We start from the raw sequence: 251773 nt of genomic DNA, 5'->3' as shown, positions 1-251773 counted from the left end.
GTTTCTTCAACGACGAAATACTAGAAACTTTCCAGGACCGATATCTAAGAAGTGGACTCCAATTATATGAGTAGTAGGCAGTCGTACATGAAATTCAGTAACGAACAATCTCCAATATCATCAGTATTTTCGCTACCTACTGTCAAACATACTAAAGTAGTCGCAGCTTCAGTAAAGGGAAATATAGCGAATTGATCAGTCGATCCTTTGTTACGCGTCGCCACTATGTTCAGCCAACTTGAGAACCATTCGCATAATAAGTTGGAAATACTCAATAATTCAATATTACAATGAAATGCAAAACCGCCAGTTCCTGCTTGACGCAGCTCCGCCTTCAAGAAGTATAAGGAGAGAGATCAGCACTATGATCCCTGAAATGTATACAGAGTTGTTAAGTTTTTGTTTCAATTCATACACAGAGAGCTCCGTTATCCCAACCAAATTTACTACTATTGCAAAAGAGAAACGCATACTTCTCAGAGAGACGCGCTTCATTTTGGCCCAAGTTTTATATTGTAACGGGTAAAACTCTTACTTGACTCAGACTTAGCTCCAACCTACTCGATGGAGCAAAATTCCGTCTTTCGTACTGGTGCTTGTGTAGGACATAGACAGTTTTTTTTTTCATGAAGAAAAATTTAACACGGTCCAGGTTATGAATCTCTTTTCCAGGACTAGTTTCTTGTATACAATTTTCTTACCTGACTAAAATTCGTACAGCTTTTAAATAAACTTTTTCGGTACTCATCACTGAAGATAATAAATAAAAATTTAAATTAAATGTATCTACTTAATTTTTCTTTAAATAAATTTTGAGTTCATATACTTTTCACTGGTTCATTACTCTTCGTAGTATGCTCACGCGTATTAACGACTGACTAGATTTAATACAATATTTTACGCCAAATTTTAAATGTTGTTTAAGCTGGAGACATTGGTGCTTTATCGGTAACCGTATCGGTAACCTTATAACAGCTGATCCGACCAACCTTATGAGAATCAATGCAATCGATTATTGGTGCCGCTAAGGTCGTAACCGTATCGTAGCCAACCAATTGGGTTTTGGTTTACCGTCGTAACGATAAACAGCTGATTACGTTAGGGATACGGATACAGCGATACGACATACGGCACCAATGACTCCGGCTTTAATCTAACGAAACGTACTTTATTGCTTCAAGCTCGCAAAAGCTTTCAACAAAAGCACAAAAAGCTTTAACTATCTCTACCAACAGCAGCTGTCTTTTGAACTTAGTTGGCAGATAATGTGTAATTAACATTAACATAACTTTAACGGTAAATGTGTTACAGTAGTGTAAAATTTATTGAGATCGCTAAAATATCAATACACGCATAATTTAAGTCGGGTATTAAGGCCAGAGTTGCAGTTTGGAGTATTTTACGAAGCAAAAAGTGAAATTTGTCTAGGAAGAATCTGGTATTAAACACAAAGGAGCATACGACTACCGACTAAGTTTAATGTAGGTTTAACTGGCCCATGGAGAGACTAATAGCACCTTTATGCCGGAACGAGTACTGTCGGACTCTCTTCATACTACTGCGTGTACTGTCGCATAGGTCCTCTTTAAAGCCCGATTAAACTAGTATGAGTCCGGGATGTTGTTGTTGTTGTAGCGATAAGGACCCCCCCCCCCCCCCCCGAAGGCCTTGGGGATAGTTATCGATGTTGATGGTCCTTTGCCGGATGCAGATCCGGTACGTTCCGGTAATAAGCACCATAAAGGTACTAGCCAGACCATCTCGGGAACGATTTGGAATGACCACATGAAACCTTCTTGGCCATACCGCCCTCCCATCCTCTAGATCCATCAGGAGTTCAGGGTCGCCAGATCCTCGGATGATAATGAAACAGGATTTGCCATGGGTAGGTAAGGGTGACAATTGGGTTGGAGAAGCTATATAATGCGCTGGCAACCCCTTGGCGACCACCGTGGTGTGATGGTAGCGTGCTCCGCCTACCACACCGTATGCCCTGGGTTAACACCCCGGGCCAAGGAAACTTCAAATTTTTAGAAATAAGGTTTTTCAATTAGAAGAAAATTTTTCTAAGCGGGGTCGCACCTCGGCAGTGTTTGGCAAGCGCTGCGGGTGTATTTCTGCTTTGAAAAGCTCTCTGTGAAAACTCATCTGCCTTGCAGATGCCGTTCGGAGTCGTTCGGCATAAAACATGTAGGTCCCGTCCGGCCAATTTGTAGGGAAAATCAAGAGGAGCACGACGCAAATTGGAAGAGAAGCTCGGCCTTAGATCTCTTCGGAGGTTATCGCGCCTTACATTTATTTTTTATTTAACCCCTTGAGAGGGTTGCGCTACACAACCCCTTTGAATCAATTTGGTATTTTAGTCGCTTCTTACGAAAGGTATTCCTACTGCGGGTATATTCCAAGCCCCCTAACCCGCTGGGGGAATGAGTCCGGGATAGTCCCTCTTTCAACCCGATTAAGCTAGGATAAGTCCGGGATATCCTCTTTATATGAGTTCAACTGGTATCTATTGCCTGAGCATGTTCGGGAGACTAATTGCTTGTACACTCTTAGTACTCTTCTTTGTTACTGCACGGACAATATCGGACCGCCGTGATGTGAAGGTAACATGCTCAGCTTATCACATCGAAGATCCTGGTTTTAAGTCCCGGACAAAGCAACATCAAATATTTAGAGAAAGTTTTTTCAATTTGAAAAAAAATTTTTCTAAGCGGGTTCGCCCTTCGACAGTGGTGCGGCAAGCATCCCGAGTATATCTACCGTGAAAACCTTTTCAGTGAACGCTCATCTGCTTTTGAATGCCGTTCGAAGTAGGCAGGAAGAATTTAGATCCAGTGTCGCCAATTCATAGGAATAATTAGAAAATAGCACGACGCAAATCGGAAGCGAAGCTCAGCTTTAATCTCCTCGGAGGCATATCGCGCCAAGTCTCAATTTATTTTTACTTTAATTTAATACATGGAGGTGTGAAACAAAATAACTGACCTTATGGCCATTTCATAAAAAGTAAGTTAGGATAGGTTAGGTGGTAGCTGCCCTGATAAGGATAGCTCACTTGGACAACACGAAGGTCCGTTGTGATTCCACATACACCAAAAATAACGGTGACTTAGATCTAGCTACTTAGAGAATCGTTGGGTAGCAACGATAAGCTCCGAATGATACCGATCTCAACTTTGGATATATCCTCGGGAGATCCAAGTGAGTCGCGACCGAAGTACTTTCGCCTAGTTCTGGCAAAAGTTGAACAATCAAGCATAAAGTGATTTGGTGATTCCATCTCATCATCCTCTATACAGCTGCAGCAGGATGGAGTTTCCAGTATATTGAGACGTACCGCATGGATACCCATGGGACAGTGCCCCGTCAAAACCCCAATGACCATTGGTAGGTGAGCCTTAGTGAACCCAATTATTTCAGCAGACCTCCTGCCATTCACTTTTGGCCAGAAAGATCTTGCTACCCTGCAAGACGTGGTATCCGCCCAACGTTTGCTGAGCTGATTCGAGGCCCAGCTATTGGGGAGCAATCCACAGGTGGCCAGCGGGATCCCGAAATCCCTACAGCCATCTTCATCCGGTTCAGTTGTATCGATGCGGGCTAAGAGATCCGCTTGACAGTTACCCGGGATATCACTATGGCTCGGGACCCAGATAACCTTAATTGTAAAATAATTCGATGCAATCGCAAGCGAGGTCAGGCACTCCCAGACCACCCTCGATCGCACTGTAGTTGAGCTCAAGGCCTTGATAGCCGCTTGGCTATCAGAGTAGATGTTAAATTGCCTAACCGTGGTAGCACTGGATAGCATTCCATCCACCGCATCCTTAATCGCAGCAATTTCCGCTTGGAATACACTGCAGTGATCAGCCAACTTAAACTTGCGGCTTAAATTTAGCTCTTGACAAAAGACCCCCTCCCCCCCAACCTTTCCATCCAGCTTTGACCCATCCGTGAACAAGTTAACCGGTCCCATGTCCCAGATAATTCCACTTCCCCAATCCTCTCTCTCTGGAATAACTGGGGTGAAGGTTGTATAGGGAGCAGTTATCGGCATACAGTAGTCCGTTCTGTCCGGGATGAAGTCGAAACTGGTAAGAAGGCTAGAGTGTCCGCTTTCAGAAAGTCTATATCCCATATCAAGAAGCCTGACCAACGACCTTGCCGCGGCCGCCTTTCCCGCAATATCTACTGGGTATATGTTCAGCATGACGTTCATGACGTAAGTAAGTTAATATTATGACAATTTTAGAAAAGCAGAATGGCCATAATGTCAATATCGGTTTTAACCTTGTCCATTTAAGGTGTTCATAAAGTCAATTGACGTTATGGCCGCTGACCTCAACGGTCATATATCTATATATCCTAATCTAAAGGTCGCAAATTAAAAAAAATTCAATTTTACTAATCCCAAGCGGAAGTGTATAGTACTGTTCGGCATAACGGGTGAAATATCAGTATAATGTTGTAATGATATTGAATATTTTGTATTAAGGTTAAATTTAAATAGAAAAATTAAAAATTAGAAAGTGGGCGTGGTTGTCAACAGATTTTCTTAATTTTCACTCTGTGTATATAGAGTACAAGGACAACGTCCCTGCCACTAAATTTTGGACGATATCCTCAACGGCTTCTAATTAATGGCTCACAGCACTTTTCAACTTCCTTCTTTCAAGGACGGCGATTTCCAACTTTTTTGAGGCTACGTGATCACTCTAGTATCTTTCAGGTAGAAGTAACAGCTATCGTGGTATGGAAATCGTTCTTTTTAGCGATAGCTTAGTCTCAAATCAAATCCCTTGGCTCTTACTCATTCAACTTTGAACTAACATTAAATTGTCGCAGATCTTTTCGAAGATAGTTCTGCAGAACCGTGAGCATCTTACAAAAGTTCAGGGATATTGAGGGACATTGAGAGAAAATATATTGCAGACGAACTTAATAGGCACGGCACGACAAAGCGGGCTCTTGCTGACAAAGAACGTCACATGCAAGCTGCGGGGTATCGATCATCTAAGCAAACTTGGCCCAAATGTGATCTTAAGAAATACCGTCACTTTTACACAACATGAAGGGATAACACTTTCACACTTGTAGGAGTACTTACTGGGAATTTCCTTATAGGTAGGCATGGAAAAATGCTAGGAGTGCCCTTTAGTCGATGTTGTAGGAGTAGTACAGTTATTGTAGTGATAGGGGCACTCCCAGAAAGTTTTGAGGAGTAGTATCGATGTTGATGATCCAGCCCGACCATCCCGGAAACGATTCAGTGTGACCAAATGAAACCGTCCAGGCCATCCCACCCTTCCACCCCCTATATCCATGAGGAATTTGGGGTCGCCAGAGCCTCGGCTGCTAAAGAAACAGTATTTGCTGACAATTAGGTTGGAGAAGCTATAAATTGCGTTGGCAACCCGTTGTAAGGGTTGCTCTACATAGCCCCTTGAATCAATTTGGTATTATGTTCGCCTCTTACAACAGAAATATCTGTCGCGGATAAATAAATAAATATAAATATAAATATAAATTGCTCTAAGCCCCCTGAGGCTGCGTTGGAGTATGTAAACAATCCCTGAAAAGAAACGGTATAGGGGGGAAGCATACATATAGATTGGGTACCATGACTTATGAGAATTGATGGGAATAGAAGGTTAGATGAACTAGCTCAAAAGGATGTATCCCTCTAAGCTTTTACCGTAGATGTCCCAATTAGATTGGGCGAGATTAAGATATGGCGACAGCCAAGATCATGTGCAGGTCTTACAACTTTAAACTAACAGGGGTTTGTTTTCATCAAAAAGAGGGGACTGTAGGCTCATGACAGGTATTCTAATAAGACACAGCCTGAATGCATCAAATTCTTTCAGTGACATGCCTTGCCACTTATAGCAGAAGCATGAAGTACAGTTTAGACGAAGAAACGATCGAGCTCGTTTTGCGCCCGTGCCCTGCGCTCGCCTGGCTAAGACTCTAAGCTATTAAAAGTGTTACAGCTGTCAGATCTAGAAGCAGCAAGCGCTATTGATCCTAGAAAGCTCCTAATATTTTTCAAGAAAGCAGTGTTATTTTATAACATATTTCTCGATTTTAGATATGGCATTTCAGATTGTCGTTAAACAAATTTCTTGTAATACTATAGACTCATTGGGTCTATGTCATGGGATCCGGCCAGTCCTACCTGACTTAACCTACATTATGCCAAAATTTCCGAACACCTTTTTTCCAATTTCTCACAAGGTCGCCGAAACTACTATAATATAAATCGTTATTTGTAGTTTTAATTAGTTATGAGCAGGGCTGTTGAAATTTTTTTATATTGAAGTGCAGATCACAATAACTAAGACTGGAAACTGTCGGTAAGGCAGTGCAAAATAAAAATTCAGAATTTTTGTGAGCATACTTTTCAACCTAAATTCAAACGTCAAATTTCAAAAGCAAAAATATTGATTTTTCAATATTGTATATGTAAAGGTCTACAAGTAGGATATGTAGCAGCACGCACATACACAGTCGCGCTCACCTGATAAAATGCTTGTTCTTGTTCGTTTTTTTTTTTTGTGGATGCTATTTGGCACTGTTGTACTTCTTAGGTCCCAAAAAGTGTAGTAGCTGCTAACGAAAACTGCGTAAAATTTTTATTGTAAAATTACAAAGAAATATCCTTATTTACTTTCAAACGAGCACTTAATTACATTTCTCTTTAAAATCCATATGTTTTGGACAAATTTAATTAACAAATTGTGATGCTTTATTACCGGGGACGATTGCTAAAACACGGCCAAAACCGTCCGGGGAGGTATTAATAGACGCGTTTTTGCCTCGCTTCCAATAATTCGAATACTTTTTCTCTTTGGACCATTGATGACAGGACAAAACGCGTCTTTTCATTTCTCTTTCCACATTTTTGGACTGATTATTGCAGTCGACCTCGGTTTCAAACTGTTTTTCGCTGAGAACTTTTGAACGGGTAGAAAAACTTAGCACCCGTGTTTTTATTCTTAATACTGGAATAATTACGCGTCCTCAGCTACCCTAATTAAAGACTTTTGTACAATTTTCTGTAGGATCCATATAGATGCACTAAATTTTTATACTAAACTCGTTCAAAAAAATTTACGATCACGGCAACCTATATCTGATATTCCGCTCCTTTTTTTGTTTCTCTGCGTCGCTTTCCACGACAGCAAGCCCGGTAATTTTGACACTTCGTTCAGTGTCAAACGCATGTTCCACGCAGGATCCACTGAGCTCCATGCTAGTTTGACACTGACCGAAGTGTCAAACTGCAGTGTGTTAGAAAGAGAAAGGAAGTGTTTCCTTCTCATACATATCATACTTGTAAACCCGTACTATGGTCCATTCAATTTAAGTAAATCATAGAACATAGAGCGATGGTCCCTGCTGCGATTAAAGTCCGATCGATTGTACGTGATGGTGAGCTCAAATTTATTCAAGCTGATGTTGGCGTCTCAAGAATTGGATCCTTCTCAAACATGGACCACAATCTGAACATGTTTGGCAACCAAGTGCACTAATTGGCCTAAAGAAGTTATTGGAGGCCCACCAACATCACAGTATTGAATTCGAGATTGTGGAAAAAGTCATTGTGCATGTGCTCCACTATGTTCGGAAATAAAGCCTTATAAAACGGAGCCACTGCATTTTCTTGTACTGCTATCTTGGGATAGGTACTTACCGCGGACCCTAATTGACCTCTGTTCTTTTTAAGTATGAAAAAGCGTTAAAATTACCAAATTTCCCGTATTATTATTATTATCTTAGCAGAAATAAACAAATCATCTTGCACAATTTTGACAGCTTTTTAAATTGTTGCAGTGCTGGAAAGTTCCAGTGGAATATTAGTTTAGGTACCTAAAATTTATGCGAACTCGCACCCAGCCTAAGTATACAAAATTATATGTATGTACACTGAAACTTTTTTAAATTAAAAATTAATTTTAAATGTTTAAAGAATTTTGATGGTCCCCTTAATGAATAAAATTGAAATAAAATTTTTTAGCAGTGCTACAATATTTTTGAAAAATTTTTTGTTGTCAATTTGTTAGTTTAAATTTGAATATCATACCGAAGTGCCTTGGCTTAATATGGAAGTGCTTTTTCTTTGCACTTTCATATGAAATTCAAGCACTTTCATATGAATTGAATTTATATGTGAGGGCATATGGGAGCGCTATGAATTTTTTTTATACTCAGCTGAGCAGAACTCACAGAGTATACTAATTTTATTCGCATAACGGTACCCCGTAATGGCATAAACTAACCGAGATCGATATAGACTTTTATATATCAAAGTGATCTGGGCGAAAAAAGAAATTCATTTAGCCATGTCCGCCCGTCCGTCCGTCTGTCCGTGAACACGATATCTTGAGTAAATTTTGAGGTGTCCTAATGAAATTTGGTATGTAAGTTCCGAATAAAGCAATGAAACTTGGTAGGTGGGTTGACCTTATGACGCAGAATTGAAAACTAGTAAAATTTGGGACAATGGGCGTGACACCGCCAACTTTTAAAAGAAGGTAATTTAAAAGTTTTGCAAGCTGCAATTTGGCAGTCGTTAAAGATATCATGATGAAATTTAGCAGGAACGTTACTGCTATTAGAATAAAAATTAGCAAATCGGATGTCGAATATCTTTTCAGTATATAAGTAAATTATGTCAACATTCAACTCCAGCAATGTTAAGGTGCAACAAAATACAAGAATAAAAGAACATTTCAAAATGGGCGTGGCTCCGCCACTTTTCATTTAATTTGTCTATAATACTTTTAATTCCATAAGTCGAACAAAAATTTATCACTCCCTGTGATATTTGGTAAGGGCATGGCTTCTATGACGATAACTCTTTTCTGTGAAAATGGGCGAAACTGGTTTGAAGCCAAGCCCAGTTTTTATACACAGTCGACTGTCTGTCCCCCCGATCGGCCGTTAACACAATAACTTGGGCAAAAATCGATATATCGTTACCAAACTTAGTTCACCTACTTATCTGAACTCACTTTATCTTGGTATTAAAAATGGACGAAATTCGACTATGACTACGCCCACTTTTTCTATATCGAAAATTTCAAAAAATTAAAAAATGCCATAATTCTATACCAAATGGATTGGTTTTTTACGCAAAATATAACTTTGGAAAAAACTTTGTAAAATGGGTGTGACACCTACCATATTAATTAGAAGAAAATGAAAAAGTTCTGCAAGGCGAAATCAAAAGCCCTTGGAATCATGGCAGGAATACTGTTTGTGATATTAAATATACATATAAACAAATTAGGAATGCCGGACAGATGATGTTCTGTGTCACCCTGGTCCACATTTTGGTCGATATCTCGAAAACGCCTTCACATATACAACTAATGGCCACTCCATTTTAAAACCCTCATTAATACCTTTAATTTGATACCCATGTCATACAAACACATTCCAGGGTTACCCTAGGTTCATTTTCCTACAAGGTGATTCTCCCTTATTTTGTCTCTAAAGCGCTCAGCTGAGTATGTAATGTTCGGTTACACCCGAACTTAGCCTTCCTTACTTGTTTTTATAAACAAAGTGTGTATTTGTATCTGTGCCAATTCTTCAGTGCAAAGCAAAAACAAAATTAATACAAGTATAAAGAGTTTGAGCAGCTCTGGTTATATGTAAAAAGCAAAAACCGTGGCACAAGTTAAATATTTCTTATAAACACTTCCAGCGTCGGTCCCAAACATAGATCGACGCACATTTACAGTACTGCTGCTGTTAAACTGCTAATAGTGTTGTCGACACTGTTAACAACAGCAAATTGCTAAAACGATTTGAATATGCCACTATCGTGTTAAAGAGCGCTGTTAATTTTATAGATTAGCTTGTCGTATAATATCAACATACAGTTGATAAAATTCAGTTAGATCGCTGCAGTGCGAAATGCAGTGAAGAACGGTGCAGCCATAAAACGCAAATAATAAATGAAAAATAAAAATTTTAATCAGATTAAAAATAAATTTTTTTAAACAAGCAAGCAAGTACAAACAAAATGTGCAAATAACAATTAATAAAATGCAATAATTTCTGCCTTTACGGCATACAAGTGTTTACGAAAAGAAAACGGTTAAGATTTTCATTGAAATTGAAACAAAAAAAAATTTGTTTCACAAAAAAAAAATTTATTTGAAAATCTCTCAAAATGAGCGGTGTCCTGCGTCGTGGTTCACTAAATTTCAATTGTAATTTAAATGATCAGCGCAATTCGCGCGGTAGCATCGAATCAAATTTATATGGCGGTTATCGTGATACCAAACCGCGTACGCCTGAAATTAGTGTAATCGCTTTGGATTTTCGTCGTTATTCGGATGATTTGAAAAAGGATCAAACACAACACAGTGTAGTTTTGAATGATTGCCTGCCCCCAGCTAACAAAGCGGTGCTAAGTGAAAATTGTGAAGATAGTGATGTGATTTCAACTTTTATTGGCCATATTGGCATATGGCAAACTGTTTGGACATTTTTGTTGACATTCTTTCAAATACCACCCACATTTCATATATTCGGTTTCACATTTCAGGTAAGTGCGGTCGCCACAATTGTTTGATGTGTTTTATGTTTGAAATTTCATACGCAGATCTTTCGTGTGCTCAGTTAAATCGTGACCTGTAAGAAAATCTATTTGCGAAGGTGTGATTGAATCAGTGTTCGAACGTTTGGTAGTAGATTTGCTACATTATAGTAGAATTTTTTAAGAAGCAAGAAGCGGTTATACTTTCAGCAAACACCGAAATAATACATCTCCAGCCTTCGAGAAATATATAATTTTCAAGTTGATATCCAACATCATTCTCAAATTATTCTCCAATCTTAGAAAATAAAAGAGTTCTCCAAGTTGGTACTACCAAAGCCAACAGCTCTTCATTGAGGATAAATAAACAAGTGGTCGATAGCAATATTTGAACACTATAAATTGAATAATTCTATGTATGTATGCTTTTCCTAAGTATCTGGAGCCAGGTTAACATGTTAAATGTAACACAAGAAGGCATCCTAGATAATAAGTGGGCGTAGAAACTCCATGTATAAGAGAGAACGAAGAAAGCCTGCAAGACAGCTTCAGGGCAGGCCATATAGGGCAGGCCATATAGCAATAGCAGTAGAGCGTCATCTAGAATAGGACGAAAGGACTATATTGTTACGAATGTTGGCAGCACTAAGGCGTACTGCCATCTCTAGGCCGATGCTAAGCAGTGACGTGAATTCACATCAATAATTCAATCATTATGTCTACACATACGCGTGCACGCGGCGGAGAAGCAACGCACAAGCACATGCAGATATCTTATATGAAATGCTCCTAAAGGTATGCAATTGTGATTGGGGAAGTGTCGCTCACACATACAAGCGCATGTGGTATGAGAGAAGCTATAAAAATTATACATCTGTAGTGTTGCTGAGAAATTTATAACTAGTAAGTTCTGGAATTAGAAAAGCTTAGAATATGCAACGAGAAGGTCGGACAGTATAAAAGGGCGAGAGCAGTGGAGGCGAGAGATCAATTTCATTTAAGCTATCAGTCAGTTTGGTTATTAAGCAAGCTAGTTGCAAAGTATAAGTGATATTGTGAAGTACTTTAATAAAGGCCATTTTCCATTATTCAATATTGGAGTTATTTATTCAACAGTTTAGTGATTCGAACTTAGCAGAAGGTTGCAAATAAGAGGATTTGCAGTAAATTCGTTACAATATAATTCCGTGCCTGAGCTTTGAAGTTTATCTTTGGTGCACAACGCAAAACGTATGTGGAAATGGTAGAAAATACTATACATATTGTAACGAATATTTGGCAAACTCCGCTTATTTGAAACCTTCTGCTAACGTTCGAATCGCTAAACTGTTGAATAAATCACTCCAATATTTAGTATTGCCAACTGGTCTTTATTTAGATTACTTTGGGAGTAGTACTTCACAATTATACTTCACCACTAATAGCGTGCATAAATCAAAACTGAATGGTTATTACTCAGTTTGCGCTGCTTTTATACTCTCTGTTGCCTCGTCCGCATATTTCTCCAAAGGTCTAGAGGGTTCCCCTTCTAGAACTCTTTTATCTCCTGCTTGGTAATTAGTTATATGCGTTTGTGTGTGTGAGTAAGAACTCGGCTGATGATTACATATGTATGTGTGAGATATCTCTTCACTTCGAGCTGCTGGATATGTACATATGTGCATGTACTTTTCATCGCCTTCAATGTATGTGTGAGAATGATGATTCTTGTGTTCATGTACACAAATGTAGCTTGCTTTAATGTTTTTGTTATTGTGCCTTTATTTACTAACAGCTTAGTGATGATAAAATTCGCCACAATATACTACACCTATGGGCAGTGGCGTAGCAAAGGGGGCGGCGGGGCGGTCCGCACCGGGTGTCCCCTTTTTTGGGGTGACACCCACCCGGTCTCACAATTTTAAGAACAATGTACAAACAAACATTTCTTTTTCTAGGATTCCCCCGCTAGCGCTAGCTTAGCTCTATATATAATTCGGCTATACCCACAAAATAGTCTGACGCTCATCATGCAAAATGCAACTGTTTGCCATGGGGGATTCCCCGTCCCATGCTCACGATCTTTCACGTCTCTGTTGCAAAATTTCTCATTTGTTTCGTGAAGTGTGTTGTGTTTGGTTGGCGTGAATTGTAAAACGCGAATTATTCTGTAGTGATAGATAATAAAAAGAAAAAAAATATATATATTTTAGAGACGTAAGTGCTGTTTTGTGAAAATTGAAAAGATTGATTGATTCAAATCGAATATTTTACAGGTAAGATAATTTTATAATTGAATTAATTTCCTAGTACTTCTATGGGTGAAACCTATAGGGTTATGCAAAAATGGCTAATGTCATATCAGTAATTTTTGAGTGAGTACGTATGGACTGGCAATATTAAGCAATTTACTAATCTTGTTATTCGAATAATTTTACTAACTAGTTTAATTAATTAATTTCTAGTTTTTTTTTAATAAACATTTTAGTAAATTCGCTTCATATTGCTTAACTAGTTTATGAGAAAATACTCTCACATTATAGACCATAACAACTGGCGTTTTGTTTTAGTGTAAGAAACAAACATCCAGTGAGAAATGCCCCGGGGAGTGCATACATCCAAAAGAAAAAGTGGATTTCAGCAAAGGAAAGCCAAACAGGCTAGATGGGATGTAACTCAGAATATGTCTGGATCGATTTTTAAGTATGATTGGAGATACCAAGGCTGCGAAGATACTTAAAAGCCGCTAATGTTACGGTTACTGAGATTTTACAGAATCTCTTCCTAATCTTATGATTGCTCTGAAATTGTTCGTGATGGTTTGCGTGTCCGTAGCTTCATGTGAGAGAAGTTGCAGTAAATTAAAATTAAAAAAAAAAAAAAACTATTTTCGGACAACAATAACCAAATCGCGGCTTAACAATATTGGTATATTGGCCACCGAACACGAGGCAATACAAAATATAAATTTCGATGAAGTAATTGCTGAGTTTGCAGCTGTCAAAGCTAGAAAGAAGACATTTTAATTGTATAACAAATCCTTTTCTGTCTTAGTTATTATTGTGTTTTGTTATTTCTGATCCATGACCTTTATCATATACAATTTATTGCTTTTTAATTTCGATCGGGTGACACCATCAACTTCCGCACCGGGTGCCACCCAAGGTAGCTACTCCACTGCCTATGGGTCAAAATTAACAGCAGCGGCCGGATCTGCTGTTTAGTGTGTCGATCCAGAAATAAGTAGCTCGTACAGGCTGCCAGATCACTACTCTGTCATACACGCGAAAATTGTAGCCTTGAAGAAAGCAGCAGAGGTTCTGGAGGAAGCGTGCTTAACCTGCCAATTAAAGCAATAATATCACATAGTACTTCATCAAGAAGTATCCTGAAATGTAAAGAAACCTTGTAGAGATTTTGGTCAGGCCGGACCATAGATATACTGAGGTCCCGGTCATAAAGAGATAGAAGCTAACGAAAAGGCCGATGACTTGGCAAAAATTGGTGCAGCACTCGCTGAATCAACGGTAGACGTTCCAATCCGTTAAGGAGAAAGGCGTGTAGAAATTCCTAAGATCATGTGCAAATCCAATGAGGTTAGACTCGCAAAGTTGCTCATATCTCTAAAGAGAGAAAACTTAAGACTTACGATGAGCAGAATAACTGGACACTGCTTTCTGGCTTATGTATGATTTTTATTGGCTGGCCAGTTCAACCTAATCTAACCTGTAAATGTTTTGTTTTATTTTCATGAAGAGGATCACATTGGAATACAAATTAAGAACTATATTTTTCTCAACTTTAGAAACAGCATTTTTGTGCCACATAAAAAAATCGCCCTTTGTTGAGAATGATGATTTTCAAGTTGTGCCACTGTTGAGAATTGAGATTTGAGAAGTATGCTAGTTCTCAACTTAGGTGCTACGGTGACTTAAACGTAAATGTTTACTGGGTTGAATCTTACATTTGAGTACATTTAGAAAATCACATTTGAGTACAAGTTAATAAATGTCTTTTTCTCCATATGAAAAAAAAATATATATTTTTGACTTATAAAAGTCCTCTTTTTGTTAAGACGATAGGATTCTCAAGTTGAGCCGGTGTTGAGAAGAAATGCATGATATTTGAGAAGCGTGCTGGTTATCAACTTGAGATATAATGTGACTCAAGTCCAAATATTTATTGCGATGTCTGAGCTTGTTAATCTAAGGAGATGGTCGTTGTTTTCGAAGAGAATAATCTTGAGTATTACCTATGTGAGATGCACCAGGGTCAAATTTGACTTTACGCTACACAACTTAAGTGACGTTTAGTTTCTCTGGTTAATTTATGTAACGTTTTTATGTGAAGCTAACAATATAGTGAAGTTGTCCCATTTTCCAAAGTAAGGTAACGGTTATATATTTCGCTTTGAGTATCCAATACTTGAACTCCTTTTCTCACTCGCTGATTCGATTCACACCTAGAAGACGATCGTATACTTGTTATTTATGAACGCCTTTGGAGAATCTAATCGAATGCGAATACGCCTTTTAAATTATACTCCTACTCTAGCTAAGCCACTGCCATGAGAAGTTACGTGGTATATTTGTAGATTTCGTGTGTATAGAGAAAATAATTTAAAAGCATAATACCCATCCCATAACCCAGCATATCCTGACCTAACGGAAAGAAAGTCGCATCGGTATAATTCGTTGATTACATAAGTATTTTATGTCGAGTCATTGAAAGGCAGGAATTTGCCGACCACCGAGATATGAAACTGCTGAGCTACAGAGGAGATGTGAGATAATATATTATTAATGGATTGGATTTTTGGAGCATTCCTAACGACTAGAATCTCTGATGATCCTAAACTAATCCAGTGTAAGCTATATGCAGCCTTCCTCAATGCTCAGAGAGATGCTGTTTCATTTTGGTGACTACTGTGCATCGTAACTCTTAAGGAAAGTTAGACTGAAAGCCTTTTGGGATCAAAATTCGTGGACCTCTAAAAATTACCCCTTTATAGGGACATGCTGAGATATCTTCTGTATTACCATTAATCAAATTAGATACGACTTTGGAAAGCTCTGGATATTTTGAGGTTTCCAACGCCATTATTTCAGTTCCATTATAATTTCATTCATTCCGGACTGAAAAGTGTAAGGCATTTTTTTTCTCGGACGTTGTGGCAGCGCACTCAAGTGGTCCGATGAAACCAGGCTAATCCTGTTAATTTTTTTTTTTAGTTAATACATACATTTTTTTTTTGTATTCTAATTCTTATTTATGTTTTATTTATAATTTATAATTTTTATTGTTACCAAGTCTTTGAGAGGCAGTGGCTTCTTAAGCGCCGAGATCTAAAACTGCTCAGCTACAGAGAAACTCATCAGCTGAGAAATATAGATTCAAAAATACAAAAGATCAATATAATTTTTTAATTATTTAGAGAAGATAGAACAGTTTTTTTTCATGGCAAAGAGCAAGTCCGAAACATCAATTATTCTCGAGTGAGGGTTATAATCTTCACAAAAACATAGAAAAGGTTCGTTTAGTTGGAAATTGCTTCTGCATTGTTTGAGAAATATTTGTTTATAATGCCTTGAAACACGGCATGAAACATTCAAGTTTACTTCGTTCAAATGAAATGGGCTTGAAATCGATCCATTTAATAGCTTAGCCATAAATAGTACACCTATCATTTCTCTACGACTTGCAAGAGTAGAAAGATTTATTAGTTTTAACCGATTAGTGTAAGGAAGAAGATTATACGAGGAGTCCCATTGAAGTTTTCTCAAGGCGAAAAGTAAAAACTATTCTTGAATTGGGTCCAGCCGGATTCTACATTATCGATCCATATTCTAATATCGGCCTCATCAATGATGTAAAAAGGGTTTTTGTAAAGTAAGGATTACTAAACTCTTTTGCCCATCTTTTCACAAATGCTAAAACTCCTCTCGCTTTATTAACTGTGGCATTAATATGAGGGTTGAAAATAAGTTTACAATTCACTGTAACTGCTAAGTCGACAAAAACATCAACGCTTTCTAGATTTTGGCCATAAATTGTATAAGAAGCTGGCTGTATGTTCCCATGTGAAAAACATATATGAGTTTACATTTTTCTATGTTGAGCGGTATAAAATTCGCATCACACCAAATAACTGAACAATTTAAAATCGACTGGAGTACAGAACGTTCTTCAGCCTACGCTTATGACTTAAAAAGTTTTACGTCGTTGGCATACATTAAAATTTTAGAATATTTTATAGTTGTGGAAGCATCGTTTATAAAGATCAAAAACAGAATAGGACCGAGATGGCTGCCCTGAGACACACCGGAGGGAACATCGATGACATTCGAACAAATGTTTTTAAAAATGACTCTTTGAGTTCTACCGCAATGATAGGAGGAGATCCAGCGAATTAAGCCAGGTTGAAAACCAAGCAATTCGAGTTTATAAATAAGTAATGAGTGGCGTACTTTGTCGAATGCTTTGCTGAAATCTGTGTATATAACGTCGGTATGAAGATTGTTTCTAAACCCATTAAAAACGTGAGTTGGAAATTGGTGGTGGTTGATTTGCCTCTTCAAAAGCCATGCTGAGAACTATCTGTCAATGCAGAAATCGAAAATTTAAGTTTATTAGTAACGATTGCTTCGAAAACCTCAGGGATAGCAGAGAGTTTTGCTATTCCACGATAGTTTTCAATAGACGACTTGCTTCCTTTTTTATGGAGTGGGATAAGGAAAGATTCCTTCAAAGCCGATGGGGAAATAGCATTTTTTAAAGAGAGGTTAAACAGATCAGTTAGGAGCTGGTAAATGTATTTCGCACATTTTTTAAGAAAACATGTTGGGATCAAATCGGGACCGTATTTGAAGAATTCTTTTAGGGTCTTTAGATGTAATAGAACATCTTCAGGCGACAACTGTGGAGCATATATTGAGTTACTAAAATGGAGCTCATATGGATAATTTGTAGGCGTTGAATCAACCACAGCAGAGTAAGTGTGAAAGAAATGAGCGAAGAAGTTTGCAATCTCTTGATTGTCGCTGGAAATGTTATTTCTAAACTTCATGCAGAGGGAAACCCGTTAGTTCTCCACCTACAATGTGTGGATACGGTTTCTTTACTTTTAAGAGTTCTTTCGAAACAAGCAACTGAGTTTTGTGTGCCCTATAACGTAATTTTCTCACGGCGATGCCTCTAATTCACCTGGGAAGCGGAGCTGCATCAAGCAGTCTGCTGATATTTCACGATTGGTGCAAGAAACTGCTTGTTTAGCATTTCATTTTCCTCTTTAATATTGTCAAGCTCGCTGTATAACTGTAGTTCATGCGTCATCATCCCTCGGCAATTCTGTGTGGCGAAGCGTGACGCAAGCTCGACAGCCAATTGCTGAAGATTTTGTTGCAGCAAAAAGGTGGTAGCACCGTAACACAGAGATTTGTGTCTCCGCTATTAAGCACAACTCGCTTTGTAGCGAGTTATTTAACCACTGCAGCGAATCTTCAATAATTGCCGCTAGAGGGGTCTAACTCTCCTTTGAGCGCTTAGCCTAGAGAATTAAAAACAAGCACAGGTACAAGTGAAGCTTATATTAGCGTGTAAAAGTGGCTCTGACGCCTGATTTTACACGATGAATCTGCACTTGGAGCAAGAAAGTGAACGAAAACTGAGACTGAAGATGGCACAAAAACAAACCAAAGGCAAGAAATTACGAAAAATCGTTCCAATAAATAATATTACATCGATTTATCTGTCATGGTTCCTCAAAGCAGCGTTCTAATGCCTGATTGATTTTCAAATATGGTGTGTGACTCCTCAAGGCCCACAGAAGGAGCACTGTCTTCGGTTATCACACTGAGATTGCGGCACTCGAGAGTAAATATTATGTGGTGGACGTGGTGATAAACAATGCTAGGGGGGTCTCGATTGTGTTTTACCTCTGTAGGGTTGTACACCGACTTTATGAAATAACTGATCCTGTCCATCAGCCACTAAATAAAGATAAAAAAGGCTGGGGTCTATTTACCGGACTACCCTGTTTGATATCAAGTAGTAGCCCATGCGGCTGTTGATCTAGCTTCGAGCTATATGGTTTCAGATTTCGGGCACTCCTGCATTATAACCAACATCGACTTCAGCCCAGCCGCGACAAAATATTTTAGGCAGCAAAAATAATGCAAGGATGGACTCAATTGTGGCAGTATACTCTTGATTGTATGGCCTAAAAATGCAAAATGGGACTCATGCTCGACTTTGCGCGAAAATTTGCAGTTCAGGCAGTTCAAGCGACATCGAAAAAATACACTGAAGATATCATAATGTCGAAACCACTTTGTTTAATAAGAATGAAAACGAAAAATGACACTGAAGAAAGCATGATACCGAAAACGGTTCGTCTCCAAACCGGCCAGTAAAAACAGCTCTTTTCAACACTTGTGCGGCTCGTTGGGATACCGCAGAAAACAAACTAAAGGTGACACAGGTCTCTCAAATCTTGCCCTTGCAAAAAGAGTGCTGGTGAGCTTTAATTGACCAGACGACTCCTCCCCATCAGCATGCATGCAACTAACGCAGCTGAAGTTCTTCAGAATACTCAGCAGCATTGCGGGGATTGCCATAGGGGTTCGGGGCGAACAGTATTCAGCGAAGTGCCACCTTAGGTGCCATTTTTCGAAGAAGAAAAAAACTACACTTGAACAAAAAAGGACTGCAAATACTTCCAAGAACTATCCCATTTAGGTTTGTGGCTCATTAAAAAAGTTTTACTGAAGTAATTTTTGTTTTGTTTTATGTTAAAATGTGTAAGAAACAAGGTTATGAATGAACGCTATTAATAAATGTGTAGTAACCACTAATTTATTGTTAAACGTCTGTATATATTTATGAATGCATACCAAGAAAAAATGATTTATTACTTTCCTAGCATTCTAGACACTAATAGGCTTAAAAACGTTTAATCCAAATTTTGAAAAAATATTGTTTACCAAAAATTAATAATGTTTACGTTTGGCTTAGAAAATGTGGTCATGACCCAGAGCAAGTCAAAGGTCAAACTTGCAGAAACTGTGATTTTAATCTTTTCATAGCAACAAATATATACAAACTTATGCATATACATATGTGAATGTACATGGCGCTTTCCACGCCAATTCGTCCTACTGACAGATTTTGTGGAAATTTGGACATCTTTGTACCTTTGTAAAAAGTTTTTTTTTGGTTATATTATTTTCACAAGATATAAATTTTTATAAACATATTTCAGGATTTTTGAAAATATTTATTTTTTTTAACTTGCTGAAAATTGCTCGAAATAGCTAACTATTTTTTTTATTTATCGTGTTTTGATAAAATTATTGGGATTTTTTGAAACTTTTTTTTTTGAAACTTTTTGAAAAATTGCTCAAGCCGGCCAATTTTTTTCTATTTATTTATTGTTTTTTGATAAATTTTTTTTAAATTAAATATTTGTTTTTTTATTTCGAAACTTGAAAAGTGTGAAAGCACCAAAATAAATATAAACAAGTAAGGAAGGTTAAGTTCGGGTGTAACCGAACATTACATACTCAGTTGAGAGCTATGGTGACAACATAAGGGAAAATAACCATGTAGGAAAACGAACCGATGGAAACCCTGGAATGTGTTTGTATGACATGTGTATCAAATGAAAGTCATTAAAGAGTATTTTATGAGGGAGTGGGCCATAGTTCTATAGGTGGACGCCATTTAGGGATATAGCCATAAAGGTGGATCAGGGTTGACTCTAGAATGCGTTTGTACGATATGGGCATCAAACGAATGGTGTTAATGAGTATTTTAAAAGGGAGTAATCCTTAGTTCCATAGGTGGACGCCGTTTCGAGATATCGCCACAAAAGTGGACCAGGGGTGACCCTAGAATTTGTTTGTACAATATGGGTATCAAAAGAAAGGGGTTAATGAGTATTTTAAAAGGGAGTAATCCTTAGTTCCATAGGTGGACGCCGTTTCGAGATACCGCCATAAAGGTGGACCAGGGGTGACTCTAGAATGTGTTTGTACGATATGGGTATCAAATTAAAGGTATTAATGAGAGTTTTAAAAGGGAGTAGTGGTAGTTGTATATGTGAAGGCGTTTTCCAAATATCGACCAAAGTGTGGACCAGGGTGACCCAGAACATCATCTGTTGGATACCGCAAATTTATTTATATATGTAATACCTGTCAAGATTTTAAGGGTTTTTATTTCGCACTGCAGAACTTTTTCATTTTGTTCTACTTAATATGGTAGGTGTCACAACCATTTTATAAAGTTTTTTCTAAAGTTATATTTCGCGTCAATAAACCAATCCAATTACCTCACCATGTTTCATCCCTTTTTCTTATTTGGTATAGAATTATGGCATTTTTTTTTCATTTTTCGTAATTTTTTCGCCCGTTTTCACAGAAAACAGTTAACATCATAAAATCTATTCCCCTACCAAATTTCAAAAGGATTGGTTAATTTTTGTTCGACTTATGGCGTTAAAAGTATCCTAGACAAATTAAATGAAAAAGGGCGGAGCCACGCCCATTTTGAAATTTTCTTTTACTTTTGTATTTTGTTGCACCATATCATTACTGGAGTTGAATGTTGACATAATTTACTTATATACTGTAAAGATATTAAATTTTTTGTAAAAATTTTACTTTAAAAAAATTTTTTTTTTAAAAGTGGGCGTGGTCCTTCTTCGATTTCGCTAATTTTTATTAGGCGTACATATAGTAATAGGGGTAACGTCCCTGCCAAATTTCATCATGATATCTTCAACGACTGACAAATTACAGCTTGCAAAATTTTAAATTACCTTCTTTTAAAAGTGGGCGGTGCCACCCCCTTTGTCCAAAATTTTACTAATTTTCTATTCTGCGTCATAAATTCAACTCATTTAGCAAGTTTTGTTGCTTTATCTGTATTTGGTAATGAATTATCGCACTTTTTCGGTTTTTCGAAATTTTCGATATCGAAAAAGTGGGCGTGGTTATAGTCTGATATCGTTCATTTTAAATAGCGATCTGAGATGAGTGCTCAGGAACTTACATACCAAATTTCACCAAGATACCTCAAAATTTACTCAAGTTATCGTGTTAACGGACGGACGGACGGACGGACGGACATGGCTCAATCAAATTTTTTTCGATCCTGATTATTTTGATATATGGAAGTCTATATCTATCTCGATTCCTTTATATATGTACAACCAACCGTTATCCAATCAAACTTAATAAACTCTGTGAGCTCTGCTCAACTGAGTATAAAAAATACAGGGATAGTATTTTCGTTCAAAAAATCCAGTACGAAATTTTTGAGTTTACTGTTTGCCTTCATCCCGTAAAAAAAAATATTTATTCAAAGAAAAAATTATCTTATTGACTGCAGCTTTTCCAGGTGTACCTCAGAAAACTTAAGTTGGACTTCAGGATACTAAGTTGTACTTCAGAAACCGTGAAATCAATCTCACAATAATCCATTGTACTTGAGAAAACATAATATGACTTCAGAATAGTCAATTTAATTTCAGAAATAGGAAGTTGTACTTCAGAAAACGTGATGTGACTTCAAAATAGTCAGTTGAATTTCAGAAACCGTAAATTGTACTTCAGAAAACGTAAAATGTGCTTTCAGAATGAACATAAGAAAAAGGTGATTAGCCGTTCATCGAACCGCATTTTTTGATTCTGAAGTACAGTAGAAGACTTTTTAGTTGTCACTGAAGTACAATTAACAGTCTTTGAAATACAATTTACATTTTCTGAAGTACAATTAACAGTCTTTGAAATACAATTAACATTTTCTGAAGTACAATTACCGGTTTTTGAAATACATTTTACGGTTTCTGAACTGAAACTGACTATTCTGAAATACATATCACTTTTTCTGAAATACACTACTCCGAAGTACATTTTACGACTTCTAAAGTACATTTAACTATTCTGAAGTCCAATTTACTATTTCTGAAGAACAAATGATTATTCTGACGTTTTACCGTTTCTTAACAACATTGAATGGTTTCTAAAGTACACTTGAAAAAGATGTAGAAAAATTCCAACAAAAAAAATAATAACCTATAGAATGTGTCCTTATACATATTTAAACCCTTAAATTTTTGAAAAAAACCATCAAATTAAAAAAATAAATTTAAAACACGTTCTCCCTTTTCAACAACCACATATCTCAGAACTGCATTGGACAACTCAGGTTGAAAACGGCCTAACTCAGAATTTATTTTTAATCGCAGAGTTGAATTAATGCTTTTATTTTGAGTAAGTGTTTATAAAAAAATTCTGTGCTTTAGAAAAAACTATAGAAAAAGTGTTTCGAAGCTATTTAATTTCAAAAATATGAAATAATTTAAAAAATTATAGATATAACTTTCTAATATGATCTTTTTACATTTTATACTCTCATACTTAAGCTCCTTTTCTCTGGCACTCGCTAATATTCTTCTTCTTGTAGCAATACAGACACTCCCCGAAGATTCTGGAGAGTGTTATCGATGCTGACGGTCCTTTGCCGGATATAGATCCGGTAAAGTGGGTCCAAAGTAGATCACAATTTTACATACAGCTCAAACTAATAAAAAGGTTTTAAAAGGGATTTGTTTGTACTATCTCCAAGTTAAACACAAATAGTTGAAATTGTGAAAGTACAAGGTTTCATACAAATTTAGCAAAACTAGCAAAAAATTTAAATTACCAGTTTCGATATACAGCCGCGAGCAGAAAAATATCAGTGCCAATTTTAATTCAAATTTCGTAAGATAAATCCTGTTTTTATTTTATACTAGCAGAGTGCCCGACGTTGTTCGGGATGCGTATTTATATTAAAGTGGCCCTTATTATTATTTTTTTTTTAATTTTATTTAGTGTATGTGTACGACAACCAATCGCACACCTACCAAAGCATCGCAGTACACACGAAAACTTTGCGCCACCTGTCAGCGAATAGATAAACCGAATTGCACCAAAAGGTTTGAGTCCCTGATTAACGCGTGTAAAAGGTTTAAAATCTTAGCTAACAGTATTTCATATTGTAGGTAAATTTAAAGATTTTGGAGCAAATACATTTTGACCGATAACTCAGTTATCTATTAATTTATCTAAATATCACAAAATTCAAATGAAACCTGTGATCTTCCTCTATTGTTTGATGCCCATATTGTACGCATATTTAGAGGTTTTAGGTAACCTCTTTTTAACCGATTATCGTAATATGGCAGCGTGAAATAATTTTTTTTTGGTACGCCACTGTATCTATTCATGAATTTGATTTTTAATTTATATGAAATTGAAAAAAAAACTTTGCAAAGGCGTTCTTTGATATTTGTTTGAAAGCTAAGTGCATTATTCTTCGTTTTTCAAAAAAAAAATCCTTAAAAGTAGCTTAATTATAGCTTAAACAACTATATCTTTTTTGTTATTCACGAGATTTTAATGAAATAAGCTCTAGATTCCCTTCTGGATTACAGGCTATCCATCTGTGAAAATAAAAATCCATTCGTTAGTTTCCGAGATTATCGATATTATACAGACAAACAGACAAACAGAAAAAAGTGGTGCCGATGGATTCTACGACATTCCAAACGTCAAGTACAATCATTTTCTTTTTTTTAAATCTTGGATGTACAGACACGATTTTCTAGAGATTTATTATAGTATAGATTTTTTAGGAGAAACCCCAATGAATTTTGTAACTGAAAGTTTCAGTCAAAAACTATTCAATATCAAAAATGTTTTCAAATAAAACGAAAGTTAGAAATTTTTATTTGGAGATCACTGAATTCTTTTGAGTCTAACAAATTACAAGTTATGGGTATCTCAAAAACAGCATTGATTTTTGACTTTTTTCCGTAGTGCGTGTGAATTTTTTCAAGGCTGGGTGCGAGTTGACCTAAATTTCTACTTAAATAAAGAAAACACCTAAATACAGCTAAATGCATGGTATAAAAAAGAAGGTAGTTCCACTAAAATTTTTTTACGTATTTGGGGATTTTTGAAGGTTCATAATGTTTGTTGGTTTGCTAGAACCGTTGCCATACCATTACTGTTTAAGGCGAAATTGTGGTTTTTTGTGATGGAAATTACCTTCAGTATGAAAACGCAATGTTCATCTGAGACAATAATTATATGCTTTTGCACGATTGATGTGCATAAATATCAATTGAGAATATAGTAAAACATGCAATTTTATTGAAAATAGTGGATAATGACTCATATCTTTATGGCAGCTTGACCCCTAGACCGAAAAAATACACAAAAAATCCTGTTGTTCTAGCATGGCCCTATTATCATGCCTCTGCAGTAGATATTTCTCAAGGCATGTTGAAGAAAAGTGTACCTCCAAAGTCTGGTAGGTGTTTAATTTGTTACGTTTGTGGAACGCTACATCCATGTCAATGCTAAAAGGGCACAAAATGTGTTCAGGCGGGGTTTGCCCCAAGATGACCCCTGGTACTACGGGCAAAACAACTCTCACAACTAGTGGCTTACCTGCAGAACTACTGGGCAAATGTTCTCCCTACAAAATGGGTTAACAATTTCCTCCTCAAACGCTACGCTTGAATTACACAATAAATAAAAAATGTTGACTTGTAGCCAATTTATCAACATTCATTTTCATAAAAATTTCATTCAAATATGCTAAACTCTTTAGAAATTGCGGTGTCGGCTTATAAGGACCTCCTTGAGCAATCAGTTGACAAATGTGTATGTTTTGTTAATATGTTCTGGGCAAACGTACGGACACATAAGAAGGCTATATTCCCTTGCTTTGTATACTTCAAACCATGTTTCTTCCACCATAACGATTTTCGGGAGCTTAAAAAACTTATTAAAAACTTTCTTTTCTAGGCTGCTATTTCGTATAAAAATATTTCCAACGCATGCAGCTCATTTTTTTCTTTTTTATTTAAAATAACTATGAAAGTAATTAAGTCGTATCCGTTATTATGAAACCCATTAAAATTAGAAAAATTCATAACATTTTTCAATCTGGGAGCTTGTTTTTTGTGAAATTGTCATTGTCCCCGCGAAAGTCAAGTGACTAACGTCACACTAAATGGAACTACCTCCCATTGTGGAAAAAACAAGTATGATATCTTATCCGGCAACCGCCTGACAGGATGTTCAATATGGTGGCGCATAGGGTCGGCTATGTGGTTTTCTTGCGGCGGCAATCCACTCGATTGAATAGTGTAGTGATGATATCAAACAATTTCGCATTGAAGCTGGTGGCATAAACATTGGATCCTCGATCTTCAAATGTGGTTTACAAGCTGCACATATTTTTAAGCGCCCTCTCTACGGCCCTTATACTAGCTATTGGGGCATACCCAATGTTGGTCTCATCATCGTGTTCAACTTGAGATGGTGACAAACATCTCTGCCCATGTACTTCACGATGTCCAGAAAAAAAGGGCCTATAAACTGTATCTACACGCTGCATTTTCTTGTACTGCTTTCTAGGGATGCTTTCCCTCCTTTGAACCCCTTTCCTGAGGAAGTGTGCATTTACGGGTATATTGCAAGTTTGAACTATAAACAATATTTAGTTGTCAAATTAACTCGCACAGTTTTGACAGCTTTTTGTCCAAATTGTAGCAGTGGTAGAAAGTTCCAGTGGAATATTAGTTTAGGTACCTAATATTTAGGTGAAGTAGCACCCACTAAGGAAATCTGAAACATTCTTCGAGAAGGAAATTGTTAAAAATCAATGCTGAGATATCTACAAATTGTAGTTTGCCGCACTAATATAGATTGTTCCACAAAACTGCATACTCAAAAAAATTCAGAGAACTCCAAAAAAAAAAGTTCGAAATTTTGGTAAAATTTTTTTGAATTTTTTCGAAAACGTTTTAAGACTGATTTGCAAAGTTTCAATTACAAAGTCCATAGACGTTTTTTCTTAATATATAGAAAATAAAAAAAGAACATAATAAATGAAATTTGCTTGAATTGCCACTGCTATTTTTCTGCTTGCTACTGGTTATTTTGCCAACCAACAACAGCAATTGCACATTCACTTTCGTATCTAGTTTTGCAAACAAACATTTCAAAGAAACGCGTATGCAATAAGTGCTCTTGATTTTACAGTTATAATTTCATTGTATTTAATTACCGCTTTTGCCACATTTGAGTAGGCAATAAATATTGAGTTGTGATTTTGCAATGACAACCAGCCGCACAAAACGTCACATTAGCTATCTAAGCAATCACAGCGCGTTTAAATCATTTTGTAATTGTAAATCGTTTAATGATAGACATAACGTCTGCAAAAATATATAATTAAAGTACAATTACAAAAATTTAAATTTTTTCAAGTTTTTGCTTTCATAATACTTATTTCACTGTAACTTGCGAGGCAGAATTTGTAATGTAAATTGTTCATATTAAGCGGTACCTGCCGTACTTAATTGAGAAATTAAGAAAATTTCCAGGCACGAAGTGTATACTTAGCTTAATCAGAGGTGTTGTGAGTAAATTTGTTCGGACATCATTTAAAAGCTTATGAAACGATTTAAAAGCCATTCTTAAGGTTTGTGGAAGCAATATTTTCTAAAAGTTTCATGCTACAAATAATTGTACTTACAAAGCAAATGCTATTGTTGTATTAGAATTCTATGAAGGCTGCATCAATACCTTGTAAAAATGTTTTAATGAAGTCAGCTTTATTATCGGTACAATAATAGTAAAATGATTGTGCGATATCGCTGCCAGCTGTGTGAATTGTGTGATTTACGTGCTATCATCTTTAATTTTTTTAAATGTTGACTTTAGTTGACATTTTTATATGATTACCTATTTACTTTCACAAGTGTTATCTTCGACGATTTTTGAAGTAATACTTCTTTAGGCGCGTTATGAAAAAATGTTGAGAGTGAAAATTTAAGATGTGACACAAAATTAACAGTTTTGCCACCGTGGTGTGATGGTAGCGTGCTCCGCCTACCACACCGTATGCCCTGGGTTCGCGCTCCGGACAAAGCAACATCAAAAATTTTAGAAATGATTTTTTCAAATTAGAAGAAAATTTGTCTAAGTGGGCTCGCCCCTCGGCAGTGTTTGGCAAGCGCTGCGGGTGTATTTCTGCCATGAAAAGCTCTCAGTAAAAACTCATCTGCCTTGCAGATGCCGTTCGGAGTCAGTATAAAAGATGTAGGTCCCGTCCGGCCAATTTGTAGGGAAAATCAAAAGGAGCACGACGAAAATTGGAAGAGAAGCTCGGCCTTAGATCTCTTCGGAGATTATCGCGCCTTACATTTATTTATTTTTTAATGCAAAATTAACAGGTTGAAGATGCAGTTCGTGCGATACAAGAAAACTTGGTTTCAGTGGCACATTCTCCATATCACACTATGCGTCACATATATAAATGTTGAATTAGATCGAATGGTGAAAAAAGCCAGCATTCGCTAGCGTTATTTAACTTTGGGAGTGTATGTATAGGTATATATGGATGTATGTATGTATTTCATATTAGATTGACTTACCGTGCAGTCAAAATGCTTTTTTGATTATTTTCGATTTTTTCTATTATTTTTTATTTTTTAATATTTTATTTTTATTTTTATTATTTATTTATTTTTTATTTTTTCAATAATCGAAATATCATGATTTTTTTTATTATTTTCTAATGGCAATCAAATTGAAATAATCATTGCCCATTAAAATAGGTATCTAATTAATTGTCTACTAAAGCTAATTCAAATTTAACAGATCTGATTAATACCCACATAAACACGGACTGAACCAGCCAAAAAGGATGGTGCTCGTGCAACAGACAACCAACGCGCACAACTTCAAGACATAGATGGTTCACCCCTTCACCCTTGCCTAAAAAGATGAACTGCAAATTATTTGTTTGTTCCGCAAGCAACGGTTCATTTTAGGAACGGAACCTCAAAACTTATTAGAATTGAAGAGAGGTGGTGTCCTATCCCCGATTCTGTTTAACTTACACATATCAAAGCTCCCTTCACAACCGGAATGAGCAACCAACATGGCAACAGGCTCTGGCCCCTCAATAGACGAATAAGTTGCCGAAATAAATAATCTACCCGGTCTTCCTTTTTTTCCTCTCACGCGATCCAACAAGCTGAATTGACACTTGAATGGAAATTTGTTGTCTTTGTTGACTATCCTTTGCCAGGTCTTTTGTTATATTATTGTAATTAATTATTTGCATGCAATTAAAAACTATTTTTGAATGATGGCAAAGAAGTATAACTTCTCACGCGCGTAATAAGTACATGCACCCATATTTTTTTTTTATAATTTCTTTCAATTAATTTTTTTTTCAGCTTTAATGAATCTTTGTTTGCACAATGTTGTAATCAAATCAGTTTCACTATGAGAATTTCAAGATTAAACTTCGAGGTTAAGCCAATCGCTTTACTCACACTAGGATTAGTACTGGTCTTCTATGCGTCTCCTGATTTTGTTCGCACATTATCGCGCAGCCCGGGCATTCGCATACCTGTCATCCATTTCCCCCAACATATGGAAAACATTAAAGCTTGGGACACCTCTAACTTAACTGGTTAAATGCAAATAAATAAACACTTGGCGTGTTTAACCTCCGAAGATATTAAGGCCGAGCTTCTTTCCAATTTTTGTCACACTCGTTTTTTAAATTTCCTACTAATTGGGAAGACGAGACCTATATGATCTTCGCTGGGAAGCTTTTCATTGCAGAAATACACTCGGAATGTTTGCCAAATCACTACCCATGGGCGATCCAGCTAGAAAAACTTGTTTTAAATTTTTGAAGTTGCTTTGACCGCGAATTGAACCCAGGATCTTCGGAGCACGCCACCACATCACGGCGGCTGGCGAAGGTAATCCCAATAAAAAAGAGAAAATTTTCGAGACCCCGTATAATTCCTTTTATATTTTGCTTCCTATTTTTAAACAGTTAATGTGCCCTGCAACAATAACAATAGTTCCACCGACTTTCGTGAAAGCCCCATTTGTAGGAAAATTAAAGGTTGTACATAATAAACGCGACCCTCAGAACTCCGACAAGACATAATACCGACAATTTTCAGTTATCTCGACACGACACAGGCTAACAGGTCAGACAGAACAGAATCCCAAGACAAAAGACAATCCCGGAAAAATGTTCTTTAATAATGGAACTGTTACCTAAGGTTGAGATTTGAGGCAATTTCCGAAATTATGATCCCGACATAGTATCAAGAAGATCCAAAAAAAAAAAACAATGCGAAATGATCTACCGATATTACTGTTGCCGGATTAATCCCGTAAATAATCTCGAGCGAGTCCCGAAATCATTTCATAATTAATCCCGTAGCGATCTGGAAACCGTTTTAAAATGATCCTGAACAAAATACCGAATTATGCTGACATGATATAGAAATGATCACGAACGATTATCCCAAAAAAATTATTCTGGAATAGGCCAAAACTAGTCCCGAGGTCATCAGTAAATAGACCCAGAATCATCCTTAAAACTTTCCAGAATCTTATCGACCTTCAGTAATTAGACCCAGAATCAACCCTAAAACTTTGCAGATTCTTAGCGACATAACCCTCAAATAACTAATAATAATTATCTGAAGTTCTTGCCGATATTATTATGAAAACTAACCGAAATCAACACGTAGTAGTTCCGAAATGAGCTCGAAAACAAAGTTGAAACAATACATATACTTTACTGAAATGATCCCAAAATCGTTCCGATATGACCCCAAAAACGATTTTGAAATGGTAAAAAAATTGATCTGGATGCAGTGTCGAAGGTGGAGGAGAAATTGGCCACTTTTTTGAAATCGTTTAGTTCTCAATCTATATGATATATAGACGTACCAAATATGGGTCTAAACCAAAGCACTTAGACTTGTACAAAACTGTTCCCTAAAAACTCAGAGGGCGGAGTGTGGCTTCATTTTTCTATCATTGCTTTATACTCACTTAATATTATTAGTCAAGCTAAATATAATTAGATCTTTGCAGACTGTTGGCTATCTATATTAGAGCTTGCAACTTCTTCGCGAATATAAACGAGAATTTCGAGACTCGAGAAATTGAGACCTTGGCTTATCGCGACATTCGAATTTCTAAAACTCGCTATGATTGAGACGTTCAGCACATTCAAACAAGGCACTATACTGACCGTATTATATGTTGAGCTTGCGATTTCTGCTGGAAACTTTCGCTTATATTTAAGAAGAAATCGTATGCTTTATATATTTTACGGCCGGTCCCGTGCACATCTTGCGCAACCAATATAAAGGTCTCTTATAAAATATCAACAGAAATCAGCTCTTCTATCAATTAATTAAAACTTTCATCTTGCGCTGTCCTCTGGCGTGTGGTAGCAACTGCCGATAATGCAGTGAAAATATTCACAATAGTGCCATAGTACAAATAGATTTCTTAGTTTGCTCACAATCGTTTATTTTTAACACATTATTTTAATAAAATATAGCTAAGCAAAAGCACTACCGCCAAAATTGTCCAAAGCTCGCTAATAGCCCGAATCTCCATCTTTACAACCAAAAATTTATTTATAGATTTGGTTTCCAAATAAGAGCGAAAAAGGGGCCCGTATATAAAAACAGCAATTAGAAATAATATATATGATGATGATGATGATACTGCCAATGTGCGAATGAATTGAATGTCGACAAGCTCACAGGCCTTACGAGTATTTCGAGATTCGAGAATCACGCGAAAGATTCGAAACTTGCAAACAATTTCTCCTCGAGCAAATTTGAGATATCACAAGCGCTAACTTATATGCTAAATTCCAACAAAATGCATTAACTAACTAGCAAATAGTTTTTAAAATGAGATATTAAGAGTTACTACCATTTCAAATTTCAGGTTAACCTAATGTATGAATTAATACAAATATAAATTACTTGTACAAAATTGTTTGACCTTCGAAGACGTCTGCTTGTTTATTCCTTTATGATTTCGCAGATAATTCATTAATCATTATTCATGAAAATGCCAACTTCTTGGTACCTAAATATAGTCTTAAAGTAGCTAATTATTTGCGCCATTGCATAACACAGTACATTTATATTTGGTTAAGTGTGCATTAATATCATTAAAAAAAATATTAATGATGCATGATCAATGAAATCAAAGAAACTGCCTGTCATCATCGGCCTCTTGCGTCAAATCGATAAAAAAAAATATTTGCACGCATGCAATTGTTCATAATAAAATACGTGCACCTTAGGGTGGTTACAAGGTATATGGTGAATTTTAATTTTTGTTCCATCTTTCGGGGCACCCTCCTAAAATATGCCAAGTTTCAGGCCAATCCGACAATGTTAACACTTGCCTCATTGAGGTCAAACCTAGGAAAAACAGCGATTTTTCAGAAAAAATTTTGGGTTTCATCAGTAAAAGCGAAGCCATTTATGCCAGGGACTTCACTCGTATATCATTCGATAGGTAATTTTATTTGTATTCATTTTGATCTTAATAATATTTTTATAAAACGGTTAATTTAGCAGTATTTGGCATTTATCCGATCATCTTAATCTTAATGCCACCACCCTGAGCTACAAAATAATTAGGTAGGTCCTAGGTACAAGTCATCACACTCCTCATCAATTTACGGCGTTGATCAGACAATTAAATAAAAGCGTTGGGCGCGTGAAGTTTCTAAAGTTGTGAGGCGTAGCATAACCTGATTAAGGTTCAGTTGGTCTTACTTATGACTATCAACAGCAATTTGACGCGTCCAACGCTTTTATTTAATTGTCTGATCAACGCCCTAGATTGATGAGGAGTGTGATGACTTGTACCTAGGACCTACCTAATTATTTTCTAGCTTTTAGTATGTACATATTATTATTACTTAATATAAGTATTGTTTTCAATAAAACCGTTTAACTTTACATTTTTTTTAATAATTTTATTTTACATGTATACACATCAATATTTATTTTTTTATTTATTTATTTATTAGTCTACAAATTTAACAATTAAATAAATAAAATAAATAAATGTAAGGCGCGATAACCTCCGAAGAGATCTAAGGCCGAGCTTCTCTTCCAATTTGCGTCGTGCTCCTCTTGATTTCCCCTACAAATTGGCCGGACGGGACCTACATGTTTTATGCCGACTCCGAACGGCATCTGCAAGGCAGATGACTTTTCACTGAGAGCTTTTCATGGCAGAAATACACCCGGAGCGCTTGCCAAACACTGCCGAGGGGCGACCCCGCTTAGACAAATTTTCTTCTAATTGAAAAACCTTATTTCTAAAATTTTGATGTTGCTTTGCCCGGGGTGCGCACCCAGGGCATACGGTGTGATAGGCGGAGCACGCTACCATCACACCACGGTAGCCGCCAACAATTTAACAATTAATCAGACTAAATATAGTTACGGATTACAGATAAATTACAGAAGCATACAAACTGAACAAAATTATATTATAAAATATGTATATATATTATTAAATCAGTTGTCGGGATGGACTGTAATGCCAAGCAACGGGGAATTTATTATTAGTGCTGTCGGAATGGACGTAAGTCTCTTAGCGCAAAAATGAGGAATTGCTTTTGGACCGACTCTAATTTGTTGCAGTGCGTTTGGTAACGAGGGTTCCAGATTATCGAAGCGTATTCTAATATTGGCCGCACCAAAGATATAAAGACAGTTTTAGTAATATATGGATCATCGAATTCATTAGACCATCGTTGACGAACGCCAAAGTCCTTTTGGCTATGTTCACGCAACCTTCTATTTGCAATTTAAAGTCAAGTTTAGGGTCCATCGTAACGCCAAGATCTACATGACTTGGTTAATTGTGTAATCATCAATCATATACTCGTAGGATTGCGGGTAAAAAAGCGCTTATCATCGATTATATAATGTTTAGGAAACCCATCTCGCGGAAATTATTGAAGACAAGCGGCAGAGCCACACACCTCTGATGGTCATAGTGTATAACCAACCTATAGCTGAATATGTTGCAATGAATGGTGGACACACACACTTTACGGTCATAGAAGTGGAGAATATTGTAGAGATAAAATGGAGAGACACAAATGAGTTGCCACTGAGTATAATGCATACTGAAATTTGGCAGTAGATAAAGTTACACACTTAGCAATCCAAATAAAGATTAAGTGCATATGTATATGGGGTATTCCATCCCATTTCGACCAATTTTGAAGCCGACCCCTTTAGAATTGGCTGAAAGTTTTTCTCCTTTTTCTAGCTTACGAAAGACGTTTTTCAGAAGTTTTTAAAATTTTTTCATCCAACTCAAAAAAAATTATGAATTTTTAAAAAAATACCGTTTTTGTTTTCAAAATGCTATAACTTTTTCAAAAATTGACCGTTTGGTAACTTTTTTTTTTAAATTTGTTTTTAAATGTACTTTTTGGAAAAAATTCAAAAAAATTTTTAAAGTTTTTTTTTTTTTGTAATTTTTCATTTTTTCGAGATTTTTTGAATTTCGGCCTTTTTTTTCTCATAAAAAACTTCAATCAATTCTGCAATCATCCCCACTAATCCCGGAGTGGGCCGAGAATTTTTTTTTTTTTTATTTAATTGAAAAAAAAACTTTAAAATTTTTTTTGTATTTTTTCCGAAAAGTACATTTAAAAACATATTTAAAAAAAAAATTATCCCAAACGGCCAATTTTTGAAAAAGTTATAGCATTTTGAAAAAACACCGTTTTCCAACTCAAAATAAGTTTTAAATAAAAAACACAGCTAATGATATGCAAATTAGTAAATACACATCCATAATTTGTCATAACATCACGTGATGACAAAATCGTTTCAAGCAAAAATAAATGACCGGTTAAAACAGCAATTTTAAACATTCAAATAGTCGTAAATTGCACCTCACTAAATTAATGTCTACTAACTTTTTTGTTAGTCTTTGCATGTTTGATTTATCTTTCTATACTTGAAATAAATGAGATATGCATGTTGGATCTACAACTTTATTTTGATGAGCGCTGAGCGTAATTTATAATGCAATTCACACTTCAGGAAACAAATTTACAAATAGCTGCTGATAAATCACTTAATTGGCGATCTAACAATGTCTGAAATGCGATTTCGATGCGCATTTGGTTTGATTAAAAAAAAAAAGTTACTCTTATTAGATTTGATTGTTCAAACTAGTGAAGTTTGCATGTACATTAGGGTGGTCCCTAGGAACTTAAATCGATTATCTTCAATCGTACCCTTTAAATGGTCACACCTTTGTCAAAGATTAAAAACAAATATTCCGTTCTCTACTGAAGACGGTTAAAGCGACTTTCAAAAGAACCTAGATCAGTTTTTGATATGAGGCGCTACAAAATTGAAACGCGCTATTCATACTTGATCAATCAGTTCGGTAATCGGTAGTTGGTAGATTCTTTTTTTTTTGTATTTTTTTTATGAGTTTTGTTTGGGAAATTTGGTGATAGGCAGTCATGTCAATGGAATTTACGTCGAAAGATAATAAGGTATGAATCAAAATCGTTTGAAATATTTCTTATCTGCTAATAAACTTAGACATATTTACTCTCTCTCTCTAATATGATCAAAATTACTTAAACAAAAATCACGTTCCTACAAAAAAAAAAAAATAGTTTGTGTGTTTGTTCGCTATGCACCAAGCATTCCAACGTGCGTTTAGCGAGATAACTCCACCACATCAATTGGTGAGAAGGCCATCATTCACTAGCATACCTACGTACATGTTTGTGTATGTAAGTAAGGATGAGTTTTTATTTTATTTCGATTTTATTACAACGACACCAGACTCCACTCAGCAGATTTTGTTAAAATTTTCAAGATAGCATAGACTCCAAGAAAGTGTTTAGATTTTACGGCAAGTGCACCAGCGATCAAATCTAAAAAAATATGTAATAATAGAACTGTATCCTATTGTGGATTCTTGTCAAGACAATAAAGTATTAAGATGTTATTCTTCCAGGTATTGTACACCATGTATCAATCTATGCCAAAGAAATCTAGTTTATAGAGTTTTTGGAAGCGGATTTCTAGAAATATAGATATAGAAAACGACAGAAGCAGAAAAGGAGGGACGGAGAAAAGGAGACACAGAGGAAGAGATGGAGTTAGACGAAGATAGAGTATGAGAAGGAGTGGGAGAGAGTAGCTGGTGGCGAGAGCTGAGCGGACGGAGAAAAAGGGAGAGAGAGGGAGACAGAGACACAGAGAGCACTTTAAACGTAGCTATAGAAACCAGGGAGGAGAAAAAAAAACGGAAAATAGTAAAAAGAAGAGAGAGAGAGAAATGAGAAGGGCGCGGGAGGAGCGAGCAAAAAAGATATAAGGATGAAGGTGAAAAAAGAAGTAAAGATCAAAACCTCCAAAATGTTAGGTTCGAAACGAGGAAGAGAGAGAAAAAGAAGGAAAGGAATAAAGAGGAACAGAAATAGAAATAAGGAGAGGAGAGAGGAGGGAGGGAGTGAAAAGAGGAGGAAAAAAGGGGAACGAGAAGAAATTGAGAAGAGGAATAAAAGATCAAAACCTACCAAAATGCTAGTTTCGAAAATTTGATCGAAACAGAGTTTAGAAAAAAGTACAAACTACTGAATAACGAACTAAAAATCCAGGCTTGAATCCGCTTAATAGTTTTTTTATGCAAAATTCATCATTGGTAATAGCTTAAACGAAGATATCACATATGTGAACTGGGTGTTAAGGTAATTTAAAATTTGACATGTGTCACGCAACTTAACTGTCTTAAAGGTTAGGTTAGGTTTAGTGGTCGCAGCTCAGTTTAAGTACAGCTCACTTGGACAGTACTTTGATCGCCTTATAAAACCACATTCTCTCACTAACTTCCAATTATTTAATGCAACGCTGCATGATTACGATACAACTACAGATTAGGTTTACATTTATCTTCGATATATCCTTCGGAGTGTCGAATACACCCCGACGAAGGTATTTACGGCTCATTCCCGCAAATGCTGGACTGCTGATCATAAAGTGGCTGACTGATTTTAACTCGCCGTCCTTCATACAGCTAACAAAGCTGGGAAGGTACCAGAGGCAGTGTTCTATTGACAAACCACGATCATGCATAAACGAACTTTTCGAAACTCTAATATTTGCGCCGATCGGTCGACAGTGTAACAGAAGTACCTCGAATCCTGACAAGAACTGATATTTGTCCAAGGTTTGCTTAGCCGACTCAAAGGTTACCTGCCCAGTAGCAGAAAGCAAGTGAGCAGCGAAATCTCGTTGCATTTACTGGCAGCCCCGTTCACTTGGCAAGTGGCCGCTCCGGTCATGAGATATGTCTTGGCTCGCGGCACCACGGTGATTGAGGTGTTAGTGCTTCGATAGCTGCCTAGCTATCTATTACGTTTACTGTTACAGTAACGTTTACAATCGAAGTAACATTAACAGTTACGGTTACTTTTACAGCAGTTACGGTTACGTTTATAATTACGGCTACGTTAACATTTATGGTTACGTTTACAGTTCCGATTCCAGATAACTTTAAACTAAACAAACTTAAAACAAGTTAGGAAGGCAAAGTTCGGGTGTAACCGAACATTTCATACTCAGCTGAGACCTTTGGAGACAAAATAAGGGAAAATCACCATGTAGGAAAATGAACCTAGGGTAACCCTGGAATGTGTTTGTATGCCATGGGTATCAAATGGAAGGTATTAAAGAGTATTTTAAAATGGAGTGGGCCATAGTTCTATAGGTGAACGCCTTTTCGAGATATCGCCATAAAGATGGACCAGGGGTGACTCTAGAATGTGTTTGTACGATGTGGGTATGAAATGACTGGTGTTAGTGAGTATTTTAAAAAGGAGTGGGCCTTAGTTCTATATTTATTTATTTATTTATTTACTCATCTTGAAATTGTTACATTTCTTACAGACTAATGACATATATAAAGACTTAACCACTAATTTAGTATTTGGTTAAGTAACAATTTAAAAGTATTTTCACAGTAGGAAAAGTCCAAAATTGACGAATTTGAGAGCAAGTGGACGCCTTTTCCAGATATCGCCATAAAGGTGGACCAGGGGTGACTCTAGAATGCGTTTTTACGATATACGTATCAAATGAAATGTGTAAAAAGGTAGAGGGCCTTAGTTCTATAGGTGGACGCCTTTTCGAGATAACGTCTTAAAGGTGGACCAGGGGTGACTCTATAATGTGTTTGTACGATATGGGTATCAAATTAAAGGTATGAATGAGGGTTTTAAAAGCGAGGGGCCGTTAGTTGTATATGTGAAGGCGTTTTCGAGATATCGACCAAAATGTGGACCAGGGTGACCCAGAACATCATCTGTCGGGTACCGCTAATTTATTTATATATGTCATACCACGAACAGTATTCCTGCCAAGATTCCAAGGCCTGTTGATTTCGCCCTACAGAACTTTTTCATTTTCTTCTACTCAATATGGTAATATGTCACACCCATTTTATAAAGTTTTTTCTAAAGTTATATTTTGCGTCAATAAACCAATCAAATTGCCATGTTTCATCCCTTTTTTCGTATTTGGTATAGAATTAATTTTTTTTGTAATTTTTCGTAATTTTCGATATCGAAAAAGTGGGCGTGGTTATTGTCGGATTTCGGCCATTTTTTATACCAAGATAAGGTGAGTTCAGATAAGTACGTGGACTAAGTTTAGTAAAGATATATCAGTTTTTGCTCAAGTTATCGTATTAACGGCCGAGCGGAAGGACAGACGGTGGACTGTGTATAAAAACTGGGCGTGGCTTCTACCGATTTCGCCCATTTTCACAGAATACAGTTGACGTCATAGAATCTACGCCCCTACCAAATTTCAGAAGGATTGGTGAATTTTTGTTCGACTTATGGCATTAAAAGTATTCTAGACAAACTAAATGAAAAAGGGCGGAGCCACGCCTATTTTGAAATTTTCTTTAATTTTTGTATTTTGTTGCACCATATCATTACTGGAGTTGAATGTTGACATAATTTACTTATATACAGTACATATATTAAATTTTTTGTTAAAATTTGACTTTTAAAAAATTTTTTTTAAAAAGTGGGCGTGTTCTTCTTCCGATTTTACTAATTTTTATTTAGCATATATATAGTAATAGTAGTAACCTGCCTGCCAAATTTCATCATGATATCTTCAACGATTGCCAAATTACAGCTTGCAAAACTTTTAAATTACCTTCTTTTAAAACTGGGCGGTGCCACGCCCATTGTCCAAAATTTTACTAATTTTCTATTCTGCGTCATAAGCTCAACCCACCTACCAAGTTTCATCACTTTATCCATCTTTGGCAATGAATTATCGCATTTTTTCGGTTTTTCGAAAATTTCGATATCGAAAAAGCGGGCGTGGTTATAGTCCGATATCGTTCATTTTAAATAGCGATCTGGGATGAGTGCCCAGGAACCTACATTCCAAATTTCATCAAGATACCTCAAAATTTACTCAAGTTATCGTGTTAACGGACAGACGGACGGACGGACGGACGGACGGACATGGCTCAATCAAATTTTTTTTCGATACCGATGATTTTGATATATGGAAGTCTATATCTATCTCGATTCCTTTATACCTGTGCAACCAACCGTTATCCAATCAAAGTTAATATACTCTGTGAGCTCTGCTCAACTGAGTATAAAAACAGGCAGTGTTGACCGTACTACCTTAACTATATTTCTAAATATATAGATTCTCAAAACATGTTTGAAACACACCGTACTGAAAGACAGAATATCTAAAAATTTAGCTCAAGAACGGTCTAATTGAAAAAACCAAGTTCCTAAACCAAATTCTTAGATCGGATGCTCTTTGCTCATATGCTTAGAAAAATATCGACGCCTGAGTGGAATACCACCCTATCTCATACATTTTTTTATTATATGCTCTAATAATAAATATCCAACTGCTAGTTTTAAGCAAATTTTAACATTGACCTTGCATAAGTTAAGTGCATTGTTATTAATTAATTTGTTCAATTTATTTGAATTCTATAATCTTTCACTTTATATACTTCTAATTTTATACAGCTTGGCTACACACCTTAGATTTATTGTTTAAAAAAAGCCTGCCCAACTACTTCTTCCAATTAGCCACTTAGACAAGTCATGAACTCACTTTGGAATGCTTTTGGGTACATATTTACATGCAATTGTTGCTTTTTTGCAATTTTCACATACTTAAACAAATTGCTTTTACTCGATTTGCTTGCCAATTATCGATCATTTTTGCATGCCAACTGTCAAATTGCACTTGTAAGAGAATGCCATAAAAGGATCATGCAACAAGATATGTACATTAGACTGGGTCGATTTATTAACCGATATCGCGCCATCGATTTCTCGATAGGATAGGCTCACGAAAAAAGTTCCACTGCGCATACCCAAAAAAATAATTTTCGAGCCTGCGAAAAAAATGGCGAAAGGGTCAATTTTTATTTTTGGACCAAAAAACACTCCCCGAAATCCAAAAAATATATATTTATATATTATATATTTATATATTATATATACATATATCTTTTTCAAAAAGGCTGTTATCGCTAACGTTTTTACAACAGTTTTTTGAAAAAAGAAAAATATTTTTTGGGTTTTGGGGAGTGTTTTGGTCGAAAAATTTACCCTTTCGGTTTTTTTTCGCAGGCTCAAAAATTATTTTTTTGGGTATGCGTAGTGGAACTTTTTTTCCTGAGCCCAAATCCTATCGAAAAATCGATGGCGCGATATCGGTTAACTTTCGTTCATACAAATCGACCCAGGTTAATGTACATATGGAAAATGAAGGAAAAGCAACAAGTTAATAAGATTCCGTGTAAGGATAGAACATCAGATTACCTCTCGCCTTAGGGTCCAAAATGGACTGCGATTTCAAAGCAGTGGTTTGTTCCGAGCTTTCCATCCATCTTCTAACTTGGATTATACTTTTAAATCTTAAATAGTAGGAATCAGTGAGCTGCAATTATTCATCTCTTAAGGTTATTAGTGGACTAACCACAAAATGAGTATTAGTGCGTGAACAAACAGAGAATATCAAGCACTTATATCCAGTAAAGGGCCCATTACTGATACTTAGCATAGACTTGACTTGACTTGGCGTAAACTTGGCAACTTAGCCACGATTATACTCCACTTAGCGCAAACGATCTGGCGTCGTAATCAGTTGTTTTCTAGCTTTCATTTTATTGTGATATATTTGCTACAAAGAGTTGTGGTTTTTAAATAAAGTTAATTTTGAGTAATACAATTAATTTGTGAGTGTAAAAATCAATAAATAAAATAAAAATAAATGTCAATTTGTATGACAAAATGTCAAAATGAAATGGAAACAAACAAATGGCATCTCAAAATGTAAACGTCACTTAGAACTTACATAGAAAATCAAAATTCAACAGACTTCTAAGTCAAGTTAAGTGTTGCTAAGTTTTGAGTAATTAGTAACATGCAATGTTCATTTAACAGAACTGTAAGTGACGGTTCTCAAGTCAAGTGAAGTCTATGCTAAGTATGAGTAATGGAACAAACATTGCATAATCGCTGAATTCTCTATAAATTTCTATTAATTTAAAGTTCCGTTAAGAAGATGCTACATGCCACAGCCATTTAGGAATCTATTTTCAGGAGGGTTGTGAGAAATTAGATAAACAAGTAAGGCTTGAGTCCGATTTTAAGGTCACTAATCACGGGCTATCGGTTACTGGTTACGAAGGACTAAAAAACTTTCACGGAGTCACTTTGTGGCTAGAAGAAGAAAAAAAATACCCCACATTTTAGTTCGTTGTTTTTGTTTTTGTAGAGATAAAGACACTCTCCGAAGGTTTTGGGGAGTATTATCGATATTGATGATCCTTTGCCGCAGGCAGATCCGGTACGTTCCGGTAACAAGCACCATAAGGGGACGAGTCCCGACCATCTCGTGAGCCTTCTAGGCTATACCGTCCTCACACCCCTAGATCCATGAGGAACTTGGGGTCTCCAGACCCTCGGTTGTTAAAGAAACTGGATTCACAGGGTTGGAGAATGTATAAGTACCGCTGGCAACCCTTTTAAAGGGTTGAGCTACACAGCCGTTTGAATTAATTTGATATTTTAGTCGCCTCTTACGCCAGCCATACCTGCGGCCAGATTATTCTAAGCCCCCTAACCCGCTGGAGGAAACTTTAGTCCTTCATTATTTTTAATTTGACTCCCATCCTCACAACCATTACCTTTATGTCTACCTCTAGATTAGATCACTTTCTTATGAGCCTGGCTATTTTCTATATACTCCCACATCCATTCCGACTCGAAATTCCACTTTTATTCTCACTCCCATTTGTTATGATTGATCAATCCGTTTCGTGTGTATGCCTACATAGATACCAACATACATATTGTTACGAATATTAGCAAAACTGAGGAGTGCTGCCATCTCCAGGCCGATGCTAAGCAGTGACGTGAATTCACATCAATAATTCAATCATTATGTATCTACATAAACGAATCAATAATTGCGTCTACACATATGTACACATTCCGACGAGCAACATTCACATAGCAGGCCGCGAGAGATGAGATGTCACACACCGATGAATTTACTTATACGCTTATGTGTGTGCGGGAGACTGTAAACTACAAACACATGCATATATCTTATCTGAGTTGTCACAAGAGAGAGCAATAATTTGTGCACGTAGTTGTGGCTGGCGATTTTGTAGGCGAAACAACTAGTAAGTTCTGGAAATCGAAGAGCCTAGAAGTATGCAGCGTAAACTATAAAAGCGGGACAAGCGAGTAAGAAGTAATTCAGTTTGATTTGAATTGTCAAGCAGTTACGAGTAAGACGATATCTAGCGAGCAATAGCACTATTATTTTGAAAGTCAGTTTCATTTAAGCTATCAGTTTGGTTATTAAGCTATTCGTTGCACAGTTTGAGTGTTATTGTGAAGTATTTTAATAAAGGCCATTTTTCCATTATTCAATATTGGAGTTATTTATTCAACAGTTTAGCGATACGATCCTAGCAAAAGGGCAAATAAGAGGATTTGCAAATAAATTCGTTACAATTGGTGTCAGAAGAGGAATTGTTGAATAAATTCCGGAGGACAACAAGGACATGGCAAAGTTCAGTGAATTGAAGATCCAGCAACTAAAGAAGGAGTTGGAGAGCCGTGGATTGAATACAAGCGGCGTTAAACTTAAACTTCAGGCACGGCTACGAGAAGCAATGGAAGCGGAAGGAATTGATGTGGAAGAGTATGACTTTCATCTTGATGGCGAGGAAGTAACAAAAATTGAAGAGAAAAACGAAACATCGCAGACAGTTACGAGCACAGATTTGAACATGATTTTGGCTGCAATATCTGCTCAAACATCGACAGTGGCTTCTCAACTGGAATCGCAAAAGACAGATATAACATCTCAATTGGCATCTCAGATGGAAGAACAGAAGACACGTATTGCAGAAATGTCGTCAGAAATAACATCGAAAATTGAAGCACAAGAAACGCGTATTTCACAAATTTCAGCACAGATATCATCTCACATCTCCACACAACTAGAAGAGCAGGAAGTCCGTATATCATCTAAACTGGAAGCGCATATGGAAGAAAAACTAACCCAGTTTCATGAAGGCTTCAGTGGTCGACAGGATAAAATCGAGGCCGAGGTGGATGCTTTGAGAGGACGTATCGAGCAGTTGCAACTAAATCGCCCAGCAGTTTCAACAAGTAATCCAAAGGTAAAGACACCATCCTTTGACGGTTCTGTTCCTTTTCAGGTCTTTAAGCTACAGTTTGAGAAGACCGCAGCAGTGAACCAATGGAATGCTGAAGATAAAGTTGCGGCTCTGTTCGTGGCACTGAAAGGGCCTGCCGCGGAAATCTTACAGACTATTCCAGAGTACGAACGGAACAGTTATGACGCATTGATGGCTGCTGTAGAACGGCGATACGGAAGCGAACACAGGAAACAGATATTTCAAATAGAATTGCAAAACCGCTACCAAAAAGCAAATGAGACATTGCAGGAGTTTGCTTCAGATATTGAAAGATTGGCTCATCTTGCAAATGCAGACGCACCCGTGGAATACACTGAAAGGGTAAAGATTCAGAGCTTTATAAATGGCATACGAGATGTGGAAACGAAGCGGGCTACATATGCGAATCCAAAACTAACATTTGCTGAAACGGTATCGCATGCTCTGATTCAGGAAACAGCGTCGCTTCTGTGTAAGCCAGTTTTCGAAGCACGCCGTGTGGAAGTAGAAAAGCCAGATTGGGTAGACACAATTTTGGAAGCACTGAAGGGATCTCAACAGAAGAATGCCGGAGTTATTAAATGTTTCAAGTGCGGCAACCCAGGTCACATTGCACGTCATTGCGATCTTGGTCCTAATAGTTCCAACAATGTGGGTGGCCGTAAACGCAAAGCTGGCGGAAATGAGCAAGAGCGTGTCAAATGTAAAGAACGGAAACTTGCCCCGGATGTTGAATGTCCTGTGATATCTGTGTCGCAGATTGGAAGGAAAGCAAGGAGTCTTACCATCAGAGGGAATGTGGATGGTAAAGAGCGTGTACTGACTGTAGATACGGGGGCATCTCATTCCTTGATTCGATCTGATTTGGTCTACAGGAGAGTAAAGTCATTACCTGGAGCAAGGTTGCGTACGGTAACAGGCGAGTATAACCAAGTTCAAGGCGAAGTGGTATTTGAGGTATTAATTGGAAAAGTCATGGTTCTACACAAATTCGTTGTGGCGGAGGTCGTTGATGAAGTCATATTGGGAGTGGACTTCTTGGTTGACCATGACGTCAGGATCGATATGCGGAGAAAAATTATGCGCTATAAGAACCAGGACATACCACTTAACTTTAGTTTGGAAAAAGGGTTCAGCAGTAATCGGGTACTGGTGGAAAAGACTCGACAAAGACCACGAAAGTCAAAGGCAAAGGTTGATAGATCGAATGGGCCAAATAAATTAAAATCAAAAGTACCTGCGAGAGAAACACTGGCATTGACAAAATCTAAAAGACGCAGGAAAACAAAGCAACGAATTTCCGAGAAAGAATGCTAGGGTAGTTTCAAGCCGGAGCGCACTACTGTTGTGAAATGCGGGAACGATACCGATTATGCAAAGCAAATCCGTCCAGCGCAAGCTCTACGAAGTGGTTCATTGACCAAACAACAGAGTGTGAAGGAACGGCCCAGGGTAACGAGCAGTAAGATGAAACACTGGCATGACAAGAACTTTAATTCGGAAGGTTTCTTGGCGGGAGATTTGGTACTGTTAAACAACCCTCACCGGCGGAAAGGTTTTCCAGCCAAATTACGGTGCAGTTGGGAAGGCCCGTACAAAGTTGTGAAGAAGATCAGTGATACCATCTACCGCATACAAACCACTGGGAAACCACGGATTAGAAGGGTGGTACATTCGGAGATGCTAGCGGCGTTTAGATTGGGAGATTTGTCTGATCGGGACGATCAGACTTAGGTGGAGGGCAGTGTTACGAATATTAGCAAAACTGAGGAGTGCTGCCATCTCCAGGCTGATGCTAAGCAGTGACGTGAATTCACATCAATAATTCAATCATTATGTATCTACATAAACGAATCAATAATTGCGTCTACACATATGTACACATTCCGACGAGCAACATTCACATAGCAGGCCGCGAGAGATGAGATGTCACACACCGATGAATTTACTTATACGCTTATGTGTGTGCGGGAGACTGTAAACTACAAACACATGCATATATCTTATCTGAGTTGTCACAAGAGAGAGCAATAATTTGTGCACGTAGTTGTGGCTGGCGATTTTGTAGGCGAAACAACTAGTAAGTTCTGGAAATCGAAGAGCCTAGAAGTATGCAGCGTAAACTATAAAAGCGGGACAAGCGAGTAAGAAGTAATTCAGTTTGATTTGAATTGTCAAGCAGTTACGAGTAAGACGATATCTAGCGAGCAATAGCACTATTATTTTGAAAGTCAGTTTCATTTAAGCTATCAGTTTGGTTATTAAGCTATTCGTTGCACAGTTTGAGTGTTATTGTGAAGTATTTTAATAAAGGCCATTTTTCCATTATTCAATATTGGAGTTATTTATTCAACAGTTTAGCGATACGATCCTAGCAAAAGGGCAAATAAGAGGATTTGCAAATAAATTCGTTACAATATTTTGAATTTTATGTTTTGAAGTATCATCGGTATCTGTTTATTACAAACCTGTAACAAATCGATAACACACCAATAAAAAATCGACAGCTTTTCGATAATAAATCGATACATTTTCTATAACTTTCCAGTAACAAGTAGGTCAGTTTTCCATAACAAATTAATATTTCCTCGATAACAAATCTTTAAATTTTCTTGTACAAACCGATTAAAAGTCGATAACAGAAAAATAATTCTCGATAGAAAATTGATATTTTTTCAATATAGATTGCTAAAAAATAGATAACTTTGAGATAACAAATCAATACCTTTTCTATAACTTTCCGCAACAAATGTATTAATTTTATGTAACAAATCGACAAAATTTCGATAACAAATCAATACTTTTTCGATAGCAAATCAATACTCTTCGGTAACATATCGATAAACTTTCTATGACTTTTCAAATACAAATCGATAATTTTTCGATAAAATATCGGTATTTTTCTACAAAAGATCGATATTTTTAAAAAATTAACTGCTTGAAAATCGATAATTTTGGGTTAACAAATCAATACCTTTCCTATAACTTTCCGTTAAGAAATTCTCTAGTTTTCTGTAATAAATCGATACGTTTTCGATAAAAAATCGATTAATTTTTTAAAGAAGCAAGAAATTTTTCACATCAAATCTGTAGTATTTCTATAACAAAGCAATACAAAATTGTTAACTTTTCTATTGTTTACTTTTCTATAAACAATAGACAAAATTTCGATAACAAATCGATACTTTTTGATAGCGAATCAATACTTTTTCGACATCAAATTGATAAAACGACGTTAAGATTTTGAAACCAAACCATAAATTTTTGATAACAAACCGATAACTCATTGATAAAAAACATTGATAACTACTCAATATCAAATCGATGAATTTAGGATAGCAAATCACAATTTTTTCGATAACAAACCATCGATAAAAATTGATAACTGTTCGATAACAAATCGATAAACTGTCTATAATTGTTCAAAAACTAATGGATACATTTTCTATTACAAATCGATAATTTTTAAAAAAATGTTGATAATTTTTCGATAATAAATTGCTTTACAATTGATACCTTTCCGATAACAAATCAATACTTTTTCTATAACTTTCCGTTAACAAATGGATTAATCTTCTGTGTCGATAACATACATATGTTTAGTGTTTCTATAAGGGAGGGAAAACAGTTATAAGTCAGGTTATGTGGTTGTACTTTTTCGATAACAAATTGATACTTTTTCGACGAAAGACGATCAAATTTGACAAAAACTATAAATTGTTGATAACAAACCAATAACTCATCGATAAAAAATTGTATAACTATTCAAATCGATGAATTTACGGTAACAAATCACTGTTTCGATAACCAACCGACATTTTTACGTAAAAAAATCAACAACTTTTCGATAACAAACCAAAAAAACATCAATAAAAACCGATAGTTTTTTGGTAATAAACCGATACTTTTTCATAACTTTTCGATAGCAAATCGATAAATTTTCGATAACAGATCGTTAAAAAGCGATAAAATTGGGATTTTCCTGAAGGATACTGAAGAATAACAATTAACACAGTTATATTATCAAACATCTTTTCAACTTTTTGCGTAATTCTCATGCAAAGCATTTGTAGTTGTAATTAATTTCTTTCGAAAAGTCAGTGTACAAGATCACAACAAATAATTTTAAATTAAAATAAAACATTTAAATTAACAATAATTCATCAACTTTATCTTAAGATACAATTACAAGTATTGCGTTTAACAAACAAACCCCAACCTTTTAACATAATAACATGTAATTTCATGTTTATTAAAAATCTACATACAAATCAATCCATTCTCTTCGGGTGTTAACTTTTAATTTGTTTGTCGCCACTTCAAGAATTTTATGTATTACAAATTACTATACAATTATGATGCAATTGTTATTAATTTTATGCACTTACAGAAGTTAAATATGCGGTTAATTATATTTGAATTGCTTGTACAGTTGTCGAACTACAATTATATTTAACGCCTCAAAGTATGTAATTAAATTGAGAGCAACAGCTGCGTTCAAATCTGCTCGGACAGCGGCAACAGATCTTTCTTTTGGTGCTTCTTAAAAATTATTCTGAAATATAGCCGAACAATTCCCATAATAATCTCGAAAAAGCCACGAAACAATACTGAAATGGTCCAAAATTATTACGAAAGCAATATAGAAGTGGCCCGGATTAATCCCGAAAACAATCCTGAGAAGATCCTGAGTTAGTGTAATCGTTTTTGGAATAATTCCGAAACGAAATTGCCCAAAAAATCTTGCCGAAAACAATTCAAACGTTTTTTGAAATTACCTGAAATGATTAAAAGTTTCGGAAACAATCCCGAAATAGTCTCTATTAAGAAGTGGAAACCCTAACATAAGACAAGTACGGAAGAGTATTTTAGAAGGGAGTGGGCCATAGTTCCATAGGTGGACGCCTTTTCGAGATATCGCCAAGGTGGAACAGGGGTGACTCCATAATGTGTTTATACGATATATATATCAAATTAAAGGTATTAATTTGATATATATATAATCCACTCCGTTGGAAGGACCAGATGGAAAACGATTTAAACTCCCTTGGTGTGACCAATTGGGGCCGGTTGGCGGAGCGAAGGAGCGACTGGCGCGCCTTGTTGGACGGCCATAACCGTTTAGACAGTTAAGCGCCAATTAGGTAAGTAAGTAATGAGGGTTTTAAAAGGGAGTGGTCCTTAGTTGTATATGTGAAGGCGTTTTCGAGATATCGACCAAAATGTGGACCAGGGTGACCCAGAACATCATTTCTGAGGTACTGCTAATTTATTTATATAGTATGTATTAGCAAGAACAGTATTCCTACGATTCTAAAGGTTTCTTGATTTCGCCCTGCAGAACTTTTTCATTTTTTTCTACTTAATATGGTAGGTGTCACACCCATTTTACAAAGTTGTTTCTAAAGTTATATTTTGAGTCAATAAACGAATCCAATTACCATGTTTCATCCCTTTTTTCGTATTTGTTATAGAATTATGGCATTTTGTTTTTTAAATTTTTCGAAATTTTCGATATCGAAAAAGTGGGCGTGGTTATAGTTGGATTTCGCCCATTTTTAACATCAGGATAAAGTGAGTTCAGATAAGTACGTGGACTAAGTTTAGTAAAGATATATCGATTTTTGCTCAAGTTATCGTGTTAGCGGCCAAGAGGAAGGACAGGTGGTCGACTGTGTATAAAAATTGGGCGTGGCTTCAACCGATTTCGACCATTATCACAGAAAACAGTTACCGACTTAGAAGCTATGCCCTTACCAAATTTCATAAGGATTGGTAAATTTTTATCCGACTTATGGCATTAAAAGTATTCTAGACAAATTAAATGAAAAAGGGCGGAGCCATGCCCATTTTGAAATTGTCTTTAATTTTTATATTTTATTGCACCATATCATTACTGGAGTTTAATGTTGACATAATTTACTTATATACTGTAAAGATATTAAATTTTTTGTTAAAATTTGACTTAAACAAATTTTTTTTTTTTTAAGTGGACGTGTTCGTCATCCGATTTTGCTAATTTTTATTTAGAACACATATAGTAGTGAGAGTAACGTTCCTGCCAAATTTCATCATGATATCTTCAAAGCCAAATTACAGCTAAAAACTTTTAAATTACCTTCTCTTAAAAGTAGGCGGTGCCACGCCCATTGCCCAAAGTTTTACTAATTTTCTATTTTGCGTCATAAGGTCAACCCACCTACCAAGTTTCATCGCTTTATCCGTCTTTGGTAATGAATTATCGCACTTTTTCGGTTTTTCGAAATTTTCAATATCAAAAAAGTGGACGTGGTTATAGTCCGATTTCGTGCATTTTAAATGGAGATCTGAGATGAGTGTACGCAAGTTATCGTGTTTACGGACGGACGAACTTGGCTAAATGAATTTCTTTTTTCGCCCAGATCAGTTTGATATATAGAAGTCTATATCTATCTCGATTAGCTTATGCCGTTAGGGATTACCGTTATGCGAACAAAATTATTATACTCTGTGGGCTCTGCTTAGCTGAGTATAAAAATGTTACGTATACGCATAGGTAGCCGTATTTTCATGTGGTACGGATATATCTGGGTGTAATTGGTAACTTACTTAAACGGCGCTCAACCGTTCAAACGATTATGGCCGTGCAACAAGGTGCGCCAGCCGCTTCTTCGTTAGGTTAACTGGCGCCAATTGATCACATCAAGGGAATTTAAATCGTTTTCCACCAAGCCTTTGAAGCGGAGTGGTGGCGGCCCCCTTCCACTGCTTCCATAGGCGGACTCCGTTAAAAAAAAAATTTAGTTCGCATAACTATGAATGTGCCTGCATATGACTCGTTCAGCTCATCATTAAATCTTCTTCGATACTCCCTATCGCCAGTGATACTCCCTATCGCGGGTGAAGAAAGCCTCAACGGCACTCTATGCATGTAAAAGAATGCTGGGGTTTACGTGGGGCTTATCGCCCTCTCTTTCTCATTGGGTTTTTACAGCGATTGTAAGCACTATTCTATACTATGGAGTGCTTGTTTGGCGGAAAGCCACACAAAAAACAACATACTTCAAAAAATTATAGGGGATATGCAGACTATCGACGCTTAGCATTACGGGAGCCCTGAAAACAACCCCGACGGCTGCATTGTATACCATTCTGCACATTCCACCTGTATACCTGGTAGCAAAGAACATAGCACTAACAACTGCAACCAGGCTCGGTGCAGCTTGAGCGCCGACCATATGGCCATAGTAGTATAGCGTCATCAATCACAAGACGAACAGACTACCTGATCCCCTATCTGCGCTTCGAGCGAGATCTTAAGGCCCCAATAGAGGTGGACGGTTGGCGCAAGGGTGCGCAGATGGCGGACGAGGCGATACATGTGTACACAGATGGTTTCAAAGTAGTGGAAGGAGTAGGGTCTGCCATATACTGCGCTGATCCGGGAATAAGTAGATCCTACAGGCTGTCGGATTACTGTAGCGTTTTCCGAGCGGAAATATTAGCCGTTACCAAAGCAGTAGAAACCCTGGAAGAGAATAGCTTAAGCTGCAATCGTGTTAACTTTTATATTGACAGTCAAGCAGCAATTAAGGTAATAATCTCGCATAGCACAGCATCTAAATGCATGTTAGAGTGTAAGCAGTCTCTGGAGAGAATCGGGACAGGGAGAAGCATACATCTATATTGGGTCCAGGGCATGTGGGAATAGATGGGTATGAAAAAGTGGATGAACTAGCTGAAAAGGGCGCATCCCTTGAAGCCTGCTCCGTAGACGTCCCAATTAGACTGGGCGAGATTAAGCGAAGGCAAGAGGTACACATGATCGACCAAGCGGGAAAGGCAAGGGTTCAAGCGCGGGCTGTAAAGTGTCGAAGATTATGTGTAGGTCATACAACCTTAGACTAACAAAGGTGCTTCTATCATTAAAAAGAGAGGACTGTAGACTCATGACGGGTATTCTGACTGGACACTGCCTTCTGGCATCACATGCCTTTAAATTAGGCTCGGTCAGTGATAGCAGACGTAGGAAGTGCGGGTTGGAGGAGGAAACGATCGAGCACGTTCTGTACTCGTGCCCTGCAATTGCCAGGCTAAAGCTCCAGCTGTTAGGAGTGATACAGCTGTCAGATCTAGAAGCAGCAAGTGGCTTAAGTCCTAGGAAGCTTCTAGTATTTGCACAGAGGACGGAGTTATTTTATAACATAGGTCCTGGTTTTTGATAGGGGTTTTCAGTTTGGTCGTTAAAACAAACTTCTGGTAAGACTACGGACTCAATCAGTCTATGTGAGGTACTCATGGACCGGCCAGTTCAACCTAACCTAACATCCCTATCGCCAACTCGTGGAGGTCGCTAAATCTTTCGACAGCTATTTCTCTCGAACACTCCCACCGCCGCCTTATCTGATGTTGTCGTGGTATATGCTTCTGGACCATACAGGAGGACGGGTACGAAAAGTGACTTGTAGAGCATGGTTTTCTTTAGCCGAAAGGAGTATTTATTGTTCAATGGCCAACGTAGTTAAAAGTAGCATTGATTGGCATTTGCTGGATTTCAGCGCCGATGTTGTTGTTTGTGGTCTCGCTGGCTCCCAAATAAACCCATCTTTTTTGCTTCTCTTTCAAGTTTGTGATAAGCAGACTACTGATAGCAATATCGTCAGCATAAGCAGACACGCTCTCATAGAATCTTGTTTCAGAGTGGGTAAATTGTGTAGCTAGTAAAATTTCACCTGAGTGAGGTGATGCTGTTGTTGTATAGCTTTTGCATGTAGTCATGGGTTCAATATTTCATAGAGATGGGTTCAATATTTCTTAGAGATGAATTTGAAATTATTTCGGCATGATTGACGAACTTTTTTTCCGATCAACTCGTGATCGTTTCGCTAATGGGTAGAGACCATTTTCGTTAGCATTTGTGAGTCAATTCAGAATTCCTTAAGGGATTTGTTCGCAGATACTTTTAAATCATTTCAATTGGTACTACGAGACAATATGTTTTCGATAACAACTATAACTCATTGATACAAAACAAACGATAGCTCATCGACGACACTGAGGAAGGAAAACAGTTTGTCTCCAAACCAAATTTTACAAAGGATGACAGAAAATCGGAAAATTAGAAAAACAAAATGAATTAGTTAAAAATCTTTAGAAATAAGCTTAAATATAATCTCAATCCAAACCTAAATTTTATCGAAAAGATCTAAAAATGGGCGGTATTTTATACAAACTAATCCCTAAATAACGCCGAAACCATCCTGAAATGGTGAAATTTTGCTGATAACAACAAGAAATAAGCCCGAAATAATCCGCAAGGAAACCAAAAATTATACCAAAGAAATCTCTAAAGGTCAGTAATTTATACAACGTATACGTGAAACCTTTCAGAAATATTCCAAACTTTCCCAATAATAGCCATAAAAGGCACTGATATAATTCCCACGCGCTTCGAGAGTAGTCACGAAATATTTCCGTAAAAATCCAGAAATAACAAAGAAATTAGGTTTAAATAACCGGATAGTTACCAATTGAAATAGTTCCAAGCGAGAGCACTGGTCAACGAAATATCTTTCCCTTCCAACCCGAAACTGCATTTATTTGCGTAACCGCTCCCCTAGCTAGCCCATGAACCGATATTGCCGAAGTGGTTTTGCCAAGTTTTCGTCTTCTCACATAACCTTCCATGTAAAAATTGCGATTAGTCTAGATAAAAATGGTACGATTTGCAAACAACTAAATTTCAAACTATCTAATCCCAACTGTACTCAAAAGGGACTAGATGGAATCAATTATGATCGCAGCAAACTCTCTTTAGTGATTCAACGCACGATTTTTTGTAGGGTTACTACAAAATGAAAATTCAGTGGTTGCTTCTTGAACTGCGTGTGAAGGAAACGCTTTGGCCATTCCCAAGTGAAAGGCGATCAGCAGCTTTACCCTTCTTAACACAGTGCTATCCTCCTGTAGATACATAAGTTTGTGTCTTTGCGGTGTTGTCGTTAAAATGTGTTTAGAACAAGTAATGGTGTCTAAGTTCGGGTATAGCCGCAAATTATATACTCAGCATGAGCTTCAATTGTACAGTTCATTTCAAGACCACGCCTGCTTTTATATAAAAAGGGTTTTAGGCTAGAATAATAAGCTATATCTTAGCGAAAAATTTTATTGTAATAATGATATTTTACTCACCAAGTTTTAGTGTAATGCTACGTTTCCACCAAACCCAAACTCCGTGTTTGCCAAATCTTTTATGTAAAATATCTATTGCCAGAAATGCAACTTTTGATTTTTGCTTTCGCATTATTGATACCGAAGTTAAAACGCGTTATTCGATAGCTTTCGCGATATTTTTAGACATGTTTTAGCAGTCTTACGAAACTGGCAAACACGGAGTTTGGGTTTGGTGGAAACGTAGTATAAGAGGAAATTGGGAAACATTTTTTGTTAAAATGGCGTTGCCATGTGTCATATAGAAAAGTAGATAAACTATTTATTCTAGTCTAAAACCCTTTTTTATATCAAAGTAGGCGTGGTCTTTAATCGATCCCATCTATTTTTACTTCCCTTATATTAGGCCCGTTGAACGTTTGTCAGCTTTTCATACAAATCATGCAATCGATTTTTAAGTAACTTCTCATTGAGCCACAAATGTGACACTTTACACATAGGTAAAAACATCGTGACAATGCAACAATACGGAAAAAATCCGTTAGGTGGCGCACGGATCAAAATAATTAGATAAGAATGTGAAATTTTCAAACCAGCTTTTAAATAACTTCTCGATGAGCTAGAGACTTGAAATTTCAAGCTTAATTCAGAGGTCGATGACAGCCGATGACACGATACAAAAAGATTTGCTAGGAGGCGCACGGGATGTGCTATTTAGAAAAATCGTACGAAACGGAGGGAATTTTGGGATCGATTTTTATGTAAGTTCTCATAGAGCTACAACTGTAAAACTTCACAGATAGGATAAGACGCCGAGAAAATTTAACAAAAGGAGAAAAAACCCATTAGGTGGCGCATGGATCGAAACATTTAGTTAAGAATTTGGAAATTTGGTGTTTTGAGATCGATTTTAAAGTAACTTTCATTGAGGTACAAACATGAAACCTCATAGACAAGTTAAGACACCGTGACAAAGGAACAAAAGGAGAAAAAATTCCGTTAGATGGCGCACGGATCGAAAAAATTAGAAAATAATTTGGAAATTAGAAACCGGGTTTTAAGTAATTTCTCGATGAGCTAGAGGCTAAAAATTTAGAGCTTAATTCAGACGTCGATGACAGCCGATGACACAATACAAAGAGTTACGCTTGGGGCGCTCGTACTGAGATATTTAGAAAAATCAAACGGAACGGAGAGAATTTTGGGATTGATTTTTATGTAAGTTCTCATTGAGCTACAACTTCACAAGTAGGTTAAGACACCGAGAAAATGTAAGAAAAGGAGAAAATAAAAATAAAATAAAAAATTTTTAAGCACTTCCTTTATATAAATGGACAAAAATCAGCCAAAAATATCTCCTTATATAAAGACATATTCTTGCTTAACTTTGATTTTTAAATTTTGACATAGAAATTGCAAAAATATTTATGCGAAGTAAAAATATAAAGGTGGAGTGCAATTGATTGACTAATAATATCTCCTTTCCTACCAACTTTCCAATCCAAGTAATGTGTGCTCCACTTTTATATTTTCACTTCTCATAAATATTTTTGCAATTTCTATGCCAAAATTTAATAATCAAAGTTTAGGAAGAATATGTGTTTATATAAGGAGATATTTTTCGCTGATTTTTGTCCATTTATACAAAGGAAGTGCTTAAAATTTTTATACTCAGCTGAGCAGAGCTCACAGAGTATATTAACTTTGTTCGCATAACGGTAATCCGTAACGGCATAAACTAATCGAGATAGATATAGACTTCTATATACCAAAATGATCTCGGCGAAAAAAGAAATTCATTTCGCCATGTCCGTCCGGCCGTCCGTCCGTCCGCCCGTCCGTAAACACGATAACTTGAGTAAATTTTGAGGTATCTTGATGAATGGTATGTAGGTTCCTGGGCATTCATCTCAGATCGCTATTTAAAATGAACGAAATCGGACCACAACCACGCCCATTTTTTCGATATCGAAAATTTCGAAAAACCAAAAAGTGTGATAATTCACACAAAAGACGGATAAAGCGATGAAAATTGGTAGGTGCGTTGAACTTATGACGCAAAATAGAAAATTAGTAAAATTTTGGACAATGGGCGTGGCACCGCACACTTTTGAAAGAAGGTAATTTAAAAGTTTTGCAAGCTGTAATTTGGCAATCGTTGAAGATTTCATGATGAAATTTGGCAGGCAGGTTACTACTTTACTATATGTGTGCTAAATAAAAATTAGCAAAATCGGATGGCGAACGCGCCCACTATAAAAAAAAAATTGTTTAAGTAAAATTTTAACAAAAAATTTAATATCTTTACAGTATATAAGTAAATTATGTCAACATTCAACTCAAGTAATGATATGGTGCAACAAAATACAAAAATAAAAGAAAATTTCAAAATGGGCGTGGCTCCGCCCTTTTTCATTTAATTCGTCTAGAATACTTTTAATGCCATAAGTCGAACAAAAATTTATTAATCCTTGTGAAATTTGGTAGGGGCATAGATTCTATGACGATAACTGTTATCTGGGCGAAATCGGTTGAAGCCACGCCCAGGTTTTATAAACAGTCGGCCGTCTGTCCTTCCGCTCGGCCGTCAACACGATAACTTGAGCAAAAATCGATATATCTTTACTAAACTTAGTTCACGTATTTATCTGAACTCTCTTTATCTTGGTATATAAAATTGCCGAAATCCCACCATGACCACGCCCACTTTTTCGATATCGAAAATTACGTAAAATGAAAAAAATGTCATAATTCTTTACCAAATACGAAAAAAGGGATGAAACGTGGTAATTGGATTGGTTAATTGACGCAAAATATAACTTTAGAAAAAAACTTTGTAAAATAGGTGTGACACCTACCATATTAAGTAGAAGAAAATGAAAAAGTTCTGCAGGGCGAAATCAAAAGCCCTTGGAATCTTGGCAGGAATACGGTTCGTCGTGTTACATATATAAATAAATTAGCGGTACCCGACAGATGATGTTCTGGGTCACCCTGGTCCACATTTTGGTCGATATCTCGAAAACGCCTCCACAAATACAACTACCACCACTCCCTTTTAAAACCCTCATTAATACCTTTAATTTGAGACACATATCGTACAAACACATTTTATCACAAGTGGGCGGTGCCACGCCCATTTTAAAATTTTTATCAAGAGTCCCAATATCAGTTCACACATCAAATTTCAACATTATGGGTGTATTATTTACTAAATATTCACGTTTTTGTGTTTTCCATAATGTTATATATATAAAAAGTGGGCGTAGTTATCATGCGATTTCAATACCAATCTATTCTTGGTCCAGATAAGCCCGTATACCGAATTTGGTGAAGACATCTAAAAATTTACTCAAGTTATCGTGTTAACGGACGGATAGAGGGACGGACGAACATTGCTTAATCAGATTTTTTTCGATACTGATGATTTTGATATACAGATTCCTTTATACTTGTACAACTAACCGTTATGTTATCAAAGTTAATATACTCTGTGTGCAAAGCATATTTTAGTATAAAAAATATTACCATAAAATTTTTTCAGTGTATAATCATGATCATTATTAAGCATAATACTTAGTCTAATCCTCAACTGACAAAAAAATCAGTGTATAATAGCGCGTAACTGAAAAAGCCGCAAGCCGTCTACAAGTCTATTAATGAAATCTCAATGCATAGAGAAAAAACTGGCTTAACTAATAAAATTGAATATCATTGTGGCGTTTTTTTGTGTATGGCTAAGTTAAATCTAAATAAAATATGCATAAAATAAAATACAACAATATCAACTCGACCAAATGCTGTGAGAACATAATTAAAAAAGAGATAATAAACAAACCAAAAAAAGAAAGAAGAATAATCAATGACAGGTTTACACTTTTGGTGTGGAAAATGTTACCAGGTGTTAAAGTTGTGAGAGAAATACTGGAATTTCCGGTGGATTGTGACAACATTCTAGTATAATAAGAAGAGTTCGCAGATTCCAGAGGAACTCGATCGTTTTTGGTTCTATTACAAATTGAATATAGAAATTGATAACAATATAATTGAGACCGATAGGAGGAACAAACAAACGCTGGAATCTTCTCAATAGCATAACTTAGGCTTTATAGCATATATTATTTTCTTTTCTTTTCTCTCAGATCTGTAGCTATCTTATTTATCGACGGATGAGTGAGGACAATGAGGACCTCACATAGACTGAATGAGTTCATAGTCTTACCCGAAGTTTAGTTAACGACCAAACTGAAAAATCCTATCAAAAACCAGGACGTATGTTATAAAATAACTCTGTCCTCTTAGAAAATACCAGAAGCTTTCTATGACCTATGCCACTTGTTGCTTCTAGATCTGACAGCTGTATCCCTCCTAATAGCTGGAGTGTTAGTCTGGCAAGCGCATGCTACAAGCACAAAACGTGCTCGATCGTTTTCTCCTCAAACACGCACTTCCTACAGCTGCTATCACTGACCAAGCCTTTTTTAAAGGCATGTGACGCTAGAAGGCGGTGCCCAGTTAGAATACACGTCATGAGTATACAGTCCTATGTTAAATGGCAGAGATTTTTCCAAATTTTTCTAATAAGTGACCGTTTTCTCCATATCTCCATATCTCCATATATTACAATTTAATTGAAGAATAGCAGCAATCGCACAATGAGCTCTATTTGACGTTTACGTTTTCACCGAGCAACAAACCCCAACAACAACAAAGGTGCGGCGGATGGCGGATATGCTTACTTCCGGTGCCCTCCCGTCGACCAAAGCTCTTGAAACCATACTATTTCTTCTTCTATTCACATTTATGGAAAATGTTCTGCTCAACGCAATCGAACCTTGGAGGGACTGTCGGCTTGGGCATGCTTAGGTCCTGAAGCAGGTACTCGATATATCCATAAAGTTAGACCACATAATACCGCCCCTTGCTGGGAGAACAAACTTTCGACGAAGATTTCAGAGCGGGCAGGAGAGGGCAAATTGCATGGAACCGGGAAGCCAAGAAATGTCCATCTTCTCGGACGGCTCTAAGCCGAACAACAGTGTCGGCAGTGGAATATTCTCAAAGAAGCTCCATATAAATAAGGGCCTACGCTTACCAGACCACTGCAGTGTTTTTCAAGCTGAGCTTACGAGTATAGGTATCTGGGAAGCTACTCTCTTTCTAATCAACCTGGCGGTGAATAGCTCTGTTTTAATTTTTTCTGATAGCCAAGCTACCTGCGATGTAGTGATACAGCGTCACTAGTAGCGCCAAAGTGCCGGGAAACTCTAAACAAGCTAGCTGATAAGTGCAACCTGAGCATAATAAGGATCCCAGGCCACAGTTATATCTCGAGAAACAGCGCTGCTGATGAGCTAACAAGGGAAGGCACCAGCTTGCAAACAATCAACTCTGCTGGCTGAGTTGATCCTCCTATGAATACTTACAAGCACTGACTGGTATCTCAATTCACGGAAGAAGCTAACGCAGTATGGGCCATGGAACCAACATGACGGGTGTCCAGGCAAATCTGACCAAAGCTGCTCTTTACCAACTTTTCGCCTCCATTTTTGAACAGGTCGTAGTCCATCACTATCCGGCACCTTGTTATTCTTTAGACGGACTATTGCCATTTCTACTTGGCATAGTCGGGAATGTATGTGTATTTCGTCATCAGATATTGGGGTGTCGATTTTGTCGTCTCCATAGCTGCTTATCAATGAGGAGAAGTCCTCGCTACACAACTGAAGCGCTCTCTGAACGTCGGAGTATGACCCAGGAGTATATGAAGATCATCGCACTCACGCCGTTCTGCTTTATGTTTCATTCTTTAGGCAGCGTCCTTTTTTAACAAAAGAGCGTGACATTTCCTATTGTAAATTGCTCTTAATGATCAGGTTGGAAAGCTGAGTAGAGTAATCATCAACAGTCTGTTTCGCAATAATCTTCTCGACGGCAAACTATCCTAGTGTAACGGCGTATCCTTTTCTTTAGTGCACAGATGAGTGCTTGTATGGTCTGTGACAATATTTGGCCCTCGTATAATTGGCACAATCAGTGTGGTTTTATACATGTCCTCACCCACGACGTGACGAAGACAACCAACCACAACCCGTATGGGGAAATTAAAGATAGGACTGAGGCTGAATTAGCCGACTGTAAGATCATAGACTCGATGGTGTCCGTCTTTACAAAGGCGCAAATTTATGTTATATTGAAAAGCCTCACCTTTTTGCAGAGCACAGCGATATCCTCGCTTACAGACAAGAACAATATTACTTGGCGGCGAAGTCTCTTTTCCAACACGTAACCAAGACCATGGCTCTGAATGCGGTAGACTTCACATGGCCCTATTTTCGTGTTGCTTTGCAGCATCCATCTTACTTCCTGAATGGCGGCGATGTTAGCCTATTTCATTAGAAAAATTTTATACGTGGCAGCTACGTAATTTAAATTTTAGTTTTCTCATAAAACAATCCACGAACATAACCCTAGCTTCACCCAAAAGAAGGAAATCTTTAAAATTAATATCATAATTAGTTAGCGCTTAATCGCCTACGCTATTTTGGGCATTGCGTAGCAATTCCCGCTGGGGTTCCAAGTGGAATCAAATCTGCCTCTTCCAACTAGAATGTGGTCTCTCCTTTCCTCTGCTTACAAATAGTTACGGGTGTCGTTAAAAATAATTTCCATTTCCGTAACATGACCTAGCCGTCCTTTAGCTTTTATTCGCTGCACTGTCTTCATATTTTCGTAAAGATAGTACGGCGCATCACTATTCTTCCCTCAATCCGCGCCCAGGTGCATAAATCTTCCGGAGAACTCTTCTCTTGAACACCAAAAGAAAAATCTCATATCATATCCAAACAATCCATCATTCCGCGCCATATATTAGGACAGATATGATGAGCGAACTGTAGAGCGTGATTTTTGTTCGTCGAGAGGTTATTTTACTTTACCAATTGCTTACTCAGTCCAAAGTAGCACTTTTTGGCAACTGTTATGCTCTGTTTGATTTCTAAGCTGACATTGTTTTTACTATAAATGCTGATTTCCACATAACTGAGGTGCTTCACAATCACAAATATATATCCATCAACAGTAACGTGGTTGTCAAAGCGTGAGTGTGCCGGCTTTTTCTTGAACGACAGCAAGCACTTCACCTTGTCCTCATTTATCTTTAGAATCGCGGCAACAATTACGGGATACTGGTCGATGAACCAGCACTTGGGCCAGAACAAGAGAATACTCTTTTAAAAATATGTAAGTGCAGGACTTTTGACAAATTTGACTAAAAAGTACGAGCCGGACCCGTGCGCATCTTGCGCAACTAATATAAAAGTCTCTTATCAAATATCAACAAAAATCAGCTGTTCTATCAATCAATTAAAACTTACAGCTTGCGCTGTCATCTAGCTATGATAGCAACTGCCACTAATGCAGTGCAAATATTCACAATAGTGCCATAGTACAAATAGATTTCTTAGTGTACTCACAATCGTTTATTTTTATAAGCTTTATTTACTTTCACTTGGCTGTTGTCTGTAATCAAATCTTGCAAGTTAAATTTGATACACTTGATTGAGCTGAAATTTTGCACATATGTATAACTCCGATGACAATGCAATATTACTTTGTGAGAATTCGATCAATTAATCGATAACAGAGTTATAGGTAAAAATTTGTATTCACAAGGGAATTAAAGCCTAAGTCCTCAAGAACGCAGGTAACTGCGCTTTGTTTGAGTATGCAACAAACGTAGAAGTTAGGCTGTTATCGCTAAATGTTGCAAACTTTTCTGCGAACTTGATTTTGTTTTACAGATTTTTGGCGATAGAACAGAGCAGAGATCTGCAATGAGTAGTTGTAAACTGAACGCGACATAGGCAAAGTCACAAGAAAACATGATTTTAAGTTAGTTAACACTCGAATAGAAGAACTTGACTGTTCAAAGATGACTTCGAAGAAAACTTGTAATATTGATGTATTAAACGAAATGAATAGGATGAGAAACGTTACAAATAACTAAGTAAATATTACATAACAATATTTTACCCTACTAAAAATTAAAAAAAAATGCATATTTAAATTAAGTTTAAGAAAAAAGCTTTTCTAAGAACAAGCTTCTTACTTGTTAATAAAATGAACTAAAAAGTAAAAAATAAAATTAAAGAAAACAAGTAAGGAAGGTTAAGTTCGGGTGTAACCGAACATTACATACTCAGTTGAGAGCTATGGTGACAACATAAGGGAAAATAACCATGTAGGAAAATGAACCGAGGGAAACCCTGGAATGTGTTTGTATGACATGTGTATCAAATGAAAGGCATTAAAGAGTATTTTATGAGGGAGTGGGCCATAGTTCTATAGGTGGACGCCATTTAGGGATATAGCCATAAAGGTGGATCAGGGTTGACTCTAGAATGCGTTTGTACGATATGGGTATCAAATGAAAGGTATTAATGAGTATTTTAAAAGGGCGTGGACCTAAGTTCTATAGATGGACGCCTTTTCGAGATATCGCCGTAAAGATGGACCAGGGGTGACTCTAGAATGCGTTTGTATGATATGGGTATCAAATGAAAGGTGTTAATGAGCATTTTAAAAGGGAGTAATCCTTAGTTCCATAGGTGGACGCCGTTTCGAGATATCGCCATAAAGGTGGACCAGGGGTGACCCTAGAATTTGTTTGCATAATATGGGCATCAAACGAAAGGTGTTAATGAGTATTTTAAAAGGGAGTGGGCCTTAGTTCTATAGATGGACGCCGTTTCGAGATATCGCCATAAAGGTGGGCCAGGGGTGACTCTAGAATTCGTTTGTGCAATATGGGTATCAAACGAAAGGAGTTAATGAGTATTTTAAGAGGGAGTGGGCCTTAGTTCTATAGGTGGACGCATTTTCGAGGTATCGCAATAAAGGTGGACCAGAGGTGACTCTAGACTTTGTTTGTACGATATGGGTATCAAATGAAAGGTGTTAATGAGTATTTTTAAAAGGGAGTGGGCCTTCGTTTTATAGGTGTTAAAGGTGGACCAGGGGTGACTTTAGAATTTGTTTGTATGATATGGGCATCAAATGAAAGGTGTTAATGATTATTTTAAAGGGGCGTGGGGCTTAGTTCTATAGGTGGACCCCTTTTCGAGATATCGCCATAAAGGTGGACCAGGGGTGACTTTAGAATTCGTTTGTGCAATATGGGTATCAAACGAAAGGAGTTAATGAGTATTTTAAGAGGGAGTGGACCTTAGTTTTATAGGTGGATGCTTTTTCGAGATATCGCCATAAAGATGGACCAGGTGTGACTCTAGAATGCGTTTGTACGATATGGGTATCAAATGAAAGGTGTTAATGAGTATTTTAAAAGGGAGTAATCCTTAGTTCCATAGGTGGACGCCGTTTCGAGATATCGCCATAAAGGTGGGCCAGGGGTGACTCTAGAATTCGTTTGTGCAATATGGGTATCAAACGAAAGGAGTTAATGAGTATTTTAAGAGGGAGTGGGCCTTTCTGGACCAGGGGTGACTCTAGATTTTGTTTGTACGATATGGGTATCAAATGAAAGGTGTTAATGAGTATTTTTAAAAGGGAGTGGGCCTTCGTTTTATAGGTGTTCGCCTTTTCGAAATATCGCCATAAAGGTGGACCAGGGGTGACTCTAGAATGAGTTTGTACGATATGGGTATCAAATTAAAGGTATTAATGAGAGTTTTAAAAGGGAGTGGTGGTAGTTGTATATGTGAAGGCGTTTTCCAGATATCGACCAAAGTGTGGACCAGGGTGACCCAGAACATCATCTGTTGGATACCGCTAATTTATTTATATATGTAATACCTGCCAAGATTTTAAGGGTTTTCATTACTGGAGTTGAATCTTGATATAATTTACTTATATACTGTAAAGATATTAAATTTTTTGTTAAAATTTTACTTTAAAAAATTTTTTTTTAAAGTGGGCGTGGTCCTTCTCCGATTTCGCTAATTTTTATTAGGCGTACATATAGTAATAAGAGTAACGTTCCTGCCAAATTCCATCATGATATCTTCAACGACTGCCAAATTACAGCTTGCAAAAGTTTTAAATTACCTTCTTTTAAAAGTGGGCGGTGCCACGCCCATTGTCCAAAATTTTACTAATTTTCTATTTTGCGTCATAAGTTCAACTCATCTACCAAGTTTCGTCGCTTTATCGGTCTTTTGTAATGAATTATCGCACTTTTTCGGTTTTTCGAAATTTTCGATATCGAAAAAGTGGGCGTGGTTATAGTCCGATATCGTTCATTTTAAATAGCGATCTGAGATGAGTGCTCAGGAACCTACATACCAAATTTCATCAAGATACCTCAAAATTTACTCAAGTTATCGTGTTAACGGACGGACATGGCTCAATCAAATTTTTTTTCGATCCTGATTATTTTGATATATGGAAGTCTATATCTATCTCGATTCCTTTATATATGTACAACCAACCATTATCCAATCAAACTTAATATACTCTGTGAGCTCTGCCCAACTGAGTATAAAAACACTTTTTTTTAAATAAGCTTTTATTATTGCTTAATAAAATTAACTAAAAAGTTAAAAGACTGTAAGGAAATATAACACTTTATAAGTTCATTGTAACCTTTAACGATAATTAGGTTTTTTCGTCTGTGACAAAAAAATTCCATATTGTACATAATTATATATTTTTAACATTAAAACTTTACACCTAAATTATTAAATCTTACAGTTTATATCACAGTTCTAATTGTTCTAATAAAAGCGTGTTACATTGTGATAACAAGAAAAGGAGGTCCTAAATGTTCTTAATTATACCATCAAAGTTCAAGTTTTGTAATGCAGTGACTTCCTTCTATGTGACATCTGGTAACACTTACCATTGCGAGTGTAAGCGATACGCGTGTTAGAGATAGTATGACTTTGTTGTGAACGGGGGTAGGTGAAGAGCAATATTCTGTTTATGATTTCATAGTTTTGTATTGGCATCGACCAGGTGTTGTCGTGTTGTTATTTGTAAGGCTGCATTATTGTTGTTGTTGTTGATATCTTTGCTATTATTCTCATTAATGCTGCACTTGTTAAGTTTTCAATGGTTTTTTGTTGTTGGTTCAATTAAAAAAAAAAATTCAATTGCTCTATGCTTAATTACAAACAAAAAGTGATTGTATGTTTATTTACTGCCTAATATTTACACTAAGTGCCTACTTACCTACCAACCTGCATACAAACGACGTAATTGAGTATTCACAACAAAGTTGAACTGCAACATTTCGCAATCGCCAGCGCAGCGTACAGTACGGTTTTCATCTCAAAGACGCGTTTGTTAACGGTTTGGACGGCATTTATAACCGCATTCCCCTGAATTGTAAATAATTAAAAATCCACTTCCACAAAAATCAAACAAAAATCACCAAATATGAAAACAAATAGTGACAATGGTGGTGGTGGTGGTGGTGATGATGATGAATGTGTTGCCTTCATTGGTGAATTGATTGTGACCAAAAATGGTGTGCATACGCCAATAGTAGCAAAAAAAGTTAAACAACAACAACGAAAAGTGGAAATCAAGCCTGCTGCGTTGTGCACCGATGGTGGCAGAGAAGACGTCTTTTCGGTGTGCTATGACGTCGTCGTTGATGATGATGAGGAAACACTGGAAAGGCGCCAATATGAAGTTTTGGCTAATCTATTAGGCGATAATGGACGTTGGCAAGCAATTTGGTGTTGTTTATTGTCCGCTTTTCAAGGCGCTTCCACTTTTCATATTTTTTGTTATGTTTTTCAAGTGAGTAAAGAATGTTGACTGTATTTTTGTTATAAAGCAGTTAATTAATGACGTCATTCTGGTTGAAGTTTTTGCGTTGAAGAGTGTTATATTTCTATAAGAAGCCCATTAAATATTGCTACACTGCTAAAAACTTGAGCCTTAATTTAAAATTGTTTCACACTACACATAGGAGCCTTTCAACTTGGCATATGCAATTTTGTAAAACGAGAAAGGAACAACTTTTCTTTACAACATTTGAAAAAAGCAATTTTTTTATCGCCCTATTGATAAAGGATTCAAGGTTCGGTTCGAGCTACCAAATAATTTTGCTGAGTTTTTATTTTTTATTTTATTTTGTTTAGTTACTGAGAGAGAGAAAAATGTATACAAAATTTCGCCAAATATTCACAAAAGCAAAAAAAAAAATTATAAAATTTTACAAAATTTAAAACAATTTCTGTAAAAAGAAAAAAAATGTTGCCAAATACTGCCATTTTACCATAAGTCGAAAATTTAAAAAAAAATTAAATTTTTAAAGGAAATGTCCTTCTGAGTAGCCTTTTAATAGCTCTAGAGTTTCTTGAGAGAGGGAAAAACGTTTGCAAAATTACGCGATATTGTCCAAATGCCCAAAAATTTAATTTGAACAAAAAAGTTTTAAAAAATGGTTCTGAGTAGTTGTTTAATAGTTAAAAAAAAACAAAGCTGAGAGATTTTAGTTTTTGCAAAGAACACAAAAAGTTCTTCATAATTACGCAAAACCATTTTTTCCTAAATTCAAAAAATTAAAAAAAAAATGTTAAGTCTGTTCCTGAAAAAGAGAAAAAAATTCGGATTATAAATAAATAAATTTAATAAATGTAATGCGCGATTACCTCCGAAGACATTTTTCAAATTTACGCCATGCTCCTTGAAAATATTTCCTACAAATTAGCGGAACGGGACCTACATGTTTAATATCGACTCCGAACGACATCTGCAAGGCAGATGAGTTTTCACTAAGAAGCTTTTCATGGCAGAAAAACAATCGGAGTGCTTGCCAAATCATTGACGAGGGGCGACCCGCTTTGAAAAACTTTATTATAATAAAAAAAAACTTGTTTCTTAAATTTTGATGTTGCTTTGCTTGGAACGTGAACCCAGGATCTTCGGCGTGGTAGGCGGAGCACGCTACCACCACACCACGGTCCCAGAAATAGTATAAAGCATTACCTCAAAAATATACGATCGAAAGTTAATTTGATTATCCTGGTTTAAATTCTTAGGAATAACAATTATTTGCAGATCCCGAAACAACATTATATTAATTGCAACAGAACAGACGAAAGATTTGCCTTTCCCAAAAACTATTTCGTTCGCAAAATAACAGTCTAAAAAACCTTGGCAAAAAATCACCCTAAACGATATCAGTGATAGTGAGAGAACATTTAGAAACAAGTATTAATCGCTATGAAAAACCGAATAAAATCCACAATAAATATATCTCGCTGGGAAAGCTTATTTTTGAGCTTGGAAATCGGTTGTTATCCTTGATAAACCGATTTAACTTTTTGGTTAACCTTCTTCTCTGCTTGCTGCTCATAATTGATGCCAATTGACGATAACGATGATTTACTTTTTATACTCCGCGTGCTTTGCACACAGAGTATAATAACTGTGATTGGATAACGGTTGGTTGTACAGGTATAAAGGAATCTAGATAGATATAGACTTCCATATATCAAAGCCATCAGTATCGAAAAAAAAATTTATTGAGCCATGTCCGTCCGTCCGTATGTCCGTTAACACGATAACTTAAGTAAATTTCATCTCAGATCGCTATTTAAAATGAACGATATCGGACTATAACCACTCTCACTTTTTCGATATCGAAAATTTCGAAAAACCGAAAAAGTGCATTAATTCATTACCAAAGACGGATAAAGCGATGAAACTTGGCAGGTGGGTTGACCTTATGACACAGAATAGAAAATTAGTAAAATTTTGGACAATGGGCTTCGCACCGCCCACTTTTACAAGAAGGTAATTTAAAAGTTTTGCAAGCTGTAATTTGGCAGTCGTTGAAGATATCATGATGAAATTTGGCAGGAACGTTACTCCTATTACTATATATGCGCCAACTAAAAATTAGCAAAATTGGATGCAGAACACGCCCACTTTTAAAAAAAATTTTTTTTTGAGTCAAATTTTAACGAAAAATTTTATATCTTTACAGTATATAAGTAAATTATATCAACATTCAACGCCAGTAATGATATGGTGCAACAAAATACAAAAATAAAAGAAAGTTTCAAAATGGGCGTGGCAACGCCCTTTTTCATTTACTTTGTCTAGAATACTTTTAATGCCATAAGTCGAACAAAAATTTACCAATGCTTGTGGTAAGGGCATAGCTTCTATGACGATAGCTGTTTTCTGTGAAAATGGGCGAAATCGGTTAAAGCCACGCCCAGTTGTTATACACAGTCAACCGTCTGTCCTTCCGCTCGCCCTTTAACACGATAACTTGAGTAAAAATCGATATATCTTTACTAAACTTAGCTCACGTACTTAGCTGAAATCACTTTATCTTGGTATACAAAATGGCCGAAATCCGACTATGACCACGCCCACTTTTTCGATATCGAAAATTACGATGCCATAATTCTATATAAAATATGAAAAAAGTGATGAAACATGGTAATTAAATTGGTTTATTTACGCAAACTATAACTTTAGAGAAAACTTTGTAAAATTATTATTAAGTAGTAGAGACCGAAAAGTTCTGCAGGGCGAAATCAAAAGCCCTTGGGATATAGGCAGGAATACTGTTCGTGGTATTACATATATAAATAAATTAGCGGTACCCGACAGATGATGTTCTGGGTCACCCTGGTCCACATTTTGGTCGATATCTTGTATCACATATACAACTAAGGGCCACTTCCTTTTAAGACCCTCATTAATACCTTTAATTTGATACCCATATCGTACAAACACATTATAGAGTCACCCACAGTCCACCTTTATGGCGATATTTCTAAAAGGCATATACCTGTAGAACTATGGCCCGCTCCCTTTGAAAATACTCTTTAATATGGCGTTCTATTCTAGATACCCATGTCACAAAAACACAGTCCAGGGTTACCTAGGTTCATTTTCCTACATGGTGATTTTCCCTTATTTTGTCTCTAAAGCTCTCAGCTGAGTATGTAATGTATGGTTACACCCGAACTTAGCCTTCCTTACTTCTTTTAACTACAAATATTGATGCATGTTCAAACATGTAAAACGAACACGGTTAATATTTTATGTCAGGACAACATAAATCGCAATACCAACAACAAAACTTTCGTTGAAATCATAAAATTTCAGATAATTTTTTTAACAAACTTCTTAATTGAATTACGCAGCTGCTCCAAATCAATTAGCGATAATTTCAATGAAATGATTAGAATGCAGTATTTATAATTAGAAAATTTTAAATTAAATTCTTGATATATTTCTAAATTAAAACAGTTCGCAATTGTAACAAGTAAAGGTGTCTAAGTTCGGGTGTAACCGAACATTATATACTCAGCGTGAGCTTCAATTGTACATTTCATTTCAGATAAATTACTTTTCTAAATAACACCTGGCAGCGCCCGTTTAAAAAAAATTTCTCCCCATTTCCTCTTACAATAAAACTTGATAAGTGAAATATCATTGATTCAAAACTATTTTTTGCAAAGTTATAGCTTATTATTGTAGTCTACGACCTTTTTAAGCTTGTTTTATATTTAAGTTGCCGTAGCCTTTAACCGATCTCGTCCATTTTTTCTAGAAATATTTCCTGCTATAGGGAAAATTTGTGTACCAAATTTTATTACGATCCGTTAATTTTTCTTCGAGTTTTTCCTTTTTAGTGTTATAAATCCACTAGGGAAATGAAATACCATTGATATAAAGTTCAACCTCTATAAAGGCAACCTCTCTGCCGAATTTTGTTACGATTGGTTTAACGATTTTTGATTTATGATTAATAATATTTGTAAAATTGATTTTATCACAAATTTTTTTTTTAATTTTTATCAAGTCGCAATATCATTCCACACGTCAAATTTCAACATTCTAGGTGTATTATTTACTAAATAATCAGGTTTTTTGTGTTTTCCAAAATGTTATATATATAAAAAGTGGGCGTGGTTATCATCCGATTTCGCTCATTTTCAATACCAATCTATTCTGAGTCCAGATAAGCCCGTGTACCAAATTTGGTGAAGATATCTCAATATTTACTCAAGTTATCGTGTTAAGGTACAGACGGACGGACGGACATGGCTCAATCAAATTTTTTTTCGATACTGATGATTTTGATATATGGAAGTCTATATCTATCTTCATTCCTTTATACCTGTACAACCAACTGTTACCCAATCAAAGTATTATACTCTGTGTGCAAAGCACTCTGAGTATAAAAATGTGTTGCCTTTTTTGTATTCAATTTAGCATTACAAATTTCCGGTATTTTTTGCCGATCTTTAAAATTAGTAACGGATGTGGGCATTTTTTTGACAAACGCATAATCGAAAAGCTTAATAATACAAATGATATACTCAATGAAAGTTCAAATATTTAGCCCTAAAAATATTTATTTAGGAATCTAACTCAATTAGAGTGACGCTTGTATGGGAACACATGAGTTTCCACGTCTCCAAACGAATACGCAAACAAGTCGACAAAATCTTGATGAAATTGTTGTTGTTTTTTACTTCATTAAAGTGTTGCAGCTATAGCAATAAGTTTTATATTTTGTTGTTGCTCTTTTTTGTTTTTGTTTAATGAACTGCACACCTCGTTGAACAAAACAAAAAGCGTTTATGCATAGACGTATATATTACACTTAAGAGGTTGTTCGTATGTACATATGTAGTAACTTTGAACTGACGTTAAGTAATTTGTTTAAGCTCGTTTTAGAGTTGTTGTTATAATTCTGCTGTCAACAGGTTAATAACCGCATGCACAAAGCTTTTGTGTCATTTCATGTATCATAGTAAACGTCAAAGCAAAAAATATATATCTCAACTTATAATTTTTAAATTCAACTTGTCATCATTTTGTCATATATTTTTGCACTTTTATATCTAGGTTAGGTTAGGTTGCACTGGCCGGTCCATGAGGATCTCACATAGACTGAATAAGTCCGCAGTGTTACCAGAAGTTTGTTTTAACGACCAAACTGAAAAACCCTTTCAAAAACCAGGACCTATGTTATAAAATAACTCCGTCCTCTTGGTAAATACCAGAAGCTTCCTAGGATTTAAGCCACTTGCTGATTCTATATCTGACAGCTGTATCACTCCTAATAGCTAGAGTCTTAGCCTGGCAAGCGCAGGGCAAGATCACAGAACGTGCTCGATCGTTTCCACCTCCAGCCCGCACTTCCTACATCTGCTATCACTGGCCAAGCCTAATTTAAAGGCATGTGACGCCAGAAGGCAGTGTCCAGTCAGAATACCCGTCATGAGTCTACAGTCTTCTCTTTTTAAGATAGAAGCAACTTTTTTGGTCTAAGGTTGTAAGACCTACACATAATCTTCGAAACTTTACAGCTCCGCGCTTGACCCCAAGCCTTTCCTGGTTGGTCAATCATATGCACCTCTCGCCTTCGCTTAATTTCGCCCAATCTAATTGGGACATCTACGGAGCAAGCTTCAAGGGATGCGCCCTTTTTAGCTAGTTCGTCCGCTTTTTCATTTCCATCTATTCCCATATGCCCTGGGACCCAATATAGATGTATGCTTCTCCCTGTCCCGATTCTCTCCAGAGACTGCTTACACTCTAACACGCATTTATATGCTGTGCTATGCGAGATTATTGCCGTAATTGCTGCTTGACTGTCAATATACAAGTTAACACGGTTGCAGCTTAAGCTATTTTCTTCCAGGGTTTCTACTGCTTTGGTTACGGCTACTATTTCCGCTTGGAAAACGCTACAGTAATCCGGCAGCCTGTAGGATCTGTTTATTTCCGGATCAGCACAGTATACCGCAGACCCCACTCCTTCCACTACCTTGGAACCATCTGTGTACACATGTATCGCCTCGTCCGCCATTTGAGCACCCTTGCGCCAACCATCCACCTCTATTGTGGCCTTAAGATCGCCCTCGAAGCTCAGATAGTGAATCAGGTAGTCTGTTCGTCTTGTGATTGACGACGCTATACTACTATGGCCGTATGGTCGGCGCTCAAGCTGCCCCGAGGCACCGAGCCTGGTTGCAGTTGTTAACGCTATATTCTTTGCTAGCAGGTCTACAGGTAGAATGTGCAGAATGGCATACAGTGCAGCCGTCGGGGTTGTTTTCAGGGCTCCCATAATGCTAAGCATCGATAGGCTGCATACCCCCTCTAATTTCTTGAGGTATGTTTTTTTTTTGTATGGCTTTCCACCAAACGAGAACTTCATAGTATAGGATAGTGCTTATAATCGGTGTAAAACCCCAATGAAAAAGAGAGCGCGATAAGCCCCACGTACACCTCAGCATTCTTTTACATGCATAAAGTGCCGTTGAAGCCTTCTTCACCCTCTCTTCCACGTTGAGCTTCCATGACAGCTTATTCTCTAGGATAATTCCTAGATATTTGTGCAAGGTTTCTCCTGTAGGGAGCCCTGATCCAATTTGGGACCTTGTACCTCTTTGTAAACAAGACCATATCCGTCTTATCCGCGTTGACTTTCAACCCGACATTTGATGCCCATGTACGAATATCCCGAAGCGCCCGATCCATCAAAGAGCTAATCGTTTGAAGGCTCTTTCCACTTATGACAATTGCAACGTAATCCGCGTAAGCCGTAAGTTTTACGGGTCTCTCATCAAATCGCCTGAGCAGTTGGTTGATGACCAGCGTCCACAGCAGAGGTGATAGCACCCCTCCCTGCGGCGTTCCTCTGTCCACTGGTTTCGTGGCCTCGTACAACCCCCATTGCGATGTAATCTTCCTGCAATTTAACATGCAGCCGATCCATCTGGTTAAGGCTGGATGTACTTTAATGTAATTAAGACCATCCATAATCACCCATTTAGAGACATTATAGAAAGCCCCGGCAATGTCGTTTATATCTAACAAGCATTTGATTATAATACAAAAAAAAACTGCAAATCATTTTCAAAAAATCAACAAATTGTACAATATGTTCTCTATGCTACTACGGGAGCAAGCTTATAAGTTTTTGCACAATAATGTGAACAGCGATCTACCGAGATTTTCGAAAAACGCTACAAACTTACCCTCTTTTTGATAACGCCTTGAATGACATAAGGTCAACGGGTAAAAACTCAATTGACGTTATGACCCCTTTCTTCAAGTGGCCACAACATCAATTTTCTTTATGTGCTTTCTCGGCCGCCTTTTAGTTCCAAGTTTTCAGTAGCTTTCATTTAAATAAATTATTTTAGTTTTAAAGAAATTCCAGGAAAATTTTTTACTAAAATGGGTTCGGAATATAGGTAGAAAAGAAGCATCTCGGGCGAAAATTTAGCAATAAGAATCATGAAATTTTGTATTCCAACTTTTCTCCAAACTTTGCCTTGCAAAACTATTTCTTATCTCAGAGAGAACCTCAAATCTTTTTTAGACCAAATTGATCCTGAAATGATCCCGTAGCTGTTTTGGGATGGTTTCAAGTTCGTCTTGAAATGGTCCTGAATTGGTACCGAAATAATACCTAAAATAATCGAGAAATAATCCTGAAATTGTACCGATAAAGTCTTGAAATGATTCTGAAGTTATCCTGCAATGGTGCCAAAACAGTTTCGAATTAATTATCCAAAAGTGGTCTAGAAATGATGCCTAAAATAGTACCGAAGTGATCTTGACATTTTTCCAAATTGGTCGCGAAATAGTCTCGAAATCATTGTTAAGTGATCCTGTCTCGAATTAGCATCGAAATAGTCTCGAAAAGATTTTGAAGTGATGCTGTAAATGTCCCGTTATGGTTTCGAAATAGTCTTAAAATAATCGTAAGTTCCTCCCGAAGTGATACCTAAAATAATCGGGAAGCGAGCCGGAAATATTTCCGAATTGGTTCCGATATAATCTCGAACTGATTCGGAAGTCATCCCGAAATGCTCACGAAACGGTGCCGAAGTCCTAAAATGGTCCAAGAATATACGTTACATTTCCATTCTTTAAAAACTGTATAGAGGTCCGTCCGTACTTTACGCAAGCACAAAGGTCTCACTCACTTCCATCTTAGTTGATATGCAGGCGCATTCCGCCTGGTATGTTCTTGTACAATAATGTGACTACCGATCCACTCATACTTTTAGAAAAGCTTTTGGAAAATACCGGCACTAGGACGCCAAGTATCTCTTAAATCTTCTTTCATTAGCGAAGTGATCGCCTTAGTAGAAGGTGTAGCGTACCTCATTTATATATTCAAAGTATAGTCAGGGCGAATTTTTAATATTTTGCCATTATGTAGAGATATCTACGTAAGTGCCCGCAGAGTCAGATAGATGTCGGCCTATGTTGATGTTTTTGTTCTAACGACACTTCTAAACACTTCCCGAAGTTTTTGGAGTCCACTCGGGTAGGAGAGGTTCAGAATTAGCTTTGGGAGGCTGTGAAACTATAAAGCTTTGTAATACGCTTAACTACCACTTGAATTCCGATGCCGACCTATCTATGTGATCATTTAGGGATCCAGGTCGTAAATTTATGTCCAGTTGCTAGGATCGCATTGTTTCTTCTCCAACCTATAAGGCTTTAGAATTTGCGCTTTTCTATGCACTGAAATCATAATTAAATCTCTATCGTGGTTTTCTTAAAGGAGCTTTTTGCCCGATATATAGAAGACAATATATATTGACCGCAAAGCTCTTTTTAGAAGAAAGCCCTAGATATTATACACTGCCCCAAAATAAACCACAATTAAGTATCTTTCTTCGACGAAAAGGTATATTGGTATGGTTCCCGTATCAAGCATGCAGATTTTACCGAGATTGATCAGTTCGCAGCGTTCCTCTTGGAGGAGACGATGACTGCTCAGTACTATCATTGTTCGAATGCAGCATTTACGAAAAGACGATGGAGTCTTAAGGAGAAAGAAGACTTTTTCCTCTTTAGAATGAGAACTAGCCTTTTTACAGAGGAGTGATCATGGAAGGCTTAAAGTCAGTGTAACTTTCAAGCTGCACTAAAACGCGTATCGTGTAGCACCCCCGAGTATTCCGTCAGGAGTTGCGTTGAGCAGTAGGCTCCTTCCTCTCTTGGGATCACTTTGCAGTCAGTTGATTAACTAGGGCTGCTGTTGTCGTTGTAGCGATAAGGACACTCCGAGAACGTTTTGGGGAGTGTTGTCGATGTTGATGGTCCTTTGGCGGATGTAGTCTGGTAGATTCCGGTAGCAAGCACCATGAAGGTTTAAGCCCGACCATTTCGGAACGTATTTAATGTAACCATATCTTGAACTTGGGGTCGCCAGAGCCTCGCTGGCTGAAGAAACAGGATTCGCCACTGGTAGGTGAGGTTGACAACTAGGTTGAAGGGTTTGCTCTACACAAACACTTGAATCAGCGGATATATTCAAATCCCCCCTACCCCCTAGGGCTAAATCCCTTATACGCATACACTCACCATTGCTAACTGTACTCATGTGTTGACTGGTAATGGACAAGGAACTTCTTTTAAAATTGCGTTTTGATTTGTTTTAAATTATCCGTTCAGTATATATCATTATATAATATATATACTTACTGGTGTGGCTCCGCCTCCCACACCGAAAGTCCAGGGTTAAACTCCCGGGTAAAATAACAACAAGAATTTAGAGACAAGTTTGGTGGTGGGATCAGCAACTTCTTGTATTGGAGAAATTAAATTAGATTTAATTTGTTTTTTGTATTTTGTGTTTTTATTTTTGTTGATTGCTTTCTTTTTAATTTTATTTATTTTTTTTTTATTGAATATACATATGTGCTGTTTCTCTTATTAACATTTGTCTTTTTTTTGTATTTTGGTTTTTTTTTATAGTTTTTAATATTTTTTTTTTTCTTTTTACATTTTTTATGGATTGAATATATGGGTGTATAGTTTTGTTTGGTTTTCTCCAAAACTTTCTCTTTTCATGTCCTTAGCTGAGCCGGTGATAGAGGCCTAGTTTCCAATCCGAGCTTCTTTCTTTGCTTCTGCTGCGATTGAAACGGCCGTGTTACAATCCGCGTCTTCGATGTCTTTACATTTTAGCATTTGCAGTCTTCTTAGCCACTTCATTAGGTATGCGATGACATCACCTGCGTCTGTACATTCTTCGTTACTTTCGAGCATCTGGCCAATGAATGTCTCGTGAGTGTAATCTTTATGCAGTCTCTATCTATAGCTTCGGGATCTAAACTAGCCTTGTTGCTATCCATATGGCGTTACAAGTTCTGGCGTCAGTTTTTGTAATAATCTTTATTTGTGATATTTTCTATCATGACCGGTGGCTTTACTTAGCTTAATTTAATGCAAATACTTCAGCTTCAGCTTTTCTTCGTTGAATGGATTAATTTTTGGGTCTTCTCGTATAACACGTTCATCCTCTTTGAATGTTTTGATAATAAACAGTCCGTCTGTCTGTTTGGAAGCAAACTATTCCCTAAACTACCACTATAGCACATAATATATACCACATATCGGTGTATGCATATGAAACCGGTATTGGCATCTAGTGGTCAATAGGCACAATTGTAGGAACAGTCAAAACTTACCATTGGCGCTAGTTGGCGTCTTATGATCTGTCAACAATATCCAATATCAAACATTTAAAATTTCATACAACATCGTGTTTTTTCGCTCTTGAAAATGTCGAAATACGTCCCTTCAAACAACGATTTGCGGGGAGCATTAATTTTCTGCTTCCATTTGGGTAAATCGGCGATAGAATCTCATCCAATGCTTGTCGAAGCTTACGGAGAGCACGCTCTTGGTCGTACGCAGTATAATGAGTGGTTCAACAAGTTTAAAAGTGGTAATTTTGATGAGAGAAACGCTGACCGCGGCAAACCACCGAAATTGTTCGAGAACGTTGAATTGCATGCTTTGCTGGATGAAGACGATAGTCAGACGCAAAAACAACTCGCAAAACAACTAAATGTGTCCCAGACAACCATTTCCAGAGGTTTGAAATCCTTGGAAAAGATCATGAAAACCGGAAGATGGGTGCCACATGAGCTGAACGACTGACAGCAAGAAAACCGGAAAACAATATGTGAAATGCTGCTCGCCAGACAAAAAATAAAGTCGTTTTTGCATCGGATCTTTACTGGCGATGAAAATTGGATTTATTTCGTGAATCCCATACGCAAGAGATCGTATGTGGACCCTGGCCAACCAGCACAATCGTCCCCAAGACCAAATCGCTTCGGAGAAAAGACAATGCTCTGTGTTTTCTGGGATCAGCGTGGTGTAATCTGATATGAGCTTCTAAAACCACGCGAAACTGTTAATGGTCAACGCTACCAGCAACAATTGCCCAATTTGAACAGTACTCTGCAACAAAAGCGTCCAAAATATGAAATTAGGCATGACAAAGTGAATTTTCTCGATGATAATGCACCATCACGCCGAACAAAACAGACTCAGAAATTGGTTTAGTCATACAGCTGTCAACCGCTACCCCACCCCGCTTATTCCATCGGACTTTCACTTATTTGCATCGATGGAGCACGCACTTAGCGAACAGCGCTTCACTTCTTACAAAATGTTGGAAAATGGCTCGATGATTGCTTTGCTTCAAAAAACGAAGACTTTTTTCGGCGAGGTATCCATAAATTGCCTGAGAGGTGGTCAAAATATGTAGCTCGCGAGGGCTCTTACTTTGAATAAAATATTCGTTACCATTCTCTTGCAATAAATGTGTTTTTTTGAATACAAAATACCGGTTTCATATGCATACACCTGATACAACCAATTTTCCAGATAAGAGGTTCATAATCGCCAATCACTTGGTTCTTTCAATAAGCTTTTCTTGCTTTTATAACTTATCCTTCATCACAATGCTGTTCAATTCACTTCTTGGTAAAGCAGTTACAAAGTTAGATATTTCCAATTTACTTCTGAAAAATTTACAAAAGGGATAATCCATCCGGTAAAGATGGGTTTGATGGTGAATGAGGACAAAACGATGTACCTGCTGTCATCGAGCAAAGAGTCAGCGCATATGCGCCTTGGCAACCACGCTACTGTTGGCAGCCATAATTTCGAAATAGTAAAAGACTTCGTTTATTTGGGAACCAGCATCAACACTAGCAACAACATCAGCACTGAAATCCAGCGAAGAATCAATCTTGCCAATAAATGCTAATTTGGACTAGGTAGGCAATTAAAAAGTAAAGTCCCCTCTCGGCGAACGAAAATCATACTCTACAAGTCACTTATCGTACCCATCCTGCTATATGGGTCAGAAGCATGTACCATGACAACAGCAGATGAAGCGGCTTTGGGAGTGTTGGAGAGAAAAGTTCTTCGAAAGATTTATGGACCTCTACGCGTTGGCGATGGCGAGTACCGAAGAAGATTTAATGATGAGCTGTACGAGCTATACGCAGACATCAACATAGTCCAGCGAATTATAACGCAGCGGCTGCGCTGGCTAGGCCATGTTATGCGAATTAAAGATGATGCTCCAGCCAAGAAAGTGTTTCTATCGGAACCCGCCTATGGAAGCAGAGGTAGAGGGCGGCCCCCACTCCGTTGGAAGGACCAGGTGGAAAACGATTTAAACTCCCTTGGTGTGACCAATTGGCGCCGGTTGGCGGAGCGAAGGAGCGACTGGCGCGCCTTGTTGGACGGCCATAACTGTTTAGACGGTTAAGCGCCAATTAAGTAAGTAAGTAAGTATAATCCATCACACAAAAACAGCTATCCAAAAGTGAACGACCTAATAATAAATAATAACAAAACGAAAGAACTTTACTACTATCCGTCATTGAACTGGTTGAGACCAAGTGGGCAAAGTAATGTACTAGCAGACAATTGCCATCACCAATGACATAACCGTACAAATGCAAACAGTTGAAAGCATTGATATTGGCCTAGAACTAGTACTATCACGAAATGGTCTAACCTAGGTTATGCCACTTTTTCTGCAGCTTAAGTAAACATCTTACATGAAGCGCTTATCAATCACCCCCTGTAATATGGAAAATCAAGAAGATTACACTCATATTTTATATTACATTCATAAAAATGATGTTTTCGGTTTTTTGGGATTTTTTCGGAAGCATTTTCAAGTTCAAGTGAGTGTTAATTACGTTTAGTCATGGCAACAACCTCAATTGAAAGTGAATTACTTAGTAATCTTTCATTAACGAGTAAAAGTTGTTTGGCGCAATAGAGTTGTATGTATATACATACATACATACATAAGTTTTGTATGTGGGTTTAAAAAAGCGGCCAAGCACTTACATGCATACGTAAATATGCCGAATGGTCATGGGCGCAAAGCCTTTAATTACCACATAAATTTTATATTTTTGCTTTATTACGCTAACACCGCTATTGCATTAGTAAGCTTATCTTTTATTTGTATTTGGCTTTGATCTAGTATTTCGTTACTTCCCGTCATTTGGAGCATGCAAACATATTTACATTTGTACATATTTATATGGATTTGCGTGTTTCTTTTGTTGGATATGCAATATTTAAATATATACATACATACTAAAGTGGTTTTAAAAAATCGATTCCGGATTTTTTTTTTTTTTGATAGATATTAAGATTTCAGCACAATTGGAAGATGTTAACCCGTGTCACTGGGGTCTCAAATTTTTGAAAATCTCGATTTTTTGGCAGTTTGGCGACTTCGGCGACCCATATCTTTGGAACGGCTAAAGCTATTTGCTCGTGTCATACATAAAATTAAAGGCGATACTGTTAGTGCACTGAGCACTTTTCATTTTTAAACGGTTTTATTTAGCTTGACTCTATGTAGCGATGTAGCGAACAGAATTTTGTAATAGAAATTTAAGTAACTTCCCGATTAGCTACAAGCTTGAAACTTGGAATATAGTTCAGAACGCGAGGACAATGCAATAATAAGAAAAAAAACTCCGATAGGTGGGGCAATGATCAAAATATTTCCAAAAATCCGATTTGGCTAATATTTGGAACAAATATTACATACAGTCCGGTAGAAGTGACATCAAAATACTTTGGAGTTCGAGGAGGGACACACATACGTGGCAACAAATCGAGTAAGGTCTTTGGAAGGATTATGTATTGAGGACTTAAGACTGTAACAAATTTTCAGGAAAGAGTCCTTGTAATAATGAGTCACTAAATGAATTAAATAAAATGAGAAATAATAAGCAATTAAATAAAGACTAAAAACTTAAAAATAAAATAATTTAAAAACAAGTAGGAAGGCTAAGTTCGGGTGTAACCGAACATTACATACTCAGTTGAGAGCTTTGGAAACAAAATAAGGAAAAATCACCATGTATGAAAATAAACCTAGGATAACCCTGGAATGTGTTTTTATGACATGGGTACCAAATAGAAGGTAATAAAGAGTATTTTAAAAGGGAGTGGCCCTCAGTTGTATATGTGAAGGCGTTTTCGAAATATCGACCAAAATGTGGACCAGGGTGACCCAGAACATCATCTTTATTTTGTACAGGTAATACCACGAACAGTATTCCTGCCAAGATTCCAAGGGCTTTTGATTTCGCCCTGCAGAACTTTTTAATTTTCTTCTACTTAATATGGTAGGTGTCACACCCATTTTACAAAGTTTTTTCTAAAGTTATATTTTGCGTCAAAAAACCAATCCAATCACCATGTTTCATCCCTTTTTTCGTATTTGTTATAGAATTATGGCATTTTTCCATTTTTCGAAATTTTCGATATCGAAAAAGTGGACGTGGTCATAGTCGAATTTCGCCCATTTTTAATACCAAAATAAGGTGAGTTCAGATAAGTACGTGAACTAATTTTAGTAAAGATATACCGATTTTTGGTCAATTTATCGTATTATGGGGCGAACGGAAGGACAGGCGGTTGACTGCGTATAAAATCTGGTCCTGGCTTCAACCGATTTCGCTCACTTTTACAGAAAACAGTTATCGTCATAGAATCTATGCCCCTACCAAATTTCACAAGGGTTGGTAAATTTTTTTTTTGACTTATGGCATTAAAAGTATTCTAGACAAATTAAATGAAAAAGGGCGGAGCCACGCCCTTTTGAAATCTTATTTTACTTTTGTATTTTGTTGCACCATATCATTATGGAGGCCGCATAGCGGTAATCCGTAACGGCATAAACTAATCGAGATAGATATAGACTTCTATATATCTAATGATCTGGCGAAAAAAGAAACTCATATAGCCATGTCCGTCCGTCCGTCCATCCGTCTGTCCGTAAACATTATAACTTGAGTAAATTTTGAGGTATCTCAATGAAATTTGGTATGTAAATTCCTGGGTACTCATCTCAGATCGCTATTTGAAATGAACGAAATCGGACTATAGTCACGCCCACTTTTTCGATACCGAAAAACCGAAAAAGTGCGATAATTCATTGCCAAGGGTTGACCTTATGACGCAGAATAGAAAATTAGTAAAATTTTGGACAATGGGTGTGGCACCGCCCAATTCTAAAAGGAGGTAATTTAAAAGTTTTGCAAGCTGTAATTTGGCAGTCGTTGAAGATATCATGATGAAATTTGGCAGGAACGTTACTCCTATTACTATATGTATGCTTAATTAAAATTAGCAACATCGTAGAACGCCCACTTTTAAAAAAAAAAAAAATTTTTAAGTCAAATTTTAACAAACAATTTAATATTTTTACAGTATATAAGTAAATTATGTCAACATTCAACTCCAGTAATGATATGATGCAACTAAATACAAAAATAAAAGAAAGTTGCAAAATGGGCGTGGCTCCGCCCTTTTTCATTTAATTCGTCTAGAATACTTTTAATGCCATAAGTCGAACAAAAATTTACCAATCCTTGTGAAATTTAGTAGGTGCATAGATTCTGTGACGTTAACTGTTTTCTGTTAAAATGGGCGAAACCGGTTGAAGCCACGCCTAGTATTTATACACAGTCTACCGTCTGTTCTTCCGCTCGGCCGTTAACACGATAACTTGAGCAAAAATGGATATATCTTTAATAAATTTAGTTCAGGTACTTATCTGAACTCACATTATCTTGGTATAAAAAATGGTCGAAATCCGACTATGACCACGCCCACTTTTTCGATATCGAAAATTGCAAAAAATGAAAAAAATGCCATAATTCTGTACCAAATATGAAAAAAGAGATGAAACATGGTAATTGGATTGGTTTATTGAGGCAAAATATAACTTTAGAAAAAAAACTTGGTAAAATGGGTGTGGCACCTACCATATTAAAAAGAAGAAAATGAAAAAGGCGAAAACAAAAGCCCTTGGGATCATGGCAGGAATACAGTTCGTGGTATTACATATATAAATAAATTAGCGATACCCGACAGATGATGTTCTGGGTCGCCCTGGTTCACATTTTGGTCGATATCTCGAAAACGCCTTCACATATACAACTAAGGGTCACTCCCTTTTAAAACCCTCATTAATACCTTTAATTTGAGACCCACATCGTACAAACACTTGCCAGGGTTACCCTAGGTTCACTTTCCTACATGGTGATTTTCCCTTATTTTGTCTCCAAAGCTCTCAGCTGAGTATGTAATGTTCGGTTACACCCGAACTTAGCCTTCCTTACTTGTTTTTTTTTTTTTAATTTCGTCAATTGAATTCTGCTTTTCTTTATCTAATAAATAAAATTCTTGTGTTAGAGGGTTAACTCCTCCGAAACGGCTGAACCGATTCTCCTGAAATTTTCTGAGCATATTGGGTAGGTGTGGGAATCGGCCAACGTCTACCTTTTTTTTCGCTACGTGCCTAGAGTCTTGAGATCAAAACGTGGACCCGGGTACCCCTAGAATGTGTGTGTATTATGGATATCAAATGAAAGCTGTTGCTGAGAGCTCTAAAGTTCATTGTGATATTCGATTTAGTCGCATCAACCTGGCAAAACTGATAAATATGTATGCGAAGCCGAAATAAAGAAAAGAATTAATAATACCCACATACCTATTTACATACGTCCTATTCGATTTGCCTGAAATTTCGTATATAATTTTGCCTATATTAGTATTTACGGTGCTTTTTTCCGGGAAGTATACCAGAGACGGACTGGGACTGGGATTAGGACTAGGACTAGGACTGGGACTGAGACTTAGGCTTGGAGTGGAACTGGGACTGAGACTCGGAATGAGACTTGAACAAAAGACAGACTGGCAATAAGAGATGAAAAAAAATGAGAAAAAATTGAAAGAAGAGAAAAGAGAGAAGGAGACTGAGAAAGAGATAGAATGAGACGAAGATGGATATAGATGAAGCGAAAAAGACGGAGGGAGGAGTGAATAAAAAGATTAGGAAGAAGTGTATAGGGGTAGGGCAGAGTTAGACGGAAAAACTTTTTTATGTATGCAGATAGACCAAATTTAGGGCAGAACAACGTCTACCGGGTCTGCTAGTTTTCAATAATTTAAGAAATAACTAACATGAAGATATTCAAAATTTCGAGTAAATTTTACGAAAATTGCGAAGATTTTATTTGTAGTTTCTTGAATTTTTTTGAGCATGCAATTTTAGTCTTACAAAGTACAAGTTAAAAGTCTCTCAGAATTCGCATTATTTTTTATACCTTTCATGAAAATGAAATGGTATATTAACTTTGACACGAATCTCAAAATTGTAAGTCTTTAAAGGAAAATAAATAGACCTACCATTAAGTACACTGAAATAATGAGGATGAAGAGCTGAGTTGATTTAGTCATGTCCGTCTGTCCGTTTGTCTGTTTGTATGCAAACTAGTCCCTCAATTTTTGAGATATCTTGATTGATAAAATTTGGTGCGTGGGTGTAATTAGGTGTCCGATTAGACATTTGCCGGAACCGTCCGGATCGGACCACTGTAGCATATATCCTTCATACAACCGATTTTTTAGAAAAAGAGGATTTTTGTCATATCTTCCTTAATTTATCAGATTGAAGCTTCAAACTTCACCATATACTTTGGTATATTGCATATATTGTTGTCTGAAAAAATTATAGAGATCGGTGGTATATATTATATACCCCATATATACTGTAATTTTTGCGATGAGGGAAAATATATACACCCATCGGGGGAAAAAATGTCAAAAATTAATAAGAATTTAAAGAGACCTTCAACTTTTACTTTAATGGACTAAAATTGTTTGGCTACAAAACTGCATACTTAAGCAAATTCGAAAAACTCTATATAAAAAGCTCGACTTCTTCTCGATTTTTCCAATATTTTCGAAAACGTTTTTGAGATTGGTTTTCATAGTTTCCAGTTCGAAAAACTCTCAAGGAAAAGTTCGAAATTTTCGAGTATTTTCGAAAACGTTTTTGACATTGATTTTCATAGTTGCAGTTTCAAATTTAATGGAAATCTTTTTTTTTTGTTAAGTTATCAAAAATAAAGGAGAGGAGAATTGAATCGACGAAACTTGATAAAAGAAATAATAATACTGGTATTTTCGTGCGCGCTACTGTATACCAAGTTGCATTTGAAGTACGTTTCAAATTACCTTTAAATAATATTTGCTTGCGGTATTTGCCTTGATGGAACAAATGTGGTTAAATGCAACAAAAACAACTTGGCCAAGCTTACCTTCATACCTGTGAGCACAATATATGACTTGTTTATACATATGTATGTATGTATGTACATTTACATTTAATTATGTATATTATTTTATATAGAAATATGTATGCCACATATAATAATGAATATATATAATAATACGAATTCATTACTTAATTAGGTATATTAGCGGTTATTCAATTATATATCTACTACCAACAATTGCGCCATAGGTCAGGTTCATCGAATCGTCAAAGATCACAGTTCTGCATAATACGCAACTCTAAAAAAACTAACGGCCGCCGTGGTGTGACGGTAGCGTACTCCGACATCCACACCGAAGATCCTAGGTTCACGCCCCGGGCAAAGCAACATAAAAATTTTACAAACAAGTTTTTTCAATTAGAAGAACAGCGGGGTCGCCCCTTGGCTGTGTTTGGCAAGCACTCCGAGCGTATTTCTGCCACGAAAAGCTTTCAGTGAAAATTCATCTGCCTTGCAGATGCCGTTCGGAGTCGGCATAAAACAAGTAGGTCCCGTCTCGCCAATTTGTAGGAAAAATGTAATAGGAGCACGACGTAAATTGGAAGAGAAGGTCGGCCTAAAATTCTTCAGAGCTTATCGCGCCTTACATTATTTTTTTATACAAACAAAACAGTGGTCTATTTGGGTTCCTAGACACGAAAAATTAATATGTACTGGCCAAAGTACATATTTTGAAATTCGGAAAAAAAGCCAAAATACCCGAGTATCTTTCTTTTAACATTTTTTTATCCTAAAAATTTTAAGAACAAATGCGCGTTCCCATATTGATTATATGCCCTTGAAGAGTGCATGTGTATGAAGTACAGGTTTTCGCTACCCAGGTAGGGCTGGCATGCATATCGCTACCAGACCGGAACACTTTGCTAAGTCTTAAGAAATTGTTGTCGATAAGTAGAGAGGAAGGATGTGGCCATCTGTAGAAATCCACGCAAGTGGAGAAAGCTTATGATCGTCTTTAACAGGGGAAAGGGCAATGAAATTAATTGATTTAACGTGAAAACCTGCCGTCGTCGGCCAAATCTTACGATAAAGAGACGTTTGATCAGCTCCCAAAAATCGCTTTTCTTGGTACCAATTGATGATGTGAGTGAACACCATCACCTTGATGGGTTTGGAAGCCTATCTAAAACCTTTTCCAATCTATGAGCCATGGCACCAGGTTGCGGTGCAACTCCCTAATCGAGTTAAATACATGTGGATATCAGCCGCGGCCACCACGATACTCTCGAGGGACCTATCTCAACTGGAGCAACAGTACACTTAGGCCCAAAAAGGTCCCATTGTAATACCACGTGGATCTCTACAATACTCAAACCAACAGGCTGATTCAGCAAATGTCAGGAATTTCTTAGGCTCCAACTTAGCCAGTTCACAAAGATCGTCAAAGAAGGGAAATTGCAAAGATTTCCTCCTCTTGCGCCAAAGCGCAGGACAATGGCAAAGAAAATGCTTGACTGTTTCTATCTCCTCTTCGTATTTGCAGATTCTGGGTGATAATGATTAGTTATAAAGAGCACCCAGCCGTTGTGCATGCTTCCCGATTGCTATGTGGCCGGTTGTAAGTCCAACCACCAGAGATATGTCCCCCTTCCAAGAAGAAGGAAACTTCTTGTACATCTCGCGTCCCATTCAGGCCACACGAGCGTAGTGTGGTAGCAGGATTCGAGATTGCTCCATCTCACACCCGATTCCCTAAGGAAGAAGTATTACTAAACTTAGAATATAATATAGAAATTTTCAGACACTTATGATAGCTGCACAGATAGATCATCATCAGTACGCTTTAAAGTGTTTGGTTAGACTTTTGTAGCCCAGGCTACTTTGGTTGAGTCTCCACCTATTTCGGACCAGTTGGAACCCCCCAAACACACTAAACACTTTTACCACCAGTTATCATCCTGTGTCTCTTCTGCCTAAACACAGCCGAGGCATACTCAACAACTCAATCGACCGGCTATCAATATCTTTAAATATAATACCCCAACTATTTAAGTCCCTTACATCCGAGTACCCCGGCCATTCACACAAAATATGCAACCAATCCTCATATAACACCCCCCACACACATCCCCCCGTTTCACCCTAGGCCCACTTATGCAAAAATGCATTAATATTCATTCAGCCGAACATGACTAGGTGCGAGTAGGAATATCCAGACTTAAATGCAAAAAGGATAGGGGAGCAGACTGATTTTCTGCGGACCTATTGAAATACGGCAGCGAGAAGTTGTAAAGTCTCATGCACATAGAGTGCCTAATCCAAAAAAGACGATGCTATAAACTGCAGCAACTATTGCAGAATCAGCAGTCTTAGAACCACATTTAAGGTTCTATCGAACAAGATTGAAGCCCATCATGGACAGACTGATTGAACTGTATGAGTACGGCTTCAGGCCTGGTAAGTCTACAATCAACCAGCTTTTCACTTTAGTAGGAGCTGATAAAAGGCGAGTTCAACTGCCTCCGTGTTATTGACTAACACCTATTAGGTTAGCAAAGAAGCGACTGGTTGCCATTTTGGGCGGGTAAACTCGCTTAAACGGTTAAGCGTCAATGATGTAAGTAACAAACAGGTGTTTACTATGGCGTCCTCTTCTCCTTGAAATAGAGCATGAAATGTCAATGTCAATTGTGGGAATTTATTTCACTTTTTTTGTTTTTGGTAAGTTATGCTAAAATTATCGCAAATACACATACATACATACATGTGTACAACCTACTCGAGCAGGTCACGTTCTTGCCATTTGTAACCAGATTTTATTTTATTTTTTTTTTTAAAAACGTAACTATTAATTTGTATTCATAAAACATTTCTTATGTTTTCCATGTTATTATTTACCATTCAATCTAATTGGAAATCTGTTTGTGTTCAAACTTCAAACAAATATCGTTAAATTGCAAAGCGTTTTGTTTGAATTGCAGCTTAAGCTTTGAATTTATTATAGCAAAAAATCTTCACTAATAACAAATCCGATTAAATTAGGTCACTTGAAGTTTGAACACAAGAATTCTTCTAATCTAGGTTGATTTATTTAAATGACAGAATAAGACCCGGTTTTCAGTAGTTGGTTAAGCTAAGCTTAAACTAAGTTTGCTTAAACTCTAGTCAAATTTAAACTCCAGTTAATGTACTGAGAAGTTTTTCAGTCACAGCTTAAGGCCGCCTTTGGGGTATGCTGTTTTGTGTGGCAACATTGGTTTTTTTTTATTGTCTAGATAATTTGTAGATACGGCAACAGCTGGATTTTGTTTACCCAACAAACATGGAAAAAAATTTCTCCAGCGAAATATATTTAGTTCCGGAGGTGATATCCAACATCATTATTTAATTATTCTTAAATCAGATACTTCTCGAGTAGATATCCAACTTTATTCTGCAATCACTATCCTACCTTTGAGAAATTTTGTAAAATGTAAAGTTCTCGAATTTCCAACATCGAAACCCTCCTTAAGGCGTCATTCTTAAATTATTTTCCGACCTTTGAGAGATTTTTAGAAATGTACAGTTCTCAAATGAATATTCAACACATTTCTCCAGTTGATATCCTACATTGGATATCGAGTTAAGGTGGAGTTGAAAATAAAATCTCCAAGGAGGTAACACCAAAACCAACAGCTGTTTATTGTCAGAAATAAACACCTGGTTGATAGCAATAATGAAGCGTAATAAATAAAAAATAAATTATATATATATTTTTTTTATTTTCGTGAAAATACTGTAGTATGGAATCTTACATCGAGTCCAGTTAGAGAACCACAAGTTGGGAATTAAATTTTTTCAAGTAATAGCATTTTTTGCTTTATAAAAAATGTCCTCTTTTTCTGAGTACGTTATGATTCTCGAGTTGAGCCACTGTTTCGAAACAATTCTTAAGATTTTAGAAGTATGCCTAGTTATCAACATGAGCTCTAATGGTACTCAAGCCCAAATGCTTGTTGGGTATATTCGACGCCATTTTGAACGAACACAAGTAACTGATAGGTTAACTAGAGTTTAACCATGTCAGATCGACCGCTTAAGCTCAGCTTAAACTTCAGTTAAAGTAGACTGAAAAACTGCAGAATATGTTTAAGCGTAGTTTAACTGACAAACTGAGTTGAACTGTATTGAAAAACCGGGCCTAGGATGAATGTTATAGTTTTTTTTACCCATATATGGAAGTGGATAGGTATGTGGCAAGAAGTTGGTGGATTATTTTTATACACAGCTGTACTTGTACACAGGGTATTATAACTTTAACTGGAAAACGGTTGCTTGTAAAAGTATAAAAGAATCGAGATAGATATAGACTTCAATATATCAAAATCATCAGTATCGAAAAAGATTTGATTAAGCCATGTCCGTCCGTCCGTCTGTTCGTCCGTTAACACGATAAATTGAGCAAATATTGAAATATCTTCACCAAATTCGGTTTACGGGCTTATCTGTACCCAGAACAGATTGGTATTAAAAATAAAATAATTTAAAAAAAAATTTTAAGTTAAACGGTTTTATTGAAAACAATACTTACATGAAGTAATAATAATACGAAAAGCTAGAAAATAATTAGGTAGGTCCTAGGTACTAGTCATCACACTCCTTATCAATCTATGGCGTTGATCAGACAATTAAATAAAAGCGTTGGGCGCGTGAAATTTCTAAAACTATTAGGCGTAGCATAACCTGATTAAGGTTCAGTTGGTTTTACTTATGACTATCAATAGAAATATGACGCGTCCAACGCTTTTATTTAATTGTCTGATCAACGCCATAGATTGATAAGGAGTGTGATGACTAGTACCTAGTAAATACATAATCCTTCCAAAGACTTTACTCGACTCTGCGCCACGTATGCTTGTCCCTCCTCTAACTCCAAAATATTTTGATGTCACTTCTACCGGACTGTATGCAATATTTGTTCCAAATATGAGCCAAATTGGGCATCATAGGTCGCTTTCTATTCATGTATGTATTATGTGTTCCAAATATGGACCAAATCAAATCGGACCACAAATACGATTTTTGTGAATATCTCGATCCTTGCGCCACCTAGCGACGGTTTGTTTCTGATTATTGCATTGTCATCGGGTTCTGAACTACATTCCAAGTTTCAAGCTTGTAGCTTATCGGGAAGTTACTTAAATTTTAATTACAAGATTCGTTCACAACGGCCGTGGAGGCAACCAACCTAAATAAAACCGTATAATTAGCGAAATCGAACGATAACCACGCCCATTTTTTCGATACCGAAAATTTAGAAAAAATGAGTTTATTCAAAGAGAATACCGCTAAGCTAATGAAATTTGGCAGGTGGTTTGGTTTTATGACGCAAAACATAAATTGCAAATGATTTTGGAATATGAGCGTGGCACCACCCACATTTAAAAGAAAATTTTGAAGTTTAACAAGCCGTAAATCAAAAGCCCTTAAAGATGTTACATTGAAATTTGGCAGAGACACTATTCTCGTCGAATTATATAGACTGAGGGAAGATAATCAAAATCGGTTAAAGACCAAGCCCTTAACATGGTTTGCTAAAACTCTACGGTATTTAAATACATTTGACTGATACGCTACCTCAGTTGGTGGTATGGTTGAACTAAGAACAAAACTTAAACAAATTTTACATTGTGATAGCAAGAAAAGGAGGTCCTAAAGTTTCTTAATTATACCATCAAAATTTAACACGCTTTTATTAGAACAATTAGGACTGTGATATAAACTGTAAGATTTAATAATTTAGGTGTAAAATTTCACTGTTGAAAATATATAATTATGTAAAATATGGAATTTTTTTGTCGCAGATGAAGAAGCATAATTATCGTTAAAGGTTACAATGAACTTATAAAGTGTTATATTTCTTTACAGTCAATTAATTTTTTACTTTTTAGTTGATTTAAATTTTAATTTTAATAATAAAAGCTTATTTTTAAAAAAGTTTTTTTCTTTAATTTTATTTTTAAATTTGCAATTATAGTAAGTTTATGAGCAGAGTTTTATAGATAATGATGGCTTAAGGTGAAAGGCAAATACCTTGACTGCAATAATTTTACTTATAAGTCACCAGAGATTGCATATAATTGTTATTGATCAAAATTTTAGGCAAAAAAATCAGACTGAAGTATTAAGGCCACCCAAATATCTTTTTGTTACTTTATTATAAAAATCGAAAGTAATGTAATGAATTTTAGGCAATTCTGATTATTTTTCACTTTCTGCCATCGTTCGAATCGCTGAAATGTCGAACAAATAACTCAAATATTCAGTAAAGCAATACGTCTTTTATTTAAGATTCTGCTGTAGTAGTAGTACTACACAATTACAATACTCGTGTGCTTTTATACTCTCGGTTAACTCGTTCGCCCATTTCTTCTAAGGTCTATACTTTTCATGAACGCCTTCTCGAATAGTTGCTTATTTATTTCTCATTTCTGTATCTGATATTCACGTTCGTCTTCTAGTTATATGCGTGCATATGTGTGTGTAATAAGCTCTTAGCTGCTGACTTCATGTATGTATGTGAAATATTCTCTTCGCTGTTAGCTTCGCTGTTTACATGTTTGCTTGCTTTACTGTTTTTGTATAGCATAGTGACTTATCGAAGTTGCTAATAGTCGCCACAATAATAACAATTTTTTGACACTTTTATTTCGCTCGAATGATAACAGTTATTTTCTAAGATTTTTATCTTGCTTTTAAAAAAAATTTTATTTTTTTAGCTGTTTATTTGTTTTGGAAAATTTGTTTAACTTATTATTTCGGTCAGAAAATTATTGGTATATTATTCTACGTTTTTCATTTCGCTCGAAAAATAATAGTTATTAAAAACTCAAGTCAAAAATTAGGCTTAAAAAGTGACCTTGCGGTGGGATCAAAGAAAGCTCAGACAGCGTACTTTATCTGCAAAGGACTCTCGGGAGGAGCTGTAGCCCATCACCGCATGTCATCCCTCGCATTTACAACACAGAAATTCGTACGTAACGTATGGGAATCTGATCTGGTGGAAGGCGCCAGACAAAAAAGAGCAATAAAAGTAGAGTTGGGGTGCAAAGGCTAGCATGCCTGGTTAAGTAAGGCGTAGTGAGCAGCGCACCTCAGAAAGGGTTAAACATAATTTTTCACTTGATGCCTCTACAAGTGTTCGTGCAGGGATTGGCCGCGAAAGGGTCTCATCGATTACGGGAATACGTGCTCGATACTTTATTAGATGACTTTACAAGGGGTCGATTAAACAGAATTACAACTAATCTAACGTCCGTCACTAACCATATCACGGTGGTTTTTGTTTTTAAAGTGAAAAACATAAGATATCCTGCAAGGGAGGAATGGGAGAAAAGCCTAGACAGGAGTAGTGGCATTATAATTTACACAGACGACTCGAAAATGGAAGACGGAATTGAATCTGCAGGTAAATCAATCGTACCGACTTCCTGATACAGCGACTTCCAGTCGTATGCCTATGCTATAGAGAGAGCGGCAAGACTGCGTCAGGATAGCACAATTCCAGACATCAATGTAATGATGATCTTTGTCGACAGCCAGGCGGCTTGAGGATATTGGAATCCAATGTGATAAAGACGCAAGTTGTGCGGAGGTGTGGATCCTCTCTGGCATTTATAAGACACCTTTGCTGTGTTCCAGGGCAAAGCGATATTGAAGAAAATGAATTTTCAAATGAGATGGCTAGAAAATGTTCCGAAATATATATATGTAAGTGAATTACAAAAAGAAAGTACTTTAGGCCGAGCTTCTCTTTCAATTTGTGTTATGCTTTTTTTTTAATTTTCCTTGGAAATTGGCGGAAGGGACCTACTTGTTTTATGCCAACTCCAAACGGCACCTGCAAAGCAGATGAATTTTCGCTGAAAAACTTTTCATGGCAGAAATACACTCGAAGTGTTTGCCAAATGACTTGAAAATAAAACTTAAAAGAAAATCGTAGAAAAACGACTTTCACCGTAAAATATTTAACTATTACAATCGTTATAATTCACACCCATATCCAGAAATCTTCATGTTTTCTATACCCACACTCATATCTGTAATTTTATTTAATTTCCTTAACCTCCCTCTTCTAGACTGCCGTCAAGGATTTTTGGTGCGCCCGCCCCGACAATGCACCCGACATGGATGTGTCGCTTTGGCGTAATTTAAGTCAACCAGTTGGCGCGTGCTCAATATTAAATCTTAATTACAGTCAATTACCTGATTTATTACCTCTGAATATCTTGGGATCATCTCAGCTCATACCATGCACCAAATTTGAGTTCTCCTCAGAAGAGATTGGTGCTCGCTCCATAGTTGAAGAATTTGATTTGGTTTGTAGTCGGAAAGAGTTGATTAGCGTAATGGAAATGAGCTTCTTAGCTGGTGCAGCATTGGGTAGTGTATCGAGTGGTTGGATATCCGATCGTTTTGGACGCAAGCATACACTGATGGCTTTTGTATTGGTGCAAATAGTTGCTGGTGAGTTGAGTCAATAATTATTTTGCGTATGATTTTAGGAATGAACCTTTGGTAAGGAATCGCAAGCATTTTCTACCTTCAAAGAGCTAAATGATAGTATATTATTAAGTTATAACATTTATGTTGTGTCCTGCTTTGTTATATAGTGCTCTACCTTGTTATATTATGGTCAAGCAATGTTATGTTACTTAATGTAATTTTACGCAATTTTATATTACGTTTAGCTACGCTTATTTATGTAATTTTACATTTATATTAAATTTTCCCAATGTTGTGCGTTGCAAAGCTTTGTTATGTTACGCTATTGTGTATATCATACTATGCCTGTATGTCAAGCAATGTTGTTATGCTATGCTAGACTGTGTTATGTTACATTGAGTGATGTTATTTTATAATGTTGTTATGTTATGTTATGTCATGGAATGTTATGTTATGGTATGGTATGTTATGTTATGTTATGTTGTGTTATTTTATGTTATGTTATGTTGTGTTATTTTATGTTATGTTATGTTATGTTATGTTATATCATAGTATGTTACGTTTTACTATGTTATGTTGCATAATACTATAAAGCATGGTTAGTTGGCGTGGGCAGACCACTCTGATTCCAAATAGCGAGCGTGTGGGTACGGTCCCACCTTATCCATTCCATAGAGTCCAGATACTTGAGAAGATCCTACGACCTAACATTCTTCAGCTCTGGTAGTCTCTTGGTAAACGAGTTTACAAGAAACTTGAGTCTACTTCACCAGTGCGCTACAGTACCACATAAGGTGCCATAGACTGTCTTTTATGTTCCAATCACATCCGAATCGAACCATAACCTTAATAGTGTAGGGAGCAATGAGTGCCGGGTCGCGTTGAGCATCGCAATCAATGTGAAAAGATTCCATCCATTCAGTCCCTGAGGTGCAGCAACTTACTTCTCTCATACAGCATCAATAGCTCAAATAGCTCAGCGGCCGGAGAGACTCCAAGGGTTTATATCAAATACTGTGGTGCTTTGTTGTACGTAATAAAGGCGTAATTTATAGTGAGCGGATTATGGCATGTACACAAGACTGGGTTGATTTATTAACCGATATCGCGCCATCGATTTTTCGACAGGATTTGGCCTCAGAAAAAAAAAGTTCCACTACGCATACCCAAAAAAAAATAATTTTCGAGCCTGCGAAATTTCATTTTTTTTTACTTTTTTCGACCTTTTAAGGTTTTTTTCATGACCTACTAAAAAAATTTTCATTTCATTGTAAAATTTTCATGTATACCCTGTCCGACCCAAAAAATATTATTATGATTTTTTTTTTTTTTTCAAAAAACTTATCGACAACGTTTTTAGCGGACATATTTGGGTCGGACAGGGTATACATATGAAAATTTTTTTAGTAGGTCACGAAAAAAACTTTAAAAATCAAAGTCGAAAAAAAGTAAAAAAAAAAATTAAATTTCGCAGGCTCGAAAATTATTTTTTTGGGTATGCGTAGTGGAACGTTTTTTTTTCCTGAGCCCAAATCCTATCGAAAAATCGATGGCGCGATATTGGTTAACTTTCGTCCGTACAAATCGATCCAGCCCAATGTACACTCTTTCATCTCCCGTAGGCACCTTGGTATGCCATCTCCTGGATAAATATATCGATGCAGCATGCCAATATAATTTATTTTGGATAACGGTACCAGTAACTTCTTTTGGTAGGGTAATCGTGAACGCAACCGTGATATTTATTGAAACATTGCTGGAACCGTAACCATAACATTAGCCATAACCGTAATTGAAACCATAACAATTACCCTAATCGTTATTTAACCCGAAGCCATGGCCGTATCCGTAGCCCTTACAGTACTATAATCTAGCCGTTGCCATTATCATTTACGTAGCATAACCATAATCAACTATTATCATAACCGTAACCGTAATTTTATCACTAGCCACACATTTTACCATGACCGTAACCATTACTGATATCATAATCGTTGTCATGGCCGTAGCAATAAATGTCCCTATGCCCGTAACCATAACCGTTCCCATGACTGTTAACATGACGTCATTTGTCTCTGCATCATCTTCGTTTCTTTCTTCTCCCTAATATTTCCAAATTAATAAAAGTTCTTATATTTTAATATTTTTATTGTTTTCAGGTACATTAGTGGCTTACTCCATTAATACGACCATGTTCATGTCGTTGCGTGTAATATCGGGCTTCGCTTCGATGACTGTTACCGTGGTTAGTTTTGTGCTTGTAGTGGAGCTTGTTTCTGGAAAATGGCGAACGATTACTGGTATCCTCAATATAGTGCCGATACCAATTTCTTACATCCTTATGGCCTGCATTGCATATTTTGTACGCGATTGGCGGAATTTACAATTGATTGTATCCCTGCCGTGGCTGAGCTTTTTGTTGATTTGGTAAGTTTAAAAAAATAATTAAAAGATTCAAAAAAAAAGCCCTGCTTATTCAGTTAACCCTAAGCTGAACTTTCGTATGGTAGACACACTTCCTCCTTTTCCTTTAGTGTTTTAAATGTTTTATCTGCTTGAACGACTTGAAATGTGTCTGTTAAGTATACTTAAATTTCATTAAGCTTTTCTTTTCTTTTATCTTTATGAAACGACCCTTTTCTTAGCTGTTCAATGATAACCAATTTATTGAAATTAAAAAAAAAAATCTATTTCATTTCACCTCAATCGAGGCCATCGAGTAACCATGTTTTGCTTTCTATTGATTCATTCAAATCCAACATTTTTGTGACATTTTCACTTTCATTTGATTTTATTATACCCAGCTGTAAATACAGGTATTATACAGGGTATTATAACTTTGGATAACGGTTGGTTGTACAGGTATAAAGGAATCGAGATAGATATAGACTTCCATATATCAAAATCATCAGTATCGAAAAAAAATTGATTGAGCCCTGTCCGTCCGTCGATTCGTCTGTCCTTCCGTCCGTTAACACGATAACTTGAGTAAATATTGAGATATCTTGACCAAATTTGGTACACGAGCTTATCTGGACCCAGAATAGATAGGTTGAATTTTGGAAAACATAAAAACCTGATTATTTAGTAAATAACACAGCTAGAATGTTGAAATTTGACGTGTGGACTGAATTTGAGCACATTTTTTAAAATGGGCGTGGCACCACCCACTTGTGATAAAATCATTTTACAAATATTATTAATCATAAATCAAAAATCGTTTAAACTATAACGTAAACCTATAACGAAATTCGGCAGAGAGGATGCCGTTGCTATAAGGAATGCTTTGAAGAAAAATTAACGAAATCGGTTAAGGATCAAGCCCACTCTTATATAAAAGATTTTTAAAAGGGTCATGGACGAATAACATAAGCTATATATTTGCAAAAAAGAGCTTTATATCAATGGTATGTCATTTCACAAGTGGATTTATAACAATAAATAGGACAAACTTCACATTTTAAAAAAATGGGCGTGGCACCGCTCCTTTTATGACTAAGCAATTTCAGAATAGAATCATATGTAAATGTATTATTGCGCAGCCTTGTAACACTATTAAGCACACAAAAGTGTACTGCTGGGTATGTAATGTTCGGTTTCACCCGAACTTAGACTTCCTTACTTGTTTTATTTGTTTTGTATTCCATTGGAAAGGTATTCTTTAAATGCTCTAACATGGATTACTGCAAAACCTACTTAGATGCAGGGACAGAAGATAAAATAATTTTTTTTTTTCGGAGTCGAAAAAGTCCGGGTCAAAAAATTGTCCTAAGTGAAAATGTTTGAGTTGTCAGGTATCCCTTTAGCAATATCATGTCGAATCATGCATCCTTTTTATTTTTCGAACTTTTTCATAAAAGTCCACATATAAAAGTAAAATCTATATTTTTATTTTTTGATTCCGATAGAACTAATTAAAGTCGGACTTTTCAAAAAATAAAAGTCCGGAAATAAAAGTTAAATCCGGACTTTTATTTTTTAATGCCAAAATAAAAGTCGGGTTTGATAACAAAAAAACGGCTTATCCAATTAAAAAAAAAATTATTTCGGATAAGCTGTTTCTTTGTTATCCAGCCGGACTTTTATTTTGGCCTTAAAAAATAAAAGTCCGGATTTAACTTTTATTTCCGGACTTTTTTTTTAAGTCTGAGTTTAACTAGTTCTATCGGACTCAGGTAATAAAAATGGGAAAATAATTTGTATCTTGATCCAAATATATTAATAAGTCCAAAATTAATAATTTTGCAAGGAATTATATAATAAAAGGAATAATAGTTTCCGTCCCTACTTAGAAGGCTAAACCGAAGCACATATGTTCATTAGGGTGTTTAATTTGCAGCAGAACTTTTACTCTCATCCAACACGAACATGAAACAGCAGTGGCAAATTTTAGCGCATTTCATCTTTCATTTTTTATTTTCGATAATTTAAGAAGAATACTGTCAAGGATTAATGCAAGCCGAATCTGTACAAGGTGATGGCCAAGCAAATTCAACCAATTCGCGGCTCAGAAGAATGTTAAATCAAAAAAAAAATTTGCATTGATTTCAATTAACTGACATATTGTTGTGCCAAAGCGTTGCATGGAAAATAATCAAGAAAAAGCTGTCAGCTGTACTTTTTCAGACTAAAATTGATTGGCAAATTTAAATAAAAGTTCGTAATTTTCATGCAGACTTCTTGAGTTTCCGAAATTTTTTGAAAATGTTTTTGTGATTGGTTTGAACAATTTTAGCCACATAATTCATGAAGCCACTTTTATTTTCGTCTTTACAGGCCATTATTTTCACAGCGAAATAAAAAACGCAAAAAATAACTGTTATCTTCCGAGCGAGATAAAATACTTAACAAATAATTCTGCTTTTCCTAGCAAAATATAAAACTAAAAAAATAACTATTACAGTGGGCTGGTGATAATATGAACACCCGAATAAAAGAACACCCTAAAATATTGACACTTTTTCGCTTCCACTGGTAACTCTAAAATATGAACTTTTGGCACAAACTCTAGTATATAAACGTCAAAAAATCTCTTGCTTTGGGCTTCGTATGATTGCTAAGGGCTTATTCGAGCCACTTGGAATCAAACGGGGTTTCAACAAAGTTTGCGAGAGACAAGATCTCCTTTTATTGCGCTTCCGTTATATAACCAGCTATATGAGCTTTACTCCTTTACCCTCGTTATGCTGCCACCATCAGATGTTACAATATACATAGATACAAGTCTCTAGGTATCATTCCGTTATCAGCCCAGGCAATATGTATATACAGATAGATAATAGAAAGTTCTTTACATCTTTGCATTTGTCTTGATAACTGATGCAAATTAGATGCATTTGAGCCAGCTTAAGGGATAGCCGCCAATGGGTGCGCGTGGCTTAATAAAGAAGAGGTCTCTTCAAAGTGGACAAAAGAACAAGCAAAACGAATTTAAAGAAAAAACAACGGAACTAATTTTTACCTAAATTCATTTATTTTTATTCAAAATCACAAAAACACTTCTTCGTAATCAATAAAACTGAACTTTTGCACATTTCGTGAATATGAACAATCTCGCAAAAATGAACATACCCCGTTTTGATTAGTTCATATTATCGCGAGCTCACTGTATTTTTGCAAGATAAACAAAGAAAAATAAGAAATTCAGAAAGTAGATATAATAAAAATAGTTTATCATAAACCTGTTACGATCCCTGATATTGAATAACAAAATTTCTTGAAAACTTTATAAATTTACAGTACACCCTAATGCACATACATGTAAAAGAAAAGTATATAACTCTCCCAGCCGCAATCACATCAAAGTAGTAAATTCATTTCAATTATTTTTTCCCTCACTACAATACCGTTACGTTGCATACGTGCTTCTATACATACATACAAGGCCCAATAGGATAACATACATACATACATGTATGTACATAAAAACTGTATTTGATATCCTGGTTGTTTTTGCTTATTCAAGTGTTGTTGTAATGATTCTTCTAAATCAACATTCCCAATAAAACTCACTGAGTATTGGTCTTTTATATGTGGCGACTATACTACAAGAATAGGAAGAAGATCTCCTTGCCCTTGTCTCTTTATCAACCAAGGCATTAAAAGACTACCAACCGGCTTCCGAATGAAAGCTGAGATTTGGGCAGCTTATTCTATTTGTTTCTGGTTTTTTATATATCGGAATAGAGACTGGATTTTATTTATTTATTTATTTTTTTTTCATAGATAGACGGAACTGTGTCGTATATTCTTTGCCATTTTGAGACTACTTCGGCACCGAAGTTTACTCGAAATTATGCCCAAACTCAAATAATCCGCAAGTGATTCTGAAGTTGTCGCAAACGATACCTAAAATCGGAAATGATCCTCAAGTTGTACCGATAAGGTTCCGATACAGTCTCGAAAAGATTCCGAAGTCATCCTGAAATATCCACGACACTGTGCAGAGGTAGTCCCATAATGGTCCACGATTATGTACAATGCAGTTCTATCCCTTTCAAAATTTTCTCGAAGTCCGTCAATGTTTTGCGCATAGACAAAAGTGGCACTTAACTCCATATTAGTTGATGTTTAAAAGAGGACTAACGATGCGACACCAGTTATCCGCGAAATATGAACGAAGTGATGAAGCAGTCGTTCACAGTGGCGCTAATAGATCGCTACAAACTCTATCAGCGGGCGGTCTGTGACAAAGCAGATGTACAACGAGCGGCTGCAGAAGGAAATGACTCAGCACGTTCTGTGGTAGTGTACAGCTATTACATGATAGTGCTATTTTATAATATAGATCTTGGTTGTGATGTGGTTCTTTTATTTATTTATTTTTTTTTTTTGGTCGTCAAGTAAACTTTCAAAACCTCGGGGAGTATTTTTATCGCTACAACAAGAACAAACAAACTTCTGGTAAAACCAAAAACACATTCAGTCTATGTTAGCTCCTTACAGACCGGCCAATTTAACTGAAGCTTAATAAGTTTATTCCGTTTTTCGGCCCCTCATTCTTTTCTTTAATGTATATACATAGTTTTCTAATTTCCCATTTTCTCCTTTCAACTGCAGGTACTGCATGCCAGAATCACCACGTTGGTTGCTTGCACAAGGACGGCTCAATGAACTTTACTCCTTAGTCGAGCGAGCTGCACGTCTCAATCATCGCATACTGCCACCAAATTATCGCAAAACATTAGAAGCTGCAGCACCGCCACCATTAAAGAGTAGAACAACACAAACAAATCATAGCAATGAGCAAACTATATTACAACAACAACAGCAGCAACAACAGCTACCCGCCTTTATGGTGTCCGCTGAACGAGCTACCAACAATTGCGGAGCAATTAATCCCGATGCTAACGAAGCTAATCCCACAACTCATGACAATCCATTGAGGGTTGTTTTTAATCGGTTTTATTGGCGTACAACTTGTTTAAATTTGATTGTTTGGTTGACATTGATTATCATTTATTATGGATTGACATTGCATTTGAGCAATTTGGGCGGCAATATTTACCTGAATAATGTAAGTAATACAAAGAAAGGGGGTGAAGGGTGTGATTTGGTTAGCTAGCAGGAAATTGCAATTGAGTTTCAGAAATTCTGTTTTGTCTGAATTCAGGCTGAAATTCAAATTCAATAAAAATTTAATTCAGAAATTAAAAATTCAAATTTTGAAAACAACAATTTAAATTCAGAAGTTAAAAATTCAAATTAAGAAAATTTCAAAGTCAGAAAATTTTTAATTTAATTCAAAAATTGCAATTAAAATTCAGAAATTAACATTTTAAATTCAGACAACTTAAAATATTACATTTAATATTCAGAATATTTAAATTCATGAAATAAAAATCAAATTCAGAAATTCACAATCTTAATTCAGAACATTGCAACTTAAGCTCAGAGTATTGAAATTGAAATTCAGAACGTTGCAATCCAAATTCAGAAAATTTTTGTATAAATTCAACAACACAATATTTAAATTTATAAACTTAAAATTCAAATAAAAGAATTTTAATTCAAATTCATAAAAGTGCAATTTAAATTTAGAACATTGTAGTTCGAATTCAGAAAATTAAAATTGGAATTCAGGGCATTGCAATTTTAATTCAGAAAATAAAAATCGAAAGGCAGAAGGATTTTATTTCGAATTCTAAAATTACAATTAAAATTCAGAAAATTAAAATTTAGTTCAGAAAACTCAAGAAATTACAGTTAAAATTCAGAATATGCAATTAAAATTCAGAACATAGCAGTTTGAAGTCAGAAAATAAATGCAAGATAAGAAAATTATACTTTGAATTCAGAAAACCGCATTAAGAATTCAGAACATTGCAATTCAAATTCAGAAACTCAGGAAATATCATTTAAGATTCAGAAAATTCCAATTCATGAATTCAGAACATCACAATTTGAATTCAGAAAACTTCAATTAGAACTCAGAACATTGCAATTTAAGTTCAGAAAATTGCATTTCAAAATCAAAAAAATAACCTTCCAAATTCAAAAGATTTAGAAAATTTTAAATCAAATTCAGAAAGTTAAAAATTGAATTCAGAAAATTTCAATTACAGTTGAGAAAAGCACGTTTCGAATTCAGAAAATTGCTACCTAAACTCGGAGTTACAGAGCTTTCATTTCAAATTCAGAAAACCTGAATTCAAAAATAAATCTACAGACTACAACTCAAATTCTAAAAATCGCAATTCGAATTCAGAAAACTCAAATCGGGAAATCACAACTAATGTACAGTAAATTACAACTCATGTTCTGAAATTTCCAATTAAAATTTAAAAAATTGTAGTTCAACTTCGAATGTTACTTTCGGGTTCAAAGCCGAAAAACCTCTATTCCTTCGGATCAACGTAGGACCTATCTTAATACGAGGTCAATATATTTGGTGGAAGCTAATGTGAATTCTATACATACATACGTATAATGTACTAAATCATTCCTCAAAAATATGCCACTTTTTTTAAATTTTAAACTCTTCCACATAGATCGTCGGCGGTGCACTTGAAGCACTTTCCGTTTTAATTAGCATTTTTGTTGTGCTAAAAGTTGGATTGCGGCGTAGTCTCATAGCTTATATGCTGGTGCCAGGTGTACTTTGTTTAGCCACTAATCTACTTTCAACAAGAGATGAAAATCAACTACCAGTTGTTACAATGGCTATTATTGGTGAGTATTGGCGCAAATCATAGATGGGCAGTTTTCATCAAAAAATAAAGTGAAAGTGAAGTTCGCATCCATTTCCTTTTTTAAAAGTGATTTGAATATAGCTCAAAACTGAAGATTGTAAAATGATTTGTGTTTATAATGGAACTTTTTTCCATCATTCTTGGTCAAATTTCTCTCGCTCTCGTTCGAAGAGTGACGCTGAAGATGACACAAGGTTGAACACAGTTTATCTCTCAGCAAAACTTTGAAAACCCTTTCAAATTTCTATTTATTTTTATGCTTCGAAAACGTACTTTATCATTCCATACACGACGATCATACTCTTAACGAGAGGAGCAAAATAGGTAGGACTACAAATACATATTGTAACGAATTTAGTGCAATTCCGTTTATTTGCAACCTTCTACTAACATTCGAATCACCAAACTGTTGAATAAATAACTCCACTATTCAATAATGAAATTAAAGTACTTCAGAATAACACTACTATTGCTCGCCAGATAGCGTCTTAAATCAAACTGATTGTCATGCCTCTACTGTTGCTGCCTTTTATATTGTCTGGTTTCCTCGTTGCATATTTCTAGGCTTCTCTATTTCCAGAACTTACTAGTTAGTTATCAGCTATAAAATTACTCAGCTGTAACTACAGATGCATAATTTTATAGCTTCTCTCAAACCCCATGCGCTTGTATGTGTGAGCGACACTTGCACAACCGTTGCATACTTTCGGGAGTATCTCAGATATATCCATGTGGTTGGGCGTTGCTTCTCCGCTGCGTGTATGTACATATGTGTTGCTTAGTGTTGCTAGTATTCGTCACAATATGTATGAAGGTAAGAAAATCGGTTGCATTTTGCTACTACCCCCAAAAATACTGGAAAACTTCTTCTCTCTTCTTAGAGGTACTAATGGGTAATAGTGCTTTACGAAACGAACAAACAAGCGAACAAGATAAGTTTTTGTTATCGTGAAGGCAATCTTTAGGCAGAATGGAAGCCCAACAAGTAGAAGTCACTGCATGATAGAACAATTTATTTTCAAACTCATATAATCTCAAACAAACTCATATAACATTCTTCTCACTTCCACAATTGCTATCGGGCAATGGAATCCCTCAGATAGGATGCAGTCTTGCGATCAATTCAATGGAAGGGGCAAGCGGGACTCAAACTTTTAAGAAACTTACCATTGAGCTACAAACTTGGAACTTCACTTATAATTCAGCGCACCGAGACAAAGTATCAAAAGGCGAAACAATTTTTGCGAGTTGGTGCGCGGGTTAAAATAAGTAGAAAATGTATAATTTGAAATTTTTCAATCAGTTTTTAAGTAACGTATTTCAGAGGCCAAATGAAGTAGAGTAAATAACACAAAAAGGGTTTTTAAGGGCGCACAAATGAAGATAATAAAAATTCTAAACAATTCCTTTACATAATGGAATTCCTTATAAAATGTGCCCTTGACCACAGATTTTGTAATTTTAACAGCAAAACAATTTACAAAGGGGGTTTTTAAGACTTGTTTCTTCTTTATATAAATTGTTTTTTTTTTTTTGAAATTTTTTTTTTTTTTGTTTTTTGAAAGTAGAAACTTGGGCTTAATACTTATAGAAAATAGTCTCAATGGTTGAAGAGCGAAACACAACCTGTTAATGGTATTAAAGGTGTTGAAAAGCGTAATTCAAAGCTTCCACAACCGTATTCTCAACATCAATTAGGGGTGGGGATGGGATGGCCTAGAAGGTTCAATGGGGTCATATTAAATCGTTCCTGTGATGGTTGAGCTAGTACCTTAATAAAGCTTCTTACCGGAACGTACTGAATCTATATTAGGCAAAGGACATCCATTAAACTTCTAAAAACTTGGGGGATACTGTTACAACAAGGAACAACAACACCTACTACTACTACAGCAACAGCAAAAACGTGTTCATATTTCGCTCCCACCCCCCTTATCACAGTTAACGTACCCTTCCCAAAATAAGTAAAAAAAGATAAAAATGCGATTTTGAAATGTCTACAGTATACGATGCATATTTTCTGATCAAATTTTCCCTTTTATTTGTCAATGTTTTTATATACAAAGAATAGTTATGACCAAAAAAAAATTCCACTAAAATACCTAATTCGGCAGTAATAATTTTAGTGCATCGCATTTTTTCATGCTTTTAAATCGATTATTTTTGAAACGGTGTAAAGTTCTATTCGAAAGTTTTCGATTAAATTTTTGACAGTAAAGGAAACTGCCCATCTATGACGGTAACAGCTGCTACAAAGATATGTAGTATGTGTGGCACCTATGCGTATACGTAATATGTATATGTTTTTAGCTCAGGTTCAGGCATAGCTACTACACTGATAAGAATATGTTTGTTAATCAGAATGAATAACGAAAAAACTCAACTAAAATTTCAGCGAAATGTATTATTGGCGCCAACAATGCGATCATACCGTCATATACGGCCATGCAATATCCGACAGTTGTGCGTAATTTTGGTGTTGGCTTGGGAAATTTGGCAGCAGGCATTGCACTCATTTTAGTACCCTACATGTGGCTATTGGTGAGTATCTGTGTAAAATTAATATCTTTAATTATACTCAGTTAAGCAGAGCTCACAGAGTATATTTACTTTGATTGGATAACGGTTGGTTGTACAGGTATAAAGGAATCGAGATAGATATAGACTTCCATATATCAAAATTTAAAAATTTATATTAAGTACACATTGTTAATTAATGCAATCATATTTTTAAGTTTTGAACTAGGCTCTTAGAGCCGTAATAAATAAATAAATATATAAAATCATCAGTATCGAAAAAAAATCTGATTGTGCCATGAGTAAATTTTGAGGTACCTTGATGAAATTTGGTATGTAGGTTCCTGGGCACTCATCTCAGATCGCTATTTAACGCCCACTTTTTCGATATCGAAAATTTCGAAAAACCGAAAAAGTGCGATAATTCATTACCAAAGACGGATAAAGCGATGAAACTTGGTAGGTGAGTTGAACTTATGACGCAGAATAGAAAATTAGTAAAATTTTGGACAATGGGCGTGGCACCGTCCACTTTTAAAAGAAGGTAATTTAAAAGTTTTGCAAGCTGTAATTTGGCAGTCGTTGAAGATATCATGATGAAATTTGGCAGGAACGTTACTCCTATTACTATATGTATGCTTAATTAAAATTAGCAACATCGTAGAACGCCCACTTTAAAAAAAAAAAAATTTTAAGTCAAATTTTAACAAAAAATTTAATATCTTTACAGCATATAAGTAAATTATGTCAACATTCAACTCCAGTAATGATATGGTGCAACAAAATACAAAAATAAAATAAAATTTCAAAATGGGCGTGGCTCCGCCCTTTTTCATTTAATTTCTCTAGAATACCTTTAATGCCATAAGTCGAACAAAAATTTACCAATCCTTGTGATATTTGGTAGGGACATAGATTCTATGACGATAACTGTTTTATGCGAAAATGGGCGAAATCCGTTGAAGCCACGCCCAGTTTTTATGTCCTTCCGCTTGGCCGTTAACACGATAACTTGAGCAAAAGTCGATATATCTTTACTAAACTAAGTTCACGTACTTATTTGAACTCACTTTGTATTGGTATAAAAAATGGCCGAAATCCGACTATGACCACGCCCACTTTTTCGGTATCGAAAATTACGAAAAATGAAAAAAATGCCATAACTCTATACCAAATACGAAAAAAGGAATGAAACATGGTAATTGGATTGGTTTATTGACGCAAAATATAACTTTGGAAAAAAGTTGGTAAAATGGGTGTGACACCTACCATATTAAGTAGAAGAAAATGAAAAAGTTCTGCAGAGCGAAATCAAAAGGCCTTGGAATCTTGGCAGGAATACTGTTGATGGTATGACATATATAAATAAATTAGCGGTACCCGACAGATGATGTTCCGGGTCACCCTGGTCCACATTTTAGTCGATATCTCGAAAACGCCTTCACATATACAACTAATGGCCCTCCCTTTTAAAACCCTCATTAATACCTTTAATTTGATACCCATATCGTACAAGCACATTCCAGGGTTACCCTAGGTTTACTTTCCTCCATGGTGATTTTCCCTTATTTTGTCTCCATATCACTCAGCTGAGTATGTAATGTTCGTTTACACCCGAACTTAACCTTCCTTACTTGTTTTCTAATTTCTTGTAAAAAAAATTTTTTTTTTGTATTATTATTTCTTTGTTTTTTTCTTTTTTTTTGTTTTTAATTTATATTTCTTATTTTTTATTAAAAATAAATTTTGTTTTTCTTTTCTCAGGAACATGTGGATCCGCTACTTCCAATGAGAATAATGGGCGTGAGTGGCATTATTGGTGCTATTTCATTATATCTAATGAAGGACATTGAACACTGAAGCAGCCGAACAGTGGTACGTTTGTAGCAAAACAAATACAAATTTTTGTAAAATAAAAAATTATTGCCAAACGTATTTCAAACTGTGATAATTAAACGTGAAAGCAGATCAAAAATTTTGTGTTTCGTATTTTATGTGCTTTTCGACGCTGCTCATTTCTGAAAATCATTTTGTGAAAAATTAACACCCAGCGAATATGACTCATGAATTTTACTCATTCATGAGAGTTGGATATGCAGTTTAAAATATTTTTTTAGTTCTAAGAATAAATAGTTTCATTGTAAATGTGTTGATTATATTAATTTGTATTTAAGTAGTTTAAGCGAAAATGATAAAATAAAAAAATTCAAAAATTATGTATATATGTATTTTGCATTTTTTTAACAACAAAGTAAATGTTAGTATGAATATCGATATATTTTTTCAATTTCACGTATTATTTAACGTTAAAAACTGCCTAAAGGCTTGGTTTCCGCGAAAGCGGTGCCGCTATATAGCGGTAGAGTATGTTGTCAAAAATATTGCAGTGTAAAAGTAATTATGTGGAAACTAAGAAGACGGTGAAGTTCACCGTAACGTAATATAGCGGCCGGGCATAAAATAACCCTGCCGTCATGACGGTAGAAACTCGTTCATCACCGTTTTTTTCCGCCGCTATTGTCAAAGCGGTGAATATTTTGTCAAATATTTCAAATTATTTATAAAATAAACAACATTTTTGAATTGAAATTTTTTTCTTGCGAGTTTATTAAAAGAAAAATTATAAAAAAACTAAAAAAAAACATGCAAAAATGTTAAATTAACTTTTGCAACTAGTCTGCCGCAACAGTTCGTAGTTTCCAACAAAGCGTTGCCGCTAGAAACGGTGAGTATACCGGCCGCTCTTTAGCGGTCGTAACATAGCGGTACCGCTTTTGGAGGAAACCAAACTTTAAGTCGTTGAAATATTTTTGTAAGAAAATTTCCAAATCTTCCCACTGTGCGAAAAAAAAATATATATATAACAAGTAAGGAAGGTTAAGTTCGGGTGTAACCGAACATTACATACTCAGTTGAGAGCTATGGTGACAACATAAGGGAAAATAACCATGTAGGAAAATGAACCGAGGGAAACCCTGGAATGTGTTTGTATGACATGTGTATCAAATGAAAGGCATTAAAGAGTATTTTATGAGGGAGTGGGCCATAGTTCTATAGGTGGACGCCATTTAGGGATATAGCCATAAAGGTAGATCAGGGTTGACTCTAGAATGCGTTTGTACGATATGGGTATAAAATGAAAGGTATTAATGAGTATTTTAAAATGGCGTGGACCTAAGTTCTATAGATGGACGCCTTTTCGAGATATCGCCGTAAAGATGGACCAGTGGTGACTCTAGAATGCGTTTGTACGATATGGGTATCAAATGAAAGGTGTTAATGAGCATTTTAAAAGGGAGTAATCCTTAGTTCCATAGGTGGACGCCGTTTCCAGATATCGCCATAAAGGTGGGCCAGGGGTGACCCTAGAATTCGTTTGTGAAAGATGGGTATCAAACGAAAGGAGTTAATGAGTATTTTAAGAGGGAGTGGGCCTTAGTTCTATAGGTGGACGCATTTTTGAGGTATCGCAATAAAGGTGGACCAGGGGTGACTCTAGACTTTGTTTGTACGATATGGGTATCAAATGAAAGGTGCTAATCATTATTTTAAAAGGGCGTGGGGCTTAGTTTTATAGGTGGACCCCTTTTCGAGATATCGCCATAAAGGTGGACCAGGGGTGACTCTAGAATTCGTTTGTGCAATATGGGTATCAAACGAAAGGAGTTAATGAGTATTTTAAGAGGGAGTGGGCCTTAGTTCTATAGGTGGACGCATTTTCGAGGTATCGCAATAAAGGTGGACCAGGGTTGACTCTAGACTTTGTTTGTACGATATGGGTATCAAATGAAAGGTGTTAATGAGTATTTTTAAAAGGGAGTGAGCCTTCGTTTTATAGGTGTTCGCCTTTTCGAGATATCGCCATAAAGGTGGGCCAGGGGTGACTTCAGAATTTGTTTGTACGATATGGGTATCAAATGAAAGGTGTTAATGATTATTTTAAAAGGGCGTGGGGCTTAGTTCCATAGGTGGACGCCGTTTCGAGATATCGCCATAAAGGTGGGCCAGGGGTGACTCTAGAATTCGCTTGTGCAATATGGGTATCAAACGAAAGGAGTTAATGAGTATTTTAAGAGGGATTGGGCCTTTCTGGACCAGGGGTGACTCTAGACTTTGTTTGTACGATATGGGTATCAAATGAAAGGTGTTAATGAGTATTTTTAAAATGGAGTGGGCCTTCGTTCTATAGATGTTGGCCTTTTCGAAATATCGCCATAAAGGTGGACCAGGGGTGACTCTAGAATGAGTTTGTACGATATGGGTATCAAATTAAAGGTATTAATGAGAGTTTTAAAATGGAGTGGTGGTAGTTGTATATGTGAAGGAGTTTTCCAGATATCGACCAAAATGTGGACCAGGGTGACCCAGAACATCATCTGTTGGATACCGCTAATTTATTTATATATGTAATACCTGCCAAGATTTTAAGGGTTTTTTATTTCGCCCTGCAGAACTTTTTCATTTTCTTCTACTTAATATGGTAGGTGTCACAACCATTTTATAAAGTTTTTTCTAAAGTTATATTTCGCGTCAATAAAACAATCCAATTACCTTACCGTATTTCATCCCTTTTTTCGTATTTGGTATAGAATTATGGCATTTTTTAATTTTTCGTAATTTTCGATATCGAAAAAGTGGGCGTGGTCATAGTCGGATTTCGTTCATTTTCAATACCAAGATAAAGTGAGTTCAGATAAGTACGTGAACTGAGTTTAGTAAAGATATATCGATTTTTGCTCAAGTTATCGTGTTAACGGCCATGCGGAAGGACAGACGGACGACTGTGTATAAAAACTGTGCGTGACATCAACCGATTTCGCCCATTTTCACACAAAAGAGCCACGCCCATTTTTAAATTTTCTTTTATTTTTGTATTTTGTTACACCATATCATTACTGGAGTTGAATCTTGACCTAATTTAGTTATATACTGTAAAGATATTAAATTTTTTGTTAAAATTTTACTTATAAAAAATTTTTTTTTTAAAGTGGGCGTGGTCCTTCTCCGATTTTGCTAATTTTTATTAAGCGTACATATAGTAATAAGAGTAACGTTCCTGCCAAATTTCATCATGATATCTTCAACGACTGCCAAATTACAGCTTGCAAAATTTTAAATTACCTTCTTTTAAAAGTGGGCGGTGCCACGCCCATTGTCCAAAATTTTACTAATTTTCTATTTTGCGTCATAAGTTTAACTCATCTACCAAGTTTCGTCGCTTTATCAGTCTTTTGTAATGAATTATCGCACTTTTTCGGTTTTTCGAAATTTTCGATATCGAAAAAGTGGGCGGGGTTATAGTCCGATATCGTTCATTTTAAATAGCGATCTGAGATGAGTGCTCAGGAACCTACATACCAAATTTCATCAAGATACCTCAAAATTTACTCAAGTTATCGTGTTAACGGACGGACGGACGGACGGACGGACGGACGGACGGACGGACATGGCTCAATCAAATTTTTTTTCGATCCTGATTATTTTGATATATGGAAGTCTATATCTATCTCGATTCCTTTATATATGTACAACCAACCGTTATCCAATCAAACTTAATATACTCTGTGAGCTCTGCTCAACTGAGTATACAAAGTAGCTGATAACATCTTTCAATAAAAGCATAAAAGCTTTAACGATCTCTGCCAATACAAAGCAGCTGTTATTTAAATTAACAGTGTATTACTTTTTAACAGAAGCACAAAGTAACGATAAATAATGTACAGTAATATTTCAAATATTGGGACTGCGGGAAATATGTACATTAGGCCGGGTCGATTTTTGAGGAGGCAAAAAAGTCGCCCATTGCTCTGTGAAAATCATATTCTAGGGATCAAAATAAGAAACTTTGCCGAAGGAACCATACCTCTAAAACGAATTCTGATGTCCCCCCTTTGGGGCAAATTTTGAAAAATCCCACTTTGAATTGCCTATGTTTTTTTCTTTATGGAGTTTATTTTTCTCTTTAGAAATTTATTTAGTCAGAACATATGTAAATAAAAAAATGAATTTAACTTAGTAATAGAAAAGAAATTAAAAAAAATTATTAGAAATTAGCGTTTTTACAACCCCCTTTTAAAACCAAGGCATCACTGTGATGCATTTGCATGTCGTAAACATAGTTGTGTGGGTTTCTTATTCAACCGTTTTAAAAAATGAAGGTATCACTGTAACACAATTGCAGATCGTAAAATTGCTTGTGTTGTTTTTTTTAAGCCACCACAAGACACAGCAGGTAGAATTGAAATTGCCCCTACCCAAAAGTTCGACCCAAAGCGGGGGACATCAGTATTCATTTTAGAGGTATGGTTCCTTCGACATCCCTAGAAAACGATTTTCGCAGAGCAATGAGCGATTTTTAAATCGACCCGCCCTAATGTACATTAGACTGTTTCGATTTATTAACCGATATCGCGCCATCGATTTTTCGACAGGATTTGGCCTCAGGAAAGAAACGTTCCACTACGCATACCCAAAAAAAAATTTCGAGCCTGCGAAATTTAATTTTTTTCGACTTTGATTTTTAAGGTTTTTTTCATGACGTACTAAAAAAATTTTCATGTATACTCTATCCGATCCAAAAAAATCCGCTAAAAACGTTGGCGATAAGAGTTTCTGAAAAGAAAAAATTTAGATTTTTTTAGTAGGTCATGAAAAAAACCTTAAAAATCAAAGTCGAAAAAAAGTCAAAAAAGTGGAATTTCGCAGGCTCGAAAATTATTTTTTTGTATATGCGTAGTGGAACTTTTTTTCCTGAGCCTAAATCATATCGAAGAATCGATGGCGCGATATCGCTTAACTTTCGTCAATACAAATCGACCCACCCTACTGTGAATACATATCTAACTTATGACAAAGAGGAAGCGAAGCGCCTTTACTGGCAGACAAAATCAGAGCCAGAAAGGCGTAAGTGCGAAGAGCTTGATCAGCTAGCCACTAAGAGTAACGACCTTGTGAACGATGTCCAGATAGTATTTAGATTAGCAGAGCGAATACTTCTCTACTCTTCTAAATGGAGACAGCGATATACCGCACAAGAATTAATATTCAAGAATCAATATAATACATTCACAGAAACGGTATCACATGCTCTGATTCAGGAAACAGCATCGCTTCTGTGTAAGCCAGCGTTCAAAGCACGCCGTGTGGAGGTAGAAAGGCCAGACTGGGTGAACACAATATTGGAGGCGCTGAAAGGCTCGCAAAAGCGGAGTGAAAGAGTTATCAAATGCTTCAAATGCGGGAAGCCCGGTCACATTGCACGTCATTGCGATCTTAATCCTAGTGGTTTCAGCAACATGGGTGGTCTTAATAGCAAAGCTGGAGAGGCTGAGCAAGAGCGAGTAAGATGTAGAGATCGAGATCTAGCTCCAGCTATTGAATGTCCTGTGATATCTGTGTCGCAAATTGGAAGGAAATCAAGCAGTCTTACCGTCAGAGGGAATGTGAATGGCAAAGAACGTGTACTGACTGTAGATACGGGCGCATCTCATTCCTTGATCCGATCTGATTTGGTCAACAGGAGAGAAAAGCCATTACCTGGAGCAAGGTTGCGTACGGTCACTGGCGAGTATAACCAAGTCCGGGGAGAAGTGATCTGTAAAGTCTTAATTGGGAAGTAAATGGTTCTACACAAATTCGCTGTGGCGGAGATTGCTGATGAAGTGATATTGGGAGTGGACTTCTTAGTTGACCATGACATCAGGATCGATATGTAGAGAAGGGTTTTGCGTTATAAGAACCAGGATGTACCACTCAACTTCAGTTTTGAGAAAGGGTTCAGCATTAAGCGAGTGCTGGTGGAGGTGATTGGACAAAGACCACCAAAGTCAAAGGCAGTAGATCGGGCAAAGGTTGATGGATCGAATGGGCCAAATAAAACGAAATCAAAGGTACCTGCGAGAGAAACACTGACATTGACAGAACCAAATGGACCCACAAAAACGAAGGAAAGAATTCCCCAGAAAGAATGCGAGGGTAGTTTCAAGCCAGGGCGCACTACTGTTGTGAAACGTGCGAACGATACTGATTATGCAAGCGCAAGCTCTACGAAGTAGTTCATTGGCCAAGCAACTGAGTGTGGGGGAACTAATGAGGATAATAGGTACTAGGACTACACAGGTACGACAAGAACAATAATTCGAAAGGTTTCCGGGAGGGAGATTTTGTACTGCTATACAACCCTCGCCGGCGGAAAGGTATTTCATTCAAATTTTGGTGCAGTTGGGAAGGCCCGTACAAAGTTGTGAAGAAGATCAGTGATACCATCTACCACATACAAACCATTGGGAAACCCCGAAATAGAAGGCTGGTTCATTTGGAGATGCTAACAGCGTTTAGATCAGGAAATTTCTCTGATCGGGAAGATCAGACTTAGGTGGAGGGCAGTGTGATGAATATTAGCAACACTAAGGCATTCTATAATCTCTAAGCCGATACTAAGCAGTCAGTTGTATCTACATAAACAAATCAATCATTATGTCTACACATGTGTACATACAAGAAGCGGAGAGATATGCACAAACACATGCATATATCTGAGATACTCACAAAAGTATGCAATCATCGGTGGAAGTATCACTCACATATACACGCGCATATGGCTATGCGAGAAGCTATAAACGTGCATCTGTAGTTTATAGCTGGTGAGTTTGTGGCTGATAAACAAGTAGTAAATTCTAGAAGAAGAAACGCCTAGAAGTATGCGAACGAGGAAACCGAAGAGTATAAAAGCAGCACAAGCTGAGGCATGGGCAATTCAGTTTGATTTAAGCACGCTATTGGTTGCGAAGTATAAGTGTTATCGTGAAGTACTTTAGTAAAGACCATTTTGCATTATTGAATATTGGAGTTATTTATTCAACAGTTTAGCGATACGAACGTTAGTAGAAGGATGAAAATGGCGCCCACACCATAACGCTGTCACCGCCATAGTGTTTTATTAACAAACGGACGTCATTGTTACACACAATAGTGGATGCGGTATTTCCATCCAGAGGAAATGCAAAAAGTTGCCTCGCACCCCCCAAAATGAGTTCAAAGGTTTATAAGGAATTATTGGACGATGCTCTAATTTGACTTTCAGATGAAAAAATGGATGAAGACAGCATTTCTCAACAGGATAACGCTGCCATTCATGTTTCTAAGGGGTTTTTGAAATGGCTTGCAGAAAACAACATTCCACTTATGAAGTGGACTGCATGCAGTCCCGATTCGAGGTCGGTAGAAGACCTTTGTAGAGCAAAATTTATGAACAAAAGGTTCAAGGACACCTCTACAGGACTCCATTAGGGTTGAAGTGGGATATTAAAGAAGCTTGGGAAGATTTAAGCAGTATGCTCCTGCAAAATTTAGTCAAATCGATACCCAATCGTATATATGAAGCCATTAATAAAAATGGTGGACCAATTAATTGGTAAAAATTTAATAAATGAATAAATATTTAAAAATAAAGTTGCTGCGTTTAAACGAATATGCGCCTGTTCGTAGTAGTATTTTGAATATGTGATGATAAGAGTACAACAACAACAACGAAAACAAATTTTTTGGCCCAGTCAAATTTCCGTTAGATTAACAAAGAATATTTGCTAGAATTTGTTGTTATGAATGCATAAGCAAAAGAAAGCCAAAATGGTGAAATTAAAATTAAGAGTGCGTTTAAGCGAATGTGTACCACTGTAATACTCACATTTTTATTATATAAAAATTCTACAAATGTTATTCTAATATTTTTCGTTTTATTGGTGTTTTAATTCAAGAAATTTTATAGTACTTAAATTATGAAATAATTGAAAGCAAAGCGGGCAGTATTCGGGTATGGTTAGTGCTCCAGTATAAGGAAATTGACGGGTATTTCACCATTCCCATGTACAGAATCAGACCAAGAAATATCTTCATCTCTGGAATGTTGGTCTCGACCCATTTTGGACCCAAGTGTTGGCATTCAAATTCGCCTGAATAACAATAAGCTCATAACGTGACATCAGGACGGACAAGGCGACAGCTGTTTCGATTATACCTTGTAAATCTCTTCAAAGCCTTTTCTCCCGGGAGTGGGAGTCGAACTCGCACTCCTACGATAGTTGAAATGGTTATAAACGCATTCAGCTACGTCATCCCTTAGTTATTGTAAAGTTTTTCCCAATTGCCTTCTTTTTTGCATATTTTAATCTTTTACACATTGCATGCTTCGTATGCAATTATGTGTTAAAGCTATGCTTGGTACGGCGGTTTTCAAAGAAACTTTGGTTTTGTTGCTGTTTTTGTTCTATTTATAGAACTACAACGAATTAACCAATTTTGTCTGTTTGTATGATTTTAATAATCGGGTATTGCCCATATTGCCTGATTTCGCCCTGCAGAACTTTTTCATTTTCTTCTACTCAATATGGTAAGTGTCACACCTATTTTACAAAGTTTTTTTCTAAAGTTATATTTTGCGTCAATAAACCAATCCAATTACCATGTTTCATCCCTTTTTTCATATTTGATATTGAATTATGGCATTTTTTTTCATTTTTCATAATTTTCGATATCGAAAAAGTGGGCGTGGTCATAGAATCTATGCGCCTAGCAAATTTCACAAGGATTGGTAAATTTTTGTTCGACTTATGGTATTAAAAGTATTCTAGACGAATTAAATAAAAAAGGGTGGACCACGCCCATTTTGAAATTTTCTTTTATTTTTGTATTTTGTTGCACCATATCATTACCAGAGTTGAATGTTGGCATAACTTACTTATATACTGTAAAGATATCAAATTTTTTGTTAAAATTTGATTTAAAAAACAATTTTTTTTAAAGTGGTGTTCGCCACCCGATTTTGCTAATTTTTATTTAGCATACAAATAGTAATAAGAGTGACGTTTCTGCCAAATTTCATCATGATATCTTCAACGAGTGCCAAATTACAGCTTGCAAAACCTTTAAATTACCTTATTTTAAAAGTGGGCGGTGCCACGCCCATTGTCCAGAATTTTAATAATTTTCTATTCTGCGTCATAAGGTCAACCCACCTACCATGTCTCATCGCTTTATCCGTCTTTGGTAATGAATTATCGCACTTTTTCTGTTTTTCGAAATTTTCGATATCGAAAAAGTGGGCGTGGTTGCAGTCCGATTTCGTTCATTTTAAATAACCACCTGAGATGAGTGCCCCGAAAGCCACATACCAAATTTCATCAAAATAAATAAATAAAAATAAATGTAAGGCGCGATAACCTCCGAAGAGATCTAAGGCCGAGCTTCTCTTCCAATTTGCGTCGTGCTCCTCTTGATTTTTCCCTACAAATTGGCCGGACGGGACCTACATGTTTTATGCCGACTCCGAACGGCATCTGCAAGGCAGATGAGTTTTCACTGAGAGCTTTTCATGGCAGAAATACAATCGGAGCGCTTGCCAGACACTGCCGAGGGGCGACCCCGCTTAGAAAAATTTTCTTCTAATTGAAAAATCTTATTTGTAAAATTTTGATGTTGCTTTGCCCAGGAGTTGAACCCAGGGCATACGGCGTGATAGGCGGAGCACGCTACCATCACACCACGGTGGCCGCCCACCGCCCTCAAAATTTACTCAAGTTATTGTGTTTACGGACGGACGGACATGACTAAATGAATTTCTTTTTTCGCCCAGATCATTTTGATATATAGAAGCCTATATCTATCTCGATTAGTTTATGCCGTTACGGATTGCCGTTATGCGAACAAAGTTAATATACTCTGTGAGCTCTGCTCAGCTGAGTATAAAAAGTGCAGAAATTGTAACGTATTTACGTCGAATGAATCGGTCATTAGAAGTTGTGGCATGAAGAAGAAAAACGACACAATAGAATCAAAGAAGACCTTTTCAAACAAAAAGTGGAAATAAAGATGCAGATACTAAAGGTGGATCCCAACTATAAACCAAATTCACTGTAACTTGCTTACCTGAAATTTATATCTCATTTATATATGATTATGCTGTGAAATTAACTGAATACAAATTAAGTATATTTAAGTAAAATATAAAAAAAAGTAAAATACTGCCAAATGCATTGAATGCAATTTATTTTAATGTACAAATATATAATTTATTTTAATGCACAAATATATATTTTTAAAAAGTAGAGAGTATATTGTCTCGAATTCGACTTTGCTATGGAAGTGTAATTTGGGTTATCGCTTTGTTCTTCTTCCCTCTCCTCGTGATGGCTTTAGACATAAAATTCATTTGCGTTAGAATCTTCCACATTGTAATTAATGCAAATATTGTGGAGTGCACAAGCAACGTTTATAATTTGGTGTGCTTTCTGTGGTGAGTAATGTAGTTCTCGAGCAACCAACAAACACCGGAAACGGTTCTTCAAAACTCCGATCGTTATATGCCAAAGCAAGCTGCCGGAGTAGAGATGAAGCGAAAACGTAAACGATCCTTGCGGAACGAATAAATAAATCTTTATAAAGTATTTTAGGCCAATGCAATGAAATTAGCATCCATGAAATTCAAAAAATGTCAACTATATTCGCGCAGGAATCCGCTTTAACAAAACTTGGTGGCCACGGTAGGAAATTGGCCAAAAGAACGACAAAAACACACTTACAATTATGAAATAACTTCAGTCAAAAACAAGTAAGGAAGGCTAAGTTCGAGTGTAACCGAACATTACATACTCAGTTGAGAGCTATGGAGACAAAATAAGGAAAATCACCATGTAGGAAAATGAACCTAGGGTAACCCTGGAATGTGGTTGTATGACATGGGTATCAAATGGAAGGTATTAAAGAGCATTTTAGAAGGGAGTGGGCCATAGTTGATGTTGAGATAGAAGCGTTGTAAGGTCTTATGCAACAGTTACAACTAAATCGCCCAGCAGTTTCAACTAGTAATGGTAAAAACACCATCCTTTGACGGTTCTGTTCCTTTCCAGGTCTTTAAGCTACAGTTTGAGAAGACCGCAGCAGTGAACCAATGGAATGCTGAAGATAAAGTGGCTGCTCTATTCGTAGCATTGAAGGGGCCAGCAGCCGAAATCCTACTAAGATTGATGGCCGCTGTCGAGAGACGTTATGGAAGCGAGCGTAGAAAACAGATATACCAAATTGAGTTGCAAAACCGTTACCAAAAAGCAAACGAGACGTTACAGGAGTTTGCTTCGGATGTTGAAAGATTGGCTCATCTTGCAAATGCGGACGCACCCGTGGAATACACAGAAAGGGTAAAGATTCAGAGCTTTATTAACGGCATACGGGACGTCGAAACGAAGCGAGCCACATACGCGAACCCAAAGTCAACATTTGCTGAAACGGTATCCCATGCACTGACACAGCAAACAGCGTCACTTTTGAGTAAGCCCGCATACAAAGCTCATCGCGTGGAAGTGGAAAGGCCCGATTGGGTAGACACAATTTTGAAGCACTGAAGGGATTACAACAAAATAATGCCGAAGTTATGAAGTGTTTCAAGTGCGGTAACCCAAGTCACATTGCACGTCGTTGCAGAACCGGTCATGGTAGTTCCAACTTGGCTGGTCGTAAACGCAAAGCTGGAGGAGATAAACAAGAGCGAGTCAAATGTAAAAATTGAGGACTTGCCCCAGCAATGGAATGTCGTGTGATACCTATCTCGCAAACTGGAAGGAAATCGAGCAGTCTTACCGTCAAAGGAAATGTGGATGGCAAGGAGCGTGTACTGACTGTAGATACGGGCGCATCTCATTCATTGATCCGATCTGATTTGGTCAACAGGAAAGTAAAGCCATTACCTAGAGCAAGATTGCGTACGATTACTGGCGAGTATAACCAAGTCCAGGGAGAAGTGGTATGTAAGGTCTTAATTTGGGAGGTCATGGTTCTACACAAATTCGTTGTGGCAGAAATCGTTGATGAAGTCATATTGGGAGTGGATTTCCTAGTTGACTATGACATCAGGATCGACATGCAGAAAAGGATTATGCATTATAAGAACCAGGATGTGCCAATTAACTTCAGTTTGGAAAAAGGTTTCAGTAGTAATCGAGTAATGGTGGAGAAGGCTCGACAAAGGCCACGAAAGTCAAAAGGAAAGGTTGATGGATTGAATGGGCCAAATAAAAAGAAATTAAAAGTACATGCGAGAAAAAGACCGGCATCGACAAACACTAATGGACGCACTAAAACGACTGAAAGAATTTTTCAGAAAGAATGCAAAGGTGGTTTCAAGCCAGCGCGCACTACTGTTGTGAAACATCAACACGATAATGATGATGCAAAGTCAATCTGTCAAGTGCAAGCTCTGCGAAGAAGTTCATTGGCTAAACAACAGAGTGCGAGGGAACGATCGAGAATAATGATTAGTAAGATGAAACGCAGGTACAACGAGAACAAAAATTCGGAAGGTTTCTTGGCGGGAGATTTGGTACTGTTATACAACCTTCACCGGCGGAAAGGTGTTCCAGCCAAATTTCGGTGCAGCTTGGAAGGCCCGTACAAAGTTGTGAAGAAGATCAGTGATACCATCTACCGCATACAAAACACTGGGAAAGCACGGATTAGAAGAGTGGTACATTTGGAGATGCTAGCGGCAGTTAGATCGGGATATTTGTCTGATCGGGACGATCAGATTTAGGTGGAGGGCAGTGTCACGGATATTAGCATCACTAAGCTATACCATCACTAAGGCGATGCTAAGGCCATGCCAAGCAGTATTTACGTCAATAATCAAATCATATATACACATATATAAGGCAGACGAAAGAGATGTCACACACAGCTGCATTTACTTATGCGCCTATGTGTACTCGAGAGACTGTAAACTACAAACATTCACATCAATAATTCAATCATTAGCCGTGTTTTTTAACACGCGCGTATACGTTTCGTTTGCGCGTGTTAAAAAACGCCTATCTTCGCTTAGATAATGCTTATGAGACCCATCTAGCGGCTGTGGTAAAACAACTAGCTACAGCAACAGGGTGTACCGAAAAGCGGAGACGCAACGCTCTGATGGCCATAGGGTATAACATATAGCTGAATCAGTTGCGATGAATTGTGGACACACATATAATACATAGAATTAGTGTACAGGGTGAAACAAAGACACATATTTCAGTTACATCTGAGTATAATGCGTATTGAAATTTAGTAGGACAAAATTTATGCGCAGCAATTTCAGAGGTGTATTTATAGTTTGTCTCTTAGCAGTCAATATAAAGTTTAAGCGTAAACGGATATACGCGTGTTAAAAAACACGGCTATTATGTATCTACATAAACGAATAAATAATTGCGTCTACTCATATGTACGTATACGAGCAGCGGAGCGGCAATGCACAAACACATGCATATATCTTATCTGAGTTGTCACAAGAGAGAGCAATGATTTGTGCACGTAGTTGCGGCTGGCGATTTTGTAGCCGAAACTAACTAGTAACTTCTGGAAATCGAAGAGCCTAGAAGTAGGCAGCGTAAACTATAAAAGCGGGGCAGGCGAGTAAGAAGTAATTCAGTTTGATTTGAGTTGTGAAGCAGTTACGACTAAGACGATATCTAGCGAGCAATAGCAGTATTATTTTGAATAGTAGAGTTTCATTTAAACTATCAGTTTGGTTATTAAGCTATTCGTTGCACAGTTTGAGTGCTATTGTGAAGTACTTCAATAAAGGCCATTTTTCCATTATTCAATATTGGAGTTATTTATTCAACAGTTTAGCGATACGAACCTAGCAAAAGGGCAAATAAGAAGATTTGCAGCAAATTCGTTACAATATTCTAGAGTCACCCCTGGTCCACCTTTATGGCGATTTCTCGAAAAGGCGTTTATCTATAGAACGAAAGCCCATTCCCTTTTAAAATACTCATTACCACCTTTCATTTGATACCCATATCGTACAAACATATTCTAGAGTCACCCCTGGCCCACCCTAACGGCGATATCTCGAAAAGGCGTCCACCTATAGACCTAATGCCCACTCCCTCTTAAAATGCTCAGTAATACCTTTCATTTGATACCCATATCGTACAAACAAATTCTAGAGTCAGCCCTGGTCCACCTTTATGGCGATATATCGAAACGGCGTCCACCTATGGAACTAAGGATCACTCCCTTTGAAAAAACTCATTAACACCTTTCATTTGATACCCATATCGTACAAACATATTCTAGAGTCATCCCTGGTCCACCTTTATGGCGATATCTCGAAAAGGCGTTCACCTATAGAACTAAAGCCCATTCCCTTTTAAAATATTCATTACCACCTTTCATTTGATACCCATATCGTACAAACACATTCTAGAGTCACCCCTGGCCCACCTTAATGGCGATATCTCGAAAAGGCGTCCACCTATGGAACTAAGGATCACTCCCTTTGAAAATACTCATTAACACCTTTCATTTGATACCCATATCGTACAAACATATTGTCACGGATATTAGCATCACTAAGCTATACCATCACTAAGGCGATGACTCTAGAAAGTTTGTACGACATGGGTATCAAACGAAAGGTGTTACTGAGCATTTTAAGAGGGAGTGGGCATTAGGTCTATAGGTGGACGCCTTTTCGAGATATCGCCATTAGGGTGGGCCAGGGGTTACTCTAGAATGTGTTTGTACGATATGGGTATCAAACGAAAGGTGTTACTGAGCTTTTTAAGAGGGAGTGGGCATTAGGTATATAGGTGGACGCCTTTACGAGATAGCGCCATTAGGGTGGGCCAGGGGTGACTCCAGAATGTGTTTGTACGATATGGGTATCAAATGAATGGTGGTAATGATTATTTTAAAAGGGAGTAATTCTTAGTTCTATAGGTGGACGCCTTTTCGAGATATCGCCATAAAGGTGGACCAAGGGTGACTCTAGAATGTTTGTACGATATGGATATCAAACGAAAGGTGTTACTGAGCATTTTAAGAGGGAGTGGGCATTAGGTTTATAGGTGGACGCCTTTTCGAGATATCGCCATTATGGTGGGCCAGGGGTGACTCTAGAATGTGTTTGTACGATATGGGTATCAAACGAAAGGTGTTACTGAGCATTTTAAGAAGGAGTGGGCATTAGGTCTATAGGTGGACGCCTTTTCGAGATATCGCCATTAGGGTGGGCCAGGGGTGACTCTAGAATGTGTTTGTACGATATGGGTATCAAATGAAAGGTGGTAATGAGTATTTTAAAAGGGAGTAATCCTTAGTTCTATAGGTGGACGCCTTTTCGAGATATCGCCATAAAGGTGGACCAAGGGTGACTCTAGAATGTTTGTACGATATGGGTATCAAACGAAAGGTGTTACTGAGCATTTTAAGAGGGAATGGGCATTAGGTCTATAGGTGGACGCCTTTTCGAGATATCGCCATTAGGGTGGGCCAGGGGTGACTTTAGAATGTGTTTGTAAGATATGGATATCAAACCAAAGGTATTAATGAAGGTTTTAAAATCGAGTGGCCCTTAGATGTATGTATATGTGAAGGCGTTTTCGCGATATCGACCAAAATGTGGACCAGGTGATCCAGAAAATCATCTGTCGGGTACTGCTAATTTATTTATATATGCAATACCACTAACAGTATTCCTGCCAATATTCCAAGGGCTGTTGCTTTCGCCTTGTAGAACTTTTTCATTTTCTTCTACTTAATATGGTAGGTGTCACACCCATTTTACAAAGTTTTTTCCAAAGTTATATTTTGCGTCAATAAACCAATCCAATTACCATGTTTCATCCCTTTTTTCGTATTTGGTATAGAATTATGGCATTTTTTTCATTTTTCGTAATTTTCGATATCGATAAAGTGGGCGTGGTTATGGTCGGATTTCGCCATTTTTTATACCAAGATAAAGTGAGTTCAGATAAGTACGTGAACTAAGTTTAGTAAAGATATATCGGTTTTTGCTCAAGTTATTGTGTTAACGGCCTAGCGGAAGGACAGACGGTGGACTGTGTATAAAAACTGGGCGTGGATTCCTCCGATTTCGCCCATTTTCACAGAAAACAGTTACCGTCATAGAATCTATGCCCCTACCAAATTTAAGAAGGATTGGTAAATTTTTGTTCGACTTATGGCATTAAAATTATGGTAGACAAACTAAATGAAAATGGGTGGAGCCACGCCCATTTTGCAATTTTCTTTTATTTTTGTATTTTGTTGCATCATATCATTACTGGAGTTGAATTTTGACTTAATTTACTTATGTACAGTAAAGATATTAAATTTTTTGTTAAAATTTGAATTTAAAAAAAAAAAATTTTTAAAAGTGGGCGTGTTTTTCATCCAATTTTGCTAATTTTTATTTAGCACATATATAGTAGTAGTAGTAACGTTCCTGCCAAATTTCATCATGATATCTTCAACGACTGCCAAATTACAGCTTGCAAAACTTTTAAATTACCTTCTTGTAAAAGTGGGCGGTGCCACGCCCATTGTCCAAAATCTTACTAATTTTCTATTCTGCGTTATAACGTCAATCCATGTACCAAGTTTCATCGCTTTTTCCGCCTTTGGCAATGAATTATCGCATTTTTTCGGTTTTTCGAAATTTTCGATATCGAAAAAGTGGGCGTGGTTATAGTCCGATATCGTTCATTTTAAATAGCGATCTGAGATGAGTGCCCAGGAACTTACATACACAATTTCATTAAGATACTTCAAATTTTACTCAAGTTATCGTGTTAACGGACGGACGGACGGACGGACATGGCTCAATCAAATTTTTTTTCGATACTGATGACTTTGATGTATGGAAGTCTATATCTATCTCGATTCCTTTATACCTGTACAACCAACCGTTATCCAATCAAAGTCAATATACTCTGTGAGCTCTGCTCAACTGAGTATAAAAAATATAACACTGCGGAAATATATTCTATTGCTTTTTTGTACAAAATGGCGTGAATAATAAAATATAAACGTTTTTACAAATTTTCTTAAATTTATTTTGTTCCAATATTCACACATTCCGTACGAACAGCTGGTTTCGAAAAATTATCATTGTGAATGAAACTAAGTGTGATATCTTCTGCATAGACGTCAAAATTCCAAAGTGGTTGGATCAACTGATTTGTAATCGACTATCGCTGTCTCATTCTGTATCTCTTTCTCTCACCCGCTGAAGATAGGCGGCCCTATGCGCCGCCATATTGAACACCCTGTCAAAACGCTAAAAAGTAGCATATTGAACATCCTGTCAGGCAGTTGACAAATATGATAGCACACTTAGTTTCATTCACAATGAAAATCATTTGCTCTTCTTCTTCTCGTTACAATTCCGTCGTAATGCAGAATACCCAACTTCGATTAAAGCGGAGCGTAGAACGGCAACGTAATCGAAATGCAGAATAGGGGTGAATACAAATTTTCTTTCGATTTTACATTCTTCTGCGCGGCGAATTGGGTTGAACTCGCTTTGCTGTCACCTGGTATAGATTCGCCTTGGTCATATTGCTAACTAATCGTGAGATTAATCAACTTTGTCTCTTCGCTAAGGCGAATTAATACCATAATATTTCTATAGCCCCGCATCACCGCCCGCGACCCTTTATGTTTTAAATCTGGTTATTGCTATTCTGACTTTGTTATAATCGGGTGGGGGACATCATCATCGATTGCCGAATCGGATTCACCATCCTTGTGCGGTACATCGCTGTCTCCAGTTAGGAGAGCAGAGAAGTATTCGCTGTGCTAATCTAAATACTATCTGGACATCGGTCACAAGTTCACCATTTTCGTTCCTACTCCTGTTTTCCCCGGACTTAAAACCTTCCGTCTGTCACCGAGCTTTTTGGTTAAATTTGCGGGCATTACTCCTAGTGGCTAGCTGATCAAGCTCTTCGCACTTAAGCCTTTCTGTCTCTGATTTTGTCTTCCAGAAAAGGCGTCTCGCTTCCCTTTTCAGCTGGCTTCTTGTTGCGCTCGCTTTTAACGTAGCCCTGTAGGCAGCGTCTTTTGGCTGCATTGTCATAATGATCCGAGTCGATGTTAAGTCCTCGGATTGTGCACACATTTAAAAAAATACTCCGTCTATCACAACGTGGTCGATTTCATTACGTGTATTTCTATCGGCAGCCAGCCACGTGGATAGATGTTTATGTTTATGCACGCCCCTCCTGCTGGATGTGACCATGTTTCGAGCACAAGCGAATTCGATCAGCCTTAGTCCATTCAGTTCAGGGTTGTCTTCTTATCCGAGGCTCCTTGGTTGTTTTCATGGTTGTTTTCAAGCCCAGATCACAATCTGCTCAGCGGTAATGAGAATTTTAATTGCACGATTATATAGCGAGCCGCTTAAATCAAAGTAGATCGTTTGCAGCCGCACCTTGTGGTAGACATACGCTGCCAATGAAAGTCCCTCAGCTGGCCCTTGTAACGAGTAAGTCACAATGGTTGGGGCAGGTTGTCGTTCCCAATAAACGGATGTTCAGTGGCTACCCAGAGGATACTTGGCCGCAAGTGACCGGAAGTAGTGATCTGCTTGAACCGCTTGCAAAGGACCCGCTCTGGCTATTTCCAGTTATATAGCGGGGAGATACTTACTCCACTTGCATGGACTTATACACACGGCTTTAACCTTAATATTTTTTATTTTCAGCTCTTCCTGGGGATGAAGTCAGCAATATTTTGCTTTTTATATAGAAAGACGCTACAAAGTGCGGTCTTCATACCAAAATTTTTTCTCTTCAAAAAATCAAATCGATCCCAGCTCTAAAGGTCTATTTTAATAAGTTAATCCGCGTTTTCAATATAATAGCATTATTAGTGCTGAAAATTTTGTACAAAGAGCTGAAATACCTAAAAAGGCCTGGTTAGTGAAATTTGGTTGGATGCTAGCTACTCCATGTTTCCATCGTCTTGTACATAGAAGTAGAAAGTTAGCGAAAGGGAGTATGGCACAACTCAAATATATAAAAATTCACAAACTTTGAACCACAAAGAGCCAAATTGAAGTCTTTTTTATTTTATACCTTAGAATATTTTTAATATGTTTATGTTTTTTATTTAACTCATCGAAAAAATAAAAATTAGGTATTTGTTAAAAAACTGGCATTTCTGGTGGGGCAGAAATCTATAAGTACTTGCAATATTTATTGAGCTGCAAAGCACGCGCAATACTTCTTACCAAAAAAAAAAAAAAACAGTTAGGTATTTCATTGTCTTGCATATTTTAGCACACTAAATAAATACAAATATCCGTCTAGACTAAGTTTTTTAATGCGATACGTCAACTTATTGTTTTTATACCTTTCATGGACATGAAATGGTACACTAATTTTGGTCCCGATGTTTGTAACGTTGAGAAATATAGAAGTTAGACTCATCATTAAGCATACCGAATTGATCAGGGCGACGAACTGAGTTGATATAGCCATGTCCGTCTGTCCGTCCGTCTGTCTGTTTGAACGCAAACTAGTGCCTCAAATTTTGAGATATCTCAATGAAATTTGGCACCAGGATGTATTTTTGTATTATATTAGACATTTGTCGGATCCGGTAGGATCGGACCACTATAACATATATCTCCCATACAACCGATCGTTCAGATAAGACGATTTTGGTCATACCTACCGCAATTTAGAAAGTATAAACGTGAAACTCGGTGATATATATTCTAATATATCATAGAAGATATCCTGAAAAAATCACTTTGATCGGAGCTACATATATATAGTAATATCCTATACAACCGATCGTTCAGATACAAAGATTTTTGGCCATTTCTCCCTTAATTTAGAAAGTATAAACGTGAAACTCGGTGATATATATTTTAATATATCATAGAAGATTTTTCGAAAAAATCACTTTGATCGGAGCTATATATTGTATATATCCCATACAACCGATCGTTCAGATAGAAAGATTTTTGGGCATTTCTCCCTTAGTTTCCAATATAAAAACGTGAAACTTGTTGATATATATTCTAATATATCATAGAAGACTTCCTGTAAAAACCATTTTGATCGGAGCTATATATAATATATATCCAATACAACCTATCGTTCAGATAAGGGGGTTTTTACTATTTTTGGCCTCACTTTCCGACTTAAAAACGTAGAACTTGGCAAGATATCTGGTAATATATCATAGAAAATATCCTGAATTAATTACTTGGATTGGAGCTAAATATAATATATATTCCATACAAACCGATCGTTCAGATAAGGGGTTTTGGCCATTTCTCCCTCACTTTAGAAGATAAAAAGTAAAACTTGGTGAGATATTTACTATAAGATCATAAAAGGCTTTTTGACAAAATCACTTCGTTCCGATTGTTCAGATATGGGCTTTTCTTCATTGCACCCTAACCTTGACAGCTAAAAGGTGAAACTTCGTGTGATATATGTATCATTGAAAATCATTTTACAAAATTATCAGGATCGGAGCTATTTAAGCGTTTAACAATAAACAATGTTGTCACAATAACTTCAGTTTGATAGCAGAACTCATATAATCCTATTTCTGCTCCGCTTGTTCAGCCCCATTCATGAAAGGTAGGAAATCTTCGGCACAGCCGAAAACAGTCCCGCCCTTACTTGTTTTTTTTTGAAATGCTTACACAATTTTAAAGAATTTGAACGAAATCGTTCCTATAAAAGGAATGCTCGGTTACTGGGCATTCACAGTTACTACTCGTGAGTTTGACTTACTTTGTCTTAAAAAAAAAAAATGAGAGCTATTAAAATTTGGATAGTCGCCCTTGTGGCTTTATTGTTGACGGTACGACAAGTCATAGCACATGAGTTTCCTGAAAATGGTGGTCCTCATCCTTCTCCACCTACACCCATTGTCTCCTTTGCTAAAGCTAATGATGCTGCTGGTATTCTAAGTGCAAAGGCAATTAACAGTCCCCCTACATACCCAGGTCATTCTCCTGGTGTGGGACATGGAGGATCAGGAGGTTTTTTTGATGAAAGTGATGATGCTGCTGGTATTCAAAGTGCGAATACAATAAACAGTCCCCCTACATACCCAGGTCATTCTCCTGGTGTGGGACATGGAGGATCAGGAGGTTTTTTTGTTGAAACTGATGATGCTGCTGGTATTCAAAGTGCGAATACAATAAACAGTCCCCCTACATACCCAGGTCATTCTCCTGGTGTGGGACATGGAGGATCAGGAGGTTTTTTTGATGAAACTGATGATGCTGCTGGTATTCAAAGTGCGAATACAATTAACAGTCCCCCTACAGACCCTGGTCATTCTCCTGGTGTGAGACATGGAGGATCAGGAGGTTTTTTTTGATGAAACTGATGATGCTGCTGGTATTCAAAGTGCGAATACAATTAACAGTCCCCCTACAGACCCAGGTCATTCTCCTGGTGTGGGACATGGAGGATCAGGAAGTTTTTTTGATGAAACTGATGATGCTGCTGGTATTCAAACTGCGAATACAATTAACAGTCCCCCTACATACCCAGGTCATTCTCCTGGTGTGGGACATGGAGGATCAGGAGGTTTGTTTGATGAAAGTCATGATGCTGCTCGTATTCAAAGTGCGAATACAATTAACAGTCCCCCTACATACCCAGGTCATTCTCCTGGTGTGGGACATGGAGGATCAGGAGGTTTGTTTGATGAAAGTCATGATGCTGCTCGTATTCAAAGTGCGAATACAATTAACAGTCCCCCTACAGACCCAGGTCATTCTCCTGGTGTGGGACATGGAGGATCAGGAGGTTTGTTTGATGAAACTGATGAAACTGATGATGCTGCTGGTATTCAAACTGCGAATACAATTAACAGTCCCCCTACACACCCAGGCCATTCTCCTGGTGTGGGACATGGAGGATCAGGTTTTTATGATGACGCTGCTGGTAAAAATGGTATTTATGCTCAAGGTAATGGAAATGATGCGCAACGTAGGAGGAATACACAAATTCGTAGACGTCAGCAGTTGCAAAGACGTCAACAACAACGGCGCCAAGCACATCAGAAGCCTCCGCAGCAGTTTTAGGTTTTAGAAAAGTACCTTTAGTATTATATTAGTAGTGATAATAAATTTGTAAATGCCAACAGGTTTTGGGGGACTTAATTCATTTTCTACTAAATATTTCGTGAATTGATAAAGTTATATTGGTTTGCTCATTCTTTCAGAATTTGTTTGAAGAATGCCGTACGTTAGATTTTTATTCAAAAATACACTATCTCAAAATTTGTTTCAAAAACTCCCTATATGAGCATAAGCTCAATGCATTTTGACATAAGATGGTGTTAATTAGCAGCCGGAATGAACTAACAAAAAAAAAATAAAACAAAATGGCTTATTTTCTTAGAACTTTAAATTCCGGCCTTGACTTTGACAGAAGAGTTAAGCTTTTGTGCGGTCCTGCTACACATGTACATGTACAACATACAAAGTATGTACTGTGCAAATAGAATAAAATATGCAAGAACGGCAATTGCGATAACGTTTACAACAACTAAGGCATGACGTGTCTGAATGGATTTGTAACACTTCAACCATCGTAGGAGTACGGGTTCAAATCACACTCCCGGGAGAAAAGGCTTTACAAGGTGTAATCGAAACAGCTGTCGCCTTGTCCGTCCTGATGTCACGCTGTTTAAAAATTTTCCCAAATTATTTAATAAATTATAAATTAAAAATTTCTTCAAATATATGTTTTCATACATTTAAAAAGCAATAAGGGCAACTCCCGCTTAATTCATCTTCTATTTTATTTTCGTGAAAATACTGTGAAATTGGAATATTACATTTGAGTTCAATTAGAGAACCACACTTTAGTACAAGTTGGAACTATCTAGTAGAAGTAGAAGTATTGCTAGTTGGGTATATTCCACGCCATTTCGAACGAACGCAAGTAACTGTGTAGATTAACTAGAATTTAACACTGCCCGGCCGGCCGCTTATGCTCTGCTTAAACTTCTAATAAAGTAGGCTGAAAAACTGCAGAATCAGTTTAAGCGTACTTTAACTGACAAACTGAGTTGAACTTGGACTGAAAAACCGGCCTTAAGATTGATTTCAACAAGCAGCCTTCATATACTGACGTCACATTTTTAAATAAAGAGACAGCAAAATCAATAAGCAGGCTGTATGTGATGACGTCACTTTAAATTTAATCTTATAAATGCGCCCCGTCACATTAACAGGTTTTCAAATGTTGTTGTTGTTGTGTTAAAGATAAAGACACTCCCCGAAGGTTTTGGTTTGTTGTCGTTGTTGATTGTCCTTTGCCGAATATGGAACCAGTTCCGGTAACAAAGCACCATCAAGATACTAGCCTGACCATCTCTGGAACGATTAATGTGACCACATTAAACCTTCTAGGTCATAACACCCCCTTGTACCATGAAGAACTTGGGGTCGCCAGAGCCTCGCCTGCTAATTATGTGTATGATACATTCATATTTGTAAAAGGATTCCCCTCGCTTGGGTGCGGTTGACAATTGGGTTGCGGAAGCTTTGAAGCTATATTGCGCTTGTCAACCCCATGTATCCCAAATTTTTATCAAATAGATGTGTTTAACGCAATCTTGTGCGTAACGAGTGGATTGCACGTATTTTAACGGAAAACGGCAGATCGAGTGACACTGGCACCATCTGACATGAAAAAGTAGCCAACTTCCAACTTTTGTTTCAATACGTAACGAAACCATACAAGGTGGCAGCACAGTGACATACCTACAAACGTAAATAAAAGTTCAATGTAATTTGTTTTTGTAAATCGATGGATGTCAAAACCGTACTGCGCCGGAAGTTGAAGTGTCAATTCATATTAAAAAGTACCAATCAGTTGAGTTCTGGCGGTCAGCTGTTACTGGTTCCGCCATGGTTTCAATCAAAGCATAAGAAGAAGAATTTGACATTTTCTTTTGCTAATGGGCCTTTCACAATTTGCAAGGGCATTATTTTTTCCAATTGTTGGTACTTTTCAAACTTTTTCACAGTTAAAAACTGGAATTTAACAAATGAATAGGGCACAAATTACACCAGCAAATATTTTTCTTTGAGTGAACGAAGCGTGTGTACGTACATAGTTGCTTTGTTGAAAGCATTGTGGATAAGACAAGTGTAGTATCTTTATAAATCCCCGACACATAAGCAGTTTTTCATATACATAGATGCGTTTTATTACTCAATCTTATGCATTATGAATAGATTGCACGTATTTTTATGGAGAACGGGAGATTGAGCGACACTCGCGCCATCTGATGGAAAAGTAGCCAACTCCCAAATTTTCTTGCAAGCAAATCAAAAGAAGAAGAATTTGCTTTGACTAAGGGTGTTGGCACACTTTGCAAGTGAAATTATTTTTCCCACTGGTTGGTAACTTTTCTAACATTTCTGCAATTAAAAACTGCAATATAACAATCGAATACGAGACAAAATATGTTGGCAAGTATTTTTGTTGTATAGGGATAATGTTTATAACAGAGGTTCGCGAAATTTTGTATATGAATGGGCAAGGCGAAATAAACTTCAATTGCCAAGTCTGAAGTGCCTTCATATTTACAAACGCAACATCTTGGTTGATTGTGGCGTTGTTATTGGAATGCATAAGCTTGTGTTAAGCGCATCTATATGAAAAATGTCATTGTGTCGCGGCCTTAAGACTGTACATTAGACTGGGTTGGTCCCCAATACAAAAAAAAAGTTGCTAATGTCCGCCCCTAAATTTAAAGATTATGTTGAGAGGGTTTCGGAAATTTTTTTTTTAATTTTTTTTGATCCTTCGAAATACAGCTGAAAAGGTTTTTTCGTTGTAACTTGGTTATTTGACGTCCGATTTTTAAAATTGATGTCAATATTTTGGTTTTGAGAAGCTTCACATTTCCGTTTAATGTCCTTTTAAGCTATGAAGTCGTTTTCACATGATTACGTCAGCTAACAAAGTTGTACCTCCCGTAATGTATCCTTTTGCCTTACCAAACGAAAGTACTTAAAAATTCAAGAAAATGTTGCTTTGAAACCATATTATTAAAATAATAAGCAAAGAAGTTATAGCACTTTTAATATGTATTGCAACTGTTATTTTACCTGATTCTTATTATACTTAGGCCTGAAACTCATGATATTTTTGGAGGAAAAATTGCAGGGTTTGCATTGAAAAGTTAATAAAGATATGCCAAGTAGCATGAATAGGGGAAGGCAAAGTAAATAAGTGAGTCAAACCTGTTGTTTCGTATTTATAATAATAACACTATGCGACAAAATCAACTTTTTTTCTGGGTATTGGACAAAACCCACTTTTTCGCAGAAACTGTATTCAGAAGTGAGAGTCTGACTTTTCACCTCGTATAACAGCTGTTATACTAAATTTCTCAAAAAAAGAATTCAGCCCTTCAAATGAGGGAAAAGAGCGGACCACGCCCACATTTTTACTTTTTCAATTTGCTGAACGCGTTAACAAAAAAATATAATAAAATATCGAAATTTCGAATTTGGAGGCTAAGTTCGAAAAACGGAAATAGTACTTTGTTTACTTAACCATCAATCTCGACTATACCGATAGCATTATTGGCCGCGTCATAATGAAATTTCTAATGTTCATGAGTTTTCATGTAAAAGCGAACATCGTCACAATCTCGCAAGATTTTTATATATATAATATAAAAAAACTTCAGTTGAAACAAATTTCGAATTGCACATTCACTGAAAAAAAAAATTTCGCCAAGCATTGTTATAAATATTCTCACTATATTTTTTTAAAATTATTATTGGCGTTTAATCTTAAAAATTAATAAACTATTTATGAGCTCGAGGCCTTATCAAAATAAAAACGCAGTATAAATATTCTATATTTGTATTTTTATTTTGTGTTCGATATTTCGACTTCAGTCTGAAGTCATCATCAGGACTGTGATACAAAACAAAACAAAAACAATAATTATAACATTTTCAAAAAATCTAGCATAAAACAAATACCACTTACACAATTGAGTATGTTACACAGACTAACCATATGTGCGAAAATGAAGAATGTTGTAGACAAATAATCATACAAAAATATAAACAATATTTTAAAGCACCGTAAATGTAAACAAAATTTTTGCAAAAACAAAAGTACACCGAGTGGCTAAAAATACGACATACAAGCATACATATATCATCTCATTTTCTTTTTGTTGTGGGAGAGATCTTCCTACCGTGCATTGTTGTTGCCTTAAAACTAAGTCCCGATACACATGTGCGCAGTGGTCAGTGGCCGCTTTAAAATTCATCCTAGTACTATTAGGGGTGTTCGCTATATGAAGCATTTCCAAAGTAAATCTTTTATTATAATTTCTCTCCTCATGTAAAATAGCTAGTCTGGATAATGCCCCGTATCTTTACAATGAGCTGAAAAGGCCGCCTTATTTTCTGAATAATTCTTTCTTAATTTAATATTATATCTGTGAGCGGAAATCCTTGTCTTGAGTTTTAATTTTGTTGTCCCCACATATACCTTGTCGCATACGTGGGACCCGTCACCATTACACGAGATCCTATAAACAACGTCATGCTTTGGTATTTTATCTTTTGTACTGCTGTAGACCTTTCTAAGAGTGTGATTATATGTTGATGCTATCTGGTATTTTTCCCGATTGTAAAAATTTGAGTATTTTTTCGGTTCGTTACGCCCGGGACATGTACTACTGATTTATATATTTTATCTCCCGAAGTTTGTCTAGTTTTATCATTGTTCAACCTGATCACGGAATTTCTGAATAATTTGTTAATTAACTTTATGGGAAATTCATTATTTCTCAGAGTTTCTTTGACAATGTCGATATTCTTCTTGTGAAAAATCTTGTCACTTATTGAGAGAACTCTTATGAAGTTACTCGCCGTATTTATAATAGTTCTATTTTCGTGTTTGAGTTAAAGTTGATGAGTCTCCCTGATGCGGTCGGCTTTTTATACCAGTCAATAAGTGGAAAAAGTGGATACTCTTTATTTTGGATTGGAAGAGCATACTTGGAGCCTAAAGATAAAAGCCTAATTATTGCTGACGGGGAGAATATTATACATACTTTAGAAGATAAGGATAAACAGGAAATAGGAAGAAGCTATTTTACAAATCTTATACACGATCATCTTAATAAGAATACCTTGTCAGCGCGAGATAAATTTATACAAAATACTCTACATTCCACAAGAAAGTTACTTAAAAGCAATAAAGATATTTTAATACTTATTTCCGATAAGGGTAATATAACAGTAGCCATGGATAAATCTGAATACCACAGAAAAATGCAAACAATAGTTAATAATATTTCAACCTATAGAGTTTCGAAGCGTGATCCTACTAGCAAACTACAAGAAAAGAATAACGAGTTAGTCCAAAAAATGTTCAATCTGAATATAATTGATTTAAGGGAAAAGAATCATTTGGTCTGCAAAAGTGCAAACCCGCCACGAATATACGGTTTGCCAAAAATCCATAAGGAAGGGGTGCCTCTCCGACCGATTTGCTCGTCCATGAACTCGCCGTCCTACAATTTATGCAAATATGTAGTAAACATACTTAAGAATATAACGAACTCCTCAAAGTACAACGTTAAAGACGCAATTGAGTTTAGAAACAAAATAAAAGATACATTTATTCATGATGACAAGATTTTAGTGTCATTTGATGTGGTTTCTTTATTTCCGAGTATTCCAGTGGAATTGGCCTTGGAGATAATTTTCTCTAAGTGGAATGATATAAAAGATCATACACGTATACCAAAGGAGCTATTTATAACAATTATCAAGTTTTGCATTAAAGAGAACCGTTACTGCAAATACAATGATAAAATATATGAACAGCGTTCAGGGATACCCATGGGATCGCCAGCATCACCTGTCATAGCGGATATAGTAATGGAGGAACTATTATCCAAATTCGTAATGGAATCCACCAACAAACCCCGCTACTTACTAAGTACCTGTTTGCGGTTGTTAAATCAGAGGATGTTGAAAATATGCTTAAGAATCTTAATAGCTACAACAAATTAATAAAATTCACAATAGAATTATAAAAGGATGGACAAATACCATTCTTGGATACCTTCGTTATAAGGAATAATAACAAGCTGCTTATTGACTGGTATAAAAAGCCCACCGCATCAGGGAGACTCATCAACTTTAACTCAAAACACGAAAATAGAACTATTATAAATACGGCGAGTAACTTCAAGATGAATGTCGACATTGTCAAAGAAACTCTGAGAAATAATAATAAAGTTAATCAACAAATTATTCAGAAATTCCGTGATCAGGTTGAACAATGATAAAACTAGACAAACCTCGGGAGATAAAATATATAAATCAGTAGTACATGTCCCGGGCGTAACGTACCGAATAAAATACTCAAATCTTTACAATCGGGAAAAAATACCAGATACCATCGACATATAATCACACTCTTAGAAATGTCTATAGCAGTAGAAAGGATAAAATACCAAAGCATGAGAAATCCGAAGTTGTTTATAGAATCCCGTGTAATGGTGACGGGTCCCACGTATGCGACAAGATATATGTGGGACAACAAAAAACTCAAGACAAGGATTTCCGCTCACAGATCTAATATTAAGTTAAGAAACAATTATTCAGAAAATAAGACGGCCTTGTCAGCCCATTGTAAAGATACGGGGCATTATCCAGACTTCGATAATGTAGCTATTTTAGATGAGGAGAGAAATTATAATAAAACATTTACTTTGGAAATGCTTCATATAGCGAACACCCCTAATAGTACTAGGATGAATTTTAAAGCGGACACTGACCACTGCGCACATTTGTATCGGGACTTAGTTTTAAGGCAACAACAATGCACGGTAAGAAGATCTCTCCCACAACAAAAAGAAAATGAGATGATATATGTATGCTTGTATGTCGTATTTTTAGCCACTCGGTGTACTTTTGTTTTTGCAAAAATTTTGTTTACATTTACGGTGCTTTAAAATATTGTTTATATTTTTGTATGATTATTTGTCTACAACATTCTTCATTTTCGCACATATGGTTAGTCTGTAATACTCAATTGTATAAGTGGTATTTGTTTTATGCTGGATTTTTTGAAAATGTTATAATTGTTTTTGTTTTGTTTTGTTTCACAGTCCTGATGATGACTTCAGACTGAAGTCGAAATATCGAATACAAAATAAAAATGCAAATATAGAATATTTATACTGTATTCTCACTATACAAGAATGCAGATTTTAGTTGTCAAAAATGTTATAAAATTACCGAGTGGGAAAAATAATAACACTTGCAAAGTCTGAAAGCACCCATAGCCAAAACAGATGTCGAATTCTTCTTCTTTTGCTTTACATAAATTTTGTATGTCAGATGGCGCTAATGTCGCTCTATCTGCCGTTCTCCATAAAAGTACGTGCAATTTACTCATCATGCATACGATTGCGTTGATCGCATCTTTATGAAAACGTTCATTGTGACGCGGCCATATTGCTCTCATGCTTACATAATTTTTTATTATAAAGAAACATCTTTAGATAAAGTTTTTATAAATTTGCACTATAACACTTTCAACAGCATTCAAACTTTTTATACTCAGTTGAGCAGAGCTCACAGAGTATATTAAGTTTGATTGGATAACGGTTGGTTGTACATATATAAAGGAATCGAGATAGATATAGACTTCCATATATCAAAATAATCAGGATCGAAAAAAAATTTGATTGAACCATGTCCGTCCGTCCGTCCGTCCGTCCGCCCGTTAACACGATAACTTGAGTAAATTTTGAGGTATCTTGATGAAATTTGGTACGTAGGTTTCTGAGCACTTATCGCAGATCGCTAATTAAAATGAACGATATCGGACTATAACCACGCCCACTTTTTCGATATCGAAAATTTCGAAAAACCGAAAAAGTGCGATAATTCATTACAAAAGACAGGTAAAGCGACGAAACTTGGTAGATGAGTTTAACCTATGCCGCAGAATAGAAAACTAGTAAAATTTTGGACAATGGGCGTGGCACCACCCACTTTTAAAAGAAGGTAATTTAAAATTTTTGCAAGCTGTAATTTGGCAGTCGTTGAAGATATCATGCTGAAATTTGGCACGAACATTACTCTTATTACTATATGTCCGCTTAATAAAAATTAGCAAAATCGGAAAACGACCACGCCCACTTTTTAAAAAAAAATTTTTTTTAATTCAAATTTTAAAAGAAAAGTTAATATCTTTACAATATATAGGTAAATTATGTCAACAGTCAACTCCAGTAATGATATGGTGCAACAAAATACAAAAATAAAAGCAAATTTCAAAATGGGCGTGGCTCCTCCGCCCTTTTTAATTTAATTTGTCTACGATACTTTTAACGCCATACAATTAACCAATCCTTTTAAAATTTGGTAGGGGCATAGATTTTATGACGTTAACTGTTTTCTGTGAAAATGGGCGAAATCGGTTGATGCCACGCCCAGTTTTTATACACAGTCGTCCGTCTGTCTTTCCGCATGGCCGTTAACACGATAACTTGAGCAAAATTCGACCTATCTTTAATGAACTTAGTTCACGTGCTTACTAGAACTCACTTTATCTTGGTATGAAAAATGAACGAAATCCAACTATGACCACGCCCACTTTTTCGATATCGAAAATTACGAAAAATGAAAAAAATGCCATAATTCTATACCAAATACGAAAAAAGGGATGAAACATGGTAAGGTAATTGGATTGTTTTATTGACGCGAAATATAACTTTAGAAAAAACTTTATAAAATGGTTGTGACACCTACCATATTAGGTAGAAGAAAATGAAAAAGTTCTGCAGGGCGAAATAAAAAACCCTTAAAATCTTGGCAGGTAATACATATATAAATAAATTAGCGGTATCCAACAGATGATGTTCTGGGTCACCCTGGTCCACATTTTGGTCGATATCTGGAAAACGCCTTCACATATACAACTACCACCACTCCCTTTTAAAACTCTCATTAATACCTTTAATTTGATACCCATATCGTACAAACTCATTCTAGAGTCACCCCTGGTCCACCTTTATGGCGATATCTCGAAAAGGCGTCCACCTATAGAACTAAGCCCCACGCCCTTTTAAAATACTCATTTGCACCTTTCATTTGATACCCATATTGTACAAACAAATTCTAGGGTCACCCCTGGTCCACCTTTATGGCGATATCTCGAAAATGCGACCACCTATACAACGACCACCACTCCATTTTAAACCCCTCATTAATACCTTTAATTTGATACCCATATCGTACAAACACATTCTAGAGTCACCCCTGGTCCACCTTTATGGCGATATTTCGAAACGGCGTCCACCTATAGAACTAAGGCCCACTCCCTTTTAAAATACTCATTAAAACCTTTCGTTTGATGCCCATATTGTACAAACAAATTCTAGGGTCACCCCTGGTCCACCTTTATGGCGATATCTCGAAAAGGCGACCACCTATACAACAACCACCACTCCCTTTTAAAACCCTCATTAATACCTTTAATTTGATACCCATATCGTACAAACGCATTCTAGAGTCAACCCTGATCCACCTTTATGGCTATATCCCTAAATGGCATCCATCTATAGAACTATGGCCCACTCCCTCATAAAATACTCTTTAATGCCTTTCATTTGATACACATGTCATACAAACACATTCCAGGGTTTCCCTCGGTTCATTTTCCTACATGGTTATTTTCCCTTATGTTGTCACCATAGCTCTCAACTGAGTATGTAATGTTCGGTTACACCCGAACTTAACCTTCCTTACTTGTTTATTTACACACAGTTATGTTATGCGCAGTTGATGCAAAACACCAGCCTACCAAAATTGGTCTGCATTGAAAAAGTTGCTTGCAATGCCATCAACGTGGATATTAGAAACAAGTAAAGGCCCCATTACTGATACTTAGCATAGACTTGACTTGGCTTGAGAACTGTCACCTACAGTTCTGTTAAATGAACATTGCATGTTACTGATTACTCAAAACTTAGCAACACTTAACTTGACTTAGAAGTCTGTTGAATTTTGATTTTCTATGTAAGTTCTATGTGACGTTTACATTTTGAGATGCCATCTGCTTGTTTCCATTTCATTTTGACATTTTGTCATACAAATTGACATTTATTGATTATGATGTCAGATTGTATGCGCTAAGTGGAGTATAATCAAGGCTAAGTTGCCAAGTTTACGCCAAGTCAAGTCAAGTCTATGCTAAGTATCAGTAATGGGGCCTTAAGGAAGACTAAGTTCGGGTGTAACCGAACATTATATACTCAGCTGAGAGCTTTGGAGACAAAACAAAGGAAAATCACCATGTAGGAAAATGAACCTGGGGTAACCCTGGAATGTGTTTGTATGACATGGGTATCAATTGGAAGGTATTAAAGAGTATTTTAGAAGGGAGTGGGCCATAGTTCTATAGGTTCAAGATATCGCCATAAAGGTGGACCAGGGGTGACTCTATAATGTGTTTCTACGATGTGGGTATCAAATGAAAGGTGTTAAGGAGTATTTTAAAAGGCAGTGGGCCTTAGTTCCATAGGTGGACGCCTTTTCGAAATATCGCCCTAAAGGTGGACCAGGGGTGACTCTATAATGTGTTTGTACTATATGGGTATCAAATTAGAGGTATTAATGAGGTTTTTAAAAAAAGAGTGGCCCTTAGTTGTATATGTAAAGGCGTTATCAAGATATCGACCAAAATGTGGAACAGGGTGACCCAGAACATCATCTGTCGGGTACCGCTAATTTATTTTTATATGTAATACCACGAACAGTATTCCTCCCAAGATTCCAAGGGCTTTTGATTTCGTCCTGCAGAACTTTTTCATTTACTGCTTCTTTATAATGTAGGTGGCACACCTATTTTACAAAGTTTTTTCCAAAGTTATATTTTGCGTCAAAAACCAATCCAATCACCATGTTTCATCCCTTTTTTCGTATTTGGTAAAGAATTATGGAACTTTTTTCATTTTTCGAAGTTTTCGATATCGAAAAAGTGGGTGTGGTCATAGTAGGATTTCGCCAATTTTTAATACCAAGATAAAGTGAGTTCCGATAAGTACGTGAACTAAGTTTAATAGAGATATATCGATTTTTGCTCAAGTTATCGTGTTAACGGCCAAGAGGAAGGACAGACGGTCGACTGTGTATAAAAACTGTGCGTGACTTCAACCGATTTCGCCCATTCTTACAGAAAACAGTTACCGGGATAGAAGCCCTTACCAAATTTCACAAGGATTGGTAAATTTTTGTTCGACTTATGGCATTAAAAGTATTCTGGACAAATTAAATGAAAAGTGGCGGAGGCACGCCCATTTTGAAAATTTCTTTTATTTTTGTATTTTGTTGCACCATATCATTACTGGAGTTGAATGTTGACATAATTTACTTATATACTGTAAGATACTGAATTTTTTGTTAAAATTTGACTTTAAAATTTTTTTTTAAGTGGGTGTGTTCGTTATCCGATTTTGATAATTTTTATTTAGCACGCATAGAGTAATAGAGGTAATGTTCCTGCCAAATTTCGTCATGATATCTTCAACGACTGCCAAATTACAGCTTGCAAAACTTTTAAATTACCTTCTTTTAAAAGTGGGCGGTGCCGCGCCCATTGTCCAAAATTTTACTAATTTTTTATTCTGCATCATAAGGTCAACCCACCTGCCAAGTTTCATCGCTTTATCCCGCTTTGGTAATGAATTATCGCACTTTTTCGGTTTTTCGAAATTTCCGATATCGAAAAAGTGGGCGTGGTTATAGTTCGATTTCGTTTGTTTTAAATAGAGATCTGAGATGAGTGCCCAGGAACTTACGTACCAAATTTCATTAAGATACCTCAAAATTTACTCAAGTTATCGTGTTTACGGGCGGACGGACGGACAGGGCTAAATGATTTTTTTTCCCTCCCCAGATTATTTTCATATATAGAAGTCTATATGTACCTATCTATCTCGATTAGTTCACGCTGTTATGGAGTACCGTTAAGCGAACAAAATTAATATACTCTGTGAGCTCTGCTCAGCTGAGTATAAAAAGTATAAATTTGAGTTGAAAAATGGTTTCAGTTGAGCTGAAAAAAGCTTCATTTGACTTAGGAAAGGTATAATCTAAGTTTCAAAGGTTTGTTTTCAGAAAGGTTTCAGTTCACCTATTTATCTTGATTTGATAAGGGTTTAATTTTACTTGAAAAAATTTTAAATTGACTTAAAAACGACTTTATTTGACGCGAAAAAGGTTTCAATAGGCTTGAAAAAGCTTTGACTTGACTTAAGAAAGGCTTGGAGAAGGTTTCCTTTACGTTGAAAACGGTTTTTTTGACTGCGAAAACGTTTTATTTGTTTTAACAAAAATTCCACTTTCTTCTAAAGGTTTTTTTTTTCAGGTGACTCAAAAACTAGTTATTTAATTTAGATTTTTAGATTTAGAAAAAGTTTAGTTTGTTTAAAAAAGGTTTCACTTGAATTTAAAAAGGTTTCATTCAACATGAAAAGAGTTTCATTTTACATGAAAACAGGGCCGGATTAACCCTCAACGGGGCCCTAGGCAACCATCAATTTGGGGTCCCTTTTTTCACGTCCGTTCCCTTCTTTTTTCGATTAAAAAATGCAAATTTATATTTTTCATAAAAATTTTATTGTCACAATGTAATACTATCAATAAAATTACTATCTAAATTTTAAACATGTCGTTTTCTACATTTGTTTTCGGCAAATTCATAAATTATATCATCAATATCGATTTTGTTCAATAAATCTGACTCAGTGCAAAGTATACCTAATATCTCGCGTCGCTCTTGTCGCGTTGTAGCTCTTTCGGCAGCTTTGATTCTTCTTAATTGCGAGAAGGATCGTTCGGCAGAACAATTTGTGATCATTAATGTTAAAAAATCCGAAGAGCTATTTCTTTGTTAGAAAATACATCGGCTAATTGATCTTCCATTAGAATCTTATACAAATGACTATGAGTTTTTTGAGCATCAGTGTATCTGGAATTCACGTAACTTTAGAATTGTTTCATTTCAATGAAAAATTCTTCCAAATCTCTAGAATGAAAACGAACTAAGTTATTTATAGCTTCGTGGAGGTCTCCATCACTTAGAGAAAAGTTGATGACAAATGCAAATCTCTCTGAAACTTTCATATACACTCTCGCACGTCGTTTGATTTCACTGTGAAGATTGTCGATTATTTCGAGGAAACCTTTTGTCCTAAAATCATCGAGAGGCGTCATCACTTTTAATTCCCTGCAGGTATTGCATGCTAGAGTCCCTACGCTGGTTGCTTACACATGGACGTCTCAATAAACTTTACGCGCTTATCGAGCGTTCGGCTCGTCTGAACGATAGTAAACTGCCACCAAATTATCAACAACAGTAAAACAACACAAACAAATGTTACAATGAACAACAACAACAGAGATCATCCGCTAATATAATGTCCGCTGAATGAGATAACAACAATTTTGACGCAATTAATCCGAGTGTTAACGAAGCCGATCCCACAGCTCATAACAATCCATTGAAGGTGGTTTTTAATCGCTTCTATTGGCGTACAACTTGTTTGAATATCATTGTTTGGCTGAATTTTATAATCATCTATATTGGTTTGGCATTACATTTTAATAGTTTAGGCGGTGATATATATTTGAACACGGTAAGTGGGTGTAAAATATACGGAGTAATTTATTTAAAGTACGCTCGGATTATTCAGCTGATGATTAATTTTTATTCGGTAAACATTTTTGAGTGTTACGTCAAGCCTTAAGAAGTTCGGTTAGACTAAACTGAGCCGGCTAGTGAGGACCTCGCATAGACTGAATGAGTTACCAGAATTTGTCCAGCACTAAACTGAAAACACCTATCAGAAACCAGGACGTAGGTTATAACATAATATCTTCCTCTTGGCATATACTAAAAGCTTTCTGCCACCCATGCTCTATCACTGAACTGTAGAATAAATAAACTCAAATGTTCAATATGAACTGTAGAATAAATAAACTCAAATGTTCAATATGCCAAATGCCTTTATTAATAGTACTACTATGGTAGTAGAACTTCACAAATTAATGTATGGCGTGTTAAAATCAAACTGAACTGAAACTTTCCCAAGCTGCGCTGCATATGTACATACTCTCAGTTGCCTCATTCGGATATTTCTCACAGGGTCTAGACTTTTCGCGAATCGCCTTCTCGATTAGCTGCTTATTTACTTCTCTCATATCTCTGCATTTCACATTTACTGTTGACTTCTATGAATATGTATGTGTGTACATGTGTGAGTAATGTCGTCTGCGCACTTTGTTGCTACAGTGTACATGTGTGTGTAGCTATATGTTGCCTCATCTGCTAACATTGATGTTGTGGTTGTGCAGCGTGATGTGACGGAATTTCTAATATTCGCCACAATATGATTATATTTTCTAAAGCAGTTTTAGCTCCTGGGGTATGTTTCTCGTTTCATCAAATTACGCAAAAGAGGACTTTAAAATTTTTGAGTTTTTCGCAGTTATGAAATATTTAACTCACTTAAACTATCTATCTCGTGCACACAGATCATTGCAGGCGCAGTCGAAGCACTTTCCGTTTGCTCTGGAGTTTTTGTGGTTTTGAAAGTTGGATTGCGCCGTAGTCTCATCGGTTATATGTTGGCTCCAGGCGTACTATGTTTAGGCACAAATGCGCTGCCAACAAGAGATGAAGATCAACTATGGCCATTGCTGGTAAGTATAAACTGCATCAAGCATTAAAAAAAGGAGCTTGCCGTGATTTGAAAAAAATTGTGAGTAACGAAAACGAATATCACAAATATTTTGGAAAAAGTACAAGAACGGACAAGGCGATAGCTGTTTCCAATATACCTTATATATCTCTTCGAAGCTCTTTCTTCCGAGAGGGGGATCGAACCTTCGCTACAACTATTCTCAAGTGCCTCCTTTGCATAGTTTCATTCTTTGAGCACTAAAACTTTTGTATTTTTGCTACACTTGTTGTTGGTAAGTTTATGTTATGAACTGGGTTTGCTTTGTTGCCCTTCCCGCTTAATAATAAACATAAACTTTCATTGGTTAATTGCATGTACTTCAATAAAAAGAACAAAAAACCAGTTCATAAACTGAACTTACCAACAACAAAGCGTAGCTTTGGCACAAGCACACATACAAAAGTTTGCACTGTCCAAGGAATAAAAGTATGCAAAGAAAGCAATTGGGAAAAGTTGCACAAGAACACAGGCATGGCTTTGGCTGAGTGTGTTTGTAGCAGTCCAACCATCACAGGAGTGCGGGTTCGAATACCATTCCCGAGAGGAAAAGCTTTGAAGATATAATCGAAACAACTGTCGCCTTGTCCGTCCTAATGTCGCGTTGTTCCAATTTTCCCTAAAATTTTTAATAAATTATAAATTGCTTTAAAAATGTTCTCGTACATTAGGCAATAGAGTACTTCCTGCTTAACAACAACAACGAAATTTATAGATTTTTTTCATTTAGTCCTGAAAAAAAAATGGTTTCACAACCAATAAGTTGTTTATTTCTCTTAAATGTATAGCGAAATGCATTCTTGGTGCGAACTTTGCAATCCTGCCATCATATAGCGCTATGCAATATCCGACAGTTGTGCCTAATTTTGGCGCTGACTTGGGTAATCTCGCAGAAGGGGTTGGTCTCATTTTGGTGCCCTACGTTTGAAGATTGGTCAGTTTAATAATGGAGCAACAAAACAGAGTAGTTCCACTTTGACGTACTTGACATAAACTGTGTTAGTTGTCTGAGATTGAATTTATCAAATGCAGAAAAAGCATTGCCACCTCAACAAAATTATGTCTTGGACATTTTTCATTTTTTATTAGGTATTTTTATTCCACTGTCTATACTAGAAGGATAAATATTTACAGAGCTTTTAAAATGTGTGCTGATCAAACGTAACTAAAATACCGCAAAAGAAATAGAATAAGAAATATATGTACCCTTCTTTCAGAAGAGTAGTGCTTACTAAACTCTGAATTCATTTCTGGGGAAACCACCCTTTAAACCACTTGTAAGTTTATCCAAAAACATTAATAGATGGAAAATCTTCCCTGTGGTTCTGTAGGTCTACCACTAGGCATGCGAATTCTCATACCCGTCATAGCAAAGGCAACCCCCCTTCCATACATATTATATGCCCTTTTCGCACTGTAATGTCGTTGGAGGTGACGTCCTGTCACACGTAGCATGCCAAAAGCCTGGAAAAACATCACAGCATTACCCTTACAACAAGGGCGTCCTGCCACATACTGCAGACTTTGGGGTATGTGGAAGATTCCTCATTGTAAACTAAATGCCTTGAGAAATATCCACCGTAGAGACTTGATAATGTGCATGGAAATAAGGCAATGAGATAGTGCTTGTCGAATTTGACATCTTTCACTGCTAGAATAACAGGGTTTGTGTATTATATGTATTGATAAATATAATACATTTTGCAGATACCTTTCCTTTAGATTATAGCCACCGAACACCGAACTATCCTCAATAGTAAAATAGCTCGGCGCCACTTTGTTGTGTTGGAGGTTAGTCTGAAAGACTCGCCGCAGCACTGATTTATTGTTTGCCCTATAGCCACGCCCTCCTGGCTCTGCCACTGCTCTAAACTTTGTTTACCTTAAAAATTATACCCCATATTCGTTTTCACTAGAACAAAAAACTTTAACACATTTTACTTTTATGTTGTCCAATCATTTGATCAAAATAGCTTTTAAAATTAGTTAATAAGCTCTTCAACGTTATCTTCACTAACAATTACAAGTACTTAACCAATATTGAGCGGTACTTTGTACTTGTACTTCCAATTTGTTTCCACTTCAAACTTTAATGTGCATGAAATTAGTATTGACTTCGTCCTATCGCCCAGGAGTCTCCTAAAGTAACGCCTCACTGAAGCAATAGAGGAAGGGAAATGACTGCCCCACCGACAGAATTGTTTCCAAAGAGGGCACACCACAATAGATGCCATAGCAGAAGTGATGGACTCAGTCATGCCACAGAGGAAGACCGATAATGTTGCTAATAATAAAAAGATAATGAAAGATAAAGATAATAGGCGGAGCAGCTCAAAGGTCAGCACAGCTTAAGCTTAACTAGGTCATGCGTAGTGTGGAAAGAAGGATGGCTGATCACGATCAGCAAAAACGGAAGCCGTCATCCTCACGATGAGGCCGATTCCCACTATTAGGAATTAGACGATTGGGGGCCAGCAAAGAAACACGAACCTCAACGAAGTATCTGGGGTGAGGCCAGACAGTAAACGGATCTTTCCGGAGCTCATTCGAGGAGCCTGCAAAAGGGCCACGTAAACTATAGCGAACCTGAATAGATTAATGGCAAACACAGCCATCCCAAGTCAGGCACAGGAACCATGCATCAGCCTTGCTTGCTATACTTTTATGCGGTGCTGATATTTGGGCGGATGAAATGAAACACAAGAAGCTCAGAAGCGCTCTCACATTGGTCCAACACAGAGAAATACTGCGAATTTATTTAGGTAAGCTCACGGTCTCGGCAGAAGTTGGATTTGTCGTTGCGTTAATCATACCGTTATATTTTCTTGTTAAAGAGACGAAAGCGGAAGAGAAGCGAGTTGTTGTTAAACAGGTGTGAGAATGGGGAAGTTTGAAAACCCTGTACTGCGGTAATGAAGATGATGTACGTCGCACCTTCTTCGAATCCTAAAACTTCGCACAACAACGAAGAGCGGTAGAAGAGGCACTTGGCCACCTTCCAAGGGCAGTGTAATCAATAGCATGTTTTTCCGAAAAGACAGCGGGGATACGGTCAGTAGATATGTGAGGCATATACTTCTCAGCAAACGAAAACATGTTTGCCTAGCCAATTATCGAAAGAGTAGCCATGGAGATAACGTAGCGCGCACCCGTAGCGGAAGTAATGATAAAGTATGTACCAAGTACGGGGAATTGCGAGTATTAGACTTTAGTGGGTAGCCCTTCAAATAATCCTACTCGCGGGAGATCTCGGTCAGTGTATTCAGCATTTCATCCTTCCACGAAACTACAAAAAAAAACTGAAAACAGAATTACAACACTTCTGACCCAAGGCTTCTTATCTGATCCTAGCGAAGCTAGGGCTAGCCGGTAACAGGGAAGGATCAGCCATCTCATCATTCTGACTGCAGGACTGTATCTAGATTAGATATCTACCTTGTTATATTTGTTACTGTAACCGCAGAGACACTTTTTGAAGGTACATATGTTGTTGATAAAGGCAGTCTTTTTCCGAATATGAGTCTCGTAAATTCCGTTACTTGTTTCGTCTTGTCCTAGCCCGACTATTGCGAGTACGACTTCTATAACGACACGAATTTTTGGGTTTTGTGGACTTGAGTCGCCTTTTACGATAAGCTGGCCTTAACGATGCTGTATGTTAACCACAAACACTTTTGGGTAATTAAAAATATTGGAATATTCATCTTTCTGTCGGAAAATCATCGGCAAAGTTAGCATGATTGACGATGATTGCAAGGCACTACTAGCCAGGCCACACTGGTCGGTCTTATATGGAGTTGGTGGCCAAAAATACTACCAGTAGAGATATCAACGTGAAACTTTTGTCACAGCTTTCCAAATATGTGAGAATTATTTTTGCATAAAATTGGTGCAGGTGATACCTTCATGCCTACCCACAACCACCCACTTTCACCGCATGCATACAAAAAACAAAGAATGAATTCGTTTGGTCTTTTTAAATTTAGGATTTAAAAATAGGGTTAAATAACGAAATTAAAGTTATTAAAAGATCTTGCATACATAACAAAAACAAAACAACAAACACACACAAAAGTTTACATTTGCATATCGTCGACTGGATAAAATAATGTCGTATGTTACATGTAAGCACATATAACATACGACAATAATTCACCAGGGTGATGCTATTAGAAAACTGTCGCAAACCATAGTCAGTGGCAGAAAGTGGCAGAAAGTGGGAGCTGATATTAACACTTTAGAATCTTAAAACTTTGGCTAATAATAAGATATAAGTCCCAATGTGAGGATCGGTGAGGAACCCAACTAAAACTTTAGCTAAATTTGAAATATTTGTGCAAATAAACACTAATAAAGGCACTGGTGAAATTTTAAATAAGAAAAAAACAAAACAAGCTAAAGACACAAACTTATTTCAAAATGAATTAAATACCTTTGACTTCAATATTCATTTTTACTTATTTCAATACAATTATGTATATGTTATGTATTTTTAAATATATTAAACTTGCACTTTATTTTTAACTTGCTCACACTGCAAAAACCAACTAATACCATAACCTCACTTTTGAAGCTATTCTTAAAGACTGCAGTTCGAATACAACAAAAACAAATATACTTTTTAAAAGGCTGTTCTAATAAGAGACTCTAACGACACATTTGATGACAAACCTTTCACTTTGATTTTTTTTATTTTTGGCCTATGGATCCGACCACTGTGCAGACTAGTAAACTTTCCGAAGTGGAACGCAATTTTTTGTGCAGACGAGAGAGAACTATGATCAACTGAAGGCAAATCTTACTGTGCGAAGCGAGAAAGCCCCTCTCCCTCCTCATTCCCTTATCTTAGCTCTTGAAATTCTTAGGTCATTATATTTTCAACAGTCCTTGATTGGTCTACAACTTTAAATTAAATCTGGCCATAATGACTATAATATGGCATGCCGTCTCTTCTTCCTTCTTCCCCACTTATTCTAGCTATGTCAATGAACTTGTCAAATTATTATCTTGCCAATGGTTTACGAAGAGCTTCAATGTTTAAATCAAATCTTGTCGTACAAAGCAGAAAGTCCCTTCTCCTCATTCCCCTGCCTTAACCAGTATTTTACTGTCATTGGTCCTTCAAAGTTTAAATTAAATCTGATGGCATCAAGAAGGTCAAAATCGACACTGTAAAACGGGTTACTTATATACATACATAGTACATGCAAATGATGTTAATCTGAAGGCATTAAAAATCGATAGAGTCTAACGATTTTTTATTTGGTAGCGATTTTATGCTTGTATGCTTATTATGGCTAGGCCGGATATAAGTTTAATTTTTCAATGCTAAGCTTTTAAGAAAGCTTACTTTATTTAACTATTATGATTTAAGTTTCGGTATAAATTTTCGAGCTATAAAAAAGCGCTTTACAACACCAATAACTATCCACATTAGACTGATTTTAAAAATAATCGTATATTTGTTCTCAACCTAGATTTTTGCTGGAGAACTTACTCTCCGAAAATACATGCTTTAAAATATTCAATAAGTACTTTTATGAAGACGGAGCTCCTTACTCTATCAAGCCGATTGCGCTGTCGTATGATACATAACCATACACACAAGGTGTAATCATACAGCGAACACACAAAAGAGGAAGATTACGGCTTTAATCTCTCTTCCTTTTTGCAAACAATTTTATGGCGCAGGCCTCAAAATACACTAACGCCACTGCACTATAAACACTCTACCAGGCGCTTTTAGGGCTCGCTTTCCGTGGGAAGATGACACAAACGAAAAGAAAACTTGCTATACCAATACCTAAAGTGCCAAACCAAGTCTTTTTTGTCATGATCAGTCCGCGAATACCACATCCTTTTATCGCGTAGGGAGGGAAGTTTTCTTCTTCTCCTTGTAGCAGTGCTTCTACCTATCCAATAGGTGGTGGTGGTGGCTCAACATTGCATTGAGAAGATGGTTGGTGCGATGTAGAGACAGATTACATTCTGAACTTGCATTGTGTATGTCGGGGTTGATTATGTATAAGTAAGAGTTTAACCTATTGCAGTATTCAGATCGAGGTTGTACCAGAGTAACGCGCGACACCCTCTAACATGTCTAACATTTCTGGCTTTCTCATCCCTAACAGTATCATCAACTTAACTTAATAAGCCTATGGAATACTCCATTGTTTATAACGAGGAGACCTGCATACTTCAGAGCTCGCCGGGTCCGAGGTTCTACCACCCGACCTGCACTCCTGCCATACTCGTATACTGGCTTCTTTGCTGCCATTTTTGAATTTTCAATGGATGGTTTCTTTTATTTCCCATAGTTTTACGCTCCTAGCCGAACTGTTCCTGTTCTCCCAACTGCGCTCAAGTACCATCCCTGCAGCGAATCGCATTAGTTCCGAACTAGCGTACAACTAGCTCATTTAAAGACTGTAATAGCGCTAATTCTGTCCCCCCGCTGCGCTTTCAACTGACAATTTTAGTATTGTGATGTCCAATGAATGAATATTGCCTGCCTTTGCAGACCTTTTGAATGCGTTCTTAACTGGTTCAGTTAAGGGTGGTTCTGAAATAGCCACTATCGTTGATTGATTAGTCTAAATACATAATGCTCAGACAACACTGTTAGTGGAAAAATTGCTGCCAACTGCCCCGCTCTTCATCCTATTAACACAAGTTCGGAGGTAAGCATTAACCTTGTAGTGCGAAACTGGTTTTTGCGTGACTGTCTTCCATTTACGTTTCAGAGATGTTTCGACCAAAATAAGGCAGGACTTCTAAGACATTGTGCTTTATACAGCACACTTTCTTCGCCAGATGCTGTTGCCTTGAACTTTGCTTGTCTTCAAGTATCGCATAGGGGTCCAAGTTAAGATTTCTCTATACTCAATAAGTTGGAATCTAATTTTTTATTGTGTAGGGGTAAACTTAATAATACGTTAGTTGGCGATATCACATATAAAGTTTGCTCACGATTGGAAACGGCTAAAGCGTATTGCACATGGATTCAAGCTCGGATTACCATCTAAAGACTCAAGATATTAATATAGGGCGACCAAAGCCTGAAGGTGTGAGACTGGAAAGAAATCGTTCTTTGATTTATAAGGACTAACCTAATGCACGTACATAAGTACGCCATACGTGCATTTTTTTTTTTTTTACTTTACTCATTTCCTTTTTATTTGGCAAAAAATTTCCATTTTGTCAAAAAAGAGACATAAAACAATACATTGAAATGGAAGAAACGCAGATGATGTTTCGAGATTCAATTGAATTTAGTTAACCAAAAAAGGTAAAAATTAAATAACATGTAGGTGTCGCGCATGCGTAAAATAAAACAGTTATTTATTACCAGGAAATCACTTTGGTGTAGTTAAGAGCCATGCGAACATTGGGGAACCGTACTGTAGAGTTTGTTCATCTTCGTCATATAACTAAATTTATATCTGTATATGTAAGGTTTTCCAGTCTCACCTCTTCAGACGTTTTACCTAGGGCAAGAAATTTTGGTTCCGGTTGATAGGATCGCGCAGTGCAGAATCGAAAAATGAAAATTGAATTTAATAATAAAAATAAATGTAAGGAGCGATAGCCTCCGAGATTCTCTTCCAATTTTGCATCGTGCGCCTTTTAATTTTTTCTAAAAATTTGCGGGATGGGACCTACATATTTTATGCCGACTCCGAACGGCATCTGCAACACAGATGAATTTTCACTGAGAAGCTTTTCATGGCAGAAATACATTCGGAATGCTTGCCAAATCACTGCCGGGGGGCGAACCCGCTTAGAAAAACTTTCTTCTGATTGTAAAACCTTGTTTCTAAAATTTTGATGTTGCTTTGCCCGGAAAGTGAACCCAGGATCTTCGGTGTGGTAGGCGGTGCACGCTACCACCACACGACGGCGCACAATGTATTACTTTCATGCTCTAGTAAATATTAATTAAAACAAGTAAGGAAGGTTAAGTTCGGGTGTACCCGAACATTACATACTCAGTTGAGAGCTATGGGGACAACATAAGGGAAAATAACCATGTAGGAAAATGAACCGAGGGATACCCTGGAATGTGTTTGTATCACATGTGTATCAAATGAAAGGCATTAAAGAGTATTTTATGAGCGAGTGGGCCATAGTTCTATAGGTGGACGCCATTTAGTGATATCGCCATAAAGGTGGATCAGGGTTGACTCTAGAATTTGTTTGTACGATATGGGTATCAAATGAAAGGTGTTAATGAGTATTTTAAAAGGGAGTAATCCTTAGTTCCATAGGTGGACGCCGTTTCGAGATATCTCCATAAAGGTGGACCAGGGGTGACCCTAGAATTTGTTTGTACAATATGGGTATCAAACGAAAGGTGTTAATGAGTATTTTAAAAGGGAGTGGGCCTTAGTTCTATAGGTTGACGCCGTCTCGAAATATCGCCATAAAGGTGGACCAGGGGTGACTCTAGAATGTGTTTGTACTATATGGGTATCAAATTTAAGGTACCAATGAGGGGTTTAAAAGTGAGTGGTGGTAGTTATATAGGTGGTCGCCTTTTCGAGATATCGCCATTAAGGTGGACCAGGGGTGACTCTAGAATACGTTTGTATAATATGGGTATCAAACGAAAGGTGTTAATGAGTATTTTAAAAGGGAGTGGGCATTAGTTCTATAGGTGGACGCCGTCTCGAAATATCGCCATAAAGGTGGACCAGGGGTGATTCTAGAATGTGTTTGTACTATATGGGTATCAAATTTAAGGTACTAATGAGGGGTTTAAAATTGAGTGGTGGTAGTTGTATAGGTGGTCGCCTTTTCGAGATATCGCCATTAAGGTGGACCAGGGGTGACTCTAGACTTTGGTTTTACGATATGGGTATCAAATGAAAAGTGTTAATGAGTATTTTAAAAGGGATTGGGCCTTAGTTCTATGAGTGGGTGCCTTTTAGGGATATCGCCATAAAGCTGGACCAGGGGTGACTCTAGAATGTGTTTGTACGATATTGGTATCAAATTAAAGGTATTAATGAGAGCTTAAAAAGGGAGTGGTGGTAGTTGTATATGTGAAGGCGTTTTCCAGATATCGACCAAAATGTGGACCAGGGTGACCCAGAACTGTTGGATACCGCTAATTTATTTATATATGTAATACCTGCCAAGATCTCATGGGTTCTTTATTTCGCCCTGAAGAACTTTTTCATTTTCTTCTACTTAATATGGTAGGTGTCACAACCATTTTACAAAGTTTTTTCTAAAGTTATATTTCGCGCCAATAAACCAATCCAATTACCATGTTTCATCCCTCTTTTCGTATTTGGTATAGAATTATGACATTTTTTTCATTTTTCGTAATTTTCGATATCGAAAAAGTGGCCGTGGTCATAGTCGGATTTCGTTCATTTTTATACCAAGATAAAGTGAGTTCAGATAAGTAGTGAACTAAGTTCAGTAAAGATATGTCGATTTTTGCTCAAGTTATCATGTTAACGGCCATTCGGAAGGACAGACGGACGACTGTGTATAAAAACTGGGCGTGGCTGCAACCGATTTCGACCATTTTCACAGAAAACAGTTAACGTCATAATATCTATGCCCCTACCAAATTTCAAAAGGATTGGTAAATTTTTGTTCGACTTATGGCATTAAAGGTATCCTAGACAAATTAAATGAAAAAGGGCGGAGCCACGCCCATTTTGAAATTTTCTTTTATTTTTGTATTTTGTTGCACCATATCATTACTGGAGTTGAATGTTGACATAATTTACTTATATACTGTAAAGATATTAAATTTTTTGTTAAAATTTTACTTAAAAAAATTTTTTTTTTAAGTGGGCGTGGTCCTTCTCCGATTTTGCTAATTTTTATTAAGCGTACATATAGTAATAGGAGTAACGTTCCTGCCAAAATTTCATCATGATATCTTCAACGACTGCCAAATTACAGCTTGCAAAAGTTTTAAATTACCTTCTTTTAAAAGTGGGCGGTGCCACGCCCATTGTCCAAAATTTTACTAGTTTTCTATTCTGTGTCATAAGGTCCATCTACCAAGTTTCATCGATTTAGCTTTCTTTGGTAATGAATTATTGCACTTTTTCGGTTTTTCGAAATTTTCGATATCGAAAAGGTGGGTGTGGTTATGGTCCGATTTCGTTCATTTTAAATAGCGATCTGAGATGAGTGCTCAGGAACCTACATACCAAATTTCATCAATTTACCTCAAAATTTACTCAAGTTATCGTGTTAACGGACGGACGGACGGACATGGCTCAATCAAATTTTTTTTCGATCCTGATTATTTTGATATATGGAAGTCTATATCTATCTCGATTCCTTTATACCTGTACAACCAACCGTTATCCAATCAAACTTAATATACTCTGTGAGCTCTGCTCAACTGAGTATAAAAATTATATCATTGAATTTCAAAAATTGTTTTGAATTTCTATTTAGAAATGCGTAATTAAGCGAAAAAATAAAAAACTAGGAAATTTGAACTAAGCTCAATCGACTAGCGGAGCTTCATTTGGAAGCATATCAATTGGGAAAAAGTTTTAACTCGACTTTCTGCCATTGAATGTAAAGGTTTAAATTGTTGGCCTGCTGTGAGTTATACTTCAATTGGTAAAATATAATATTGTGTTTATTTTCTGAGGTATGCTAATTTGAGTAAATATACATTTTTGTGATTTTAATTGAACCGGAATTAGTTTTTCATGTTATAGTGGGATAATGTTAAATTAAGTAAAATTTTTGAAATGTTTTGATTTCATAAGACCTCGTTATCCGCGTTTTTTCGATTTAATTATACCCAGTTGAGCAAAGCTCACAGAGTATATTAACTTTGATTGGATAACGGTTGGTAGTACAGGTATAAAGGAATCGAGATAGATATAGACTTTCATATATCAAAATCATCAGTATCGAAAAAAAATTCGATTGAGCCATGTCCGTCCGTCCGTCCGTCCGTCTGTCCGTTAACACGATAACTTGAGTAAATTTTGAGGTATCTTGATGAAATTTGGTATGTAGGTTCCTGGGCACTCATCTCAGATCGCTATTTAAAATTAACGATATCGGACAATAACCACGCCCACTTTTTGGATATCGAAAATTTCGAAAAATCGAAAAAGTGCGATAATTCATTACCAAATGTGGAAATTTTAAAAGAAAAGTTAATATCTTTACAGTATATAAGTAAATTATGTAAACATTCAACTCCAGTAATGATATGGTGCAACAAAATACAAAAATGAAAGAAAATTTCAAAATGGGCGTGGCTCCGCCCTTTTTCATTTAATTTGTCTAGGATACTTTTAATGCCATAATTCGAACAAAAATTTACCAATCCTTGTGAAATTTGGTAGAGGCTTAGATTCTAGGACGATAACTGTTCTCTGTGAAAAAGGGCGAAATCGGTTGAAGCCGCGCCCAGTTTTTATACACAGTCGACCGTCTGTCCTTCCGCTCGGCCTTTAACACGATAACTTGAGCAAAAATCGATATATCTTTATTAAACTCAGTTCACGTACTTATCTGAACTCACTTTGTATTGGTGTAAAAAATGGCCGAAATCCGACTATGACCACGCCCACTTTTTCGATATCGAAAATTACGAAAAATGAAAAAAATGCCATAATTATATACCAAATACGAAAAAAGGGATGAAACATGGTAATTGTATTGGTCTATTGATGCAAAATATAACTTTAGAAAAAAACTTTGTAAAATGGGTGTGACATCTGCCATATTAAGTAGAAGAAAATGAAAAAGTTTTGCAGGGCGAAATCAAAAGCACTTGGAATCTTGGAAGGAATACTGTTCGTGGTATTACATATGTATATAAATAAATTAGCGGTACCCGACAGATGATGTTCTGGATCACCCTGGTCCACATTTTGGTCGATATCTCGAAAACGCCTTCACATATACAACCAAGGGCCACTCCCTTTTAAAACCCTCATTAATACCTTTAATTTGATACCCATATCGTACAAACGCATTCTAGAGTCACCCCTGGTCCACCTTTATGGCGATATTTCGAAAAGGCGTCCACCTATAGAACTAAGACCCACGCCCTTTTAAAATACTAATTAACACCTTTCATTTGATACCCATATAGTACAAACAAATTCTAGAGTCACCCCTGGTCCACCTTTATGGCGATATTTCGAAAAGGCGTCCACCTATAGAACTAAGGCCCACGCCCTTTTAAAATACTAATTAACACCTTTCATTTGATACCCATATAGTACAAACAAATTCTAGAGTCACCCCTGGTACACGATTATGACGATATCTCGAAAAGGCGTCCACATATAGAACTAAGGCCCACTCCTTTTTAAAATACTCATCAACACCTTTCATTTGATACCCATGTTGTACAAACGCATTCTAGACTCACCCCTGGTCCGCTTTTATAACGATATTCCGAAAAGGCGTCCACCTATAGAACTAAGGCCCACGCCCTTTTAAAATACTCATTAACACCTTTCGTTTGATACCCATATTGTACAAACGCATTCGAGAGTCAACCCTGGTCCACTTTTATAACGATATTCCGAAAAGGCGTCCACCTATAGAACTAAGGCCCACTCCCTTTCAAAATACCCATTAACACCTTTCATTTGATACCCATATAGTACAAACAAATTCTAGAGTCACTCCTGGTCCATCTTTGTGGCGATATCTCGAAACGGCGTCCATCTATAGAACTTAGGCCCACTCCTTTTTAAAATACTCATTAACACCTTTCATTTGATACCCATATCGTACAAAAAAATTCTAGAGTCACCCCTGGCTCACCTTTACGGCGATATTTCGAAAAGGGGTCCACCTATAGAACTAAGGCCCACGCCCTTTTAAAATACTCATTAACACCTTTCATTTGATACCCATATAGTACAAACAAATTCTAGAGTCACCCCTGGTCCACGTTTATGGCGATATCTCGAAAAGGCGATCACATATAGAACTAAGGCCCACTCCTTTTTAAAATACTTATTCAACACCTTTCATTTGATACCCATATCGTACAAAAAATTCTAGAGTCACCCCTGGCCCACCTTTATGGCGATATTTAGAAAAGGCGTCCACCTATAGAACTAAGGCCCATGCCCTTTTAAAATATTCATTAACACCTTTCATTTGATACCCATATAGTACAAACAAATTCTAGAGTCACCCCTGGTCCACGTTTATGACGATATCTCGAAAAGGCGTCCACATATAGAACTAAGGTCCACTCCTTTTTAAAATACTCATTAACACCTTTCATTTGATACCCATATCGTACAAACAAATTCTAGAGTCACCCCTGGTCCACGTTTATGGCGATATCTCGAAAAGGCATCCACCTATAGAACTAAGGCCCACTCCCTTTTAAAATACTCATTAACACCTTTCATTTGATACCCATATAGTACAAACAAATTCTAGAGTCACCCCTGGTCCACGTTTATGGCGATATCTCGAAAAGGCGATCACATATAGAACTAAGGCCCACTCCTTTTTAAAATACTTATTCAACACCTTTCATTTGATACCCATATCGTACAAAAAATTCTAGAGTCACCCCTGGCCCACCTTTATGGCGATATTTAGAAAAGGCGTCCACCTATAGAACTAAGGCCCATGCCCTTTTAAAATATTCATTAACACCTTTCATTTGATACCCATATAGTACAAACAAATTCTAGAGTCACCCCTGGTCCACGTTTATGGCGATATCTCGAAGAGGCGTCCACATATAGAACTAAGGCCCACTCCCTTTTAAAATACGCATTAACACCTTTCATTTGATACCCATATCGTACAAACAAATTCTAGAGTCACCCCTGGTCCACGTTTATGGCGATATCTCGAAAAGGCATCCACCTATAGAACTAAGGCCCACTCCCTTGTAAAATACTCATTAACACCTTTCATTTGATACCCATATAGTACAAACAAATTCTAGAGTCACCCCTGGTCCACGTTTATGGCGATATCTCGAAAAGGCGTCCACCTATAGAACTAAGGCCCACGCCCTTTTAAAATACTCATTAGCACTTTTCATTTGATACCGATATCGTACAAACAAATTCTAGAGTCACCCCTGGTCCACGTTTATGGCGATATCTCGAAAAGGCATCCACCTATAGAACTAAGGCCCACTCCCTTGTAAAATACTCATTAACACCTTTCATTTGATACCCATATAGTACAAACAAATTCTAGAGTCACCCCTGGTCCACGTTTATGGCGATATCTCGAAAAGGCGTCCACCTATAGAACTAAGGCCCACGCCCTTTTAAAATACTCATTAGCACTTTTCATTTGATACCGATATCGTACAAACAAATTCTAGAGTCACCCCTGGTCCACGTTTATGGCGATATCTCGAAAAGGCATCCACCTATAGAACTAAGGCCCACTCCCTTTTAAAATACGCATTAACACCTTTCATTTGATACCCATATCGTACAAACAAATTCTAGAGTCACCCCTGGTCCACGTTTATGGCGATATCTCGAAAAGGCATCCACCTATAGAACTAAGGCCCACTCCCTTGTAAAATACTCATTAACACCTTTCATTTGATACCCATATAGTACAAACAAATTCTAGAGTCACCCCTGGTCCACGTTTATGGCGATATCTCGAAAAGGCGTACACCTATAGAACTAAGGCCCACTCCTTTTTAAAATACTCATTAACACCTTTCATTTGATACCGATATCGTACAAACAAATTCTAGAGTCACCCCTGGTCCACGTTTATGGCGATATCTCGAAAAGGCATCCACCTATAGAACTAAGGCCCACTCCCTTTTAAAATACGCATTAACACCTTTCATTTGATACCCATATCGTACAAACAAATTCTAGAGTCACCCCTGGTCCACGTTTATGGCGATATCTCGAAAAGGCATCCACCTATAGAACTAAGGCCCACTCCCTTGTAAAATACTCATTAACACCTTTCATTTGATACCCATATAGTACAAACAAATTCTAGAGTCACCCCTGGCCCACCTTTATGGCGATATTTCGAAAAGGCGTACACCTATAGAACTAAGGCCCACTCCTTTTTAAAATACTCATTAACACCTTTCATTTGATACCCCTATCGTACAAACAAATTCTAGAGTCACCCCTGGTCCACCTTTATGGCGATATTTCGAAAAGGCGTCCACCTATAGAACTAAGGCCCACGCCCTTTTAAAATACGCATTAACACCTTTCATTTGATACCCATATCGTACAAACAAATTCTAGAGTCACCCCTGGTCCACGTTTAAGGCGATATCTCGAAAAGGCGTCCACATATAGAACTAAGGCCCACTCTTTTTTAAAATACTCATTAACACCTTTCATTTTATACCCATATCGTACAAACACATTCTAGAGTCACCCCTGGTCCACGTTTATGGCGATATCTCGAAAAGGCGTCCACATATAGAACTAAGGCCCACTCCTTTTTAAAATACTCATTAACACCTTCCATTTGATACCCCTATCGTACAAACAAATTCTAGTCACCCCTGGTCCACCTTTATGGCGATATTTCGAAAAGGCGTCCTCCTATGGAACTAAGGCACACGCCCTTTTAAAATACGCATTAACACCTTTCATTTGATACCCATATCGTACAAACAAATTCTAGAGTCACCCCTGGTCCACGTTTAAGGCGATATCTCGAAAAGGCGTCCACATATAGAACTAAGGCCCACTCTTTTTTAAAATACTCATTAACACCTTTCATTTGATACCCATATCGTACAAACAAATTCTAGTCACCCCTGGTCCACCTTTATGGCGATATTTCGAAAAGGCGTCCACCTATAGAACTAAGGCCCACGCCCTTTTAAAATACGCATTAACACCTTTCATTTGATACCCATATCGTACAAACAAATTCTAGAGTCACCCCTGGTCCACGTTTAAGGCGATATCTCGAAAAGGCGTCCACATATAGAACTAAGGCCCACTCTTTTTTAAAATACTCATTAACACCTTTCATTTTATACCCATATCGTACAAACACATTCTAGAGTCACCCCTGGTCCACGTTTATGGCGATATCTCGAAAAGGCGTCCACATATAGAACTAAGGCCCACTCCTTTTTAAAATACTCATTAACACCTTCCATTTGATACCCCTATCGTACAAACAAATTCTAGTCACCCCTGGTCCACCTTTATGGCGATATTTCGAAAAGGCGTCCTCCTATGGAACTAAGGCACACGCCCTTTTAAAATACGCATTAACACCTTTCATTTGATACCCATATCGTACAAACAAATTCTAGAGTCACCCCTGGTCCACGTTTAAGGCGATATCTCGAAAAGGCGTCCACATATAGAACTAAGGCCCACTCTTTTTTAAAATACTCATTAACACCTTTCATTTGATACCCATATCGTACAAACAAATTCTAGAGTCACCCCTGGTCCACGTTTATGGCGATATCTCGAAAAGGCGTCCACATATAGAACTAAGGCCCACTCCTTTTTAAAATACTCATTAACACCTTTCATTTGATACCCATATCGTACAAACAAATTCTAGTCACCCCTGGTCCACCTTTATGGCGATATTTCGAAAAGGCGTCCTCCTATGGAACTAAGGCACACGCCGTTTTAAAATACGCATTAACACCTTTCATTTGATACCCATATCGTACAAACAAATTCTAGAGTCACCCCTGGTCCACGTTTAAGGCGATATCTCGAAAAGGCGTCCACATATAGAACTAAGGCCCACTCTTTTTTAAAATACTCATTAACACCTTTCATTTTATACCCATATCGTACAAACACATTCTAGAGTCACCCCTGGTCCACGTTTATGGCGATATCTCGAAAAGGCGTCCACATATAGAACTAAGGCCCACTCCTTTTTAAAATACTCATTAACACCTTTCATTTGATACCCATATCGTACAAACAAATTCTAGAGTCACCCCTGGTCCACGTTTAAGGCGATATCTCGAAAAGGCGTCCACATATAGAACTAAGGCCCACTCTTTTTTAAAATACTCATTAACACCTTTCATTTTATACCCATATCGTACAAACAAATTCTAGAGTCACCCCTGGTCCACGTTTATGGCGATATCTCGAAAAGGCGTCCACATATAGAACTAAGGCCCACTCCTTTTTAAAATACTCATTAACACCTTTCATTTGATACCCATATCGTACAAACAAATTCTAGTCACCCCTGGTCCACCTTTATGGCGATATTTCGAAAAGGCGTCCTCCTATGGAACTAAGGCACACGCCCTTTTAAAATACGCATTAACACCTTTCATTTGATACCCATATCGTACAAACAAATTCTAGAGTCACCCCTGGTCCACGTTTAAGGCGATATCTCGAAAAGGCGTCCACATATAGAACTAAGGCCCACTCTTTTTTAAAATACTCATTAACACCTTTCATTTTATACCCATATCGTACAAACAAATTCTAGAGTCACCCCTGGTCCACGTTTATGGCGATATCTCGAAAAGGCGTCCACATATAGAACTAAGGCCCACTCCTTTTTAAAATACTCATTAACACCTTTCATTTGATACCCCTATCGTACAAACAAATTCTAGTCACCCCTGGTCCACCTTTATGGCGATATTTCGAAAAGGCGTCCACATATAGAACTAAGGCCCACTCCTTTTTAAAATACTCATTAACACCTTTCATTTGATACCCATATCGTACAAACAAATTCTAGAGTCACCCCTGGTCCACGTTTAAGGCGATATCTCGAAAAGGCGTCCACATATAGAACTAAGGCCCACTCCTTTTTAAAATACTCATTAACACCTTTCATTTGATACCCATATCGTACAAACAAATTCTAGAGTCACCCCTGGTCCACGTTTAAGGCGATATCTCGAAAAGGCGTCCACATATAGAACTAAGGCCCACTCTTTTTTAAAATACTCATTAACACCTTTCATTTTATACCCATATCGTACAAAAAATTCTAGAGTCACCCCTGGTCCACGTTTATGGCGATATCTCGAAAAGGCGTCCACATATAGAACTAAGGCCCACTCCTTTTTAAAATACTCATTAACACCTTTCATTTGATACCCATATCGTACAAACAAATTCTAGAGTCACCCCTGGTCCACCTTTATGGCGATATTTCGAAAAGGCGTCCTCCTATAGAACTAAGGCCCACGCCCTTTTAAAATACGCATTAACACCTTTCATTTGATACCCATATCGTACAAACAAATTCTAGAGTCACCCCTGGTCCACGTTTAAGGCGATATCTCGAAAAGGCGTCCACATATAGAACTAAGGCCCACTCTTTTTTAAAATACTCATTAACACCTTTCATTTGATACCCATATCGTACAAACAAATTCTAGAGTCACCCCTGGTCCACCTTTATGGCGATATTTCGAAAAGGCGTCCTCCTATAGAACTAAGGCCCACGCCCTTTTAAAATACGCATTAACACCTTTCATTTGATACCCATATCGTACAAACACATTCTAGAGTCACCCCTGGTCCACGTTTATGGCGATATCTCGAAAAGGCGTCCACATATAGAACTAAGGCCCACTCCTTTTTAAAATACTCATTAACACCTTTCATTTGATACCCCTATCGTACAAACAAATTCTAGTCACCCCTGGTCCACCTTTATGGCGATATTTCGAAAAGGCGTCCTCCTATGGAACTAAGGCACACGCCCTTTTAAAATACGCATTAACACCTTTCATTTGATACCCATATCGTACAAACAAATTCTAGAGTCACCCCTGGTCCACGTTTAAGGCGATATCTCGAAAAGGCGTCCACATATAGAACTAAGGCCCACTCTTTTTTAAAATACTCATTAACACCTTTCATTTTATACCCATATCGTACAAACAAATTCTAGAGTCACCCCTGGTCCACGTTTATGGCGATATCTCGAAAAGGCGTCCACATATAGAACTAAGGCCCACTCCTTTTTAAAATACTCATTAACACCTTTCATTTGATACCCATATCGTACAAACAAATTCTAGAGTCACCCCTGGTCCACCTTTATGGCGATATTTCGAAAAGGCGTCCTCCTATAGAACTAAGGCCCACGCCCTTTTAAAATACGCATTAACACCTTTCATTTGATACCCATATCGTACAAACACATTCTAGAGTCACCCCTGGTCCACGTTTATGGCGATATCTCGAAAAGGCGTCCACATATAGAACTAAGGCCCACTCCTTTTTAAAATACTCATTAACACCTTTCATTTGATACCCCTATCGTACAAACAAATTCTAGTCACCCCTGGTCCACCTTTATGGCGATATTTCGAAAAGGCGTCCTCCTATGGAACTAAGGCACACGCCCTTTTAAAATACGCATTAACACCTTTCATTTGATACCCATATCGTACAAACAAATTCTAGAGTCACCCCTGGTCCACGTTTAAGGCGATATCTCGAAAAGGCGTCCACATATAGAACTAAGGCCCACTCTTTTTTAAAATACTCATTAACACCTTTCATTTTATACCCATATCGTACAAACAAATTCTAGAGTCACCCCTGGTCCACGTTTATGGCGATATCTCGAAAAGGCGTCCACATATAGAACTAAGGCCCACTCCTTTTTAAAATACTCATTAACACCTTTCATTTGATACCCATATCGTACAAACAAATTCTAGAGTCACCCCTGGTCCACCTTTATGGCGATATTTCGAAAATACGCATTAACACCTTTCATTTGATACCCATATCGTACAAACAAATTCTAGAGTCATCCCTGGTCCACGTTTAAGGCGATATCTCGAAAAGGCGTCCACCTATAGAACTAAGGCCCACTCCTTTTTAAAATACTCATTAACACCTTTCATTTGATACCCATATCGTACAAACAAATTCTAGAGTCACCCCTGGTCCACCTTTATGGCGATATTTCGAAAAGGCGTCCACCTAAAGAACTAAGGCCCACGTCCTTTTAAAATACGCATTAACACCTTTCATTTGATACCCATATCGTGCAAACAAATTCTAGAGTCACCCCTGGTCCACGTTTAAGGCGATATCTCGAAAAGGCGTCCACATATAGAACTAAGGCCCACTCTTTTTTAAAATACTCATTAACACCTTTCATTTGATATCCATATCGTACAAACAAATTCTAGAGTCACCCCTGGTCCACCTTTATGGCGATATCTCGAAAAGGCGTCCACCTATAGAACTAAGGCCCACGCCCTTTTAAAATACTCATTAACACCTTTATTTGATACCCATATAGTACAAACAAATTCTAGAGTCACCCCCGGTCCACCTTTATGGCGATATCTCGAAAAGGCTTCCACCTATAGAACTAAGGCCCACGCCCTTTTAAAATACTCATTAACACCTTTCATTTGATACCCATATAGTACAAACAAATTCTAGAGTCACCCCTGGTCCATCTTTATGGCGATATCTCGAAACGGCGTCCATCTATAGAACTTAGGCCCACGCCCTTTTAAAATACTCATTAATACCTTTCATTTGATACCCATATCGTACAAAATAAATTCTAAAGTCACCCCTGGTCCACCTTTATGGCGATATCTCGAAAAGGCGTCCACCTATAGAACTTAGGCCAACTCCCTTTTAAAATTATCATTAACACATTTCATTTGATACCCATATCGTACAAACAAATTCTAGAGTCAGGCCTGGTCCACCTTTATGGCGATATCCCTAAATGGCGTCCATCTATAGAACAATGGACCACTTCCTCTTAAAATACTCGTTAATACCTTCCATTTGATACACATGTCATACAAACGCATTCCAGGGTTACCCTAGGTTCTTTTTACAACATGGTGATTTTCCCTTACTTTGTCTCCACAGCTCTCAACTGAGTATGTAATGTTCGGTTGCACCCGAACTTAGCCTTCCTTACTTGTTATTCTTTGGACAGTGGTACTTTGGTTTGTTTGCTTTTACCAGATCTACTCCTTGTTGTTGGCAAGTTTATTTTATGAACTGGTTTTGCTAGCTGAAACTAAAATCTTAGCTTTAACCACTGTGCGCCACCCTTTAACCGTCTCCCATCGGAACTAAAGTATATATCTGATATTGTTGGCCTAATTATTACTATCTGAAGCGATGACACTGTAAAAATTCCTTTATTTCATTTATAGGGACCACCCTAATATACATATGTACTTTTTTAGTCTCAGAAATATAGCAAAAATTTCGTATGCAAAACACAGTTGAAATTTATTGCTCCTTCACGAAGAATTTGCTATTTACATAATTTCGTTTAGTGTTCGTTGAGATGTGAACTGTAAACTGAGCAGAAAATACGAAAGCAAAATTTAATCGAGTATATGGAATAGATTAATTAAATAAATTTATTTTGCACTCTTACTGCGAGTCTTATATAAAATAACTGCGTATTTGTCAGCGAAGTTTGCTCAAAGTAAATTACTTATTTATATTTTCGAATTATTTGCATGACATACATATCAACAAACATTTATGCAAATCTTTCCAGCTAACAAATTTCCAATGCAAATCCGCCGGAAATATAAAACTATTTAATTGCTACGCATACTAATGCACGATTATATAAAGCTTGTCGTGCGCTTTCAGCCGTTGGAGAAAAAGCTTATTTTCAAAAACTAATACACTGCTTTTTCTTCCACGTTGCATTGTTGTGAGCAATGTTGACACGGCGATATTTAAAGATGTATCATACATTTAAGGAAAAGAGCTAAAGTGTGTTACTACACATGTACAACATTTAATTTTTTTAATGAAATTTTGTATGTAAATTCCTAGGCACTCATCTCACATCGCTATTTAAAATTAAGGAAATCTGACTATAACCACGCCGATTTTTCGATATCGAAAATTTCGAAAAACCGAAAAAGTGCGATAATTCGAATAAAGCGATGAAAATTGGTAGGTGGGTTGACCTTATGACGCAGAATAGAAAATTAAAAAAATTTTGGACAATGGGCGTGGCACCGCCCACTTTTAAAAGAAGGTAATTTAAAAGGTTTGCAAGCTGTAATTTGGCATTTGAAGATATCATGATGAAGTTTGGCAGTAACGTTACTCCTCTTACTATATGTGTGCAAATCGGATGACGAACGCGCCCACTTTAAAAATAAAATTTTTTTAAAGTCGAATTTAAAAAAAAAATTTAATATCTTTACAGTTTATAAGAAAATTATGTCAACATTCAACTCCAGTAATGATATGGTGCTACAAAATACAAAAATAAAAGAAAATTTCAAAATGGGCGTGGCTCCGCCCTTTTTCATTTAATTCGTCTAGAATACTTTTAATGCCATAAGTCGAACAAAAATTTACCAATCCTTGTGAAATTTGGTAAGGGCATAGCTTCTATGACGAAAACTGTTTTCTTTGAAAATGGGCGAAATCGGTTGAAGCCACGCCCAGTTTTTATACACAGTCCACGTTAACACGATAACTTGAGCAAAAATCGATATATCTTTACTAAACGTAATTCACGTACTTATCTGAACTAAATTTATCTTCGTATTAAAAATGGGTGAAATCCGACTATTACCACAGCCACTTTTTCGATATCGAAAATTTCGAAAAATGAAAAAAATGCCCTAAATGTATACCAAATACGATTGCATGCTCTCCAAAATGTAGATCCTGCTCGAACGTCACACACAAAATTTTTGGGTGTAAGACAGTCGGTAGACTCTGGATATCCAATATGATCGACATTTGCCGCGCCCATATTGTAAATAAGGTCGCCGATAATTTAGAGAGATCAGCGGTTTTGCTGGTAAGGTCATGTTATGCGATTGTTTAACGACACTTCTGTCCAGAAAGTATTCCTATCGATGCTCGAATTCGAAGAAGAGCAGAGGAGAGAGGAGAAGTAGGGAAATATATGTGCTTCCAATTGACGTTGTTTATAGCAGAGAAAAAATTACTGGTCTCCCTCAAGGACCAAAATTACATTGGCAGTTAATCGTTCATTGACGACAATAACGAAATATGAGTTGCCGTGGTTCAGTAGTGGGAGCAGTGGTAATTAAATCAGCCGGCCAAATTTGTAAAAAGACGAAAACTGAGGCACTTGCTACGACCATCCTACAATGCTTACAATAGTAGTGTAGCTGCCAGTGAGGTAGAGTCCTACCATGAAGTAGAGTATCCTACCATGCTACAGATTTGAGATCTCATCTAACTACCTCCTTCTTTTAAAGTATGGCTCCTTCGACATGGATATTTTTACCAATCAAAACTATCCGGAAAAAAGCGTTTGCCTTAGGTGATGCCGATTCTAGTCGGTACGTCCGTTAATCTGAAAGACTAAATAGCTGCGAGATGTTGGTGTGAACCGGAAACCTAAACTCCTTTTCTACGCTACTAGTGGCGCGTGTACTCCTAGAAGGCAGAGTGTTCAATTCAAGGATACCCTTGCAGAGAAGGTTGGTTGAGGATAGTCAAGTATTGCAGTGCTTCTGAGGAAAACAGATTCTAACCGTAATCGTAGCCAAAAGTCTACCTACACCATATTTCTGTGCTGGCAGAAGTTCTTGAGATGAGTGCTGGTGCAGTGAAGCCTTGCCTGATCTATGAAATGCTTAGCGTCGGATGGTGCCTCTCTCTTGCCAATTTATCTTGACTCAAGTTGAACGTTAAAAAAATCGAAAACTTCCAGTGACGAAAGAGTACTCAGTTCTCAGGCAGCAAATGCGAGAGCTGAGTAGAGAAATCATTTGTTACCTCTTTCATCACTAACTCCTCGACAACAAGTATGATTAAGTATCGCCCATTTTCAGCACCAATCTATTCTGGGTCCACAAAAACCAGCGCGCTTAAGATATCTCAACTTTTGCCCAAGTTATACTGTTATCGGCGGCCGGTGGTGTAGTGGTGGCATGCTTGCTTTCCCCACCGAAAGTTCTGGGTTCAGGTCCCAGGAAAATCAACATCAGTTCTTGTTGTTTCAGTTAGGACAAAAATCTTCTCAGCGGTATGGCACCTCGGCAGTGGTTTTGCAAACACCCCGAGTGTATTTCTGACATGAAATGCTTCTCAGTGAAAATTCGGAGTCAGCATAAAACATGTAGAAACCGTCCCGCCAAATTTTCAGGAAAAATTTAATAAGGAGCACGACGCAAATTGGAAGAGAAGCTCAGCCTAAATCTCTTCGGAGGTAAATCGCGCTAAGTATTTTTTTGTTTTTTTTTAAAAATATTTTTTGGCGAAACCAGGCCTTTTCTATACACGTCTGCTAAAAGATCTTTAGAAAAAGGTAGCAAAAAACTTATGAGCTTTCTTGAGAGGTGAAAACTACTGACAAACAGTATTTTGCTGGAGCGTTTTTTATATAGCCTTTTAATTTTTCTTTTGATGTGGATACTAACTCTTCAAAAAACCGGCGAGTAGTCTAGAATGAATCCGAGTTGAGTCGCAAAGGAATATGCGATTATAGCCGGTTTTGATTTCTTTATATGGGTTGGAGTGGTCTCTTTTGTTTAAGCATGTGGTATGGAGAGACCAGTTGTACCTGTTTATGCCTGAACGGGTAGTGACTGATTTGACTGGTTCTCCTTATACCCCACGGCTAGTGTCGGACAGATAATTTTCATACTCTTCTTTATACCTTTACTTTTTTCCATTCTTATCAAAAAAAATTCAATTAAGGAAAACAAATTATTTCAATTCTAAAAAAAATAAAATTATTATAAGGCCTTGAGCTCGATAATGAGCTCGATTGGCCATAAAACATGCAGGTCCTGCCCCGAAAATTTGTAGCTAAAAGTTGAAAAGTAGCACGACGCGAATTGGAAGTGAAGTTCGGTCTAAATCTCCTCTGAGGTAAATTGCGCCAAGGATTTTTTTATGGGACTCCGCATTTTTCTTAAATAATTCATTTCAATCCCATTTTATTCTACCCATTTCTACTTAAGGCTCACGATCGGCATACTAACTGGACACTGTCTTCTGGTGTCACATGCTTATAAGTTAGGCCTCGTCCGTAACAGCAGATATAGGAAGAAAAGGTGGAGCACGTTCTGTATTCGTGTCCTGAGCTCGCCAGATCAAGCCTCCAGCTTTTAGGGGATGCGGAATTTCCAGATCGCAAGGCAACAATTAAGCTAGGTTCTAGAAAACTTCTAGTATTTGCCAAGAGGACTGAGTTGTTCCATAGCATAAGTCCAACCACCTAATTAGAGCTCTTCCGTTCATTCAGTCTATGTGAAGTCTTTATTGTTAGGCCAGGTTTACCTAACCTAACCTACCCATTTTATTGCCGATGTTTTATTGTTGTTTAAAATCGGCTCTTTAAATTTTTAGATTAACTTATCCCAAGTGCACTTAAACTGTAGACAAAAGACATCAATCGCAAGCCACTCTTTTTAAGGACTAGTCGTACGATTTTTTACAGTGAATCTTCACAAGTTATAACACACTGTGTTTAAGTGCAGTTGGATATTGTGACGAATATTAGCATCACTAAGTGATAATAGCACCAATAAGCTGATACTAAGCAGCCACTCGTATGTACCTAAACAAAGCAATCATCATTCACACATACATACAAGGCAACGGAGAGATACTCACCATCAGCCGAAGTAGTACTCACATATAAACACGCATATGGCTTCATACTACAAATATACACGTACATGGATGGTAACCAAGCATGAAGTTCACGAAATTACTAGACCTTATGAGAAATAGGTGAACGAGGAAACCGAGAGTATAAAAGCAGCGCAGCTGAGGCATGACTAAGAAATTTTAATTTAAGCATGCAATTAGTTGTGAAGTAAGAGTTATTGTGAAGTTCTCTCAAAGTAGTCTAATAAGGACCCATTTTGCATTATTCAATATTGGAGTTATTTATTCAACAGTTTAGCGATTCGAACGTTAGCAGAAGATTTGGAATAAGCGGGATTTCCCCAAATTCGTTACAATACAAAATGTATCACTTTTGGTGTATACTCAACTAAATGGTAACACTAATTGATAAATGCTGTTTATTGTTGTTGTTTAGTTATTGTTGTATGCTGATGCCTACTGCATCGAATCAGTGTAAAACAAGCGCTGACTATAAAAACGATTTGTAAGCATGTGGCATAAAGCATTTGACAAGCGAATTTCAACGAATTTCATTCACCACCACTAACAACGCCCAGCAACAAATTAGAGATTGTGAAAAAACATTTTTGTTTACTTAAGCGAAGGTTTTTTAAATTAAAACCAAAAACAAAAATTGTGCAAAAACAAAAAATGCATAAAACTGCAAATAATTGAAATTAAGTGACTGTTTTTAAAAGAAATTCTCAATTTTTGTGTGTTTGTGCGCTTTAATAGAATTTGAATTGGTGCGCCTGCGCAAACGAACCGGAAGTGCTAACAAGTAAGAACACTTAAAATTTAGTTTCAAAAACAAGAAATAAAAAAAAATTACCAACTTTATTGTTTATTAACAAGCAATATAAATCAGAGACAACAATAACAATAGTTATTTAAAAACGATACCAGCGTAACGGATTTATAACGGCGCGTGCAAATATGCAACTGCAAGAATTTGTGGTAAGTAAAGTTCAATTCGTTTTTTTTTTTTTTGTTACATTGAGTATCAATCAAAATTATTTCGGAACATTGTTTAGGCAGTTAAGCGCGCAAGAACAACAAAAACAACTGCTGCCAAACCGCAAATTGATCACCAATAATTTTTTTTTTTTGTTAGTAAACGCGATATAAAGTTGGTATTACGATATGTAGCAATCATATCAAATTTTATGCCCATTTTTTATGAGCGTTTGAGTGACAATTGAACAAGCTTAAAAACGTTTTTGGTTTTATGTTTTCAGTTACAAATCTCATAGACATATTTACCACAATTGTTGGTGGGTGTTTTGCCAATTTAATGAGCTCGTTTTCATTGTAGTATTTGCTCTTATTGCGGATTAATAATTTTTATGCCTTTTCTTTTTATCCATCGAAAAAGTGAAAAAGCTAAATTCAGCTTAAATACTTTTCTGATTTTTTCTTGATTTTATTTTTAACCCAAACAAGTAATTCATTCTTTTAAACCTCAGGTAAGGAGTCACATGTAAGGCGCGTTCACCTCCGAAGAGATTTTAGGCCGAGATTCTCTTCTAATTTGCGTCGTGCTACTTTTAGTTTTTCCTACAAATTGACGGGACGGGACCTACTTGTTTTATGCCGACTCCGAGCGTGATTGTTGTCAGTGGATGAGGCAACTCCACTACCTCGGCGGTATATAGCATTGTACCTGCTTTTGCAAGTTCATTTGACTGCCCGTTGTCCTGGATATAAATGTGGCCACGAAACCATATGAGGGTGCTGCTTCAGAAGTGTGCTTTAGCACTAATCGTCTTCTTGCAAGCACTTACGACATTGGACTCAATGATGTGGAAGTTCAGCGGCATTAACACTGCTCGGCTATCTGAGTAAACTCATGTCTCGTTCCGCCTTACTGAGTCCACAGGTTCTCTCTAATCTGTGCTCTCGCTTGGAATATACTAGCCAAGTCAACTTCCAGGCGCGTTATTTCCCTCTTCACCCCCGCCCTTGTCCCTTTCAAACCTTTCTTAAGAGTAATCCTCACTTCGTAAATTTTTTGTGAAAAAACCAGCGATGGCGTAAGGTAGTCTGTTGTCAAAATTATACCGAGAAGCATACTGAGGATATCACTGTGAGCAAAACTTCCAAATTTTCCCCAGTCTTCCCTCTGGGTATCCTTTGTATGAGAGGTGGCACGTCCCTTATCATACCCAAACCATTTTTAAGTCATGATCATCGCTGAAACAATTTCAGTAAGTGTTTTAAATTTGATTGTGATCGAGCTTAGAAGGAGATTGGATGTGCCTCAGATTACGCTATCTCTTTACACTTAAAAAAAACCTGTGCATTCACTAAATGGTTATAAATTTACTAAGAGGCCTTGGAATAATTGCTTTGCTTGCCAAATCACGGCCTTTGAAATATAAAGTAGACATTTATGCAGTTTAAAATTTATTAGACTTTACATATTTGAATTGCATATCGATGAGGTCATTGAGCACAAAAATGTGAAAACGTGATAAATAAATACCAAATTAATAAGTATGCAGCCAACTCCCAGCTTATGTTAAAAATGTCAACAGGTCACCAATTTTTCATCAAATTTTAACAAAACATCAATTTGTTTCATGGAAAAACATGCACAACAATATATATCCGAATGAATCTATTAAACATTTTTAGATATGCCTTTGGTTGGGTAAGATTATGGAAATTTAAGTTTATTTTCAAAATACACCGAAAGAAATACAATTGTTTGGTTAGCTAACAAAAAATAAAACTACGTGGCGCGTGATTTACCTTCGAGGAATTTCACCTCCTAATTTGCGTCGCGGTCCTTTTAATTTTTCCTACAAATTGGAGGGACGGGAGCTATTTGTTTTATGCCGACTCCATACGGCATCTGCAAAGCAGATGAATTTTCACTGAGAACCTTTTTATCCAGAAATACATTCGAAGTGCTTGCCAAATCACTTTCGAGGGGCGATACCGCTTAGAAACACTTTTTTCTAATTAAAAAAACGTGTATCTAAATTTTTTTTGTAACTTTGCCCCACTCCCATGACCCTCGGTATGGTAGGTACTAAGTTCTGTTGAACGCGCCTGAAAATATTCCACTTAATCTATATATTAATACGCTAACAAAATTTCCATACAATCAATTGACAGGCTGTTTCGCATACTTAGCATACGTAAAATCATATAAAAGTTATATGAATCGATTCGTATTGAACAGCCGCAGTGCATAGGCCTATTTTTGTTAACAAATATTACTCTATTTGTTTATAATTAATAGAAAAATTTTTTTGTAAATTCGAAAATCTGTGCAACTATCGAAATTGCCATCTGTAGGACGCACTATGTTCACAAACCCCCCTGAGTACATAGCTCCAAATACTCAATTGTTCCGTTGCTCAAATGTTTCACCTCTACGTATGTATATATTTGTGCACGCCAAACGGTGAGAGAACTACTCATGGCGCAACGATACAAGGTGGCAGCATGGAACAGCTGATTATAAACTTTTTTATTTGATTTGATACATCAACTTCCGGTGCAGTTCGATTTTGACATTTGTCCATCGAATTTACAAAAACAAAGTACATAGAACTTTTATTTATGTTTGTAGGTATGTCACCATGCTGCCACCTTGTATCGTTCCGTCATGGAACTACTGCTTCACTCATTTTCTGTTGAAATAAAATATTGTTTCACATTGTTTCCAATTACCTATATTGGTTTGTACCAAAATCTTTAAAAAATTGTTCTAAAATAATTGTTAGCGCACAAAAAAACTTTAAAGAGAAGTAATAACTTAACCGGCCTATTTTTTTGGACAAATTTTACTTACACGTAAAAGCATAGGTCTTCATTTAACAGATTCTTTGTTTTTCATTTTAGGTGCTTTAAAAAAAATAAATCAGAAATAATGAGTCAACTTTTGTTCAAACTTACTAAATTTATTTATTTATAACAATCAATTGCAAATTTGACCCAAATGTTTTTTGCATTTCCAGATTTTATGCTCATTTTAGATATACCACGTCTTATAGTGAACAAAAAATAAATAAATTTGCTACAAAGATATTACATTAAAATTTGTATATTGTCTTTTATGCTAATTTATTTTGATATTTCTTATTTTATTTTATTATATTATCTTTTATTTCAACTTAGTTTATTATTATTTAAATGCAACTTGATTGAATCGGAAAATTTCACGTTGTATATTAAACGAAAAAAAAAAACGACCCAAAAACGTTTTCGATTTTAGGTCGAAATATTGCATAGGCAGTATATTACCCACTATATTTATTATTAGGCTAACTTTGTTTGATTATATGCCCATTAATCGGATGCTTAGATCCCATACTCCTAATTTGTTTATGTCGCTTAAAATTATGAAATAAATTTTATTTTGGTAAATATGTTTGCGTGAATAATTTCAATGTTTTTGTTCCTTTTTCTTTTTTTTCTAATTAATTCTGCTTTGCTATATCTTAGTATTATATCGTTCACAGACGATATTTTATGGTAGATATGGTCATATATATTCATCTCCATTTCATGAATATGAATGTTTACAAATTTAATACAAATTAATTACGTGCATTGGTCTCAATGGGAATCCCAAAATTAAATATCCGAATATTAGAATCTTCATATTTCCACAATGATAACATTAAAACCCGGAAAAAGGTCCAAGTGCGCTTATTGCGTTTTTATATGGAACTCTTTATTCACATCACTTAATTTTTTCGCACTTTAAGTACTTTATTTTTTTTCTTTCATTTAAATTTTTTTAGTAAACTCTGCCTTTTTCTTTCAGTGTACTAAAGCAATTAAATTTACCTTTTTGTAAAATCTTTTCAATATTTCAAATTTTAGTCAAGCTAAGCAAAAATCAATTTCACGCTAATAAATAAGAACTATTGACAAAAAAAAACATAAAAAGAATTAATTTGGATGTCAGCATGAAAATTTAATTAGATCTTCAACACTTAGCACATGAAATTTTGGCGTATACAGATATATATATCCTTCCGTTTATTTTTTTCATTTAGGTCTTTTTTTGTCGATATTGATTTTTATTAGAGCTGAATATTTTACTCGACCTTTCGGCCATTTTCTACTTTATTATTGTCAATTTTGAAGGTCAACTGAAAGTTGTTTACAATTTATTACAGCTGCGAAAACACTTGAACATATCGCACACTAACTACAAAAGAGTCACAACTTAAAATTTTTCAAAATCGCTTTTTTCCATAAACTAATGCACAGTACACATTTCTAATTGCCCCTTAAATTTCGTTGTCATTATTTTCTCCTTTAACTGGAAAATTACCGTTATGCCAGTTTTGGTGTTGATTGCATCGCTTGCGCTTTTTCAACTAAAGAGTACTATTTTTAGTTGTGTCAATGTGCTTAAGAACAAGTGAACAGTTTTTTTACGCATAAAGTGTATTATTTTAAATTCTGACTATCTTGTTGCATAAAACTTTTAACTTTGTTGTGTATTAATTAAAATTGTGTCTTTTTATACGTAAAGAGTGCGTAAAGTTGCTTGTATTATTGTGAAATGTGCCTTTTATGGTGAAATAATTGTGAATGTACGAGTAGTAAGTTTTCTTAGAAATAGTCATTATTCAAAATTGCTATATATTTTGTCCGTAAACAAATAATTACAACAAAATTTCGTAAATTCATTTTATAATGAAGGTATCCTTCTTTGTAAAACTGGATTTCAGTATAACATTACAGACGTTTTCACATAAACCGCTTTTCTTATCTCCTGAACATTTACATTTTTTCAAGTTGTGACTCTTTTGTATTTAGTGTGCGATATGAATTTATAAATTAGGGCGGGTCAGTTTGTAGAGCATCGACAACAGGAAAAAGCGCATACCATGCGAAATATTCAAAGCCATTTTTAAGTGAAACATTTACTTGTCCCTGTACTTCTCCGTATACTTAAACCCAAAAGTACTCAGAATAGTTCATAGATCATTTTCCGTATATGCTATTTTTGGTTAAAATTCGACACGCGCTAATGTGAGAACGTATGAAATAATTTACTTAATATTTTATAACTAAGTCAATGCGAAATATGATCTGTATAGTAAGCTCGCAAAGTTTTAGTTTTTATTGACTCTAATTATGATTAACTGTGTTTTCTATTTGCATTTTTTCCTCTTTCAAATATCGTTTGCTTTTCTGATAGCTACGGTTAAAACTAGTGCCGTTTTCAGTAGCATCACCACCACACATTTAGCAAGCGATTGAGAATGCATTGACAAGTGATCATTTGCAATTGTTTCATTCACGCGACAGTCGCCTAGCCGCAAGTGCGCAAACTTCTCAAACTGTTTGTAAGGACATTTAATTAAGTAGAAACAATTTGCATTTACTAAGGTATCAAAGGCGCCACCTACGATAAGAGAAGGCTCTACTATTTTTAATGAACAGATGTAATTATCTTACCTTCTACAGGCTCGCCACTTTTGATCAGTAGGTGATTTCGGGCTACTTTTTGGTATGTCTGGAGATTGGGCATGAAGAAACCTAATTTCTATCTCCTTCTCCCAGCCATAGGTGCGTTCATCGCCATCTACAACTCGATGGATATCGAGTTCATCAACCACCGGTTGCTTGAAAATCGATCAAGCGATTCGTAATCTGCACCTCGCCTACTAACCAATCCTGTCCACAGATTCGTCATTTACGACTCGCCGGGTATCGATTCCACCAACTAGCGGTTGCTGGAATCTATCCACCGATTCGTTATCGCCGACTTACCAATTTAATCCACCAACCCATCGATTCGTTATTTAAGACTCACCACGTATCGATTTCACTAATTCGCCAGAAATCGATGCACCGCCCCATCGGGTGTGCCCATCAACCGCCAAAAACTTAACACCACCAATCGCCTGTCGAACCATAGTAACCTGTTATGCTGGGCGATAGTACACTAGTTCGCTGCAAAGCCGGTAACCGTACACCGAATACACCAGAAACCTTACTGTGTCCGTCAACCTGTCCGCCGCCTGTGTGCACGTCTTAACCAAATACCACTAACACAGTAGCGTGTATTCGTTTAAAAAGGAAATATTTCTTATTTAAATTTAATAAAAATTAAAAAACTTTTAATATAAATTAATTACTGACTTTATGTCAGTTAACAAACTTCACAAAATATGAGGACTTGAATTTTTGTAGGGATTGTGTTTTTCTTATTTTGCACTCATAAAAAAGCGACTAAATTTTAATAAGTTGCGCAATCATTGACTCAACGAATTGATTAAAAAATTGACATATCCGTTATTAGTACAAAATATTAATTACTGACTATTCGTTTTTCTAGTTAGTCGAACATTTTCTAATTGAATAATTAAAACTCTGAATAATTAATCGATAGATTCAACAACTGATTAATCAATTAACTGCTTAGGTCACTCACAAATTATTTATCAGTTATTTTATTTAAACTTATCGTATTTCTCAAAAAAACTGTTGTATTGAGTTTTTTTATTTTTAAAGTTCAAAAATCAAACAAATTTAATTGCAATCATGATTCTCAACGAATTGATTAAAATAGTTGAGAGATCCGTGATTAGAAGAAATAATCATTTGTGACTAATCATTTTTGCGAATTAATCGAACATTTTGTATAAACTACTTTAAGTTCTGAATAACAAATTAGTAGAAAAATTAAACAAATTGTTAATAAGCTTATTGTATAGCCCACTTTCAAATTACCTATGATTCAATTTTTTGAAATTATTACCTTACTCAAACAAAAAACAAAAAAAAAAAACAAGTACATTGAGATTTTTATATTTTTTTCATTATAACAGATCTACTTTCTTATTTAAATTTAATAAAAATCATTATTATAAAGCGCCTAATATAAATTAACTACTGACTTTATGTCAGTTAACAAACTTTACAAAAAATTAGGAGTTCAACCAAACCAAAACAAAAAAGTTTTGGATTTTTATAGTGATTGTAATTTTTTGCAATCATAAAAAAACTACTAAGTTTTATCGCAAGCATTAATCGTACGTAGATTGATTGCAGTTTGCAGTTTTTCGTTCATTATCAAATCAAACAAAATTTATTGCAAACAAATAAATCGTGCACTCATTGACTCAACGAATGAATTAAAATAATTGACAGATCTGTCATTAGAGCAAAATATTAATTTCTGACTAACCGAACATTTTTCTTGTTGAATAATTAAAATTATAATTAATTGATTCATTGAACTAGTGATTAATCAATCAACTGTGTAGGCAACTCACAAATTATTTACCAGTTATTTTAATTAAACTTATCGCATTTCTTTACAAAAAAATGTTGTGTTGGCTTTTTTATTTTTAAAATTCAAAAAGATCAACTTTTTGGGATTTCTTTTAAATTTATTAAAAATCATTAATAAAAAGCATTAATAAACATTAATTACTGACCTTTCTTTAAATTTTTGTGCTTATATTTAATTATGACTTTTATATACTCACACAAGTCACTGAATGACTTACTTTAATAGGAGTCACTAATATAAATTATTTATTGACTTTTATTTCTGAAATTAACCGTACAACTATACATTGGACCATGATCCCCGGCTCAGATTCATCGAATTTATTTACAGTTAAAACCAAGATCGATTTGCAATATATTTGTTTTTTTTTTTTTTTTTTTTTTGTTTAAAGGATTACCAAAAGATTATTTCGCAAAGTGACCATTCACCAACGGTTAATAAAAGCAATCGGATCATGTCTATGTTCCAGACCGTAAAATGACTTCAATTCCTTCAAGACTTACACGTACAATAATAAACTAAATGTAAAAATTAAAAGACGACGTTACGATTCTATTACAACAGTTTTTTTGTACTAATTCAAGTTACAACACAGCTTCAAGCTTAACAAGACATGGGGAAATAATTTTAAAGGTGAATGTGATAGGAATGTGCACATATCGGTATACGTTTATATTTATTTAGTAGATATGTATATGAGTTTAAAAACTTAACAAAAAAAACCCTTTTACAGCAAAGATTTGAAGTAAAACTAATCAAAACCATCTAATAAAGTATTATGGGCGCTTCCACGTCGCTATTAGGAAAAGGTTAAACTCGCTATATCTTCGCCAATATTTGAAGGATGTCTATATGAAGGAATTGAGGTGGGCAATGATCGTGAGTGGCAGTGGGAATGGGAGTAGTAGTGGTAGTTGGGTGGAAGTAAGAGTGGGAGGGGAGTGGTGCTATACACAAAGTTAGGACTGCGTTTAGGGCGTAGGTTAGGTTGACAACCAAGCGGAATAACCCCAATTAGGTACCAGGACTTATGACGAATTAGGTGCCAGAACTTCGTCCTATTTACAAATAATAGAAGCTTTCTTGGGCCTAGCTTTATTGTTGCCTCGAAATTTGGCAACTTTGCAAGCGCAGTACAAGATCACAGAACTGGGCGAATTGTTTTTTCTTGCAGGTCGCAATTCCTACACCTGCTGTTATTGACGAGGCATATTCATAAGCATGTGATGCCAGAAGGGAGTGTCCAGTAAGGTTCATGCTGGAGTCTTCTCTCTTCAGAGATATGAGCAACTTTGTCAGCCTAGCGTCGTAGGATTTGCACAATATTTTACAAATTTTCATCCCCGCGCTTCGATCAACGCCTTTCCTGCTTGATGGCTAATTTGCAACCATGCTGCACCCTCCTTTGCCTACTCATTGGCCTTATCATTACCTACCTTTATAACTGGAAATCTATATATATAAAAAGAAGTGTACATTTTGATTTTCACTCCATAATTCGAGAACGGATAGAAAGATTGCCATGAAATTTTTAGGAAGGATACAGGAAGGAGAGATGATCGTTAGTTGATTTTGAAATCCCAAATCGGTTTAGCCATTCTTGAGTTATGATTTTTCTTTAGAAAAAATTCAAATCTAATATATAAAATTCTTCTGTCACGGAAATTTTGTGAGCATATTGGGTAGGTCTAAGAATCGGCCAACGTCTACCTTTTTTTCGCTACGTGCCTAGGGTCTTGAGATCAAAACGTGGACCCGGGTACCCCTAGAATGTGTTTATACAATATGGATATCAAATGAAAACTGTTGATGAGTGCTATAGTACAGGATAATTTGCATACAACTGGGAGGCTAGGGTCTCGAGATATAGCCCAAAACGTAGACCCGGGTACCCCTAGAATGTGTTTATACAATATGGATATCAAATGAAAACTGTTGATGAGTGCTATAGTACAGGATAATTTGCATACAACTGGGAGGCTAGGGCCTCGAGATATAGCCCAAAACGTGGACCCGGGTACCCCTACAATGTGTTTATAAAATATGGATATCAAACGAAAGCTGTTGATGAATGCTATAGTACAGGATAATTTTCATACAACTGGGAGGCTAGGGTCTCGAGATGTAGCCCAAACGTGGACCCGGGTACCCCTAGAATGTGTTTATACAATATGGATATCAAATGAAAACTGTTGATGAGTGCTATACTACAGGATAATTTTCATACAACTGGGAGGCTAGGGTCTCGAGATATAGCCCAAAACGTGGACCCGGGTACCCCTAGAATGTGTTTATAAAATATGGATATCAAATGAAAGGTGTTGATGAGTGCTATAGTACAGGATAATTTTCATACAACTGGGAGGCTAGGGTCTCGAGATATAGCCCAAAACGTAGACCCGGGTACCCCTAAAATGTGTTTATACAATATGGATATCAAATGAAAACTGTTGATGAGTGCTATAGTACAGGATAATTTTCATACAACTGGGAGGCTAGGGTCTCGAGATATAGCCCAAAACGTAGACCCGGGTACCCCTAGAATGTGTTTATACAATATGGATATCAAATGAAAACTGCTGATGAGTGCTATACTACAGGATAATTTTCATACAACTGGGAGGCTAGGGTCTCGAGATATAGCCCAAAACGTGGACCCGGTTACCCCTATAATGTGTTTATAAAATATGGATATCAAATGAAAGCTGTTGATGAGTGCTATAGTACAGGATAATTTTCATACAACTGGGAGGCTAGGGTCTCGAGATATAGCCCAAAACGTAGACCCGGGTACCCCTAGAATGTGCTTATACAATATGGATATCAAATGAAAACTGTTGATGAGTGCTATAGTACAGGATAGTTTTCATACAACTGGGAGGCTAGGGTCTCGAGATATAGCCGAAAACGTAGACCCGGGTACCCCTAAAATGTGTTTATACAATATGGATATCAAATGAAAACTGTTGATGAGTGCTATAGTACAGGATAATTTTCATACAACTGGGAGGCTAGGGTCTCGATATATAGCCCAAAACGTAGACCCGGGTACCCCTAGAATGTGTTTATACAATATGGATATCAAATGAAAACTGTTGATGAGTGCTATAGTACAGGATAATTTGCATACAACTGGGAGGCTAGGGTCTCGAGATATAGCCCAAAACGTAGACCCTGGTACCCCTAGAATGTGTTTATACAATATGGATATCAAATGAAAACTGTTGATGAGTGCTATAGTACAGGATAATTTTCATACAACTGGGAGGCTAGGGTCTCGATATATAGCCCAAAACGTAGACCCGGGTACCCCTAAAATGTGTTTATACAATATGGATATCAAATGAAAACTGTTGATGAGTGCTGTAGTACAGGATAATTTTCATACAACTGGGAGGCTAGGGTCTCGATATATAGCCCAAAACGTAGACCCGGGTACCCCTAGAATGTGTTTATACAATATGGATATCAAATGAAAACTGTTGATGAGTGCTATAGTACAGGATAATTTTCATACAACTGGGAGGCTAGGGTCTCGATATATAGCCCAAAACGTAGACCCGGGTACCCCTAGAATGTGTTTATACAATATGGATATCAAATGAAAACTGTTGATGAGTGCTATAGTACAGGATAATTTGCATACAACTGGGAGGCTAGGGTCTCGAGATATAGCCCAAAACGTAGACCCGGGTACCCCTAGAATGTGCTTATACAATATGGATATCAAATGAAAACTGTTGATGAGTGCTATAGTACAGGATAGTTTTCATACAACTGGGAGGCTAGGGTCTCGATATATAGCCCAAAACGTAGACCCGGGTACCCCTAGAATGTGCTTATACAATATGGATATCAAATGAAAACTGTTGATGAGTGCTATAGTACAGGATAGTTTTCATACAACTGGGAGGCTAGGGTCTCGAGATATAGCCGAAAACGTAGACCCGGGTACCCCTAAAATGTGTTTATACAATATGGATATCAAATGAAAACTGTTGATGAGTGCTATAGTACAGGATAGTTTTCATACAACTGGGAGGCTAGGGTCTCGAGATATAGCCGAAAACGTAGACCCGGGTACCCCTAAAATGTGTTTATACAATATGGATATCAAATGAAAACTGTTGATGAGTGCTATAGTACAGGATAATTTGCATACAACTGGGAGGCTAGGGTCTCGAGATATAGCCCAAAACGTAGACCCTGATACCCCTAGAATGTGTTTATACAATATGGATATCAAATGAAAACTGTTGATGAGTGCTATAGTACAGGATAATTTTCATACAACTGGGAGGCTAGGGTCTCGAGATATAGCCCAAAACGTAGACCCGGGTACCCCTAAAATGTGTTTATACAATATGGATATCAAATGAAAACTGTTGATGAGTGCTATAGTACAGGATAATTTTCATACAACTGGGAGGCTAGGGTCTCGATATATAGCACAAAACGTAGACCCGGGTACCCCTAAAATGTGTTTATACAGTATGGATATCAAATGAAAACTGTTGATGAGTGTTATAGTACAGGATAATTTTCATACAACTGGGAGGCTAGGGTCTCGAGATATAGCCCAAAACGTAGACCCGGGTACCCCTAAAATGTGTTTATACAATATGGATATCAAATGAAAACTGTTGATGAGTGCTATAGTACAGGATAATTTTCATACAACTGGGAGGCTAGGGTCTCGATATATAGCCCAAAACGTAGACCCGGGTACCCCTAAAATGTGTTTATACAATATGGATATCAAATGAAAACTGTTGATGAGTGCTATAGTACAGGATAATTTTCATACAACTGGGAGGCTAGGGTCTCGAGATATAGCCCAAAACGTAGACCCGGGTACCCCTAAAATGTGTTTATACAATATGGATATCAAATGAAAACTGTTGATGAGTGCTATAGTACAGGATAATTTTCATACAACTGGGAGGCTAGGGTCTCGAGATATAGCCCAAAACGTAGACCCGGGTACCCCTAAAATGTGTTTATACAATATGGATATCAAATGAAAACTGTTGATGAGTGCTATAGTACAGGATAATTTTCATACAACTGGGAGGCTAGGGTCTCGAGATATAGCCCAAAACGTAGACCCGGGTACCCCTAAAATGTGTTTATACAATATGGATATCAAATGAAAACTGTTGATGAGTGCTATAGTACAGGATAGTTTTCATACAACTGGGAGGCTAGGGCTCGAGATATAGCCGAAAACGTAGACCCGGGTACCCCTAAAATGTGTTTATACAATATGGATATCAAATGAAAACTGTTGATGAGTGCTATAGTACAGGATAATTTGCATACAACTGGGAGGCTAGGGTCTCGAGATATAGCCCAAAACGTAGACCCTGGTACCCCTAGAATGTGTTTATACAATATGGATATCATATGAAAACTGTTGATGAGTGCTATAGTACAGGATAATTTTCATACAACTGGGAGGCTAGGGTCTCGAGATATAGCCCAAAACGTAGACCCGGGTACCCCTAGAATGTGCTTATAAAATATGGATATCAAATGAAAGCTGTTGATGAGTACTATAGTATAGGATAATTTGCATAAAACTGGGAGGCTAGGGTCTCGAGATATAGCCCAAAACGTAGACCGGGGTACCCCTGGAATGTGTTTATACAATATGGATATCAAATGAAAACTGTTGATGAGTGCTATAGTACAGGATAGTTTTCATACAACTGGGAGGCTAGGGTCTCGAGATATAGCCGAAAACGTAGACCCGGGTACCCCTAAAATGTGTTTATACAATATGGATATCAAATGAAAACTGTTGATGAGTGCTATAGTACAGGATAGTTTTCATACAACTGGGAGGCTAGGGTCTCGAGATATAGCCGAAAACGTAGACCCGGGTACCCCTAAAATGTGTTTATACAATATGGATATCAAATGAAAACTGTTGATGAGTGCTATAGTACAGGATAATTTGCATACAACTGGGAGGCTAGGGTCTCGAGATATAGCCCAAAACGTAGACCCTGGTACCCCTAGAATGTGTTTATACAATATGGATATCAAATGAAAACTGTTGATGAGTGCTATAGTACAGGATAATTTTCATACAACTGGGAGGCTAGGGTCTCGAGATATAGCCCAAAACGTAGACCCGGGTACCCCTAAAATGTGTTTATACAATATGGATATCAAATGAAAACTGTTGATGAGTGCTATAGTACAGGATAATTTTCATACAACTGGGAGGCTAGGGTCTCGATATATAGCCCAAAACGTAGACCCGGGTACCCCTAAAATGTGTTTATACAATATGGATATCAAATGAAATCTGTTGATGAGTGCTATAGTACAGGATAATTTGCATACAACTGGGAGGCTAGGGTCTCGAGATATAGCCCAAAACGTAGACCCGGGTACCCCTAAAATGTGTTTATACAATATGGATATCAAATGAAAACTGTTGATGAGTGCTATAGTACAGGATAATTTTCATACAACTGGGAGGCTAGGGTCTCGATATATAGCCCAAAACGTAGACCCGGGTACTCCTAAAATGTGTTTATACAATATGGATATCAAATGAAAACTGTTGATGAGTGCTATAGTACAGGATAATTTTCATACAACTGGGAGGCTAGGGTCTCGATATATAGCCCAAAACGTAGACCCGGGTACCCCCAGAATGTGTTTATACAATATGGATATCAAATGAAAACTGTTGATGAGTGCTATAGTACAGGATAATTTGCATACAACTGGGAGGCTAGGGTCTCGAGATATAGCCCAAAACGTAGACCCGGGTACCCCTAGAATGTGCTTATACAATATGGATATCAAATGAAAACTGTTGATGAGTGCTATAGTACAGGATAGTTTTCATACAACTGGGAGGCTAGGGTCTCGATATATAGCCCAAAACGTAGACCCGGGTAGCCCTAGAATGTGCTTATACAATATGGATATCAAATGAAAACTGTTGATGAGTGCTATAGTACAGGATAGTTTTCATACAACTGGGAGGCTAGGGTCTCGAGATATAGCCGAAATCGTAGACCCGGGTACCCCTAAAATGTGTTTATACAATATGGATATCAAATGAAAACTGTTGATGAGTGCTATAGTACAGGATAGTTTTCATACAACTGGGAGGCTAGGGTCTCGAGATATAGCCGAAAACGTAGACCCGGGTACCCCTAAAATGTGTTTATACAATATGGATATCAAATGAAAACTGTTGATGAGTGCTATAGTACAGGATAATTTGCATACAACTGGGAGGCTAGGGTCTCGAGATATAGCCCAAAACGTAGACCCTGGTACCCCTAGAATGTGTTTATACAATATGGATATCAAATGAAAACTGTTGATGAGTGCTATAGTACAGGATAATTTTCATACAACTGGGAGGCTAGGGTCTCGAGATATAGCCCAAAACGTAGACCCGGGTACCCCTAGAATGTGCTTATAAAATATGGATATCAAATGAAAGCTGTTGATGAGTACTATAGTATAGGATAATTTGCATACAACTGGGAGGCTAGGGTCTCGAGATATAGCCCAAAACGTAGACCGGGGTACCCCTAGAATGTGTTTATAAAATATGTATATCAAATGAAAGCTGTTGATGAGTGCTATAGTACAGGATAATTTTAATACAACTGGGAGGCTAGGGTCTCGAGATATAGCCCAAAACGTAGACCCGTGTACCCCTAGAATGTGTTTATACAATATGGATTTCAAATGAAAACTGTTGATGAGTGCTATAGTACAGGATAATTTGCATACAACTGGGAGGCTAGGGTCTCGATATATAGCCCAAAACGTAGACCCGGGTACCCTAGAATTTGTTTATACAATATGGATATCAAATGAAAACTGTTGATGAGTGCTATAGTACAGGATAATTTTCATACAACTGGGAGGCTAGGGTCTCGAGATATAGCCCAAAACGTAGACCCGGGTACACCTAGAATGTGTTTATACAATATGGATATCAAATGAAAACTGTTGATGAGTGCTATACTACAGGATAATTTTCATACAACTGGGAGGCTAGTATTTACGATGCTTTTTTCCGGGAAGTATACCAGAGACGGACTGGGACTGGGATTAGGACTAGGACTGGGACTGAGACTGAGACTCGGAGTGGGACTGGGACTGAGACTCGGAATGGGACTGGAACAAAATACATACCTCCCTCTGGGACTGGCAATAAGAGATGAAGAAGAAGGAGAAAATCTTGAGAGAAGAGAAAAGAGAGAAGGAGACTGAGACTGAGAAAGAGATGGAATGAGATGAAGATCGAAATGAAACGAAAAAGACGGAGGGAGGAGTGAATAAAAAGATTAGGAAAAAGTGTAGAGGGGTAGGGCAGAGTTAGACGGAAAAAGCTTATTAAAATGTATGCAGATAGGGCAAATTTAGGGCAGAACAACGTCTGCCGGGTCTGCTAGTCCAGTATAGATATATGGTCCAGTCTGAGACTTGGAGAAGAAATGGGGGCAAAAGTGTACGTTGAAACGGGAGTGGAAGAGTGGTATAGAGAGGGAATCAAAATAAGATAGGGCGGTGGAAAATTTTTCCAAAAAATCGGGTTGCTCACGGAAAGTATCTGACGTAGGGAGTGTGCTTAGGTTGTGTAGGGAGCAATTTTCCTCACTGCTAGATAACGAGGGAGAAGACTAATCTCTGATGGCGGTAAACACGTTCCGGAAACCGGCTATGACTTAGTGGGAGTACTATGATTCCGGCTAAAGAAGGCATCGGTATGACGAACTATCCGCGGAGCTGTTTAAACACGAAGGCGAAGCGTTAATGAAGAGCATACATCAACTCCTAAGCAAAATAAAGTCAGACGAAGCATGCCACCAGATTAAAATTTAGGTGCGCTCTGCCCAATCCACAATAAAAGCGATCCAGCAATCCATGCTAATTAATCAGCCTGTATAACAAAAGTACGTTTTAACGTACTGCACGAAATGAAGAACTGATTGTACGTTTTCATCTACTATCGTTGTCGATCTACTATCGACCAGATCTTCACGATACTACAGATCTCGAAGAAGAATCACGATTGGAGCATCGACACGCATCACTTTAGAGCAGCCTTTGATAGCGCAAGAAGGAGTTGCTTTTATGCTGCTTTGTCTGAATATAAGTTCTATGAAAAGCTAATAAGGCTGTTTCAAATGATGTTGAGCAATACCACCAGCTCTCTAAGGTTTGGGAAGGAACTTTCCGACTCATTCGAAATCAAACTAAGCTTCAGACAAGCCAACTCCCTTGCGTGCGATATTCTGAGTCCAATACTGGAGATAATTCTAGCGTCAGACCTATACAGCGATAGTCCAATTTACTCGTATTATAGGAGCATACAATTGCTGTAGTATGCTGATGATAGTGATATAATTGGCATTAGCAAGCGCGCCATAAGCTCTTCCTCTTGTGGATTAAGTTTGTCAACCGCTTTGTCTATCTGGGAGCCAGCATTAACAGCAAAAGCAATACCAGCTTAGAAATCAACTTGCCAACAAGCACTACTTCGGACTGAGTAAGCAATTTAGAAGTAAAGTAGTCTCTTAACGACGAACCATTGTCGGTATTGGGAACAAGGCCCTTGGATTGTTCTGGAGAAAAGATCTCCGGAATATGTATGGTTCTGCCAAAAGCAACGAATAAAAGTACAAAGGTCTCGCTAGCTAAGTCATGTTATGCGAATAGACGAAGACGAGAAGAAAGTATTTCTATGAACACCCTTTTTTAGGAGCAGAGGAAAGAGAAGACCTTCACTAAGTTAGGAGAGGCAAGTGGAGAAAGACCAACAGAGAGTGCTTCCAAATGGCGTCAGTTAATGAAAATCAGGTATCGCCGGCGTGACGTCTAGGCGGTTAAGCGTCTAATAATAAATGAATATATGAATGAATAACGGCGTAAATTAGTAGTGTTGCCAAATCTAAAAAATTACGAAACATTCCACAAACATAATATCAGCATTAATCGATGTTGCGATCAATCAAACGATTTGAACAGAGTAATTTATCAAAAAAATGTATTTTTACAACCATCAACCATACCACGATGAGCCATAGATAAAATCTTAAAATAAATACCAACATTCGTGCGCTGCAAAAAAAAGGAATCACCATTAAATATTAGATAATAATTAAAATTAAATTTATTTTAATCTTATTTGTCAACTACGCTGGCATGCAAATAATTGGCATAACTCCACACACCTCTGACAGTGTCTTGCAACACAGCAAAACTCCGATAAAAATATATCTTAGATCTATGTAGAAATCGTATTGTTGACATATTTGCGCAGCCTCCATTGAGGTCAAGCGAAAGCGGAAAACAAAAAGCAATCACTCACGAAAACAAAGATCTCAAGGTGAGAGACCACAGAGGAAGTTAGTCAGCTAGCGTGGAGTGTTTTCAGGTAAACAACCTTCAGAGAATTCTAAAAGTGAATAAGTGGCTACACAAAGTATTACACAAAAGAAAAATCGTTGTAAAAGCCAAATAGACGAAAAAAAACAATATTAGTAACGGTCAACACTGGGCTTTTGTCGTACCAATTTTATGCACTTACTAACCTGAAAATTCACTCAAGCTTATTATGAGTGTTATTTATAGATAGCTGTTGTTGTATTACTATAAAACTGAATGCATGCGAGTCATTCCATGTCAACTCATCCTGCAGATAGAGCCTGCATTGATCCGGTTTCGTTTGAGTTTGTGCGGCAAAATAAGTTACTATGAGTTTTTTTTTTTTTGTAATTTTTATTCTCAGCAATCGCACTATTTGAAGTTTCGAAAATTTCAGAATTTTTTGTTTTTTTTTTTTTATAGATAGTAATTCTCACAACGACAACGAAATAATTAATTAGCAATTTTTCTATTAAGCTAAAAATTTCAACTTTTTTATAAAAAAAAAATATTTTTTTATAATTTAAAATTAATTTAATACTTATTTTATGATCAAAGAATTCTTGATTGATGAACATTGCCTGATTTTCTTAATCGATATTATATTGATAAAGTGAAAAAAAGTATGCCGAAAACTAATCATTACGAGTTTGATTCCTTTTTTTAAATTAAGGTTTGAAATAGTAAATATGGATTTAAAGATTTTTGTATCTGTTAATTGTTTACAAAAATTATCAAAAATAATTTTTTTAATAACATTTTATATAATAACTAACCTATAGACAACTTTTTCCGGCAGGGATGATAAACTTGTTCACGTATTTCTTTTGATTGATAAAAATAAATATGCCGCAAATAATTCACAACTTTGATTGCATTTTTTATTTTAGTTAAACAAATGTTCAAACAGTATTTTAATGTTGTTTGCATTTTAATTTGTTTTATATTAATTATGAAAATGTTTTTTTATACCCAGCTGTACTTGTACACAGGATAACGGTTGGTTATACAGGTATAAAGGAATCGAGATAGATATAGATTTTCATATATCGAAATCATTGGAAAAAAATTCATTAAGCCATATCCGGACAGACGGCTTTTGTCCGTCCGCTAACACAATAACTTGAGTAAATATTGAGATATCTTCACCAAATTCGGTATACGGACCCAGAATAGATTTATATTGAAAATTAATGAAAACGAACGATAACCACGCCCACTTTTTCGATATCGAAAATTTAGAAAAATGGAAAAAATAAAATAATTCAAAAACGAATACCGCTAAGCTAATAAATTTTGGTAGGCGGATTGGTTTTATGACACAAAACATAACTTCCAAAAAAAATTTTGGAATATGCGCGTGGCACCACCCACATTTAGAAGAAGAAAATTTGTAAGTTTAGCAAGCCGAAAATCAAACATTGTTCAAGATATTACAATGAAATTTGGCAGAGCCATTATCCTTGCTGTATTATATAGACTGAGTGAAGATAATCAAAATCGGTTAAAGACCACGCCCACTTTTCCTAAAGGTCTTACCTTAACAAAGTTTGCAATAACTCGATGGTATTTAACTACATTTGAACGATATTCTACCCCAAACGTGGTTTGGTTGAGCTTAGAACAAAAGTTAAACAAATTTTGGAAAGGAGCGGATCAAAGTCGAACAAAAATCTCCTAATCCGAACGAAATTTGGCAACAACCGCGTTTAAAATGCGCAGCTGGTTATGTAATGTTCGGTTTCATCCGAACTTAGACTTTCTTACTTGTTTCAATTTTCAAAAATGCCCTAACCTAACCTAACTTATCTTTTAGGTTTTTGTTTTTTTTTTTTTTTTAGCGTTGAAAACATTGTTCCCCGCTTGTGTTTTTTCTTTTAATAATTATCTGAAAAAATTATGCGAGAAATAATTCATTACAAATTTAATTTAATTAATCTTTTTTGATGTTTTTGAAGTCGACGTATTTTAAGATTTTTTTTTTTTTTATTCTCAAACTTGTAATTTTTTGAAATAATCATTTTCTTATTTTCAAATTAATTAGTTCATTAGTTTTTGTGTAATTCAAGGGCTGGTGAAATTTTTTACGACTTGAGTAACTTTTGTTTTAATATTACTTAAAATTTTTAAAAAATTTATAAGATGCATTTTGAAATTTTGTGTTTCTTACAATTTATAACAATAAATGTAACGCATATAGTTTTTGTCCTGGAAACATGACGTTTTTTTAATTTTCAAATTAGATTATTTTTGGTATTTTAAACTTTTAACGATTTGGTTTGTGTTAAAAAACAAAAATTCAACATGTATTTTAAAAAAGTTTGCAAAATCGCTTGTACTTATAAATTTTGTATAAAATATCTAAGAAATTAGTTTTTTTCTTCTAATATTAGGTATTTTTTAGGGCCTGAGAAAAATTTTATCAATTTGGGTAAAATCTTTAAAATTTTTAAAATTTTTTTTGTGTTTTTTGATGAGCTGAAAAAAGTGTGCCAAAAGTTTATTTTTACAAAATTGTTATTTTTTTATTTCAAAGCTTTAAATAAGTTGAAGCATCTAATTTTAGATTTTTTGTATCTTTAATTTGTTCGAAAATATAATAAAATATGTTTTTTTTTCCACAAAACTTGTTCTTAGTTTTTAAAATTAATCAGATTATTATTTTTGTGAATAACCTTTGAAAACAATTCTTGTCTTTTTTAATAAATTTTTATTTTGATAAATTTAAAAAAATGCCAAATATTGTTTATTAAAATTTTATTGTTTTTTATTTCAAAATTTTAAAAATGTTTTTATTTTCTATATTTTTTGTTGTGCTTTTCAATTTAATTATATTATCATTTACATATATTGTAAGGGCATGAAGGAAATTTAAAAAAAAAACATTTTTTTCATTTCAAAGCTTTAAAAAAGTTGAAACATGAAATTTTAGATTGTTTGTATCTTTGATTTGTTTGAAAATAAGAAAAATGTTTTGTTTTTTAATATTTTTCTTTTATTAATTGAAAAAGTTATGCTACAAGAGGTTCATTACAAATCAGTTTTATTTTTTTCCTTTCAAAGCTTTAAAAAGTTAAAGCTATTATTTAAGATTTTTTGTTTACCAAAAATTTAACTTCTTTTGAAAAATATAAGTTTTGTTTGTTTTTATCTTTTGAAATTTGCACGGATTGGGTAATTTTTTTTATGAATATTCGAAAAAACTTATGCACAAAATGTGTAGCGAATTATTAAAAATATTTCGAAATTTTCTAAAATGCTTCTCTTTATATGCTATAACAAAAAATTTGGAAAAAAACATAGAAGCCTTTTTGAAGGCTGAGTTGACATGGAATGCGCCATACTTATACATGTACGTATTAGTACATATCTACAGATCAGCTGCATAACGCATGTACGAGTACTTGCCTTTTCGCTATGACATAAATCGTTTAATGTTTGCCAGTTAATATCTTAAACTATAACTTGTCTGTCTCAAAGCCGTCAAGCAGCTGGCACAAGGTAGTGTTTGTTGTAAGCTGCGCTTGCGCAAAGTGGTATATGTTATTGAAATTGGGCGTTTGGTGTTATATAATTGGCCACAAATTATGCATACAAATATTTATGTGCTCATAAAAAGAGATTTGCAATAAATATTTCGAAAACAATTTCTTAGACCACATTAGTAAGTAACTTGTCTTAGTATGTCGTTCGTTGATGACTTCTTAGATAGAGTGCACTAAAACGATGTTCCATGCGATACATGGATCTGAATCTTGCATAACCTAGTTAGCATATCAACCAGCCAACCAACCAATAACCAAATTACTCGCCAAGGATGCAAAATATTGTTAGCCCATTGTATGCTTTAACGTCAGCTGAGCTCGATGATGGACATTTTTCATTCGTGGAGGGTATATGATTAATATAGCTATATGGCTCCAGCAAAACTGTGACAAAAAGCCTAAGATCGAGCATTTGCAATCATCTTAAAGTCAAACGTATCTACTTAACTGGCACATTGATTGTGTTTAATAAAAATTGAACAAATGCAACATAACGAGGGACATTTTTTGCCTACGCATGCAACGCTTTCAATACATGCAAGCATTTGTATAAACATTTGGAAATATCTAAGACTATACCACCTGCGCAGCTGACGTAAGCTTGAGAGTCATACAAAGAAGCAAGCGAAAAAAAATCTGTGCAACGGTTTAAACGGCCAATTCAAATTCAGTCAAGGTATTTTCTGCAATTGTGGCGGGGGTAAACAATGCATAAATTGTAATAAGTAACTGTGGTATGAATTTAAAAATAGCATAACTGCACAAAAACTGGTATATGTACTACAAAAAAATACTATGCTATGCGCATAATAAACGACCTCAATGGGCGTGAATTTACTTAATTGTTTGCAATTTCTTGCTTGAATGTAAAACTTGAAAACAAAATATGTAGAAATGTACATATGTGTCAGTGACGGGACTAGTTTTCACTATGTGGATGTTTCAGTTTAGGAGATACAATTGAAAAGGGTTTTTTTTATAAATTTACCTCCCCCAAAGCTTAAAGGAGCAGCATTTTTCATTCGCATAACATGACCTAGCCAGCGTAGCCGCTGTGTTTTAATTCGAGGGACTATGTGCATGTTCACATAAAGCTCGTACAGCTCATCATTTTATCTTCTGCCGTAACCGCCTTCGTCGATGGGTAAAGGCCCATATATATTTAAAACAACTATTCTCACGCACACTCCCAGAGCCGCCTCATCTGATGTTGACATGGTCCATGCTTCTGCACCATATAGTAGGACACTGGTACGGTAAGCGACTTGTTGAGCATGATTTTCGTTTGCAAGAACTTTACTTTGAGAGAACTTTTTTCAATTGTCTACTCAGTCCAATATAGCATTTGTTGGCAGCATGATTCTTCGCTGCATTTCTAGACTGACATTGTTGTTTGTGTTAGAGCTGGTTCCCTAATAAATAAATTAACTTTTTTGAAATTATGGTTGTCAACAGTGACGTGGTTGCCTGGCCGCAAATGTGCTGACTCTTTGCTTTATGACAGCAGGTACTTTGTTTTGTCATCACTCATCACCAAACCCATCTCTTCCGTAATGGCTACCCCGCTTTTTTCCCCGACTTTCAGTATTTTATTCATTTTTGCTGGAGTATGTGCGATTAGCGGCGGCCTCCGTGGTGTGATGATAGCGTGTTCCGCCTACCACACCGAAGATCCTGAGTTCACGTCCCGGGCAAAGCAACATCAAAATTTTAGAAACAAGTTTTTTCAATTAGAAGAAAATTTGTCTAAGCGTGGTCGCCCCTTGGCAGTGTTCGACAAGCACTCCGAGTATATTTCTGCCATGAAAAGCTCTCAGTGAAAACTCATCTGCCTTGCAGATGCCGTTCGCAGTAGAGGTTTACGCCGATCACTTTATCGGCGGTGGCGGCGTAGGCGGCGCGCCGGCGTACGCCCGTGTTCTTACTTTAAAAGCTTGATTTTTCTATTTAAAAAAATAATATTTAGGAAAGTTTTTGTTTATATGTAATTAAGGAAATCAACGTGTTGGCCATTTCGGAAAGATCCGGGTTTTTTGCATCAAAATCTCGCAGACCGTTCAAAAATTTTCAGGAGTAGCTCCTTGCGAAGGGATTGTCCCTCGTTTGCATGCTCCAGAGAGGCTTCGGACCTAACCCCGGTCTTTGGAATTGATACTGCTGCGTCTGCTGAAAAGAAATAGAGATACATAAAATAGTCACACTTTTGCCTGTATATCTCGTGCAAAGCGTAGTTTCACATAGGGTTAACTCCTAATAATCGTCGCGAACAAAATTTCTTTAAATCATTTGTCGCTCCTTGGCGGTCACGCATAAAGGCGACTTAGGGTTGCTATGAATGGTATATTAATACTCATGACTATCGTGGCACAGGGCGCCTCCAGTTTTTTCGACTGTTTTTAGGAGCTAAAATTTCCGATGTGCGAACAGTAGGAATCCCTACCACCAGTTGCTACCACGCCTCCTGAGCCTCACACCATATGCCAGTACAGAAGCTATACGACTGCGACTTCGAACTCATACCTTCGTCGACGTCACTTTCCTAGAAGCGCTAGGTGTAGCTCCGAAGACTTTCCAACGGATGCTTTTGTTGCGCTATGCTGCCGAGCTACACTTTGAAACGTTAGGGAGTGACTATTTGGCCAAAGATGCCGCCCTCGAAATCATAAGCAGTCTAAGTGGATGTCATTGGGTCATGGGTGAAAATCCATATAATCATCGGCGCATCTGCATAATTAAAATTTTACAAGGACCCTGGATAAAATTTTTAAAATGTAGACCAAAGATTGCAGACGTTTGTGTTAACAACATTGATTTCAATAGTCTTTGTTAAATCAAATTTAGAATGAAAGTCGACGGATTTTAAGTTGAAAGTTGTTAACTACTGTTTTCCGGCCTTACGATATAGGAGCTCATTATGGATGACCGCGTAACTTCAGTTTTCAGACAAGTTCGACTGTCCACTACGTTAGGGTAGTATCACACACGGTCATTAGTTCCACTGTCTTGGGAAAGCTTTTGCTTCACCACTTTGAGTGTTCTTGCGAAGCACAAAGCCTCACCTGGTAGATATATGTGCCTACGTATTCACAATTGTAAAAGGAGCCGTAACGTGTAGGTGATATTTAAACTTGGTTGATAGGCTATAATCAATGTGATTCACTCCAAGGGACTAGTTTTGGATAGCGCCGCCAACTTTAGGAAATGTCAAACCGGGAGACTTGGGTGTTGAAGGATGAAATGTGAAAATCAAAATTAACATTTCAGACGCTATTGTATAGTTTCGCAAATAAACAACAGATGTTTGAATGTAAGCCCAAGCGATTTTTCAAACCCTTCTCATATGTACATATATCCTCAACTTAAGTATGAGGTAAGAATAATTGCAAAGGAGTGTTTATGCCCCTAGAACCTACTAAAGGATTTTGCATCACTGATTTCGCTTATTCTTGAGCACAGTTTAAAAACATGTTCTCGCCTTGGGTCATTTTATTTGAATTAATTGTTCATTATTAATTTTTTCAAAAATGCAAAGTGAGCATATAAATTTATTATATAACTTTTCTTTTAGTATTTTGTTTTAGTAACTTGCTGAATTGGGTGATGGAAAGTCCGTGTTAAGCTGACATCAAAAGCGCATGTTATTTTAAATAACTTTTGAATAGTTATAAAGAGTTAATTTCGCAATTAGTTTCTTATAACTGGCAGTGATGCGCATCCGTTGATACCACTTTCGACCATATCCGACCAATTTTCGACATGAACAATAAATGGCCTAAACAGTCTTAAGCGAGTAGAAAATATAGTAACGCGCCGGACGCCACGCCGATATTTTTGACATTCGGCGGCGGCGTGCGAAAAACGACCAAAATCGACAGCGTATATCTCTAGTTCGCAGTCGGCATAAAACAAGTAGGTCCCGTCCCGCCAATTTGTAGGAAAAATTAAAAAGGAGCAATACGCAAATTGGAAGCTCGGCCTAAAATATCTTTGGAGGTTATCACGCCTTACATGTGCGATTAGCAACACATTATCGACATAGGCTACCTTATGAACTGGAAAACTGATCTAATCCATTGCATAATATTTCCCTCTGCCGACTTCTATTCCTCTATTTTTCCTTTTATGTAGGTTTAGCCCTGCTCTAACTCTCAGTGTTCTTCTTTTTTCCCTATCCTTTTTCGAGTTCTATGGTTTGTTTTTCTTCACTCACTTTAGCCCACCTTCCTTTCGTATTTTTCAACCAACAAACTTTTCGTTTTCATTCTTCTCCTTCTCTATTCCCTCCTAATAGTTCATTCTTTTTCCTCCCGTCCCTATTCTCACTCCTCTCTCATTTTATTTATAGTTTCCTTCCCTATCTCATTTTCTCTTCCTCCTTTCTCTCTCTCTCACTTTAACTTTCCAGCATCCCTTTTTCTAACCGTTCTCTCCACTGTTCCCATATCTCTTCTCGCCCTTCCTATCTGTCTTTTTCTTCCGCCGGACTTTTACTTTTCCCCATTTTTCCCATTTCATCTTCAATTTGTTCTTCACCTTCCAATGTACCTCATCACTTCCATCTCTTCTCAACTTATCTCCTCCTTTTCTACTCATGCTCATCTCTGACATTTTTAGTACTTTAAATATCTTCGAAGGTATTGGAAATTCTCTCTTAAAACTTCATACTACTTTATCTCTTATACGTATATGTTCGTATACCCAACTCTGTACAAAATACTGGCAGTTAATTTCTAAACTTCCTCCAGTTCCTTTTTACTTTTTTTTATATATTTGCCGTCCCCCCCCCCCCCCCCCGCTCACGATTCATCTTTTCCAACCTTCTCAATGGATTTGCTCTTTTCTCCTCCCAGTCGTCGACTCAAAATATAGGACTATCGTACCTTCGACATCTCCTTGAAAAAGTTGCGGAGATTTTGAGAATTTCGTTGGTTTGCAGAAAGGGGCATGCCACCGCAATTTGCTACAAATATTGACCTACTTATGTATATCTAAAAATATGTAGCCTTTCTCCTCCCTCTCTTCCTGTTGTTCCTCCTCCTCTAACTCCAGCTTCAAAAGCACCAAAATGGCAACACTGGTTCAGTGCGCTTTATCAAAGTGCATTACCAATTTAAAATGTTTGTACTGCGCACCATTCCGAGCTAAAACCGACTTCTGTGCGCTATGCCATCAGCATTGGTCACTATCCACTCATTAAGTGATTCAGTGAAACAGTAATGCCAAGCAATTTTAATTTTAATAGCCAGCGCGCTGCAAGCGAAGGAGTGAACGAATTGACTGTGATTTGATGAAGCGGAATGAGTTAAGAAATTGTTTGAAAACAGATAAAGAAACAAATGGTGGCACAACTACACATTCAAAAAATAACAACAACTATTGTATTTAGCGCAAACATTCCTACATACATGAATAAAAAAAAAATTGAAATAAAAAAAGAATCAAATGCCGGCAGCAGCTACGCCCAAGGCCAACAGCATTGCCGGCTAATGTACAAAAACCGTATTAATTAGTAACAAAGGAAACCATAACAGATAGTAATGTGACAGCCATTCATATATAGAAATAATAGAAAATTAAATTAGATATGGCATGTAACAAAAAAAATTCTTTGAGTACTTTGTGCAGACTCAGGTAATGGCATCGCTAATGAGTCAGCTAAGCTCACAGCTGCGCTCCAGGCAACCACAGTTTTCGTTCAAAACCTTTTAATGGCAAACATTCTCTCGGAGAGCTTGTCAATAATTGGAATATCAGCACTTTGTAAAACATTCTGGAACAATTTTTATGTTACCTGTTTAGGAACACTTGAAACAGTAGCCGTCGGTTTGGTGGAACACTCATCTCAATTACCTGCGTAAAATCTGACTATCTTTAAATTTTCCTGAAACCTGCCTTTCTGTTCTGGTAAACTCTAAAGCGATAAATTTACTAAGAAAATTATATTTCCCAAATACGGAACCTCTGCACAGAAAGTACACTGAGAGGTTTTTAAGTGGGACGAGGCATTTAAAAAAATAAGCCTGATTACAAACTATCTAAATCGCAGTGAATTCCCTATTGCTGACAATTTCCTCATGATCGTACAGTGATTATTCAGGTAAGTCTCCGTTCACATTGGAGTCTCGATAGTGGAGTTAACCTCAAATGTGGTGAGAAGCCCAAGCCAGCTTTTAGCTCTACTGAGCATCTATGCTAGAATTTAGGATCCAAAATTAGTGCACCTAAGAAGAAAGAGGTAAGTAGAATTAGTATTACAGCTTTTTAGGCAGTCGGCGGTTGTTGTTGTTGTTTTAGCGATAAGGTTGCTCCCCGAAGGCTTTGGGGAGTGTTATCGATGTGATGGTCCTTTGCCGGATACAGATCCGGTACGCTCTGGTAACAAAGCACCATTATGGTACTAGCCCGACCATTTCGGGAACGATTTATGTGGCCACATTAAACCTTCAGGCCATCCCTCCCCCCCCCCCCCCTCAAGTTCCATGAGGACCATGGGGTCGCCAGACCCTCGTCTGTTAGTGAAACAGGATTCGCCGCGGATAGGTGAGGTTGAGAGTTGGGTTCGGAGAAGCTGTATATTGCGCTGGCAACCTGAAGAGTTGCGTTACACAGCCCCTTTCATTTGGTATTTTAGTCGCCTCTTACGACAGGCATACCTAAAAAATAAATAAATGTAAGGCGCGATAACCTCCGAAGAGATTTTAGGCCGAGCTTCTCTTCCAATTTACGTCGCGCTCATTTTTTTATTTTTTGCTACAAATTGGCGGGACGGGATCTACTTGTTTTATGCCGACTCCGAACGGCATCTGCGAGGCAGAAGAGTTTTAACTGAGAGCTTTTCATGGCAGAAATACACTCGGAGTACTTGCCAAACACTGCCGAGGGGCGACCCCGCTTAGAAAAAATTTCTTCTAATTGAAAAACCTTATTTCTAAAATATTGATGTTGCTTTGCCCGGCGTGTGAACCCAGGGCATTCGGTGTGGTAGGCGGAGCACGCTACACCTACCGCAGGTATATTCTGACCCCCTAACCCGCTGGGGGAGCAGTCAATGGTCGAGAGGTAGAGGTGGTCAGATATTGAACGGCCGTAGATTAAAAACTGACCGAAGTTTTGAGGTGATATAGCTCTTAAGAAGGTATCGCGACACGAATGCTGTCGTAGTCTTTTTCCTCCTTGACATAAGAAAAGGGGTACCGAAGAGTTGGAAAATATTAATAGTCCTGTGATCTTGTCACAGCGACTGAAATCTCACGGTATATGGCAAGACTAGCTTGAAAGAAATCATCGTGATCGACTGACTGTGCATCTGCATCACGTTCACAATCAATAATATGAACACAAATTAGTTGTAATATTATGAGGTTGTGATATATTTACTAACTACTGTCGCATAGCCGCCTATGTGGAAGAGAGCAGTGAGAATTACGCATTAATGTATGATCTACATAAATATTTTCGCAGCAGTGATTCGAGTCTTTGATTGGGGAGGCGATTTTGATACCATTGCTATTCTAACACTGTTCAGTCACTGTCTCGTATACAAATCACTGCGAGAAGTTACAATTACAAATCACGTACAGCAAAATTTCCCACAAAATTGTGGGTAAAAGGGATAGACTTGTGTGACGTGACTTGTTACGCAACCACAAATTAACGCCTAGACGGTAAGGCGCGAATTAATGAATGAATGCCGGATATTTGATCTTACATTCAAATGATCATGAACCTGGTGGAAGTTTCAGCGTCGTTACCTGGTGAACAAAATATTGCCGTAGCATTCAAAGCAGTTGTACCTCTTCTTTGCTTTTTATTATTTACCGCTTTTATAGTGGTAGCGTACTTAGTCACTGTAGTAGTGACTACAGTAATCAGAATGCGCCTTTTTCCATTGAAAAGTATCACTAAGAATTGTTGAAATAACTAAAGACCTAACGATAATTTTAAGAAGGCCATAGATTGCTAGAAATACCGAACGTTGTTCAAACATGTAATCTCTCGACCTCTGCCATACCGAGTTGGCATTTTCGCCATTTCGTTGCTGTGTGGAAAAGATTAAGGCAACTCACTCAAACTCGCAAATGCCTCGTAGCCAAAGAAACTTAGTTAAAAACAGAATGTTCCATGAGTTTGCTAGGCATGCACGAGGTAGATAATCGCAACCGTTTATGAGTTGGTGGCTTCAGAAATCCATGACTCACTATAGACTATTTTATCCGTATCGTCTCTACCAGTTGATCATATGATATAATGGCGATATGATATCATTTCATCATATGATGTCATATCAATTATGAATTAACCAAGGAATCTATTTCGATATAATGCCTTAAATTCCTCTATTAACACTTACTAACTGTAGAGTGACTTCCTTCTACCTATGATCCATGCGTGGATCCCTAAGTCCGCCACATTCTTCAATAGAGCTGCGAACTCAATCAAAGCTAATTCAAGCGCACCAAAAATATGAAAAATATGATGTAAGCCCAATTGGTATTATATTTATAAAAAAAATCTTTTAGTTAGGCTGCATAGCTCATAATTACATTATCTAAGTTATAAATAAATGAAATTTAGTAAAATTTGTAATAATCAAGACCAACAACAGCAAAACCAAACGCAATTAATTTCCGCATAAAATTTACCGGCTGAGCAAGCGTGCGCTCAAGCAAAAAGTATTTGACTCAAAGTATGGCTCAATTACCATTGAAAGCGAGAATTTAATAAAAAGCCTTAAAACGGAATATAGAGAAAAAAAAGAAAAACCAAATAAATACGAGAAAATAAATAATAACAATGGGTAAGCGTTCAATAAATGTTTAGCTCAAATTTTTGCAATATAAGCACTAGGGTGAAGTAATTTTCCCAGGCTTTCCCTGATCAGCGAAATTTAGATGGGCGTTTCATAGTACTATATTGCTACGGGGTCCTGCTAGTAATCTTTTACAGGTGATATAAGTTTTTATTAAATTAAGAAAATCATTTAGTACACGCCAATCGACACTGTTCCAGCAAAGACAGCCCTATGCATATCTGGGGCGGACAAATGTTATTTTAAGACTTTAATTAGATATAAAAATAAATAAAATAAATAAATTAGATATAGTCAAGATAAATATAAGATAGATTGGCGACATCGGCTGAAGGCTCTGATGACGACCACAGCAAACATGAAACGGACTAAGATTTTAAAGGGCATGATTTTAGGGCATTTACCTGGAATACCTGAACTGTTTTAAGAGAAGGCACCCATGCGCGGCTGTTTCGGTTGGTTGGCCATATGAACAAACGCGCAATTCGGAGCCAATGTATTGGTTTTGGAGTGGCATCGAGACGAAGATTTCCTTATATTATATGTAACTAGGCAACATGGACGTCGCCGAAGATAGAGATAAGGAATCCTACGCTGAGAAACTAGAAGACACTTAAATGCCAGGGTAGGACTAAAGGGTCTTTGGTACTAAAGTCAAAAAATTTAGCATGCACGATAAAAAGCCCAAAAGGCTACGCTGGATAGTTCATGTTATGCGAATGGCCGAAGACGATCCGGACCAAGGCAGAATTGCAATCGACAACCCCTTTTGTAAGCAGAAAAGGGGGTGGCCTTCACTAAGTTGGGAGAGGCAGGTGGAAGAAGACTTTACTTTGTGCTCCCAATTGTTGTCAGTTATCGTGAAACAGAGAAAGCTGGCGTGATGAAACGGCCAAAATAGCTTAGACGATTAAGCACCAACTAATAATGATGATGATTAGAAGTACAAAGACCACTTAAAAAAGAACTACAAGGAAAGCTGATTATGACAAGATCCTGTATCCTTATGCAGGTGTACAAATCCGTTAAGATCTTTCCGTCCCTTTTCCTGCAAATTGTCCTTCCATGTTAAACCGTTTATTATCATTTCAGTGTATGATAAGAGATTAGGGAGCGTGGTAATAAGGTGGTATTCTGCGATATTTTTTTTTTTTGTTCCTGAGTGGAGTAATTTTGTATTACTATTCTTTTCAGCCTGTACAGTCTATCGTGTCTTACTGCAGTCGGTTCTATGTACCGGAGCGACTCGGGATTTTTTTCCCCACCACGGATTGTCATTTTAATGTAACCCCATTTAATTTCTTGCGTCCCTCCCACAAATTGCTATCCTCGGAGCAGCTCCTTGCAGCTGGACTGCTGCATACCCTCCTGCACCAGCTCATCGATACCAAGTACTCCAGCAATAGTCGGACAAGACACTCGACAAAGCCGACATCCTTCAGTGCGTATCCATACATCTCTAACTCCCATAGTGACGACTGCCCCCCACCCCCTCCATTGCACTTCAGAATTCTGTAACTTAATTTTAACGGTTTAACCAGAAATCTCGCGGAGACAGTTGTGACATAAGGTCAACGGCCATAACGTCAGTTGACCTTACAACTACTTCAAATGGCCAGAATGGAAGATCATTCGTAAAAGAGGTCTGTATGCGGCACTTATTTTCCTAACGTTAATTGACCTTATGGCCAATTGAGGTGGTCATAAGGTCAATAGACATTATGACCGCTAAAATTATGTCTCCCACAGTTAAGGTGCATATGAACTCTAAATTTTTATATTGAGCATCTACAGGACTTATCATAAAATACACGAAGCCCCGGAGTGGGTTTAGTTAGTCTGGTTGTGTAAAACTTTCTCGACTATGCAAAATCTTGCAACTAAGAAAGCAGTATCTGTGTGTGCTTTCGGTGTCATGAAGTTTGGGGAATTTGACATCTACGTTCAGTTTTAGAGCGCTATTTGTGTGCTGTAAAGCGAATGTCATTGATCAAGTTCTGTTTAGCGCACCGAAAAATATTCCACACAGTTGTTGTTAGAAATATTTAGCGAAACAAAAACTTTAAAAAACAAATTGCTGTCAATTTTTATAGTAAACCTAAAAAAAAAATAAAAATTAAACTTTTAACGCTAAAGGGAACCAGCAGATCCTTTTACTTATGTAGGTGTCGTAACAGTTAATGGCTATCCATATCCCTGGTTCTGTAAAACTTTCCCAACTCTGGAAATTAAGGCAGCAGTCTCTGTGTATTGAAGAATGAGGAGTTTCTCATCTACGTTTAGTCTTAGAGCCTAGAGAATCGCCGTATAAAAAAACTTTTCTTTATTCAGTTAATCTACACCAATGCGCTTACATCTATTTAATACTAATACATTTATAGTATAATATTGTTACGAATATTAGCAAAACTAAGGGGTGCTGCTATCTCTAAGCCGATGACGCGAATTCACATCAATAATTCAATCATTATGTATCTACATAAACGAAACAATAATTGCGTCTACACATATGTACCATGTACGTATACGAGCAGCGGAGAGTCAATGCACAAACCCATGCATATATCTGAGATACTCCTGAAAGTATGCAATGAGAAAAGCTATAAAATTGTGCAATTGTAGTTACAGCTGAGAAGTTTGAGAGCTAATGGCAACTATTAGATTCTGGAAGCGCCTAGAAGATGCAACGTTGAAATCAGAGAGTATATAAGGCAGCAAATGTAGAGGCGCTGGAATTCAGTTTGAGTTGAGCTATCAAGCAGTTATTGATTAAGCACGAAATCTGGCGGGCAATAGTAGAGTTTCATTGCTATCAATCAGTTTGGTTATTAAGTAAGCTATTCGTTGCACAGTTTGAGTGTTATTGTGAAGTACTTTAATAAAGGCCATTTTGCATTATTACATATTGGAGTTATTTATTCAACAGTTTAGTGATTCGAACTTAGCAGAGGGTTGCAAATAAGAGGATTTGCAAGTAAATTCGTTACAATTGGTGTCGGAAGAGGAATTGTTGAATAAATTCCAGAGGACAACAAGGACATGGCAAAGTTCAGGGAAATTGAAGATCCAGCAACTGAGAAAGGAGTTGGAGAGCCTTGGATTGAATACAAGCGGCGTTAAACTCGAACTTCAGGCACGGCTACGAGAGGCAATGGAAGCAGAAGGAATTGAGGTGGACGAGTATGTCTTTTATCCTGATGGCGACGAGACAACAACAAAAATTGAAGAGAAAAACGAAACATCGCAGACAGTTACGAGCACAGACTTGAACATGATTTTGGTTGCAAGATCTGCTCAAACATCGACAATGTCATCTCAACTAGAAGAACAGAAAACGTATATGTCATCACAGATGGAATCCCAAGAGACACGTATTACATCCAAGATGGAAACTCAACTGGCAGAACAGAAGACATACATGGTATCCCAAATGGAATCACATGAGACACGTATATCCGAAATGTCGTCACAAATAACATTCAGGATTGAAACACAAGAGGCACGTATATCCGAAATGTCGTCACAAATAGCATCCAGGATTGAAGCACAGGAGGCACGTATATCCGAAATGTCGGGACAAATTTCAGCACAGGTATCATCGCAGATCTCTGTACGACTAGAAGCCCGTTTGGACGAAAAAATAATGCAGTTTGAGAACAAAATCGAGGCTGAGGTAGATGCTTTAAAAGGTCGTATACAGGAGCTGCAACTAAATCGCCCAGTTATTTCAACGAGTAATCCAAAGGTAAAAACACCATCCTTTGACGGTTCTGTTCCTTTCCAGGTCTTTAAGCTACAGTTTGAGAAGACCGCAACAGTGAACAACTGGAATGCTGAAGATAAAGCTGCTCCACTCTTCGTAGTATTGAAGGGACCAGCTGCCGAAATCTTACAGACTATTCCAGAGTACGAACGGAACAGCTATGAAGCATTGATGGCCGCTGTCGAGAGACGTTATGGAAGCGAGCATAGAAAAAGATATTCCAAATTGAGTTGCAAAACCGCTACCAAAAAGCAAATGAGACATTACAAGAGTTTGCTTCAGATATTGAAAGATTGGCTCATCTTGCAAATGCGGACGCACCCGTGGAATACACTGAAAGAGTAAAAATCCAGAGCTTCATAAATGGCATACGAGATGTGGAAACGAAGCGGGCTACATATGCAAATCCAAAACTAACATTCCCAGAAACGGTGTCACAAGCTCTGATTCAGGAAACAGCATCGCTTCTGTGTAAGCCAGTTTTCAAAGCACGCCGTGTGGAAATAGAAAGGCCAGAGTGGGTAGACACAATTTTGGAAGCACTGAAGGGATCTCAACAGAAGAATGCCGGAGTTATTAAATGTTTCAAGTGCGGCAACCCAGGTCACATTGCACGTCATTGCGATCTTGGTCTTAATAGTTCTAACAATGTGGGTGGCCGTAAACGCAAAGCTGGAGGAGATGAGCAAGAGCGAGTAAGAGGTAGAGATCGAGAGCTAGATCCAGCTATTGAATGCCCTGTGATATCTGTGTTGCAAATTGGTAGAAAATCGAGCAGTCTCACCGTCAGAGGGAATGTGGATGGTAAAGAACATGTACTGACTCTAGATACGGGCGCATCTCATTCCTTGATTCGATCTGACTTGGTCAACAGGAGAGTAAAAACGTTACCTGGAGCAAGGTTGCGTACGGTCACTGGCGAGTATAACCATGTTCAGGGAGAAGTGGTATGTGAGGTATTAATTGGAAAGGTCATGGTTCTACACAAATTCATTGTGGCGGAGATTGTTGATGAAGTCATATTGGGAGTGGACTTCTTAGTTGACCATGACATCAGGATCGATATGCGGCGAAAGATTATGCGCTATAAGAACCAGGATATACCACTTCAGTTTGGAAAAAGGATTCATGAGTAATAAGATGAAACGCAGGTACAATGAGAACAAAAATTCGGAAGGTTTCTTGGAGGGAGATTTGGTACTGTTATACAACCCTCACCGGCGGAAAGGTGTTCCATCCAAGATTTGGTGCAGTTGGGAAGGCCCGTACAAAGTTGTGAAGAATATCAGTGATACCATCTACCGCATACAAATCACTGGGAAACCACGGAGTAGAAGAGTGGTACATCTGGAGATGCTAGCGGCGTTTAGATCGGGAGATTTGTCTGATCGGGACGATTAGTTTAGGTGGAGGGCAGTGTTACGAATATTAGCAAGGCAGCAAATGTAGAGGCGCTGGAATTCAGTTTTAGTTGAGCTATCAAGCAGTTATTGATTAAGCACGAAATCTGGCGGGCAATAGTAGAGTTTCATTTGAGCTATCAATCAGTTTGGTTATTAAGCAAGCTATTCGTTGCACAGTTTGAGTGTTATTGTGAAGTACTTTAATAAAGGCCATTTTGCATTATTACATATTGGAGTTATTTATTCAACAGTTTAGTGATTCGAGCTTAGCAGAGGGTTGCAAATAAGAGGATTTGCAAGTAAATTCGTTACAATATTGTAACGAATGTTAGCAGCACTGAGCGATGCTATCGTCTCTAAGCCGATGCTAAGCAGTGACGTGAATTCACATCCATAGATCAATCATTATGTATCTACATAAACGAAACAATAAATTGCGTCTACACATATGTACGTATACGAGCAGCGGAGAGTCAATGCACAAACACATGCATATATCTGAGATACTCCTGAAAGTATGCAATGAGAAAAACTATAAAATCATGCAATTGTAGTTACAGCTGAGAAGTTTGAGAGCTGCTGGACTAGTAGATTCTGGAAGCGCCTAGAAGATGCGAACGTTGAAATCCGAGAGTATAAAAGGCGGCAATTGTAGAGGCGCTGGAATTTAGTTTGATTGGAGATTTCGATTAAGACGCTATCTAGCGAGCAAGAGCAGTATTATTTTGAATAGTAGAGTTTCATTTGAGTTATCAATCTGTTTGGTTATTAAGCAAGTTATTCGTTGCAAAGTTTGAGTGTTATTGTGAAGTACTTTGATAAAGGTCATTTTGCATTATTAAATATTGGAGTTATTTATTCAACAGTTTAGTGATTCGAACTCAGCAGAAGATTGGAACTAAGGGGAATTGCAGTAAATTCGTTACAATATAAAACAACTACTCCCATAGCACGATCTTAAGAAATGTAGTACATCAAACCAGTAGCACAATGAATTTAGCATGAAACGTCCACTTTCAAAGCATTTTTTTTTTTACTTCCTTTATATTAGGTCGGTTGAATGTTTGTTCGCTTTTCATACAAATCTTGCAATCGATTTTTAAGTAACTTCTCATTCACCGTGACAATGCAACAAAAGGAAAAAATACGTTAGGTGGCGCACGGATCGAAATAATTAGATAAGAATTTGAAAATTTTCAAACCAGCTTTTAAGTAACTTCTCGATGAGCTAGAGACTTGAAATTTCAAACTTAATTCAGAGGTCGATGACAGCCGATGACACGATACAAAAAGATTCGCTAGGGGGCGCACGGGATGATATATGTAGAAAAATCGTACGAAACGGAGGAAATTTGGATTGATTTTTATGTAAGTTCTCATTGAGTTACAACTGTAAAACTTCACAGATAGGATAAGACGCCGAGAAAATTTAAGAAAAGGAGAAAAAATGCTAATAATTTGGAGATTTCGTGTTTTGAGATCGATTTTAAAGTAACTTCTCATTGAGCTACAAAGATGAAACCTCAGAGACAGGTTAAGACACCGTGACAAAGGAACAAAAGGAGAAAAAATTCCGTTAGGTGGCGCACGAAATCGAAAAATTAGATAATAATTTGGAAATTTGAAACCGAGTTTTAAGTAACTTCTCGATGAGCTAGAGGCTAAAAATTTAGAGCTTAATTCAGAGATCGATGACAGCCGATGACACAATACAAAGTTTCGCTAGGGGGCGCACGAACTGAGATATTTAGAAAAATCAATTGGAACGGAGGGAATTTTGGATTGATTTTTATGTAAGTTCTCATTGAGCTACAAGCGTAAAACTTAACAGATAGGAAAGGTGGAGCGCAATTCATTGATAACAATATCTCCTTTCCTACCAACTTTCCAAACCAAGTAATGTGCCCTCCACTTTTATATTTTTACTTCTCATAAATAGTTTGCAATTTCTATGTCATAATTTAAAAATCAGAGTTTAGCAAGAATATGTCTTTATATAAGCAGACATGTTTCGCTGAGTTTTGTCCATTTATATAAAGGAAGTGCTTAAAATTTTTTTATTTTATATTTATTTTTTGTATTTATTACTCGTTTTTGAAAGTATAACTATTTCAATCAAGCTCAGAAATTCATTTTGCATTACTTATCTATTTACTGTATTACCAAATTTTTTTTATTATCGACTTGTTTTACTTCGCTGACCAATCGAAACCGTTACAAAAAAAATTTAAGCAAAGCTCAATTAGGCACCAGTTCCAAGTTAGTGCAGTCAAGTATGTCCACTGAATAATTAACAAAAACACAAATAACAATTTGAATTTGGCGAAAAAATGTCCATAAAATCTTCGGTAGCGTATTGTTCACTTCAAAATTTGAGTGGTCAGCCAGGCTTGTTCGTTTGTTGAATGCTTCCACTTAATTCGAAGCTAACTTTAAGAGTACAAATGTGCTTAGGCTGTAAGGATGATTAAAATGTAGGAGGTAGAGCTAATGAGTATATAGAGCGAGACGGACGATTGTAATCTGCAGTACAATAGTACAATGGTGTCAACGCCTTTGTGTGGCTAAGAAACTTTCAAGCAGCAGAAGGAAAATTTGGGCGTTAGAAAGGAGACTAGTGTATCAGTGAGCCTCTGACGCCTCTGAATATGATGACGATACTGGGCCAAGTAAGTGAGCCAGCAAGAAAAAAACGTAAGTCGGAAAGGCATGACTGATAACAAAAATACGTCGCGAAGTTCTGCAGGAACAAAAGTGGCGTAGTCGACGTGCTGAGTTATGAAGGGAATACTTTTTCTCGTTCTTAAATAGTGAGAGAGTTGATTAACCGGCTAAAAAAATGGGAAAAAAGTTTCTATACGGAACTGAAGTGAAAAAGGTGATAACGCACGTTTTTCACGATGAATAGGACCTATGTTATTTAGGGCCAGATTATGTATGACGCCTTGACACGTTTCGTCTCAGTCACTCACATTCACAGTCACCACTATATAATACCAAAAATTTCATAAAGGCATTCAGGTTTACTCTCACTCATCGAAGTGAATGCTTCTAGGTCTGGTAGCTGTGTCATTCATAATAGCTGAGTTCCTCCAGTAGCTGTGAAAATTTGGTCAGGTTTAACTGGTGCCAATCACACTTGTGCCAACAGCTTTTATGTCTAAGCTATATGAATTTAAATTAATTACTCAAAGGTAGCTTTCAAAAGGTCTTCAAAGGGGGACAATTGTCATTTCGTAAGACATCACATTGCTTAAAGTGCCAGTTGAATGCACTAAGAGGGGACAAATTTAAAAGTAATACCGTTGTTGTCGTTGTAGCAGTGCTTCGCCCCATCCAATAGGTGCGACCGATCAGAAATTGTCATCAATGTCCTCTAAGGGAAGTCCAAGGAAACTCGCTGGGGTGGCCCATAGTGAGAGGGAGGTGTGGCCTCATCAATCAGATGCCTCTTTCGATGACCAGGTTTCTGGCTATTCAACAGAAACTGTTTGTTCAGCATTTCATTTCTCTCCCTAATGGGGAGTAATCTCGCCTCATTGTGTAGGTGGTATTCTGAGGACATAAGAAGACAGCCCGCAGCGGTGCTTTGTTCAGCATTTCATTTCTCTCCCTAATGGGAGGTACTCCCGCCTTATTGTGTAGGTGGTGTTCTGGGCACAAAGGACGACAGCCCGTAGCGGTTATTAGGCAGTGTTTTGGCAGGCCTGTATTTTCTTCCAGTGAGTAACCTTTAGGAAATTGTAAATTTGGGAGGTCAGTCAGGCTTGTTAATTCGTTTATTGAATCACATACAAATAAATGCTTCAACTTAATTAGAAGTTAACTTTAAGAGGACAAATGTGCTTAGGCTGTAAGGTTTATTAAAATGTAGGAGGTAGATCGAATGAGTATATAGAGCGAGGCGGAAGACGCCACTGTGTGGCTAAGAAACTCTCAAGCCTAGGGAGATTCGGAACCATATACGATCACAGAACTACGTGTTAGTAGGCACTTGTCACTTATGGTGGCGAGGCTAATAGTTTTTAAGACGAGCAGGACCGAGTTCTGTGAAAATATATGAGCACATGGCTATCGTTTGGATGTACTTTCAGTATACAGCTGAACCGTCGGAAGTACCCCGTCATCATTATTATTTTAAGCTTACCCGCCTAGGCGATATTGTGAAATCGGGAGATTTGTCTGATCGGGACGATCAGTTTAGGTGGAGGGCAGTGTTACGAATATTAGCAAGGCAGCAAATGTAGAGGCGCTGGAATTCAGTTTTAGTTGAGCTATCAAGCAGTTATTGATTAAGCACGAAATCTGGCGGGCAATAGTAGAGTTTCATTGCTATCAATCAGTTTGGTTATTAAGCAAGCTATTCGTTGCACAGTTTGAGTGTTATTGTGAAGTACTTTAATAAAGGCCATTTTGCATTATTACATATTGGAGTTATTTATTCAGCAGTTTAGTGATTCGAACTTAGCAGAGGGTTGCAAATAAGAGGATTTGCAAGTAAGTTCGTTACAATATTGTAACGAATGTTAGCAGCACTGAGCGATGCTATCGTCTCTAAGCCGATGCTAAGCAGTGACGTGAATTCACATCCATAGATCAATCATTATGTATCTACATAAACGAAACAATAAATTGCGTCTACCCATATGTACGTATACGAGCAGCGGAGAGTCAATGCAAAAACACATGCATATATCTGAGATACTCCTGAAAGTATGCAATGAGAAAAACTATAAAATCATGCAATTGTAGTTACAGCTGAGAAGTTTGAGAGCTGCTGGACTAGTAGATTCTGGAAGCGCCTAGAAGATGCGAACGTTGAAATCCGAGAGTATAAAAGGCGGCAATTGTAGAGGCGCTGGAATTTAGTTTGATTTGAGATTTCGATTAAGACGCTATCTAGCGAGCAAGAGCAGTATTATTTTGAATAGTAGAGTTTCATTTGAGTTATCAATCTGTTTGGTTATTAAGCAAGTTATTCGTTGCAAAGTTTGAGTGTTATTGTGAAGTACTTTGATAAAGGTCATTTGCATTATTAAATATTGGAGTTATTTATTCAACAGTTTAGTGATTCGAACTCAGCAGAAGATTGCAACTAAGGGGAATTGCAGTAAATTCGTTACAATATAAAACAACTACTCCCATAGCGCGATCTTAGGAAATGTAGTGCATCAAACCAGTAGCACAATGAATTTAGCATGAAACGTCCACTTTCGAAGCATTTTTTTTTTACTTCCTTTATATTAGGTCGGTTGAATGTTTGTTCGCTTTTCATACAAATCTTGCAATCGATTTTTAAGTAACTTCTCATTCACCGTGACAATGCAACAAAAGGAAAAAATACGTTAGGTGGCGCACGGATCGAAATAATTAGATAAGAATTTGAAAATTTTCAAACCAGCTTTTAAGTAACTTCTCGGTGAGCTAGAGACTTGAAATTTCAAACTTAATTCAGAGGTCGATGACAGCCGATGACACGATACAAAAAGATTCGCTAGGGGGCGCACGGGATGATATATGTAGAAAAATCGTACGAAACGGAGGAAATTTGGATTGATTTTTATGTATGTTCTCATTGAGTTACAACTGTAAAACTTCACAGATAGGATAAGACGCCGAGAAAATTTAAGAAAAGGAGAAAAAATGCTAATAATTTGGAAATTTCGTGTTTTGAGATCGATTTTAAAGTAACTTCTCATTGAGCTACAAAGATGAAACCTCAGAGACAGGTTAAGACACCGTGACAAAGGAACAAAAGGAGAAAAAATTCCGTTAGGTGGCGCACGAAATCGAAAAATTAGATAATAATTTGGAAATTTGAAACCGAGTTTTAAGTAACTTCTCGATGAGCTAGAGGCTAAAAATTTAGAGCTTAATTCAGAGATCGATGACAGCCGATGACACAATACAAAGTTTCGCTAGGGGGCGCACGAACTGAGATATTTAGAAAAATCAATTGGAACGGAGGGAATTTTGGATTGATTTTTATGTAAGTTCTCATTGAGCTACAAGCGTAAAACTTAACAGATAGGAAAGGTGGAGCGCAATTCATTGATAACAATATCTCCTTTCCTACCAACTTTCCAAACCAAGTAATGTGCCCTCCACTTTTATATTTTTACTTCTCATAAATAGTTTGCAATTTCTATGTCATAATTTAAAAATCAGAGTTTAGCAAGAATATATCTTTATATAAGCAGACATGTTTCGCTGAGTTTTGTCCATTTATATAAAGGAAGTGCTTAAAATTTTTTTATTTTATATTTATTTTTTGTATTTATTACTCGTTTTTGAAAGTATAACTATTTCAATCAAGCTCAGAAATTCATTTTGCATTACTTATCTATTTACTGTATTACCAAATTTTTTTTATTATCGACTTGTTTTACTTCGCTGACCAATCGAAACCGTTACAAAAAAAACTTAAGCAAAGCTCAATTAGGCACCAGTTCCAAGTTAGTGCAGTCAAGTATGTCCACTGAATAATTAACAAAAACACAAATAACAATTTGAATTTGGCGAAAAAATGTCCATAAAATCTTCGGTAGCGTATTGTTCACTTCAAAATTTGAGTGGTCAGCCAGGCTTGTTCGTTGGTTGAATGCTTCCACTTAATTCGAAGCTAACTTTAAGAGTACAAATGTGCTTAGGCTGTAAGGATGATTAAAATGTAGGAGGTAGGGCTAATGAGTATATAGAGCGAGACGGACGATTGTAATCTGCAGTACAATAGTACAATGGTGTCAACGCCTTTGTGTGGCTAAGAAACTTTCAAGCAGCAGAAGGAAAATTTGGGCGTTAGAAAGGAGACTAGTGTATCAGTGAGCCTCTGACGCCTCTGAATATGATGACGATACTGGGCCAAGTAAGTGAGCCAGCAAGAAAAAAACGTAAGTCGGAAGGGCATGACTGATAACAAAAATACGTCGCGAAGTTCTGCAGGAACAAAAGTGGCGTAGTCGACGTGCTGAGTTATGAAGGGAATACTTTTCCTTCTTCTTGAATGTGAGAGAGTTGATTAACCGGCTAAAAAATGGGAAAAAAGTTTCTATACGGAACTGAGACGAAGGAAAAAGGTGATAACGCAAGTTTTTCACGATGGATAGGACCTAAGTTATTTAGGGCCAGATTATGTATGACGCCTTGACACTTTCCATCTCAGTCACTCACATTCACAGTCACCACTATATAATACCAAAAATTTCATAAAGGCATTCAGGTTTACTCTCACTCATCGAAGTGAATGCTTCTAGGTCTGGTAGCTGTGTCATTCATAATAGCTGAGTTCCTCCAGTAGCTGTGAAAATTTGGTCAGGTTTAACTGGTGCCAATCACACTTGTGCCAACAGCTTTTATGTCTAAGCTATATGAATTTAAATTAATTACTCAAAGGTAGCGTTCAAAAGGTCTTCAAAGGGGGACAATTGTCATTTCGTAAGACATCACATTGCTTAAAGTGCCAGTTGAATGCACTAAGAGGGGACAGAATTAAAAGTAATACCGTTGTTGTCGTTGTAGCAGTGCTTCGCCCCATCCAATAGGTGCGACCGATCAGAAATTGTCATCAATGTCCTCTAAGGGAAGTCCAAGGAAAATCGCTGGGGTGGCCCATAGTGAGAGGGGTGTTAGAGGCAATTAAAGAGATGGTTGCTGTCAGGGGTGAGGGTGTTAGAAGCAATTAAAGAGATGGTTGGTGTCATGTAGGGACAGATAGCAAGCAGGACATACATTTTGTATGTCGGGGTTGATGCGGGATATGTAAGAGTTTAACCTGTTAGAGTACCCTGATCAAAGTTGGGATAGAGTGACGCGCGTTTCGCTATGGAGAGTGCGTTCCTTTTCTGCGAGTTCTGGGAATTTTTCTTTAAAAACTTAATTCGCCGCGCTATTCCTAGCATAGAGGTCGGACGCCTGTTTGTGGATATCACTGAGGATCTGCTTGTACGTTTATGCTTTATACGGTTGTGTTCTTAGGTGCCGTATTTCCTCATAATGCTTACGGAGATGACCCCTTAAGCCCCTGGGAGGTGTGGCCTCATCAATCAGATGCCTGTTTCGATGACCAGGTTTCTGGCTATTCAACAGAAACTGTTTGTTCAGCATTTCATTTCTCTCCCTAATGGGGAGTAATCTCGCCTCATTGTGTAGGTGGTGTTCTGAGGACATAAGAAGACAGCCCGCAGCGGTGCTTTGTTCAGCATTTCATTTCTCTCTCTTATGGGGAGTACTCCCGCCTTATTGTGTAGGTGGTGTTCTGGGCACAAAGGACAACAGCCCGTAGCGGTTATTAGGCAGTGTTTTGGCAGGCCTGTATTTTCTTCCAGTGAGTAACCTTTAGGAAATTGTAAATTTGGGAGGTCAGTCAGGCTTGTTAATTCGTTTATTGAATCACATACAAATAAATGCTTCAACTTAATTAGAAGTTAACTTTAAGAGGACAAATGTGCTTAGGCTGTAAGATTTATTAAAATGTAGGAGGTAGATCGAATGAGTATATAGAGCGAGACGGAGGACGCCACTGTGTGGCTAAGAAACTCTCAAGCCTAGTGAGATTCGGAACCATATACGATCACAGAACTACGTGTTAGTAGGCACTTGTCACTTATGGCGGCGAGGCTAATAGTTTTTAAGACGAGCAGGACCGAGTTCTGTGAAAATATATGAGCACATGGCTATCGTTTGGATGTACTTTCAGTATACAGCTGAACCGTCGGAAGTACCCCGTCATCATTATTATTTTAAGCTTACCCGCCTAGGCGATATTGTGAAATGAGTGCCAATCTCCCCAGCTATCCCTGTTTGTGATAATTGACTCCATTTCTGAGTACCAAGAGAATGCATGTCTTTCTCCGCCTGTCCCTGTTATACAGCGCAACTTTTGACCTCCTTAAACAAGCACAGTTATCATCACAGATAGGACCATAAATCTTCCGAAGAACTTCTTTTTCGCATACTCCAGGAGCTATCCTGGCACCATCCATAATACCGACCCATACCTGCATACATACATACAGGTAAGATGAGAGAATTATGGGAGAATAAACGGCGAGAAAGGACTTTACTCTTCTACCCCATTGGAATTTAAAAAAGACTAATTAGACACTTGCATACCGGTTGAAATGCATTCCATAAATCAAAATAATGAACGAATTTGTATTTGTAATATGTTTGTATATATGTGCAAATGGTGTAAATGGAGCAGCTACAAATTAAATTAAATTAGATAAAACGTGCAGACTGAGTACGTGTCCTAGACAGTGAATTTCGTTCACAGACTTCAATATAAACAAACGGAAGCGATATCCGCAACACAACAATTTAACATCTCTTTGAACAACTGAAAGTTGATTTCATTGCAGAAGTCTGGCTGAAATAAGCGGACCATACAAAAAAGGAAAATAGTGAAAAACGAAAGTAAAAACGGGGGCAACTCATAAAATTGGCCAGCAAATGGAGCGGATTTTTGACTTATTTTCATTTTTCATTTTTCTTTATGAACCAACCAACACAAACTCGGCCAATATAAATTATGCAATTTTCAAATTCCATTCCTCAATGTGAATGAATGAGTTCAATAGATATCAACGTGAGGTGGTAAATAAACATTTATAGACAACGCAGAGAAACATTAAAGTAATACAGCAAATTAACTAGTTTACAACTGCCTGCAGTAGAACTAATTCTAAATAGAGTAGGCTTGTATAAGAAACATAATCAAAGGTTTTGAAAATAATGGATAGGCCGAAAGCTAGAAGGTGGTGGGAAGCAAAATATGGTTTGAAGAGTAGAAGAAGTTCGCTGGAGCATCATAAACATTCGTTATAATTTCGAAAAAGGCTGATCTCGATCTTGGGGTGGAGCTGTGTGCGAGGTGTGAATGATGCGTAGAGTAGAGCCTCTCGCTGTTCATCTCCGGTATTAACGGTGGACTTTCAACGGCATGTGGCACTACCGTAGTCGACAATTTCTTTTCCCATTTCTAAATTTATGGTCACCAAAAACCCTCGTCTAAGAACGCGACCAACATGACAGTATGAAAAACATTATAATAAAAATACATTCACGAATCACTGCTCGAGAAGAAATGGCCCAGCCAGGCGTTTGCTAGCACCAAAACTTCTTTGCGCACGGGAACTGCCTTGACGGCGGCGATAAGGCTTTCAGGGGGTTGTGTAGCGCAATATATAGCTTCTCCGACCCAATTGTCAACCTCACCTTCGAGCGGCGAATCCCGTTTCCCTAACAGACGAGGCTCTGGCGAACCCAAGCTCCTCATGGAACTTGGGGGTGGCGAGGGTGGGAGAGATGGCCTGAAGGTTTAATGTGGCCATATAAATCGCTCCCGAGATGGTCGGGCTAGTACCATAATGGTGCTGTGCTACCGGAGCGTACCGGATCTGTATCCGGAAAAGGACCATCACATCGATAACACTCCCCAAAACCTTCGGGGAGTAACCTTATCGCTACAACAACAACAACAACAATATAAGGCTTTCATGGTCACAACATATACCAATTCGATTCCCTGCTAGCGGTGTTGAGGCTTAGCCCCTAAAGCCGGCAGCTCATGTAGCCGAAAAAGCCAAACTCTTCGAAGGAAAGACCAGCTCGGCGTATGACAAATAGACGTCCCGTTTGAACAGGTCAAAGACTGACAATTTTATTGGTCTGTACAAGGGTACCGGCCCTTCGAGAGAGAAATACATACATATATGAAGAAGGCATAGTGGCTGCTTAGCCTAACACCTACATTGAATAAGTCTTCTAAGAGTCCGAGAAAAATTTTAAATTGAGGCACATTTTGCTTGTTGAGTATGTAGTGATTCGAGGATTCCACGTGACAGATGGAGATGGAAAGTTTTCCTGCATGTTGTGACGCGCCACATAAACAATAGTTAGAGGACCTATCTCCAAAACAAGAATCACTAGAAAATTTGTGAAAAGACAACCACTTTATTATGTTTCTTTCTTGGAATAAAGTCTGAACTAACAAGTGCAACAGACAAGCGCCTCATAGAAGAGTATCAACTTGAGAACAGTTTTATAAGATCAGGGTTAAACTTTTGAGAGATTTTGAGTGACATGGAATAATGGCGACTTTTACCAAGCGGTGATGTGGTGGTAGCATGCTCCGACCACCACACCGAAGGTTCTGGGTTCAACTACCGGACAACGCAATATCAAAATATATTTTCAATTATGAAAAGAACTTTAAAAGTTTTTCTAATCCCCTCGGCAGTGGTTTGGCTCTCCAAGTGGTTTTCTGCCATGAAAAGCTTTCCAGTGAAAATTTATCTGCTTTTTAGATTACGTTTGGACTCGGCTATAACATGTAACTCCTATCCCGCCAATTTTTAGGAATAATTAAAAACTTTGTAGAGTTAATGCCATCCGGTACCTACGGATGGCAGACGATTCGCCGGCAGACGCCTGCACATGCAGAGATTCCTGCGCAACCGGGATATCAGAAAAGCTAGCTTCAGAGATTCCTCCATCAGTACCTAACGATTATGCACTTCCCACATGTAACTTAAAAATGAGGGTTTCCTAAGCCTCATTGATTCGTTTGCAACGGTTGACGTGATCGCAGAAGCCTGTCTACGAGTCCCGCTTGGCTTTTCTGATATTCGGTTTTAAGATACAGAACAAAACTTTTGTTCAAAAGCAGTCTGCTGAAAGCTCTAAAGTCTTCGAGTGGAGAAATTAGACAGACTAGTTAAGATTGAGTGGTCGAAAGCGCCTAGATAATTAAAATCCAGGATAGGTATACATATACGAATGTCTATGTACTATATATGTGAAAGTTCATAGATAAGAAATGCATGACAGATTTTTTGTTGTTAGCGGAATTTTACCAGATTTTAAAAATCTACGAAATATTTCACAGCTACCAAAATTTTGCTACAAACGTACACATTTATTTATGTTTATAAGTGACTTTTTCCAGACTCAGTGGGGTTTATCTCTGCTCTAATTCATACAAAGCTTATTGCCGTTCGATTTGCTGCGGTGCGAGTGGTGTTACATATTTCAAATTTTTAATACAATTTTTTTCATATTTTTTTGTTCAAAGAAAACCAGTTTGTATCTCAGCAAGGCTCTTACAGAAAAAATGGCGCTGACTAATGAAATACTGGATTGAAAAATAACAAAAGTGACCAAAGCACACAGCTGCTGCTCGACCGGGCCACTGAGAAACGCGTACAAGGCTGCTTGCTGCCCCTTTTCGGTTGAGTTGTAGGACTGGAAAAGCAAATGTAATAAAAAAAGCTTATTTGCGTTAACTTCTACTATGTATGTATGTACGTATGTATGTTTGTAATGATATTTGAAAATAATAATAAACAAAGTAAAAGTGCTTGAATATTCGCAAAAAACTCACTTGTTTATATAGATACATACATATACATATGTATTATACATACATATACATATGTATGTATGTATGTACTATATATGGGGTATTCCATCCCATTTCGACCAATTTTGAACCCGACCCCTTTAGAATTGGCTGAAAGTTTTTCTTCTTTTTCTAGCTTACAAAAGACGTTTTTCAGAAGCTTTTCAAATTTTTTCATCCAACTCAAAAAAAGTTATGAATTTATAAAAAAAACGCCGTTTTTGTTTTCAAAATGCTATAACTTTTTCAAAAATTGACCGTTTGGGATCTTTTTTTTTAAATTTGTTTTTAAATGTACTTTTCGGAAAAAATTCAAAAAAAGTTTAAAAGTTTTTTTTTGTAATTTTTCAGTTTTTCGAGATTTTTCGAATTTCGCCCTTTTTTTTCTCATAAAAAACTTCAATCAATTCTCCAATCATCCCCACTAATCCCGCAGTGGGCCGAGAATTTTTTTTTTTTTATTTAATTGAAAAAAACTAAATTTTTTTTTGTTTTTTTTTCGAAAAGTACATTTAAAAACATATTTAAAACAAAAAATGATCCCAAACGGTCAATTTTTGAAAAAGTTATAGCATTTTGAAAAAACACTGTTTTCCAACTCAAAATAAGTTTTGAATATTTTGAAAAAACGGTGTTTTTTTCAAAATGCTATAACTTTTTCAAAAATTTACCGTTTGGAATCATTTTTTTTTTTTAATGTTTTAAATGTACTTTTCGGAAAAAATACAAAAAAAAATTTTAAGTTTTTTTTTCAATTAAATAAAAAAAAAAAAAATTCTCGGCCCACTCCGGGATTAGTGGGGATGATTGCAGAATTGATTGAAGTTTTTTATGAGAAAACAAGTAAGGAAGGCTAAGTTCGGGTGTAACTCAGTTGAGAGCTATGGAGACAAAATAAGGAAAATCACCATGTAGGAAAATGAACCTAGGGTAACCCTGGAATGTGGTTGTATGACATGTGTATCAAATGGAAGGTATAAAAGAGTATTTTAAGAGAGAGTAGGCCATAGTTCTATGGATGGACGCCATTTAGGGATATCACCATAAAGGTGGACCAGGGCTGACTCTAGAATTTGTTTGTACGATATGGGTATCAAATGAAAGGTGTTACTGAGCATTTTAAGAGGGAGTGGGCCTTAGGTCTATCGGTGGACGCCTTCTCGAGATATCGCCATTAAGGTGGACCAGGGGTGACTCTAGAATGTGTTTGTACGATATAGGTATCAAATGAAAGGTGGTAATGAGTATTTTAAAAGGGAATGGGCTTTAGTTCTATAGGTGAACGCCTTTTCGAGAAATCGCCATAAAGGTGGACCAGGGGTGACTCTAGAATATGTTTGTACGATATGGGTATCAAATGAAAGCTGTTAATGAGTATTTTGAAAAGGAGTGATCCTTAGTTCCATAGGTGAACGCCGTTTCGAGATATCGCCATAAAGGTGGACCAGGGGTGTCTCTAGAATGTGTTTGTACGATATGGGAATCAAATGAAAGGTGTTACTGAGCATTTTAAGAGGGAGTGGGCATTAGGTCTATAGGTGGACGCCTTTTCGAAATGTCGTCATTAGGGTGGGCCAGGGGTGACTCTAGAATGTGTTTGTATGATATGGGTATCAAATCAAAGATGGTAATGAGCATTTTAAAAGGGAGTAATCCTTAGTTCTATAGGTGGACGCCTTTTCGAGATATCGCCATAAAGGTGGACCAAGGGTAACTCTAGAATGTTTGTACGATATGGGTATCAAACGAAAGGTGTTACTGAGCATTTTAAGAGGGAGTGGGCATGAGGTCTATAGGTGGACGCCTTTTCGAGATATCGTCATTAGGGTGGGCCAGGGGTGACTCTAGAATGTGTTTGTACGATATGGGTATCAAACGAAAGGTGTTACTGAGCATTTTAAGAGGGAGTGGGCATTAGGTCTATAGGTGGACGCCTTTTCGAGATATCGCCATTAGGGTGGGCCAGGGGTGACTCTAGAATGTTTGTACGATATGGGTATCAAACGAAAGGTGTTACTGAGCATTTTAAGAGGGAGTGGGAATTAGGTCTATAAGTGGACGCCTTTTCGAGATATCGCCATTAGGGTGGGCCAGGGGTGACTCTAGAATGTGTTTGTACGATATGGGTATCAAATGAAAGGTGGTAATGAGTATTTTAAAAGGGAGTAATCCTTAGTTCTATAGGTGGACGCCCTTTCGAGATATCGCCATAAAGGTGGACCAAGGGTGACTCTAGAATGTTTGTACGATATGGGTATCAAACGAAAGGTGTTGCTGAGCATTTTAAGAGGGAGTGGGCATTAGGTCTATAGGTGGACGCCTTTTCGAGATATCGCCATTAGGGTGGGCCAGGGTGACTCTAGAATGTGTTTGTACGATATGGGTATCAAATGAAAGGTGGTAATGAGTATTTTAAAAGGGAGTAATCATTAGTTCTATAGGTGGACGCCTTTTCGAGATATCGCCATAAAGGTGGATCAAGGGTGACTCTAGAATGTTTGTACGATATGGGTATCAAACGAAAGGTGTTACTGAGCATTTTAAGAGGGAGGAGTGGACATTAGGTCTATAGGTGGACGCCTTTTCGAGATATCGCCATTAGGGTGGGCCAGGGGTGACTCTAGAATGTTTGTACGTTATGGATATCAAACGAAAGGTGTTACTGAGCATTTTAAGAGGGAGTGGGCATTAGTTCTATAGGTGGACGCCTTTTCGAGATATCGCCATTAGGGTGGGCCAGGGGTGACTCTAGAATGTGTTTGTACGATATGTGCATCAAACGAAAGGTGTTACTGAGCATTTTAAGAGGGAGTGGGCATTAGGTCTATAGGTGGACGCCCTTTCGAGATATCGCCATTAGGGTGGGCCAGGGGTGACTCTAGAATGTTTGTACGATATGGGTATCAAACGAAAGGTGTTACTGAGCATTTTAAGAGGGAGTGGGCATTAGGTCTATAGGTGGACGCCTTTTCGAGATATCGCCATTAGGGTGGGCCAGGGGTGACTCTAGAATGTGTTTGTACGATGGCTTCCACCGATTTCGCCCATTTTCACAGAGAACAGTTACCGCGTCATAGAATCTATGCCCCTACCAAATTTGAGAAGGATTGGTAAATTTTTGTTCGACTTATGGCATTAAAAGTATTCTAGACAAGCTAAATGAAAATGGGCGGAGCCACGCCCATTTTGAAATTTTCTTTTATTTTTGTATTTTGTTGCATCATATCATTACGGGAGTTGAATTTTGACTTAATTTACTTATATACAGTAAAGATATTAAATTTTTTTTTAAAAAGTGGGCGTGTTCTTCATCCAATTTTGCTAATTTTTATTTAGCACATATATAGTAATAATAGTAACGTTCCTGCCAAATTTCATCATGATATCTTCAACGACTGCCAAATTACTGCTTGCAAAACTTTTAAATTACCTTCTTGTAAAAGTGGGCGGTGCCACGCCCATTGTCCAAAATCTTACCAATTTTCTATTCTGCGTCATAACGTCAACCCATCTACCAAGTTTCATCACTTTAACGCCTTTGGCAATGAATTATAGCATTTTTTCGGTTTTTCGAAATTTTCGATATCGAAAAAGTGGGCGTGGTTATAGTCCGATATCGTTCATTTTAAATAGCGATCTGAGATGAGTGCCCAGGAATCTGCATACCAAATTTCATCAAGATACCTCAAAATTTACTCAAGTTATCGTGTTAACGACCACCGTGGTGTGATGGTAGCGTACTCCGCCTATCACACCGTATGCCCTGGGTTCAACTCCCGGGCAAAGCAACATCAAAATTTTAGAAATAAGATTTTTCAATTAGAAGAAAATTTTTCTAAGCGGGGTCGCCCCTCGGCAGTGTCTGGCAAGCGCTCCGATTGTATTTCTGCCATGAAAAGCTCTCAGTGAAAACTCATCTGCCTTGCAGATGCCGTTCGGAGTCGGCATAAAACATGTAGGTCCCGTCCGGCCAATTTGTAGGGAAAAATCAAGAGGAGCACGACGCAAATTGGAAGAGAAGCTCGGCCTTAGATCTCTTCGGAGGTTATCGCGCCTTACATTTATTTTTTTTTTTTTATCGTGTTAACGGACAGACGGACGGACGGACGGACATGGCTCAATCAAATTTTTTTTCGATACTGATGATTTTGATATATGGAAGTCTATATCTATCTCGATTCCTTTATACCTGTACAACCAACCGTTATCCAATCAAAGTTAATATACTCTGTGAGCTCTGCTCAACTGAGTATAAAACAAGTAAGGAAGGCTAAGTTCGGGTGTAACCAAACATAACATACTCAGTTGAGAGCTATGGAGACAAAATAAGGAAAATCAATCTGGGGTAACCCTGGAATGTGGTTGTATAACATGTGTATCAAATGAAAGGTATTAAAGAGTATTTTAAGAGAGAGTAGGCCATAGTTCTATGGATGAACGCCATTTAGGGATATCGCCATAAAGGTAGACCAGGGCTGACTCTAGAATTTGTTTGTACGATATGGGTATCAAATGAAAGGTGTTACTGAGCATTTTAAGAGGGAGTGGGCCTTAGGTCTATCGGTGGACGCCTTTTCGAGATGTCCCCATTAAGGTGGACCAGGGGTGATTCTATAATGTGTTTGTACGATATGGGTATCAAATGAAAGCTGTTAATGAGTATTTTGAAAAGGAGTGATCCTTAGTTCCATAGGTGGACGCCGTTTCGAGATATCGCCATAAAGGTGGACCAGGGGTGTCTCTAGAATGTGTTTGTACGATATGGGAATCAAATGAAAGGTGTTACTGAGCATTTTAAGAGGGAGTGGGCATTAGGTCTATAGGTGGACGCCTTTTCGAGATATCGCCATTAGGGTGGGCCAGGGGTGACTCTAGAATGTTTGTACGGTATGGGTATCAAACGAAAGGTGTTACTGAGCATTTTAAGAGGGAGTGGGCATGAGGTCTATAGGTGGACGCCTTTTCCAGATATCGTCATTAGGGTGGGCCAGGGGTGACTCTAGAATGTGTTTGTACGATATGTGCATCAAACGAAAGGTGTTACTGAGCATTTTAAGAGGGAGTGGGCATTAGGTCTATAGGTGGACGCCCTTTCGAGATATCGCCATTAGGGTGGGCCAGGGGTGACTCTAGAATGTTTGTACGATATGGGTATCAAACGAAAGGTGTTACTGAGCATTTTAAGAGGGAGTGGGCATTAGGTCTATAGGTGGACGCCTTTTCGAGATATCGCCATTAGGGTGGGCCAGGGGTGACTCTAGAATGTGTTTGTACGATATGGGTATCAAATGAAAGGTGGTAAGGAGTATTTTAAAAGGAGTAATCCTTAGTTCTATAGGTGGACGCCTTTTCGAGATATCGCCATAAAGGTGGACCAAGGGTGACTCTAGAATGTTTGTACGATATGGGTATCAAACGAAAGGTGTTACTGAGCATTTTAAGAGGGAGTGGGCATTAGGTCTATAGGTGGACGCCTTTTCGAGATATCGCCATTAGGGTGGGCCAGGGTGACTCTAGAATGTGTTTATACGATATGGGTATCAAATGAAAGGTGGTAATGAGTATTTTAAAAGGGAGTAATCCTTAGTTCTATAGGTGGACGCCTTTTCGAGATATCGCCATAAAGCTGGACCAAGGGTGACTCTAGAATGTTTGTACGGTATGGGTATCAAACGAAAGGTGTTACTGAGCATTTTAAGAGGGAGTGGGCATTAGGTCTATAGGTGGACGCCTTTTCGAGATATCGCCATTAGGGTGGGCCAGGGTGACTCTAGAATGTGTTTGTACGATATGGGTATCAAATGAAAGGTGGTAATGAGTATTTTAAAAGGGAGTAATCCTTAGTTCTATAGGTGGACGCCTTTTCGAGATATCGCCATTAGGGTGGGCCAGGTGTGACTCTAGAATGTTTGTACGATATGGGTATCAAACGAAAGGTGTTACTGAGCATTTTAAGAGGGAGTGGGCATTAGGTCTATAGGTGGACGCCTTTTCGAGATATCGCCATTAGGGTGGGACAGGGGTGACTCTAGAATGTTTGTACGATATGGGTATCAAACGAAAGGTGTTACTGAGCATTTTAAGAGGGAGTGGACATTAGGTCTATAGGTGGACGCCTTTTCGAGATATCGCCATTAGGGTGGGCCAGGGGTGACTCTAGAATGTTTGTACGATATGGGTATCAAACGAAAGGTGTTACTGAGCATTTTAAGAGGGAGTGGACATTAGGTCTATAGGTGGACGTCTTTTCGAGATATCGCCATTAGGGTGGGCCAGGGTGACTCTAGAATGTGTTTGTACGATATGGGTATCAAATGAAAGGTGGTAATGAGTATTTTAAAAGGGAGTAATCCTTAGTTCTATAGGTGGACGCCTTTTCGAAATATCGCCATTAGGGTGGGCCAGGTGTGACTCTAGAATGTTTGTACGATATGGGTATCAAACGAAAGCTGTTACTGAGCATTTTAAGAGGGAGTGGGCATTAGGTCTATAGGTGGACGCCTTTTCGAGATATCGCCATTAGGGTGGGCCAGGGGTGACTCTAGAATGTTTGTACGATATGGGTATCAAACGAAAGGTGTTACTGAGCATTTTAAGAGGGAGTGGACACTAGGTCTATAGGTGGACGCCTTTTCGAGATATCGCCATTAGGGTGGGCCAGGGGTGACTCTAGAATGTGTGTACGATATGGGTATCAAACGAAAGGTGTTACTGAGCATTTTAAGAGGGAGGGGGCATTAGGTCTATAGGTGGACGCCTTTTCGAGATATCGCCATTAGGGTGGGACAGGGGTGACTCTGGTATGTTTTTGTACGATATGGATATCAAATTAAAGGTATTAATGAGGGTTTTAAAAGCGAGTGGCCCTTAGATGTATATGTGAAGGCGTTCTCGCGATATCGACCAAAATGTGATCCAGAAAATCATCTGTCGGGTACTGCTAATTTATTTATATATGCAATACCACTAACAGTATTCCTGCCAAGATTCCAAGGGCTGTTGATTTCGCCTTGTAGAACTTTTTCAATTTCTTCTACTTAATATGGTAGGTGTCACACCCATTTTACAAAGTTTTTTCCAAAGTTATATTTTGCGTCAATAAACCAATCCAGTTACCATGTTTCATCCCTTTTTTCGTATTTGGTATAGAATTATGGCATTTTTTTCATTTTTCGTAATTTTCGATATCGATAAAGTGGGCGTGGTTATGGTCAGATTTCGCCCATTTTTTATACCAAGAAAAAGTGAGCTCAGGTAAGTACGTGGGCTAAGTTTAGTAAAGATATATCGGATTTTGCTCAAGTTATTGTGTTAATGGCCGAGCGGAAGGACAGACGGTGGACTGTGTATAAAAACTGGGCGTGGCTTCCACCGATTTCGCCCATTTTCACAGAGAACAGTTACCGTCATAGAATCTATGCTCCTACCAAATTTGAGAAGGATGGGTAAATTTTTGTTCGACTTATGGCAATAAAAGTATTCTAGACAAACTAAATGAAAATGGGCGGAGCCACGCCCATTTTGAAATTTTCTTTTATTTTTGTATTTTGTTGCATCATATCATTACTGGCGTTGAATTTTGACTTAATTTACTTATATACAGTAAAGATATTAAATTTTTTGTTAAAATTTGAATTTAAAAAATTTTTTTTTTAAAAAGTGGGCGTGTTCTTCATCCAATTTTGCTAATTTTTATTTAGCACATATAGAGTAATAGTAGTAACGTTCCTGCCAAATTTCATCATGATATCTTCAACGACTGCCAAATTACAGCTTGCAAAACTTTTAAATTACCTTCTTGTAAAAGTGGGCGGTGCCACGCCCATTGTCCAAAATCTTACTAATTTTCTATTCTGCGTCATAACGTCAACCCATCTACCAAGTTTCGTCGCTTTATCTGTCTTTTGTAATGAGTTATCGCACTTTTTCGGTTTTTCGAAATTTTCGATATCGAAAAAGTGGGCGTGGTTATAGTCCGATATCGTTCATTTTAAATAGCGATCTGAGATGAGTGCTCAGGAACCTACATACCAAATTTCATCAAGATACCTCAAAATTTACTCAAGTTATCGTGTTAACGGACGGACGGACGGACGGACGGACGGACGGACGGACGGACGGACATGGCTCAATCAAGTTTTTTTTCGATCCTGATTATTTTGATATATGGAAGTCTATATCTATCTCGATTCCTTTATATATGTACAACCAACCGTTATCCAATCAAACTTAATATACTCTGTGAGCTCTGCTCAACTGAGTATAAAAAGGGCGAAATTCGAAAAATCTCGAAAAACTGAAAAATTACAAAAAAAAAAAATTTTTTAATTTTTTTGAATTTTTTCCGAAAAGTACATTTAAAAACAAATTTAAAAAAAAAAGATCCCAAACGGTCAACTTTTGAAAAAGTTATAGCATTTTGAAAACAAAAACGGTGTTTTTTAAAAATTCATAACTTTTTTTGAGTTGAATGAAAAAATTTGAAAAACTTCTGAAAAACGTCTTTCGTAAGCTAGAAAAAGAAGAAAAACTTTCAGCCAATTCTAAAGGGGTCGGGTTCAAAATTGGTCGAAATGGGATGGAATACCCCATATGCAATACTTTATTATTATCCAATACTCGAAACTGGTACCTTTTCAAATACGGCAATCGCTATGACAGCGTCAATTCATTCGCCGGAGTCTTACGACCACTAATTACGCAGCAATCAGCCAAGTGGAATAAGTAGATTTAGCAAACTTAATAGAATTGACGCCGACACCGATGGGCATTTACTGCTCTATGTATGGATTTTGAGAACTTTTAATAAGCGCAATAAAATTTAAAAAAAGAAGAAAAATAAATAAAGTTAAAATTAAAAAACACTCGGTCCTCATTTGGAGATTGGAAAAATCTCACGCTGCAAGAATCAAATCAAGGAACTTGTTTTCTGCTGAATTTTCGAGTTGAATACATTATCCCACTTCTGATAAAACGAAAGAACTTTGAGTAATAGAGTAATAGTAGTAACGTTCCTGCCAAATTTCATCATGATATCTTCAACGACTGCCAAATTACAGCTTGCAAAACTTTTAAATTACCTTCTTGTAAAAGTGGGCGGTGCCACGCCCATTGTCCAAAATCTTACTAATTTTCTATTCTGCGTCATAACGTCAACCCATCTACCAAGTTTCGTCGCTTTATCTGTCTTTTGTAATGAGTTATCGCACTTTTTCGGTTTTTCGAAATTTTCGATATCGAAAAAGTGGGCGTGGTTATAGTCCGATATCGTTCATTTTAAATAGCGATCTGAGATGAGTGCTCAGGAACCTACATACCAAATTTCATCAAGATACCTCAAAATTTACTCAAGTTATCGTGTTAACGGACGGACGGACGGACGGACGGACGGACGGACGGACGGACGGACATGGCTCAATCAAGTTTTTTTTCGATCCTGATTATTTTGATATATGGAAGTCTATATCTATCTCGATTCCTTTATATATGTACAACCAACCGTTATCCAATCAAACTTAATATACTCTGTGAGCTCTGCTCAACTGAGTATAAAAAGGGCGAAATTCGAAAAATCTCGAAAAACTGAAAAATTACAAAAAAAAAAAATTTTTTAATTTTTTTGAATTTTTTCCGAAAAGTACATTTAAAAACAAATTTAAAAAAAAAAAGATCCCAAACGGTCAACTTTTGAAAAAGTTATAGCATTTTGAAAACAAAAACGGTGTTTTTTAAAAATTCATAACTTTTTTTGAGTTGAATGAAAAAATTTGAAAAACTTCTGAAAAACGTCTTTCGTAAGCTAGAAAAAGAAGAAAAACTTTCAGCCAATTCTAAAGGGGTCGGGTTCAAAATTGGTCGAAATGGGATGGAATACCCCATATGCAATACTTTATTATTATCCAATACTCGAAACTGGTACCTTTTCAAATACGGCAATCGCTATGACAGCGTCAATTCATTCGCCGGAGTCTTACGACCACTAATTACGCAGCAATCAGCCAAGTGGAATAAGTAGATTTAGCAAACTTAATAGAATTGACGCCGACACCGATGGGCATTTACTGCTCTATGTATGGATTTTGAGAACTTTTAATAAGCGCAATAAAATTTAAAAAAAGAAGAAAAATAAATAAAGTTAAAATTAAAAAACACTCGGTCCTCATTTGGAGATTGGAAAAATCTCACGCTGCAAGAATCAAATCAAGGAACTTGTTTTCTGCTGAATTTTCGAGTTGAATACATTATCCCACTTCTGATAAAACGAAAGAACTTTATTGCTAACGTTAAATAGAACTTTGATTGTAGGAATAAATATCACAGCGCGTGTTTGTATCTCATGGATGTGTATCACCAGCGATGTGTTGATATTTAGATGCTTCGAGTTCCAGTGAAACGTGATCCAGATACTGATAGATTTTAATGTGCAAATGGAACAACAATGTGATCCATATGGATCACGCTTCATTGGAACGCAACAAGTAAGTAATCGATACAGGATACTTGGCATTAATGGCCTCTTCATAACCATATAAGTTAACGGTACATAATCTAACATCAGAACGGGAAAGAGAATGCTGACTTGTTTATGTAGCAAATCAATAAAGGTATGTACTCCTTAACTGTTTAAAGCACTCGATCAGTTTCTGATGGGTTTATACCTATTCTATACCTGAATGTTAAGCCCTTCGCAAAGAGTTTAATCCTTTCGCCCCGTTTGGGACAATACATGCCAGAAAAAGTTTTAAGCGTCAACTTTTTACCCCTATATTCAACTTTAAAGTATTCCAAACATTTCTTTTGGTTTAGAACATAGCTCTGCTTCTGGCGATTGAAAGAAGGATGCTTTGGAGAAACCCATGCGCCAAGAATGTCGCTTTCATGTGGCTTTGTCTGCGAGCTCATTTCAATTCGATTCTAATATGAGTCTTAGCCCATGAAGCTTCTACGTTTAAGAAACAAAAAAAACGTAACGTGACATATGATAACATATGTCTGCATAAACATCATACATCTCATCATTAAACTTTCTTCGGGAGTCAAATGTGGATGGCTACAAATTTCTCTGTTGCCGCACCCACTCAGCAGGTCCACTTGTGAAATTTTAGTTTTGATCTTCTTGGTTTAGGTGGAGACACGCACTCATAATGGCATTCTTATGACGAGAGTTCAACAAAAGTTTGCGTAAATAATTCTTTAACATAGGAATAACATATAGCAGTTCTAAATGCTTTATTTTGTAAGATGTTCAACTTTTTCCTGTTTGTGTATATCAAATTTGGTAGCGCATAGCTAACTGTCGGACAAACGATTGTCTTATATGTTTTCAGCTACCGCATTTTTAAAGAAATCGTGGTGAGGATTGACTAGCGGAGGCGAAGGCGCAGGTGGAAGGTGTAGTAATTGAGCAGAGAAAGCTCTGTTGTTATTGTTGTTGTTGTTGTAGCAATAAAGACACTCTCGAAGCTTTCGGGGAACGTTATCGATGTTGATGGTCAATCTCGGATATAGATCCCGTACCTTCCGGTAACCAGCCCCATTAAGGGGCACCTTATAGGCTATCCGGCATCCCCACCCCCTAGTTCCATGAAGAGCTTGGGGTAGCCAGAGCTTTGAATGATAAATATGTGTGTGACACATTTATATTTGTTACAGGATCCCCTCTGGTAGGTGAGGTTGACAATTGGGTTGTGGAGGCTGTGAAGCTATTGTCTTCGCTTTTGGCAAGAGTTGAGGTGTTATTCCATTTGACTTTTTTTATCAACCTTTACCCCATTTCAGTTGGTGTACCACTCTTAACATTTTCTATATTTCGGGAATGGCAAATCTGATGGGCATAGGCAAGGAGTTTTAGCATCCCCACTTTGCTTGATAACAAAAAATTTTGCTGCTCATCTCAACATAAGCGGCCGAAGTGGCAGGGTTAAACTCTAGTCAACTTTCACTCTAAAACTCGTACTGAAAAACCCGGCCGTGACTCAACATTGCGTATTACAAGTTTATAACAAAATTGAATTAGTCCCAAGAGTGCATTCACCCGAACTTTGGTATTCGGTATAAGATACGAGCTCCTCAACCATTTTACGTGTGTGCCAGATTTTAACAACTTCATTATCGTGAAATGCACGTTTTATGGTTTAATTAGACAAATTCGACGCAAAGCAATGAAAAACGTAATGAATCGAATTTAAGCAACCTACAACAATGTACAGTCGAATTACACTGGATCACAAATTCCAATTTTTTTCTGCACCAGAGGCGCTATTATGAAATTCCTATGTAAAATTACCCCCTGATTCCGAAAACCAAGGTTATTTTTAATTCTATGGTAACGTTTTTGAGATACATATTTACGAATTACCGTTTTTTTCAAAAAAAAAAAAATGGGACCACTTAATCATATATATCTCAAGAATGAATTGAGCAATTCCAAAACGGTTTGAAGCTTTTAAGCTGCATACAACAGTTTTTGCTAGGCCCTGCAGATTCAAAGATAACGAACAATCATTACGGCTTTTTTTAATTTTTTTTGGAAAAATATAAAAAATTTGTACTTTGCGAGGAAGGATCTCGAAAAATTTTATATTTTTTGCAAATTTTTTTTCTCTCTAAGCTGTGTTTTATTACAGAAAAATAAGCTGTAGTTCAACAAAATCGATGGACTAATACAAAGTTATAAGCGTTCAAGTAAATATATCCATTTAATACTTAAGTACCCTACTGGTACATATGTGTTAGTATTCGTATATCAGTTAGTTAGCAGCTAGATTTTCGAAGGGTTATTAGATACAAAAAACTGTTAGTTTCGTTTTCTCAAACCCATGTACATTTCAAGCAAGAGCATGTAGTGTTTCCTTTGTAGAACTAGGGAACCTTTTTGTCTAGGTAGGGTTGAATTTTTACTTTATCTATGTATAAATAATAATACATGCGCCTTGTTCCTTCATAATATCTGCAAGGCTCGCCGAATACTGTTCAGTTTACAATTGCAGTTTATAACCCGTCATTTACTTAAAAATATAATATGAATAAAAGGGCGCGAGAGTTTGAGTGTACAAATTATCCAGATATGTTCTGTTTCATCTGCGGTCAATTTATCGTTAAAAGGATGCGACGTGTGTTTTCAAATCCTTTGAAAGTTACATACTATAAGTATTTTGCAATTGAGTCTAAAAACAATGAAAAACCATGGACACCGAATACTGTGCGCACCACATCTCGAGTCGAATTGATTTTTTCGAAAACCGGAACAAAAAGGTGCGTTGTAAAAATTGGGTATTTGCTCCCTTTTAATGCATAGCTGACTAGTTTCTGAAACTTTCTATTTAGGCGACATATGAAATTTAGTACACCAATGAAGTGGAGGGAACCAACTTGCCATTCAACGGACTGCTATATTTTACTACAAAAGTACTTGGGGTTGGAAAGTCAAGAAAAGTAACCTATGCGAGCGTATCTACAGTGTCATTACCAGAACTAAATTCAACGGAAGCTACATTGCCAGAATCAAATTTAACTTATCTGATTACGCGGCATCATGTTGTACTGGATTTCGAACGGAAAATGAAAGAAACTCTTTGTCACAAGCTTAACTCAATGATTGGATAAGGGATTTGTCAAAGGAAAAGGCGGAACTACACGCATCTCTTATGCAACAATTTAAATTTGTTTCATCCGATGTTAAGGTAACATATTATAGAACTCGTCACGAACAATTTTCCAAGTTATACGAAGGAGGACAATGTTTGTTACTGCAAAGACATTGCTGGTCTATTCAAACAGTTTGGTGAACCATATGATTCAAAAGAGTGGCGATTGTTCATAGACGGCAATAAATTAAATTTAAAGGCCGTATTATTGCATATTGGCAACCAAAAGCTATCTATCCCGATCGCGCATGCAGTAAATACGAAGGAAACGTATGAGATAATGCAAAATTTGCTCAAATTAATCAAATACGCAGAACATGATTGGAAAATATGTGCCGATCTTAAAGTCGTTGGAATGTTATGTGGTCTACAAAGTGGATACACAAAATGCTATTGCTTTCTATGCAAATAAGATAGCCGAGCTCGTCAAGACCACTACATCATAAAGGATTGGCCAGAACGAATCGAGTTTTAAGTTGGGGTGGATAACATAAAATACTCCCCACCTATAAAGAAGGAAAAAATAATTGTACCTCCGCTCCACATCAAGCTCGGCCTTATGAAAAACTTTGTCAAGGCTTTGGACAAAGAAGGCGAAGCTTTTCATCATTTGAAGACAATCTTTCCAGAGATTTCAGAAGCAAAAATAAAGGAAGGGATTTTTGTGGGACCGCAAATAAGGAAAATGATGACCAATAACCATTTCAAAGAACTATTGTCACCAGTGGAGGCAGCAGCGTGGGATTCTTTTGAAAAGGTCGTTACTTCTTTTTTAGGCAAACACAAAAGTCCTAACTACGAGATGATAGTGAACGACTTCATCAAAAACTATTGCTTAGAGAGAAAAAAATCTGCAAAAAAAAAAAGATCGTTCCTCGCAAAGTAAACATTTTTTTATATTTTTCCAAAAAAAAATTTGAAAAAATCCGTAATGATTGTTCGTTATCTTTGAATCTGCAAGGCCTAGCAAACACTGTTGTATGCATACTTTATAGCAATTTACTTTTAAAAGCTTCAAACCGTTTTGGAATTGCTCAATTCGTCCTTGAGATATACATATATGATTAAGTGGACCCAATTTTTTTTTTTTTTTGAAAAAACGGTTTTTCGTATATATCTCAGAAACGTTATCATAGAATTAAAAATAACCTTGATTTTCGAAATCAGGGGGTGGTTTTACATAGGAATTTCATAATGGCGTCTCTGGTGCATTTTGGCTGTAAACCAGTGTTATTAGAGTGTAACGGTAATAATACTTTGGCGTTGACATTTCAAAAAACTGGGAAAAGATAGTCTCCGGCGGCCAAGCGTGATCACATTATAGCACATTGAATCTGTTAATTTAACCTAGGTCCGATTGATGTCAATGAATTTCCTCTCCACACTCGCTTGCCCTAAATGCATATAACAGATTCGGATAATATACAAATAATTTTTCACTTTTCGCATCTTTTCCAGATTCCCACATTGCTGGCCATCTTTTCGATGCTGCTGCTAATGGTGCAAGCCCAAGGACCATTTCCACCGCGACTAAGCATACCCGGTGCGGTGCCTGTAGGTGGACCTGCCGTACCTGTCCGACCGCAATTCCGCAACGATAAGTTGGCGCGCGTGCGACGTCCAGTTGCGTTGCGAGCTCAAAATGCATACATACCATCGGCAGCACCACGCATACAGGAAGAGTCAAAACCTGTAACCGAATCGAATGAGGACGAACAACCTGATGTTTTCTTACCACAACTGCTACGCGAGCAACAGCTGGCACAAGTGCATCAACAACAATTTCAGCAACAGGCAAACGCATTCCTCAATAGTGATGCAAATTCAATACAAGACTCACCATCGATAACGCAATTTTCTCAAGATGATGACTCAATATTTGCGTCATCGCCTCAAACCGTTTTACCAACAACACGTTTCCCCGAGCGTCCAACCCCAGCAGCGCCTATTACAACAACACCATCTTACAATAGGCCCGTTTTCAATGACTATAGTATCGGCAGCTTTGGTGGTACACAGCGTTTTAGTTCAGATAGTCCTCAACGAAATGCACCGACACCTGCACAACCGCAGCGCATCAATGTGATACGTTCACGCCCACAATTACGTGAACAACGTCCACAATATGAAGCACAAACAGTGCCACAACCAGCACCACAGCGCTCCAGACCGCGCCCAGCACCTGCACCACGTCCTGCAATTGAATATAATCAAGTGCAACAAGATGAACGGGAGCACGCACAAAATCAAAACCGTCGCACACGTCCAGTTGCACAAACAACACGCAAATGGCGTGAAGAAAATGAAGATGGCAGCATTACATGGGGTTATGAGAATGATGATGGCTCATTCAAAGAGGAACTTATCGGCACTGATTGCATTACAAAGTAAGTTATTTTTCTAAAGAAAACTAATAGAATTTATGGTAGGGGATTACCCTCATCCTTTTTAAAATACCTCAGCTAGAGTTAATCCACAAAAACTCAGATACTGTCATTAGATTTTTAAATAAGAAAGATAGATCTGCTTCAACACACATGGATCGTCAACTGCCTCCAAAGTAAAATAATAAAGTTTGTTCCTGGCAGCAGCTTTGAATGGTTCAGACGGTAGGCATGGTTGTCGTAAGAGGCAACTAAAATCCATAGCCTCCCGACATACGTAATGTATGCCCTGCATGGGATGTGTCCCCACATGACACCTGTCATCTTTTAAATTTTAATGGGGAACCTACGCCCCTATCTCCCTATGGTCCGCCCCTGTTGAAACTGTCAGCTTCCTTGGACTCCCGTTAAAGGACTTTGATGACAATTTGTGGGTGGTCCTGTGAATGGGCTTGTTAACAAAACAACAAAATCCATAGCCATGAATACTCGAGAGCTTAAAAAGTCATTCCCGAGGATAAGGACTCGTACTTCGGTGTCTTGCTTTAAAGCGCCAAGGCCTGTGAGGCCCATTACAAATTTGGTTCGCATTTCCAGAAATATGTAGAAGCCAGCGGCCTACCCGGGCAGTCCAGTTTAACTGCGATCGAGGCATTGCAACTGGTTTGCCTATCCAGAATAACCCCCGCCAAATTCCCTTTGGTCCCACCCCGTTGAAACATATCGTTTCCTGGTACTTCTTTCAGCGGATTTTGATGACTAGACATTATTGCATGTGTTATAGTGGTCTGACTAATTTAAGTCGAGAAACAATATCGCGTACTAGGTCTGTCTCTGTCTTCTGGCCATAAGGAATTAAGAGCGGATTTAATAGAGGCGTATTAGGGATACAAGAACTCTGCGAAATTCCATTCGAGCCTTTCGAGCGGTTTTTTCTATGGGGAGAAAAGATATCTTCAATCCTTCCTGGCCCTTCAGTTTAACTTAATGTAGGTTCGACGATGCGTTGATATTGATGATAATAAAGTATGCCAGATGGTCAATGACTGGCAGATGGTACGATGCAAAAATTAGCATCTGTAACCAGTCTATACAGTGTTTCGTCATTCAACATACTGATTCGGCCCCTGTCGTGTGCAGTTGATCGCTAAATCAATACAAAACGGGCGATGTAATAGCGCTTTGCCGAATATGAACACGATACACACAGCCACTAAGCAGAAACGAACGTCCAACCTTCTATAGTTCGTCCCATCTTGATATTTTGTGGGATCTTACATGAAGAAAAATCAAGCTACTGATATTGAGAGGCGTAAAGCGTCCTCTTCGTTGAACGCTTCACTACATATTATCCATCACAGGCTTTTTATAGTTGTGGAACAAGATATGATTCATCTTGAAGGAAGTATGGACATTGATATTTATACTAACATGTTTCCCTCTTTTTATATTCCCGTTCAGGGGTACATATGGCTACATTGATCCCGATGGTAACAAACGCGAATATCATTATGAAACCGGCATCAAATGTGATCCAAATACACGCGAAACTGAAGAAGAACTTCAACATAATGGCTTCGTAAATTACGAACAAAATACAGCGGTGCTACCTAACGGCATTGAAATTGACATGGCGCAGTTAGGCAAGAAGAAATCCAAACGACCGAACTCCATCTATAGAAATTAGTTTTATAACTATTACATATGTAAATATGTATATGACAACTAATATTTAAGTGAACTTTAAATATGAACATTTTGCGATTTTAATTATAAACTTTATTTTGTATTTGTATCGTTTTTTCTTTATAAATGACTTTAACCTCTGTTTAGTGACAAATGTTATACATACATACATTTGCGGGCACTTAAAATCATCTCAAATAATAAAAGTACATACTTAGGTAAGCACATAATTTAAATTAAAAAAAGGGAAGTCTCATGTACGCTACAAATGTTAAAAAAAACATTTTTTATACATAATAACAAAAGTTAAATTAATTGAAATAGAATACATTCTACACGTATTTACATATGTATTTATGTATGTAAAAAGTTAACTTAGAGCAAATTTTAAGTAGAGATTTACTTGAATAATTAGCAAATCTCCGCTCATATTAATATGGCCGGTTGCGGCGCATAGGTGGCATGCGATTAGGTGGTGTTATTGAAATATCTAGAAAATCTCCAATGCAGAATTTTGCTTGCGCTAATGTTTTCGTATCATCAGCACCTTTTTGCCCTGTGCAGGTAACACCAATCTCACGCATTTGATAATGGTTATTGCGAAAATTTGGAAAAACAACAGCAAAATCAAAATATGTACCCTTTTTACGTGTATCCGGATTAACATCGCGCACCAGCGAGGTAAGCTCGTGCAGTGTTGCGTCCTGCCAGGTATAAATTTGCAATTCATTACTTGGTACATTGCCATACATATATTCGGAGACGGAATGATGGCGACCAGTGGAGCAAAAAACACGCAGCAATAGTGGACATGTCTGAATGTAACAATTAATATTATCAATAAAAGAAAATTAGATGCAGTCAGTAACGAATGAAGGGCGCCGTTTTTTCGTACAAACCTTTTCCCGATCTACTGGCTTTAAATGTGACTTCTCCTCAACAATCATTGATTCAACGTTGGCCATTTTTATTTCAGTTCTATATGCTTTAAGTAGATTTTGCAGGCTATAAAATTACTAACTCTCGCAAATTTATTGCCGCAGACGATGGAAATAAATAAATCGAAAGCACTTCACTTTTTGACAATTCTTCGATAACAATGCAGCCGATAACAGTTCAACCACACAGGGTTGCATTCACACGAACTTAGGCTAGATTTACATACATCGAAAGCCTTTACAGCAAAGCAAGCCTAGGCTCCTATTATGAGAATTTTCGATCTTCGATCTTCGCTGGCTATCGAACATTGGAAATCGAATTTGAAATTGGTATTATGACATCTAATCTCTGTCGAAATTTTCTTTGTGTGTCTAGTTTTGAATCGAATAGAAATTTGTTGTCGACGTTGTATCGAATTAGAAGAAAATTGTTTGAAACGTAAGTTTTTTGTGTTTATCTTCTACTTTTTTGCTACCTAATAGTACTTTCAAACCATTTGTATTAATCGTAAACATTGTGGGATGCTTTATTTTTATTAAAATTAATAACCACACAAAATTATTTAAAAGAAAATGTTATATTTTCAATTTGCAAAATTTAATAATAATGAAAATTTTTTAAAATAGAAAAATCAAGATTGAAAATTTAAAAATTGAAAACATGTTAAAATTACAAAGTTCAAAGTTAAATAAAAATAATTTAGTCAATATAATTTGAGAACCCCACATATAGGTCCAAGGTCGTGAATACAAAACTACTGCTTGGTAGACTGGGCCCGTATTACGTGTTACGATCAGCGACCGAAAACCATTTTCACTCAAGCGATATATATGCAACTGTCAAACTTTTTCCAAAAATTATAATGGGTTATGGATCAAACGAGTACTATTTGTCGCTAGTTCAAATATGCCATTAATCCGATCCAACATTTCAGAGCTATTGTGATTAAAAAATGGGTTTCGATCACTGATCGTAACACGTAATACGGGCCCTGGTTTCAACAATTGGACAAAATCCGTTTATAACAAAAGGAAATTGCAGAAAGGATCAGGTGGAAAAAATTCCGAGTACATTCTCGTACGCTATGCTCAGTTGAGACAATCCTTAGCGCAAAATCTGAGAATTGTTGCCAACTTCGAAATTATTGGAATAGATCTGGCTCTTGTAACAATGCACAATGCATTGGACAGCAAGTCCATGAACGTTTCTATGGTCATTATGAAGTTAAATTTTTAACACATGTAACAACATGTTTAGAAAGTTACAATGTTTAGAAAGCTACAATTATACGTTGAAATTCATTTCAGCGTTTTATACTTCTGGCTAGTTGCAGTACTTAAGCTTTTTTCCTCATAATAAATAATTTTGCTTTTATTTTATTTGACAGGTGATGGGAATGTGCTTTTCTGAACGGTTGAATTTATCGAGTTATCCAACAATGACACACAAATCACGCATACAAGATTGCGCACATTGTGAATGATGACTAATACTAATTTCACACAGACGGCTTATTGAATAATAAAGGCAATTTTCTACATTAAGACGCTTATTGAGCTCAATCTTCCCTACAAAATTCGAATCTATTATTATTTCATTAGTAGCTAATCGAATGCCTAATGAAGTCAAAAGCACAATGCAACTCTGTTGGCAGCGTTCCGCTTCCGTTTCCGCTTCTTAGTTTTCAAAGCAAATGTCATTGTCTGCATGGCGGAACGATACAAGGTGGCCGCATCGAACAGCTGATTATAACCTTTTTTATTTGATTTGATACATCAACTACCGGCGCAGTACGATTTTGACATTTGTCTATCGAATTTACAAGTACATGGAATTTTTTTTGTTTGTAGGTATGTCACCATGCTCCCACCTTGTATCGTTCCGCCATGATTGTCTGTCTCATCCTTCATACTAATCGAGCAGTTACTTCTGTGTGAAAGCAAAAAATTTACGATTTCATTAGCAGGTGAAATGAGACCATTAAGTTTCTGTGTGAAAACAGTATAAGTGTGATATATCATCTGTCAACTGCCGGATAGGATGTTCAATATGGCTACTTTTTAGCGTTTTGACAGGGTGTTCAATATGGCGGCGCCTATCTTCAGCGGGTGATAGAAAGAGATACAGAATGAGACAGCGATAGTCAATTACAAATCAGGTGATCCAATCACTTTGGAATTTTGACGTCTATGCAGAAGATATCACACTTAGTTATCATTCACAATGATTGCGCATTGCGCATGTAAACAAAAGATCAGCTGTTTTTATGGGTAATTTTTACGTAATTTTCCTTTAGCTCTTGTTTTTTTCTCTCTTTCTTTCATTCACTCAAGCAGTCAAGTGTGACGTAGATGCACAGAAAGAAGTAATTTTGAGCTCGTGAATGCGAAATCTTCTGTGTGTGATTTCTGACAATGACACTAGTCTTGATCGAATGAGTATAATATCCGTCATGCAGTGAGTTTTACAGCTCCGGTTCACGCTCAATTCTCACGGGAATGCTCAGGATCATTGAGACTTGAGAAGCAGAGGTCGTGATATTTTCGCACACGTGAAATGTGATAGGCAGATGTCGCCGCAGTTTTTAATTTAACTCATACGGCGAAAGGCTCGGTAGCGACATCTATTTTTAAAAAAGTAGGTTTATTAAAGGCAGCGTTGCCAAACTAAAGACAGGTAATTAACAAATTATCTGGCTCACAAATTGAAGCAGACTTCTATCGGGATTTATCTGGCTCAAATCGTTGTTGTTGCACTTAAATGCAAAATTATTTATCTGGCTCAGGATCTTTGCCACCGAATGATGGCTAATACCGAATGAAAATTCGTTCGATCAGCTCTTTCGACCACAGTCGAAGATAGAATTTTTCTCATAAGAGGGGCCAAGAGGATACATATAATAAGAGCCTTCACTCGTTATTTTTTAGGCATTTACTCGATGGAAACTGTGAGGTAGTCGCTACTTTTGTTTTATGAGGGACATTTTTGAAATGCCTCCCATTTATCCACGCGGTGTTGTCACTTTATGCAAACGTGTTTTTTGGAAAGAGAATTAAATAATTAATTAAATACAGTCGGAAAAATAAACACAAATATCCCATGAAAATATATAAAAGACATTTATAAACATTTCCCTCAAAAAAAAAAATTAGCGACTACCTCGCAGATTACATCGAGTAAATGCCTAATAAATAACGAGTGACGGCTCTTATTATATTTATCCTCTTTGATAGGGGCCATGGTTCAACTCTATACAGGTTGGCTCATCTATAAAGCAACAAAATATGTCTGTTCAAATTGTCAAAATCTGTGTATTGGTGTTGGTGCGAATGGTATTGAATGGAAACATAAAACTTAGCAGTTTTTGTATGTGTAAGTAAAATGTTGCCAATGTGTTGGTTTCATTTTAAGTTTGCCATCTCCTTTTGACAATCCCTTCGACCATGCAATGACATAAATAAAATCAGCTGACGAGATGAGCCAACCTGTACATAATTGAACCATGATAGGGGCCATAATTTTGCTTCTATTTTATTTGACAGATGATGGGAATGTGCTTTTCTGAACGGTTGAATTATCGAACAATGACACTAGTCTTGATAGAATGAGTGTCATAATACCGAATGAAAATTCGTTCGATCTGCTCTTTCGACCATAGTCGAAGATCGAATTTGTCTCAGTCCCTAGTTTAGATTGGGAGTTTTCCGTAATTCGGTAGACATGTAGTCGGTTCGATATCGAACGCTCGACAAGACCGTTTTGGTTTCCGTATCTTGATATGAGTACTTTAGTTTTCATATTTCAAAACGAGTTCAGTAGCGCTATTCACAATCTTTTTATAACAACATTCGACAGCGGTAAACTTAACCACCATTTTCACAATTCTGCTATTCACTAACTTTTGCCAATCCCAAAACTCGACAAAATAAACCTAGCAGGTATCGCTGTCGATTTGGACAACTGGGGCCCCCTATTCAGTAACTATGAGTTTTGAAATGTACATTTTTCTTTCATACAAATTATATGAAGAAAAAGTATACATTTTAAAACTCACAGTTACTGAATAGGGCCCCTGGCTATTATCGTGGTCTTTGTTGATGTGGTTGAGCTGTAGAGAAGGTTGCTAAAATGTATGTACCGACCTAAATTTCTTTTTATTATTATTTTGAAGTTTAATTAGCGATTTTTTTTTTTTCGAAAATGACATTTGAGTATGTGGCGTATAGTTTGTCGCGGAACGCATCTCCCAATAATGCAAGAGTGGTGGGCCTTGCTGGTGGACGGCATTCTCAAAATATATAAAAAAGGGGCAGTAAATGTTCAAATAATATAAAAATAGATAGCTCTGCACACAATGTGTGTCGTGTGGTATTTTGATTACTGGTTTTTTCTCCTTCTCTTTGACCTTTTCGTAAATTTTGACATTTCATTAGCCGTGTTTTTTTAAACGTGTAATTTCTACCTTCGATGGTTAAAAAAACAGCAGAATTGTTAGAATTAATTATCTTAGTACTTTATTTTTCGGTCTTCAATCCAATAATGAACCGGAAGTCCACCATCTTCTTTTTCTTCCATTTTCTTCCTTTACAGTGATGTATTTTTGCTTATTCTATTAATTAGTTCCCATGGTTGCATTTTTTGCTTATTCTGTTACAATAGTTCTTACAGCTCGGCCAACCTGAAACTGTATCGACCTCGATACATTATCTTAATTTCTATTTTACTGCTGTACATTTCTTAATCTGATACAATTCGCTATTTGTGTTCAGAGTTACATCTCGGCCAATCTGACACTGTAATCAACCTCGATACAGTATAACTTAATTTCTAACAAATATTAGTCTGATCCCTCTACATATATATCGGGTGATTGAGGCCAGCTTTTAATTCGGTAGGCTTCAACTACTCCATCATAAGGCAACTGTGTGAGCTGGCAGTTATCAATATCCCGTACAACATACCTATCATGACCGACCACCTTGTGTATTACATATGGACCTTTGTATACGGGAATAAATTTTTTATTACTTCCGCAAGTAGTATCAACGTTTCTTATAACAACTTAGTTTCCTACGTCGTACGTCTTGGTTGTAATCTTATTCTGGGACTGTCGGTTGGTATCATACTCTTGCTTGGCTACTATTTGATTTGATGCATCTGTATGTATAAGATCAAGATTCCTATCAAGATCCGGACAATGTTTATCCTGAAAATACTCAGTAAACTCATCTACTATTACGCCTCTTTGCTCAAACCCAAACATTAACCGGATTGGTGTCTCTTTGCATGTACTATGAACAGAGTTGTTTATTGCGTATTCAACCTCTAATAATCTCTTAACCCAGTCATCATGATTTATTTCGTTAGGCAATTTTCCCAACATTGCTTTCAATACCCGATTCACCCTCTCTGTCCGTTAGCTTGAGGCGATGCCACAGCGGCTTTCACATAATTTATATTATTTTTTAATAAAAAAACCGAAAATTCGAGGGAGGTGAAACAGGTTCCCCTATCGCTTACTATACGTCTCGGTCGGTTATAGTAATTAAAATATTTTTCTAAGGCAGCTGTGACCTCTCGGGTACTCGTAGAGTTTGTTGGATATAATTTAACAAACTTAGTGAAAGCGTCTACTACTACTAAAATGTGCTTACGCCTCATTTTCCAATTGTTTTCTCACCGATTGAATATCTTTGTCTCTTTCTTGTGCTACTCGAAATTCTACTTCATCTAAATTTATGATTGAAGCTATCTGCATCCTGTTCAAAGCATCTACATGACCCATTGATGTGCCCTTCCTATGCTGTATTTTATAGTTATAATTTTCAAGTTCAAGAGCCCACCTGGCTATCCTAGGATTCAGCTGTTTTCTATCAAGGGTCATAGTCAGGGAATTACAATCAGTAACTAGCATGAATGGTATACCTTCTAAATAATGTCTAAATCTTCTTAAAGCATATATTATGGACAACTTTCCAATTCAAAACTGTGGTATTTTGATTCCGAACTCGATGCGGTTTTAGAAAAATTGGATATCGGATCGAATTTATTATCTTCCTGCCGTTGCAGTAGAACTGCACCGCAGCCAATACTACTGGCGTAACTCAGTTTCCTTGGTAGGGCTATAAATGGCTAGAACAGGGCTCTTAACTAGTCTAGACTTTAGCTCCAGAAAAGCTTCATGGCATTTGTCATCAAAATCAAATTGGGTATTCCTTTTAAGTAAGTTCTGCAGGGGCTTAGCTATTTCTGAGGACGGTATAAATCTGCGGAAATAAGAAAACATCCCTAAACATGATTGTAACTGCTTCAAGTTCGAAGGGGTCGGAAAATTCTGTATACTTTTTATGTGAGAATTACTAGGTGCTTTCCTTTATGAGTGACTTTGTAACCTAAATACTCAATTTCCTTATAACCAAACTTTCATTTACTCATATTAAGTTTCAACCTTCGTAATAAAATTCGTTCCAGTACTGATTTTAAAAGTTTGATGTGCTCGTCATACTCCTCGGTGGCAACAACTATATCGTCCATATAAATAATTATTTTTTTTCGTCTATCATGTCTCGGAAGATGTTGTTGGTGAATCGTTGAAATACCGCTGGAGCATTTTTTAACCCAAACGGCATTTTCAAATATTCAAATTGTCCATGAGGGGTTACGAAAGATGTAAATGGTATAGACTCTGGAGCCATATGAACCTGATGTAACCCGCTCTTTAAATCCAATACCGAAAAATATCGTTTATTCTGTAAGTACTCAATACAGTCATCGATCAGTGGTAGCGCATAATTATCTCTAAGAGTTAGTTTGTTAAGTGCCCTATAGTCTAAGCACATTCGAGTTTTCCCGTTCTCTTTCTTCACCAGCACAATGGCGGAGTCATAAGGTAAATCAATAGGTCGTATAATGTTTTCTTTCAGAAGTTCATCTAAAATATTTCGTACTTCGGTACGTTCAAGATAAGACAGCCGACGAGGAGCGCAATGGAAAGGAACATCAATTTTTAATCGTATTTTCATTTCATACTTAAGTGGTTTTTCCAGAATATTAGGATGGTAATAAGTATTATTTATAATTTGCTTCAGCTCAGTACTTTGTTCATTTGTAAGTATATTGTTTATATCAATTTCATTTTCGTTATAGGAAACGTCGATATGAAATATGTCAGGCACACAAGCAGAAGTGGAGTCAAAATTTTCTCGGCAGTTATCGGCAGTAACACTTTCAGAAAAATATTCATCTTTAGCGACACTTTGTTGCATTATAATAGAGACTGCTTTGGAATCAGCTAAAGCTTGAAGAATTTCGGGCATTTTTAATTTACTTTTGGGTCTTACATCTAAAAATTCGGTTGATTTTTTCTTAACATTCGTCAACTTCATATTAAATATATGTACGTAGGAAGTCACGTCCCAAAATAATTGATACAACCATATAATCGTCTGGTATGATATTCAATTCCATTTTATTCACTTTTTTATTAAAGTTAATATAACAAAATATCTTTTGTATTATTTTTAATTCTTTTCCTCCAATGGCTTTAAATTTTGAGGAGCATCTTGCCATCCGGTTCTACACCAATTGATTTGGAACGTATGACTCTCTTATAAAGCTAACCGGACTGCCGCTATCAAACAAAGAAAAAACTGTTTCAGATATTGACTTCAGATATTCACGAATTTAATACTCACAAAATTAAAAGCATTTACCGCATCATCAGAGATGTGAGTATTAACGTCTTCACCTATGGCTGCAACATCGTTAAGTGATTTTAAAATTTTTGCTGGATTTGGGCACGAGCGATGATCATGGCCCATACGCCAGCAGCGGAAGCAAGAACCAGTCGGTCGTAGCGGGTACGGGCGTTGAGGCTGAATATGCCCAACCTTGGAACAATTGAGCATCTTTGTGGTGGTTTCGGGTCATTTGACGTTTTTGCTGTATTTGTATGTTTTTTCCCACTCCTGGTTCTACTGTGAAATATTTTCTTTGAAAACGGCTCTCTAATGCCTTCAACTCATCAAGTGTTTTGGCTGGTAACAGTAGATGTGCATTTGGCACTACACTGTGTTACGGTTTGCTGCTACGGTATATGGCTGCGATCCACTTGGGAGCGTGTTCACGGGAACACACCTAGCGATGTGGCAAAGGTTGCGATGAAAAATATCAAAAAGGAAGGAAGAGACAGACCGGCCATCACTAAGAAAAATTTTTTTTTTCGACCAGAAGTTTCCGCCCGAGACAGGGGTAAAAAAGAAGAGGAGAAACGTTTTCTTTCTGGCATGTGCTTGTGTGAGAGTTTATTTCTCGATTTGATCTAATATTTATAACAGAATTTGCGAAAATAAAACAAAATTACTCAATTCGCGGGAACAGCGCTAAATAAAATCGAACGAGTTTGCAATTTAGCGTTTCGATGTTCTTGGAAAATTGCAATCCAATGAATCGAATTTAATATACATACATATGTGTATGTATGTATTCCTTTTGGGGTTTGCCTCATCATAGAAATCACACAGCAAAAGAAACCGAAAGCCAAGACGGAAAATGTTCAAACGTTTCATTATCGGCAACATAAATGGTGGAAACGAAATTGAGATTACGAGTTGTTTTTGTGGAGGGTTCTAAACATATTTTCAACACCACTACCGCACCAGAGAAGAATAAAATACTTAAAATGTTCAAGCTGGAAGAGTATTCGAGTGAATACCATGAGGCATTCATCAATAAGTAGGTCATCAGTCTCCGGACCACTCTTAGTCAATAGCAACCACGCAATTGTGTGTTCTCGTAGTAACATAAGGACATGTAAGAAACGGCAGCAGTACGCGGCAGCGTAACCCAACGAACGCCAAAATCAGCACCAAGTCATCAAGATCGTAAAGGTCAACACGAAGTCTATCGCCACCAGGTTCATTTGATCACCTCGGACCAGAGCGCAACAACCACGAACAGTACCAACACCAACCTGCAACGACCGTGCACCATGGTGAGTTCGGACAAGTTAAGAATAGTATACTTTTATTATTAGTTCCATTTCTATAGTTTACGTATTACGGCCGTAAGCCTCAAAAAGGGAAATGAACATTTTGTTTTGCTCTCGAAATTGATTTAAAATTTTCAACCATAATTTGAAGAAATTTAAAATTATTTGAACCATTGCTTAAACTTGAATGTGCGAACCTAGTCCCTAAAGTTCAACTTTTGAAAACGATTCCGAAATCGCAAATGGCATAACTTTGAGTGTAAGACCTTTCGCGCGCATTGAACATTCTATTATTTTTTTTGGAACGTACATTCAATCAAAGTTTTTGCATTAGCAGCGGTTGAAGTAATATTCTTGTAATGGAGTGGTATGTATTCTAAGGAACTAATACCGTTGGCTAGTTCTCTTTCGTTTTATAGATGTAACGCTTTAATTATATACGTATTTGTTTACAATTACTTATCTCGAATTTATTTCTATTACATTTGGGACAAGCGTTTCGTCACCTTGTATCTATAACTTAATGCGTAACATATTTTGAAGAAAACAGATTTAGATGAAACTGTACACTCCTTCGAAAAGGAAACATTTTTTTTTGTACTGAATGTCCGTAACATTAGTAAAGATATTTTCAATATGCCCACCTAAAAGGAGAACATTTTGAAGACATTTTTGTAAGTTACATAAATATCGTATGTAGATCATGTAAAACGGAACAATAAAGCAACAGAAACCCAAAGAAAAAAATAAGGGGAATTAGAACACGAAGTTATATTCTATAACCACCAGATACCAATACGTTAATTAATTTTACTTTCCCAGTTTTCCTGACGACTGTCGTATGCGAGCTCGTTTGCGGATCTTTTACAGGGACCTGTAGGTACATGTTTTTTTAATTTCTTTTTGTTGTTTATTTGTTGCAAGTAAACAATGTTGGTTTTAAAACAACATTTAGAGAAACTACTACCTTATACGAGGGCTATTCATTTGCACACATAAATGCAATCTTAATATAGTTTTCATTACGTATAGTTTTTCCATTACATAGTTGGTATTACATAATTATATAGTATATCCGTACTACGAGTGTAAGGAATTAAATGAAATAATTAAACGTACGAAAACCTATCTAGATATATAAGCTAATACTAGTACATACGCAGATATATATGTAATACTATTGGACATCTTCAAAATGCGGTATACGTTTAGAAACGGTTGAATCCATAGTCTATGAACTATTTCGAAATGAATTTTGAATAAACTTTTGTAATTAAAATGGGAATGTTGACTACCCTATTCATTTACAAGGCACTTAGGGCATACAGGTAAGGGGCCACCGAAAGATTAGGTGCGTCGGTGGCCATGGATTTTGAGGGTGGGTCTAGCACCGGGCGTCGCAACAACACCCGCGGCGCCCCTATGTATATTCGGCCCTTTTATTTATATTTTTATTTTTCAGCTTGTGTTTTTTCCTTTTGATTTTTCAGATTTAGTAACCGGTCGTTTCCGGTTCGGTTAGTTTTTTTTTGATCGTTAGTTTCCTTTTTTTTTGAGTTTTTTTTTGAATTTGAATTTTTTTTTAAAATGTTGGAAAGTCAACGGTTTGTCCGTGGCATCCGGTTCGACCGGATGTCGTTTTAATTTTGAATTATAAGCGTTTTGAGTCGGTCTCTGCGCTTTTTGACAGCTAGTTTTGATAGGCATGATAGGAACTTTTTTCTGTCTATGGCGCAGGAACAGTAAGGTTGGCAAGGACCCGCCCCAGCCGACAATGACTAGCCACTGTGCACCGACACATCATGCCGACCGCCTTCCTTACTGCTTCCCTTATAGATGCGTAACCATAACAGATGGCGCCCAACGCCATTTGGTGCCTGAGGCGCTGTCGCGCTGATCATTCCAGGTCAACTTGTGAAGTTGACCATCCCACCAGTCCGAGGTGAGCAGCCGTAGGAGCAGCCACCTGCGTTGCGGTGGGATGGTTGGACGGATCAGGTTGTCTGGAGTGATCATCGTTGACAGTTGCTGATGGCGCCATAACAGATGGCGCCCAAGGTGGCGCCTGAAGCGCTGACCGCGGGGGTCAGTCGGGTCAACCTGTGAGGTTGACCATCCCACCAGTCCGAGTGAGCAGCCACAGAGCTGCCACCTACGTTGCGGTGGGATGGTTAGACGGATCAGGTTGTCCGGGCTGGTCATCGGGGGCAGTAGCGGAGGGAGCCACGAGACTTTACGTCAAGTCTCCGGATTTTTTTTTTATTTTCACCCAATGAGGCAGTGCTGAACGCACTTAGTTTTTTTTGTAATTGGGGTTTTTTTTTTGTAACCGGAAGTTGTCCGCAGTCGGCGATGAAAAATTATATGTCCGCTAAATTGGGATATTTTTTGTAATATTTAATTTTTTTTTGTTGTATATATAGTCCCCTTATGCCGAATTTGTGTTGTCTTGTGTGAGTGTGTGTGCGAGTTGTACGGACCCCAGCTCAGCCACGTCTCAGGTGGTACCACCGAATACCACCTGGATTGTGACGGGTGAGCTGGGATCCCACGCGGCACCCTTACCTGTCCCACCAGACTGGGGGAGCGGTTCCGAAACCGCTCCACCCATTGCGGCGGAGGCAGGAGGGGTGTCCAGTGAGAATGGACGGGCGGCCTCAACACCCCCAACCAGTCCCAGGGGCAAGCCCCCTGGAGACTGCCCCTGCGTTGCGGCTGGGCGTGTTGAGACTGACCCGTGTGTGCCTGGAGCGGACCCTAGTGGCCCCAACCAGTCTCGGAGGGGGGCCTTAAGACCCCCTCGCACTGCGGTTGGGAGCACTAGGGGCAAGTATGAATGGATTTATGTTTTTTTATTAGCCTGTATCCCGAGTGCCTTCGGAAGGGGGATGTCAGCATTCCCATTGATTTCACGACCTATATCTAAAGTATTTAATCGCTTCTTTTCCAGCTTTTGGAAGTTTCATTTTTTTTTTAAATATAAATTCATATATATAAACCTTTTTTTGAATTCCTAACTGCCTTACGTGGCAAAAGTTTTTTTTGACCTATCAGTGACCTTTTTTTTAATATGTCGCGCGACCAGTCGTTCGAACCGGGCCGGAATACCCCGTTTGGGAGTGCAGGGAATTACCGGGGAAACCAGAAACGGGGTAATAAAAATAGAGGGGCTTTCTCTCAGGCCAGGCGTCCCTTGGTGGTGCACACCCCAGTGGGCGGACAATATGGAGACCCCGCGTTAATAAACATGGGCTCGGACCTGAATGACCCTCGAGAGAAACTGGACGGACCTGTAAGCACCAGTCACGTGAACGCGCACGATATCTCGGGGCAAATGCCCAATGCGGCGATCTACGCACCCGAAGGAGCTGGTGCTTTACCACCAAACCAGGAGATGGGAAATTTCGGAGACGCTACAAGCGATCGGACCTTAGGAATGCAGGACGAAGCCAACCGTGGAGGCTCGTGGGTGGACGTGCTACACCAACTGTTCCAGGCTTCGCAGGAGGAAATGCGGAGAGAGATGGGCTCAATTAGAGCCAACATGGCCCAGCTCAACGCCGCTCTCGAATCCACGCAGCAAGCAAACCAGCAACACAGGAACGCGAGTAGGATGGACCGTAACCCATTGCCATCGGTAGTACCACCAATGTACCCGACTCCAAGCAGCATAGCCGTAAAACCGCAGGAGTGGAAAATCGCATTCGACGGCACTGGGAGCGTAGCCGATTTCCTCTTCAAATTGAACACCTTGTGTGAGCGCACACAATGCCCTGACGAACAAATAATGGCCAGTTTCCACTTATTCCTTTCGGGACGAGCCGAAGAATGGTACTGGCTGTTCACAAAACAAAACCCAAATGCGACATATGCTTTTTTGTGCTACTCGTTGAAAAGAGAGTTTGGCACTTTGAAAACGGACCACGAGATCATGATGGAGATCTCCATGCGGAAGCAAAAGGCAAGTGAGTGTTATGACGTGTTTCACGCGGACATAATCTCCTTGAACGCGCGCTTAAGGGAGCCAATGTCAGAGCTTCTACTGATTGACATAATAAAAAGGAACGTCAACAGTAGCCTTAAGCTAATGCTTTTTAATGCGGACGTAAGGACCCTCCATGATCTACGCGATGTAGCACGCAGAGGTGAACAAGTGCTGAAAGAGAGCAAGCTGCTGGGAGCCATTTACCCAGGACGGCATGTAAGCGAGGCACGCGTGACAACCCCGGACATGAAGATGGAAGGCGAGGACGGCGAGATAGATCCGCAGATAGAGGCGCTGGAATATAGACGCAGCAGAAGACCGGACTACTCGGGAATCCAATGCTGGAATTGCCAGGGAATGGGGCACTCCTATATATATTGTGAGGAACCCATAAAAAGTCCTTTTTGTTTTAAATGTGGGTATAAGGGTGTATTCACTCCTAAATGCCCTAAGGACCATCGCAGGCAGGGAAACCAGTACCCGAGCGAGAAGGCGGGGGAACCTCGTTCGGCCTCATAGCTCCCACATCAGCCAGTGCTCGAGGCGTCGTCCCGTGCGCTGAACCATAGGGCGAATCTCTGCATGGAGGTGGTGAGCTTCCGAGGTGCAGTAGTACCCTGGCAGAAGAGCCCTCAAAAGTAATAATAACTTACCCTAACAGTACGGACAGTTCGAATAGTTCTGAAGCCGAGAGTCAAACGTCTTCATCCGCGATGAGCGAGCCGATTAGAATTCTGCGACGCCAGCATAGGGATGTCGCTTGCCAGACGCAACTTTCACCAGACCTAGAAGGGAACATAGGTACGAACACATAAGACATACCATTTTTGAACACTACCCGGTATCGGAAAATATTTTGAAATGTAGGAAGAGATACCACACGAGAGTACAAGAGCGTAGACTGCTGCAAGCCACCACGTTAACGCTTACAGAGGACGAAAGGCCTTTAGTAAAGGCTAGAATTAAAAATAGTTTTCTTGTAGGGTTGTTAGACCCGGGAGCCAACGTCTCCATCTTAGGGAAAAATGGAGTAGAATTCCTAGAGGATAACGGCTTCGAATATCAGCCCTTACATGCGTTCGTATATACCGCGGGCGGCAACAAGCAAAAAATTTTAGGCTCAGTATCTCTACCGGTCACTTTTAAAAATATCACAAAGGTTATTCGTTTTTACCTTGTTCCCTCATTGCTCCAAGAAGCATACTTCGGGGTAGATTTTTGGAGAGCATTTACGTTAGCTCCCGAAATATTCCCAAGCGTAGAGTGCCTTGAGGTTAGACTTGAAAAGGAAGAGGAACCGAACCTCCATGAATTGTCACCAGACCAGAAATCAGAATTGCGAAAAGTCATCGAGACGTTTCCTTCGTACGAGAAGTTAGGCCTAGGGCAAACTAAATTAGTGGAGCATCACATCGACACCGGTGATGCTGTGCCTATAAAAAGCAAGCATTTTCCTCTTTCGCCGCCGAGGCAAGCCGAAGCTTTTAGAGAACTAGACAGGTTACTACAGTTAGGAGTTATCGAAGAATCCACCTCCCCGTGGTGTAGTCCTGTAGTACTGGTCCGGAAACCAGGTAAAGTTAGGCTGTGCATAGATTCGAGGAAGGTCAACGCGGTGACTAAGAAGGACTCGTACCCCCTGCCCCATATCAACGGCTTATTGAGCAGACTAAAGGATACGCATTTTATTAGTGGCATTGATCTGAAGGACGCGTTCTTCCAGATCAAATTGACAGAGTCCTCCAAGGAAAAAACAGCATTCGCAGTTCCGGGGAGGCCTCTGTACCACTTCAAGGTGATGCCAATTGGTCTGTGCAATGGACCGCAGACTATGAGTAGGCTGATGGACAAGGCAATCCCTTCGCGTCTGCGGGAGAATGTCTTCGTCTACCTAGATGATCTAATGGTGTGTAGTACTAATTTTGAAGACCACCTGGACTTGCTAGCGGAAGTGGCCAAATGCTTGAGAGACGCAGGTCTGACAATAAACGTCGAAAAAAGTAAATTTTGTCAGAAGGAAATACGCTACTTAGGATACTTGATAGGCAGCGGGTGTCTGAAAGTGGATCCGGGAAAAGTAGAAGCAATACAAAACTTCCCGATCCCTAAATCCCCTCGGCAAGTGCGTAGGTTTGTGGGCATGGCGAATTGGTACAGGGCGTTTATTACCAATTTTGCTGACTTGGCAGGTCCCTTGACCGACTGTCTCCGTAAGTCAGCAGGCCCGTTCAAGCTTACCTCTGAAGCTATAGAGGCCTTCGAAAAGCTAAAAGTAGCTTTGAGTTCCGCCCCTGTTTTGGCCCAACCAGACTTTTCAAGGGAATTCGTGATACAATGTGACGCTTCCAAAATAGGTGTTGGCGGAGTATTGTTTCAGGTCGATGATGATGGCGCTGAGCATCCAATCGCATTCGTGTCGAAAAAGCTGAATAATGCTCAACGCAATTATACAGTAACCGAGCTGGAATGTCTTGCAGCCATAATTAGCGTGAAGCGTTTCCGACCCTATGTCGAAGGATTACCTTTTCGGATTGTTACGGACCACTCCAGTCTCAAGTGGTTGATGACACAAAAAGACTTGAGCGGGAGGTTGGCGAGATGGTCACTCTTACTGCAAAGATACGATTTTAGAATGGAACACCGTAAGGGCACCCTGAATGTAGTACCAGACGCGCTGTCGCGTTTTGATGTTGACGAGTTAACTTTCACTACCATGCCCGGAGAAATAGATTTAGTCTCTCCCGAATTTTGCAGCAACGAATATTTAGACTTAATTCGGACCGTCACCGAAAACGAGGAATCACTTCCGGATTTACGAGTTGTGGACGGTGTAATTTTCAAAAGAGTTAAGTTTCGTAAGGGGATGGAAGGGGAAGAAGACTCGCTGTGGCGTTTATGGTTGCCAAAAGGGTTGACTGAGGAAGCAGTGAGATTAGCACATGACGCTAACCGGAGTTACCATGGCGGATGGCTGAAAACCTTAGAACGTGTTAGGCAGAAGTACTTCTGGCCGCAGCAGGCTAAGGACGTCAGGGACTACGTCCAGCGTTGTGACACCTGCAAAACGGTAAAACCCACCAATCAGCAGTCGAGACCACCTATAGGGAGTACCTTTGAATCCGAAAGGCCAATATCAGCGGTTGTATTGCGTCTTTCTAGGGCCGTATCCGATATCTAAGCGGCGAAATCAATTTCTTTTCCTAATACTAGACCATTTTTCAAAATACGTTTGGCTAAAGCCCATGCAGAGAGCCACCACTGCAAACGTTATAAATTACTTCGCTTCAGAAATTTTTCCGGCTGTAGGGGTCCCTGAGTTTATTCACAGTGACAATGGTAAACAGTTTATCTCGAAGGAAATGAAC

The 251773-nt window shown here is 37.3% G+C and overlaps 2 protein-coding genes across 8 annotated transcripts; one reads left to right on the top strand and one right to left on the bottom strand.

The window, feature by feature from the left end:
- The first annotated feature begins 9929 nt into the window (after positions 1 to 9929).
- LOC137251433 (organic cation transporter protein-like) lies at positions 9930 to 234701 on the top strand. 7 transcript variants are annotated; one of them, XM_067786005.1, is made up of 9 exons: positions 9930 to 10567; positions 91907 to 92294; positions 94433 to 94700; positions 99333 to 99789; positions 101264 to 101444; positions 103860 to 104005; positions 142398 to 142565; positions 231884 to 232812; positions 234271 to 234701. In XM_067786005.1, exons 1-9 carry the CDS (start codon positions 10190 to 10192, stop codon positions 234494 to 234496), a joined length of 3141 nt encoding a protein of 1046 aa, XP_067642106.1. In that variant the 5' UTR covers positions 9930 to 10189; the 3' UTR covers positions 234497 to 234701. The 7 variants fall into 7 exon arrangements, with proteins under 7 accessions (XP_067642106.1, XP_067642136.1, XP_067642127.1 ...); XM_067786015.1 differs by lacking the exon at positions 9930 to 10567 and adding an exon at positions 64372 to 65160; XM_067786035.1 differs by lacking the exons at positions 142398 to 142565; positions 231884 to 232812; positions 234271 to 234701 and adding exons at positions 105746 to 105856; positions 105949 to 106209.
- On the bottom strand, positions 234400 to 235581 carry Bin1 (histone deacetylase complex subunit SAP18). The gene is made up of 2 exons (XM_067786103.1): positions 235395 to 235581; positions 234400 to 235310 (listed from the first exon to the last, which is right to left on the bottom strand). Exons 1-2 carry the CDS (start codon positions 235458 to 235460, stop codon positions 234927 to 234929), a joined length of 450 nt encoding a protein of 149 aa, XP_067642204.1. The 5' UTR covers positions 235461 to 235581; the 3' UTR covers positions 234400 to 234926.
- Between the last annotated feature and the right edge of the window lie 16192 nt (positions 235582 to 251773).

This window comes from Eurosta solidaginis, chromosome 1 (genome assembly GCF_040869045.1).
Source record: "Eurosta solidaginis isolate ZX-2024a chromosome 1, ASM4086904v1, whole genome shotgun sequence".
NCBI lineage: Eukaryota > Metazoa > Arthropoda > Insecta > Diptera > Tephritidae > Eurosta > Eurosta solidaginis.
The sequence above is the reverse complement of the archived record's forward strand: the minus strand, read 5'-3'. Positions and strand labels throughout refer to the sequence as shown.

Bases quoted from the DNA above. Each gene is read 5' to 3' on its own strand.
- LOC137251433 (XM_067786005.1), top strand. From the start codon at position 10,190: ATGAGCGGTGTCCTGCGTCGTGGTTCACTAAATTTCAATTGTAATTTA. The intron at 10,568-91,906 runs GTAAGTGCGGTC...TCCCTCTTCTAG, and splicing joins TATTCGGTTTCACATTTCAG to ACTGCCGTCAAGGATTTTTG. The intron at 94,701-99,332 runs GTAAGTTTAAAA...TTTCAACTGCAG, and splicing joins CTGAGCTTTTTGTTGATTTG to GTACTGCATGCCAGAATCAC.
- Bin1 (XM_067786103.1), bottom strand. From the start codon at position 235,460: ATGGCCAACGTTGAATCAATGATTGTTGAGGAGAAGTCACATTTAAAG. The intron at 235,311-235,394 runs GTTTGTACGAAA...TGTTACATTCAG, and splicing joins AGCCAGTAGATCGGGAAAAG to ACATGTCCACTATTGCTGCG.